Here is a 269092-nt window from a genome sequence, read left to right as displayed (position 1 = left end):
CCTTGCAATGTAGCTCTTGGGTTCCAAGGCCATACTTAAGCATCCTAGAAGAATGAAACTGTTACAGAGTAGGTTATGTAGCTTTATCTTCTGTGCTCAAGAGAGAAGTTGATACAAACTACTGAAAAATCACATTTGTTTCTAAGAATAATATTTTTTGCATAGAATATAGTGAAATTTTTTTGTTAATGATGTTGGACAGGGGAGATAGACTGAAATACTAGTTTATGATTCATTTTTTATCTTAAAAGATGAAATTTTGCTTTTTATTTTCTTAAAAAGCTTCATTTTCTGTTAAATTATTTCCCGCTCTGGTTGGTTGGCTAACAGTTTTAGTGGAATAAATTAGCTGAGACAGTAAGTTTGGAAATAAACTTACATATCACATTTTATTGATACAGGAAAAAACTAATGAGATTACCCATTTCATGTTTATGGCTTGGTGCAAGCTATTTTTCTGAAAACAGTTTGTGTATTATAAATGGAAAAAGTATGCCCCTTCTTCAAAAGGGCTGGCAAAGTGCTTTTTTTTTAATTTTAATTCTAATTAAACAAAATCAATGGTTGATTGTTATTCTAGGGTTTGGGGGGGTTGTTTGTTTTGGGGGTTTTTTTGTTCTGCGGTCTGGTATTCTGTATAGCTTGAGTTCATATAGTTACTGCAGTTTCAAGTACCAGATGTCTAAGATAGAAACAACAAATTAGTTTAATCATTAGAAATTTTGCTTCCATGATAAACTAATCAAATTAACTTTATTTTTAGAACTTAAAAGCTGTTGCCTAGAGCAGCTCTTACTCTACTAGCAGTGATCTCAGTGTTAAGCTTTATTTTCTTCCATGCCTAGATCATACAGACGATTAGGAGTATGTTCTACTACTGCATTATGGTTCTGACAACTCACATTTACAAACCAAAATACCAGCTCAGGATTTTATTGCATCTACACTCCTACTCTCTTGTGGTTTTCCTGCTATTGAACACATGCCATGCACTGAAGTTGTAGAAGAAATACTCAAAACTATACTCTTCAATTTAAAATAAATTTAGGTGCTGCTCTGTAGGAGCCAAAAGAACTATACATATATCTGGAAAGTGTAAAGCTAAAAGCTAAAATAAATAACTTAGATTCTGTATTTTATAGTCTGCACTGTTCCGATGGATCCTATTCATCAATATTTTCAGACCGAATCAATTACTACAACATATACTGCTTGGTCATCCCTCTGTTAGCCTAAGGATGGAGGAGATAATCTAGCTGCTTGTCTTCAACTGTGTCATTACCCTTGGAGAAAATTAAATGTGATTGTCCTTTGACTTGTTTGGAGAAGTAGGGGTAGTGTTAGTAGTATGTTAATTTTTGTGTCTGGGTGTTTTTTGTTGTTGTTGTTTTACACTTTTTTATGGTGTGATGCAAGCAGTGCAATGTTTCTGTGTGTGAAGATTTTCTGTTGTGCATTAGGATGTTGAAGAGCTCTGGTTAGAATGGACGTTGACCTTAAGACTACCAGTGTCATCTTAAGAGTATTCAGTGAATCTGACAAAGGATCACCAAGCTACTTCTCTACAGAAACCCAGATCTTTTTCCTTGTGTGTGGCAGACAAAGCAATGTTGTGATGTACAGAGCTTTACTAAGACAAGCAGATATGTACATGTACATATGTGCTAAGATATTAGATATATATCCAGTTAGCATGAATCAATAATTGTTAGTCTTGAGTTGATAAGAGAGAAGATATTTAGCACATTTCAAATGAAAAATATTAAGAATAGTATTCTTGCTCTATTTTAAACAGCTTTTTAATCCTTTTGAAATGTTGTGATAGTTTAGAAATTCCAAGCATGGTTTTGCACCACTCTAAAACCAAATCTAGAGAGTAAGCATTTGCATTTGGAGGACATCTCTATATTATTGGCAGCCTGGAAAGCAGAGCTTGATGTTAGCTCACTGAAGAGGCAGGAGGCGACACACTGACAGTGTAAGATAAAATCCCTAGGAGGTAAGCAGTAGAGGTGAGCCTGAAAGAACAGCTGTGGAAAGCAAGCTGTCCACCTGCCCGTCCTGGAGAACTGGAGAGGTGCTTGAGGAGTGGAAGAAAGCCAATGTCACTCCAGTCTTCAAAAAGCGCAAGAAGGAGGACCCAGGCCAACTACAGGCTGGTCAGCCTCACCTCCATCCCTGGAAAGGTGATGGAACAGCTCATTGTGGATGCCATCTCCAGGCATATGGAGGAAAAGAAGGTGATCAGGAGTAGCCAGCATGGATTCACCAAGGGGAAATCCTGCTCAACCAATCTGATAGCCTTCTATGATGGAATGACTGGCTAGGTAGATGAAGGGAGAGCAGTGGATGTTGTGTACCTTGACTTCAGCAAGGCTTTTGACACTGTCTCCTATAACATCCTCCTAGGTAAGCTCAGGAAGTGTGAGCTAGATGAATGTAAACCGAGGTAGATTGAGAACTGGCTGAAAGGCAGAGCTCAGAGGGTCATCATCAGTGGCGTGGAGTCCAGTTGGAGGCCTGTGGCTATTGGCATCCCCCAGAGCTCAGTACTGGGTCACATCCAGTTCAACTTGTTCATCAGTGACCTGGATGAGGGGACAGAGTGCCTCCTCAGCAAGTTTACCAATGATACCAAGCTGGGAGAAGTGGCTGATCCACCTGAGGGCTGTGCTGCCATTCAGAGAGACCTCGACAGGCTGGAGAGCTGGGCAGAGAAGAACTCCATGAGGTTCAACAAGGGCAAGTGCAGAGTCCTGCACCTAGGGAAAAATAACCCTAGGCACCAGTACAAGCTGGGGACTGACCTGCTGGAGAGCAGCTCTGCAGAGAAGGACCTAGGAGTACTGGTGAATGACAAGTTGACCATGAGCCAGCAATGTGCCCTTGTGGCCAAGAAAGCCAATGGTCTCCTGGGGTGCATTAGGAAGAGTGTTGCCAGCAGGTTGAGGGATGTGATCCTGCCCTTCTACTCAGCCCTGGGGAGGCCTCATCTCGAGTACTGCATCCAGTTCTGTTTTCCCCAGTACAAGAGAGACATGGAGCTACTGGAGAGAGTCCAGCGTAGGGCTACGAGGATGATCAGAGGGCTGGAGCACCTGCCCTGTGAGGAACGGCTGCGAGAGCTGGGCCTGTTCAGCCTGGGGAAGAGAAGACTGAGGGGGGATCTTATCAATGTGTACAAGTACCTGAAGGGAAGGTGTCAAGGGGACAGGGACAAACTCTTTTCATTTGTCCCATGTGACAGGACAAGAGGCAATGGGCAGAAATTGAAGCACAGGCAGTTCCGCCTGAGTGTGAGGGGGAATTTCTTCCCTGTGAGAGTGACGGAGCACTGGCACAGGTTGCCCAGAGAGGTTGTGGAGTCTCCTTCTCTGGAGATACTCAAGGCCCACCTGGCTGCAACCGTGTCTAACATGGTCTAGGTGACCCTGCTGAGCAGGGAGATTGGAGTAGATGATCTCCAGAGGTCCCTTCCAACCTTATTGATTCTGTGATTCTATGATTCTATGATAATAGTCAATTCCCTTCTGTTGTTCAAATTCCACAGAATTATTTGTACCAAGATTTGTGTGGATAGTGGAAAACAGAAAGAGAACGGATATACATTTCATAATTTGTAATTAGCAATTGTAAATCATTAGCAAAATAATTCAAGAATGTATATGCTAAACTTCAGCAATAAAATACAGAGCAGAAATGAAAGCTGCAATTTTAGCTGGAGATTTAGGTGTTGTACATAGAATCTTCAGGTCTGGCAAGTAAATAATTTCAGAATATCACTATTTTAAATTTGTAAATGGCCAGCCTACAGGAAAATGCAGTCAGAAGTTAGGAGTTTTATCATATAATATCTAAAAACATGACTCAGAATGTTATTTCCAAGAAAGTGACATTTTTCCTAAGTTACTCTTTTAAAAATTAACTTGTGAGCTCTTCATATTTTATGAAAAATTCTAGGGGTGCTTTCATCTCAGGCTTGCAAGCCTCTGTACCCAGTAATGCCTACCTATTCACTGCCAGCCTCTGCACTGAGCATACGAGAAAGAGAGTGGTGTTCGTGTTAGTGCTGAGTGTGTGTCGGAGATACTTGTGTGTTGGTAGCTGTGTGACAGTGCTGCAGATTTGAAGTGACTGACTGAAATGGAAGTTTTGCTGAAGGTGAGGATGTGCAACATGCACTTCTAGTTTTGCTCTTTGGTTGTTTGGAGAAAATTCCTTGAAGAACATCTTCAAATGCATAAAATAATAATTGTACGCATCTTCAGACGCACAAAATAATTTCTTTTGCTACTTGATGTTATGAAGGTTAAAGTTAAAATGTGGACAGTTTGGGGTACTGCAATTAAAAAAAAATCATCTGACAATTACAGAGAAATACAGCAGAATGATTGGTAGTCTAGAAACCATGATCCTGAAATAAATGGCATTGTTTTGTTCTGAGAGGAAAACATTGGGAGGAGAAAAAAAAGTACATGGAATTTTGTGGGAAAAAAAGTTAATGAACTATTTTCTATTTTCAGTGAGGTTAAGAGAAATAATGACTGTAAAATGTAACAAGAAAGTTTTCTGTTAGGTAGGAGAAACTTTCAAACTATAAGGCGTACACTACCTAGGTAAGCTCTAGGATTGCTGTCCTTGGAGGGCAGTCTCCAGGAAGATTTATCAAGCAATGCAGAAAATATTATGCAAGTCAAAATTCAACTGTTAGGTTAATTTAGAAAATATTGGGATTGTCTTATTAGCAGTAGGTATTATAGATAATTAATTTTGCTGCCTCAGATATGGGTGACAAGGGTACGTGCTTGTTTGTCATCCCAAAGATAATACTTTTAACTCAGCTGTAGCACTCATATGAGCTTCCAGAAGCATTATCTGACCTGGTTTGTGGAGGCAGATTGCCTTTGAACTTCTTTACAACTCTGCAGCACTGTCTCAGATTGTGTCCTGCAACATTTCCTATACCGACCTGCAAGTAGGAATTTCCATGATAATGGGATGCAAAATTCAAAGATTTGAGTGAACCAAACATTAGCTACTGCACCATTTGGTGTAACAGGCATAACTGCAATTTTGTCCCAAGACACGTGTTTCCTGGGCTGAAGAACAGTTGTGTGCCGGCCTCAATGATTATATTCAGTAATACTGATTGACTTAGTAACAGCAGGAAACCATTATGCTATGATAACGTTAAATTCAAATGACATTATTTGTTAATTGCACTATATCACAGTATTGAAGATTTTCTTAGAACAAATGTTTGTTTCATTTTATATAAACTAAGTAGTGAATGACTCTTATTTTGAGGGGAATTGTAAGAGTATCAGAACCCTTCAGGACCTGATCCTGGATTGCTTTTATCTGTGGAAGTTTTACCATTGATTTTGAAGAGAGTAAAATGATGCCCTTTGTTCTGGTGGTTGAAATACCTTTCTTTGTTCAACAGCTATATCATTAAAAAGCATGAGTGAGTTACTATGTAGCTCCTATAAAAAGATAGGAGATCCCTGTATCGGCTTTTACATGCTGTGGGCCAGATCATATAGGATGATCTCTATCCATAAGAAGTGTTGCTGATCATATGCCTCATTTGCTGCAATAATGAGTATAGTAAAAATGCCTCAGGATGATCAGCAGTTCATACGAGAGCATCTCTACCTCCAGAGACTCCACAGAATGTTGCTAGTTAGCTTAGTTAACAGATAAACTCATTTTAAGGGCTGAAGGAAGTCAACAGAAGGAGGTGGAGCAAAACAGTTAGAACTTGTTCTTGAATTAAACAGGGCTTTGTCAGACTCCTTAGCTCTGAGGTGTTGTCAGACAAAATACAATGAGGTATCAGGAGCTATATTGTACTTAAACAGCTTTAGAGATAAGGAGCAGTGATCTGTAGATATCTAGATACAAAATGCCTCAAAGGTGCAGGAGGATTGAAAATCGTGTACTGAAGGACTTGAGAGGCCGCAAAAACTGTCCTTTGAAGTTTTCCTGTGTCTGTGTGATGCTTTGCTGTCCGTTCTGGGTATCTCTTGCAAAGTCCTGATTCAAATTTGTTTGTAATTGAAAGAAAAAAGAGGACTACTTCAGTGATGAGCTGTTCAGAGTTGCGGTTTTTTTCATTTATTTTGCATATATTTTTTGCGATTTTTTTGCGTATGCCTTTGTTTTGTTTGGGAAGCCTCTGTTGCAGAATAGCTGGGGTATGGTCTCACAGAGTTTCAGTTCCTCCAGATATTCGTTTTCATTGAGAAATCTCACTTGCTGCTGTTATATGCAGAAACTTACATAAGATCTTTTTTCCAAAAATACATTTATGAATGCTATATTGATGTATTACATAACTTAGAGAAATATTGCATAGCTGCAGGAATAGCACTAAAGATGTCACATTTTTCCAAATGATTCATTCCTCTTGATGCATAAACAAAACTTGTTTTTCTAATCATTAATGTGACCTTGTTTGGTGCGTACAGTTCATTGGGAAGTGAGCTGGCAGAATCCCAGGAAAACTGAATTTTGGTCAGCAGTAAAATCAAGGCAGTGATTTTTTTTCCCTAGTTCTTCTCCCAAAGGATGAGAGTCTTATAATTATTTGCATGTTTGCTTGGGCTTTTTTAGAGTTGTAAGAATAAAGTGTGGTCTTCTGCCGTTTGGTGTTGAATCGCATTGGTTTGAGCTGGCATTCTGTGCAAAAACTGTTGGAGTATGGCCATATTTCAATTCAGCAGTTGCTCTATGATCTCAGAAATTTACTATTTGTCTTCAAAATCTTAGGACCTGATCCTACAGTCTTATCAATGCAAAAAGATCCTTCTATGTAGAGAGACACGGAATATATGCAGATATGTCTGCCTAGACTAGTATGATTACAGGGTCAGAATCACAAAGAACTTTACGTCTCATATACCATGATAAAGCCTTTATTTTACACATAACGTACAACTACAGAAATGGAGGAGTCTACACTATCACTGTGTGTACAAGGTTCACTGTTGTGTATTATGGTGTACACAACTTAGGGAGGTAAAGGAACTACACACACAGAAAATGGGGGGGGGGATTATTCCTGCATTTTGCTGCCTTTTTGGTGATATATAGCTCTTAAAAAAAAACTAAACACACACACACACACACACACACACACACACACACAGACTTGCTACTTACTTTATTGAATACAAGCAAAATGCCCCCAAAGTGTTCAGCACCTTGGGCAGGGTTCATACAACCTATTTCTTTCCATTATAATGATGCCAGTCAAGGTGTTGAATGGTATGTTGAGCAGTCGGTATAGTGGCCAAGCCATCTCATGGAGGCAGCTATGCTGGTAGCAATGTACTTGGTGTAGAAGCTGGAATGAATGATACTGCCAAACATGAATGTTACGCTGTTGTAGCAAATCAGTATAGGTATTTTGACAGAGCCTTTCAGAGAGTGAAACAGTTTGAAAGTGTGGCTGGACTCCTTATGCATTAAGCATGGCACAAAGGTGAAGAAAAAAAACCTAATTATTGTGTTAAAAAGCTTTAAAATGCCATGGCCTCATTACTGCTTACTAATGTGCAGCTTGTAATTCCTGTAGCAGAAATCAGTAAAGAGGTAGGAAGGTGGACACACCATGAAAAAAGCCTCATAATGACTCATAGTAACATAGCTTTGTATCAAATACTTAACTTGCTGTTTTATGCTTATTGGGTCACTATGCTTATTGGCAAACTTAAATGAACACATAAATACAGTAATATGCATTTAACTAATTAGTAATAGCAATAATTTCAGCTAAGACTTGCAACCATTGAGCAAAGTTCTCCATAGAATGATGCAATCTTCTCCTTTTCCCTTATTCAGAAATTTCTAACAGTTTTGTTGCTGCTACTTCTTTCTCCTCATTAAATCCTGTTTCTTCCTTCTGTCAGCTCCTTTCATCTGTCTTCAGATTTTAACTAGTCCTGACTCTCATACTTTTTTTCAAATGTTTCTTGAGAGAATAGTTCCCAAATAGAGAAATTAACCATCTAACAGCAGGAACTAGAACAGCAGCTGTATTTAGCTTTGCAATCATTGAGACTTTCATGGCAACTTTCTTTTTAAGTTGTTTATTTCCTGAAAAGTGATTTTAAAAACAGCATCATGGGGTTCCACAATTATTGCTACTTAGAGCCTGCCAGATCAAATTTTCTCAGCTTATTGGAAGAAAAAAAGACTTTTGTCCAAATGTCAGCCCTGCATATCAGCTTGAGATGAGAAAATCAAGCTGTGTTCATTCTGGCTCATGAATGTCTGGCAGTTAAGTCTGAGATACTCATAATAATTCTGTTGTGAAGGTGCATGGGCAATGGAGGAAGCTGCTTCTCTTCTAAAAGATGTGTTGCCTGTGCAATAAGAATGAAAAGCTGTAAGTGCTTATTTTTGTTACTGAGCAAACTTGTTAAGAGTCTTTATTGCACACTGTATAACAGTTCTGCTATGTAAGTAGGCAACATTATTACAATATTGCTGTTCTGTCTGTAATTCCATTCTAGGTTCACAAGAAAAGATGTTGGCTCAGACTGTTTTAGCATCTTTTTTTCCTTTGAATGCATTTTCTTTATTTCAGCTACCCTGAAATGATCACTGGGAAACTAAAAATACAATAATTCTGCAAAAAAAGTGACAGATTAGTATTAGACCATATCTTACTGTCCTGAAGATTAATGGTGCTTCTATACTGTCTTGTTAATGGTTTTTGGATTGGTTTGGTTTGGGATTTTTTTGTGTGTTTTTTTGGGGAGAGAGAGAGAGAGAGAGAAACATGTTTGATAAAAATTGCAGACTTACACTGTCATAGCTGTTGATAGTTCTGTGGAATGACTTACAGCTCCAGTTGTTAGAGGTCATACCAAATGGCATGCTATAGCTTTTAGTGCATGTTTCCTTGCATCACTTTGCCCCAGTCTGCAAAGAATTGAAACTTTGCACAGTTGGAATTTAAGTTCATGCCCAGCTTGGATTATACCAAACTTTAAGTGAATTTGATCAAACTGTATCAGAAACAGCACCATACTGTGGGGTGAACCTAGCTCTGGTGTCCCTAAGGCAGCACCAAGGGGGCACCAAGGTATCTCCTTCCTAAATAGTTGGGATATATTCCCTGGTATAGCTTCGTTACTTTCAGCGGCAGTTGTAAGGAATGGATAAGCAGGGAAGAATGTAGCTCTACAACTTTTCTGATCTCCTTGGACACTGTCTTGCCCCAAGAAAATGAAGTAGAGAGATGTCTGGCCTTTTTGAGTGATGTGTGATGAGTAGAGAGGGAAAGCTGTGAAGTTAACTGTAGCCTTATCACATCTAGGATCCCCTTGCAAGCTGATATGCCAAATATACACAGAAGCTAGCAATACAGTGAACACGTCCTCACCATGAAACATCTGTATCTGTAGCAATAGCGCACAAGAATTTGGAAAAACCACTGAAGAGACATGGCAATGTATGTTATCCTGCCCAATTAAAATGTGGCTTGAATGTAATTGCTCTAATTGTCCCAGAAACAAAGATTAGGATTCTTGTTGTCCTGTCATACTACACCTGTATGTCTCTAACTCTTAAAACCTCAGTTCTGCATCTGTCAGAGGCTGTACCCCAGGAATACAGTATTCTCTAGGACTATATTGTGAGTAACTTCTGATTATGATTTGAATACATGGTTTCCAAGTACATGATCCAGGTCTGCTTAGCTCTGTGAAACTGGATAAATTTAGAGTACTGAATGGTACAGTTGTATAAGTTGAAATCTTGTTTATGTGACCAGTTTCTAGACTTGATTTCAATAATCCCAGAGAAGTTAGAGTTTTTTCTGTTTGTGTGTGTGTATTTGCGTGTACATAAGTAACAATATGCATAGATTCACCAAGTGGAAATCCTGCTTAACAAATCTGATAGCCTTCTATGATGGAATGACTGGCTGGGTAGGTGAGGGGAGAGCAGTGGATGTTGTGTACCTTGACTTCAGCAAGGCTTTTGACACTGTCTCCCATAACATCCTCCTAGGTAAGCTCAGGAAGTGTGGGTTAGATGAGTGGACAGTGAGGTGGATTGAGAACTGGCTGAAGGGCCATCAGCAGCGCAGTCTAGTTGGAGGCCTGTGGCTAGCAGTATCCCCCAGGGCTCAGTACTGGATTCAGTCTTGTTCAGCTTGTTCATCAGTGACCTGGATGAGGGGACAGAGTGCCTCCTCAGCAAGTTTGCCAATGATGCAAAGCCGGGAGGAGTGGCTGATACACGAGAGGTCTGTGCTGCCCTTCAGAGAGACCTGGACAGGCTGAAGAGCTGGGCAGAGAGGAACCTCATGAGGTTCAACAAGGGCAAATGCAGAGTCCTGCACCTAGGGAAAAATAACCCTGGGCACCAGTACAAGCTGGGGGCTGACCTGCTGGAGAGCAGCTCTGCAGAGAAGGACCTGGGAGTGCTGGTGGATGACAAAATGACCATGAGCCAGCAATGTGCCCTTGTGGCCAAGAAAGCCAATGGTCTCCTGGGGTGCATTAGGAAGAGTGTTGCCAGCAGGTTGAGGGATGTGATCCTGCCCTTCTACTCAGCGCTGGGGAGGCCTCATCTCGAGTACTGCTTCCAGTTCTGTTTTCCCCAATACAAGAGAGACATGGAGCTACTGGAGAGAGTTCAGCGCAGGGCTACGAGGATGATCAGAGGGCTGGAGCATCTGCCCTGTGAGGAACGGCTGTGAGAGCTGGGCCTCTTCAGCCTGGGGAAGAGAAGACTGAGGGGGGATCTTGTCAGTGTGTACAAGTACCTGAAGGGAGGGTGTCAAGGGGATGGGGACAAACTCTTTTCATTTGTCCCGTGTGACAGGACAAGAGGCAATGGGCAGAAATTGAAGCACAGGCAGTTCCGCCTGACCGTGAGGGGGAATTTCTTCCCTGTGAGAGTGTCGGAGCAGTGGAACAGGTTGCCCAGAGAGGTTGTGGAGTCTCCTTCTCTGGAGATATTCAAGACCTGCCTAGATGCAACCCTGTCTAGCATGCTCTAGGTGACCCTGCTTGAGCAGGGAGATTGGAGTAGATCATCTCCAGAGGTCCCTTCCAACCTTACCTATTCTGTGATTCTATTTAATTCCATTACTTACTAGCTAATATGCATCATACAAAGATGAATAGTTTGCAGATAACTGAAAATAGTTTAAACTTGAATGTTGTGACTACAGTTCTTATTCAGCTACTCAGTCTGTTGGTAATACTTATATTGAAGGTATTTTCTATTTAATGAATAGACTGTATATAATTAGTTGAGAAATAGCATGTCGTAGAATCTTGATGTTCTCCCAGATGCTATTACCTTTGATTTAAAATGCTTAAAATAGTCATCTTTGTTTCAGCATATGTTGCGTGCAGCAAAGAATGCTTTTTATGTTCTTTCACTGCTGTATATAAAACTGCCTTAGTTATGTTATTAATGTACCAAATCAGAAATGAAAATATACGTGTGGAACTAGATAACCTTCAACAGACTGGCACCATTCATTAGAGATAAATTCCTAAATATGGATATCTTATCCTTTACTCCAGTGTCAGGGCAGGGGATAATTTGCTCATTCTGTTCAAATGCCATGTTTAAATGTTTAAGAACAGTCCACCTGTAGTCTGATAAGAAGTGTGAAAAATGAAATGACTGAATAACTCTAGAGAATTGCTAACGACATGTACAGTCTTTCACCTTAGCTTAAGTTCAAATTTTTTCCAGGTCAGTACCAACTGAGAGTGTATACTACCTGGTGGCTTTTTCCTTGCCTCTGATATACAAACTGAGAGGAAGGATTTAGTTAAATTTGCTGTTGTTGAAAAGGAACTCAACAGTATCAAGGTGTGTCTGCGGTCTGCTCTACCAGTAGAAAAAGCTTGGAAACTGAACTGTTCTCCTTCTCTGGTCAATATTCATTTGACATGTCATCTCAGCGTTCATTTGAGATGAGAACTGTTGCATAAAACGTATGAAAAGAATTAGAGATTTAGTTTTTTCTATCCCAAATGTACTAGAAAGAGCACTTGCATGGCAGTTTGAATATTGCTTCCAGTAGCAAAAGCAGACTCATTATCAATCTTATCCATAGCCTCAGTAAAGATATTCTAACTGGGAAATTCTCTTAACAGAGTGACATTCTATTTTCCAATGTTTTCTTATATGAATTTTTGCTTTTTTTTTTTGGCTTTTTTCTCCTTTTTTGCTTTTTTCCTTCTTTTTTTTTTTCCAGATGCCAAAAATACTTAGTGCTCACTGAGATGTATAAATATAGTATTGTGTTCAGTTTAATACAAGTTATTGTGTTCAGTTTAATACAAGTAAACGCTCATAATGTGATTTGGTAGATGTTGCATAGTAAGTCAGAGGCACAGATAGGTAGAGAAACCAGGATTCATGAGTCCTGTTCACTGAATCCTCCTTCCATGGAAACTTAATGGTCATAACTTGAGCGGTATAATCAGCAACTTGTTGCAGGCCAGCCGTGTGATGCAGCGATAATGTCTAAACTTTTCTTCAGTGGAAATTAGGGTTTTCGTTCTAGGCATTGATGGTCTTACTTAACTTACTTTTTCTTGGATGAACATGCAGGAGAAATAGAGAAAGCAGTATTTGTCAGCCTCATAGATACCAGTGAGGAGGGACTAATTCCGATATTCCAAATAAACCTGGGCTAAAGGCTCACCATTAACTTACCAAGGAAGTGCAAATAGTGCTTTCAGCCTTGATGCAGACTTTCATGTGGTTAGAGTGTTAGTATGTTGGCCAATCCTGGCATACTGTAGTCACACAGGCTGGTCTGTCTTTTTTCTTAGCTAATGCCCAATATAAAGTGCTCAGAGGAAAAGCATAAGTAACAGACCAGATTTAAAGAGTGCAGGACAGCAAAAGCTTTCATTACAGTGAGAGCCAGCCCACACCTCAGCTTGAGCAATGCAAGCTAGGAGGAGCAATGGCCAAGATTGTTTATACGTGGTCATATGGCTTTGTCCTTAGTAGGACTGAGTAAAGTCTTGGCAGAGATGAAAACTACTCAGGTCTCCTTGAAAATCCAGGTCAGTGGAGATGTCACTTTGTCTGCAGTGAATTCCCTGTTGCATAGGGCAATACATAATTGCCATGTATTACCCTTCCCTGAAACAGGGGGATTGAATTTCTCTTATAGAACGGAGGAAGCTTTCATTGTTTCTTTATCTGACAAAATGTGCCTTGCACTCTCCAGCTTTGGCAGAGGAGTCAAATAATCTGCCTTACCCACAACTAAAGCAAGAGAACAACAAAAGACAGAAGGTAATTAGTATTCTTTAGACTGCTTCTCTGAAGGAGTGGAGCTGTAGTCTCCGCTCTCCAAGTTCAGCTCCTTCTTTAGCTTCAGCAGCGATTAAAAGACAGCAACTATGAAGAAGGACAGAAAAAAGAAATGTAAGCAAGACATGCCCAACTACGAAAAAACTAGGCCAGGCATTACTTAACACTGCAAAGTTATATAAAACAAACTTTGAAGAGAGATGTGTTAACCCTAGTCTGGCTTTGCAGATTCTGTCCATGATTTTTGCATAGACCCTCACTCTCTCTTTGCTTGAAGAAAAAGCTATTTTCCAATTCCTTCACTGGATTGCTTTATGGAGCCAAAGGTCCTGATGCAAGGCAATGGGAAGAACAAGGACAATGTTCAGTGCGGTACAAGACTTCAGTGGGATCAGCAACTCCCTGCAAGAAGTTCAGTTGAATGAATAAGTTATACCTATTTGTAATGTAATAAATGTAATAAAAAACCAACACTTTATATCTGTAAAGTAGTATGCAGATTCAAATCTCATGAGTAGCTGCTCTGGCTTGCATGGCTGGCACTGACACAAGTGCTGAGGATAACCCAAGTGAGGTATCTAATGACCATGGCATTGCTGCAGAGCGGGAATGAACAATAGTTTTTTTTTTTTAACCTTTTTTTAATGCTATGTAAAGGGGTAGGTACAAATCAGCTTCCATAACACTAGTAGCAGATCAGGTTCAGATTTGCCTCTGGTGAAGCTAGAATGTATTCAAGGAAATACTATTCTGACATTGTCTGGATTCTGACTCATTCTCTCTCCTCCGAGTTTTAAAAGCATTCTTTTCTTCTTCTTCTTCTTTTTTTCTTTCCTTCCTCAATACTTTTAGATATCATGGCTGTTCTAACTGGCTTTGCTGGCAATTCTCTCTTACCTTGATAGTTTACACAGTCCTCTGGAATGGACATGACCTGAGGTTGCAGGATTGTGGGGCCAGTGTTAAGGAAGTGGCAGTCCATAATTTAATCCTTTTCAATATGAATAATAGCACATAAGCATGAATTTCAATTAACAAATCCAATGGAAATTATGAGCAGGGAGCACTGTTTTCTCTGTGTTAAAAACTTTAGTTTGGGTTAGTACTGGGATTAATGTTAGACGGTAGCACTTCTTCATGTTGTGTGACCCAGAGGCCACATCATAGGATGCATAGGTCTAGGCTTATTCCGGCATGCTAATTTTTATTTGAAGTTTGAACTTAATCTTTTCTGATCTATTTTAATGTTGCTTAGAAAAACTTACCTAGCCTGTGAAGCTGGAAACAGTTGGAGGTGTTTTCAGGTCAAAGCTGATTCTGAACAGAAGTTGGGTGGACAAGAGAGAAGCAGATCTTTGGATTCTCTGGTAATGAGGACAACTTTGTTATTACTGATAGAGGTTAGAGCAGCCTCAAAGGTTTTTTAATTTCTGCTGGTAACTGATAAACTACAAGAGCTGTCTGCAGACTAGAGGCTGCAAAGTACAGTAGAGTTTGACTGTAATTTGAGGAAGTTCAGCTAAGGTCTAGAAAAAAGATGGTGTGAAAGCCAGTTACTCTGGCTGTGCTGCCCCTGAGTGTCTTCTCCTTTATTTCTAAATTTAAAAATACTCATGTATCATGTGTCTTATATGTCCACCATTCTGAAGTGAAGCATAATAAAAGATAACATGTTTGGGCTGGATTTCTTTCATCTACCTGAAAAAGAATACAAAGTCCTTAGAAAGGTCCCAAAATGAAGTCCATACATACAAAATAGTGTGATTTTGAATAAAAACAAGCCATATTCAGCTTCACATTTTACAGATAAGCATTGGTATTGGCAATATCTCTTTCTGTGTATGTTCTTTCCTTAATTTCCTCCAAAAAAAAAAGGGGGGGGACATTTTATTATCATTATTTTCAGGAGAGTTAGCTCCAGGAAAATATACAAGAGTTTGACTTTATTAACACTTACATTTTACTAAAATACAAGTAAGAATAAATATGCCTTTTTCTCTTGTGGTGTGTTACTGTCTGCAGTAAGGAGACGTGGTGTTTAGCAGACAGCGTACCTGCAAGATGTGAAAGCAGGCATGTTGCTCTTATTCTGTTCTTTTGTTTTTTATTTTAATCCTTTAGAAAAAGATAATTTGTTGGCCTGGGGTTTTTCTTAGTCTTCTCCAGAGAACAATTAAATGTTTGATTATTTTTGTGACTGCTTTTATTTCTGTTAATTCTTGGTCTGATTATTCCTTTTAACAGTTTAGGGTTTTACAGGTGGTCATTGAAAGATACCAGAATCTGGTTTGGGCTAGAGGATGTTTGATGCGTGACCTGTCATTAGTGGCATCACTACTTTGCATGAGCTTTCCTTTTAGTGCCTCTTTCTTCACTTTTCTTCACTTACTTTCATGTCTATTTTCTGTAGTTTTAGGTTTTTTTTCTCTAAAGTTTCTTGGGTTTTTTTTCTGCTGAGGAACCTTATAAATATGTATCTCATTGCTTACCAATTTTCCAGATTGTTTAACTAAACAAACAACACCGACATGAAGCCTTCAAGTCCCTCAACTTGGTAACATTGGTGGAAAGGAAATGATCTTACTTCTTTGCATTTTGTCTCTAAAGCTCTTTCTCTTTTCTGAATATTTTGGCTTTCTGCTGGACTGTTTAGTGTTCTGTAGTGCCTTCTTGTGAACGACTTTATGAAAAGACTTTTTAAAGTCTCTGCATGTGATAATCGTGTTTCCTTCATTGACTATCTTGGTGCTGTAGTAATTACAGTTTTCCTTAATCATTAAAAACATCTGAAAAACAATGATTTGATAGGTTCATTTCACTAGTTTGCTGGGTAACAGATACAGGATTTACCGGTCTGTAATGCCTCAAATTGAACATGTATTATTTTTTCCCTTGTTATATATTAATATGTATGGAGAGGAGAGGGAGAATTGAATTGAATGTGGATGGTCAGTCGTATACTAGAGACTGTAATTAAATTAATGAATCCTTAAACATTGACTAAATGGTTGAAACTGTGTGTGCTTTGTATCTGCCACAGCTGGAGGTGGCTAAGGAGGCCTGAGCAGATCCTTCAGTCTTGTTATCTGCTGTCCCAAGGCAGCACATACATACTGCACCTGTGTAACTTCTGATGATATTCTGCATATTCTCAAAGATTGCCAGATCGGGGATTCCATAACTATTTTTCAAACTACCTGAGCCTTTTCTTCCTTAGATTCTCTATTAGAAAAACTATATCGTGCTGACACAAGGAACTCTTTTCCTTTCTTGCTACAGGTGGGTATGAAACAGAATATTTCCTTCTTTTTTTCAAGTGGTCTTTTACATATTCAGTGCTCTCCTGCCCATCATCTTTTCCATAAAACAAAGAATCCCAACTTATTCAGTCTTTCTTTTTATATTATATCCAGGTCTGTTATCATTCTTACAAGATGCTCTCTACTATGCCTGCATGTCCAGGTTAGGTAACATAGTGATGCTGCAGAAATTCAGTATTTATATTTTTTTAAAATTCTCAGTGATAGAATCTGGTTTCAGTTAAACTGTAGTAATTACAAGTAAATTTGCTGAGCTGTCTACCCATGCAGAAATGGTCTGAGTACAACTGTCTTCCAGTTGACTAAGAATAAGAGATAAAATGCTTACCTGGCATTGTTTCACCTTAGGCTAATTCAGGCTGGAGAACAAAACAGGTTTAATTTATGAGTGTAGTCATACACTTGCTTTTGAAGAAGCTTTAATCACAACACCTGAGGTACTGTTGAGAAAGGCTGAGTACTTCAGTTTGCCCTGTGTGGATTAGAAATGAGTTTGCTTATGCTACTGTTGGCATCAGTTTTACTCTCCTGGAGCAGAAGGGTCATGCCTGCATCTCAGCTGGAGGATGGTGAGGGCTCGTATGTGAAGAATGAGATTTTGTTAATTCATTTCATCTTTGCTCTAAAAGTGACTGAGTCAGCACTGCATTTGCTTAACTGAATTGAACAAAAACATAGTCTTTCTTACATCAATATTAAGCTATAGTTTTGTGTAGGTAAATGCGTAACATAAAATAGGCAATTGGTATTAGCATTGGTGTAACTGTAATTAAAATAGGTATATGTGTCTATAAATATCTAAAACCTTAAAGTAACGTGACTCTGCCATTTTTCCTTACACTTACCATCTTTTGGAGAAAAACCTACATATATATATACATATACATATATATATATATATATATATATATATATACACACACACATATATATGGAGAAAAACCTATTCTTTCACTGTTAGCTGACCAAAGAGCACACATGGGGTAGTTAGCACAGGTTAATTTATACGGAGAAACTTAAAGAGTTGATTGGGTGTCTGAGATTACCTGTTTAATTATTGAAGTTAGGTAAATGTTTGCCATGAGTGTTATCTGACAAATTTTCTAATGCCTGGGTTTTCAAACAGAGAAAAGAGAGATTAAATGCTAAGTGTTTTTAAGAGATGTCATGAGGAAACCTTAAGTATAACTTTACTTGAAAATGATATGCTGGCATTGCTTTCTACATTTTGGTTTTTTGTTTGTTTGTTTCATTCTGGTAAGTCTAACTTTCTGTCTTATTGTGCTCTCCAAATCTCGTAAGTAGTAAGGCTAGTCAAGTTTGCCATCAGCTGATGGTTCTCATAAGGCTGATGGTGGAGTTCACTATGAGTCTTACTGTTTCTGCCTAACTTGTTTGAAATTTTATAGGCATACTCTAGGTTTTCATGTTTCCCCTTTATGACAGTAAATAGCTTTCTGGGTTTATCTCTTAATTTCTCATGGTAGCAATTTCTGGTTCTTAAAATAATTATTTTGTTCCAGTTTGTAAAATCTCAGTGTTTCTTACAGCTTGTCTATTTAGAGAACTAATTCCAAAATAAGGAGTACTGAATTTAGAGTGTCAAATTTACCACATAATAGCATATTCCTAGTCTATGCTACTGTGCAGAAAACCTCATCATTCTTTTATTCTATTCCAAGTAAATCACACACACATTGGTTGACCTCCAGATCATAAATGCAAACTGCTTGTCTATCAATTCAGCTCCAGTTTCTTTTATTCCAGTTTTAATGGCCTGGGATTTGGGATGTTTCTTGTCTTAAGTGAGTTCTTTCTGCTAAACGAGATACATTTTTTAATATTTTTTTTAAAAAAATCATCATTATCACTTCAGACAGATGGCAAACACATTTTTCTTGTAAAGCAAAGTTTCAGTCTGACTTTCAGAGCAATGCTGAAGAAGCCTTGTAGCTGTATTTCAAGTAGATGTCCATGGTAATGCAGCTGCTTCTTTTTTATTCATGGACTTGCAAACATGCAGTAATTCTGTTTAGAATATGAGTTTAAAATTGAAATAATTACATGGTAGGGTTTTTTTTTTTTTCAGGTGTGTTTGTTTACCTGTGGAAGATCTGTCAAACACATAGATAGTTAACAATAGAATCCTAATGCATCAAAGTTGCTCCCACTATAGTTGATTTGAACTTTCACTACTGTCCTTTTTTGTAGGGGAAAAGAAACTTGCTATGAGATGAGTAAGTGCTTTTTCATCATCATCTGAATTAAGTGTACATTAAACAAATGGCTGTAAACAAGAACGTGTCTGTGGAAGTGATTCAGCAGGGCTGTACTTTCACTGTGTCTTCCCCTTTGCAATTCTGTTCTTGTGGTTGCAAAAAATGCAGGGAATATAGCAAAAATAATACTTTATGGTTTTATGGTTTGGAGTTTTTTGGTGTTTTAGTTTTTTACTTTTAAAGAGGGCAAGAATTAGTTTTAGATCATTTGAAAAAAATGTAGTATGTGAAAAATGTGTAATTTTTTTCTGTCAATTCAAGTTAAAAGGCATGGGTTGAACTGAATTGAAGCTTAAGTAGAAATTGTGTTGAAGAACAAGATTTCATTATACAATTTAAAAGAAAAAAACAAAAAGAAGTTGTACAATTTTGCATGACAGTGTTATCATTACCACTTTAGGATGGAAGTCCATGCCAGTGCTCGAGAGTAATATATTTAGCATTTGAATTTTGAGGTGCTCATCATTTATTTCTTTTGTTTAATGGCAACGCGTAAGAAGCAAATTCAGCTTTCCTTTTGATCTCATCACCATCACGCTATTTGGCATAGTTTTGACCTGCAATAACTAATTATAGTCCTTTAAGGACATTTAGGAATTCTTCTTCCAAGTTCTGTTGTTTGCATTTCTCCCAGAATGTCAAGTATAACCTTGTGAGGATAATTTGACATTTCTGCAGCTGCAGTCAATCCCAGGATGTTTTGCTCATAACTAGATTTGGTAAATTTCTTATGTTCTTTATCCAGAAAGAGAATAGATTTATCTGACATAATTAGTTTGTTTTAAATCATTGCTGCTTAGTACTCTTACCTTTGTCATCACAAAGGTTGTTTGTAGATTTTGCTATCTAAATATTTGCTGCATTCTTTTACTAATTAGTAATGTCAGATTTACATGACAGCCAATAAAGCTGCTCTCCACTGGGATAAGCCTAATTTCTCTGCAGCTACCTTTTCATCACTTAAGAAAGACAAGTTAGTATTTTGGAAGGGGGATCAATTCATTTGGCATCCTAGTAAGTGTATTATCTGGGGCTTTAAAAATTCTGGGGTACTGTCAACTGCAGAACATAAAGATATGTTGCCCAAGGCAGCTGTTGGATGACCCAGTGTTTCAAGCACAGGGAGGAGGGGCTCTTTGGCAGTTTCCTTTCTTTCTTACCATGAGTGCATCTCAGTGATAGAGTATCTGATGAATGCTGTGATGTATGTTGTCTGCATACCTCAAATCTAAGGTTGGGCTGATTCAGACCTGATTTACAGGCTTTTTTCCGCAGATATATTTCTCAGCTTATGCTATTTATCAGTAGAGAGTAAAGAATTCTCCATAAATGCAGCCAATTCTGTGACTCTCATATCTTTATTGCAGAGGTAAATAAATCCAGAATGGGCATTGTACAGCATTAGCAACGAGGTGTATTGTTGTAATCATAATTGTTAGTCAGTTCTTGATTGTGAACTCCATTTGCATGTCTTTCCTCCCCACACAGTGACAGAAATAAATTGAAAGATGACAAGAAGGTGATAGATGTAGAGGTGATGGATGCAATTGTCATCTTTTGTTTTGTTTAAAAAAGGGAATGCAATAGTTTTATATTACTGTCTTGCACAATGATGATACCGTTTCTGAGAATAAGGAAAAAGGTAGCTCATATTTACAATTCTGGGGCTTGTGGACCATCACTGCTTCCTGAGTTCATGTGCAGCGGTGACAATTCAGGGCAGAAAGCAGATTAGTTTCTATTAATTACTGTAAATCTCTTACAGCATCTTCTGTGGTGGAACTAATAAATAATGAAAGCAATTGAGGTTTAAATGTAGGAAAAAATAGAGATAATTCAGAACTGTTGTCCTGTCGCATGGGACAACTGAAAAGAGTTTGTCTCCATCCCCTTTATACCCCCCTTCAGGTACTTATACACATTGATAAGATCCCCCCTCAGTCTTCTCTCACAGCCGTTCCTCACAGGGCAGATGCTTCAGCCCTCTGATCATCCTCGTAGCCCTACGCTGGACTCTCTCCAGTAGCTCCATGTCTCTCTTGTACTGGGGAGCCCAGAACTGGACACAGTACTCGAGATGAGGCCTCCCCAGGGCTGAGTAGAGGGGCAGGATCATCTCCCTCGACCTGCTGGCAACACTCTTCCTAATGCACCCCAGGATACCATTGGCTTTCTTGGCCACAAGGGCACATTGCTGGCTCATAGTCAACTTGTCGTCCACCAGCACTCCCAATTCCTTCTCTGCAGAGCTGCTCTCCAGCAGGTCAGCCCCCAGCTTGTACTGGTGCCCAGGGTTATTTTTCCCTAGGTGCAGGACTCTGCACTTGCCCTTGTTGAACCTCATGAGGTTCCTCTCCACCCAACTCTCCAGCCTGTCCAGGTCTCTCTGAAGGGCAGCACAGCCCTCAGGTGGATCAGCCGCTCCTCCCAGCTTGGTATCATCAGCAAACTTGCTGAGGAGGCACTCTGTCCCCTCATCCAGGTCATTGATGAAAAAGTTGAACAGGATGGGACCCAGTACGGAGCTCTGGGGGACGCCACTAGCCACTGGCCTCCAACTAGACTCTGTCTTTCAGCCAGTTCTCAATCTATCTCGGTTTACATTCATCTAACCCACACTTCCTGAGCTTACCTAGGAGGATGTTATGGGAGACAGTGTCAAAAGCCTTGCTGAAGTCAAGGTACACAACGTCCACTGCTTTCCCCTCATCTACCCAGCTATTCCATCATAGAAGGCTATCAGATTGGTTGAGTAGGATTTCCCCTTGGTGAATCCATGCTGGCTACTCCTGATCACCTTCTTTTCCTCCATATGCCTGGAGATGACATCCAGAATGAGCTGTTCCATCACCTTTCCAGAGATGGAGGTGAGGCTGACCAGCCTGTAGTTGGCCTGGGTCCTCCTTCTTGCGCTTTTTGAAGACTGGAGTGACACTGGCTTTCTTCCACTCCTCAAGCACCTCTCCAGTTCTCCGGGACCTTTCAAAGATGGTGGAGAGCGGCCTGGCAACAACATCCACCAGCTCACTCAGTACCCGTGGGTGCATCTCATCTGGGCCCATGGATTTGTGGATGTCAGGCTTGCCCAGAAGGTCTCTAATCCTGTCCGCCTCAACCAAAGGAAAGTCTTCCTTTCTCCAGACTTTCTCCCTCACGTCCAGGCTCCAGGATTCCTGAGGGCTGCCCTTAGCAGTGAAGGCTGAAGCAAAGAAGGCATTCAGTAATTCTGCCTTCTCTGTATCCCTTGTCACCAGGGCCCCCGCCCCATTCAGCAGTGGGCCCACATTTTCCCTGGTCCTCCTCTTGCTACTGATGTATTTGAAGAAGCCCTTCCTGTTGTCCTTAAACTTTGCGTTAACTTACATTCATGTAAATTACAGTATTGGTTCCCTTCAACCGTAAGAAGGGAAGGCTGAAGTGTGAGCTTTCTGCTGCCTTCAGCTGCCTAAGAGAGTGGTATAAGAAGACAGAAGCAGAGTCTTCTCAGAGGTGTACAGTAATAGAACAAGAGGCAACAGTCCTAAGTTGCAACAAAGAAAATTCCAATTAAACGTTTCAAAAAAATATATCCTCAAAATGAGGATATTAAAAAACTAGAACAGGCTGCCCAGAGAGACTAAGGAGTTGAAACTCAGATGGACAGAGCCCTGAGCAACCTAAACTGACACTGCTTTAGGCAGGTGGTTGGAGCAGGTGATCTCTGGAGGTCACTTAAATTAATCTACATCCCCTACACATACACATACACATACACATAGTGTAGTGGTATACATACCACTACACTAGGTGTGTTCCATGAAGAGTGGAGGTCACTTCAGACTGGGTTTATTGGATTACATTTTTAGGTTTTATTTTCAGCTGAAGTAAAGCCATTTCAGGCAGGTCATGATTGCTCCATGATGCAAATCAAACACAATCGGAGGATTCACATCAAAATTGAACCTTTTCTTTTTTTTTTCCCAAGCTGTCCCTAATGCACTGTGTCAGGAACACCAATATGAACTAGATAAATAACACTTGCTTGGGATCAGATCTATTGTTTAAAATGAATCACAGGTGAAAAAACTGTTGATGCAAAACTACTCTGTGTAAGAGTCTGGAGGAGTCAGCAGTCCGTAGCAGGTTGGAAAATCTCCAACTCGCTTCTCATACTCAAATATTTTCATGCTCTCTGGTATTGTGATAGATTTTTGGTTTCTCAGATTTCACTTTAGCTTTTAGAGTTACTTGAGCTGCTGTAAAAGTGAAATGTAGATGTAATTTCTTTTGGTGAGGCTTGCAGCTGAGTATAGCAGATAAAGCTGCTTATCTCCCTTCTACTGTATTGTTCAAGATTTTTAAAAGTTGCTTTTAGTTTCAAATGGGAATAATACAAGAGGATTAGCTTTATCATAACAAATGCAACAAAACAGTGCAAACGATATGCAGAGAAGCATCCAGGCAAAAACCCTTACTACTTGAGATACCTCAAAGATGGGTGAAAGATGGATGCAGTGTGAGGATACTACCAGATAATTAAAAGTTCCGCTGTATTCTGGCCTAAGTGTTTGCTCTTTTTTATTTTTCTTTTAATTTTTAGTCTTTTTTTTCTGTGTCCATTCTCATTTTCCATTCTCTTTTGCGCATAGACTATCCCCAGAATTTCTGTTTTGCCATTACCTGATCTACTTTTTCCGTAGGTCTTTCCTCCTTTCCTTGATTTACTTTATCATTACTACCCTTTTCCTGACAGCATCTTTCTATCTTTTTTTTTTTTTTTTTTTTTTTTGCTTACCAGCACTAGCTGTGCACCAACCCAGTTTCATTTGCACAGTTAGTTGTTGTTGTGAGTGTATCAGAGTCACATATGCTCTTGTCACACAATGAAACATGGTGCGAGGGCTTGTAGGCTTTCCCTTGTGGTAATCAAGGGCTTCTGTTCCAACGCTTTTTTCAAAGTAGGTTTCTCTTTGATTAGCCTGATGTGAAAAGATGTTTATTCACACTTCTGACTGCCACTAATTGAGTTTAATCAATTGCAGCCACTTTAATTGTTCAGGTTCATTTTCGGCCATTAACTTAGTTCTATAAATCTCCACTGTTCTCCCCCAGCCAGTTTTTCATTACCTGATACACTTTGCTTGAAGCAGTCATCCAAAGAGCAGGTAAGCCATAGATCTTATATCAGTTACGGATTTGTCTCCTGAACTGCTACTTGGAAAGATGCAAGTAGAGAAGCAGAGTGTGCAGCTTCAAGTTTTACTGACTAGCTTCTACCATGGTATTGGCTGAGTCAACATCAAGTACAAAACCTGATTCTTTAAAGGTTCAGCCAATAAATACTCTTTAAGGATTCAGTGATACTGAAAATTGCCAGAGCCCTGTTGTCAACAGTATTTGCCATTTTAATTGTGAGGTATATGGCTTTATATGCTAGTCTAGAGTTGAATTTCACATGTTAAAAAAAGAAATGGAGGAAACTTTTATTTCCCAAGTTGCCCTTTCTTACAGTAAAAATGATGAGGAAGTTGGCACAGTCTCCTGTCTCTTCATCATTGTCTGCCAATGATGTGTCAAGTTACTGAGAATAAAATTGAAATCGGCTCATGGTGGCATGCAGCCCACTTCCAGTGAGAGAGGCTGCCTCCAGAGCTCTGCTGCTAATGAAATGGGTCATTTCATTGATGGATATTGAGCAGTGTTGGCGCAAATTCCCGAGGCTCGTTGCGCAGACAGGATTCTAGGGAAGAGAACAAGCTATAAACGTTGGGTTTGCTTCCTGAGTTTATGTAGATGTGCTGTTAGAGCTCAAGTAGCTGTAAGGAGTTGTCAGAGGTAGGTGGATAAGCTAAATGGTGGTCCTCTTGCGGTAGGTGGTGGCAGCTCAGAATGGTCATAGCCAGTGTTGAGAGTGAGGAGAGAAACAGTGTTGTGGAAGGTGCATAGGAGAAAGTGGCCATAGTGTCCTCAAAAAGAAGGAGCTGAGAAAAGGTAGTGACACTGAAGGTGTCAGTACTGTATCTGTGTAAGTCCTTGGAGGGAATGCAGTACTTCCACACACAGACGCAGCAGAATGGAAGCTCACTGCAGTACTGCACCACACAGTATTGGCTGAGAACATCTCTTTTAGAAGCCCTTTATCTCTGGGAGTAATACTGTCTTGATTGTGTCTTGGTTGTAAGGGCTGCTCTGCTTTTCTGAATCTGTTGGAAGAGAGGAAATGAGCCTTGTAGAACTTGCTCTTTCTTTGTAGAAATGCAAACAAGAAGATGTATTGGCAGTGTGCATGCAACACATTGGATCACTTCCTTTGCTTTTCATAGCTATACAGAGGACTAGCATTGTCATCCTCCAATGAGATTCAAACTGCAGAAGCTACAGATAAGGAGAATTGAAAACAGACCTGGAAACACAGGAAAACGTTTCGCTGTCAGGCACCTAAGTAGAAGAGTTAGATACAAGGTGTGGAGCTACTTGCTTATGGTGGAATTCTGCAAGTTAGTTGGTAAATCAGAACAAGAACATGAAATATTCAGGGTACTGCACCCAGATTACACCCAGATTACCAGCAATGAATAGGAGAATTCACCTAGCACTTGGCTAATAAATCTTTTCTGACAGAAAGAGTGGGAACTACTTGAGTTTTGTTGCTGAGAATCACTGGATTTGCTGCATGGAAATTAGTGGGATTCTATTCACACTGGTGTTGAGTGACAAAAATCTGCCTTTCACATAGGCAAAATAAGACCATGTGTTTTTAGTATTTCTCTTTCGTAATGAGCTCCCTGGTTTTCTTTACTCATTTGTCTTTGAACTAGCTATTATTAGTAGCAACATTCATTTGGCATGCAGAGATTGGGCAGGTGGCCATGCCACTTAGCAGAACTAGAGCTTAGGAAGCAGTGACAACAGTCCTAGCATTTCTCTGATAGCTCAGGTATAGCAGTTGACCCTGCTGAAATTCTCACTTCCCTAGCATTTGATTTTTTTGAAGTGAATCATATTAGTGAGACAGGCTTAAAATCATATTTTTTAATATCTGACAATGGCTTTCCAATAATATTCAGCATATTTCCCAGTTTTTCTCTAATTAAACAAAATCAGGCATTGAGGAAAAAGTAGAACAGTTTTTCTTTGGTCTGTATCATAATGTACAGATGAGTTTTTCATGGTGTCTGGTACTAGACATTTTCCTGATGTCCCTCATTAACTCCGTTACTTCTTTTTGCCATACAATTTTGTTAAAGGGCAGTAGGGAATATCATAGTTTATTAAAACTAGTAAGGACCATAATTGAATAAATTATAGGTAAATAAATTCAGCTGAAAAGGTGATATGATGTAAAACAAAATTATACAATTCCCCTTTCTCATTTCTTGTTTTTGAATAAGTTTTGTGCCTGCTGCCTTTGTGCTAGCCTGGCTTTCCTGGAGAACTGCCTTTCTTTTATTGGTTTGTATTGCTTTCCAAAGTAGCTGCCTTTAATTTTGAATCACCATACTGAAAATTCAAATTAAAAGTGCAGGGTTTATTTCAATGGCTGAAGGAGTTCCCTCCGTCCTGAGAATGCTCTATTAAAGGGAAAATGTCAACAGGAAAATGTCACAAAAGAACTAACTTAGCCAAAGAGGAACATGGTCTCGTTTTTCAGTGTCCTGTGAAACTCGTCATTTGGATCTTCTTCTGAGCATTGCCAAATGTGAATATCAAAAAATCAGAAACCTGATCAAAAAGGAATTGTTAATGTCTTAAAAATTATTTTAGAGCTTTGTTTCTTTTCGATTTTCTAACATAATTCTGATTCTCAGCCTTTAGCTGCAGTCCAATTGTGTTTCAAGTAGCTGTCCACAGAAAGGAAGGCTGGAAGAAAATTTTTTAGTTTCAATGAAAAGCGAAATTTTCTTATAACTTCAGGAATCTGCACTTTTAAAAAGAACCACCTACTTTTTCCAGGAAAGGAATTGTGATTCTGGTAGCTTCTGATAGAAGTGCAGCATTACTACTTCCCTTTGTCTTCATCTCGGAGCCAGTTTCCTGCTCAAGAAAGAAAGATAATACGGAGTATTAAGGTGGGAGTAATCATATCGGGAGCATGCAAATGAACTTGCAGAGACTGCAGGGGAAAATGTATTGCTTTGTATGTGTTGATGTTCATCTCTCCCTTTCTTAACCACATAATTTCTTAGATGATTCCTAGTGCTATTTTAAGAGCAGTGAGGCTTTTTTTGTTTTTTGTTTTTTATAATAAATCTGTCCTGCAAATTTTGTTGTGCCAAAAATGTTTCAGGATTTTCAGTCTGGCTGTTTCAAGTTAAGAGGAAAAAATATATTGATTATGGAGGTGGCATCTGCCTACCTTTATTTTTTTGAAAGGCTGAGAGTCTTTAGCCCACATCTTCCATGCATTTTACAGATGTTACTTATGTGAACTTCCTGTTTTTCCCCATTCCTGCAGGTAAGTCCTGATTTTCAGTAGACTTCTCACAGAAGTGAACTGATTTGCCCTGTGTTGCCCATCAGGGCTGTAGCGGAGCCCCAGATGGAAAACAGATTTTCTGATTCTGGTCTAATACACTATCTTCTTAGCCAGGTTTGAATTTTGCAATCAGAGGTGCATATACAGAACAACACAAAAGCTTTTGCAGATTATATAAGGTGTTAATTCTGATGACACTTTGTTATATCCCTAAACTATAGGGAACTATATAGAAGAATGATAGAGAACAGGTTCATGTTGTACAAGAAAAATTAGGTCTGCATGCGGTGTGCATATCTGTGTGTTTTTTCTTGTTGTCATAGGCAGGATGGAGATTACCTTGTGCAATCGCTTGGCTTTGTTTGTGTAGGGATATTATAATAAAATGTATGATACAGTTATGACATAAATGTTGCAGCTTTCTTAAAGATTATTTTTAAAGTAGTTATTTGGAACCTGACTATTGTTTTTTAAATTCATTATCATATTTGTTTGCTATGTACTAGAGTCAGTGCATTTGAGAAAAGTCTATAACAGTTAATAATTGTTACATCCAAAAAACTACAGTGAAAGAATATTGATTACCATTGCTTGAATTGCTATTTAGTCTTTAATGACCTGTTCATTAATGTTTCTTCCTGGGTAGCCTCATTCAGAGCACAGGATAAAAAGCATTGACTGTTAAAGAGGAATTCACTTTTTTTCATTATTTTAGAGTCTTTCTTCTCATTATTTTAGAGTCTGTGGCCCTGCATCTTTAGCTACTGAACATTATACAAGCTCTTTTCTGTAAACAGAATTAACTTTCTTGAACTTTGATGCTTATCACGGAATTCTCTTTGTGTGTTACACACACAAAGTGAGATTTTTACAAAGCTTTGCTGAAGTTTTATGTTGTTGCTTATAAAGCATTCAGTCAAATAATATTTATGTAATAAATGATGCTAACTGCATGTGAAAAAATAGTATAAGCTAGTGTCTATAAAGACTATAATATAATGCAGACACTTAACAGGAAAACTTAAGGCCCCATGCTGAGTAGTCATTCTAAGCAAAGTAGTCTGTATAGAATGAATAAAAAAAGAAAACAAATTAACATACTTGCTTACTAAAACTAACTTTCTTTACCTGTGCTTTTTATATCCTGTAATGCTTCTGCTCTTTAGTCTAAGTAGCCTATGTAAAGAATAGCAAACGTGTCATGCCATATCCTTGGGTTCTGTTAAAGTTCTCCTCAAGCTGAAGTACTTTATGCAGCAGTAGTGAATTATATTACTATCCTAATTGTATTATATTATTATATTATATTATTCCATATGTATGTGTGTGTGCTCATTCAAAGGGAAAGGTAAGTAAATGTGATGTCTTAGCGTGCAGGGTTTATGTCGGATAGCTTATGGTTGGAGTCAAGTCCTACGTGAATCAAGAAAAGCTGTTGAGGTTAATCAAAAGTTGACCTAAGTCTGCTTTGCTTGATCTCATGCTCAGTAGAGAGCTTGTCAGATAAATACTGAGGGAGCCACTGCATGCCTGGCACCATATACTAAACCTTTTAACTACAAAAGGAGACTTCAAGGGTGGTCTACAAACTGATGGTGTAAACAGGACAAATCAAAATGCCAATATACTGCCATATAATTGAGAATGATAACAAGGTTTGTTTTTTATTATGCATATATTAACATTTATTGTCATTGCCATTTTGTTCTGTAGAAGGGGAGATCCGGAACAAAAATCAAATCAGAGCTGTCACAGTAAATAAGCACAATGGTAACCTGGGAAGTCTTGCAGTACCAGTGATGTATGCATGGAGCACAGCATATGTGACTGAATGTAGAATGATCTTTACACCCTATATTTCCATTCACTATATATAGAAAGAACACCAAACTCATGGCTGGTGCAGAAATTGTTGCAATATCCACTGAAATGGATGTTATTCTCAATTTCATAGAAAGGGGAACAATGAGCCTTGCTGTGGCAGCAGCAGAAACAGAAAGAGGACATGGATTACCTGTCTCCAAGAGCTGTTCTGATTTTCCTCTTTGCAGTTTTTAAATTCTGCACCACACCTTTGAAACAAATAAAATTTCTAAGAAGACAGTACTTACTTGATTGCAAAGTGAGCCTTAATGTTTTGTGGGTGCAATCTAGATCAAACTTGATACATGAGTATCTGACGTGGTCCATAGGTCAGATAGCTAGATATCCAATTTGTGTCTGAAACTGTGTGGTTGAACGCTGGAAGTGAGAAAAGTCTCCTCTGTTTTCTGTGATGTCATGACTCTGTCTAAAATTGGTCTCCAAAACAGATAGCCAAATGTGAAGTCAGTTTGAAGAGCTCAAGGTCAATAATTCCATTGTCAAATACAATGAAGTCCAGTGGAGTCAGTTCGTATTAAAAGGAAAAGTTAATGTTGTTTGATGGTGGCTCAACTCTGGCTTTGTCTCTGCATTATAGTTAGGGAGTACTTTGGGGAGGGATGCATGGAAATGGGAGGCTTGCTTTCAATCTAAAGTCTGAAGTGATCTCCTTAGACCATCCTACTTCCTGATGCAAAGCAAAAATTCACACTGCCAGAATGGATCTTCACCTTCTATATTGCTAATGAGTATGAGGGGTTTCCTAAAAACCAATTTGAAGCACTAGCCCAAACTCACCTGATAGAAGAGACCAGTTTTCCCCCTGGACTGTGCCAGGATATTGTGAGCCTATGCTCGTAGGCCATAGGAGCACTTAGGCAAGTATGAATTCCCGTATATGTGAACAGACAGAAAGAAGTACTCTTCCTTTGATTCACTTTGTAATGCTAATTCCAGTTTTCATCATGCATGTTTTGAGCAATGCTGCTTTCAGGAACTCCTGTGCAGTTTTCTGAATGTGATGTGTTGTAAACTCTGCAAGCATTTGTTACAGCAAGTAAGCAGGACGGCAGGAAGCCGCCTGCTACGCTTTACTTTCCTATTTAAATGGCTTGTAAAGCTAATAATTAATAAGCACCAGGACATTAGACTTATCATAATTTTACTGGATGGGTGAAAAATTGCTTATCATTGGAGGTAGTTAGATAATCTAGTAACCCTGTAATATGTCAGGCACTTTTCATATCTGTAGAAATTGCAGCCATCAGCATATGGAACAGTATACTCCTTAAGAAATGTAATGTGCATGTGAATTATCAATAAGTGGAAATCCCACATGATGATCTTAAGTTACTCTCGGTTTCTTCAGCTGGGCACAAGATACAATAGTATCAGGTAGTTTTATCATCACAACAATAAGAGAAACTTTCGGTTTCAAGAGCAGAGATGTATGTGGTTTTTGTGTATGTACTTTAGTAGAGAAGTGCTTAAACTGAAACAATGATTCAGGAGTAACAAAGATTAAAGTATTACCTACTGAATTCTCCCCAAAAATCTTAGTGTCCTAAAAACTTTCCCTACTAATTGTGCTCAAATCTAATTCTGTTTTGACTTAATGTTCTAATGAGACAACTCTTTGATTTTTCCTGTATGTGTGTAAAATTAATACCAATAATATAAGGCATGCTTATATTTACCAGCATGTATTGGCTGATTTGCAATGCATCTCCTGTGAGCAAGACCCTACTGCACAAGGCTGGCTGGAAGAGAGGGCTGCTGAGCATGGTGCTCTGTTACTTACCCTCCAGTAAGGTACTGGGGAGCAGGTGCTGCTGACTCATGAGCCGATAAGAGTGCTGATACACATCATAAGCAGCTGGCTATGAGTAACACTGTTTCGCAGAAAGCTTTTGTGTGCCTGTGGCTGTCTTTCAGAGCTCTTTCTGTTCTCGATTTTTCTTAAGGTCAGCTCTTCTGACAAGGTGAAGAAGTGCTTCCTCAAGGCAGGAATCAAAATGGCTTTGGGTGATAAGCACCTTGATTGTGCAGGCCCCTGCATGCTCCAGGACTGCAACATACGGCCTGTACTCTGATACTGAAGTAGGTCAGCTCTTCCCTGGTATACTGGTATCCTTGGGTTTACCGGAGCTGAGTTCGTTGTGGGTGTAGGTGTTTGCTTCTGTCTGCCAGGCAGCAAGCCAGCCTCCCATTCTGCATATGAAGCAAAACTCAGAGTTAGTGTTTTGGCTTATTGCTCTGCTTTCATTACTGCACTGTGGGTAGTGGGAATAAGTCCTTCTGAGGCTTACCCCCACTGAAAATACAGGGCTTGAATTTAAGGGTCTGAAAATGTAAAAGAGCTGTAAAGCTGTCAAACTCTGCACCTATTATAAAGCCTTTCTAAAGCCTTTTTTTTTTCCTGCAAGAGCTATGTAAAAGAGCTTAAAGATTCATCAGTTGTGGTGAAACTTCCCTCCCCGGCTTTTACTAGGTACTGAGTGGAAATGGTGTAGCTGCAAACTGGAGGTCTTTTAAAATTCACGCTTAAAACAAACTCTTTTCAGTTGTCCCGTGTGACAGGACAAGAGGCAATGGGCAGAAATTGAAGCATGGAAAGTTCTGCCTGAATATGAGGGGGAATTTCTTCCCTGTGAGAGTGATGGAGCACTGGAACAGGTTTCCCAGAGAGGCTGTGGAGTCTCCTTCTCTGGAGATCTTCAAGACCCGCTTGGCTGCAACGCTGCATGCTGTAGGTGACCCTGCTGAGCAGGGAGGTTGGATTAGATGATCTCCAGAGGTCCCTTCCAACCTTACTGATTCTGTGATTCTATGATTCACTAAGCAAGATTTTTAATTCTTGCATTTGAACAGCTTAGCCCTTTGAAGAGGCACCTTTTAGTTCATCCTTAAAAGCTTTGTGCCATTTCTTCATAGAGCAGATAGTCTGCTAATGCAAGGACAGTGCTAACAGGGTGTTTCTAAAAACTTGTCACGTTTATTTATATGCTTGATGGGAGCAGGTACTTTAGAAAGCTTCTCTATTAAGGCTGCAATGTAACAGAAGTGACTGAGAAACAGCTTTGAAAGAGCTGCATGATCAATCAGGTAGGACAGTAGCAACGCTTTGTATTGTGTATTTTGGCAAGCACTGACTGTTTGGCTTCTTGGAGCCACCTTCACAGCAACAGCAAATGCTTTTGCCTGGATGCAGACAGCCAGGTTCATAATAGCTATCTGGACTCTTCAGTATAGCATATGGCCGGAGGTAACAATACTGAATTTTCATCTAGTCAGTGGGCACGCTTTCAACTCGAGTAGAGGATCTTTTGATAGTTTCCCATGTTAGACCCTTTATTCTAATCCAGCAAGATCTTTCTTGAGAACCAGAGAGAGCAGGAAACTTTCTCCCATCTTGTGGAGATACTTGAGGTATATGAGATATTTTTATTTTCAAAACAATTTCCTGCCATAACAATAGAAAAAAAACAGTCAAAAGAACAGTTAGTTTTCTTGACTTGTCAGACAGGATCCAATGAAATATATTTGCTTAGGTTTAAATTTCGTTTATACTTGAGTTTTTTTATTGAGAAAATTTGAGAGTGCATTTCAAAACAAGAGTTTGGAGGTGGGAGTATATATATTTCTTTTCCTATAGGAAATGGTAAGGATTATTTCATGAGTTGTGTGAAGGTGGTGGTGGTGGGCTTCTTCTTCTTCTTCTTTTTTTTCTTTTTTTTTTTTTTAATGGAAAGCCCCACCAAAGCTGGTTCAAATTTGTCTTCCCCTGTCTACAGTTTTAGATTCAATGGGTTGCTATATTTTGGTTGGGCCAGAAAAATTCTCTGCCAGCCATGGTTTCTCAGCTAAATGCCATGTGTAGAATCCAGCACATTTCAGTGTGCTCCGACTGCAACATACTTGTGCACATTAAGTATGAAAGTCTGCAAGCTCAGCCTCAACTTTTTCAAAGTGACAGAAGTTCAGTCAGGGTTGCAAAGTATTAGGAGTCCTGAATGGAGAAAGTAGACTGAAAGAACAGCAGAGCTGTGGACAACTCAGTTTCAGTCTTCTTCCAGTTACAGTCTTTCGACAGTCTTTTGCTTTCTAACCATTGGCAGCCAAGAGGGATATTTGGTATAAAAGCCAATTGAGTTCTTTTCCTTCAGAAGCATCTGAGCTGCTGGTCTTGTGTTGTGGTCAATCTGTGACAAAATGTACTGATCATTGATAGGTCTATAGAAGAGACAACAGTATATGTAAGTTACGGGAACGTTCTATGTCTATAGAAGATTGGACGTTGATCTAGTTGCCGACATGTATGATGTAAATATTTCTGCCTGTGACTGATTTCTTATTGTCTCAGACTCTGCAATTTTGTATACGGCTGATGTGTGTTTCTAATGTGCGTCTTCAGCTCGAAAGCAGGTACCTGGCCGATTTCTTACTTGCAAACAGCATTAACTCCTTCCAATGGAGAAGGATTTCAGCAGCTCTCAAACATAGCACTCTCGCTGATTTTGTATCATGTTTTCCTCATTTTGCCAATTTTCTGGCAGACAGATATGTTCTTTTGTTGGTGTCCTCATAAAAATATTTAATTAAAATGGAAAGTCGTAACTCTCCTCAGTCTGAAGCAGCTGCAGTCAGTGCCTCCAAACCCAAAGAGTCAGTTTAACAATGAGTTGAAAATGCCTGAAGATGGGTAGCGACTTGGTCAGGAGGTCCATGCCAGGAGCAGGCACATGTGCAGCAGACCAAGGAAGGGCAATGAGCGGCATGTCTCTGTCGGACTGCCGGAGTTTGGCAGAGTATCTGGCTGGAGCCCGCCTCAGGATTACAGAGTGGCAGCTAAGGGCTGTGCCTGCTAGAGAACAAGATGTTCATGGGGAAGTCAGGCTTTTAGAGAAATAAAGAATCTAGTGAGCTTGTTTTTAAAGCTTTTAACAAGCTTTCAAAATATAAAGATACGTGAGTAAAAAAAAAAGTAGGTCACTTCATGAGCATATCCTTCCCGTGCAGGTTAGCTGGCGTGGAGCTCCTCGCTGCTGGGACTAGAGGGGTCTTTGCACCTGAGACCGACCTGGCTCCAGCCTCCCTGCGTGCGGGATGCGGCTACACAAACAGAGCAGCGTTCGTGTCAGCTGTGAGCGTGGTGTGGCGGTGCGGGGCAGCCGGCCACCACCTCGGCCCTCGCGGAGAGCTGCTGCGGGGCTGGCTGGGCTCGAGCCGCAGAGCGGGGGAGACGGGGCCGCCCTGGGGAGTGCTGCCGGGGACGAGGCGGGGATGCTGAAGCCATCGCAGCCTTCGGCTGCCCTGCAGACTCCTTTGAGGAACCGACGCGCGCTTTGGCCCCGTGGTGCTAACTGACGTTGAAGTTTGGGGTTTCTTTACCAGAAAGCACCATATTGAAAACTGTAATTGAAAACTTCAAATGTTTTGATGCGGCTGAAGCAGTTTGGGTGTTTTAAGGCAATTGCCTGCTGCCTTTCTCATTCAGTGTCTAAGCAAAGAGTGTTGAACAGCTTTTTTGACCTGTTTCCCCCTCCACAAACTCCCGAGCAGGATATTCAGAAGTAGAATGTTTTAAAAATCAGATGATACGTTTTTATTTATAATGAGATCCATTTACTCCAAGTTAAAATCAAAACTACGTGTATTTATACCTGAAAAGGAATAGTATAATTATCACAGGAAAAGATTGAAAATATATTACTGCTTAGAGGAAAACCTTGAGAAAGCCTTCAGAAGTGTGTTCCTGGTTTGCTCTTGATTCTTTTGATCGTAAGTATCCCTATTAAAAGCAAGTGCTCCCTCGTAAGGTGTATATATACTAATTCATTAACTTATCAGCAGGTGAACAAGAACCATAATTGGGGAATGAACTGCCAACTCATTAATTAAACTGTCATTTTTTGCCAGAATACAATATCCCCGAAAGTGACATAGAAGGATGATAGTTTTATGCAGGACAATCTGTTCCATGACATAGATTAAAAAAAAATAATAATAAAAAAAAAAGAGAAACCCACACTCACTGGGGGCTAAGAGGCAAGCATATGGAAATCAGTTTCATCATTTCTATTTATCATTTTTATATGTAGTTTTGAAGGAAAACTAATTAAAATAATTGAAGTTATTTCTCTTGCTTTGGCACACATTAAAATCCCCTTGACTATGTAATGAATGTCATTAATATAACCAAAGATCTAAACTGAGAAGGAGGGGCCCTTCTCCCCCTACCACTTAACCCTGCTGTCATGTAACTGACCACATATTTTTTAATATAACCACATCAAGTATAATGAATACATAAAATATTTTTGTCACGATTGTCACTTAAAATATGGTCTCTTACCATATTGAAGAAGGAGAAGCAAGCTTGTTTCACCCTTCAGGACTGCTAGGCATGTCTTAAAACTAGTAAACATGATTTAGCATTATTTTACAGAAGACTCTGTCTAGCTGTTCAGGTTTAAAAGAAAATCTCCGCACTCATGCATTTGGAGGTTGAAAAGCTGTCTGTCAACCCAAGAGGTGCAGTGGTACAGGCTTCCAAACAGTATGCTCACCTGTTTCCAACCCAGCTGGCAGGGGCTTCTAGTACTAATGAGAAAGCGGCTCATTTTTCCTCTTTCAGCGTTTACTGTTTCTGATGAGATCGCATCCCAAGAAATACCAGGTGGACTTTTCCTCTAAGAACTGGAAAGCATCTCTACCTTATTTCCTACCAAAATAGCTTTCACATAAGCTCATGTGAAAATAAATGAGTTGCTGATTCAGCTACTTGTTTTTTTCTCCCCACTGGAAATCTAGAGCACACTTCTAGAGAATGGTGTGAGAGAGAAAATACAAATATATTTATCATCACAAGGTATTACCCCTTTTTCCTTCCATACACATGAATATTGTTGCTCAGAAGAACACCTGCACCCCTCTCACTTCTGTTCCTACACTTTTTCAGTAGTGCAGATCTGATGAAACTTGGCTTGGATAGATGAAGTAAAATTTAAAAAAGCTGAAAATTGCAAGTTCATAGTAACTGGCAATCACTATAGTATACTGCTGCTGCAATGTGACAGAAACGAATTGCATGCCTGTTTGCCAGTGATGTATAAAGAAAAAAGAACTTTAAGAATGCTAACTCCTTGGTTTGACTTCTAAAAAGGAGAAAAAGTGGATGTTTGTGTTTGCTGCCATAGGTAAACAATATCCACGCAGTAAGACCTCTGCTGTTATAGGTGGCTATAAAGTATCTGTGAAAATTAAGCAGCAGAAGAATACTGCCTCCAGCAAATCTTTTAGTACAAGTGACTTAAAAGAATGAAAACAGCTGGGATAATTTATCCTTTTATAATCCTTTCAAACCCATATAATTTCTGTTCAGTGAGGCAATTTAACTACCAGTATCCTGTGAAGTTTGACATTCTGGTCACACAACTGACTGGTTGCAGGAGTGTTTATTGGTTGCCTCCTTTCATTACGCTCAGTGTTCTCAGGACTTGATTGTAGCAAGGACCTTCTGCCTGACACACAGGAATTCAGGCTTACAGTAATGAAATGCTGAAATTCAATTTCTAGCTAAATTTTTTGTGACAACCCAGTTTCATGCAGGGAGTGCACTAAATTACATGAATTCGGTCAGGCAAACACAGCCAATGAGCATCAACAGTGGAGATTAACTCATTATTGAGGAAAATGTTACTGATTGTGTTTACCAAGTATGATTGAACGTATTTTAAAGTAATGCTCTTTAAAGCTATCATGAGTGTCTGAGTGCTACATCTTGATTCTTGCGTTGTTTGAATCAAAATCTAATTGAGTTTTAAACAGCCTAATTATTACACTTCTCTGCCATAACTGAATTGAGGTACTTCTACCACTCCTTAACATTTGGATAAACAAATTACAGGTTTTTAATGTGATATTTTAACCTCCTAGCTGAAACAAAAATTCCATTTGGGATGATTTTATCAAAAATTTGACTGTTCTGTAAGAAAATTCAAGCAATCACACAAAAAAGACAGGGGAAAAAAAACTTATAGTGAATGATTGGGGGAGTGTTGCAATTACCAGGAGGTTTTTTCAATCTATTATTATTACGAGTGCTTAGGAAGAGGTTATAAAGTCTGAACACTATATAATAATCCTCTTGATTGCATTATTAATGTCGTTTTAATGTTACTGTTCCCTCATGTCAGAGATCTCTACAGTGAAAGGAGTGTTCACCTACCTTCGGGATTTTGAGATCCCCTTTTTACCTGGCCTGCTAAACCTGTCTTGCAATTCTAAAATAGTGATAATGGGAGGCAAGTCGTTAAAAGTGAACTGATTGTTTGGTGGTTTATCATCTTGTAACCTGATAGTGCTAGAATGGATGCTTTGTACTACATTGAGATTTCTGACTTTTCGTAGCTTCTAGCTTTAGTTTTTGGACAGTGTTCCTGATCCAAATATAGAAAGACTACTTGACCCGTGCAAGTCATAAGACTGGTTTTGTGAAGCAAACAAAGTTTTTACTTAGGGTCTGCACTGAAAAGTTTATTATTCTTTCTCAAAATCAAACATGGAAAAGATGCATTAGAAATGCTTGCTTTAAATATTTTTTCAAAATAAGAGAAGGGCAGAGAAAAGAGAAGGAAAATCATATTTTTATCTATGGCCAAAGGCAATTTCAGAAGTATGGGTTAATTCAGTGAAGGGCCTCTAATGTTTTCAAACTCTCTAAATATGTGTGCTATTATAAAATTGCCTTAATATTTTCAAATATGCTGTAGGAGAGTAGCAAAATTTGCTATTTGGTGTTGACAAGCTTCATGAATCTTCCTCTCAGTTTTAAATTGTACAGCTTTTTGCCTTATGATATAGTTCCTGCCTATAAGGTTCATGTTCTCTAAACATAACCTGATAGTTTGATCTTGTCAAGTTAGTGTTCCTCAGTATATATAAAAACACATTGTGTTTCTCAATATGTGATATTGATTTTGTTCATCAGTGGTTTCTTTGTGGTACTTTTAAGTGTAATTTGGCAGAAAGTATAGTGTGTCATGTTATCGTGCATGGATTGAGTCAAAGAGCGGGAGACATGATGATAAAAGCAGAGATGTTGCAAGTTTATATTTGAGTTGTTTTCTGTGGCAGAAACAGTTTGACAGTTAAGATTCTTATTACAAAGTAGAATAAGAACAGCACTAAGGCCCCATTTTGTTAAAAAAAAAAAAAAAGGGGGGGGTGGTTATCCCCTTGAAAGCTGGGCTTTTAAACAGATTTTGATGTTGCTCTGTATTTGCATAGGAGCGGTGATTTGGCCCGTTGGTTGTGAAGCAGGCAGAGCGCAGGATGCGTCCTGCAGGTCACAGAAAAGACCTTCCTTGGGCAACCTGTTGAAAAATCTTCAGAAAAGCTACATCCTGGCAGCACCGGGTTGCTGTAGTTGGGGTCTGATAAACTGGCAGTCCCCTGGGCAAGGAGGTGATGTGCTGAGAGGGAGCAGCCCTGGCAGCAGGGAGGAGGCCGCCTGGCTCAGGAGGAGGGAGGATGGGTGTAAGCAAGGTACTTTGAAGGCACGTACTAGCAACGTTAGCGGGTGATGCCTGGGATTAAGAGTGTGAAATTCAAACGGAGATCTCTGTCAGAATAACGTGAGTGTTTCTACCTTACTGTTAGGCCTAATAGTAATCAACTCGAGGGTTTTACAGGCATACAGGTTTTACAACGGGGAAGTGGTAAGTCGTCCTGAGTCTAAAGAAAAGTAATTAAAATCAGAGTGTTTCTATATCCTTGCTTTACATTATACGCACAACAGATGAGCAGGAAATTTTTCATCTTGTAGTCTTAATTTTAATGTTGTTTGTTACTTTTCTTTAAAAAAGAGGGGGGAAAGGTATTTTTCTGATGGTCAGTATGAAAATCATTTTTCCCAAAGAAATAATACTTGACATAGTACTTTCTGCTAATCACAGTGTTCCTTTGTGAATTCACACACTCATATATGAGTTAGACATTTTGTTCAGAGTCTTAATTTCAAGCAGTTTGTGTGAACAATGAAAATAAGACACTGATTTTCTAGATGATTGCTTTTTATGCAAGTTGTGCCCAGCTACTTTTAGATGAAAGGCTGAATTAAAAGGTATAAGTACTACAGTTTAGGTCTATTTTAGCAGCTAAGTAAGACTGCTTGAAATATTCTGGATACATACAAAAGTCTAGAAACGTGCATCTCAGATTTAAAAATTTCTTAAGAGTTTTATTTAACCTATCTAGTGAGTAGACAGATTGAAAACTTAACCCTGATGATCAAAACCAGGTGCTTTGGTGTCTAAAGATGTAGATGATGTGCTCTGTGGGCAGGAGCATGTAATGACAGTAGGTGACTTTGAAATGAAGGAGTGCTGTGTATTTGGAGGTATTTTCAATAGCACCTAAGGTTCTGTCAGCACCCTTGGATACCTAAGACCTTTAGAAAGTCTGGCCATGTATCCTTGAGTTCTTTAGCACCAGACTCTTCCATTCTCATCCAGATTTTATTTGTAATTAGTAAGAAGAAAACAAGCAATTCTGGTTTTAGATTCCCAGTTTCTAACTTTTAGCTAGTTCAAATAAAGAAAATGTCTTTCTGCATCTCATAACAAAATTGAAACTGAAAATTAGTTAGGACAAAACTTGAACATCTTCAAGCTCAGAATTGAAAATATTTGAATTTGTAGCAGAAAAATACTTAAAATAGGACAGGAGTTCACTCCGATACTCCCGTCTCAGCATTATCTGATGCATTATTTATGAAACTTGAATTGACATCCACAGCTACGGCTGTTATTTATTCCAATTCTACATTAATTTAAAAGCTTGACTCTTTACCATATTAAAATTTGCAGTATGACTCAGTGGTGCAATATTTCTTATCTAGATTATTTTAATAATCACAAAAAATTCAGATGTTCAAGAAAGTCATCATTGGTTCATACTAAATTTTAAACAAGTTAGTTTAAAACGCAAAATGCATTGAAATGTGATATAATTTTTAAAAAATCATTTGAAACGAATTCCTTAATGTCCATCCAATCATGAGTATCGGACTGCATCTCTCCTCTTACTGGCTAAGCCTCAAATTTGAAATACAGTTCTGCCCTCGGTCACACCTTTTACATCAGTCAACACATGCTGCCTTCCACAGTTTTTACTCCATCTAAGTCTTTAGTCCTAAATCTTCGCTGTTCCTTCTTTATGCTCCTTCCACTGCTGTGCTTAGGTCTTCTGGTATACCTTGTGCCTATGTCTCCTTTTCCTTCTTCATAAGATTCCTCCCATCTACCACAGAAGTAAATTTCAGTAACAGACTTTGACTGCTTTGTGCCGCCAGGTGTATGTATGATACAAGCGCACTGCCTGTTTGGATGCTCTGTATAAGTCTGTGTATGATACTAATTTTTGCATGAAATGATTGCTCAATTAACTGAGCAATGAAAGATTTTGGGCTGTGAAGTCTGTAAGATTAGGAGTGAGTCCTCAGGGAAGTTGATGAAGTCTTCTGACTTGGCATATTTAAACTAGAATTACTGAGATGGTCATCTTGATGATGGATGTTTTTATATTGTTGTAGTCTTTTGTTGCAATATACACAAGATTTGTAAAATTCTTTGATTTTGGAGCTATATTGAAATACCAGGCATTATTGTTTCAAATCTTTCAGGTTAAAAGTTCTCATGGACATTGGGAGGCTGATTTTTGTTAAGCTTTCTGTTTTATCTTCTTCACACATGGTCTCCTGCTGCAGAGACTTGGCTTAAAATTATAAAATGCAGAATTAAATATTCAGGAGGATTTTTGAAAGGTGACTCTCAGCCATAGGTGGCTGATGAACAATCTGGACTTTTCATGTAAAATCATGTGGAAGAAAAATCCTAACAAGGAATTGGAAGAACTCTCTTGTTCTACTCAGAAATGCTGTGTGCCAGGCTGCAAAGTCTATCCAAGGTAGTAGTGACTGAACACATAGCTGAATTCATAATTATTTCTTTTCTCAGAAATAGAAAATACAGGTTCTGTTTTGAGTTTTACTTTATTATTTTTATAGAAAAAAAAAGAAACAACCTTGGCTAAAGATTGTTTTGTATTCTGGGTTATTTTCTGAAAACCACTTCTTAAAAATTTGCTGAAGAGCCATCTTTCAGCGCTCTCTGCTGCACTTCAGGATTTGTTTGTTTGTGTTGGTTTATTTCTATGTTCAGCAAAAGCCTAAAAAGCCTAGAGGTGATTATTCCTGCCACCTCTAGAGATCTTTTAAAGTAGAAAGAAGATTGGAAAGATCAGGAAAAGAAAAAAAAAAAGACTTAATGAAAATTCTGAGAGCGCTTCACAGAGCATAGCTCTGTAGGGCTCTAGAGTTTCTACAGGAGTTGTGTGTTTTGGGTGCACAGCGAAGCGCAAGCTGGGTTCAGAATATGGGTATATCAGGAGGGAAGGTTTCAAGGCTCACCAGTGAGTTGCATTGCCATTTCCTCATCAGCCACTGACATAAGCTATGAAGAAAATTCTCAACAGGCTGCAGATTGTGGTTCTTTGAGACATGTTCTTATATCCTCTTCTTCAATGCCTGGAATACGTTCCCTAAGGCAAAACCCTGAGCACCGGCAAGTCGATTGGTAAATGACCAGCAACTTCAAGGAGTCGGGCTTGCTTCTAATGTCTGATTAACTCAATGAGTTTTGATTAGGTGCCATGTGACAACCTTCCCTTATACTGTATGAAAGAAGTTACCAGACCTTTAAGAAACTCATGACCTTCAAATCTACTCCCGTGGGACAACTTGCAAGATGACAATAATAAGGTTTCATGGCTACTAGTTAAGGTGGTACTGAATAAAGAACTAACAGACAGGATAATTTTGAATTAATATATGTAAGTGTTTATATTTTCCTAAATATTTCTATACCTCTGCACCCTGGGCACTTACACATGCTCTTTTCTTGCAGTGAGATTAGAAGACTGATGACTAATACTAAAATCTCTGTATTACACTAATCCTGAAGGAGAATAAGTGTATATATTATAAATAGAGTTAGGTTAGAAATCTGAGGTTAAAACCCTCAGTTTTCCGACTGCAAGATTATTCATTTTTTCTTTGCTTTTTTGTTTTGGAGTTTTTGTTTCTACTTTTCCTCAGGCTAACTCCTGGAAGAAAAGACTCAGCCAAACCCTTCAGGCATTTCCAAATATGAGGCTGAAGCACATATAACCAGGTTGGCAGTTTTCTTTGAAAGGCTAGAGTCAAGGCTTGACATGTGGGAGGACTTGAGATGAAAGGAAAGTATGGAGGGGACTTAAGCTTGTGCCTCAGGGGTGATCAACAACTTCATGTGTCACGATTTGGCCTTTCGTCTTACAGGAATGGACGGACTGCTCTTTCCTTACTCAGAAATTCATACTCAAGTTAATGAGTACAGTTGTGCTTTTTATATGTTTGCAATACATAATTGTTACTTGAGTGAGTTAGCACCAGTGTAAATCGGACTGGAATCTGGTCTGAAATGCTTAGCTAGTGTCAGGACTGCAGGATAGGTAGGGTCTTAACGTAGATACACTCTGGCTTCCTTGCATCCCTCCATCTTGCTTATTCGTGCTTGTTAGTTATGTATTCTGGTCTAGACTAAGATTTAGCTGCAGGCCCTGAGCAGGCTCAGTTGTGCTTTCCCAAGAGCTGAACTGGATTGTGAAGGGACAGGAACTCTGACTTCATTTCTTTGCTTCTGGGGAAGAAGAAATCTTTGCCAGGTGGCTGGAAGGCGCGTATTACTTATCTCCTCACATCCTGCTTTACATGATCAACTTTGCTGATGAAACTCAGGTTTTAAGGCTAAAAAAAAAAAAAAAAAGACAAGGGGCAAGTGTGAAGAGATGCAGAAGATCTTACGAGGATTCAGTGGCTTAGCAGTAAAACGGCAGGTGAAATTCAGTTCACCTGTATCTTAACTGAAGTGGTGTGTGTTGACAAAGGGGAGGAAGAGCGCAAAATCCGAGATTCGTGCCTTTGAGCTGACTGAGCGGTAACTCAGGAGAGAGCCTGGCACTGTCTCTGGGGCAGGCCAGTGAAAGCAATGGCTCAGTAGCAGGAACAACAAATGGAGTGTTGTGTAGTATTGGGAAAGGCATAGGGAACGCTGTGATGCCACTGTGCAAGCCTGTGCTCTGCCCACATCTTGACAGATGCAAACTTCTCTCTGAGCTGATTTGGGGTTGGGTGGAGCAGCATCCCGAAGTAGCGGCTTGTATGGAGACTGATCGGCTTCTGGGGCGGGTTCACGTGATGCTTGTGCCTGTCATGCACAAGTTCATAGATATATCATGTATTAGCATGCATTGGTCGTAAGCATGTATGATTTCAAGCTTACATGAGTTTGTTACAAACTTGAGTCAACAGAGCCGACTTGTCTGTGCAGCAGGGAAAACGGCAGCTACTTTGTAGTTCTGCTTCCCCTCTTACATCTTGGTATTTCTCACTGCTCTTTCTTGTGATTTCACCATGACAGCTTTGCTATATGGTCCTGCTTTTAAGCAGTTGTTCATCTTGTGCTGTCTGCCCTCAATCCAGGCAAACCTGCATTTGTTTCCCGACCCCGCCACAATTTGTTCAGTTTACGACCTGTTACTTTATTTGCACTTCCTCACGCTGCTTTACTGTCCTGCCTCATTTGTCAGTCCTGGCTGGGGCTTTTGTTACACATGACACTATTCAAACTGTTAAACCTTCTAGCATCCATCCTCAGGTTGTATTAAGCTTTGCAGTCCCTGTAGCCTGCCTGCCTGCATATGAGAAAGCACGGAGCAGAGCTTGATGGTCTGGGAGAAAAACAGTGGGGATGATGAAAAGGATGGGACCGTTTCCATACACAGAATGGTCATGTAGGTAAATAACTTGGTCACTGTGAAGTAACCAAGTGCTGCAGTAAAGAAGCTGATAGATGGAGGGATTATAGCAAAGTTTGTTCAAGTGAAATTTCCAGATTCAGAGCTGAAACAAGGGATGCCTCCCGTTTCCTAAATGGTTTTCATGGAAATCAGAGTAAAAGATCTAACACTTTACAGAAGTCTGGAAGTTATTTGATAAGCAGAAGTTTCATTTTACAGAAATATTTTGGCTTGTCTATGCAAGATTTTATCTGCTTTTTTCATTAAAGCAAATATAAAGTTCAGTTGTATTCCAGCTATTTCACTAGAGTCTTACATTATTTAAATACTGAAGTGTTGCTGTTTATTCAAATATTTAATAAACTCCTTTATCAGATGGGGAGCTCTGGGAGATGTTTCTGGAGGGTGTCATGTGAGCGAGGGTCCTGTGGCCAGCTATATCCTTCTGTGTTACATGGTCATTTCTCTTCTCCAGTACTTATAGATGTGAAGTCCTTCAGTAAGTGTCACAAGAAAATAGTATATTTCCAGAGTGAAAAAGGCATCGATATTTCAGCTCCTTTCAAACTCAGTCCCCCAAATTACTGAGTGCTTTTAACTTTTGAGTTGCCAGGAGTGAAATTCACCTTTCAGAAAACAGCATCATACCCTGGGAACCTGATTCTATTTCCATTACAGTTGGCAGCAAAATTTTGTTGGCATTATTTTTAAATAATATCTGCGTCTTCTTTTCTCGGGTAAACCAATTGTCTGCCAGCAGTATTTAAGTATGAGCTTTGTTATGTCATAGGAAATTTTTAGGAGGAGCTTATCCCTTGTACCTTAAAACTTACATTCACTGCAGACAGTCTTTCTTCACATATACATCCATAGCCTTAGAAAACACTGTCAAGGTATTGTTCTTAACCAGTCTTCTGCAGTCAGTGAGACCTTCTCACAGAAAGCTGATTTTGGAAAGCTGCTTGCTGAATTTTACACAGCCTGTATTTGATATGATTGCTCTTCTGTACTGGCCTGAAGATCTGTTGCCCAATTCCAAAAATGAATCCAAATTTTGCCACATGAGTTCACTGTAGGAAGTGGTTGTTTTCAGCTGTCGAGCTGTTTCAAATGAGCGTAATGGCAGTAGTGCCTTTTATCACATAAACACTTCAGTGCACGTTGCCTTCTATTCTGTGTCATGCTGGAAACAACAAAAAAATCTAAAGGAGCCAAAGCCTATTTTATACTTGACAGCAGCTTATAATGAGCTGTATTTCCTGGGGGAAAATTACTAATAACTCCCTGTTGGTAAAATGGGCAAAGGCTAGCTGTGGTTAGAGCAAGAGCCACAATAATTAAGCTTTGGCCCCCTGCGTTAGGAGAGGTTAGCCCTGAGGGATGCAGGTAATCTCAAATGCCATTTTTTTCAGGAGTAACCTCCTAAGGAGTGTTTGGTGTTAGCTTGGCTTTCTTTGGGGAGACACATTTCAAAGAGGGAAAAACCACAAAGGGACTTCTGTCTAGTTGGTGCCTTGCTCTGTAGTCTCAGTTATTACGCTTGAGGCCATATGCAAGGGGCACCATTGCAAGTACCAAAATACTCACAGGTTGTACTAGCAGGGCATCTCAGATATCCATACTATGTACCAGTTTGGTAAATCTCTCCTCTGCGGGTGAAACAACATTAATGGTAAGAATACTCTTGTAACTTCTACTGGCAAAACTGTGCAGAACAGGAATTTGACTTTACTATAGCGCTAGCTGATGTGTCTAGTTTAGTTGTAAGGTACATATAGGTTTGCTAGGACATTTGCTATCATCTTGCAGCTTTATTGCTGAGTAGTAAAGTCCCGGAACCTGATATAGCACCCAGGTTTAAAGGCCTTTCCTATTAGCAGCCGTCATCTATCATTTCTCAGGCATCCTTTCTAGACAGTCTTATATTGAAAGATAGTGTCAATTGTCATGAAGCTCTATCCACATTGCTTTATGAGCTAAACTTTTTGATAAGATGCAAATTTTGCATCATGATGTTATTTACTAAATTTAAAAAAAGTTAAAATCACATATGTCTATTGCAGTAAAAATAATGTTGCACTAGCAACACGTAGGAAGAAGTTGCTCAAAAACGTACTTACTGAAAGCCCCAAAACACATTTCCTCATTTCTAATCACCAGTCCTGAAGAAAGCTAGAAGGGTATCTTCTGCCAATGTCATTTGAATCTGCTTTGGCCAACTCTAACATTGTAGTGGTTTGTAAAACATGGCAATAGACCGATGAATCCTTTTGCAATCTTGTTTTGTATTTTTGATGTAAAGATTTAAAGAATTTTGTTATTTTGATTGTTTTGAAATAAAAAAATGTTTTTGAAAATAAAGAAAAAATAGAGAAAAGAAGCAGAGCTGGGAATAGGTCTTGGCTTTAATGACTAGTGTTAGCAGTTCAGCATTCATTCCTCAGTAGGAGGTGATTTTTTTCATAGCCTTGTTTAGGCACCAAGTTCTTTGGGGATTCATGAGCTCAGTGGCACAGAGGAAAGAGTCAAAAGTGATCTCTAACTAGGAATGCAGGAGTATGAGAAGATGCTTCCAGTGCATTGGTTTGTGTGCTGCTTGAGCCAAAGTAAAGGCTTCAGTGAAAGCGGATGAAAAATTCCCTGTGTTCTACTTAAGAGGTGTTTTCATGAATTAGACATGTCTCATTTTGTTCTACCTATGCCAATTTAGAAAAGCCAAGCCATTGTTTAACAAGTCATCTAACAAGCACATCTTTACATCGCAATAGGCACTGCCATGCTGTCTGTCAGGAAGGCTGACTCTTGCGTTAAAGTCAAATACACAAGTTTTATCTTGTGCTTTTCTAAGTAACACTATTGCTGATGAAAGGTTCAGCCAGCCTTCACCTGGTCTGGCACTATAGAGGAAATGGCAAAATGTAGCATGGAAAAGAAAATAGTTTTCCCCCATCCCATCCCCCCGCCCCTTTCCTTCCAAGATTATCTATCTTAATAGGTTGTAATACTCTAGTCTTTCTAGACTCCTATACTTTCTCCTCCTGTCCTTGCCTCTAAAGAAGGTGCTAATCTAGGTTGGTCCAGCCTTCACAGAGGTAGGATCCTGTTTTGAGTTTCAGTCCAAACAGCCTCTTTTGCAGGTCATGTTGGCCTGACAGCATCACTGTCTATGCTGTGTCAGGCCTCACACAGCGCAGGAGAAAATCTGCCCTCGGCTTTCCTGGCTGCTCCCTAGATGAAATGGGGTAGTGGGATGTCCTCGGCACTGCTGGAACAGCTGCCTTCGGAAACCTCCTAGCAAACAGGAAGGGTATCTATCTGTAGGATGCGTTTGGTTTAGTTTCTGCCCACTGGGCCATGCTGGGAAGTCTATTTACTTCAGGCTGGATAGCAAGAAAAAGGAGTCTGTGGAGTGGGGAGAGGAGCTGTTTCTTCCCTTCCAGTCTAGGGTAGCGCACAAGCCACAAGGATACGGAAACTCTTGGTTGCTTTGGCCTAGCAAGTCTCTAATTGAACCATGGAGCAGCTCCCAGTGGAGGTAGGGCCCTGAGCCAGCGCCGGGAGCTGCAGTCTGAATGCCAGCAGGGACTCCCCAGGGCCAGGCAGCTGTTTCCCATTGGGAATCTGGTCCTATATAATTATTACAGCAAAAGCAATGGATATTGTTGTCACACCAGAGTCAACAAGAGTGCAGGGACTACTGGGTTACTAACCTCTAACAACCCCCTGGCAAAATCAAAAACCAAAACCCAGAGAAGGAAACCACCACACAAGCAGATGTCACATCTCAGCGTGCTGAGTCTTCAGCATGATTTTGCAAAAATGAGATTATTTTTTGTCCTGATTACACTTCAGACTTTCTATGATAACAGCTGCATTAGTGTTACATAAAATATCTATCATCTCACTTCAGTACAGGCACAGTAGTGTGTAAAACAACTTTAAAGGCATGCCTATAGTAACCTTCCCGTATTTCTGTTACTATAGTTACTGCTGAACCATCAATTCTCTTGAAAACGACACTATGAAAGTACTGTACTTAACCAAGGACACACGTTTTATGAGCTTTTTACTCACTGAAGGAAGATTGCAAGATTACATCAGGAAACTTGCATTACATGTGGTGTTTTGCCAAATTTGTGCTGGCTTGGGAAGACGGAACAAATTATTTACATGACAATTTTTAAATGATTCATAAGTAATGCATAGTCTGATTAGATTCCCCCTAAATCAAAGCTAGCGGCTAGTTTGTTAGAAAATGTTAGCATTTACAGAGCACACTTTTTGCAAGGGGTTCTTGCAGCATAGGAGTTCTACAAGAGTAATTTCATTAATAATTCAGTTCAGCTTTATGTACTGCTGCCTTCGTTAAAGGAGTTGGCCACCGGCAGCATTTATATTTAATGTTCTGTTAAGTTTGATTGAGATATAAGATTAAAATCACTTGCATTTCGAAGAGAGAAAGCAATAAACTTTATCAGTAAGATTTAAATAGAGCTACAATTAAGCTACTGGTGAAGCTGTACCAACCTGCAGGACTCTGCTGTACGCAACTTAAAGCTTAAAAAAAAAACAAAAAAAAAAAAAAAACAAAAAAAACCCGACAGCATTATGAGTTAGCCCTGGAAGACTGGAGCTTCTTTTTCCCAAGTAAAGGCCACCTCAGTTTGGTAGCAGTTGCCTTTATAAGCTGCTCGTTTTTTCGGTGTCACGTGCCAGATGTCCGCCGCCAGCAAAGGCCCGTGGCGAGCTGCGCCGGGCTGAGCGCCCGCGGGCTCCACCGCCGCCGCCGAGGCAGGCTGGCGAGCAGCGCCAGGAAGTTCCCGTTGGCTTGGGAGCCGCGGGGGTTTGCCGGGTTGTTTTCACTCTGGAGACGATGAATAATTGCCTAAGAGTTTTTAAAAAGCGGTCTGGGGTGAGCAGGCCTCGTCTGCTTTCTTTTTCGGTGAAGAGAGAGTTTGTTTGACGCTGTGAGGTTGACCGTGCTTCCTGGACCCGCTTTTACTGGTTACTGATTCCCTAGTTCAGTTACCTGTCTGCGTTTGATGCTTATTCCTCCCACCTGAAGATTCACCTTAACCCTTCAGGCTTAATATTTTCAGAGTCTTGTCAAGCGTAGTGAATATCCGTTTGGGTCTCCCTTCTGCTCCCTGCTTTCTCTGTCCCTTATTTACTGCGTTTTGGTAGTGCCAAGAGCAAAGCAAAGTGGAGACTGGCCCCCGCTTCTCAGGTGTCCCACACTGTCCCGCACTGTCCCACCACCTGTCGCAGATCAGGTTCCAGTTTAAAACAGATTCAGTGCTCTCACGTTACTCTAAAGCCACAGAGGATACAGGGATGCCTGCAAAATGGAAGATAAAGCTGATGATAGTGTATTGGTAATGGCTTTGGTCCATCTGCCAGGAAAATTATTCTGCCTCAGTAATTGAAATATATTCAAATGCGATTTAAAGGTCACCAAGGATGTAAGTCAAAGACTTAAGCGGAGTTTCTGATCAAAGTATTGTGTTTGACTTTTCCTTTTATGAATGGCTGAAGGAGTCTGCCAAATGATAACTTTCTCTTATTTAATCAAGCTTCTTTGTTACAGCAAACTTTGACTGCAGCTGAGCACTTCACTTGAGTCCAATACTTGCTGAAACACTGAAGGACAGACGAAGGTCTTTTATCCATAGCTATCTTTGGGTTCTGCAGTAAAGTGAACCCCGAGCCAAATCCCAATGCAAAATGCTTCTCCGAAGTGGGAAGAGAGTCGCATGAGCAGCGCTGGCCCTTGTGATGTGCACAGTGTGAGCAGGAATGAAGGATGCTGAGGCGTGTGTCAGTAAATTTGATCTTAAAAGCAAGATGTTTGAAGCCTGTACTGAGTGTGCCAGTATTCATTTAAAAGGTTTTTGGAAAGAAATTAGTAGGGCCATGTACGGTATCTGGTGAAATAGATTGTGCATTTAGGTTTCCAAGTGAAATAAAGAAACAATAAAATAAAAAGATACTTTTCTCTTTAAATGTTTGTTTTCCTGGGCAAAAATTAGCTGCATTAAGTGATGGTGCATAAATTTTGAGAAGCTCCTCTTTTGCATCCAAACGCTGCAGTTCAACATGATGAATTCATTTTTAGTAGTAATAGAACTAATAGAAGATCCAACTGGCAATAAAGGAGGGAGGGAAGAAGAGGAATCCTCTTTCCTTTCTATTAAGTATCCTAATTATTGCCAAAGGAATTAGCACTAATCACATTTGCTGGGGGAAGCTGAGGGAGGGATTTTGGCTTCCCCTGCTGAAATAGGATATTTTTCTTCTGAAGGCAATATTACTCCTGCTTTTGACAGTCTTTCATATCTTTTCTGACTAATGAGTCTGAATGATAGATGCTGTGACATCTTCATTTGGCAATGTGCTTTCACTAACATATTAAGGTTTGTCTACCTCTAGCTTTGGCAGTTTTAACTAAAAATGAAGCCATTCCAGTCCAATTAACCCCATGTACATTTTTACCGCAGCCATTAAATGATCATAGGTAGTTCTTTGATAGCTTGTTTTACACAGCTAGCTTGCTTTTGGCCATCTTACCACACCTATATAAGCAGTTCAGAATTCATAAGATACTTTATTCACCTTATTTTTTTAAAAAATACATCACTTTCACATTTCTCTTGCCATGCTGAAAAACGGTTAGTTGTGTTAGGAGAGTTCTCTAGTTAGTCACCGAGTCATTTGTTGACCCTAAAGGAGAGATTAGCAAGGCTGTTTGTTTACAGACAAATAGGACTTTGTCAGATCACCTCTGTGACTGTTCCCCACATCATATTCTTTCAAGTGCACAGTCCATCTCATGACAAGGAACTGGGCATCTTTACTGCCAGGCTTTACATTGCTCAGTAAACACAGCAATCCATTTGGCTGTAGTGCAGACTTTGTGCATGCTCTGCCAGCCCTGGTAACCACAATATTCTCCTCTTCGTTCATGTGTTTTCCCACCTTGGTATTACAGTTTCAAAACAGGGAGATGAGAAAGTGGTATTTTGATATCTACTGATTGTAAACAAACTTGTTTAAATTTATTCTGGGTCCACTTGAGATATGGAATTTACTGATTAGCTCCAAATTATATTTGATAGGACTAATCTGTGTAGTCACACCATTGCGTATGAACTGTGATCTTTGCAGTAAAACAAATCAGATCCAGCTCTGTTATACTGGATCCTCTGACCTGATACGAAGTTGCCTAAATTAATTAATTATTGTGATTGTGCTGCTGATCTCATGGAGAAAGGAAGCCTGCACGCTGTGAAGAGGTTTATAAAAATGATTGTTTAGAACAGACTGTACATATGGAAATTTGTTCTCACATCTTCCATTGTGGTCTCCTATTTACCAGTGGAAATAACTGCTTCATAGCCAGCTCATTACATTTCTCTCCCCTGAGATGTGAAATTAGTCCTAGGAGAGATCCCACTGCAGTTGGGGACTGAGGTCTGATTTCTGCCATCAGAGCTGGTCCACGGGGGACGGGGAGCCGGGTGGGCAGCAGTGCAGGCAGCGCCATGCCCCAACAAGGAGAGCGGCGCGAGTCCAGCAACAGCAGCCGGGTCAGCCAGGGGTCCAGCGACAGCCGTACGAGCCCACAGTGACGAGACACAGCCCAGGTGGAGCCAGGAAGTCAGCTCAGGGTGAGGCACACTATACGTAGCATGCATACAATACACTTTTTAATACAGTTAAATACAGCTCCCAGGCCAATGGCAGTGTGGAGGCCCCTTATGAGTTGGGTTAGGGCTTGCTGGTGCCCTTATGTACCCAACATCTGCATAGTGCCCATATGTCTTCTGGTTAGGAGTCAAGCAAATCTACCCCTCACCATGCCTTGAGGCTGATCTGGTTTTGCTTACTCTGGGGTTGGACAGCTGACTTCAGTTAATCGGTTCCTGCTTTACAGCAATCGCAAGCATGATCAAGGCTGTCAAGTGGCAGAGACGAATGAACCACTGAAGTGTCACTTTGTCACACACCTGGACAAAGAGCCAAGAAACTAGTTGAACACTACAGAGCTGATGTATATAAATAAGTTACTTATTTCCTTAGGGCAGGAATTGGTTTTGAGCAGGATGTGTATATTAGTGCCATCAGCAGTCCTGTTAAATGCTCGCAGCAGTGGTTTTTAATTGCATTATTACGTTGAATAGGGGAGCAGAGATGGGACAGAGGGCTAATAGCCAGGTAGAAGATAATATTCCTTGCTAATTTTACTGCACCAAATAAGCATAAGGAAAGATTACATCTTACTGCAGTAAGTTTCACTTCATTATATAAGACAATCTGAATATTGGCATTAACTTTTTAGCATGGAGAAGTAATGCTATTTTGCACTTTTATGTAATATAAAGGAGTTGATGATTGTGCGTGGTCTTTGAAAAAAATGGAATATGCTGCTAATGACATCACTGAAAAAATACATTTTTTTAAGAAATTATTTTAGCAGTCACAGAATTTTTCTTGCATATCTTTTGTTCCACCAGTGCAACAACTATCTTAAAGGCTAGCTTGTAGCATGGTGCAGAGCCACTCTACACAGTGCTGTTCAGCAGCTGTTTGGCATGCTTTCTTAAAAGAGGAAAGAAAGGAGAATAGCTAGGGTATAGTAACAACATTTAAAGTGCTTTATTTGCATTTCTCTGACCAGGTTACAAAGGCAAGGAAATGTCATTGTCCTCAACATTGGGATGAAAGGAATCAGGCTGACAGAATTTTTTTGATCTTGGTTACCAAAGTGGTGCCTAACTAGCTCAGATTCATGGTCTTCAGAAGTCCTACATTTGGATGGATGCATACTCATCTCAGCCCAGATTCCAGGAAATCAGAGCTGGACTCAGAAAAAAAGCTCACTGCAGTTGGCAGCATTGGCTCAGATTCTGCGTGCTGACATAGCTGCTGTGTATTGCCAGTCTGATTTTTCTGATACGTGTGTAAATGGTCTTTTTAGCCATCATTGCTTAAGATAAGATTCAAGCTTATGCAACTAACACAGGTAGACCTGAATTTTCAGAAACTGTAGGGGCACGGCGTGCAGTGCTGCAGAGGGCGTTTCCTCCAGCTCACGCTGAAAGCAGGGACTTGGACGTTTCCTCTCTAAACTCACTAGATGTAGTCTTCAACTCCAAAATGTGTTTTCTCAGAATATACAAGTCAATTTTCCAATTATGAACTTAAAGTTAATTGAATATTGATATCTTTTAAGAAATTTTAAGTTTGTCAGTCTTTTTTTTTTCCTGTGTTTCAAATGGTATTGATGGTGGACTAACACAGAGGGTTTTTTTCAAAAAAAAAAAAAAAAACACAGTGAAAATGATTTGAATGAATTACACACCAGCCACTTGCAATTAATCTATTTTACTGATAATTTTTGTATATAATTGCTATGGACTGAAGCAGGCTCAGGTTAGCTGTACGAGTAACAAGTGAAACAACTGTGTTATCAAAAAGCAATCCAATCGTATATGACCCTTTTTCTAAAGCTAACTTGCATACAACAATTGTATTTCATGCAATCTGTCACTAGTGTGACAGACTGGTCGGTGCCAGGGTTTCCTGTTGGCTCATTACTGCCTTTAGCCATCTCTCTTTTTTTTTATGGCTGCATGTGCAAACTGTAGCATCGGTGCTTTTCTCGCCCTTTGGTGACACTGTGGAAACAAGACAGGAGCAGAAGGGGAGTAACTCATACAGTCTGAGGCCAGAAGCATTAAAAACGCCTTAGTGCTAAATTGATTGTTATGGCTTGGTAAGAGATTGTAAGATTGCTTGGTTGCCTTACCTGTGCACTTCCACCCCTAAAGATGTTTGGGTTTCTGTTAAGTGATTCAGCCCTTAGTGTCTATGTGATTAAGTACTTCAGTGTCCTCAGCTGTAGTCCTGGCTTTACGCTGATACAGCAATTACCCCAAATGCAGCATTCCTGTGAATTACTGATGTGCTCTCAGCCCTTCTGTTAGAGCTTCATGTAATAACAGGTAATGTAATTTTTGTTATGCAGAGAATTTCAGGTACAAGAGCTCTGTGATAATTTCCAATTGGTTTATACGAGAGTAGTTTGATATAAGTAGCTGTTAAATTTGTCACACTCTCTGTCCTTTTTATATTCTTAGTGCTGTGAGGGACAAAGCAGCACCATGGCATTGCTGAAACAGTCTGGAAACATACCTGTTTTTGAGGATGACAAGAGCAAATTGCAATTGAAGTGGTGTTGTAAGTAGGAAGGGGAGGAGCGAATAATTATCCTGAAGTAGTGCTTCACGTTTAAAAACTAATTCTTTTATGGTCATTTGGGTATTTGATAGTCATGATCATTCTAAGGAACACTAGCTAGAATTCACAGCTGGGGAAATAAATTATAGTACTTTACCTTTTTACGCAAACATTTGGTTGCTGGTGATTGGTAATATCTGAAATCCTGGTTCAAATTTTCTGGTTTTGAGAGGTGGTAGCCTTAATTTCTTAAGAGTTCCTTAGCACCAGGTTTCAAGGGCTGGAGAAGGATTTTTTTTGTGTGTTTGTGAGAAAAGGCTGGCATAGAAGCCTAATGCCTAGAAAGGAGAACCCTGATTAGATAGATACAGATATCTCCATGAAATTCAAGCTCTAGAAGAGAGGACATTAACTCACTCTTCTGCCAGTGTATCTTTTTGTACGTGTTATGGGAAACTCTCTGCTCTGTTACAAAGATGGATGCTAGATATGCAGCTCAGCACTGCGGGTGCCACTAGGCAGCAATGTTCCCAGCTGTGCCTTATTGCTGCCTTGCGGCTGCTTATGTTTTTCTGTAGATTTAGCTTTATATTCTAATATTTCATCAAGTAACTGTAATGAAAGGAGGCTCTTCGCTCTGATATTTTGATTGTTATCTATAATGCTATCAGCATATAATTACGAGTAGAAAATGCCCTAAAATCTTTGCAAGTGTTGGTTTCCTGTAATTGTTCACACCATTTTTAAGAAGGCTATAATAGGAATATCTAAGCAACCTTTTAACCATAAGTATAATGTTGTCTTTATGCATGCAAGCCTAGATGATACCTTACTTGGAAGGGGCAGCTCTCTTTTGCCTTGATTCCTGCTCGCTGTGTTTTAAAAACAAACAAGCAACTTTCATGCCCCAAGATAAATAGTGAGATTTTGTATTTATTGTGCCTTGATTTCACATTAGCTATATATAGTTCTCAATAAAGACCTGGGAGGAGAAGAAAGGTTGGTTCTGATTTGTAGATTTACCCCTTCCTAATTGGGAAGCTAAAACTGTTTGCTTTTCTTTTCTCTTCCTATTATCACCTGTGGCAGAAAGGTTCTGCTTAGCAGTTTTAATGCTCTTATATTTTTAATGGCCTAGCCTGAAACATGGAGCATAAAGTGAGCCTCAACTCAGGAGATTAGGAAGAATTAAACAATACAAAGACTGCTTCCCTGGCCAAAGCCTTTTCTACAGCATCTGATGCACACTGCCGAAGTCTTGCAGTAGCACTGCTGAAAAAAATACAGGCTAGTGAGAAATACATTTTTAATCAAATTCTCTAGTGGTATAGAGAATTAAGGTTGAAATTCTTTTAAATGAGGTTTAGATCACTGCCAATTCTAGCATAACATATACAGATCAATGGAGCTGGGCCAGATCTTGTATTATTTTGTTTATGCAATTTTTGTATAAGCCCATTAGATCACCTTTAATGTGCTTTGTATCATCTAGTCCCACATCTATCTGTTGAATGGTAACACAGCTGAAAGTGTGTAGAGTTTCTTTCTCCAACTCCCCAAACATTGTAATCAGGCATTAGAGTGCACAGTGTTTGTAACGTGTCCTGTTGAATGTGCCCTGCTGTAATGGTCAGCAACAGTCCACCCAGAAGTGACAAATAGTCTCGGGGGGAAAAAAAATATATATATATATATATATCCTCTGTTTCAAATGTTGGGGTAGATAATAGGTTTATTTCAATTGCTCTTTAGTTTGGAATGGGTTGAGTTTGTTTGTTTTCCTGAAAAATTTGACTGTGATACTAAACTTGTAAGGATGTTAGTAATTGTAGATAAGAGAGGTTGTAGCCTCTAATGCTGATTTGCTGTAGCTTTTTATTCTGCCTGTTCCTCCTCCTCTCCACACTTGTCTCTCTTGAATTCTGCTTTACAGGGTAGCTGCTTCAATATCTTGTCACATGTGAAGTTTTACTTAAGGATCAATTGTGCCAAATGCTAGGTTTTACAGCAACTTAGGTACTTGTAAATCATAATCACAGTAAGAAGCAAGCTTCTGAAGTCAAGCTTTTCAGAGGGAGCTCATATCGTCTGACTTCTGTTGACTTCACAGCTATTCTGTGCTTAAACACTTTTGACGACTGTGCCCAAGTCACATTTGAAAACAGGATTTAAGTTCCAAAGCTATTGAGGCAGTTTTTAAAAAATGCAACATGTAACTACTGTCACTTGCTCTTAAATCTTACAGGTTGGAGTGTACAAAGTGCCATTGCCCAACGTTTTGATGATGATGTAATGAGGAAATATGAAGGGGTTTCATTATGGACACAAAAATGTTGTTTCAGATGATTTGAAGTGAGGTAATGAGGACAGTTGAGAGCTGTGAGCCAAACTGCTTACTTGAGGATTGGTTTTACTCTGCTCCCTTCAACAATATCCAGCATGTGCCAGAAACAGACTTTTTCTAGACATGCTTGCAAAGAGTCCAGAAGCACTTTTAAAGAGAGAGGAAGTTCAAAGGGAGCAGCTCTGAAAGCTGTTGCGGTTGAAATTAGTTTGTATTAATTCTGTTATGACCATGTGATGAAAGCAAGCCTCCTATTCATGATGGTGAGAGTTGAGTATATAAACATATGGGTAACACCCAAGATGGAGGGGTTTTAAACCAGCAAGAATGCTGAACAATATATCAGCTGTGTGCAACGGAGCAGTATCTCCTGCACAGTTGGGGCCGGGGATTTCTTACGGAGACGTTGGTGTGATATGTTGCTTCAGACAGCTAAAGCACTGCTGTTCCTCTCCACAGAAAACATAGTCCTCTTGGTCTCTATATATAAAGCAGTCTATATTTGATTTTTGTGGAGCAGTGTACCTGTATAATTAGAGAATTTGGTTGTGATTCCATAAATATTTCTCACCCAGTGCTTCTCCATAACAAGGGAAGTCAAACCATGTTTGTTAAAAGAAATTTGTGCAGGTAAAGCTTTAATATTTTTAGATTTGCAGATAGCATGTGAATTTGTTCCTGGATTTATAAATAGCATATGTTGATGAATACTAATTGATCTTTCCAGAAAAAGGTGATGAAAATCTCGGTCATCTCATGAAACTTGGCCTTCAAGTCTAAAAATCAAATTACAGAAGACAGACAAAAAATCATAAGATTTAGGATGGTATGTGATTTGTATTTGAAAAGGCAAAATTAACTCGATCATTTCCTAACAGCTGTGTGCTTGATATGACAACCTCAATAACATTGTTTTTAAAGCACATTTTATGTATATCATTTTATAGCAAGATAGTGATTTAGAATGTACATATGTACAGTCCTGAGTGGAGTCAGGAAAAGGTCACAAAGTGGATGATATTTTCTATATGAAGATGTAGTGCTTTAGGGTGGTAGGAAGATGCTGGTGAGCCATCAGCAGGCAGAGCTATTTGAGTTGTGCCTGGGGGTAAGATCAGCAAGAGGGAGCTCAGAAGGCCCACGGGAGAAAAGCAACTCATACTCTGGGCAGGAGGCCCAAACACCTCATTCCCTAGGAAGTGGAGATCCAAGTATCTTTGGGTGGTTTGAGTTTACCAGGACAAACCCTTTATACAAGGAAAAGGTACCTGTGAACTTGCTTTGTGTCAATCAGCAGCATGAGCTGTTCTTTCTATAGAGATTGCACAGAGGTGTGATGCACAGAGCAGGTGCATATGAAAACGCTAGACTGAATTTGAAATAATGTTCTTGCTAGGTTAATGTTGCTGGACGTGTCCTTCCCATGTTACCTTCTTGGTAGACCTCTTCTTGGAAACCAAGTTTTTTAGTTTTTTCAATAAGTTTATTTTATATCCAGTCAGTGCATAAAATTGAATAGACAAATGAAAACAGTTTAAAGATCCCTTGCTTGCTTCAGGCTATCTCTGGGCATCTTCTCAGGTGTGGACACCCGAGAAGTGCAAATCTGCGTTGAGTGGAGTGGTGTTAATCTGGGATTGTCTGGGCCTGAACAGAAGCACAACAGGCAGCCTTGGGTCTGCTCATTCACAGTGGAAGTACTGTATGTATTTCCCCACCTCAGCAGCAATGCCTGTGGTTCAAAGCAGAGCGAGAAAGGACTGGCAAGGCCAAGGCGCCCACAGCTCTGGCACCGCTGCCTCCCACCCATGCTGCACAGCCAGCACACCGGGAACCAGGCAGCTCTGCCTAGAACAGCTACTGCAAGATTAAACAAAAAATTCCACTTTTTCTCCCTGCTTCCTCTTCAGCTTAGTTAGATCGGGAGGAGCTAATCTGGTGAATGCAGTCCCTGGCACTGCTTACTGTATAGGAGAAACTCCCTGAGTCCAAGAGGATTACCACAGACCTGACACAGTGCTGTGGCTGTCCATGAAGCCGTGTCATGGGCACTGACATGGAATTTAATCTTAAACCTAGAGAAATCTAGAGAAGATTTCCACTGTATACCTAGGTGTTTGCCAAGATCTCTTATATAGGATGTGGTGCTGCAGCTTGGGACGAGGAGAAAACCATATTAAAAGCTAGTATTGACTCGTTTTCTATGTACCAGATCTTCAAAGTATTTACTAATGCCAAATCAGTATCTAGCAAGATTTCCAAAAGCATTGTTAAACTGTTAAAAATAAATACTTCTGGTATCTGTCCATTTTAAACTTTCTGGCTCTATGTATATAAAGAATATTGCAACAGAATATTGCTGTTGGGAAAAGGTATGCTTTTATTACAGCTATTGACATCTTTTGTGTAAAATCTTATGAGAGGCAAAGCACATCTAGGCTCTATCTTATTACAGGAGGTGAAACCTACTCACCCCTGTATGCAATAGCCTGATTTCACTGAAGGGGGGAGGGGGGGACAACAAAAAGCCCTCACTATATTTGTGTTTAAAAAGCCCTTTGGAACAATTTGGTTTGTGAAGCAAATGTTAAATAAAAGATACAATTTTGCTTTAGGCTGTTTTGAAGACAATTGGTTAATAGTTGTAAAATGTCTCAGTGAGAATCATTCAGCTTCTAAGGCCGTGTATTTCACTAAGAATCGAGATGGAACAATTAGAGATTTGTAAAACACACAGCTTTTAACCGGGGAAAAATAATGCTCTCTGGCTGTGTTCCAGGGTCAAGTAATTGCAGTGCCTGGGTTCTTGGAGCCCAGGGGAGGGGTCACAGCACCCACAGGCTCTGTAAATGCAGACCAGAGCCCCAGCCAACGAGCCGTGCTGTGGGGCAGGCTATTAAGCTAAGGCTCAGCTAGATACTACCACAATTAAACAGCTTGCAGACTGGAATTGGCCTGAAGCCTTGGCAAAGCCAGCTTGTAAAATCACTTGCAAACATACCTTTAGAAATAGCGCTTCCTGGATACCATGTTGTGCAGAGGCTCCATCCTTTTCAAGGCTGTGAGGAATTTTACTCCTACCAGCAGGTTCCTTGAGTCCACAGTTTTCTCCTGAAGGGAATGCTGAAACCCTTCTTGAAAAAAGCAGCTTCTCCTGCTTAGAGGCCAGCAGGTTCTCACACTTGGAGCATCCCGTAGAGATAACCAAAATTCTTATGCTAACAACAAAAACAACATGTGTGCATGCACACCCTGTCCTCCCTGCCCTCCTCCCCTCCATAAATCTTAGAGGGGGCCTAATACGAGGGCTTTCAACCTATGGAGCCACGAAGTCTAAGATAGGAGGAGGGAGAAAGAAGGGAACAGAGGTGTCACAAAAGGTATCAAGAAAAGCAAATTCATTTATCCTATTTGGAAGTCTACAAATGTAGATTTTAAACTGATCTACATTGCCTCTGGAAAGTGATAGACCTTTTTGTTGGCTTGTTAACCCTCCTCCTACTGCTTTAGCTGTTAAAAGTTCAAGTGACTTTCACAAGAGAGAATTGGAAATAGTAGCAAAACATGTCATTTCCCCAGAAAAAAAGGAATATATTAGGGGAGTGGGATTATTCTTTTTAGTTTAAGGAAAAGAGTAAAAAAATTATATATAGGAAAAATATATCAGGCAAAGAGGACTGCCTGTTCTGCACCCTGCACAATAATATTTTGACCCCATTAGCTGTTACAGGACAATAGAATATGTACATCAGATTTAAACCCAGCTGCAGGATATCCAAAACAGCTTTAATCAGAGGTTTCCTCGGTCCTTTTTGCAGAACAGGTAACTGGTGAAGGTTTGTTCTGATTTTAATAACTCACATAATGGCTATGCATGTCTTTGTGCCTGGGAAGCACCACAGCCAGCTTTGAATGTCAGGGTTCAGTCAGAGATCTGCTTGATCAACAAACCAGCCTCAAAGGAGGGGATTAAAATAGATGTTTTTTAAATCAGCAAGTATCATTTCGAGGTACTGAGCAGAAATGAACCTGATCCAGTTCCCTGTAAATGGATAAGACTAAGTCTCTAATAGGTCAGCCACCTCTGAAGCTTAGGCAGTCTGGATTTTGTGGGTTGGCTCTACTTACAATACTGAGTTAGTAATAAAATTAATCAGAAGCATCATAAGTTGTTCATCCCAAGAGACTATTATTTCTACTTGCAGCACTCTAATTATTCTAACTAGGATTGTCTGCCTTTCTATTTTTAGGCTGGCCATGGGCAACGCTCTCTGTTCTTGGATTCCTGTACTGCTACTCTCACGTTGGAATTGAATGGGAGCATACGTACGCAGTGAACTGAGAATGACGCAGAGGTCTGGTGTCGTGAATGATGATTCTTAAGACAGCTCACAGGTTAATGGCTTCTCTACACTGGATATATTTGCCATCTGCAGAAGAATGTGCCAAACAAACTAAATATATGATCACTGTGTTAAGCTCATTTAATTGATTCTGGATGGCAAATTCAGGAATTAAACCAGAAGCATTGATGGGCTATGGCAGGGGACAGGGAGAAATTATGAAGCATTATGAATTATATTATATTTATAAAACAGCAGCTATGTTTAAGTTGAAGACTGTTTTTTTTTTCTTTCCAATGTTTTGCTGCCTATTTTGACATACTAAAGAAAACTTTTCTTTTCCTACACTGCACAATTCAATAATCCAAACTCTTTCAGCCTCTGTCCAGGGGCACACCGGGTTATACCCTCCCCTCGTTTTACTCTGTGAAGGGCAAGATGCTCATCATTTCTTTTTGATTGCTTTCTGGTTTAAGCTAGAATATTTCTGCTCTTCTCACTGACTGCAGTTTTTCAGCCTTACCATTTTTCCTACTGTAGCAAAGTCTGCTTTTTCTTTTGAATTTCTTCATTTAAAATTCCTCATTTAAACAGTTCCCTTTGCTAGTTTCAGGGTTTTTCCCTTTTTCTTTTGAAGGAACAGGGAGGCCAGGGCCAGTCTTCTCTTAAGGACCAGCTTTTCTTATTAATCAAGTAAGATCTTTCAGCTCCTTAGGCTTTTAGTGCTCTCTGCCTGTATTAGTGCTAAAGCATGTAACATTACCTCTTTTGTGGGGGTGAACCCCATCTTCATGGGAATTGTTCAGTTTGCCTCCTGTCCTTTTCTGCTGCAAAAGGAAATATTCCAGGTCTGTCTGAAGGGGAAATCTATTTTGTTTGCTTTATTCTCTGGTGTCCAGGCAATCAGCTCCTGCAATAGTAAAAGATGTAGTAGGAGTAGCATTTTAAGAGCTAAAAGAAAAAAAAGAAGAAGAATCCTCCATTACAGAAGCACCAAATTAGCCGGAGCTATGTGCCCTTTGCCCACAACCAGACCTGCTATAACAGCATCTCTGCCAAAACAGAGTTGCCCAGAGCTGCGAGAAATTCTGCTTGTCTCATTAAAGCATCAAAGCCATGAGAAAGCTCCTGCACTCGCCATTATCTGAAGGAAAGGGAGAGCCTGCTCACATGTGACACAAAGAGCCTCCCCCAAACTTAGAGCAGATGTTTCTTTTTAAACAAAAATTGAAGGGCAGTTGGAAGACCTTTAGTCACATGGTCTAGCCTTTCCATTAGGCACAGCAAAAGGTCACCAGCCCCAGAGGAGGCTTTTCAACCCAAAGCCAGGCCTTTTCTTGAACCTGAAGTGGAGTGACTTCTGTTGAAGCTTGTTCTGGTGCCTTGCAGCCATTTGAGCCTGTTGGGAGGAGCAATTAGCCTTGTCCTACTGCAGCTTCATCAGAGGCTGGTTGATTGAGATAAACCTTTAACAAGCAACTCAGTCCCCAAGATAGACTTCAGCTTAGTCCTTGCATTTCTGACGTCTCTCTCTGCTGCTCACGACTATGGCCACCTTCCCGTTCCTCTTCATTTGTTTATGAAAAAGTAATGGCAGAGGCTTCAGCTTTCTACCTCTGAAACACTGGTAGCTCCCTCCAAAGACTAAGGCCATTGCTTACTGCTGCAAGGGAGCTGCTGCAGGCCTTTATATTTAGGGAAGGGTTTTTGCCCATCAGAGCGCAGTGATTTCCCTGGGAAGCCATTTCTAGGGTAAACAGTGGCCTATTGAAAGTCAGACTTATCATGCACGTGACTTGGCCAGAGCCATGGCTCTCCTGATCAACTTAGAGGGATCCTCTCAGTTGCAAAAAAGTATACTGCTCTCAGCCTATGACTTTTCTACCACTATCATCTGCCATAGACCTCCCTTCTGGAGTAGTACTGAGCCAAGGGCAAGAATTCCCTGAAACTTTGTAATTAAATAGAATTAGCATTGGCGTAAGAAGTCACGAGTTTGTTCTTCAATCTTATTGATTATTACTGTTACTATATGAAACAACTGGCTACAAAGTGATTAGATTCCAATTTGCATGCATGCAAAGCTTCCTACTCAACAGGGAATGACCTTGAAGGCCAACTAGATTATTCTTCTTTCTTCTAATTGGTTTTTTATATATGTATTTTTCCAGTACTTTACACATCTTCCACAGTTTTGTATCCTTCTCTGTTTCTAAAAAAATAAAGCTCAAACTTCTTAGTGTTGGCTTGAGAATATTGTCTTAGCTCTGGTTTGGTGTAAGAAAGGTAAGTGTATCACTGCACTGAAAAAATGTTAGTTATTGTATATGGGACACCTGGATGGACTTGATCTCTGGTTACTTTTATTCCTCTTGTCACTGTATGGAACACAGTCTCTTACAGTACAAGTTTAAAAAGCAGCTACACCTTTTGGGTGAGTCTTTTGGGTGAGACTTCCCTTCAGACTACTACTGCCCTAGTCCGGAGTCAGAAGCATGACATATGCTTGCACAATTTAAGAAAGAGGAACTATTTCCTATCATTTGAGTATTTAACATATGAGAAATAACTTCCTTCTTCACACTCAGCCTTATCATCAGGTGGGTTCTTGTTCCTCCTACTTGAAAGTGTTTATTTCAAGACCGCACCCACTCATGAAATATTGCTGATCCATCCTGCTTACTAAGCACCTGTAGGCAAGGTGTGAGCCACACTTGGGTCAAACACACAGCTCTGTTAAGATCTAAGGCTGCACTTGAAATGCTTCAGTGTATATGGAGACACATTCCTCAGCCTGACCTGGATGCAACTCTTCATTATCATGTGGTAACAATATCCTTAATGTCTTCTTTGAAATTATGTGGTAGGCATAAATGTCATCCTTCAAGCAGTCCTCTGTGAAGTTCCTAGGGAGTTGCAGCAGCTTGGAAAAGACTGAAGTAAACATCCAAGTTACCAAGAAAAAGGCTAGGTGAGGGGAGGAAAATTCCCTTACCGAGGGAATTTCCTTGGGGTTTGGAACTAGGAAGAAGATGGGGAAGAGAGATGTACAGGGAAAGAAAGACACCTGAACCCATGGGGAGGCAAGTCTAGTCCTGAGTATCACGAGAGTGCCGTGCTGAACGAGCTGGTGGCCGTGAAACTGAGCTGCACGTGGGCACATGTTGGCTGCTGAGGCAAAACAATTTAAAAGCGATTCTGAAAAGCATCCCTAGAGACTGGCAAGCCACTAGGTCTCTGGCTCAGTATATGGCTTTAATAGCCACCACAAAGCTGTAGTAATCATGTCACACACGTATGCATCCTTTCCCGCCCCCCCCTTCCCCATACTTGGTTAACAAAGCACCTGCAGACATCATTTTTACTGGGGAGGGCAAGATCTACGAAGTGGCTCGCTCTTTAATTCTGCATTGATTAGAGGGGAAGCGAGGTTTCGCTCGCATCTCTTTCTTTCACATCTGACAGCTAAAAGCAGATTAGTAGAACTAACCAGCTTACCACAGCTCATAGAAAAACCAGCTTAACTGTAAAAACCTGCAGCAATTTTGTTATTAGTCACAGCAATAACACAGTGCCTCTCCGCTCTCTTGGGCGCCAGCTCAGTATCCTCTGTCATTGCTGCCCCTTGAGCCAGTTGCAGCTCTCGCTCGCTAGCTGGGCACTTGCCTTCCTCAGGCATGCTGCCCCGCTTTTCCTCAACGATGTGCGGCGAGCAGGGGGATTGCTGGGCATGGTATGCTATGCTGACGGAGCGGCTCTGCCAGCCGCTGCCTGGCAAAATAACTCTCTCAGTGCACAGCCACTCTGTAGTCGAGTCATATATTTTAATCCAGGAGGGACAGCTGAAATACTGCTCTCCACAAGGCCTGTGAAGAACTCCGACTTCGTAACACCTTTGAGGAATGAGGGAAATCTGCGTTATAATAGATTGCTTCTTGTTTTAAAAGTAAGTGACCTCCAAGATATACCCTTAATGTGCTTCTCTGCCAAACCCCCCTTCAGAAGCTGGATGCATTGGGTGCTGTGTACAAATGCACCAAATTCAACAGATTTACCAGTTGCCTGTGGATTGCTTTCTTCATTATTTGCATGTCAAAAGAAGAAAAGACAAAATGTTTTGTTCGAATTTTCCACTTTCAGCAAATGAGCTGATGTCAAGCAGGGGTTTTGCTAGAGTGTCTGACAACTAGATGAATTCCCCACTGCCCACGGCATGAGTCACCTGCATCTGGAGCTTGCTGCTGATGGACCATCTCAGCTCACGCATCCCACGCCTAGGGGTAGGCATTGACAGCTCCAAGCACGAGAAGCTTTCAGGGATCCCACAAGACCCAGGAGGAGAGGAAAAGAAAAAGAAAACATCCAATGAATCTGATCCATATGTCTTTAGACACTGGGCAAGAGGCTGAGCTGAATAGTTTCAAGGCCCAAATTCCAGGCAGCTCCCCTGCATGGAGCTCCCACAGTCTCCAGCAGCAAAACTCCCGCCCCAGCGCCAACATCACTGGCCTTGGAAACTACTGATCCAGGGGGAAATGGGCTCCTGCACTCAATGTCCAGCACAGACCATGACTGCATTAAAACTAGGGGGCAGCCCTAGTCAATCGCCTGTTCGTTAACAAGGGAAGCAAACACACTTAGAGAGGCGTGGAGGACTCCTCTTTCCTCGTGCTGGGAGCCGCAGAGGTCTGAGTGAGAGCCGGTCAAGCTAACATCAGGACTTAATGGGGAAGATTCCTGGCCACAATTAAATTTTGAGCACAAACTAGGTTATACCACCTTTCATTGCATGTAGGTCCAGTTTTGTTTAAATGCAATACCCTGAAGTATTTGCACCAGCTGCTTTCAGAAACGTGTCAAAAATATTCTTGAAATGGGATACCTGTGACGACAGTAATTCCTGAGCAACTTTCCGAATACAGGTAACAAAAATAGGGATTGAAGAAAAGCTTTACGTATGGTTGGGTAGCTGAAGCGAATCATTACTGATGGATCCATCATCTAGCCACCAAAAATTAACATTTACTGAAAAAAAACAGTCCAGTAACAAAACTTCAGCTATGACCTGTGACATTTAAATGGTATAAGCACTCCCTCTAGAGCTGGTCTTTCTGAGAAGATTAATGGATTTTTATGGACCACAGAACTTGATATCCCTGCACTAGTGCATTTGAGTTTCAAAAATCAGGTGGCAAAAAGAAAAACTGGAAATGATATTTAAAGACCCAAAACTTCTACACTGTGGGTAAAAGAATTTAGAAGGAAAATCCTAGGAAACAAGTAAGAGTCAGTTATTTTCAGGCTGCTGCTGGAAGAGGGAAGGTTATTTTAAGGTCTCAGATATGTGAGTTACCTTGTAATAATCCAAATTGCACAGAGAGAAAATCTGCATTTCTGAGACAGTTCTTGTAGAGATGTTACTGCTAAGTTACAGTTGAGGTTTTCTTTATTCTTGTGCTGGTAGTTTTGTGCTGAGGTGGTAGTTTCATGCCACGGTTACGGGGTAATAACATTCGTTCGGTCACATCTCTGCTCCAAACCATATCCGCGATCCCTCAGCCGGGTCCCCCACACCTTCGCGTCCTGCCTCCAGGCCGACCGTTTCGTCGGTTCCCACCGCTGCGCGGCACGCGCCGTACCTGGCACGGCTGGGCCTGCCGGGGCAAACACCGCCCTACGCTCGGGCCGCCTCACCAGCGAGCCGAGCAGTTCTCCAGCCCCACGTCCTGCCTGCTCGGGCCTCCAGCACACAGAGCTGTAGCCTACGTAGGCAGGTAACTGTACTTCAGTACCTCATGTAGCCTTACCGTGGGTCCCAAGCTAAATCACCAGGCAGCAGAGTCAAAATCCAGCTCTTCTTGGGCTTGAAGCTACCAGCCGGTCACCACAGACCCGTCCCGTATCAGGCTACGGAACTCCAACGCGTAAGAAACATGGAGAAAACCTTTCAATTCCCCACGGTCTCGAGATTCCCCAGAGAACAATATCTCTAAACTGTGGGTAAATCTTCCCTCTCCCTTGCAACCACGGAAAGCGAGAGGCAACGGCTTTTTAGCTTTGTCACCGCAGAGGCGTCCACCTGGTGCGGACAGGTCACTGAGGACACTCACAGAGGGGCCAAAAGTAAAGTAAGAGAAAACCCAGAAAGTGGTAGATGTGTTTAAGCCCTGAAAAGAATGGAGGGAGGCAAGGCGGGAGCGGTGGACTTCAGTCTGGGAACACGGGAGAGGCCTGGGAGGAAGAGAGAAGCAGCTCACTGTGACCAAAGACGTGGTAGGACTTGCAGAATGACCTCAGAGATGAGAGAAACACATGGAGAAGTGGATGGGGAGCTGATACAGATGACAGAGAAGATGATTGAAGAAATCATAGAAATTAAAAGAAAAAAAAGCAGAATCCATCAGAGCTGCTCTTCCACGTGTACCTGCAGCCTCTTTATCCCCCCCCTAAATGCTCACCTTACTCTGCAGATTTGCTGAGCCAGCTCTACCGGACTTGGAGAACTCACCTTAAGGTAGTTCAGCACAAGAGCCCCTGCCTGCAACTCCTCCCAGGCTGTCTGCCCTGCCGACGGATTTGCGGACCGCACTCACTCGCTCTGCCTCAACCATGTTTCTGTTGTAGCAGTTTTCCTGAACAAAGGAAATGCAGCAGATTCACTCCACCAGGAGAGGTGTCCAAGACTAAACCTTTGTTACGGTATATTCTTCATTCGCTTCCATGACCTTAGTCTCTCCCAACACCTTGTACGCCACCAAGGTCACAGCAACCAGCCCGGAGCTGCTCAGAACACCTGACCACAGCTGCTTTATTTGCTGCTCACTAATGACATTTTACCACCCAAAATTTGACCACCTCAACTCCGGCCACCCCAGAGCTGTTTGCATGCCAGAGCTCTTTCACAGTTTCTGCAATAAGGCTTAGCCAGCCTAATGGGGGTTTTTTTTCCCTCCAATTTAGCTTGCAGCTCAGCTGTTTTAGTTTCCTTTTCTATCTCAAAACTTCCAATAGCCACGTTTGGGTTGGCTGCATGTGCACTATCACCATCCTAAAGGAAAACACAAACAAATTATTTATTTTTGTTTGGGGCTACACACAGATTATCTTAACTCTTTCCTGTCCTTACTCCACAGCTGAGAATTCTCAGGACATTTCCAGTTATCATTAGTCTTCTGAAGTACCTCTGCTTAACTGTAAAAGCAAAATCCACAAAATAAGATTGCTGGAAAGGATTGAAAGCTATCTGTGTTTTCCTTCATAGTGAGTCGCGTTCAGCCACCTTGGTACTATTGCTGAGCACACAGTAGCTCCCAGTTTTAATGCAGCATTCACCCATTCACCTGACATTCCCCCTCAGATGGTAACACCCTGCGGTAGCAGAGGCCTTAGTCCACCTTCATGTACTTAAAGAAAAAAGAAAAATCTGTTTCTTTCTGAGAAATGGATAGGAGGCAAGTATCTGACCTAAATCACATCCTCCCCAGATTCACACAGTACAGACTTATCTTTACTTCCTTCCACATCCACTTAAAAAGAAACATGTCTTTTTTATTTATATTAAAGAAAATTGTACAGGTGTACAAAGCTGAGAAGTAAACAAATTGAAAAAAAAAGCACCGTGGAGAACAACAGCACGTCACCTCCAAAGCAAACTGATTTTGTTCACACACTTGTTGCCTCCTTCACAGCATGACACCAGCTGGAATTTTTAGGGAAATAGGTTGAGAGGTTGTCATTACAGGTGAATCTCCCCAAAATAAACTTGTTCCAAACCTACAGTGGTGCCACTTGCAGGCTTGAATTTGAACTTGGCTGTGCTACATGGCGGCTTGAACTTGCTTAGGAAGGGGGAACAGAAAAGGGAAAAAAAGAGAGAAGAAGAAGAAGAGTCTAAACCATAAACTTATTTTGCAGATTTGGTTGTGCAGAGTTTTTTTTCTTATCTTCTTCTGACAGAGACAGAGGGCATTCAGTTCCTCTAATGCCCTCTTTGGATCTCTCACTGTTTTCTTCTTGGTCTTTCAGTTCTAGGACAGGTTATTTCCCCTGGCATCTACATACCACCACAGAGATACTACTTAGAATGAAAGGAGCAAAAATGCAGTCTTCTAGGTGAAAAACATTTCTATTTGCCAACATTCTTCATACACCCATTGCAATTACATACTGTAACGGCACTGCATCCTTCCCAGTGGGATATACAGCTTTACTAGCCAGCCCTACCTCAGTGAAGCACCAGGGCTCGCACAAGAAGCGGCCCAGCAGCCAAGACGTCCCAAAGCCTCAACGCCCTGCTGGAGCGGACAAACTGGAGCAGGACGTATCGCGCTCGCGGAGTTGCCCGGGCTGTGCCGAGCGTCCTGCGCTGCCAGGCACACACGTTGCTGGCATGGATGTAAAGGAAACGCTTCTGGTGTTCCCTCAGTAACGGATGGATGCAAATAAAAGACATTGCTCTTGCACACATGTGAGAGAGCACGCAGAGTCCCTGCCCTTCAGCTCCACAAATTCCCACCACCCGGAGGAGACCTGGGCCTTTCTGTTCAGATTTCCTCCACGCTCAGAGCACAAAAACCCTGGAGCCCGAGTGCTTCCAGCTGCCACCGAGGTGCTAAAAGGCACCTTGGACCCTGAAGGGGCTCTCCCCACCCCCATTACCAGGCACAAAAATCAGACAAGCAACAGCTACCTACCCTCAAAGCCAGAGCAGAGCAGACACCAGCACTTCCACTCCCCACACGGACCATGGAGACGAGTGGGGAAACCTCCCCCGGCCCTGACCATGCCCTCACAGGTGCAGCAGATGAGCAGCTGAGCTCTTCCCACCGGGTTGCAGCTCAGCCGGCATTTCAGCCTGCTGCTAGTTCAGCTCAGAGGTGAGGCCTGAGGCACTAGCATGTGGAACGTGAACCTTTGCAATTTGTCACACAAGCCTCGGCAAAAAAATGCTGTAATTAATCACCTTTGGCTTGAAATGCTGTGGGCCTGAGAAGGGGAGGAAAGCAGGGATGGGCAATCTGGCACGCAGCATGCTAGCTGTCCTTGCATTAATTTAAGCTTGCAACACAACAAGGGAGGCTGCTAAAAACGCAGGAAAAGCCTGAGCACAATGAAAATAATTGAGAATTCAGAAAATGAGAGCAGCAGCCTTTAGGGACTGAAAAAAAAAAGTTAAAAAAAAAACGTACATGTCTTTGCCATGGTAATTTTTTCAGTTTGAGTAAGAACAGGAAACTCTGCATAACATTAGACAAGGTAAAGCCGAGATTTTCATCCTGGCCAGCGAGGCAGTGCTACTGACTGAAGATCCTGTCACAGCGCGTACTGCAGCGGAGGCAGAAGTGACGGTGAAAACAGCCCCTCGCCGTACTCCTCGGCCGCTCTCGGTACCGTTCGGCTTCGCTGCCGTTCCTGGAAGACGCGGACGCCCATCCCGCGAGGCGCCCGGCGGGGCGGCGGGCTGTGCCCGCGGCGCGCCGCGCAGAGGCGACCGCGAAGCCCCCGCGCCCCGCTCGCCACCCCGAAGCACGCGGTCCCGCGGGGCAGCCCCCGGCGGGCGGGCGATCAAGCACCCTGAGAGCCCCCACGTGCCCCCTCCGGGCAGCCGGAGAGCGCTCCGGGGAGGCCCCCGAGAGCCTCGGGGCGATCTCGCCTTGGGAGCGGCGGTCAGTGCGGCACGCTGCCGACCGCCCGAAAACTACCGACCTCGCCCAGCGCCTGAGCGCAGTTGCAGCGACCCTTAACTGTAACTTGTGATTTTACAGAGACGCAGCGGGCTAAAATCTAAGGAAGCAACCCGAATTTTTTATGGCCAAACCGCTAACACCAAACAGCTCTAGTGATAGCCCTCGAGACACTGAACAGCAGCACCGAAACTCCTCGCCAGAAGCTCTAAACTAGGAGTAACTAAAAACCCCCTTGTTGATATTATAAGCAAATATTTAACACATAGAAAAGCACACCAAAGCAACTGTAATGTATAAAATAGTTTATTACTATAATAAATAAAATTAAATTTTTTTTTTACAAATATTATTTGTGCTTGTTTAAAAATGTTGAATAGGGATATCATTAATGTAGGTGGCTGCATTTGTAACTGAACATTCCAAAGCAGTGCATATATATACATATATATACACACATATATATATACATACACTGTCTATCTACTGGCAGCAGCTTTGCTGACCACAAAAATAGTATCTACTCGTTCTTTTTTTTCTATTCATGCTTCATTGAACAAAGTGACAAATGCAAAGAAAAAGAAACAAGAGTATTTGGTGGATTTCTGAAAGGATAAGAACAAATGAAATACATTTAAAAGCGCCAAAGCAACAGCGTAACTGCATATCAATAAAGTGTCCATGCAGTGGTGGCTAAATATTGAAACGCAGACAGGTTTCCAACAGATGTACAAATATTGATTGTATGTAAGTACAATAATATAACACATTCATTAGAAAACATCATATTTCTTTATATAGCAGTTCATCCTGATACAAGATTATTGAACTTCTTTCATCTACAGCTAAAATTATGCTTTTTCTATGTTAGTGGTCACAGATTCAGTGGGAAGAAGAAAAAAAAATCATTAGCCTTTCAGAACAGTTAGTGAAAACCCCAAACTGTTTTGTTAACATCAGGTATTTAAATCCAGTTACAGAGATGTTCTGGGATTACACATTAAATATGTTTACACAACACTCAACAATCAGCTTGGAACAAATTACAGTCGCAGGTAAATTCACATTAGCTCTGTTGAACTATAAAAAAATCGTGGAAACAAACACTTTCGCGATAGGACAGGTTGGATTCCTGATATACAACAAAAGTGGTTAGACAATAATTATGTCTCTCTGTTTCGTAAGGGGAGAGGGCTATTGGAGTAATTTATTACACTAATAAGAAGGCAGTAAGTGGAGAAATAAATGTAATTACCAACAAGTGATTTCCATTAGATTTAGAAAGCTAATCAAAGTGCTTTATCTTTAGGCAACACTGTAAATACTACAGAACATTAAGAAGGAAGCAGAATGGAATCACAGTTCGAATTATGTCGCTTATGAAAGGGTCTTAAGGCTAAATGTTGAATATATCTTATTGCAAAAAGCTTTATTTTTATTTAATTGAATCAATGCTTGCCACAACAATGTGGTCAAAGCTCAGTCAGATTACAGCATACGGTAATCTACTGTACCTCACCTCAGACTTCTGGAGCTTTCCCTGCATGGGACTCTCTGTGAAAGGTTTGTCTTTATGAATGAGAAGTGCAGCTGAAACACAGACTTCGTTATTGCCGATACACCCACAGGAGACCACGAGGAAATGAGGAATTCAGTAGCGCTTCTCAACACCTAATACCAGGACAGGAAAGCGGAGGTGCAGTGACAGGGTGTTATGCTGCCCCGTGAGAAGACGGAGAGGCTCAGCACCTTAGAGACAGCCCCCGGTACCAAGAAAAAAAAATCCCTTTATTCCACAGTCTCTCCTGCAGGAGAAGCCACGAGAACTTCGCTTTGGAGATACTGAGGGAGCAGCAGACGATGGCTTACGCCCCACGTTCCCACCAGCCGTGAGAGCGCGCGTTTGCAATCGCCCACGCGATCCTGGCCGCTGACCGTCCCAACGCTTGCCAGGTCTCGTCTTGGGCACTGTATTAGCCAGACTAACGATACAAACTCGAGGCCCGACAGAGAAACTGAGGAAAAGTCACAGCCTGAAAAGTTCAACAATTAGCACACAACATACTAACTAGGACGTTCAGCGGGTATCTCCTGGGAAGGTTTAAGTTCCCTTCTTGAACCATAATCATTAAATGAGGGATGTGCTGTTACTTAGCAGAAACGTGTTCAATAGACTTATCTATACACAGATATTATATATGTGTGTGTGGGTACACACATCTGCACAAGCGTAGTCACATACACTGTTGTTTATAGAGTGAAGGCAAATCATGTACTATATTTTCCCCAAATGATTAAGAGTGACTGGAAAAATATCACCAGTTATTCATAGCAAGTATCTCGTTCGGCCTCTAAAGTGAAGTACTGGAGAAGCAGAACATCACCTTCGAAGCTGTTAAACAGGGTGTTCGCTGGGACTCAGGGCAGCACTGTGAATGAGATTTAAAGCAAGAACGGTGTTTTTAAACATATACACGTAATACCAGACAGAAGTAAATGTATCTGAACACAGTTGGGTTGCGGTTGGTTTTTGCTTTTCCAATCCTGTACCAAATAACGGTATACTTCTTGATATTTAATACTTTTAATAGTTTAAGCACAAACTTCTACAAGCTCCCATTTTACCAAATTATTTCTCAGAACTATCTGCTTTGGATTCAAATCTAATTCCAGTACAGAGTAAAAATGGAGAACTTAATGTCTGTTCGGTAAGTACAGCTTATTTAGCAGGTTGTTAAATGGCTAAAACATTACGCCAGAACACTGTTAACACTGAGGTTTTTGTTTGTTCTGTTTTTTTATGGTATGTACAAACATTTGGTTGTAAAAGGGCCAAGTTTCATGTTCAGAGATCATTCATTGCTAAGTTGAAAAACAGTTTCAGTGAAAAAGCTTACCCAACACACTGAAGCAAAAGAAAAGGGGAAAGCTGACAAGTAAAATAAAAGAACAAGTAACCATATACGGTGGGTACACACACCACCCGGCCTTACGCTGCTAACTTTAAGGCTCCATTTCTCCATGGAGAAAGACAGACTTGTAACACAGGTGCTTTCAGTCACTCGCTAGAGGAGAACTACTGCACCCCGCGAGCCTGGCACAGCACGACGTGTCCAAGTCAGCCTGCAGTCCAAAGGAGTGACCAGCCCCCTAGCAGCCAAGGTTTTGCTCCCTTTAAGCAACTGGTAGCCCAGGGAATCAAAAGACTGAACCTCATCCGAAAAAATATACTCTTCTAAACTTCTCATACAACACATAGGGGTTATTGAGGGATGATGCAATCTCCTGCAACTAGTTTTAATATCTGCTGGTCCATAAAATCTTAATAAAATGGGTCTGACCTCAGTTACGTCTGTGCAAGCCTGAATGATGTTGGCCGCCGTCGGCACTGCCTGGAAGCAAACCCTCTGAAGGTGTCCCGGGAAGGAGCAGAGTTTCTCTGCGATTTCATGAGTGAGCCAAAATCAGATTTGGCCTCTATCTTCAGGCACAAGACATTTTAAATGTCATTCCAGAATGTATAGCAACCTGCGATGGCTCTCCAAATGGATTAAAAATGGCTTTAAAGGCTCTTATAAAAGCCCTGTAATGGCCTTAAAACGGATTCCACGCTGCACCCACCTGTTGCAGCAGCAGCCTGCGGTTTCCCAGCAGTACGATACCGCACTGAACTGCAGGCTGTACCGGAAAATGGCACCTGGGCTCCGTTATTCGCAGTACTATGAGCAGTAGTGTGGCTAATGAGGGGGCTCATAGGGTTAAGCTTGCCGTGACTCCAAAATTTTGCAATCAGCAACATCAGAATAACCTTTAACATATCCCTGAGGGCACATAAAAAACGCTGCTGAAAAACACAAACTCAGCATGAGAAACAAGGGGCAAGATAACCTGCGACTGCACATTTAACTGTATGTCCGTACTGCAATACTTGAGATACGAGACACACGCTTTGGGGGTCATAACGTTTCCTCCCTCACCCACCCGGAATATTTTAATTTCCCTGTTGCCCAACTGCAGGTGGATGGGTGGCACTTTCTGAAAGTGCCTGCTGAGTTCAGCAAGACTTTCAGTCTTTCAGATATTGTACCCAGAAAAGCTAGTGTTGGAACATACTCTGAGGAGCGGTTTGCTTAGATTATAAAACTGGCTCCAAGGTAGTTAGTTCTAAAACCTTACTGGCATTTTGGGGCATCAATTAAATCCTTAAATATTAGTAAATCTGTGGTTTCCTTGGGCATAATTTCACTACTCTGTGAATTTACTGACTGAAGACACTAGAGGGAAAAATCATTTAATAGTTTCTAACTCAGATCATTGGTGTATGGATTTCTGGTAATCATGACACAACTATTACAGTTCAATGTTGTCATCTATGGTGATTAAAACACAAAACAGACAGCGTAACATTGGTCAAAAAGAGCTTTTGTCAGTACTGTATGTTTTTGGTACATAAATTTAAAAGACTCCAGTTAGCACTGGAAAAAGCTAACCATGGAACTACAAATAAATTTAGGAAATGGCACCTGGGTTTCATAGCACGTCCCCTCTCTAATGCCTTTTCTTGTGGGGAAGAAAGTAACTTCAAATCTGATCCCAACAGCTGTTCCTCAGGCAAATTTCAATCATTAGTTAAAAACTTACAGGCTGTGGCACTTCCATATTGAACCAGGGCGCAAAACCCTTGCAAGTCGATCCTAACCCAGCTGCCCCTGGCACTGGGGACTGGGGTGCTGCACTCAGAAAAAGTAGCATCTTTCAGAGCGGGGTAGTTACCCCAGCACTGGATACGGACAGACACACTGATTTCAAGAGCTGAGCTAGTATGGTGGCAGAGCACAGCCCCACGATACGTCACTTCGCCAGCGCACCTCACACTTGCCCGGGACCTCTGACGCAGTTTGGCATTGCACCATGCAGCAGAAAACCTCTCAAAGTGGGCATTTCCCTTGCCTCCTCCTTTCTTCATGTGAAGTCTTCAGAAATTTTTTTTTTTTTTTTTTTTTTTTTTTTTTTTTTTGGAAATGAGTTTGTACCATGGAAGAATGAGAGTTAACCTCTCCCACTCTGTGCAAAGACCTAGTGCCATTCAGAACGAAAACCCCGGAAACGCTGCATGATGCTTCTGATCTCTAACCTACTGCTAAGCAGTGAACATACTGCATCAGTGGCACGAATTTACTGTGAATATACAGCTATATCCAGAAGCCATGATACCATTTATGCTACCTACCTAAAGAATAATAACTATTAGTTTTGATAAAGTGCTTGAATCTTCCTCCAAAAAAGTAATGACAATATAAATTTTAAAAACATCTCCTTCTTTAAGAAGCACATCTCTTTGTCTCCTTGCTACAATAGCATTTGCATACAGTAAGCACTGTGTTTCTACCCCTATTACCCATTTGCTTTCTAGCTAGATTTGATCAGAACAATACACTTAAATGTACAGAAAATGCCACAATCTAAAACCTTTAAAAGTTTCATGAGAGCCTTTGGCTACAGTGAGCATTATAAAAACAGAAACTTTGGAAAAATAATTTAACTAGAATTAAAAGTGCAGATTTGTAGCGAAAACAGGACACAAATGCCACAATATATTTTCAGGATGGATCGTCAAATCTGCAGAACTGGTTAATGACTCTGACGCAGCACAACACACGCTACGTGGGCTGTGCTCAGGTACACAGCACACGCAGACCTTGTCCTCCAGCTGGTAGAGCTAGAGACAAAGGTAGGAAAATTCAAAGACATCGGAGAGAGAACCTGAGTTTTTGAGAATCAATATCCTTGACCAGTGAATGAGAGCGTGGATGATCCTATTTACTAACAAACCTCAAAAATACTGTGACTATTTGTGAGGATATTGTTAAATGCAATGAGTTTAGCAATATATTAATTTGTAAATAAAATGTACATTTTTTCCATTTTTTAGCCCTCCTTGACTATCCAAAAATAACTTTGATATCGAGTAGCATACTTTCAGCTGAAATGACATACACACCTCCCACTGCTCTTTCCATTATTACAGATATATGAAAATATACTGTGACATTTAACATGCTGTACAGGTGACTGAGACAGTGACAACAGCAGCGAAAAGAAAAGAAAAAAAAAAAGCTGAAAACACAAGCACCCTGGCACGTCTTTATCATATAGACAAAAACTGAGCTAACTACATAAGGCATGCTCCAAAAACCGAAGAGGTCGCCTGGCGCTCCCTGGGCTGGCTGCTGGGTTCAGAACTCTTATTCCAACATCCTGAGGGAAGAGGGGGAGAAGGGGAATATGCACCGATGGAGAAAAGAAAAACTTTATAAACTGTACCCTTGCTGTCAAAAAGGCTTCAGAGTCAGCTGCCATCTTGACATGATGTTGCAATTCCTGTTACCATACCTTTTTAGACACAGGGAACATGCTTAGTGAACTGGTCCCTTACTGGTTTTCATCAAGAAAGATTAAATTTAAAATGTTAGGGGGGTGCTTATTTGCTTGTTTTGTTTTTAAAAAGAAACACCTCAGCTAGCTCCAAACATGTCTTTTTCTGATTCTGGAGACTGGGGCCTTGATATTTCAAACAACTCCTGTGGTGACTGAGGGCTTCTTCTTGAGGTTAATATCCTAAGTATCTCAGCAAGCTGTTTTTCTATATTGGTCATTTTTGTGTTTAAAGCCTTGATGTCCTCTTTCAGCTCATGTTTCACCTCTAGCATGGTAGCCTGAAGAGTCTGTTCTGGGATAGGGTAAAAGGAGTGCTTGACCTCCGTGAGGACTGGACTGCGGTCCTGCGGGCTTCTTGTCTCCCCAGCGTTATCCAAGCGCAAGTCACTTTTTGTAATGCCACTGTCACAAGAGTCTGTCTTCTTCAGGGTAGCTTCTCCTGAAGCTTTAGTTCTCTCTGGTAAAGTCTCCATGGATTCTGCTTTAGAGACTTTGTTCCAGTCTTCACCTTTCCCGCAGGCATCTCTGAATTTGGCCCAGCCTTTTCGCCGAGGGTAATCCCCTGACGCTTTACACCCTGCGTAGTCCGACGTCGGAGCCTGCAGTTTGGCATGATCAGACGCACCAGAAGTCGAAGCAGACTGGTAGGACACCGGGGTTGCTGGGCTCTCCCGCACAGTTACGATGCTGGCTTTGACCACCGCGCGTGCCGAGGAATGCTCGCCTAAAAAGTTGCCTTTCTCCACGTCCAGGTCATCTGGATCTCTCCCTCTCTCTGCTGCTAGCCGGGCTTCTTTTTGTTGCCTGAATCTCTGAAACAGCCGGCGGACTGGGTGATCTGGTGGTAAGATCAGAGGTGCTTCGTTCTTCCTTTTCATTCTCTCCTCTTCTTCACGTTTCACATCGCTGATTTTCCGGAATACAATCTACAGAGAGGAAACATAATTCACGCCGTGATTAGCTGCACACTCTTTAGGGGGCAAAGGGTGTAGAGAAAGAATTGTCTGAAATAATTTAACTGACAATTGCAGAAGCTATGCACATTTACACTAACATTTTTGCAGCTTTCAGATGTCTTGTGGAATGTGGTTTATTTCTGTAACGTCTTTAACATGCATCATCTGTCTTATAGCATAAAGAAAAGGAGGAAAAAGGATCTTTCCAGTTCAGAGAGGTCATCAAGGCAGTGCCACTGTAAATATAACAGTCCCCAGAAGTTACTTGTTCTATTTTGTGTTGTAAGTGATTTCTTAGATTTGCTTTCCTGAGTCTATGGTTTAGCAACAGTTTTCTATTATTGCAAAGAACCACTGCCATGTCTTAGGGCAGTCTCATCCTCGAGCTCACCAGCTACCCTTCATGCAAAAGACCTGGTATTACTTTGGTGCAGCTTGGCCGCTAAGGGGTCTGCACCCTGCAAGCAGCAGACAGAGTTTGTGAAGTGCTTTTTGCCTTCCCTTCCCTCCCCAGGCTCCCTTCTAGAAGCAGCTTACAGGTTAGGGACGAGGCAAAGCTCAGGCGAATCCTGCAGCTGGGCTGCACTGGGGGACAGTGGGAAATAGGCTCTGAGAGACAAGGGGAAGCCTTCCACAGCCTGATTACTACAGCAGCTTGAATAATGTCACATTTTTATTAGTATCTTTATTTTCATGGAAAAGGGGACTGCTTTACACAAAGAAAAAATTATTTTTTCTCCTAATTATATCTTCCTGAGCCTGTAGGCTGAGCGATCTGTTGGAGCAGCCTGAGGGTCTTATAGTGCTGACAAATGCCTCGTACTGCCCACACAGCTCCAAAACACAGCAAGGGACGATTTCTTTCCTGAACTTACTGGCAACATGTTTTCTTCAGGAACTCCATGGGTTTTTATATTCATACTAATATGTTCTAAGTCAGAAGACAGGGTACTCTCCAGTGCAGCATTAAAGCAGAACTAGTAAATTTGGTTTGCAAGTGGGAGGCCCTTACGGTGAGGTTTTCAAAGGGGAGTATAAAAGATATAACCCCCAATTTCCAACGAACAGTGATACCTAATCTTCAGCTGCTTTTGGGAAAACCCACTCTAAATCCTTATATTCCAGTGCAGAAATAACTTGCAGATTCAAACGATGATTAGAAAATGCGTAAACAAACTCATCCCTCTGCTGCAGAGAGATTTAAATTAAAATAATCATAATAAGCACTGCTTCACTGGCACACACAAAATGAGTGTTTCTCCTGACTTCAATGCTTCTTGACATTTTTGCCATTGCGAAGCAGGGAAAAAGATATCTTAACACTGGGTCTTTGGAAAGAAGAAGTTGTCAGAGTTGGCAGTGTTTCCTAGATGTAAAAGAACAAAATTAGCAGGAAGGATATTTTATTTCCAAGCTGCAAAGAGAAGCTAGGTATACGAATTTCTTCCCTGTGGGAGTGACGGAGCACTGGAACAAGTTGCTCAGAGAGGTTGTGGAGTCTCCTTCCCTGGAGATGCTCATGGCCCGCCTGGATGCAACCCTGTCTAACATGCTTGAGCATGGGCATTGGACTAGATGATCTCCAGAGGTCCCTTCCAACCTTACCCATTCTGTGATACAGTAAGATTTCGACAAAACAGAGTACTTCATGGTATTTTTGTTTTTTCAGGAAATTCAGTCCGTCATGGGATCAGTTCACAGTGGACACAGGAGCATAATCTGTGGAAGCAGAGGAACAGCACTTGCTGGGAAGGGAAAAATCAATGCAGCGCTCGGGGCTAACGGCGTCCCCCGCGTGGACAGATGGCCCAGTATGTTAACGGGAGGAAGGTGCCAGGCCAGTGCCCAGCGCGGCTGCACCGGGTGCTCTGCTGGAGCAGGGATACGAGGCCCCGTCTCCGGAGGCTCACTCGAGCAGTAAGCTAAGGCTGCCCCGGGGACACCAAGCCCCAGCAAACGAAGGCAGCGATGAGCCAGCGCAATTAGTGTGTGCAGACGTCTGTGCCCCTGGATACTGCCTCTCCGGAGCGTGTGTTTGGCGTCAGCGTGGACACCCCAGTGCCGCACAGCGCTGTGCCAGCCGGACAGGCAGTTGATGGGAACGATGCCACTTTGCACGTGAGCCTGTCTTTGCACAAGAGCAGTTTCAGCCTGACCTGCCGAGCTAGACTGTTCCTCTTCCCCGAACGCGCAGAAGGGGCGCGCGGCAGCGGCTGCCCTCGCAGGCGTCCCCAGCGAAGGCGTTCGGGCGCTTTAACAGCTAGAGGCCAGGCTGCTTCGCAACGTGCTCCTCTGGTCCCAACCCTGCGCAGGGCCCTGCCCGGCAGTCCTGGAGCACCTCTGACTTTAAGGATGGGCTGCTGTCACCTAAACGGACAGGCTGCTTGACAGAAGCTGCCCTGCTGCTGCGTCATGCAGAAGAGGAGGCAGGTCCTCAGCAAGTCCCAAGCTATAATGTATTAACAGGCCAGCTCAACTAGTACTTGTACTAGCTGCTGCTTCTCGTGCAGCAGGTAGCCCAGGCTCGTGCTTGAGTACAAGTGAAGCAAATTTACTAGAAAACACAGAAAGGTGAACACTGAGAGGCCCATTAGCAGCAGTGCTCACGTCCCCAGAGCCCCCATGGCTTTCCTTTTCACTGCCCAGATGAGACCTGTTTATGCTAAACGGATGTGGATGTGGAGGAGCTGCGTGGTGGTCAGCCTCGGCGCCCTGTGCTCTCTCCTTTACCAGGAGATCAGAGTGTACCTGAAGCAGGAACACGTGGAGGTAGCAATTACTTTAGACACCACCTTTAGCATGGCTAATCACTACCATGCTAACAAGATCCCTAATTTCCTTTTTCCATATGAAGCCTTACACCAGCTATAAGGCAACTGCACCACAGCAGCAATCACTGGCACTAATGCAAAAATGCAGTCCTTGGGTATCTCATACAGTTCAACATCTTACAGACATATACATCTATGTGGTGAGCTGCACTCGCACAGTACAGGGGATGCAGCCTCCAAAATCCCCAACTGCCTCCTTTTAATTAACTCATAAGACACTGGATAAATACCTGTCAGACAGCAATTTGTCCTTAGGAAGACTAGTTAGGCGAAGCTGTTGCTAGCCTCCTCTTCGGCAAGCTCCTCAATGCCATATTTTCTCAAAACAGCTCCACAGTTACATATTAAGCATAAGTTTTATAACCATGCAAACCTCAGCAGTAGTTGAAAAGACTTTATATAACTGCATCCTAGATTTCTTTTGCTGTTGTCTTTTTTAAGATTAAATGCCAGTTCTTGCAAATAAAAGTATGAATAATTTGTTTTGGATGGACTGTTCTCCTACAATTGTTGAGGAAAAAGCAATTTTAAAGTGGCTAAGTAACTTCAGCAGCATCCCAGGCATTCAGAAAACATGTTTGTTATGCTGACGTATGTACATCTGCATCCACAAGCAATAAGAGCACAAGGGAATAGAAAACAGGTTTCATTTGTTACAAGGAAGAAAAGTCTGGGCCTTCCTCTTGCCTATATGGCAATTTTCATGTGGAATTTGATAGAGCTACAAATATGGATCTTAATCAAAGTTAAAAGCCAAAATATAATGGCAAAGATGCTAAGATAGTTTTTAGCTCCCTTCCTCTTTATCACTCTTTCAAGCATTCACTTTTGTCTGGGAAGGGATAGTGCTTGTTTTATACCCTCCTAGCATGTGTTACGCTCCAACCAGTGCAAATATAGCGCACCTCTACTCTAAAAGCCAGGTAGGCCTCCGCAATATCATCTTCAGGAGCTAAGCACACAGATAAAAATCTAGTGGGAGCATTTTAGCAATATGTGAAAACTGAAACATGACGGAGATGAGATGAAATACTGAACTGAGATGACATAACAAGAAATGATGGCCCAAATTTAAATGCCAGGCCTAAGAGTGTATACATCACACATCCACTCTCAAGTCTAGTTTGTAACTCCATTTTCATTAAAGAGGTCCTAGGTCAGGTAGCTTCACTAGAAACCTTTCCAAGCTGTCAGGAATATGAGTACTGTGGGGCTTCAGCCTAGATTTGCAACAAGTTTGAAAAATAGCTCTGTTAGGCACAGATTACTGCAATCTCACAAGCGTTTGACTGAGGCATCCAGTAACGATAACTCAGTAACAATTTTATTATTGGACAATACACTTAAAGAAGCGGAGGAAGGCACTTGCATGTCCACTTGCACTCATGCACCTATACATCCCATTGACCTATGACGGCAAGTACCCTGTGGCCACGTTCCTGCATGCACACCAGAGGTGTCCAAGGGAAGGAAGGAAGACAGGATTACATCCAGCACATTTCCCGTTCCTTGGTACTAACCAGTTGTGAGGGTGCCACAGCCTGTAGCAAGTTTTGAGGAAATATTCTGCCTTTTTTAAAATCCTGAAGCAGTTCTCAAGCTGTATTTGTAGAATTAATACACAGCTTTTAGAGATTAGGGCCAAAATTTCTCTCCCAAATATCTAAAAAACTGGGTGGAGATACATAAATATGTGAAATATCTATTTGATTTTCAAATATGGAGTGCCCAGCAATGTTACTTGAATTTATTGTGCTCTGCACTGAAGACCATTTAAACAACTCAGCATGGACATTTTTCAGTAATACGGATTTCATTGATTCATTTATGATAAGGCCAGAAAAAACAACTGTGATGTGACATCCAGTGTGAGACAGGCCATAGGATTGCCCTGAATGGGATTCCTTGATGGGAATCTTATTGCAACTAGCCCACATCTTTTAGAAGAACATCCAGACACATATTTAAAAACTGACAGCAATAAAGAATCCATCATCACATCTTGATGAAACATTTCAGAATTTGTCTAGCATCAGTGACAACTTCTGTTCCTTGCTCCCTCAGATGCTTAAAAATTCACCTTTAGGAATTGAATCTAGAGTCTTATGTTTAAAAATCTCTGAAAAAGTATTTCAGCTAGTCAGTCAGCGAAGGATTTAGATAATAACTTTTTGTTGACAGTACACAGGCAAAATCCGAACGTTTAAAATTTCCAATTTAACTCTACGCCTTCCAACTTGAACTCTTTAAAGATGTCTGAATTCCTTCCTACTTTCCAACATCTTTAACTCCAGTTGGCAGTGCTTAAATTCTCACTTTTGTACAGAGGTAGAATATGTAGTAGATTTAGTTAATTATGACGTTCCTTTCAAAAAGTCAAGTGAAACAACTAATCCTACAATTAGTCTTTCAGTCATTTCCCTCTGCTGGCTCCCTACTACCTGCTGCTCTTTCCGCTTCATTACCTGTATTGAGCTGATGTTTCTCTAGAAATATCTATTTTAGCTCCAAGTTGTTTTCTCTGAATAGTAACATGAAGGGACTGGGCACTCACATTGTTTCATGAGGAAGTTTCAGAGCATCTACACTAGGTTTTCTCATCTGTTCAAAATATAAGCAAGCCGTTACAGTACAAGATCACCTTGCAACAAGATAAAAGGCTGATGATACGCTCAACAAACAATAGTGTTATCTCATCCAACCAAAAGATTGATATAGCAATTTAAATGCCTACTTTACTCAAAGGCCACGGTATGCAGTAGAGGAAAGCCTATGACAAGGATGTACAAAATCAAATGTGGCACAAAGAGCGGTGGGTAGGAATTGATTATACAGTGTCTTGTCCAAAACGAGAAGTACAGCATCAAACGATACTGTCATTTGGAGCAGGAGTCGCACACAAGCCAAAGTACAAGGTTCTTCCCCAAGAGGTAACAGGCGTGTGAAACATGCTAATGATGGGTGTCTGAGTGCAAAAAGTCTGGACAGAAAACAAGGCATATAGTTGGTAGAGAAAACCATTGAGGGTTACCAAACAGAAAAAATCTGTATCCTGCTCAGGAAATTTTCTGAGCTAAAAATATTTGGAAGCTGTAAAGGCACTTGTGAGAAGTGGCACATACAAAAGTCTTGTTCTTACTGCTTCCTTTGGCATTTCCCTATGGCCACGGCAGGAGCTAGGACACTGTGCTACGCGGGCGCTTGGCCTGACCCACTACGGCTGTTCTGATGTATGGACACAGGCTAAGCCACTCCTAGGGCCTCACCACCCATCTGAGCACACTGTAACTGAGCCCTCATGAACCCAGAACACAGTCAATCATAATCTACAAGATAATACCTGTCTGAATACCTGCATTGCAAAAATAAAAGTACCACACCTAGGAATTTGGAATAATTTAACCACCGAAACATAAAGACTCATCTAGTCCTGCCTTTCAGTGTATTAGGTATTCAGTGTATTATTCTGTGTTCGTGTGGTCTGAACTGAAAACTAGCTGAGTGTTTTGTCTTCAGTAAAAAAGGTTGTCCTGGTGGTAGAGAGGCGAGCTGTAGCCTTCATTCCAGAAAGCCAGCTGCGGAGAGGAAAAATGTCTTTATTCTTATTTTTACAGTGGAACATGCCTTGAGTCCACCACTCCATATGTGACGATGGATTTCCCCCCCTCCTCCAGGACATCTTTTTACTTCTACGTATATTGAATTTACCAGCCATTTTATCACCAAGTCACTTAATAGCCACTTAATTCCTTGCCATTGGCCCTCCTCTTTAGTACTCTAAATAATATCATACTGCCTGCAAACTCTGTTGCCTCCTGTTCATCCCCTTTTAAGATCATTTATGCGTATGTTGACTCTCTGTACCTACACATCACAGCAGATCCAGCAGAACACCCAGGCTGCCATCTTGCCAGTGAGAAAATTGACCATATTTTGTTTCTTGTTATTTATCCATGAGATCACGATAGTTTCACATGGCCTTCCACCATGATGTGCTAGAAACAACCCTTACAAAAGTGAAATACAAACAAGGAAGTTTGTAGAGGAGAATTAGGTAACATGCATTTCCATCCTACTGTTATTTAGGTTATGTTGCTATGTTTTATGCACATAAAAAAATAAGGACTCAGAATTGCTATTCTGGTTTAACTCCCCTTTCATCAGTTGAATTATCTAATATAATAGAGACCAAAAATCTGTCCTTTCAAAGTCCTTGAAAAAATATGAAATTTGAACAGCTAATCTCTTTCACTGGACACAGTAATCATAGATATACTTCTGTAATCCTTTACAGTTCTCCCATTCAATAGCAAATAGTAGATCAGCTGCACACTTTATGGTTTTAGGGTGAAATGTTCAATATTATGACTGCAGTCCTCTAAAGATACAATACACTCTTCGTTTTCCACGACCGCAGAACCTGTGTGCTTTGGAAATATTGGGTTCCACGCTACTGAATGATGAGAACTAACACCTTTCAGTCAGTTCCTGAAAGCTTAGTGATCCTCAGTCCAGCCTAGTCATGGTATTCCTTTAGTATGTTTTCCCACAGTAAATAATTACACAGGTCAAATCTGGAGCTGCTGCCTTATTCACTGCTGAGAAACATTCCCTGTGAAGCTGACAAAAAAAAAAAGACGACAGTGGAAAAAATAAATCAGAATAAAATATAATTAAGGCTCACAAATCTGAACCTTTAATATCTGAGCAGATCATTAATCTGCTTCAAAGAAAATTTACTCTGCGTCCTTCACTTGCATAAAGGAGGAGGCTGCATTAACAAAGTCATTAACGTGTTGCAGAAGGTAGCTCTGACGCAGCTTTGCAACTTGCCCAGGTTCGAATGAAACACCTGAAAAGAGCATGTTGTTTTGATGCAACAGGGAGGACCACTGTCTTCGGCTACTACTGTAATGAACTGCTCACCGAGGGGCTTCGCCAGCTCTGAACTGCTGCCCATCCACAACCGGAGCAGAGCAACGCTGCCTGCGGAACAACAGCAGCTCACATTTTTTACCACTTTTTCCAAAAACGTATGCACAGTCCCAAGCAGGAAGCAAACAAAAGGGTGGGCAAAAATAACATACTAGTAACCACGTTCTAGTCTAGTCGTTAGCCAACTGAAATCGCAATCACAGTGCCAATATTGCATGAAACAGTCTTAAAAATCAGGGGGTGTTTCATTTAAAATACATTATGAATATATTGAAAACCATATCCTGCCAAATGCTAAAAAAAATCTCCCTGAATCTGAAGCGGAAAGGCTCTTTCAGTCTTACACAAAAATATCCAAATCTCTTTTCAAATTCAGTTTGTAAGAACTGATCCAAGACTCACAGGAATAGATAGAAATACGGATTCCACTTGTTTTGAATCAGTCTCTCATCACAGAGTTACAATTACGAGGCTCCTAGCCACAAAGCTGCTGCTATTATTAGCTCCCCAAGCTTCCCTTCTTTTCACCTCTATAGCACATGCAAACACTGCAAGACTTGGCAGGTCTTCCTCAGTATTAAGAGCAAGTAGCATGGAGCATTTTTTTGCTGGTGCTTAATAATTCTCTTTCACAGATACAGAGACATTCACACAGTCTGGAAGCGTCAGATATCATAAACAATTAAAAGCCTAAAATTACCTCGTACCGTGCTCACAGAAAATGGACTTAAGCATGAAGAAAACAATCAGGAAAAAGACATTTATTAGTACCCACCCCATCTAGCATCTGCCAAGAATTGATGGAAATATCTTCAGGCTGATGTTAGTCCGATGAAAATTGAAGCTAATCTTTTTTTTTTTTTTTTTTTTTTTTTTTAAGGAGAAAGCATGAGAAAAGAAAATAGAGAGTGACAAGGCTTGACAATAAAAATGCTTTTGACTCAGATATTAAAGAAACTAAAGCTGCACGCCATCAACATAGTACATTATGATAAAGAATTACTACAGCAAGGTATTAACAGGTCTCAAGAAAAATAGTGGAGAAATGAGACTTTGTGTCTTTTGCAATTACACATGATGGCTTGCCAGACAGGAGGAAATTACTGCCCCTACCTTCCCACAAAAATATAGGATCAACCATGTAGGCTCATGAAATTTACAGTGGATTTCACTTCCATCATCTGTTACCATAGAAATTTCTGGGCTAAATACTACCCAGAGTTGCATCTCTGGGAGGTAAAAGGAATTTGCATGAGAAGGTGTGTAAGTACATAGGTCACATCTATGTTAGGCAAGAGTGCAGACTCTATTATGCACTTCCAGTTTGAAGGCACAAGCCTCAAAATATACATACTTGTTAAAAGGCTGATGCAGCTTCCCTAGTTTGTAGTCCTATGCTGTTTGGCTTTGACCCTGGGTTTCAGCAGATGATTTGTGCATGGGACTGAAGGCCACATGCAACACCGCCCTTTAGACAGAGGAGCACGTGCTTACGTCTTCGAAAGTCAGACTTCTGTGCACTACCAGATCATTATTGCACAAGTGCTTGGAAGAAATACAAATTCATAATTTAATGAGTATGCACAGGAGCAGAAGCAACAAAGCTTTTAGTCTATATAATATGTTACTGACATGAGCACCATCAACTTCAACAGCATTGAAGCTCTTCTTTGTGATGGCAAATTTTGTAGCCTAATTACAAGTTCTAGAAAACCTGACTTGAATATTACTGATAATCATGTCACTATTATTTATTTAGAAGTTCTGCACCACTCAAGACTCCAATCCCTAATGTAAAACTCCTTATTCTAATTCAGGTTTACAGGCTATGCTGGCGTCTAGAGAAAAGGAAAAAGAAAACGATCTTACAAAGAGACTACTGAAAATAAGATAGCATTATATATCCAGAGTAATTGGTGGAAATAACAGACAAACCTGGTATAACTTCACCTACAAACCTACTGGCTCTTTAACAAGTTTTGAGGCAGATGCCTTTTCCCCAAAACAGACTCTAAAATAACATCATTGGTCAAATTAAACAACCACACAATTAAAATGTCAGACATCAGTCAACAGTTTGGATAGACATTTGCAATTATAACACATTATACCTCAATTAGTGACTTCCTTCTCTAAGTTATGAAAAGAACAATACGAAAAGCTACAGAGAAATACCTTGCCAAAGGTCTACTAGCACTGTATTATTGCTGAGAGGGAAAGTAGATGTTAAAAACAACTATCTAAAGTGCAGGCAAGGGTTCGGGGGAGTGGAAGAATGTTGTATCAGTTGAGAATTAAAATGTCCCTCAAAATCTGAAATCTCTGTAAGAACATCTTGTTTGTAACAGATGAGGAATAAACATGTTTCTGCTTTCTGCCTGACAGGTGTCAGTAGTTTCTAGCAGCAACACCTATAAAATAATACTTTCGTTTTTTCTTCTGTTTTTGTTTTTTTGCCTTTTAGCATTTGGGGTGCTTTAGTATCTGTGTACGCACACCAGACTCGCAAACAGCTCATGTAGCCACATAGAATCATATAATGGGTAAGGCTGGAAGGGACCTCTGGAGATCATCTAGTCCAACCCCCCTGCTCAGGCATCTCTTATTTCAGACCAACACATCATCTTCATTCTGGAGCAGACAACTCTGCCTCAAGAACTGCTTTAAGCAAAGCCCAAGGCAGAGCAGGAACTTTCCTACTGCTCACTCACCTCTCTGTCGGTTAAGTTACAACCACACACAATGTCAAATACACCAAAATTTAAAGAGTACAACATGCATTCGCAAGAGTCAGAACATGTTGCCTCATGCTCCCCACGACTTGTGGCCATTGACCAAGTGGTTTTTGCAAAGAAACTGGAAATCTGTGTGAGTTCAATTCACTTGGGATTTTTCCCCCCTCTGTCTACAGTCAAGAGACAATTTGATTTATCCTCTGAAATTGATGTGGAGGTTGTGGAGCTTCAGAAAGCAACGATGTGTTCAGATAATAATTAAACTTAAATTGTAGAGTTTTTTTTTTCAGTGATAACATTTTAAACAGTCTAGCTTACCGTGAAGATACTATCTTTTTAGCCAGTGTGTTTGTCTTATGCCCCTTTTTTCTCATGCTTTCATTTGTCTGCTTTCTGCCATTAGGCTTATAGTGATTGACAGGTATTTTACTTTCCAAAAAGATATCGAACGTATTTTCAAATGCATTCAAATCAAGCAAGTAACGTCAGTCCCACTAGCTTTCAAGTCACTCAAGTATCTTTGAAATCCCACTCATAAACCAATCCATACAAATATAGTGTTCAGTGTCTCTCAGGTATAAGGCTTGTGCTGCTCCTGAAATCATAAACTGAGAATTACATTAAACTCAGCGGTAAGTTCCTTGCATAAATTGCCTAAGATAGCATGAACTCTTCCTTATGTATCTCTCTCTCAGTTAACAAGCTTAAAAATTGAGCAATAATATTTTAGAAAAACAAACTAACCTGTAGCTCTGTATAAAAAGGAAATAAATCTACTAGACTAGCTAGCCCAGTACGACAGCACAGCTGAGCACACCCAAATGCTCAGTTCCCATCAACTGTTCTGTTGTTTCCTTCTTAAAGACCACTCTCTGGACAACATTAAATGAGAAGGAAACAAAATGTTCATGACTGAAGCAGAATCAGCAATTATTGCTCACTATTTCCCAAAGAAGCTGTCAAATTTTTTTAGCCCAAAGAGCCAGGGGCTGAAAACCTTGAAGGGAAAGAAACCAGCTGACTGTAGCAAGTAGTCTCAGATCTCCTACTTAGAGCGAACTCCTCTTAACCAGCAATTCCCAGGAACAGGTCTCTGACAGTTTGCTGCAGTCCGTTTCCAGCTGGCAGTAAGTGATGAGCCTGTATCTTCTTGTCTAGTGTCAAAACTGACAGCTGTCTCCCATCTGGCAAATGCACAGGTGAGCTAATTAAAATAACCAAGAATTGACAGATCCCTTCAAATAACTTCACAGAGATCTTTTAGAGCTGTAATTCTTGAGTTTGTTTAATGTAATTTTATTCTGTAAAGAGAGACTGTAAGGTCCCACGACAAAGAGTGCAGATTCAAACACGGAAATAGGTAGATGCTTTCTGCCCTATCAGTGTATTTCATTCATGGATCTCAGAGTGTTTTACTGCAATTCATCAATCCTCCAAATATGATCCACGTCATTACTACTGCTTATTATGTACATAGCAGAAATGCTTAAGGCAGTGTTGGCTTTTGTGTTTCCATACACACATGGACACAGGAAAATGGCATTATTCAATGAGGCAAAATGGCATATTTCATGGGGGGACAACACAGGCCCAACACTCATCCAATAGCTGATGTCAGCCACACAAGAATTTACGAGCAGCTAGAAATGCTAATTGTGCAAGATGTCTCTTTTTGTTATGACTAGTAAAGGTTCACTAATTAAAAGGTCCAGATCAAGAGAGCTTGAACATAATTTATCAAAAGACTCATGTTTCAAATATAGGTAACTTAAACATTCTGAATTTTTGCTGAATAAAATAGCTGTCTAGAAGAGGAGACAACAGGATAACTTAGCATAAGCATATTGTTTCCTGAGAAGTAGACTGAAATACTAGTTTTAAAAATATTTATGATTATGTATACTAAAAAAAAAAAGACAAAATTAAGTGTGAATATTACAAACCACTACATGTCTATCTCTGTTATCAGGAGCAGTAGTAACTGCAGATTCCAGAATCACTGGCACTATCAGGAATTCTTGATGGCACCTGATGGATGGTTCGAGTGCCTAAAACCAGCCTTTGGCCCAGCCTTCATTATTTCACACCTCTCCCTCTTGCATATGAGCAGGTATGTATTCACTATGGTTTATTCATCCCCAAATACCATTTCAGCATCATAAATTCAGACTGAATTTGCAATTACTTTTGTTAAAAGGTTGTGTTTAGAAAAAATATGCTTGGAATACATAGTCATGATGTTTTCTCCCTTTTCCAAGTAGTTGATAGCATACACATAGATGACAGAAAGCAAATTAAATTTTCTTCTGTGCCAAAAGGATTTGAACACCTCTCTCCAGGAGCGTGCTCCAGTCACCACACTATGGGACAGGGCTGCTCAGCCAGCACAGAAACTCAATTTAAATTCAGAGATGCACAGAAATTCAGCAAGAGATGAAGCTCCCCCTCCTCTTCTTTTCCTTTCCCAACTTATCTGTTGTGACAAGTGATGCCCATTAATTCCCAGCAAGACACAGGCCAGTTTCCTCTCTCTGCCTAGGATACATAAGTTATTCCAGGTAGAGCTGCTCTCAGTCTCCCTTGTCATTCCAGTTTGGATACACAACTGTTCAGCAAAGTGGGTACTCGCACAAAGAAATTGTGTCGTCTAGGCTATAGGGCCAGTCTCCATCTTCCTCTTCCTCACCAAGTATGTTTCCACGCAAATGAAACAGCTGCAACTGAAAGGACTGGAAGAAGTCCCCCAGTTTTAAAAAGCAGGGATTTGAATTAAGGTCCCCCAACCTTCAGGCCCATGCCATATCCCAGCTGGTAAAGGGCATGGAGATGGCACATTCACCCCCTTCTACTGGAGCTGTTCCACTTTTTAAGAAACAGCTGAGTATTCATTAGGCTGGACAGAGCAGAAAGATGACAAAAATGATGCTACAATCTGCAGATAAAGGTCCTCATCAGAGGTAAGATTTACATGTTATATATAATTCCTCCTCTAGCAAACACTATCCTTATTAATTCAGAATGGAAAATACCAGTTGGAGAAGATATCCAATCCCAGAAAATTTTGGATAGTTGTTTGGGCATTCTCTTCTCCCCATCTTCTCAAGTCAATGAGGTAAATAAACTTCCTCAGTCTGAAAGTTGTCTCATTTTAACTAACAGCCACCTCATTCTGCTTTCCAACCCCAACCTTCATTTCCCCAAATTAAATATTTCATTTCAGCTTTAAGGTAACAATTCATGTAAGTTTTCTCTCTGTGTGTTTTCCTAACTTGCTTAAATAACGCAAAAAAAAAAAATTATTTTTCATTAAGAGGCAAGTTTGAAGTGCATGGACTGCATTTTAACATGGTTATGCATTTTTAAGTGATCAATAAAATATCAATTGCTTAACTATTGTGCTTTGCCATCTCTTCCTCTCCTGCGTTCTAATGTCATATTACGCTAAGTTTAAATAACTGAGGTCTCCTTGCTTCCTTGTAAGACACACTGTAAAACAGTTTTCTCCTTATTCCATTGCTTTGAGGTGAATAAAGAAAGAGATGACACACAGCTCCCACCCTTGCTACAGCTTTTTATTGAGGAGGCTGCCTCTCCTCCACTGGTAGCACTGGGACTGTAACTCTTAACTCCTGAAACTTGCCAACACGCTGAAACATGGCATAACTGGAGTTTCAGAGTTGTACCAGGATTCAGCAAGAGCCACCATCGAAGCCACTTCTCAGGCCAGTAATGCAGTGGAGCCTTGCAAACTCGACTTAAGTCTCTGTGCCCTGCTGATAAGGGGCACACATGCCAACAGCTAGTTCTGTGTGTGCATCTATGCTTTATATTTATATAGCAGAATCTTATTATTTTTAAAACAAACAAAAGGTATTTCAACAAGCTTGCACACTATGCTGTATGTTAGTCATTTTCTAGACCCATGTTTTGCACAAAATGATTACTGTCTCAGATGAAAGAATATAAAACACCATCATCCTGAGTAGATACAGAGGCTATAAACAGTACGCTGTGCTCTCCTTGCTGAGATCTGAAAAGACTGCAGATGTGGAGAGGTCGGAGATGTTCCTGGAATCCTGGTGGGTTTCATGCTGCTGTCGATCATCAGCAGGTGGTGTGATATTCTGCTTTGGCATCACACTGTTCTGTTTTTATGCATGGAGAGACGAAATAAATGTTTGCAACACACCTCATACAACTTGGGGTACACAAGCAGGGCCTTACGCAACTGGATATCCATTTGGGACCATTCCCAATGCAAAGTGTAACATTACAGTGGGCACTTAAGTGCTGTAAAAATTTTCTGTTAGGACAACGACTGTACTTGACTACAGTGCACAAATTTGCTTAACTGTTCAGAATTAAGCAAACAAAACCAAAAATCATTCTCTCTCCCCTCATGAGAGTTCTCCTTTCTGCTCTTTCTTATGCCTTTGTAAGACAACAAGTTTGTAGGAATTACTAGTCCCGCAACTCACTTGAATGTGTTCATGTGAAAAAACATGATCTTACAGCAGAGGCATAAGCTGAGACATGAAAAATACATATCCAGAAAAGGAATCTATTTCCTTAGCAATGGAATACTGTGGCAGCACTTGAGCAGTTAAGTACATGTAGAAATAAAACACACACCTTAAAGTGAGTGTTTCAATATCCTGAAAACAGTCATTTAATGGAAATTCTAATCAGAGCAAAAAGACACTATTATCCAAAATAACATGTTAGCCACGGATCTAAGCTCAAGCAATGACAACAGCAGGTGAAGCCCATTTTACTGTTCTGAATCTGAGAAAGCAATAGGCAGGTCAACCCGTTTCCTCTGGATGTGCATATTAGACAATAACATAGCTGAACAATTTAAGGGAGACCTCAGAGAAAAGAGAAGTGTTTGCACATATAGCAAACAGTATAGGAGAACCTCTTTCTGCTTTTCTTTTCCAACTAAGAGAAGTTACAGTCCTCAGAAATGCAAAGCAGACGATCATACAAGCAGCATCAGAGACTGAAAGCTGAATTTTGGCAATAGTATCCACATTTCACATAAAGGAAAAGTGCTCTCAGTTTTTCAGACAGTGACATCCTAACAAAGTGCCTTGCTTTCAGGACCATCTCTCACTATGTAATAACCCTGCTTCTCATGGGCACTCATGAATCATTTAGGATTTGTCATCTAATTTCTGTGCATCCTTCTGAAAATCCCAGGCTTTCACTAAGAGAAGTTTGTACTGAAAACATAGCTCAAGAGCAAGTGTACCAGGGCTATTATTGTGTCTTTCTCATCACAGGCTCCACTGGGGCAGGAAAGGATGAGCAGATTTTAAGTGCCACATAGGCTTGTCAGTCATATGCCTGCTCCCCTGACTCCTGCTGTCCTCCTGCTTGCCTTTAGTAAGCCCTCAAGCCTTCCCAATGCGCATCTTTATCACCAGTCTGCCCACAGCATAGTTTAATATCGACTTGTGAAATTAGAGTTCTTCAAAGGCCTCTGCCTGGCTCTGTAGCGTCTGCCAGTGGCATCCTCCTTCGGCTGGAGGCGGGCTCTTGGAGCAGAAGGAGGCAGGGATGCAGCTACCCGCGGCCACCTTGCTCTGAGGGATCTTGGCACTGTTTTTGTACGAAGAAGCCACAGCATTTCCTGATTTCAAGCAGGTTTTTCCACAAGGCTACACTAGCATACATTTTCTTGCCACGTGAAACAACGTGCAGGCTCCTGGTGCAAGGACTCCACAGTGGCACTGGTGCAACAAGCCTATCGTGCATGCACAGACCTGGTCTAGTGTTTGCTAAGCAGGTTTGCGGTCTTTCTGATTTGTCCATTTGCCAACACTTATGAACTACTAATATAGGCTAATTAAAGCCTAGAGAAACTCATTTGAAAAAGTTGCAACTTTCTCCTCTCCTTTCCCAATTTTTATCTAATACTGGACTTTGTAGTAAACATCTGACTACAAAAAACACAGAATGAGCAGAGATATCCTGCATTTGATGTCCTAGTGCACATTTGTTTTATATTCTGATGGAAACTATCTGGCTCAAAAGCATCACTGCTTAGTAAATCAGCTAAAATTTCCCTTACTCTTTTTGTGCTATGGAGGCATCCAGCCCAAAAAGCCTATTCAGCTGAAGTAGGTGGGAGCACCAGGCAACTGCCAAGATCCAGTTTTTCAGTGATAGAAAGTTCTGGAAAATGCAGTCAAGGAGTGTATGGCAATGCCTACAAAGATCATTTTAATTCCCTTGAACTCCAAAAGCTGCCTTAAAACAGAGGGGTCCCTGGCTCACTCGTAACTTGGATTTGGCACTAGCCTGCAAAACCGGAGTCCCAGGGTGAGTGCGTGCCCAGAGCATCGCTTGGCGCACCTCATGCTTTGCTTACACAAAAAGGCTCTCTGCTAAGTCCATTTTCAGGAATTACGCTGCTCCACCAAGGGGAGATCCAGGGGGACCCTGCCTGGCCTCCTCCTCTGCCCATTCCCCTGGCCGGTGAGCTGTGCGAGGCCACAGGAGCCATAGGGCAAGAGGTGGCCGAGAAGTGAGCCGAGGTGAAGAGTTAAAATACTCACAGATAATACTCCGCTTCTCCCCCTTCCCCAAAGCTCAGGACAAGAACAGGCAGGGAGCCCAAATCCCTGTCTGCCACACAAAGCCAGACCCACAAGGCCCCTCTCACAGCAGACAGTGAGAAACGCTAGGTATCACCAGCTTAAAACAGAGTCCATTTGTCTCTGACCTAGTGCCAGACATGAAACTTTTAAAAGAGGTTTGCTAAACAAATTTCATACGTCTTCGACATCTCAACTTTCAGAAGGCCCTTGGGAAGATTTGTCAAAAATTAACTGTTCAGGTTGAACAAGGGTTGAACAAACCTACCACTAGCACTAACATGTCACCTGTGGTTTGGATGGATGTGATGTGCAGCCCAGTGGAAGACCTGAACGTGAACTAGCCGTGAGTGATTGGAGGTCAAGTCAGAACATGAGCGCCACTGCTAAAAGGCATTTCCAGGTAGACAGAAAAAAATAACTCCAATGGTAACTCCAAGGAATAAGACAAGTTTCATTTGTGATGTTGGAATAAATGGAAAGACCCTTTAAAGAAGTACTGCCCATAAATCTCAATTCTTACATATTTAAATCCATTTTCCTCCCAAAATAATCTTCTCCACTCAGTTAGGAAAAGCCCTGTCCACACTCTACTAGACATTTCTCTAAACATGAAGCTTTGTCAGACTCAGTATTTTAAAAAGAATTTATCTTTTACACTAATGGTATTCTTCTTACTTAGCATTTGCCATCTCGTATATGACTTCTTAGGAAATAAAACGGTTTATTAATAAAAAGGATTATGTGTACAACATTAGTTTTAGTTAAAACACCTAAAATTCAACCTATTCCTCTTCAAAACTATCATCCTTTTAATATTCTAAGTTGAAAGGCTGTTACTTCAGTATGTCATGCAATTTTTCTGCATCAATCTTAAATATGGTTGTGTATCATCACCCATTGCGCAGGCCCGCTGCTCTTAGTGCATGCTGTCTAGAACTGGGTTTGCTGAAAATATGAATTACAACAGTTTCACCTGTTTTTCCTTTGTTTGCTTTTTTTGCTCTTATATTACCTGCACTTAAACATCCAACTTTGTTCAGATACAGAGGTGATTAAAAGAAGATCCTTTTAACTTTGTTGTTAAAGCTGCTCGCTTGGAAGAGCCTCAGGTTTGCTGGTAAGGAGTGTGGAGCTGGTCATGAGCAGCTGTTTGCCTGCTGCTGGTGTAGCACGCAGACCCAGAAGGATTAAGCAGAGGCATAGAATACTCCAGCAAATCCCTGTTAGCTGATTCAAGTTACTTCACAGGAGATACTGTAACTAAAAAACATCACCTTTGCCTGATGCAAAGGAACAGGATTCCTGGGAGGAAAGGGGGGGGGGAGCTTTTCTACCTGAATAGCTATTTGTCGTATCATGTTGCATTTGATTATCCTCTTGAATCCATCATTGACTGGATACGCACCACATCAAAGCTTTTAAGAAGCAGCCCTCAGACAGACAAAATGACTTAGCTCAGTGTGAGAACACCATCTCAATACCCTCCATGCACTGGGGACAGGGAGAAGTTTGGCTTATCTCTGCGCTGCATCCAGCTACATTTGATTAGGCTTAACTGGTTCCTCCACTCTCTGAAAACACTTGGCCAGTGTGCATGTATTGGTTACTTAAACTGCATTTTGCAAATGATCTCCAGCACTGGTGCTAAAGCAGTGAGTCACTCTCAATTGCCCGAGAATTTCCAAGGTATTTATATGTTTTAGTACAACAAACTGTTCTCAAGGAGGCTTCTTCACATTCAAAAACCATTCAAAGACTGAGCTAAAACAAGCAATTACCAAAATTAAATGGATGATGAGGAAGTACACCTTTCTTTACCAAGGCACTCTAAACTTCATTGTTGCTGTGGTTTTGTGGTTGTTTCTGTTTTTTTTACAGTGTCAGACAGAAAGCTACCCTGTTACTGCTGTGTCCAGAACTTTAACTCTGTTTACAACCCCAATGGGCACAAGGGCACATCTAGCCTCCTGCCAGCTTCATGCAGCAATTCACTGGCCAATCGCACATCACAGATGTGACCTGGCTGCTCTGCAGCATCTAGCGCGGCCTCAGTGAAATGGGAGTCTGATGACAAGGCTGTTCCTTTTCCCTCCTTCTTACACCTCAGGAGAGGTAAACCAACCTCCTGAATTGCATGAAAACATTGTGATGGCTGCAGTGGCTTCTGCCAACAGAAGAAATCAGAACTCAGAACAAACCATGTTACCTTTTAATAGATACAAAGAACTAATTCTCCTAGGGGCAGTCCAGCAGGACGATGCCATATTTATTTTCTAGATGAGGAACAGAAGACTGGAGGAAGTGAATGATTTGTTAAAGGCCAGTGGGGAAATCTTTTGCAGAGCAGGGAAGTGGACTATTATCTCCCGAGCCTTAGATTAATACCCTAAGCAAAGGTCCTTCTTCCTCTTGTAGGCTCGAGACTAACTGATTGTAAGTTTTCTGTGCAGCTAGTAACACCAGCTACTGCAGAGGTCCTGCAGTGACCTAAATACTGCATAATGCTGCATAATGTCAACAGGCTGCTGTAGGAATACGATGATCCAACTACTCCTTGCTGGCTTTGTAGATAACCACACACACAGAAACTACACTAGGTTTCTGGCTAATGAAAATGGCTCCAAACAATTCTCAGACCAAATGCCCAAAGGGAACACTGACTCGCCTACATCCTTATTTTAACTGCAGAAACAACCTGTGCAACAAATTTGCAAACACATGAAATACTGCATAGAGATGTGTTTTGCATACAAGGGGAGCAGGACTAGTACACAGCAGACATCCTGTGCCTGACGGCAGCACTTCGACTATTCCTGGTGCTTGCTAATTTGGCCTGAACAAAGGCACTGAAGTCAGGAGTCAGGGACAGAGCTCAGCTTGCTGCTGGGAAGGTCAAAACCTCCTGGGAAGAGGAGGATGTGATGGGAAAAGCCATCATCTCCGGTACGGCCATTTTTCCTATCACGTCTTTTAAAGCCAGCTATTTATAAGAGAAAACCTAAATGCCTGAACAGGAGAGAGTGACAGATCTTCTCTCCCTTCTTTACTTTGTCAAAGCTGAGAAAGGGCCTGGAGTCAGATACATGTTTTCCCTCTTCCCACACCTACCTGCCAGATTGAGGCCTAAATTTTGTACCTAACTATAGCTGATGGCACCCATGGCATCCTCTTAACAACGACAGCAACAAACAGATGTCACCACGGCCTCTAACACGCTACTGGACATAGTTTTAAAACATCATGATTTTGTTGGAAAATGTTTCCAAAATGTATTAGTTTCCACCAAATCAAATGAGCAGAATAGAGACAAGGTTCAAAGAGTTTAACAGATAAATTCTGTTTAAATAACATGCAGAAAGTCTGTGTCACAAAGACCAGGCTCAGAAAATCAAACCCTGTTCTCAGCTGAAGAAATAAGCATCACCCATACAGTTTCTTTGCTGGTCACTCTCTGTCAATTCTCTATCTTGCAATAGAAATGTCTCCTACACTCTGTCGAGTACAGGAAATTGAACAACAATCAGCACACAAATAATAATCGAAGGAAAACGAAAAACATGACCGATGCAAATCAAGTGTGTTGGACTGTGACTCTTACAGGCAGCTTGCCATAAACTTCAAGTATCACACTTAAATCCCTCCCCACACAACATCTACAGCACATCTCATTTGAACTTTTTAGGTCTTGCCTCATCCCGGCCATTTAAAACGATTTTTTGAAGATAAAATTAAAAAATTATAGATAAGAGTCTTTAGGTCACAAAGATGTTTTCATATACGCAAGGAGCTCCACCAGCCACTGTCCTCCAGCAGGCCACTTGCAGGAGGCTCCAAGCGAAAGTGCTCACAGGAGCTGCCCATGGTGTAACAACACTGCAGGGAAAGATAGTAGGTATGTGGAAAGTCCTCCATTTTAACCATAAAACTAATGAGCACTGTCAAAATACTCGTCTTGCAGTATGTATCAGACTTGGTTTGGTTATTAACTCACAGTTTCAGGCAGAGCTCAAATCTGCAAATAAACCCAGAAACTGTGAGCCACCAAAACCAGCAGCTTGTATCTCATATAATGCAGTAGCTGGAGCAGTGTAGCACAGAAAACATACTCAGGACCGTATTTGTGAAAATACCTCAGGAATCCTCCTCCCACCCCAAGCAGCCCTTGCTCCTAGGCCATTCGACAGCTGCTCTGGGTGCCCCTGAGAGGAGGATGGGGAATATCTCCTCTTTGCATGCTGTGGTTGAAAGAAGACTAAATTTGGTTCCAAATTCTGAAGGTTCTTTAATCGCCTCAGGAGACAGATATGAGCCTAGAGGGATTTTCAAAAGTAGGTTTTAGACACTTAATGCTTACTGAGAAATTTTAATCCCATCATGTACCTATTTGAATCTATAGGTGTTTAGATTCTTCCACAAAGAGAATGGAAGAATAGTTCTGAGAATCAGAGCCTTTCTCAGGACAGGCAACACTTCCAGTTAGGCGCAGTTAGTGAAGCATCACCTATAGCATTCAGGCAGCACCTCATCTCCTCTGCCACTCATCACAAGTCTTCATAAACCCAGCGCCTCTCACAAACTAGGATGGAAGAAGGAGAAAACACCAAGTAAATAACTCTCTCCTGCCCATGCATTGCAAACGTCCTAAGATCCATCCCTTTCTACAGGAAATATGTGGAATTTATGGACACAAGCCAACCATTCCAGGAAAATGTGGATGACTGCTGATTAACTTCTTCAGTTAGGCAAGACAAAGACAACTCTTTAAGAAAAATCAAACCCTGAAACTCTCTGAATCAAGTCTCCTTGCAGTGACCAAACATTCTTTTTCTCCTCATCTGTGACAATGAAATAATTTCAAATTTTGCAGCTTGACAGGCAATAAGATCACGTGATTCTAAAGCACAACAGTTTTGGCCACCAGGACAAGCAGGCAACCTGACTAGCTGAATGTCAGCTCTTATATGACAAATCTTATCAAGCCTGATACAGTAACTTGTGTCAGTTACAGTAAAAAACTTGGACATACTACAGCTAGCATAATTACCTATCTTTTTTTCATGCAATAGTATCCAAGTACCTGATGATTTTTGGTCTATATTTGCTTCCTATTTTACTGTATATATTAACTAGAGAATTAAAGAATTAATTGAAGAGAGAGAAAAAGGACAAACTACCTTCAAAATTCACATGCAGACTTATGAATGACAATTTTATAATTGATTCTTTCAGCTAAAGAAAATGGAAAAATCTTTTTACCATATAAGATACCATATTCTCTCATATTCTAGAAGATCACAAATGAACTTTAATGAGTTCTGAAGCTATTTTGGGTAGCAAAACTTCCAATAAAACTTAGTAACTCAGGATGTGATCCAAAATTTACAAAGCACCAACAGTCAATTTTACATTGTGCTTTGGCACAAGCTTTATTCTCTTAAATAATATCCTTCCATTTCCACACCACCTTTTGTATAGGAATCTTAAGCAGATTCAATTTCATAACATCTTCTGAGGCAAGAAAAAATACCACTGTTTTTGGTGCCTGGATGAGAAATGAACTGAGTAAGTAATCAGCCTAGTTTTTATACTAGGTGCCTGCAGCAGAAAGAAGAGTAAGGCTATTTTTCCCACAAATGCGGGATGTTCATTGCGAGAAAAAATACTCATATATGCTAGTTATATACAGTATACTTATATAATATAATATATATATATAATATATATATATTATATAATATACCAGTGCTGTAAATAAATGATTTTAACTTTGGTACTGCAACAATAATATCCCACATGGTCCCTACTTTTAGTTCACTGTGATCAATTGCTTTTAGGCAAAAAGGAAGACGCACCAGGAAAACAATGATTTTAACTGCTACCCCATTAATGTAAATCAGAGGAGCATGAATTTGACCATGCCCTGCTAGACTTATGTACAGACAAAACACTCATTTCAGAGAAAGGCAGCTTGATTTCACTCTCACAACGGTGGGCAGATCCCAGGAATTTGTATTACTCTAAAGAATTACATATTGCCAGGCAGTCTCAAGTAAGCTTCTCTGCTAGAAATACCGTATACATAAAGTGTGTAATTTACATCTCTTTCCATCGCCAGAGGAGAATGCCTCAGTTTGTGAATGCTGGGGGATTTCAGCAATTCCAAAATCAAAACCAGCTTGATTTAAATACCTAAACAGAGATTAAACAGTCAGGTTTTCAACTGCGCTGAATTTTCCCAACCTCCCCACAGCTCAGCGCCTATGCACCAGCGCCGGCCTCAGGCACCAGCTCTCAGCGAAACCCTCCGTAGAGAGCCCTCACCCACGCGTGTGCGGCCGCGTTCAGAAGCTAGACAGCCAGGCACAAGGCTCGGGCTGGGATACAGCGTTTAGAAATCCCAGACTCTGGCTGCCCATGACGCTCTCCTTTTATGCTATAGTCATTACTTATACAGTTGCAAGCTCTGCCCTCCAATCCAGGACTCCTGCGTTATGAGCAGTGCTAAATTCATCGGTCGTTCTTTTTTTCCACAGCATTCGGCGTGGCCCAGTCTCTCAGCCACTGGCATATGCAACATCCGAACCCTGCACAGCAGGCAGAATTAATTTCCTCATGGGTTTTTCTCACTGCAGCAGTTTTATCCCTTCCAAAGATTAATGAATTCATCTTTGCAATGTCCTGTGACATCTATATCCCATTTACAAGCGATTGCATGGCTGCTCCTGGTACAGCTTCATGCTTAATAATCAAGCCAGAACGTGTCTTTAATATCAGTGCATATAGTCGATCCTTTAGCTTAAAACATTGAAAATCAAAACAGGTTGCAACTTTTACGCCTACAATAAGGCTTCAGACAGTCTATAAACAGATGTATGGATTTTGTGGAGCCTGAGGGATGACTTTATCGTAAGGAGCATTAACAGCTGCACATTTTCAAACAGTCAGAAAAGGAGGGAAATTAGCTAGTCTCAGAGCAAGAGCATCTCTCTATCATGCCAAAAATAAAGTAGGATTTTGGAAATGTTTAAAGCATATTGCAGTGTGACACAAACGTACACCTTACTCTATACTCCTTTACATTATATATATGTCAGAATTTAAGGAGAACCTATATAACTATACTATGATCTATCTTCCTACAAGATGTCATTTTTTCTAGGCAACTCTTTAAGGAAGCAACAAATATGAGGAAGAAACAGCCATCTGAAGTAAAGGATGTCCTTCTCTAACAACGAAAAGTGATCTTCCAAAAAACACAAAAACCCACACGAAATAATGATATATATGCACTGAATTTTTCTGTGCACTGAATTTTTATGTTAAAAAAAAACAGTGCTATGAAAAGAAAGTTGGCAAAGACCTTTATATGCTAAGGCAGTAAGAATTTTCCTTGAGTCTAAGGGAAATTCAGACAGAGAACAGCCATGACTCAAGAAAATATATCTTCCGAAATGCCTGGTTTATCAATTTGATACATTTATATTGAAGAATGTAAAAGAAACCACCCAAAACAAAAAAAACTTAAGAGGCATGAGTCAGCAATACAGTAGGAAAGGATCCATCTTTCCTTTCATTAAAATGAGCTTAAAGAACCTCTGAAATGTAGGAGCATTCAAAAGCAAATAACTTTAAGAACTTGATACTTTTCTCAATATACACAATTGTGAGTGATCAGACAGAATTTAAGGGTGTTCTGCAAAATCCCTGTGGTCATACTGAGATGACTGTTCCTACACTATTTTTATGCAACACATGTATACGGAAATATATACATCGTATTTTATGTGCTTCAATATATTTACACCGTAAGCAAAGATTTCACACAAAAACTGCTTCCGACAATGAAAAAAGAAACAGTGGCATTTGGATTCTGTTTCAATACAGTTGACACACACACACACACAAAACCTGCCATGTTCACTCTGTGCAAAGCCACAGTGACTCTGAAAAAAAGAAACTGTCTGTTTTCTAATCATCCCTCATCTAATGGGAATTTCATTAAAAATAGACAAGAAGAAGCACTGAGCTCCAGTGAGGAGATGCTCCCACTGCTGACTAAAGTATAACAGAAACATATCACGGACAGATAACCTTGGAGAAAAGTCTCCCATTTAAAAGATTATTTCCATCACGTATTTGTGTGGAGTAACCGTAGCGAGCTCCTTTCAGACAGTAAAAAGGCCAGGCTTCCAGGCTTTGCCACTCAGAACCCAAAATGTTACAGGCTTTCTCAGTCTCCACACTTGTTTCAGAATCAGTTACATTCATTTTTTTCCTGTTTTTATTTTTAGGAAAACATAGCTGGAATGTCTCACTGTGAACTTCAAAACTTGACTATAATGCTCCGGAAAGAAAATTTTAAGGTGATATTGAGCAGAAGCTAAGCTCCTCAGCCCAGAATGAAATCAAACATCCAACGAATGGCTCAAGTGAGATACCTAATCTCCATCACACCAAGAAAGTGACTTCTTCGTCTGGTGCAGCAGAATTACATTTGCAGGAAATCTATTTAATCCTTGAAAGATGTCATTGCTTTGTTTTGGTGTTTGAATTATGCTTGAATCATTTATCTCATAGCTATTTAATTCTTTTGAACCTAATATAACTTGCTCTCCATTGGTTAAATCACCTTTTACAATGAAAATCTTAGATGAGATCATTTTGCCTTGGCTTGCTTTCTTTCATACTGCAGGAAACGATTAAGATGCTGAAGAAGTGCCTTTTAAATGCAGTGCCAGCAAAGCAGGCACTCCTCTGGTGACAGTGCTGTACACAGAAGCTGTATGGCTGCATTGCTACCCAACTCCTTGCAGACACTCACGTAAAAAAAATAACAGTCTGTACACAAATCCACGAAGGACACAACACTGCTGCAAGCAGTGCATGGCCTGGGAGGTTGACATAACATAGACAGGGCAATAGGTCTGTTAAATTTCACTAGGGGCTGTTCCAATCCTCAAAATAACCCAATTTACAAGTACACAAAACTCCTCCTAATCTCAGCAGTGCAAATTCAGCATAACTTCAGTCAAGTTGCTGGAACTGCCTGAACAGAAAAGTAGTTACTCAGTGGCTTGAACTTCTGATTTCAGCAGTAAAAATGCAACCAAACAAAAATGTAGCAAAGGAAAAAAATTCTGTGCAATTATGGAAGACAGTCAACTCTTACTTCAGAATTACTTCATAATTCTCTTTCTTATTTCTCTCAAGAAGGTTCACAATATTTTTACAACCACAAATATAAAGGTCACAAAACATCTGTAAAGCTTTAGTTGCAGTAAATTCCACAGCATGCTAAAGTTGAGAGGCCAAGTGCTGAAATTGGTCATAGTTAGAGCAGTACAGGGACTCTGAGGACACCTAAGCTAAAGCACTTACAGGCCTAAGTCCCCTACAAGTCAGTGATACCTCTGTTGAGTGCTGCAGGCCTTTATAGCTTGAGTTTTCATGAGACAAAAGGCTTTGTGACAAATTAAAAGATTAAAAATTTCAAGTGTCTAACAGCATCTTACAGAGATGCTCCAAAGTTGCCTGCATGCAGTCATTATTTTGTCTTTATTCAACGACCCACATCACTTCCTCACTGTGCCATGATGTTAAAGCCAATGATGGAGTGTAGACGTTTACTCATGTTTTGCTCAGCCTGAATCTTCAATGTTCTTATTTTACCATCCTAGTAAAGTAAAAAAAAGGCCTACTGAATAGCAGCAAAAAATGAGTTATACTACTGTCTATTAGATTAATCTTTGCTCTTCTCACCTGAGCTATGCTTTCAAGCCTGAACCTACCTTCAGGCCTACAGTGCAAATTCTCTGCAAACTTAATGTATTCAAGTTAAATGCAATTGCGCAGCCCAAGTCTGTGTTTTCAGACACATAGGTCTAGGAAGTGAGGAGCAGTTAGGAACCAGCTTAACACATTACCATTTTATCCTGGCTTTTAAATCTCATCAAAGGCAAGCAGCACTTGCTGCTCAGGGTCTCCAGGTCCTGTTACCATTTTAAAGGAGCTCTTCTGCATTGGGCTGCTCTGAAGTGTAGATGCAGATGTTCAAAATCTGTTTTTTACCGGGCCACAAGTAATCTCTGTGTATTGCTCTGTATGTCCCTTATGATGAAGGTCAGGCAATTTCCCAGATCACATCTTTTTTCACGTTTATGTAGGAAGATGCAATGAAGAAATTAGGTTTTTCTGAAGCAGGAGTAAGAGGGAACTATATGGCACACTGTAAAGCCAGCATATATATATATATATATATATATATATAAATCACAATTACTAATCAGAAGGGAAAGATTTAATACATTAATGCCAATGACAAATAATAGGACTTGTACTGGAAAGAGGTTCCCCACATGAGAGATACCTGAGAGTTTTAGTTTTTTTTTTTTTTAGAAATCAGTATCTATGCAAATCAGCTTTTAATCTAAAACACAGTACTCAAGAAAGACATATAGATTTATTACAAACTTGTGGATTCAGAATCCAAAAGTATTAAAATATCTTTTAGAAATACACACTGTTTTTCCTTTTCCCTAGAAAATATTTTTCTCCACTACTTCTCTGCTGCTTCATGGGAGTACAATGTCAATCTTCTTCCATTCAACACTCCTGCATTACAGCAAGTGAAAGGTATCTCTCAGGCTTAATAAACTAGAATATACCGGCCTTATTGCTCGTCCTTATGGGATGAGTAGAATGCGTACAACTTTTAAACTAGTCTTAAAGCACTTCATGTGATCTATCACAGCTGAATGGAAACTCTTGCTCAAAACCTAAGATAAGCTTTTGGCATGATTTGCTTTCAGTTCATCCGCAAGGCACAGGCCATGCTATTGCAAAAAGCTGTCTGGGAGAGAGCAAAGCTAGGGGACATCTCAACTGAAACAACAAGCCTGTCCCTTGCATGCATGGCCCTTGTGGTAAAACATTGCATTCCCTTCTGCACGATGCTGTGCTGTAGAAAGGTCAGGTATACTGTATTACCAACATATAAATAATTCAGAGTTATAAAGCCTCTTACCTGATGTTGAAAATGCAGAGGGCACACAAGAGTGCTCTTTGAATAAAGTCTTCAGAAACCTTACAAATGTGGGTATATTAGGCCATGCTGCCTTTATCACAGCACTGATGAAGGATGCAGTATTCCCTTAGCCCATATCATACTCCCTGGCAGCTCTTTGGGGTGGTCCGTGCAAGTTCCCGGTGGGCATATGCTGCAAAGAAGTCCAGCTACCACAGCTTCTGGTTCAGAGGCTGAGTGCACAGGCCATGTTGGGCTCAGAAGCTACAGAGAAGTGACTGATTTGTATGTGGGCCCTTCCACATTGGATTTTGTACAAACAAAATAATACCTGGTGTTTTCCACAGTGAGCTTTGGTCTAAACACTCACAAGGGGAAGATACGCTTTCTGTCACCGCAGTATAAACACAAATATTCATCAGAAAGCAGGATAACCTTGTCTCCACACTTCTACACTCTAAAGCCACATATTGCTGCATCTGCACACTTAAACGTGCATAAATCAGTGAATGCATTCTGGTGATAGCTCTGCTGCCCCTACGCTACTGTGCCCATGTACTGCTATTCTCATGTAATACACAGCTTCTCTTAGTAGAGAAATTTTAAACAGTACTATCAGGATTTTGTTTTCACAGCTATTCTAACTACTTTAGCTCAAGACTTTTCAAATTGCTGAAGTAGACCAGACATTAAATATCATTTAATGGCATAAAATGCCTTTTTAGGATCTCATCTTCTGACAATTATTAACAAGTATTCATTTTCTTTCTTCTTTTCCTTACTAGCGACTTAGAAAGTTCACCCTGCTTCTGTAAGAAATGAACAAGGAAGGAGATGGCTCTGAGAATGACTTGGCTTTATTAGCTATATCAAAGCTAAATGTTTTTCTTTCTAAATGACATTTTAAAATATTTGCAATAAAGCAAAAACACACCCTTATTCTGTTTGAATCATTTTTTTCCTCTTTAAATATTTTCCCACTGTATTTTTATAGATTAGAAAGACAAAAACGCTCTTCAAGAAGAAACATCTGTTTGATCTTAAAACATACAATTTATCCATTGTCTCCTATAGAAAACAGAAATTACGTTGATTTTCCAGATTTTTCTTTGGTTTCTGCAATGGAAAATTGAAAATGACTTCAGTGTGCTTAGAAGGTCTTACACTACATCAACATGGTCCAGCTGGCAACTCTGTAGGCCAAATTTATCCTCTAGGATTTTTCTACCTGCACAACCAATCTTTTCTACAGAAGAGATTGGGAACAGCTGCAGGAACATGTGTGCTCAGACAGATGAACCTCTCTGCAGGTGCCTGCATGGAGCCCTGTACTTCTATCCCAAACTACAGCCACATCTCCTCTGCTTTGGTGGCAGGCAAGGAGCTGTGATGTGCCGAGTATGTGGCCCAGCACTTAGGAATACTTATCAAGAGGAATGGAGTTGGGCGGGGAGGTCAGATCCATCTCCAACAGCTGATGAAGCAATACGTATGCCTTTATCATGGCTAATTTTTTAAATATCAGTCCAAAACATGCAATATACTATACAGGCATATATAAAGAAAAACCCTTGCCATAAAGGGAGGAGCTGCATCCTGTATTATATGGCTACTACAAGACTACTCAGAGATCCCCTTGAACCTCTTCCTCACAGCTTCAATCATATGTATCTAGAAGCAAGCTACCTGCCTGACTAGGGTGAAATGCAAGGGAGCAAGTCCTCTGTCTCCTACCCCTGCGAACCAGCCATGAAGCAGCCCGGAAAACATGAGTGAGGACAGGCAACAAACGCAGCTCTTCTCCTGGGGGCTGCAAATCACTATTTTCTTGGGGAAAAAAAGGGGGTGTTGTTATACTTTTGGGGGCAACAAATCCTTCCTAAGGTGCTGAGAAGAGCAGCACAGCTATATGCTACAATTTACAGAACCATTATGAACTGTGACTGAAGGCCATGCTCTCCAAGTTAAATCACTCCTTGTACAGGACTGAACTTTGCCAAGAGACCCACTGCAATCAAACTCTCAGACAGAAAGTACTGCAGAACTGCAGTAAGTGGCAGAGCAGCATCTCAAATGGGAAGGGAATAAGGAGTAAAGAATAAAAGCAAAAATTATCATGACTTTCTATTTTTAAGTATTTTTCTTTCTTTTTTTTTCACTTGTTTATCTTGTGCCAAAATTCTTATTTCTCACATAAAAAAGGAAAGCAAGTCCCAAATGTATTATATAAGTAGCCCAATAATACAGTCTTAAAACTTTAAAATTAGTGCTTAAAATGTTCTTTTCATTTTGTTTCAGTGAGAGAAATAATTAATATTAATGCAGGTAGCACATTATCAATTTACATTCATTTTCCTTTTGCTTGCAGTTTAATTGCTGTAAATTCCCTGGTTCACTCATATTACTCGTTGCTATCTTCCTGTTCCCAATGTAGCTGTAGGAGAGAACTCCTGACTGTGATCTGTCCGTAGCATGTAACTGTCTCTCAAGAAGCTTTAGAGCATTAAGAGTCATGCTTTGATAAATCTCCTCTGGTAGGAACAGCATTAGGCCTTACGTTACTTTACTAGATCAGGATTAAGCCTTGAATCCTTGCATATGTTACACACATGCTCACTAGCAAAATATCTTAATGATTCAAGAGCCCTGTGGTAGTTCAGCTTTGTGCTATTTGTCATAAAGACTATTAGGCAAATCAATCCACATAAGTTTTCTGTCATATTAGTCATGGACTGTGTTTGGCTGGACATAAATGAGCTACTATATGGCAATATAGCACAGCGAGGGAGAGCATGGCTGCCCTAGAAGACACAGCAAGTGATGCTGAGCACAAAGCATTGTGCCAACAGCCCACGGTGTCCCTGTGGCTGCTGCAACACACTAGAGATTGGCCAAAGTAAAGTGGGGTGCAACATCCAGTAAGCAGCAAAAAACAGTTGACCAGTAAGGGAAGTTCAAGAGATGACAGAAGTGACAACAGCCGCTGATTCATAGTGTGTGTGGAAGCGTGGGGCTTTCCTGGTTTCCTCTGCTGCATGAACACCTCCTACACCAAATGCTTACTCTGGCAGCGCTGGCAAAGTTTTCCCGAGCAACCAGGGACTCAGGAGAGGAGCCACAAAGGAACACAATCATCTACATCCATCTTATATCAAAAGCTCTGTGTATATGTATTTGAAACAGCTATGTGGGGAAAAGGGAAGCTTCCTATGTGCAGCAGCCCTGATGATAACTGGTTTGGTGTTGGAGGGCTAAACATCTCGCTTGTGCAGTGATCCAGCTCAAAAGGACAGTGCCCCTTCCACACAATTCGGAAATGGTAAGAAATGACCACTGTAAACAGCATGTTCTCTGAAAGTCCACAGCATGGGACAAAATTTGCCTTGAAGACTTTCACTGCAACCTCTTGTCACCATTTTCCAAAGAGGACTGTGAGTTCAGGTCACAGCCTGACCCAAGTGGGGCAGAACTGCAACTGCAAGTATGTGTAGCAAGCAACTGGTCAGAGCTAAGGATCTCTCTTACTCTACAAAGACCAGAGATATACAGATATAAATTAATACAGCAATATTTAAAATAGAAAACCCTACACTGTGCAAAATACACAGCAATGGAACAATGTGATGGACACACCCGGTCATTCGATTTCAAACCAAAGCTAATCTTCTGATATTTTGAAGAGCTTCAAAAGGCAAACATGAATCCTCTGTCACCTCTCATCAACTATACTGCAACCCTGGAATCAGTGATGACACCAATGAATGGAAAATCTGATTTGCATAAAATAAATAAACTGCACCAGAGCAGCTCTCTAGCTGAATGGACAGTCCATTCAAAAGCCGGGGAATCCCATTCTTTGTTTATCAAACCTGACTGACAACAGACTTGCAGGAGCACTGCAAGACAGTGGAGAGAGACTTCCCTTGGCTTAAAATGTATAGCTAGGCTACCCAGCTAATCTTTATGTAGTGACTTGTGAAACTGAGTCAAACACTGCCATATGTGATATCCACTGCTTCTTTATTGTAAAGAGAAGTCTTATTAATTTATTTTCTAAAAGTTATGTGCTTTATCATATACCTCTAGATGGTAGTAGCCATTGTAAACATTAATTAAGGTTTTGCTTAAATCTATTTTGGTCTTAAAACCCTCATGAAGAGATACATGTGAATGCTTTTACATGCCACACTGTGAACACAGCTGGCTTTGAGGCTTTGCCTGCACAAGGCCTGGCACGTTCGCTCCCAAAGGCAGTGCCCGACCTTTGTTTTCTCTATTAAGATTAAAAGTGCCATGCAGCTAAACCACGTGTAAGCAACAAGGGCCTGAAGATCCACTTGAGTAGACACTTTCCATATTATATTAATTATTAAAAAAAAAAAAACAGTCAGAAAGAGGCAGTTTTGGAGAAATACAAAACGAATCTTTTTCCAAGCTTCTCCTCCCACCTCAAAAGCTAAGCCTGGCTTTACCTTCAGATACGTTCAGCCTCTTTGTAGCTGTCCCTTGCTGTTGCAACCAGGCTGGCTGAAAGATGCCACCCACAGAAATCCCTTCCCCAGCATCTGCTCGAAGAGGAGCAGAGCTGCTGCAGGAGGAGGAGGGGGACCAAAGCTGAGCATCGACTGCACTGAGCAGGTTTCCCACAGGACGCCCACAGGACAGCAGCTGCTCCTTCCGCAGCTCAGTGGCAGGGTTTAGAGTACAAAAAGGTGTTTATATGTTGCTTTCAGACCACAGAAAGGACCACTGGTATCCTTCTCCACTTGCTGGCTTCCCAAATATATTTTACAGGGATGGTTTCAACAACCAGGGTTCAATTTATTTGCTTTGCAAAAATAGGCGGAAAAGTCTGCTGAAAACCCATTTCTGCTTCTCACATAGGCAGTTCCAGACCCACCACAGCCAGCTGGCAAAGCTGCTCACAGCCAACTTGCATCAGGAAGGCAGAAGGTCAGGACGAAGCATGCTAGTGAAAAAAGGCCACAGTAGAAAACCTTCCACAATAGGAGCCCTAACGGGCTCCCCAGTCTCCGAGGGGGCAGCACAGGGGCATTGCCCACCTCCCCAGATTCTGGTCAGAGAATTTCATAAATAATTGTGTATAGGTCACTTCCATTGCCATTGGTCAAGCTGAAAGCTCTTGCTTATAAAATATATGCGGCATAGATAACAACAGGATTAGTTCCGTTTCATCTAATTCAGTATTGTTAATATTTTTCATAAAAATGCACTCATGATTCTGTATTGCAATCATCCAGGCATAGCTTTGTTATCATGAACTAATTATTATAGACAGTTTGCAATAGCTACACACTTCTGTCTTTAGTGAACAGATTAAATCACTGCAAGATGTCTAGAGCAGTAATCATGCAATCGTGTACAATGAAACCTCCATTTGCTGTCTCTTTCTCCTTAATGCTCCGAGTATTACAATCAACTGAATGTAATTCAGGGGTAAGGCCACCTATAAGACTATTAGTAAACATTCAGAATGGACATAGTGCTGCAGCAAAAAAAATGCTGGTAACTTTAGTTGAAGAATAGAAAAATAAAGTAATCTCACTTCCATAATTTTTTCCTCACAGTGAGAAAGGAGCATCTTAGTGCTACATGGTAAACTGATTTAAAGGAAGTTCATCCTCTCCTCCTACACAGGAGGTCAGGAAGAATGAATATTACCTAATGCACAGGGAAAGACAGCAAGCAGACAGCATACAGCAGTCCAGGACACTACCAACAGGCAACTGAGTTTTCAATGATCTGCCCACCAATTTGCAGTGATGTAAATAAAAGCTAATGTCAATGATTTTTAGTTTTCTACCCGGGCTTCATCACTCTCCTGAAAATCCTTTTCTGGAATTTACTGGAGTTGACACAAGCCACAGAGACAAAAAGCAGGCACACCACCTACACAAATCTTTTAGAAAGCAGTTCTTTGCTTCTGGTGCTTTGGCACCTCCAACTGACTGGTAACAAATCATAGCTGCTGGCTGAGTCAAGGATTGCTTTAAACACCATTGTCTGTAAAAACTCATACCAATTTATTGGTGCTATGCTCCAATGAATGGAAGACAACAGTGTCAAAATCCATTTGGAGTGACACCTTTACTGTCAGTATTTTGTAAACAATCTTGATGCTGGTCTGAGCCTCAAAAAGGAGCATTTACATTAAGTAGTTTGTTATAGCATCCATGTATATGTAATGTACAAACTACAATTAAAGATCTGGGGTGTTCACTTAAAAGTGGTGCCCTTCATTGTTTGCAATAAAATTCAGGCTGGTAGGAAGCTCACAGTACTGTCAGAGCATTTGATTAGAAACAGCTATTTTCTACCCTTTGCTTTGATAATCTCCTACAGAACTACTGTTTTGCTCCAGATCACAAGCTCTATGGGATGCAAAGTTTCAGAGATTAGTGATACATATTTGCAGAGCTCAAATTACAGATTTTGCCAGTATTCAGAAAGAAAAGGGTAGAGGAATATTATAAACACAATGAACTAGTAGCTTTCTGCTTTGGTCTTAACCTAAGAGTTGAAGCCAAACTGGCTAAACTAAGATTTACAAGAGTTTCCTCAAGTCATTTTTATGAAGAGGACAAAATCAAGTACTACATAACTTGTTTTTATTACTCAATTGCCTAGAAATGACCAGGTACATTCATGTTACTGTTGGAAACCTATTATCATTAACACTATATTGATTCCCATTTAAACAGATAAGGGATAATTCAAAAGGAATAACTGCCCAGTTTTACTAGACAATTCCCTCTTAACATGTAGAAATCTTTAGTATTATGATCCTCTACTCAACAGGTTGTTTTCGACTTAAGCTATGAGTGTGAGAATTAGTAAAGGAGCACTTGCTCTTTTTGTATTTTATGATTTATGGTATAACATATGCAAGAGCAGTGCTTTTCCCTTTAACGTTCTCTCAGTATGACTTAAATCTGACTTGGAAGAACTGTAAGTAATATTTCTGTCTGCACAAACTGCATCAACAAACTACATCCGTGAATTCCATCAAGCGTCCGTATGTTTGTTAAGACGGCAATCTACTAATGGTTATGTTTCTCTGATGTATACTTCACTTAAAAATGGGCCTCGATACTGCTCTGCTAGTCCATTAAAAGAGTATTCTGTAACCTATAAGGTGCAATGCTAAAGGGAAAATGATTTGTGGAATACACATTTCCCATTTGGCTTTCATCAAAAGTTAGGAAGAAACAGTCATGCTGCCATGAGGCTAGTAACACCACGGAGCAGAGGCCCCAAGAATAGCAGGGGTGGTCAGAGATGCTCATCACAAAAAAAAGACAAAAAGTATTGCTGTGACATCTAATGACTACTGCCTCGTCTGCAGATGTGTGTGTTCAGAACTATTTAAGGGTGGAAGGGCTGATACCAGAGGAAGATTTTACCCCACTTGTGCCAAGTCAGAGGACAGTATCCTACCTTCTAGGATCAAATCTTAAAGAAATTGTCAATCTCACTGTGACTATCTCTTCTAGAAGAAAAAGCTTTTGATGTATAAACATGCAAACATAGACCAGCAACAGCATCATGACATTCAATGACAACAATTTGCCAGTAACACCTAGGCCCTAATTTTAGAAGGAAATAATTTAGTTAAACTACACTGCAGATTCAAGAGTTCATAACAAATTGTTCTCAACTATGATGCGAAAAAGCTTTTCTCTTAGCTCTTTTATAACGTTTACTTGCCTTTTAGCTCATTTTCCTACAGGCATACTCTACAAAGGCATAAAAGTTAATTTTTATACTGTAAGATCTTAAAAGCTGCATGGTTGAAACTACCTTAATGTTATTCTTCATTGAAGTCAGTACAGTCAAATTATTTTATCATTCACAATCTTCAGAGAGCTGATGCAACTGCATTAAGATCCAAATATATTTATTCCTAATGCATCCAGAATCAAGCCATTTATTTTGCTTGACTGTTGAGAGTTCTACATAGGAGTAGGAAACATTTTAGATTAGCTGAACTAAATCACTCTTCTAGCAAATGAACTCTTAACAGGTTGACATTTTCTATCATTCACTGAATTTGTCAGAGCTCTCAATATTTAAAGTTGCTTAAAATGAGAGTTCTTCTGGTTTTGAATCTTTTCTGTATACTTTTTCTGTACCACAATTTACAAATTACTACCTCTATCCTGAATGTGGCACCTGGAAATGGGGGTAACATAAATATTTCAGTTATTACAGATGTAAGGATTTACCTTCTCCATCTCTCAGTCTAAGATGGAGCCAGAATATTCTTTAGGGGGTTTCTGAGATTGTATTTCTCACAAATTTTACTTTAAGCCAAGATTCTGAATTCTGCTCTTCTGTGTAAAATTCCTTGTCAGTCTCCTACTCATCAGATGCTTTCATAACTTCACTTCTACTTGCTGATCTACCCACACCATCACCTGCGCTGACTCTCTGGTTAAAGGACAAAAACTGTAAGGTTCTTCTGTTCTCCTCCTCCCAGGGGAATTACTTAAACTGCCAGAGAACAAAGTTGGACCTTTACAAACCACTATGTAGAGGATCAATAAAAATGTAAAAATAGATTTTCCAAATAATTCTATCAAGGTACTACTTCTGTTCTAGAAGTCCATTTTGACTAAACCCTACAAAAGGGCTTTACTCCTTTGTAACAAATAAACACTGAGATCTCTATCATTGTCACAGTCTGTGCTGCAGTCATCACTGCAAAAATTCAAGAAGGCCTGGATAGTACAACAGGGGTAGGATGTTGGATTGCATGGCAATAGGAAGCAAATGTAATCTACAGAGCCTACATCATTTCTCCAAGAAGACAAACTCAGCCACAAGTGAAGGGCACTGTAGAGTCACATCATTCTACAAAAAATGTGTTTGAAGATATACAGGAGCTTGTCCTTATGTAACGTTAGTTAAGCACGGCAACCTCTACCTTTAAATTCTTCATGGAGAGTTCAGAAAGCTTCTCATCCTCTGCCTCATCCCCTTCCTTCATGTGAGACATGGGTCTTTTTACACTGGCAGTTCCCTGAAACCACTACTCTCACTTCCAGGGCACAGTTTTGACCAAGTACACACTTAGCCCCTTTTCTCAGAGGAAAAGGAACATTTCAAACACAAAGCAACACAGATCTTCAAAATCCTGCCGAAAAACTCCTGGCCTCTACCCAGGTCTGTTCATCTCTGAGGCTACTATCCTCAGGAGACACTGCTGGCTGTGAGCTCCGGGAGCAGGCACCACAACTGTCTGCACCTAATCCTTGACTGGGATTCCTAGACAGTGCCATAACATAAGGAACAGTGGAAGAAGAGATTACTTTTGTGATCAAGGAACATTTCAGTTTCACTTTGATATGTAGTTGTCCATAGAGTAGCCTCTTCTTACATCATATATGCTTCCACCCTAAACATTAGCTACCTATTGCATTAAATGACTACCCATTCCTAGCACTAACAAACCCCTGCAATGCTTTGCTTCCCACAGCAGACTGCAAATTCTGTAAAATACATGGAAATAAAGAGCAGATTTTGGGCACAGGGATGCAGGAAGTACTGGGGAGATGTGCTCCTTCCAGTGAACAATTTATACAGATACACTTCTGTGCTTTGCTACCTATAACATGGTAACAATGCTCTTGGGAGCACTAATAAGCTCACTGTTAAAAACGGATTAGGAACTACATAACTGTTTTCTTTGCCGGGTCATGCTTTAAATAGGCTAAATAAAAATTAATTTATTTTGCAATCAGTGGAGAGTTAAATTATACAACAGTCCTTTTATTATCTCTTCATCAGGAATATCTTTGTATCACCAAAACTTTACAGTATATATTCAAAATTAGCAAACAAAACCTACCATTTTTAATTAAAGTTGCTCTAAGTTTTCTTTTTAGCAGAGCAAAAGCATTAAGGTAAAAACACTGTTACTCTTCTGGTAGCCACAGTATAAATCAGCAATTCCTTTCACATTGACTTTTCCAGTCATGCCTAAATGATGAACAATCACTTAGCCTTTTAAATGCTTGCTTTTCTAAAATCTGAGTTAGCGTAGCTGTTTTCTCCGAGACATCTTTGAATCCCACTGTAATAAAGCCATGTTTAATACTAGCTATCAACAAACACTGTCATGAAGTTAACTCTTTTGTCCCAAGAGGAATTAGAAAAATCTCCCTTATTTAAGTATTATAACCCCATCAAAAATGCTAATTCTTACTAAGGTGCTATTTTTATTGCTTGAAAACCACTAATACCACTGCTTTAATGCAATATACCATATTTTTGCATTTAAAAAAATGTTGCTTTAGAAAAATTATTAAATTATAATGAAATGAGAATCTAGTGCAGACATAGAATATACCATCTAACAGTGAAATGGTACTGACTAAGAACACAATTTATTTTCCTACTCTGTCAGAGAAAGATTTTGCTTTTTTTAATTGTATTAAATTAAAATGAAACCATAAAAAACTTAACCTAATCTTCTTGTGAGAAGGAATCACATTAGAGGTAGATACAAATCAGTGCTACTTTTTCAATCGACTTTCCCTGCTCAAACCAGATACTGCATTTGCAAGAGGCAGCATTAGCAGAGCGGTATGATTTCAGTGACTCACTGAATCATAATCACACAGAAAAGGATGTAGCGGCTTCAGCTCAAATTTATTATTTGTGGAAGCAGTTACAATTATGAGCAGAGTACGGCAGTTTGGAGATGCATTTATGCAATAATTTAGGGGTGATGGAAACAATAACACAAGAAGGACATTTGCTGTATGAGTTACTTGACTTAAAGTCTCAAGACCAACAAAACAAGTATTAGGTGTATACAGAAATACACCATGCTGGAACAAATGCTGAAAGTGGAGGACCTGGAGAAACCTCAAGTCGATGAAGTGTGTGTGAACGTATGTACACACAGACATCTCTGAGTGGTAACAACATGATCCGAGAGGACGAAGGGAGGGGGCGCGAGTCTGGCATTAGTCTTACCTCTTCCATTAGCAACTAACAGTCCTAAAGTCCCATTTACTACTTCTCACCATTCACCACTAATGTTTTATATCAAAAGCAATGATATGCCATTCTCTGCCTTTGGATTAATGAAAACATATTGGCAGAAAACAACCTGACCACCAACTCTAAAAGGGTTGGAAGAACAGTATGTCTGAAAAAACAGGACATGAAAAAAACAAAGATTATTGATGGACGCCTTATTGACCTCAGACTATTCTGTGAAGCATTCTTTGTGGCCAGGAAAACTTTTTTAAAAGCCAATTTTGGCAGCAAGGGCAGGCTCCCTGCTGGCAATGAGGCTGTTCCATATCTGTTAAGAGGCAATACCCTGTTTCTTATTCCTTTGAGACTTCTCCACAGACTCTCCAGGTAGCTTTTTGGGGTACTATGCATACCTACTGATTATAAAAAAGGACCATATTCCTAAGTCATCTTGCTACAATATGTTTATTATTCAAGTAAACACTGTAGGTGGGTTTCAAACAATAAGTTAAACAGCCCAAGTTTAGGGCTTTCTCTTGACCATGGAAACGTCAGTCAGCCTAGTACTATTTCCACTCAGTGCCTCAGTCAAATGCCCACAAGAGTTTACTGCACACACACAAAAAATTTATAGCATATATATGTTATCCTTCTATGTGAATTAAAGCATCATTTTGCTATATGAGTGTATGGCTACATCTTTATACATGTCTATATATGTATATCTGAACAACGTAATACATTGCTGTGCAAATCTTTTTATATTCAAAATCTTTAATAAAAATCCTGTAGCTTGTGACTAGATTTTTTTCCTTTCTGTAATTTGATACTGAAGCAGCTACTTTGTAAACAAATGTTCAAGTAGGTGACAATCAAAATTTTAATATTATTTTAGTGCTTTCTAATTTAAATTTTAAAAAATTTTGATGTAAAAGATGTTGGTTTTATGAAGAACACAGGACCAATGAAAGCCCTTGTAAAGTAAGAAGGATATATAAAGTGGCTGTTTTTTTCCTCTTTTCTTCATACAGGGAGAAGGCTTAATGTTATCAACAATACTACTGCTTACCATAATCATTAAAAAGTCATGAGACTAGCTTTGGAATTCAGAAGATTAAAAACTCAAAATACACTGTTTTTTAGGGTTTTTACCATGCACAATTCCAAAGATTTATAATTCTAGGGTTGCTAAACATATGAGCTTGGTTTCTTGCATAGATGCTTACCTCCAGGAATTGTGCCATTAGGGAAAAAAACACCAAATATGGTATTTTCCATGCAATAACAGGAGCTGGCAGGCACTGTGACTCTTGTATTTTATTGCGTATCTTAAACTATAAAGCGTTTTTTTAATGGCTTAGCTCTCAAAACCACAGGGAACAGTGCCTGCAAATGAAAATACTTTCAATCCGCAACAAGAAAGAACTAACTGTTGGTCTACGATGGTAGGCTGGCCAGCACTCAGAAGAGTATTTCAAGGTTATTTCCAATGTAGGGTTAAAAAAAATTCTTCACTGTCACATGAAATGAGATTCCTGGCCCATCCTGAACCTTTCAGCTTATACCATCTGCTCCACCTCTCCGTTCTGCTCCACGCACTCTCCTGCAGGCAGCTCTGCCTCCCCCTCCCAACTCCAGCGAGACAGGAGAGAAACATGCTGCCAAACACAGGAAGAAGTGCAGTTTTTTCTTCTCGTTCATAGTCTCATTTCCCTAATACTGTAGTACAGGCAGAAAAACAGTCAAATACAAGCCATGCATCATCCAGAGACTATGCACAGAAACAATGCTGGAAATTAATAGCTAAAACAGAATAGATTTTTTTTAAAACAGAGGTAAACAGCAAAAATTTCTCAGTCAGAAAAACCATTGAAAGTGATCACAGCCTCAAAATCTGAAAGATTCAAAGCAACAGGAAAGAGGGAAAGTGCTTGAGGAGCATGTCCGCAGATTCATTACACTTTATTCCCGCAACAAGGGCAGTCTCAAGCGGACTTACAAACGGGAAGCACCCCGTGGATGTGAAGACCGTTCACAGCCCAACTCAGTTCTGCGGTACGACTGCATTGCATGCAGCATTTCCACCACCGTGTAACCTAGAGGCTAAACAGCAGCAGACGACAGAAACAAATAGGGGAAGGAGGAGCAGGAGTTTGGGAAGAGCCTTAATGCCCACTGCTAGTGCACTCTGGCAGGCTCTGCCTGGCTCACAGCTCTTCTGGCAGACCTAAGCTAGGATCAGACTTCTCTATATTTCCAACTGTATTTTATCTTTTCCACAAATTAAAGATTTAAAGATAATAGCAAAAACCAAACCCTTTATACTGCATTATCTTAACTTCACTTTCCCCTGCTTTGGGAGATGCTCAGCACCGAGGCTTTTAAAAAATATCAAAGAGAATTATGACTATGCAAGGAAAACCATGCACTTCACTGTAGCAAAATGAAGTTGGTTAAGCACCTGAAAACTAGTATGAATGCTGAGCTGCTACATTAAAATGCAGAATGAATGGAATAAAGTAAAACATAATTTACAGGCTAAAACATGATTTTAAATGTCATGAGGAGGTACATTTGTAAAAGAAACAAATTAAAGTCATTTCTTCTAACACCAATGATTTCAGTTTCTCAGGAATTAGTCAGACAAGTTGCCCATTCAAGCTCCCCTCTCTACACCATTAAAAGCTCTTAAATTCCACCAACATGCAAGGGTCAGTGTTGCACACTGTGTACCACCGATAAAAGCCACTAACGTGATTTTAAACATCCTGCTACGTATGGAATGATCTCTCCCTTGTCCAGCACCAGCTCCTCTTTCAAAATTGCTTAACGTGGGAAGCACGCAAGATAATGCCACTACTGCCTGTCCAGTACTAAGAGTACATGAAGGCTTTTAAGATATACTTAGTTTATGAATTAGTTGAAAACAGTGTCTGCCAGACCATAGATAATTCTAAGATAAAGCAGACTTCTCTAAAGCATTACAGACCAGTATTTGCTGTGTCATAAGTATGGGCAAGCTGAATTTATCAGTGAAGAAAACACAAGACTGTAATAATGATGAAAGCCTCTCAACCATGTTGGCCCTGCTCAGGTTTGAGGAAAGATCTCGTCCGCATATCGACATTCAAAAACATAAATCAGAATCACAGCAGCTTCATATTGCATTATCTTTCATCCTTGGTGGAACGGTAAAGGAAGAGATAAACATAATACAAAGATCAAGAATGGAAGTAATTTTTGTACGAGTAAGCCCTTTGAGGTTTACCTAGAGAACACCATGGAGAACAGAATTCAAAAAACGTACGCGCAAGAAGGAAAAAAAAGGAGCAAAGAGAGGAGGCGGGAATCAAAGAGGAGTTGCTGTCGTTATAGAAAAGTAGCAAGAGGAGGCTCAGGTGACAACACTGATGACGAATAATGTAGGGGGTCACCCACACCCAGGATCGCAATCTTGCAATCTGAAACAGCTCGAGTATCTCAGTAATTCAAACTGAATGTACTCCAGTGATACTATAGGGGAGACATCAGTGATACTACAGAGGACCATGTAGCAGCCAAAGTCTTATAACTGGCTTCCTTGTCATACCTGGCGGGACAGCAAGGCACTAGCAATGCTGTACTCTGCACAGCCCGTAACAGCCTGGAGCGCAGCCACCCTCTATCACAACTCTTTTACTCAAAATATTCTCCAGCAATGCTTGTTCACTTCTGCTAACTCTCTTCGCTGTACTCAGCGGATCACCAAAGCTCTGGTTTAACAACAGCTGAAGACCATCCAATTTACTTTTTCATTTGTAAATTTTTTTTGTAGTTTTGTTGACAAAATAACTGGCTCTAATACTACTGATTGTAACCAAATTTAACTAATTCATTACAGATGTCATTTGGTAGATAAGCATTTTGCTCTTGCATTATTAGATACATTTAGAAGTAATAAATCAATTAAGAAACACAGAAAGCAATGTTCTTTTTCAGTGCTGATCAGGTATGGTTTCTAAAGTCAATTTTATGTGTCAAAACCTATCATTAAAGTAGGAGGCATATTCAGTATAATAAACACCCAGCCATCACCCTTAATTCCAGGTTAATGTTTGCACTATGACACTGTTTTATATTTGAAGAAAAATAGGTTGAAAATTACCCCTGCTCTGATTGGTTATCTTGAAACTAAGAGTACAAAGAAAAGCAACTTTTTATCATTTTTTTAAATTTCATTCTTTATGGTTTAATAATTCTAGTTTTTTTCTGCAAGAATCTTTTTGTTCCTCACTGGAGCTGCAAAAAACAGCAACGAATATGCATTTTGATTGCAATGTAAGCGTAACTATAAAACAACTGCATGCTTTATTCTGACAGACATGTTCATTTGCAAACACTGAGTTAAGTAACATGGTCCTGGAAGCACATTTGTATCCTACAGGGATAATGGTGTTCATATTCTAGCAATACGCATTTTTTCTTTCGGGCCCTAAAAAGAAAATATTTAACCCAAACACTCAAAACTGTAAGGGAAAAAAGCAGAATTTACTTTTTTATAGTAATATACTGAAGACTTAAAACATAGACCATGCTGGAAAGAAAGTGGTGCAAAACGGCATCATCACATTTTACATAGTATTTATGCATTGGCATTAGGCATATGTGTATTGGTTTCCTACTGATTTCAGACAAGTAGTTTCTTGTTCTTAAAAAACTGGTGTTGAATTTGGCTGTCAGTTAAACTTCTTCTTCCACTCCAAGGAATACGCTTCTGTATCAAAGACTTTTTAAAATAACCTCAAAGAAACAAAGTTAATATATCAGAGATAGTATCCTGAAATTAATTTGGGGAAGAGAGGAAATAGAACTTTTCAATTAAAAGATGCAAGAATGAAAACATCTGGAAAAATGACCGTAACTTTAAAAAAATATTTTATAGTTTAAGAAAATGTTCATCTTCATGTATTTCATTTAAGATTTTTCTCCTGCTCCTCCTAAGATTTATGGAAGAAATCTGGGTTGCTAGTTTTTTAGGACAAAAGGGAGGATAACTAACATATTACAAAGTCTTTTACTTTTAAGTGCTGGTTTTAGTGCTTTTCCATTGCAACCACCGTAGATGAACTACATTTCTGGGCTTTGATACATCTTGATGTTAGTTCAGCCAAATGCATGCGTTGCTCCTATATACGCAGCAAGCAGCACAGTAAAACGGCTGCAGTCGTGATTGTTGTCGACCATAGCTTTGTGTAAAAAGCAAATGAGAGTGCTAAACTTTGAATACAACTAAATGCATTCCCCGTGGATAAGAATGTGCCTGTGTCAAATGCTTAACAGTAGCACAGAAATAGATTTTATCTGCATTGGCCGCCCCACATATTTCACCTCCCTGCCATGGAAACTGAAGTCCACATCTTCAATATAATTTTAGTTCTCTGAAAATACAATCCTCAATTGTACAGAGCTGCGATATTCCTATTTCAGTCTTCACTTATACAAAATGGGTAACATTGGCTGCCATCTCGTTAAAAATAGAAAAGGAAAAGAACTATCCAACCATCTATTCCACTTCTAAGCCAGTAAAAGGCTGGTTTGGTTTTTTACAGTAAATTCTCCAATGATCTGTCCAGAACAGATGGGCAAAGTGATTTCAGTTTCTTCTGGGGTGCTTTTTCATGAACTAATCCATTCCACCAGTAATGACTTAAGCAGTGCTTGAAGTCTGTCTTGCTATCAGGACTAATTCGCATAAAATAATAAAACCCCAGAGACTTATTTTTTCAAATTGAAGGTGCTCTGAAATACACCAGACAAGGAAATTTCACCATCTAGCATGCTAGAGAGAAGCATATATCTAGGTAGGAAATAATTTGGCCCTCATAAAGTAACAAGCAAAAGTGCTTGTTCCCAGGCACAATTACTATTTGTGAAAAAGCGAACTGGGAGAAACCCAACAGTTGACATCGCTGGCTTTGCGCTACTCACTCAATGCCATTCACACAATTAGCAGTCAGTATTTTCATTTTTATTTCTCATTCTCCCTGGAACTCATCTCCGGCCCAAACCACAGCCACTTGAAAGATGACTTGTCCAGGGCACCAGCATTTAGTCTGTGCATCAAACGTTGCATGCTTAGTTTTACCATACTGCTTTTAGTGAATATTCTCTGAATTATTCCAAACAACAACTCATCTTCTCTGCTGCCCCTATAACCAGGGCATTCCCTGTTAGCCATTTCACGATGAACAAAATGCAGAAGATTTGGTTAAAGGGTACTTCTTCATAAAGTCTGTCAGCCTTCCTCAGCAATAGCGAACAAGTCTGATTCCATTCCTTGGCTCCATGGACAAACCCAGCCACATAGTATCAACCATGCTGTGAAAAACAGGGTGGTTATGAGTTTCGCAGGCTATAGCAAAAACACTTTTTAAGTGGACAAGTAATTCAAACATTTTAAAAGAAAAGAAATCTCTATGTTCCAGAAGGAAAAACTTGCCTGAATTACAAAACAAGATCTCTGCTTTGACATACCCACTCATATTCCCCAGTCAGTCACCTCATCCTTCTGCTAGGAATGAGGAAAAAAACGACTGAAGGTCAGTCAATGTAATCCAAACCCAGATTAGCTATGTTTTGAGTTTAAAATCAAAAAGTAAATTAATAAAAACAAATCTGAAAACAATAGCAGGCTCCAAAATTATTTTCTGCTATCCTGCTGACACACAGATTATTTGCTTTTAATTCCCACCCACTGGGCAGAAAGCAGAACACTCTTACAGCATTCTTACATGCATGTCCAAAATTCATGCCGCTCATTCCTCAGACAAGCTTTGTGTTACCATCTCTTGTTTTTCCAAATGTTTCTGCTGTGTGAAAAATAAATAGCTTCCCTACTCTACGGCACTATTCACTTAACATTGTGGTGCTAAATAAATATTAATACAAGACTAGACTCAGCCTCTCTTATTAGCATTAAGTGGTACCTTACTCTGCAAATATTCCCACTCTCTTTAATGGAGCAAGGTTTCACGCAAAAGCAGTAACCAACGCAGAGCCTGGTTCAGCCGGCAGCACCGCCTGCTCCTCTTCCCTCCTTCTCAACCCGGTCGGCTCGGGCTCCCACATCACGACACCGCCGCCTCCAGGAGTCAGCGGATTTGGCCAGGCGAGCACCGGACAGGGACCCCGCCACCAGCTCCCGGCCAGCCCCATGCTCAGCCCCGCAACGCGCTGATGCCCAACAGCGTAAGCACGGAGCAGGCTGGGCCAAAGTCTCCAAAGGAAAGCACGCACCCAAGCCGGACCCGCTAAACGTTCAGGCACAGCACAGTGGGTCAGGAACGTGCACGTGCAGCTTCCTGCACCTTTTTTCCCTCTTAGGTTACTAGAACAGAATCTAACAAACTCTCTTGCTCTTTGAAATAAATGACAAAATATGATCCAGGCTTGTAGCTGCTTACTCATCTATCCAATTTAGCTTGCTCAGTTTGTAAAACATTCCCCTCTCTTCAAGGATTGCTCTTAAACTCTTCAGCTTTACTCTGTGGTACCTATGATGTAACACCAAAAATTACACTACTTTTTACCATTTCTCCACATCAATATGAACTGAAGCTTCTTTTGCTTCTGTTTTCTGCCAACTGAGGTTTTTTGGGGCTTTCTTCACTCTTCCAGTCCACCATCCTCCAGTCCAGTATTTTAATGTATATTGCACTGAAAGATTTGTTTTTTTAAAAAAGAAAATGTTAAGAGGTATTTACTAATATGTCACCTTCCATCCCACTCAAATATTGAATTTTTACTGAGCTCCCTTCATTTCGTCTACCTACATTTTTCTATCAACAAGATTGCCTGCAAATAAAGCAATATTTTAGTTCAGCCCATACACAAGTTGCACAGTTTTTCTTCTCTGTATCTCCCATCTAGCAATGTTCCCAGATTTTCCTCAACATTTTTGTAATGGCTCTAGAGTTTATTGAGCAAACCTTTTTTTTAAAACAAGTGGGAACTCACTTGCCATTTCCAGCTTTTCAAAATGCCACCTATAACTGAAGAAGCTTCGAAAAGATGAGATGTGTCTGTCTTCATGCTATTTCTTCAAGGGTTTGTGTCCATCATCATTTAGAGGCCAGATGGCTGAGATACATGCCTTGATGTACGTGTAGGGCACAATCATTTCTCTATACCTATCTAGAATATTTGTCCTCTTAACCAGAAGTTCTCATACTTTTCTTCTATGGGAAGAAAATTGAGCAATAACAGCTTAATGAATCGCTCATTATCAAATTCTCTGTATCATGCAAGTTAAACAATTTTAAAATGTTCACCTTCTATGTACATGCACAAAGTTCTAAGTGATGAAATCTATTGAGAGTCACTAACTAAAAAATTTTCCCCACCTTCATTATGTTTGTTATTGCAATCTAAAACATAATTAAGCCTCAGAGCAGTTAGTTCTCTGTGGAACAGATGGTATAGCTTTCCTATTTTACCTGTTCGCAAACTGAGTCAGAGAAAGGTCACAGTCTGCTTTTCCAAAATGATCTCTGTTTTGACCATGGCCATTTTAGACACAGGTATGGCTAGAGCTGCAGAAACATCAGAGCTTTCCTAATAACCAGGTCAAAAAAAATCTGAAATTAGACTATCAAAGACTTGAGCACCACAAAATCAGAAGCACCTGGCCAAAAAGGAGGTGCCAGGTAATCTCCACCAAGACCACTGCCACAGCAGCTAAGAGATACACAGCGAATGATTTGATTGCACAGAATTTCAGATTTATCAAAAAGTTATAAATCAGACTGAATTAATAGCATAGTCACAGAGAAGCTTTGATGATTCTGTAAGTTAGCTATAAAAAGAGATTAAAGGCAAGGGGGGGGGGAAGCATACACCTGATGGTGTACCTGTGATTTCTGACGTTTACAATTTGTACATAGGAAGACTAAAACTGTCTTATGTCCACATTTGTCTGTAACACTGTGAGCACTGAAAAAATAATCCATATTTAAGCTAAGGAGTCTGTGCTTTATTTATAACTTTTTAATCAGCAGTCAGATTGAAACTTTGTTAAACTAGTGATCAGTAAGAGCTCTTAGGTAGCTGTTAAATCAGTCAGAAAAGGATAAGAACTGTACAGAGATCTGCTTAAAGTCTGCAGGGAGAATAAATTCTTCATGACAAAAATTGTTTTCATATAAACTCTGGGCATACTGGACCACAGATTTTGGCTACGACATGGTAGCCCACTGCTGGGACAGAGGCAGCCAGCACAGCTAGCTTGGCCTGGCTCCTGCTATGGAACAGGTACAGGTCTGCTGGCCTGGAGTTTTGCTAAGCACAGCCAGCACTGGGAGAGGAGACTCGGTTCTCCAAAAGAGGCAATGTATCTGACATCTGTCTGCACAAACTCAAAAATGCTGTTTTATCATGGAAATAAACTCCTAAAAACATCCTCAAAAGATGTACTTTGAGTCAAGCAAAATGCTTCATTCTGTTTTTTCAGGGTATTTTCCTGCTAAATTAAATCACTAAGAAATGAAACATCTGACCTTGAAAATGTGAAAAAAATTTTTAAATGATCATTGCTTCTCATCTTGCTTTATTTGCCAAATTCAACACGAAGTTGTGAATGACAAGTAGTCTCACAGATACCTTGAGGGTGGGGAAGAGAAGAGAGGGAAGAAGCAAAATAAAGCAAGCACAGCAGGGTCTGCTGAGAGCTGTAAAATTGTTAGTGCCATGGTAAAAGATGGGGAACAGTTGCTCCCTGCCACTTCCAACACAAGAATCAAGGGATATCAAACTAGATTAGCAGGTTCAAAACAAAAAAGGCAGCTACAGACATAGCTTGCTACTAACCTTTGGATCTCCTTGCCATGGGCCTTGTGAGTACTAAGTTTTAAGGAAATTCAAAAGGTCACAGGGCAAATTCATCGAAGAAAAATCCACAGAGAGCTACTGAATAGCAACAAACTGCTTTTGACTCTTTCCCAAATTGGTTGGATGCCACGAGAGTATTCCATTATTACTTTCTATTACTATTCCAGACTATCACGTCTGCATCCTGCACTAGGCTGTACCACTGGTCACTGTCAGATACCAGATACCTGGTTAGATGGACCTCAGGAGCAACAACTTTACAGCTGCACTTACGCTCCTAAGGAGGTTTAAAAAATATTTGCTACAAAATATCAACCCATTTAGAGCTGCACAACTGTGGATTCCATACCTACTATCCCAGACTACGCCCATCCTTTTTTCCGTTTTACAGAACTGATAGAAAAGCAGAGATTTCACTTTTATCTTCATTCATCAAATAACTTCAGTGGCTTTGGAAAACAAAGGTGGTTTGGAAACCACAGCACAGAAGGTACAGGATTCAAATTTATACTCAGCTGATGTGCTTGTAAAAATGCAAGTACAAGCACTTTCGTTTGTCAGGACCTACCGAAAAACTGCACACACAGTCCTGCAGCATAACTACTAATCATCTTCAGATGCCATTTACTTTGCTTAAGTAGGTATTACATCAGAAATTCAACAGACTAATGATATACTTTGTACTTAAAGAATATGGGAGGGTTCGTATTTCTTTAGAAGCTTGATATGAGGTTTTAAAAAAAGGTAACTAATATGTAACTTCAGTTTCAGTAACAGGGTAAACTAGAAATTCTGAAGAGCCTCAGTAAGGAAAGGAAGAAAAAGAAACTCAAACTCACGAACTTAGACCTAGTACACAGATATTACCTTGACAAGTAAAATAGTTTTTATTATATTGTTCTGTAATCTTGAAATTCTAAGATGTCGATGCATACCCTAGACAAGGGTTAGAAGTGGACAGTATGTCTCTCTGAAAATTCTTTGGAGTTTACTCCAAACATGCTCCTTCTGCTCAGGAGCAGAAGCTAGAAACAGATGTCACTAATTTACTTTTAACAGCTTATAGATCTATTCTTAGTGAGCAAACATAGGACCTGAAAAGCTATGTGCAGTCTCCCAGACTTTACCACAAACTCTTTTTTACTTCATACCCTGTAATGTACTGCCATCATACAAAGATTTCAGACAAAAGCAGAAAGATGCTGTTACAGGTGCAAAATTTATATGAGCGATTGCTCTTTGCACTCCAAAAAAAGAGGCTCAACATAACAACAAAAGATTGCAGGAGCATCTCACTGTGATTCTTGTTAGAATAAGTAATACTTAGTATTCAATCAGATACATTTACAGTAATGTTATAGAAGAATGCAATACAGAAGCAGTGCCTGTCACCATTCAGGCTGACACACAAGGTTAGAAGAAAATCACGTTTCTATTTTTGGTCTCTGTGACGTTGAGTACATGGGGCGCGTGTAAGCCTCATAACTACCATTTGCTGATTGCAAACGTATAGCAGGCATGCTGACAAACTCTTCGCTGCGGCTCTGCAGAGACAATGCCATGGAGGAGACTTAGTACGTGATGGAAAAGCCACCTACCTCCTTATGCTGTGAGCAGCAGGCATCACCGCACTGCAGTCCCATTTCCCCAGCTGCCTGGGCCTTGCAGCACCTTCTCATGGCACAGAGGGTTAGGCCTAACATGCGGCTCTGTCTGTCCGCTTCCCAAAAAGAGGAGAGCAGCAATGGGCTGCAGCCAACATAGGACTCTTCTGTGCAGTTTGCTCCTCCTACACTCCATCTTGGACATGACTGGGGAACAGGCTATGGGCTCCTGGCCATCACTGTCATTAAGGATGAACGAACAACTGAACTGATGGAAGGGTCATCAAAGTACATGGGATGTGTGGCATATTCTTATATGTTAAGCCTGCTGTCCTGGGTGAGGCTGCAGGTACCTTTCACATCCCTAAGAAAGACAGTGAATCAAAGCTTGCCATGCAAAAATGCAGCCAGCTCTTATTCAGTCCTGCTCCTGAGGGGCCCGAGACTGCACCTGGCACCAGTCAAGTTGTCCTTGGAGGTTATCAGTGGCCTGTGGACCACACATGGACCACCTCTGCTCTAGGTGATTAATTCTCAATCTTATAGCAAGAATTTCAAAGAAATAATAGTAAGTCAATATAGTGGCTGCACTGGAGACTGCAGAGCTGCGCTGTTTAGAGCTCCTTTAGGGCCACAGAGCTCTGCCTCAGTGTCTGAGCTGTAACCAAACCCATAGTAAAAGACTCCAGTTTCAGTCAGCCCATACAGAAACCTCAAAAAGACACAGTGCCCAGTTACATCTTGAGAACAGAGTCAAACTGCCACAACAGCACAATGGAACAGTGAAATTTAATTACAGTCCCTCACTCTGCAAAACTTTACCATCAGATAAGTGACCACATCACTATAAATTAGGCACTGTGGAAGTATATAATTAAGTCAAGGTCAGTTGTCTCAACACAGTTTTCTAGCTAAAGATAAGATTGTGATTAAAATGCAGCTCTAAAAGATTTTCTATAATTTGATATTTCAAACGTCAGCTTTAAGTGGTATGTCACTATGAGCTATGTGAAAATGGCTGCAAAAATGCAGGCTTACTTTGTAGGTGTCTAGTCTAAGAGGTATTACAGCTTGCTGGAAGCGTCACCCGACTGACAGGCTCTTTTTCAGGATCTAGCTTATTGAGAACCTGCCCCTGAAAGTGCCTGAGAAACTAGGCTAAGAATCCAGCCGTCTCGGTTTAGCTCCTGATGCTGTCAGAGATTTCCTGTGTGAACTTGGACAAGTCATTTAGGTCAAGAGATCAAAAAAAGAAAGACGCAGAGTATCACTCTTAATAAGGCTAAGTGACATTTATAGGCAACTTGACCCTCACAAGTTCATGAAATCCCACAAAGCACTAAACACTTCTGCAACTCCAGCCCTTCAGACTGAGACTGATTAATTCTCCACCGTTACAACAAGAAAAATATATCCTCATCCTAGACTTCTCTGCTTCAGACCAAGATCTATAGTATACTGACTGCTCCTTGCAGGTAGCAACAAGCAATTTTGAGGCTCTCAATTTGCTAAGAGCATCTAATTGTCATTGAATTGAAATAATGAAGTATCAGCATCACAATCACTGCCCTCAACCCTCTGTGAGGGCACAGATAAACAGGAGTCTTTCAGCCCCTTGCAGGAACACTCATCACTGCCCAAGACCAACTTTGTAAGATGAAGTCTGGAGTTTCACGAGTAGGAATAGTGTCAGACAAGAAAATAGTCATGACTGGCATACTTTGTGTTCTGAGCCAGATCTGTTCAAGCTGAAAAACAAAGCAAGCTTCCTCTTGTTGGCATAGCAAAGCCAATTCACTTGCACAGCAGAAGCCTGTACCATGAGTACCATCTCAGCTCACCAACAGAGATTCTGTCCCTTTTTTTCAGGTGCTGAGCTTATAGATTCACTTCTTAGTCATTCTTAATTAGGTTAGAGACTGATATACAACATACAATTTCTAATTAGCGTAAATCACCAATGCCAATCCTCAGTACCACAATCTATGGCAATTACAGAATATACAACCTCAACTTTTCACTGAATTTCCAGGGAATATAAAATCTTGCTCAAAGTTCCCCATCTTCTCTGCAGGTTTATGATTTAATGCTGGTTCAGTTCTAGGGGAAAATCCTTGTATAATCTTCTGTCTTTTGGTATAGAATAACTATATTACAAAAAAAAAAAAAAAAAAAAAAAAAAAAAGCTTGCTTGTGCAGAACATGAAGGTTTCTAATGGGTTTCTAATTCCACTAGCACTAGGACCCCCCCACAAACCGTTAATCCTTTAGTTGTTCATTGCTGTTATCCTGACATTTTCTAACAAAGAAAACTCCATGTGCATCAAAAATTTTTAAAACTTACATTCTGAAAAGAAAAAATGCCCACCTCTCTCCCAAGGGAAAGGTGAGTCATGCTGCTGGAGCTCTAGAAAGGGTTAAGACCCTACACTAACAAGCATAAGTAAGAACCTGCCCAGAACCAGTGAAGAGGAAAGGGATCCAGGAGCAGCAGCATGACCTGCAGGTCACAGAAAGAATCTGCAGAACTGACAGACAGGGAGGGAAAAAAGCCAGCAAAAACTAACACAACAAGCAGGATTGCAACCCTGGACTTCAGGAGAGTGGACTTTGGGCTCTTCAGATACCTAATTGGAGGAATCTCATGGGTTAAGGCCCTAGAAGGAAGGGGGGTCCAGGAGAGCTGGCTAGTATTCAAGCATCACTTCCTCCAAGCTCAAGAGCAGTGTATCCCTATGATTAAGAAGTGCAGCAAAAGGGGCAGGAGACCTGCATGGGTGAGCAAGGAGCTCTTGGCCAAATTCAGACAGAAGAAGGAAATTCACAGAATGTGGAAGAGGGGACAGGCTACTTGGGAGAATTACAGGAATGCAGCCAGAGTATGTAGAGATGCTGCGAGGAAGGCTAAGGTCCAGTTGGAATTGAGTCTGGCAAGGGATGTCAAGGACAACAGGAAGGGCTTCTTCAAATACATCAGTAGCAGGAGGAGGACCAGGGAAAATGTGGGCCCACTGCTGAATGGGGTGGGGGCCCTGGTTACAAGGGATACAGAGAAGGCAGAATAACTGAATACCTTCCTTGCTTCAGTCTTCACTGCTAAGGGCAGCCCTCAGGAATCCCAGAGCCTGGACGTGAGGGAGAAAGTCTGGAGAAGGGAAGACTTTCCCTTGGTTGAGGAGAACAGGATTAGAGACTTTCTGGGCAAGCCAGACATCCACAAATGCATAGGCCCACCCATGGGGTGGGGATGCACCCACAGGTCCTGAGGGTGCTGGCAGATGTTGTTGCCAGGCCGCTCTCCATCAGCTTTGAAAAGTCACGGAGGACTGGAGAGGTGCCTGAGGAGTCGAAGAAAGCCAATGTCACTCCAGTCTTCAAAAAGCGCAAGAAGGAGGACCCAGGTCAACTACAGGCTGGTCAGCCTCACCTCCATCCCTGGAAAGGTGATGGAACAGCTCATTCTGGATGCCATCTCCAGGCATAAGGAGGAAAAGAAGGTGATCAGGAGTAGCCAGCATGGATTCACCAAGGGGAAATCCTGCTTAACCAATCTGATAGCCTTCCATGATGGAACGACTGGCTGGGTAGATGAGGGCAGAGCAGTGGATGTTGTGTACCTTGACTTCAGCAAGGCTTTTGACACTGTTTCCCATAACATCCTCCTAGGTAAGCTCTGGAAGTGTGGGTTAGATGAATGTAAACTGAGGTAGATTGAGAACTGGCTGAATGGCACGGCTCAGAGGGTCGTCATCAGTGGCGTGGAGTCCAGTTGGAGGCCTGTGGCTACTGGCATCCCCCAGAGCTCAGTACTGGGTCCCATACCCTTCAACTTCTTCATCAGTGACCTGGATGAGGGGACAGAGTGCGTCCTCAGCAAGTTTGATGATGATACCAAGCTGGGAGGAGTGGCTGACACACCTGAGGGCTGTGCTGCCATTCAGAGAGACCTGCACAGGCTGGAGAGCTCAGCAGAGAGGAACCTCATGAGGTTCAACAAGGGCAAGTGCACAGTCCTGCACCTAGGGAGGAATAACCCCATGCAGCAGTACAAGCTGGGGGCTGACCTGCTGGAGAGCAGCTCTGCAGAGAAGGACCTGGGCGTGCTGGTGGATGACAAATTGACCATGAGCCAGCAATGTGCCCCTGTGGCCAGAAAGGCCAACGGTCTCCTGGGGTGCATTGGAAATAGTGTTGCCAACAGGTCAAGGGAGGTGATCCTGCCCCTCTACTAAAGAGCTGGGCCTCTTTAGCCTGGGGAAGAGAAGACTTATCAATGTGTACAAGTACCTGAAGGGAGGGTGTCAAGGGGACGGGAACAAACTCTTTTCAGTTGTCCCATGTGACATGACAAGAGGCAATGGGCAGAAATTGAAGCACAGGAAGTTCTGCCTGACCGTGAGGGGGGAATTTCTTCCCTGTGAGAGTGATGGAGCCCTGGCACAGGTTGCTGGGAGAGGTTGTGGAGTCTCCTTCTCTGCAGATCTTCCAGGCCCGTCTGGATGCAACCCTGTCTAACACGCTCTAGGTGACCCTACTGAGCAGGGGGGTTGGACTAGATGATCTCCAGAGGTCCCTTCCAACCTTACTGATTCTGTGATTCTATACGAAATGACAAATGTTTCTTTTTAGGGAAAATTTAAATACAATAGTTGAATCTATCAGCTAGTTGCTGCCAAAAAAAAAGGGAGGTCTCACTACCCTGCCTTCTACCTCAGCTCCTTTCACTCCTGTTTCCAAGCCATGCATTTTCCCTTGCTGATACCCAGTGGTACTCAGTGGACCTTCCCATAACTCATCCCATTAAAAGATCAGAAAATGATCAGAAAATGAACTGAGGGGCCCTTCAGAGGGAATCTGAACAGTGTTGGAGCTGATGGATGCAAGCTGCAATCATGCAGCCAGAAACAGGCAAGAGAAGATGGAAGGAACCCCCTTCCCCCTTCAGCCACAGAGAACTACCAGATCAGGTCAAGTCACCTCACATAATCTTAAGTTACTTGAAGACACCCAAACTTCTAGAATATAGACAGTCTTTCACAGGAATTTTTGAGGACTAATTGAGAACCCTTCTGTTTAACTTTCTTGATTAGTAGTATATTCCAGCATCATGCATGGGACAATGCATTTTTAGAAGATTGCAGCATTACTTGAGTGCAGAAAAACTATTCCTCTGAGAAAGAATATGGAAAAATTTCCTACAGTTATCAAATGTTATCCATTCCTCATTCTTCAATGGGGATGCAAAACTGTTTTTTTATAGTGAATTGCTAACATCTTTATCACTACCATTAAAGCTCCATTTTTCCCAATATTTGCAAAATCTCGTTTGGTATGAGATCTCACGGAAAAAACTGCATGAATGCCTCTTTTCCTTTCCCAGAAAAATGGAGTGCCTAGTAAGGTAATGATACTAGGTCTCCATTATTAAAGAAATTATCACAGATCATGAAAGAAAAACTATTCTAGGGGAGGGAGGCAATTCAGAGAAGATGTCAAATTGATTTGCTTGCAGTTCCTAATACTATTACTGGATGAATAAAAAGAAACTTGAAAAAAGATAAGACAGATGAAACAAAGAGGGTAAAGATTAAAGAGCTACTAGGAACAGAAAAAAACAGAACGTAACAGCTAGAAGAAAAGTGATTATCCTCTTTATTAAAATTCAAAAGGTACCAAGGTAGTTATTAAAATAGGATGTGTCAGTCGTTCCAAGAGACCGAAGGAAGTGTTTGCACTAAGAGCCAAATGCATTACCTGGAATTCTCATTAGAAAAAAAGCAAACACCCACTGGCTTTTCCTTGTTCAACTGAACTTGACCAGTAGGTGTCAGAACAGTCAACATTATCATTGTACAGCAATTTCAATCTACTTACGTACCTAGTTCGAAGAAAGCTAAATTACTGTAGTTAAAATAAATCATGTTTAATTAAAAAAGTCATTAGTCTTTTATATGGCTTTCTATCAACTATTTCAAGTACCCTTAAAGAGCTTGGAAAATACGCAAAACAAACAGATTGCCAAACATGTCAGCAAATACCACCACTCTTAAACCTGCACTTAGAGCTTTTGTAAGGCATTAAATAATCTGGGCTGGCATAGGTAAAAAGAAAAGCGATGCTTACTGCCCACTCCTTGACCCTATTAGTGAGCTTAATCAGCACGTAGTGCTGCGGTCTGTTCCCAAACACATCAGGCCCATGAACTACAGCTAGCAAACGTCAGGATGCCACTATACTAATGCAAAACCAAAGTAACATGGTGCACAGAAGGAAAAGGATTTCAGGGTAATCTCTAAAAAACTCCCTACTTCAAACGAAATGAAAAATAAACACATCTGAGCCAGTTTCTTTTTCAGTTTCCTATCCACTTGTGAATATACTCCTGTAGGAAAACTTTGGGCTGAATGTTTTCCTACCCTTTCCTAGCACTAAGGGAAGCAGATGGGCTCTGATTATGCTTCGATATAGCGAAAAGGAAGAAAAGCATATGATGGCACCCCCCTTCATGAGTCTGCCTTTATGCTTGGCAGTCAGCTGTGCGCACATAAAGGCATCATGACTTTGTTTGGCATTTCCTCTGGAACATATGGTGATTTACTACGCGGTCTTCAGCGTGTATTGATGCTGTTTTGAATTGCACTTAAATCCTCATCTTCTACTACATAGACAAACACACGTGTTTTACGCTTAGGGGCTTGTCTACCTGAGAGCAGAAGAGTCTTGCTGATAGCTGTACGGCACCTTTTCCATACAAGGACAAAAGGGACCCAGTTATTTCAAGTGGGAGGAAGTGGCTTTTGTGGTTTTGGGGGGACCATTGCAATTTGCTACAAAGCAAGATAGCTTCAGACAAACAACCTGTGCCCAGAGGACCCCCTAGCCCATATCCTTCTCCTTGACTGAGAACAGCAAATGGCTTGTGTTTATCAGCATCCAATTCTTCCCTACCTCTTTCTGCCTAAACCCCAGTGTAGGTTACATAAGGATCCACAAATAGATCTCTAAAATATGAAAATTATTGGACACGCTTAATCCCTGAAGCTACATTTTTCATAGCAGGCAATCACCTGGCAGGTTATACAAGTTAACATCTAAGATCTGAGTCGGAGTAGAAAAGTGGGAGGTTATAAACACATCAGCTAAAAAGGCCCAGATTTTAGACAGTGCTCAGTTCATTTCAAGATACAGTCAAGATACTATATATTCAAGAAACATATTTCAAGATACAACAATTACTAAGACTGCATCCTCAAAACCAAAGTTGCTTTGGAAAACGTGACAGATTTCTATTCTCACTACTAACAGAAGAGACAAACAAACAATTAATCCTCTTTACTCCCACCAGAAAATATATCTGTACATTTCTTCATTTTTCTTTTTCTTCAGTATTAATATGGATAAATACAGCTTAGATTTAGCAGGGTCAGGAATTTCACTCCAATTTCATAAAATCAACAGATACATCAAACAACATGTCCTGTAAAACACCAAGATTGACATATTCTTTTACTGTATGCCTTTCTTAAAAAAGAGAAAAAAAAAAGAATAACAACAACATTGGATTGCCGTCGTGTAGTTTGCTAATATTTACATAGCAATATCTGTAACACTCCTGAAATACTTCAGAGAAGAAACATACTTTGTCTTTTAAAAGATAGAAGTAATGAATGACTTTTTAGCCCTTCACTCCTAGGGAAAGGAACCCAACTGCTCACAAGGTGCATCTCATCAAGGGAATGTAATTATGTATAATATTGGACAGGGCTCTACTTCATTTAACTTTTAGGAAACTACCACCATTTGCTATTCCCAAAGCAAGGCCTGTCATAGACCTCATCTTCTTTAACATGGACAAAGAAATCCTACAAAGACACCGCTACACTGAATATATACTTACTTCCCCAGGGAAAAGAAATGGGAAAGAATAAACCTCACGTGACAGATGTTAGTGGTTTTGCTATATGCCTGACAAAAAAATGCTTACAAAATATGGTGATAAAGGCAGAATGAAAGTCTATATGAACATGAATAGAACTAAAGTAATATACACATTTATATGAAGAGAGCAAGCTACCACTATTTTACCACTAGAAGAAATAAAACAAGTTAGATGAAAATATACTATTAACATCACTCTTGGAACCACAAAATTCATGTCTTCCAAGCAAGAAGTCTCTCTTAGCTTAGGTTGAATTAAGAGAGTCAGTTAAAATGCACTCATGATTAAGGTATTTAGGTTAGTGCTTCAGTCACCTGAGGTTCCCATGCTTCCATGAAAAGCCACTGACTGCTGGCTTTGAGATCTGTGAAAATTTTATTAAGAATCAAGAACAACATGAACTATTGCGCTTCACAGCATCACGCTCAAGCATCATAATAACAGCTTTCAACACGGGATGTATTAAAAAGTTAGACTTCCAAGTTAAAATAAAGCTACTACTGCTTCCCAAGACCCCTGTTCCAGTCTCATCTAAGGGTGCATACTCACAGATCCACACATGCTTAAAATACACAAATCGGGAAGAAGCCTTGGTGTTCTACATTAAAGAGCTTTCTGATGATTAGTCACAGCCTTGTAACTCAGGGTCTCCTGACATAACTTACTTGAGGTTTTAGGGGGGAGAAATTCTCTGGAAAGCATGAGTTTCTGGGGAAATCAAAGCAGGAGTCTGGCCTGGGCAGCAGCATTAGAATCATAATCAAGGAAATAAAAGGAGCTTGATGGAACCGTAACAGCCATGAGTCAATGTATTTCAGGCTAGTCTGCCATCAGGAAAGGCAGAGATGTTCTACTAGTGCCCAATAAAAAGAGCAGTTTAATTTCCAAGGTCTAGCAAGCAGCTTGTTCCAGAGCTGTTGTTTACTCCATTGGAATACAAAACAAAATCAAAATAATACCATTTGTCTGTTTCTCTAAATCACTTCAGATATCTACAGGCAACTGAAGCTTTTTAATACTAAACAAAGAATATTTGGACTGCAAAACAACTTTTCCCAATTTATATCATGTTATTAAAGAAAGTATTTCTGAAATATTTTCTAGTTAATTCTCTAATTTTCTAGTTAATTCTCTTACTACATTAAGTACAAGTTACAATATCTATACACCCAAGGAAAACAATAAAACAGGAAGCTTTCTAATACAACAATAATTAGACCATCCTAAGATAAATATGTGGGAACAAAGGAGCCAATGATCCAATAACAGCCAAACAGCAATCAACACTAGCTACCTTTACACTACCCACTACCAAAGTAATTGGCTTATTTATTATTATTGCATTAAAAGATTTCTTCCCACCCTCCTCCTGTGTGCTCACTCTTGTCTTGTGCTCCTGACCATGTAAATGGCTGATGCAGCACTTCTCAAGATTAAGAGACTAGAAACCTCTGGTGAAAGAGAGCTCAAGAAGTTCATATATAGAAGTGTGTGCCATTGGTGTTAGATCCATCCTGGGGGCCTTCCACCCCTAAACACTCATTACAATTTGTATCTCTCCCTCCCTCCTTCCACCTCAAAGCAACAGTTAATGCTTTGAACAGGTTTCAACAGTTTGTGCTATCAACCTCTGAATGGCTGAGAACAACAGTAAACCTTTTTTTTTCAAGCCACGTCTTCCTCCAGATCAACTAACATTGACACTTTTACATTAAAATTAACAATATTCATTGTTCCACTGCCCGCACATTCTTGGAGGCAATACACGCGAGAGCCTCAGGCTGGAGTGTGGGCATCATCTTTGTTGCAGTCTAACCTGGTGCCCCTACCTGGCTTCAGGTGATCTTCAGTGCATCCTTCAGGGTGTGCTTATAGGGAGTTGTCACTGACCACACCATCCCCTGCAGCTAAATCTATTTAGCCTTTAACCCACAACTGTTTGTCCGCACCATGTGCATTCTTGAGACTCACTCAACACAGACCTATGGAAAGGGTCCTGCCCAGCTCTGTTACCTGCTAGCATCTCTTGAGACATAGCAAGGGGGAGGCAGAAAGGCTTCCTTACCTGCTTCACAAGCCTGTCTGGAGCCATGCCCAAAATGCCAACCCCCATAGATCTACAGGCACTTGTTCCAGTGGACCTGATTTACCCACAGGGGTCACAACACCTCTTTTCTCTCCTTCTCTAGCTCTTGACTCTGTCTCCTGAGAAGGTGCTCTGCCAACTCAGCAATACGAAGGGGCTTATGAAGTACAAAATGCACTGGCTATCCAGACTGGCACAGTTGGCCTAAGCCACCTCCACAGGCCAGTTAGAAGGTATGAGGCACCTCAGCTGGTGGGCACAACAGGGGAAAAACACACATACGCACATAACCTCTCAAGGGAGAATGTGACCTGGCAGACACACTGGCAAAAGAAGGCAGCATACTGTGCTGAGATGGCTGGGCACATTACAAGGCCACATATGGCTGCTAAGTGAATCCAGATAGTCTGACATCACCATATTGAGCACTCATCCAGCAACCGCAGAAATGACATGGTTTTTCTCTAAGTAGGGAGGGCTGCAGGATAGAAGTGCTACACCTCTTCTGGACCTTGAAGTGGTTCTGTCACTCATGTTCACATAGAAGGGGCAGGATTAGGTCACAGCCATGCACCATATGAATTACCACATGGCAATGCCCATTCGGATGCTTCTGATGAGTACCGTGGTACAGGCCCAGCAACGTGGCCTGCCCAATGGGAGAGCCGGCCTCCATACCCATGCCACAAAGCTTATAAAGAAGCAGGTTGTGCAATCCTGATTCTAGGATGCTCTGTGAAAGCTGTAAGACATGATGTATTCTCACCTGAGATTTCCCAGTAGCATCTATGGTGGTAGGGCTAGACTTGGGTACTAGGGCAATCATGGGTACTTGATCATCCACTGAGAAAGCATCTCAGTACTGTGATGGCATTACAAGATGCTCTTGACTCCTTCATCCCCTTCTGTTGCCTGCTTTAATAATGTTCCTCAGGGGCCCAGACTGTGAATGCTGGGGGGATTTTAGCCTTTTTGAGGAAGTAGGGGTTGATCATAACAAAGCATCAACAATGAAACCATATTACTCCCAGTCTATATTATTTTCTGGCCTTAGATCTGCCTCGGTGCAAGAGAAGAGGTCATTTAAGATCTTTGTCCTCTTGGACCATTCTGCATTCCCAAGGTGTTAGCTATTCCCCACCAAGAGGAAAACAGGACTGGATCTAGTATCTTTACTGAGATACAACTCATTAATTCTGGAGTCAAAGGTCAAGAAAGCATCCTATTGAACAAGGGCTTGGATAGGCAAGAAGGAAACTTACTCAGTTTAACTGATGTGCACAGACCAGTCACCAGGACCATGGGAAACTTGAAAACAACCCCCCATCACCATCCCTTCAAGCCCTATAACTGTGATGCTTGTGCAGTAAAGTGTGTGTTCTAGAAACAGTATCTGCTTCTGAGCTTAGTCTTATTGTGACCTTGCTTAATGAGAACAAAGAAAACCATCAATAACTAAACACAGTCATGTGTTTGTCTGTTCTCTTCCACTAGAAGATGAAAAAATGTGGGAAAGCTAGTATTTCCATACACAACACGGATCTAAAATAGTCAATCATTTGTATACCAATAATGAGACTGGACAATCTGTTGTGCATTTCAGCAAGACTGTAACACCTAAAAACACAAAAGCATTTACAGGCTGTCAATTTCCTAAAAACAAATACATAATATTCACGAAACAAGACCACTTGATAGAACAACAATTCAAACACAGTGATATGCTGCTGTAATTTTTATGGTAGGTGACCTTAATATTTTAAACTTCTCCTGTATTTCCAGGACAGATACTCCTCTACTTGTCATAGATCCCTAAATCAAGCAGTCCTATCAAAACTTCCCTCACTCCCATCTACGTTCACCTTCTTGAGCCCAATAAACTCACTCCTTCATCAGCACTTAGTGGAAGTTTCTTTGCTAACTAAGTGCATGCAAATAACTACTTCTTAAAACAGTACTGACTGCAGACAGCTCTATTGCGACTTCTGCTGGCAGGAAGGCATGCCAGATAGGCTGTCAAATACTGTGATCAGAGGAGGTTCTTGACAGCCTACAGGCAAAAAGCTGGTGAATAAGACAATTTCAAGTAGCCCTTTATGCCTTTAATTTGTCCACCTGGTTTAGGAAAAGACTGATAGAGAATGAGCTGCCTCTGTCCCAATCACTCAGTGCTTTGTCCCACAGACGTGTGGATCGGACACTACCAGCTGCTCCATTTGTGCATTTTTTAATGCCCATCTCCATGGAGAGATACCAGGAAGCTTCAATCTTTTTCTCTCCCACCCCTCTCTCTGCTGGATGCTCCATTCGTCTTGCTTAGCTACTAAGAGGATCTCTTCGCACTTGCAGTCCCAATAAGGCAGAGGGACAAGCTTGTGCCATGAAAGCCATTTTTCTAGTCTCTCTCAGCACACTTGTCCTTGCTTTCACTCTCACCAGTTGCTTTCTTTTAATGTACTTAATATTTACTATTAAATACATTTTATTCATACAATAACTTGTCTTTCAGACAGAGCAAACATAAAAGCCCTTTATAAGACACAAGATAAATTACATTAGGGTCTGCTCTTCTACAAGACATGGCATGATTCAACATATTACACTCTAAGTTGCAGACCTTCAAAGTATGACACAGTATGCAAAGCATATGACTAGAAAATTTTGGTTCTATTCCTCACTGTCACTGAGGCAATACACTGAGGTATATCACTTTACAATTAAGCAAACCACTGAATACTCCGCATTTGAGCTTCCCTTCATATAAGGACAAGAAGTCAATCGGTATTCTATGAAAAAAATAAACAAACAAAACCCTACACGAGATCCTTGGATGAGAAGGGCTCCATCTGGATACCTTAAAATGCTCAGGAAGGAAATTCTAGCTCACATAACAGTTAATGGTATTATTAAAGATAATTTGGTAATGTCATTATAACTCTAGCAGTATGCCCTCTAGTAGCTCTATAGTGACATTGGTGGGGCTTGGAAAACTTCAGTGATTGGGAAAAAAGACTGAACCAAACCATATACAATGATAAATCTTTGGAAACTGTTATAAGAAAATCTCCTTGTGTTTTCAAAATTATGTCTTCCTATCAGTACCAAAAATGCTAGAAATACTAAAAATATAAGAGTAATGAAAAATTTAGACAAAGTATCCTAAGTTTCTGAAATATATTACAACCCACAAGTTTTTCAAACTCCGTTTATGACTGCATCTGTGGTACTGGAAGGTCTAGGCATGAATGATGAGAGTCATTTCTGAACTGTGCCAAGCAAATTACAATTTTGAATGTTACTGACAAAGAACATCGTAATGTTTGTATATTAAAGGATAGAATTGTTCCCAAATGACATCCCAAAAAAGAGTGTTTCATCATTACTTTTTCCATTTCTTCCACTTATTCCAATGAGTTTGTCATTGGACTGAATGAGAATCTCCTCTCCAGGCAAATGTACAGGATAATCACTGAAAGCATGCAAGCCACTGAACCACCAGATAAAACTTATTCTCCTGCAAGACTTGCTGGTTGACTGATTAAAAACAAACCACCAAAGAAAAAAAGAAAAAAAAATGTAGGCAAGGGAAATCAAATGCTAATAAGATATTCCTACCTCAGTTCTAACAGTAAACCCAATATCCATTTGTTAAGGCTAACATTGCTTGTTTCTCTGCTATTCTTTTGTATCTTAACCTGAGCAAGGATTGCACTGTTCTTGTATTTCAGCTCCAGTCTAAACTACCTGATCAACTACCTGAGTATGTGATGGACGTCAACAGCAATTTTCTGTACTTTAATCACGACAGTAACTAGCCATAAAAACACACTTCTTGCTACTACACAGTAACAGTGAAACCTTGAAGAACAATTCACAACTAATAAATTAAGAACAATTAACAAATTGCTCATCCCCTTACTCAGAGGAAGGCTGCAACATGCATCACGTCTGCAATAGTGCAAAGAATGCTGGATCTGACATCGTGCTTTATCCAACACTTGTACAAGAAAAAAACAGGCATCAACCTTGAAGATCAGAGGAAAAAAAATTATCTATTCAGGCCTTTATAGAATAAAACAATAATAATAAAACAGAAGCTGTGTATAGTGTTAGCTTTTTTAAAAAAGGCAATGGCCTCAGCTTTTTTGGTTTTAGTTTTTATATTTTAAGAATAAAGGGAAACATTTCCAAAAAGGGAACTTAATTCTGCATTTTCACAGAAAGATAGTGCTTACAGCAATTTACAAAGTAAATCATCCAGTGCATTACAAAATGATTTTGGCAGAAATTTTCTTGGATCTTCTGATGTCAGCTGTGTAAATGAATCACAAAACAATTTTGTTGTGTGGTATGTTTATTACAGAGGACATAGGAGAAACAACCAAGGGTGAAGTTTATCGGGATGACGCAGGCACACCCTCTAAAACATTATGATGAGGGCATACTATCTTCAGAGGAATTGAAAGAAAAGACATAGGCAGGTCGGGCTGAAGCTGCATTTTTACTGGGGACACAAGCAGGTGGGGACTTGCTGCTGTAGATGTTGTCTGTCAAAATCACATAGACTTGGAGTAACGTGTGTGTTAAGCTTTTTCCTTTTTGCTTGGAAAAGACCCCAGAAAATGGTGACACCTACTCATATGGGAACAAAAGCACATAATATTCAAGTCTGAAATAATATTTTTAATTGGGTATAAGCTTTTCATATTCATAAGGCTGTATTGATTAAAAAAATGGTTTAAGCAGATCCAGCTCCTGATAAAAATCTAGTGAAAACATTATGCAGTTTCACAGCTCCATTAGGAAAGAATAAGCAGACAAGGGATTTGGACCTCTGGTTAATTAAGATCACTTCATGTCCAACGACACAGTTGGAATAGGAACAACGCTTCCATGAGCAAGTCCTATATGGACACCACTTTGGGACACGGAGTACACACAAAGCAGCCTACTACTGCACGCTACCCCGTTATTTCAGGGAGATATTATTGACCTCATTATAAATGTAATTGTCATACCAAAGTTCACACCTTATTTTGGAATGTGACAGGTGGGAAGAGAAAAATGAATTGGACCAATATCAAGGAGAGGAAAATGACAGTGTTTTCAGAAGGGGTTGAGTGAGGTTCCCCACTCCAATTCCTTAATTTAGAAATTCTAATTTAGAAAAATTGCTGTAAAAATGCTTAACACATTCATGTGCAAGGAGATTTCAAATTCTGCTTCAAAATGACAGGTATTATGTTTCAAACTAAAACATGTAATCCAAGCAAGAACTTGAAGTGATATCACACTTCCTTTTTGAGGAAGTAACTATACACAGTTTGAGAAAATCGCCAGTTGGCTGATGCAAAAATAGTACCAAATAAATGGGGGCTCATGCACTACCCTAATCTCACAATATTTCAGAAAGTTCATGCACTGAGCCACAGCCCAATACTACACCTTCCTCACCACTTCATTTTGCTGTGGTCATAGCAGGTGACTGGCAAAATGCCATATCAAGTTTTGTTTGCAATTGATTCATTCTCATAATGTTAAAACCTGCTAGATTTGAAACGCAAAAACTTTCACAAGGCCACACCTAATAGTTACTCCACTTCATGCTCAGCAGTCAAACACTTCAATACCATACTGGAATGAGCAGCAGCCTGTAAAGCAGGTTTATATCAGACACCACATTACCTGCATGACTTTTGGGGGGCAGACTTGAAAGTAAGGAACACGGGATGCTCCTGGCTGCATCCCCCAGCTCTGTGCATCAAGACCCTTTTTTAAAGGCAAGTAGAAGGCTGATTCTCAGGGATGGATACAGGAAGAATAGAAGGCATCTAATGACGTAGGATGTTTTGATGCAAAGGCTACAGGCACCTCCCAGTGTTCACAACTCATGCAGAGAAATTGCTGTTTCATGCAACAGTTTTAACAGCACTTCTGTCATATGTAAGGTGAGCTACTTTTTCTGTATCCGCCCTGGTCATATAAAATGAGGTCCTCAGAGGAGCTAGAGACCCTGCGTGGGCAGGGAAAGAGGACAAGGATTTCCTCGGTCTTGCTGTACAATAACTCACAGTTAAAGATGCCGAAATTTAAGCAAGGAAAACAGAATTCTAGTAGCTAGGCTTTGCTCTAGAGCAGGGATCACAAGGTCACAGCACCATACTAGTGCTGACCTCCAGAATTTCATTCCTTTTCTATAGGGGGTAGCTATATCAGCTTCTGCTGGAGAACTGAACCAAGGACCATGAAGGTTTGATTGCTCAATGATGTAGGCTTGCCACTGTAATTCACCTTGCAAACTGCACAGCTACCTACAGTCTCTCTCCTTCAGGAGGTGCCTTCAGCAGATTGACTGGATTTGTGGTCCTGTGAATTAGGCTTTAAGGGACCATAAGGAGACCAGGGGATCAAAACTGCTATTTCAGGAAATCACACGCTTTTAGCAGCAAAGTAGGAGTTTATTCTAGAGAGTCAGCTGTTTCCTTTACCACGTTCCCAGACCACTGACATCAGAGATAATATTCAAAGTTGAAAAAAGGAAAACAGAAGGTCACTGTTCTGACTCTGTTTGGTCAGTAAGACTCCATAGTGTATGAAGTAGCATGAATCCTTACCAGGTTAAAAGCAATCAGGAAATACTATCACCAGGGCACAAAGGTTACAAGAGCACTGACATGAGCAGCGTGGTTATAACACATGACCAAACACGATGCATACAGGCAAATGCAAGGGCAGCAGTGTTCATATATTAGAAGTGTATGATTATTTTACAAAACAGTCATTATTTATATGTGTGTGTGTATGTATGTACATATATATGTTTACACACACCTACGCACACAGGGATGTCAGACACCAATATTTACAAAAAATGAAAATGAGAAAAAAAAAAGAAAAGGAAATACATGGAGATCTTGGAACTCTGGCCACTCAGTCATAGTAAGTAATGGAAGGTAGGTTTGAAGCTTTGAAGAAAGGGTAGAAACCCTTTGATTTTCCATGGAACATGCTCTCTACCTTTGCCAGTATGACCTAAAATTGGATTAAGGAACCTCAGTACTCTTAACTGTAAGTATGTGGCTGTGCACCATGCACACATACTGAAAACAGTAATGACACTCTACACAGACAGAGGCTGCTGTTCAGCCTCGCTTGTCTATCTGCATTATGCATCTCCAATTTTAAAGGGAAACAACAGTTTAAACTAAGAATGATTCTTCTTACTATAAAAATAGTGGCAAATACTTCCTTTTTTTTTCACAAGGCAGAGAAGATTCCCAGCGTGCATACAAGGAGTTATGCTGTCTTTTGGATTATCGTCTTCTGTCACAGTCAATGAGCCAACATGTAGAATTTCCCCAGTTCCTAGGAAATTCATTTTCTATTTTTAAAGGGCTTATGAAAACTATTTTTAGAATCCTCATTTTCACTAAGTAACCCTTATCTATATTATAATTATTTCTATGCTTTAGTCAGTGTGGGTGGAGGGGAGGGATCAAAGTAATAGATTTTCTTCTGTTGGGATAAACAAGCTGGTGTGGGTGGTTGTGCTAATTAAAAATGCGAGAAAACCCTTTTTTGTTAACTTTCTATTACTCATCCAAAAATAGCTTCCCAAAAGCCAAATATGTCTATTTTAAAAAGATTAATATATTCTGATAATAAATTTTATTTTAATTCATCATCAATCACATTAATTGTATCTCATATATTCAGAACAGATTTGCTGTATATGGAAAAATTTTATGAACACTACAGATTTTGAGGTGGTCAGTTTTTTTTTTTTTTCCTTTCCAAGATAGTATTTTGTGGGTTGTTAAGAAATTTAAGCAGGTCTACTCAAAGTGTGGTAAAACAGACAAAAACTTGATCCTGTTATTCTATTACTGAATGAAGTGCTTAATCGACATTTCAGAAGGACCAGAACTTGTTCCATTTACAACGTATCTTTGAAATACTGACATATAATGGGAATATCTTTCCTGTTTTTGGCACACTGACATAGTTTTACATACTTGGAAAACATACGGGGAAATAGCTGAAATTGTCTTTATAAATCCAGTGTGTACAATTTTAATTCTTAATTCAGTTGTTAGAACACAAATGATCTTAAGTATGTAGTCAGCAACATCAGAAAAATCTATAAATCTATAATAATGCAGAATAGGAACTATCATTTTATTGAATATACTTTGAGGCAGTTAAGGTTTTAGTATCAGCTTCATAAAAAGAGTCATGTTCTTCCATTTTAAGATGAACTGTATTTCAAAATTCATCTTTATCAGCTCTCCATCAATTTCTTTTATCAATAGTTATTAATAGTTAATAACCACCAGGCTACACCTAATTTAATGAGATTTACTGGTGAATGGCCTATCAGAATTTAAGCAATTTAATACTCCTTTGAGAAAAATAACTTAGTATACCATAAGAAAAGTTATTTCATGATAACAATTCTATAGGCATGATACTGCAACATCTAAATGTATGCAGAATTGCTCATTGTTCATACTAGGAGCCGGCCTCTCAAACAGATGATGAGTATGTCCAATCAGGATTCAAAAGGGATTACCTATTTAAGAACATTTTTAAAGAAGCATTTCACTACTTCCCTATGTAAATCAATTTAGGTTACAGCTACTGTTTGCATAAAAAAAAAGTATCACGCACAGAATATAAGCAACAGAACACACTCTTAGTTAATCACATTATGCTACTGTATGCATCCATTCCCACTATATAAAATATACCACTCATCTGCAACCAAATCCTCCTTAATATAATTATAGTACCTTAAGGCTCAAGCTCATAGAATAAAATCCTGTTAGAATAAAAAGAAACTTAGAATAGAAAAGTTTGGGAAACTAAACTTTCAGACGATGTCTCTGAAAGCTAATGAAGTTACTTTGGGCTGAACACTTCCAATCTCTGTAGAAATATGGACGTTAAATGCTTATAGTCGGCCACATCCTCTCGAAGTCTGGATACTAAGGCTTTATCTGAAGAGGTCCAACAAGCTGCAGGAAATGGAAAAGAAGAAATCCAAGGAAATAGCCTCCCCAGAGCATGAGGTTTCAATTCATTGATAGTCACATCACTTAAATTACACACAGCAGATGTGCAAACCTAACAACACAGAATATGCTTCAGAGCACTTTCAGTTCAGGGTGTAAAGACTACTTGCATGAAAATCTGTAAGCTAGATAAGAGTTCTCCATCAGAGAGAAAAAAAAGTTAAAATAACTTGTTCAAAGCCAGGGACAAGACAGCAGCAAGAATGCAATATGGAATTTGCTTATAAGGAAACATAACTAAATTTTGCTTAGATTAGCACAGAGAAATATGGGCTATAAGAACATTCAACTACTTGAAAAAAAATTTAAAAAGTAGTATGGGAAAGAAGAGATTTGAGTATTTAAGTATTTGTTCACATATGGGGGAGGGAACGGGAGGATGACAACACTACCCTCTGCCCAGCAAATAATAGCATAAACTTTGAGCCAGACTCATGCAGACATTTCAGTTATGTCCAGTGTCCTGGGTTTTCAGTGTGATGAGCTGCATGCCAGTCAGGAATCAGTGAAACACCTCCACTGTCTTCCCACAGAACTTGTGGCATTGCTTTCGGTGAATACAAATGCACTAGAAAGTAGACTGTCAATTGGACCATTTGGACAACCTGCTGGCAAGCCCCTAGAGATTTAAAAATCAAGGTTTGCAGTACTGTTCATTGGAATGCTTGATCTGAGAAAGATTCTCTTTTACTAGAAAGAGTTAGTAGGAGAAAACAAAGAAAGGAGAAGCTAATGCTAACCAGGAAAGCACAATTATATTTTAAAATAGCTTTTAGAAAGCAGTGGTAGAAACCCTTCACACTCACAATTGGAATGGCATAGAATAAGCACACCAGTAAATGTACAAAACCAAACAGTCTTACACTGGCAGGGAGACAGACTATTCTGCTGCAATCACTGCACTCCCACAAAATGATCTTCTGACTGGGAGCTCTGGATTTAAATCACTAAATCACGCTTGCTTGCTTTGTAAAAATGCAGTGTTATTTGCCATTCTTTTCAGTCTGATAAAATTCCAGATAATGAACCTACATTCTGCTGCATTTTTCTATTCCACGACACAAATTTTAACTGCTGGGAAAACTACTTGTCTCTTCTTGTCATGATGCACCAAAGCATTCAGAATCAGTAGTTTAATCTCTATCCAGGCTAAAATGGCTTACTAGAGAAATCTCAGCCTAATAAATTATGCATAAGAGTTCTCGCTTTTATATAATGTGAGTGATCATCTGAGCTAGAACGTCATTTATGGCTGCAACGGAATGAACCGAGCAAATACACCACGGTACAACTCAGTCTAAGTAAATATTGGTCACAAAGCACATACACACGGAAAGCAGCATCTGCCAAAAGCAGAATGCTTGCAAATGCTGTCAAAGGCCTTTCACTTTCCTCCAGAAGGTGCCTTCAGCAGAAAAAGAAAATGACAAGTAGATATGATGCAAGCTTCCCCTTTTTCTTAAAGTACTACTAACCAGGAACATGAAGTCCAGACTGGAAACCCAGAAGTGTTTTGGTATTTATTGGGGAAAAGAAAATCCTGCTGCCCTCTAAACCTCATCTGTAACACTTCCTTTCCTTCTAGTATACCCTCTGTAAGGGTGAATTTGTCCCTGGATCATCCCACATACCCCCGCCATCCCTACTTTGGCTCCTATGCAAGATTCCAAAAAAAGAGCAAAATGTTATATTGATCTGCTTTAATTTCACAACTCCGTTACACGAGGAAGTGCCAGAGAAATCCTGCATCAGCCTCCTTCCAGTTGCAAAGCCCTCGAGACTGACATGCAGCCACAGAGCGCACTCTCAGATTTCAAGAGATTAGGGAAGAAAAAGCAGATTCTACCCCCCAACCCCACCCCTCCTTGCTGCTGGTTAGATGAAAATTTCAACGACTGGTGGCAGGCAGAGTTAAACAGAGGTCTCCTTTCTCTTTCCCTTGAGGAAAAATAAAAAGATTTCTAAGTCTGAACTCCAGCAAGAGGTAACTAGACATCTAATAACTTTGTGAGGGGCTGTAATCACTTGAGGAACTGCTCGGGGAAACACCTGACAGGCAAGTGACAGTTTGAGAAGAGAGCATATTGCACCAGTGTTTGCAGAGAAAGTGAGTGAAAGGAAACTGGTTTCACAGCACAGTCACTGAGGAGCCCGGCATGCCAGGGACAGGGCACTGGAAGGGACCTCCTCGATTGCAAAGTCCTCAGAAATCACATCACACAAGCGCTGCCTTGCTCTGGGGAGGGCACAAGGAGGAACATGCAGACGGGAGAGTCCTGCACTCCCAGCTCAGCTCAAAGCACATTCAGGAGCAGGAAGAGCTGCAATGTAGCCACAAGAGAGAGAGGCAGGAAAGGGAAGACGTCTGCTACTTTGCCTAAGTCCAGCTCTCAAGGTAGCTAAGGTCAAGAGTGATTGGGTTTGGTACCTCACAGGGCCTGCACGTTGGCTTACTTCTCTCATGGCCATTAGGGAATGGACCCAGATGCTGGGAAAGGCAGCTCAGCCTTGCTCACGGGCACTAAAGCGGCTGAGTCAGGGAATCCTGCCCTAGGAAAGGATCACCGCAGGAGACCAGTGCCCAGGAAATACATGAGCATGGTCAAGAAGAGAACTAGTGCTGGAACTCTCTTAAGCTAAAGGAAACTTTAAAAGTGCTAAAAAGCACTTCGCACTATGCAGTAGTGCAGGTCCATCAACTTGGGCAAGTGAAGACATATGCACCCTCGAGATGGGGACACCTCAGAGGAGTAACTAAGTCTTAAAATATACCTAAGAGATCCTTTGGTGGTGGGGTGGGAGGACAAAGCTGCTTTTAATTTGCTTGGAATCTGTATGAATATATTTAGAAAGAAGATACAGTATCTACCCTTCAACAAGATGAAGGCTTTAAGACTCAGAGATGAAACTTGTTATCAGAATGAAAAGTGCAATTCTGAGACTTCTATTCCAAAGGATATGCAATACACTGCAAACACAACTCAGAAGGTACCAGCTCATCTGAATCCCACAAAGACTGCATTTGCAGAAATAGACCAGGAGAAGTGTTAGAAGTGACAGGCTGGGGAGCTATTTCTGCAGAAGATTCACAGATTTTTAAACCAGATTAAATTTGAAACTCTAAAAAGTTACTCTCTAATGTGCATTATCTCCAATCCCTGAAGTATCATACCTTCCGTACATTTCCAAAAGCATACATTCTTTTCATTATTTAAAATTTGTATTCTGGTTGCAATTAAGTCTTCTTCCAATAAAACAAATAAGACTACAATCTGCTAACCTAGAATCATCAAACCCTCACTTCCATTACCCATCAACACCACATTTCCACTAACTGCAACCCAGTTAAAATCCAATTAATTGAATAACTCGATGGAAACGGCTATTATAGAATATATTTTATTTTAGATGTTTTATAAGAGTTCACAAATTATGATACTGTTGTTAAAAAGTGTTTTGTAATGCAGGCTGGGGAAAGCTAGGCTGATGAACATGGAGGGAAAGAGTCTCACTTCTGGATTAGGCATTTGATTCTAAAATTGGAACTTTTGGCTCAGAGCAAAGCCAAAATGATGCAATTCTGCCAGCCTTACTGTGAGCTGTAAGGGAGTTGCTCCTTCTATGCCTCCAAGATAGTTATTTCTACTGATTAAAAAACAACAAAAAAAATGGATTGATAAATTCTTACTACATTACCCACAGCATTATTTTAAAATCTGCCAGAGTCAGTTACTCTGATGGTTCACATGATCTCAAGACCTTCATCTTTCATTATTTTTATTTCTTACATTAGTTAACACCAGGAGAGTCTCTGTTTTTTAAACTTAGTTTTTACCACCAAGTGTCAATTAATCTTCTTGCAGCTGTATGTCTTTTCATTGTTCTGCAGTAAATCAATGTCATTTGATAAAATGTCCTATGGGGAAAACATGAAGTAGAAATTTGCTTCTTAGTTTTCAGTTACATCGATTTGCTACCAGAGCTTTGATTTTTTTTGACTAAAATGGGGATAGTATATACTTACTTGGCCAATACTGAACAGCTAAATTCATTGATATTGATATCATATGCAGATAGAAAACATTATCACACTATTTTAAGTTCAGTATGCCTACTATATATAAAAGGAATCAATACTCTAGGCTTAAAGTCCAATTTTACAAACAAGACTTCGAAGATGAAAGGTTTCTATTTTTTTCAGGTATAATTATCTAGGACTTACTTGGTACCTGGAAGTTACCAAGGAGAACTGCTTTTAGGAATAACAAAAAAATCTTCCAAAAATATTTCTTAAGCTAATCTCAAATATTGTTATATTAGAATTTTCTTTAAAACAAGCATCACTGTTCCAAATTACTTATTTGCAATGTAATGTTACTGTCTTCTACATTACTTCATCAAATCACACTAACTGAATTATACTTACTACAGTCTTAATAAAATTCTACGTTGGTGGTTCACTGAAGATTACACAGAGAATTTTAAAGGGGATATTATGCTATGGTGATTCACATTTGACACATACCTTGGACTTGCACAGAGGAAGAAATGTAAAGAGGCAAAAAATCCAGGAGAAAAAGGAAACATTAATCAGATGAGCAAAGTAATCCCAAAATGTGATGATAAAGAAAAGAACCAACTTCTCACAGAATCAGTCATGTTCGTATTACTTTTACACTGTGCTTACAGTTGTTCACTTCCCCTTTCCAGCAGTAGAGTTTGTGCCTTCCCTTCCATTTTCCTTATAATCTCAGGCAACACCTCAACAACTTTTTATTTGCTTTACAAACTAAAGCTGCAGAAAGTAGTCAACACTGTTCTTCATAATTGCACGACAGTTTACAAATATGTTGAAATCTGTCCACTTCATAGAGATGTAAAATACTGTTCAGACACCCACAGCCCAGCTCCCCGCAGAAGCGGCATCGGAACATATGCTTATGGCCTTTCGACTTTACATGCAAGCAGTGGCTCTTTCGCAAGCTCTGAAAAAACTTCTTACGAGAGGCTACAAAAAATGCCAGAATTCAAGGAATTCCCTCTTTTCATGCAAACAGACATTAAAAGTGATCATTTATACAGCATGTTAAAATCAAAGCTACTTACTCTTTTTCTCAAGTTGTAGGTCAAAATGAGATTCCTGGAGAAGGAATGTGAAAAGGCCGTATAGAATTCCAGCACTTTCTGCAAGGCATCTCTTTTGATCACGTGAAGATCACAGTAAGTCAAAGCCCTTACATTAGCACAGGACTGGGCAAGGGTAGACTCCTTCCAGAAGACATCGCCAAAAACATCTCCTTTGCCTAGGGAATAAAATAAATAAAAGGTAGCACTTTGTTTTCAATAATGGTACCATTTCCACTAAAAATATAAAAGAATACACAACTTATTTATGAGGTCAAGGTTCTTCTACTTCGTAGAGTCAGGGAAAAAAAATCAGCCTAGAAAAAAGATCCTTGAAATATTCCATTTATAACCTTTTTCACTGTCTTTTTGATCATTACGACAGCTCAGTAAAATTTTATAAGGGTAAACTCACAATCTAAAAAGCATGTCATACGACAATTATACATTTCCCTTTAAATGTCAGCAAAGGTTTCTCTCTTAAAAAAAAAAAATCAGGAAAGGAAGTACTTTCTTAATTCCTGTTTCTCTTCTGATTCCTTTCAAAGAGATTAAGAAGAAATGTTATTTCCCTTTCTTCTTGCAGCTGACATGCAAAGGATTTGTTTCTTACATCTATGCTGTTGAGCTTTCCTAATCTGGCTATTACCCATCATCCTGTCAATAAAATTATCTCATGTAATACATCAATGCAGTTACAGGCTGAAATAAAACACCACTATACATCAATAGTCTAAGAAGTTTGGTCTACACTGCTAGCTCATCATCCAAATAGCCCATAGAATAAAAGAGCAGATCTCAGAACAGTAGTAGCTCTCGTGGTTTTCAGCTGTTTTCTCAACAGAAAATCATCAGTAGTTATACACGTATATAACACAATGCAATAGAAGCTTAAGATAATAATGTTGTGCAAAACAAGAAGAGTACAAGTTAGTTATTATCTAGATGGTACTAATAAAACAAGGAGCTGTAGAGGTTGTGCATTAGAAAACAGAAAATACAGCCATTTTCTGGCAGTCTTCTTCCATGTGTCTCCTTTCCTGAGCTGTCACACATCTCTCTCTGTAAGTTTGAGGACAGCTAGTGAAATCCTCCCTGAGGGCTACTGCACCAGTCTGGGCACTACAACACATCTGGAATATATCAAAATGTGTCTGGGCAACAGCCCTCAGCAGGGATTTCACTGGCTATCCCCCAGCTCAGGCTAGGCTCAAACGGGAGCAAGATAAGAATATTCAGTTGTTATCTTGATAATGAATAAATGACTATTCTTGTTTTGAGCAGTATTTTTCTCTTAATCCTTGGCTGTGTTATGCCACCACTGCATATCACTATCAAGACAAAACAACAGAAAAATACATTAGCAGCGTTTATCAAGTGCTCATAGAGATGGACCAGATAGATGGTACTCTATTTTTCTTTTTTTTTTTTTCCTTTTACAAGCAATACTTTGCCTGTAGCAATTCTTAGTCAAAGCATCAAAATACATATTAGTTTGTTGACTTCACCTGGGCCCTTCCAGACTTCCCTCTCTAAACAGTCATGTGTTTATGAAAGTCAAGAGAAAATACCATGAATAAAGAGGTCAAGCAAACTTTTAAGTTAAACCCAGGACTTCCAGGCCAGCCCTCAAGCTATACTTCCCCCATTACATAACCTCTTCCATTAGACCGTATCTTTTCTTTGAGGAGAAGGTATCTGTCAGCTTTACGGTACGCTACACTGTACTGCAATAAGCTGTGGTCCGCGACAGCGCGCTCCCATTCTTCCACGAAACACCTATACAGTCCATCGGCCAGGGCCTTTTTTCCTCTGAACTCTTTGGAGGAGCATAGACTGCATTTCCATTTTAAATACATATGAACACTGAATCCACCTGCTCCATAAACACGTTTTTTTTTTTTCCCACAGATTTAGGCAAAGGCACCATTAACGATACCCTTTCCTTCCACCTCTAGTCCCTTTACATAGGACAGTGCCTATGTCTAGAAATAGGATCAAGGCTGCGTATCGGTGCATACGGTGGTAGTGCAAGACCCCAGTGCAGGAAGCAACTTCTCTTTTTTAATAGCACTGAAAGGTCAGTGACTTTTCACGTGTTCTCATCTACTTAAGCGTATATTTCTTCAATAGACACACTAAAAATGGCCTAAGAAGGTGCCTTTCATACACTTTAAATGGACCAATATCCACAGGGCATTTAGAAAGGCAAACACACAACATATTCAAAATTGAAGTGACACAATTTTCAGGCACCATAAAATGCTTCACTGAGCAAAAGGGGATTGTTTGCCTTTGGAATAAATATGCTTTATTTGCAATCTTCCAGGCAATTAGCTAAGCAACTGTTTTAATTAATGCTTTGGAATCTATCAAGTAGAGAAACACGCCATCACTGACGAGCGTCAGTCAGAGCTGGTAGTCCCAGCAGAAGTGAGAGGAATCCCAGGTCCTGTTTCTAAGCCTATCTCTTAATATTTCCAGACAAGTTTCCCTACTTTAAAATGACAGTAATTATTTTACTGCCCTGGAGTAACATGAAGACTAATTAATATAAAGCAAATACAAACATCATGGTCCTGTTTAGCCTACACAGGAAGCAGCGCGCAGCAGAGGTTAGTTAGATCTCACCCTTTCAAAAACTTAATTCTGCTTTTCACCTAACACAGCACACAGCTGTGTCCTCCTACCTGATACACCACCCAAGACAGCAACCCCAATTTCCCCTTGTCATTTTAACTTCCCCAAAACTGTCCCTCCTGCTGTCTCCTGCCACCCAAGGGATCCAGAGGGTCCTCCTGGCTGCCGCCCGCCTGTGGCAAGGAGAGGCACCTGCACACGCTGCATCTGCCAGGCGCCCAGTTAGCCCAGCCAAGCAGATCAAAACAACAGGTGAACACAGAAGCTTCATTTCCTAAGAAAAAAAACAGGCTAGAAAACATCTATAGACAAGATGTTGAACATCTTTTTATCACTAACAATTTCCCTGAAGTTAACAGAGCTAAGAGCCAGTGATCTAGTACAAAAAAATAATAATAAAAAAAAATCCGTCCTACATTAGAGTTAGATTTCCAGAGCAAGGCACTTGTGCAAGCATCACACTGCTTTATTTCAGCCAAGGATGTTTTTTAAATCATGCATACCTACAGCATCAGTTGGGACTGCCAGATTCTAAGAAAACTTGTGTTTGACATTTAGATAAAAATGACAAAAAAGAAGCATGGGGAAGTCTTTCCAGTTAGCAAAGATTAAATTTCTATCCAGAAGTATCTGTACCAGATTAGAACAACTGTCCTCCTATACATAATACGGAACTGCATACCATCTCCCCCTTTACATTTTTTCCATAATGTAAAGCAATCACACAGGACTAAAGGAGGGAAAAAAAGGCAGATTGTCTGTTTTATTAAAAATACCTGTAACTGGAAAGAAGAAAGAGTAAGGAGAGACTCTTAAACATGTCAGAATGTGTTTGGCAAGATAAAATCTAATGGCAGCAACAGAGAACCTGAGTTAAAAGCCTCTTTTTATCTGTAGCTCTAGCCTTTGTGCATCTCACCTTACCTCTGAAGAAAGATTAAAAAGCTAGAAAATGCAGATGACCCTTTGTTTGTCAGTGCTTCATGTTTCTCATTCCCAGCTTGCTGCATTCCAGACATTTGCCAGGAACACAAGCTGTCAGTCACACTTAAAGTGGATGAGCTAAGCTTTTACTATCAATCATTTATACTCCCTGCTGGATTTGCGGGCTGAGGATCTTTTCCACTGTCAGCTCAGTATGCATTGGAAAGCCAAGTAGTTTGCTGCCTTTTCAGTTTGCTTGTTTGTTTTAATTATCATAACAAGTCCCCAAACTCTGATACACTTAAACTCTGAAGAGCGATTTTATAAAACCAGCACTTTGTGTTTCCATATTTATTCTTTCCCAATCTTTTCTCCACAGCAAATTTGCTACTCATCTTAGAAGTGAAAATTTGATTTCTCTAACTGCTACCACTGCAAACTCAGTCTGAGTCAGGCAAAAGGTCAAGCCACATCCACTCTGCTCCCTAAAAGCAGCCTCAGTAATGAAGATATCATTGTAACTTAGCCAACTGTTTTGCTAATTCTGTACAAGAACAGAACCAGCCTCATAGTTTGTAACCGTATTGCTGTGATGTGCTTACCAGAACAACACTTACTTTCCTCAGTAATGCAGACAGAAAGCACTGAAGAGTGCACAAGGCAGAAGATACTGGAACCTACTCCCAGAAAATATGACTCTGTAGGAAATATTCTGACCATCTGCCTATTATTTCACCTCCTGGCCTGGGTGTCTGGGAGCCATGGTACAATTATGGTGTGATCAGAGTAATGGATGTGGGTGAGATGAGGAGGCAAGTCTTCCAAGTCAGTGTAGTTTCAATAGGATTTCACAGCATCACAGAACAGTTGGGGTTGGAAGGAATCTCTGGACATCATCTGGACCTACTCCCTGCATCAGCAGGGTCACCTGGACCAGGTGCCCACAAGCACGTTCAACTGGATTTTGAATATCTCCAAGGACAGAGACTCCACAACCTCTCTGGGCAACCTGTTCCAGTGTGCTGTCACCCTCACGTTGAGTAAGTGTTCTCTTACGTTCAAATGCAATTTCCTGGGTTGCAATTTGTGCCCACTGTCTCTTGTCCTGATTGATTTGCATCAGTCCATGGATTTTCAGCATGTCAAATAAAACATTTACCTTAAAATCATTCTCAAGTCAATAGTAATAGTTGTTACAGCAGTGGACACCAGCATCTGGCCTCACAACCGTCCTTTGTTCAGTCAAAAGATCGAACTACTGAGGGTTCAGCAGGCTGTCAGCATATCTTGGGTCAAAGTCAGAAGACAGTTTTCAGCTAGCAGGGTAGTAAGGTTCTGGAGCAGCCTTCCAATAAATAGAGCCAAAACGCTGTTTTATTTTAAGATAGAATTTGAGCAGCTGATGGAAAGTGTTATATGGCAAAATTACCTGCAATAATTGGAAGAGGAAACTCTCCTTCCAGACCTGTATTCGTCAGCGTATCTGAACTACAGAAGAATTCTGATAGGACATAGTGTCAACCTGGCCCAAAGATCACTTAGAATGACTAAACACTGCTTGATGGCACCTCAGCAGCAATGCAGCACTAAGTATATCTTGGAAATCATGTGATACAAATACTGCTCTCTGTGAAGCTGATCAGACATCCACAGCAACTGGCAACTTGCCGCACCTGAGCAAGCAGATTCCTAGTGCAGCTCACAGAAACACCCACACTGATCTGAGCCCTCAGGATTCATTCTCTGTCTCCAAAGAGGGTGGTAACAGCTGTAGAAGCAAGCACAGATTCTCTCTGTGGGTTCTCTATTCTAGTAATTGCTCATTTAAAATGCTACTGAAATTTAAAAACAAACAAACCAAAAAATTGGCCTGAACTTCACTATTTTTTCCTCCTGAATAGGTTTAAAGAGAACCAGAGGATTTGAAGTTAATCCATATTACAAGGTCCTACCAATTGTATTCAAACCTAATTCTATTAAGGACAGTGGCTTTACTCCTAGTGTTTACAGCTAGTGATGCAAGAAGCAGATCAACCCCCCCACGTGATTACCACTTGTCTGTTTGGCTTCAATTGAAAATATTTCCCTCTCCCCTCTTCACTCATCTCCTCCTTATCTGAATAAGACATGCAACTTGAATTTTCACATTTTACAGAGAGAAGAAAGATTTAAGAAAATTAGAAGCACCAGAGCAAAGTTAATTTTCCTCTTGACAGTGCTTTGTTTTAGGCAGTGAATAACTCTCAGCCAGAAAAACAGAACTACAAGCAATTTGGCTCAAGACGGAGCATGCAGTATCTGTGTCTCAGATCAATTACACAACTTGACAGTCACTGAATAGCCTGTAGTTTGGTCCTCCAACAACAGCTCCAACAGCTGATAGGAGATGACGAAGGAAAGTGATTTGCTGCTTTAAGATTTTTCTTAAGACTTTGCAAGATCAACCTGAGACATGTAATGAGAAGTGAATGACCAACTGCATTGCTGAGAATGTACTATTTTTCATTAACCAGAGATTTCCAATCACTCTTTTCATCCTCAACACTGTAGAAAAAAGCAAAAGTATCAGTCTCACCAAAAACAAAAAGTATTACAACCAACTTCATGAATCCTCCATCAACAATTCCTACAGAAACCAGCTATGCTTTTGTACTTACGATTCCTTGCCTTTCTCACAAACAGCCAAGCCCTGGATAACATGCTATAAGCACATTCTATGCAAGCTGAAACGTGTAAATGAATGTATACAAAGCAATGACTACTACTGTTTGACCAGCTACAAATGGATTCCAACACATTTTCCTTTTTGTATGCTATTTGCACTAGCAGCTTTTAAATATAAGTATATATAGATTGGTATGTTCATATCCACAAATGCTGAAATTAACTTTTGTTCAGAATAGTTACAGAAATTCACCAATCTATAATTCAGAAAAATTAAAACTGATTTGTTTTAATTCCAGTAAACTGAAATAGAAGGTGAAATTTTAAAGTTGAAAGTTCTTCCCAATTTGAATTCAAATGATTTGTCAATTTGCCCCAATATTTGATTCTGAATTTTCAAGACCCAGAAGGAAACACAGAAGCATTTAATTTCTTAAAATTCTCTGCCTTCTCCTAACTTGGTACATATTAGAAAGGCAATTGCTTATGTCAATCTACAAGCTTTTTCACATATCACAGCCCACAGAACTGCCAACATATGGAAAAGATGGAAAGAGATGGACATTCAAACAAAATTTGCCTTTAATACTCTATTTTTGTCACAACCAAAATTTAAAATATGGGTTGCTTTTGTTCAATTTTATGTTATATTGTATTTGTGTTCTGCCTGAAGGAGATTCAGTGTTTTCATTTTGCAAGAAAATTGGAGTTTTGTTACCCATTTGGGCTGCCCTCTGACGCATTTTTTCACTTCAGAAAATCACAATGAATAACTTTTTTCAAAAACTGCAATACAAGACCTTGAGATTGACTGATGTAGTGGTCCAAACCAGAAGACTATTGTTCATCAGTTAGTGATCCACATAGCAGCTGATCTGAGCAGGCAAAGGCATGCACTGTGCTGTACCATGCTGCACACATCACTTGACCTTCAGGACTGTGCTGTGCTGCACCCCTTGATGTGGGATGAACTTAGCCAGATAATCATAATGGAAGAGCCTGGAGGGGGCACTTAGGGGGCACTTTATCTTGATGTGAAGTAGCACGTTTTCTTCTTATGCCACAGTACTTTTAAGAAAATCTTATAAAAGCTCTAAAGACCACACTACTAATGGACTAAAGACCACAATACCATGGACTGACTGGAGCTCCATCTGATGCTGTATCAGCTTGGCGTTCCCAGCATCAAAAGGGATGTAAGACTATAACATGCTGTTACCTTCTCTGGGATGTTAATAAAATAGCTGTCTTAAGAACGTTTGTGCCTTTCTTGAGGGATCTGGTATAATGAGCATCTCCTGGTATAAAACAATTAGATAGAGAGATTTTCTGCAGATCTGGCTTGTTAACAAACGCACACAGAGCATCCTTACAGTTACATTAACAGACAAGCCAAAAGCAAACACTAGACAACAGGAGAGATGGTATTTGTCAACTTCACATTAACTCCTAAGACAGTGCAACAGCCCAAATCTTTGAAATATTATTTTAACAAAAACTGTACATAAGCAATGCTGAACAGCTTTTCCTAGAAAACATTGCCAAGACAAACAGGTAGGAATCAGGTATGGCTTTGGCAGTAAACACAAACAACATGAAATGTGTACATATGTTAAAATCCCCAGTGTGCCTGGGACCTGAGGTAAGAACGGATATGCACATGTGCATGTACACAGAAAGTGCAGTGACTCCATTTCAGAACTTGTCTCAAAACAATCAAAGAGCTGGGCCCAAAGCCTTGCCAACAGAAAATCACTGATTTAGAAATGCACGTGCACTTAGTATGCCATAGAATGGGAACAGCCTCATTCAGAACGAAGAGCTACTTCACCACCGGGGCAACGTATGCGCTTGGTTTCATGCACACACTTAATCGCTCTGCTAGATCCCTGGTCACAACACGGGAGATTTCAGCCACACTCTCTGGTCAGATTCCAGCTGCAGAACAGTGCTCCCTCCGGTGATATCACGTGTCTATCTACATCTCGGAAAGGCTGGTCTAATGACAAACACTAACAAGTAATCAACCTATTTATAGTTTCTTTGCAATGCTTACTAAAACACAGTACTAATATTAATACTACGCACAACGCTAATGTTAACTTTAATAGGCAGTTGCACATCTCCCAGAAGCTCAATTCTGCTTCTTTGTGCAGACTTTGCTTTCTCAAAGATTTAATGTGAAAAACCTACCACCAAGCCTGGTTCCGGTTCCTGGCCTGACCGTGCATTGATACAGTTTAAACAGCAGAGCGAGAGCATACATACAAAAGGACTCCCAGGTGCTGAACATATTCATATTCATAAAGCAGCTCAGCTAGTCAGAATCATAAGCACACAGAGCTGTCCCGTAATTTTAGTCTACCAGCTTCTTTCAGGATGAAAAATCCCTGTATGTACGTACGACATCTTATGTTCACCACAGGTATTGTGACTGAAGTCAGAAAGGAAACAGTTTGGCTCCAATAAATAATTTCCTGTTCTATGACAGTGTTGCACACAATAAATTAAAATTACACTTCTAGTGATTTGCCAGGTGTATTCACAGAATCACAGTATATCTGTCCAGGTTTCAAAACAGACTGTTTGTCAACATTTTTGCAAACAACCTGCATCAATTTGCCTTTGTTGAAGCACACTATTGTACAGAAGGAAAAAAAAAACAAAACATTTATTTCAGAGCACTGGATGAGCAGCAATGACATGAATTAGTTACTGTTAAGATTTCCATTATTATTATAAATAATGTATTTGTCTCTATGAACAGAGAGTGGATAGTATTTCACTACTTACTGTGATGAGAAGAACAGTTTTAAATTGTCAGCTGGGTCCTAGAAGAATTATTCACTGAACAGTATAAGGTTGTATCAGAATTTGAATCTTTTATCTGCATTTGTTTTTCATCAGCTACCATAAAAAGTGTTATAAATATGTGATCTATGTGCATCGTGGATCTCTGTTGCTAGCAACCTGCCAAAAATAACCATATTCAAAATGGAAATTCTTCCATGCATGGTGGCATCAGACTATTTAAAAGCAGCAGGCATACATTATGCAAAGTGGTACCAATTTGCCACAATAAAACAAGAAACCATAAAAAATTTCATGTAATTTGAAGTACCAAAAATTGAACCCAACCTCTACGAACTGGCTGAAATTCTTGACCAAGGGCTCTACCCACAGTTAATCTCCCTTCTTCCCAGGTATTCCAGCAAGTAATTCATCAATTGTTTTAAAAAGCTATGTTACTAATACCCTGCACAGCTCCAGCCTTAGACCATTTGTAGATACCAGCTTGCAGGAGCCTGTAACAATTCCTACTTTTCATATTCTACCAGGAGCGAGACACTGAACAGATAATATCTGGCTGAACTCTCAAACAAGCCAACTCCTGCTGTCTATCCATACTACATTTTCTGAGTGTCTTAAGCATAGGAATAACAAATATTACCTCTCCCAAATCACCATTAGGAAAAAAAAAAAGTCATTCTTCAATAAAGAGATTTTAGTGCTGCTCCTTCACCCACCACAAAATTAAAATCTTACATTAATTTAGACCTCTTTTATAGTCAGCTAGATGGTGTCTTTTAGAAAATTTAGATTGTCTCTACTTCCAACTCATTTGCTAATCATGTGCTCAGGAAATCTGACTTTTCAAATCTTTCCTTCTGTTGACATTCACTGAATACACTTTAGAGAAACCTCCTACTTGTCTGACCTGCCTGTATGTCAGTCTGAATAAACCAGCTTTAAATATCATAAATAGAAAGAGCATGATGCAACTGCTGAAGACAAAGTTGCATTTTAATTTCCATCATTCCATTTTCAAAGTAACCTACTATTTACATTACTGTGTGTTATGAGAAAACTTTACTAACATCCATTCTTGAGACTAAGAGCACAGCAGCTTGGCATTTTGAAAACCAAGTCAGACACATCTAAATTTGAAAACTTGGGTGAAAAATGAAGTAGAGAAGTAACTTTTTTGAAGGTTCACTGTTAAAAGCAACAGGCACCAAAAGCACACAGTTAAATTCTGAAAATTGAGTTGCAAACAAGTAATCTAACTTACAGACACCTGGGTTAGCTCAGGTACTGGGGAAATCTAAACATTGCAGTATGAGCTCTGTGCAATTAACTTTATCCAACATCTTCAAGTCTGCTGAGGAGCAATCTCTACACGATCATGTGGAAGATGCAATGCTGTTCCACTGAGGTCTCAGACAGTATTTTGGTAATGTTATTTTCCCTCCACTAATATAAACACTCCCATTGGCGCAGTTGCAATATCTTATCTGGATGCAAATCTGTCCCACCAAAATCTGAATTAAGCCTCTTGTGTCTACATTTGAATGAAATGCTCATGGCTAAATGGGTAAGCTAAACCAATTGCAAAGAAAACAAACAATCGTTCCTATAATGTTCCTTTAAGATTGCAATTAGATAAAATTAAATCAGCAGGAATTTCTACACGCAAAGCAAATGGAGCATTTAATATCCTGCTGAAATAAAACATGGCACACTAAGCTCTCTTACAATATCACATTAAATCCACAAGGAGTCCAATTGTAATGTTACAGCTTTGTAAATAATAATAAATATCTGTACCTTAAGGACATCCAAATTTCACTTCCAACTTGCATGTGATCTTAAACAGCATAAATCTGTGTGTATCCTATGATCTCCCTGCAAAAGCCATATATCCCACTTTGCCCTAACAGTGGTAAAGACGACAGCCAGGTCTAGACTACAAATTCCTATTCTTTACATTAATTTTGCAAACACCAATCTGTTCTGAGTTACTGCATATTCTCATAATTATGTAATGTCTACATCTTACTGTTTTCCTTCAGCTCTGACACAGCAAAAGGAACAGATAGCAACAGCAAACTCTCCTTGGGGTAGGCAGTGATTTTTCTTGCTCACAATAGATCACTGCCTGGATTTCCCTTCCTATCTCATTCACTTAACCTGCCAGCTGAGAGCAAAATTATGCTCCATATGAGGTAAGAAAAATCCATGGTCTTCTCCCTTTGCACTGAAAGAGCACTGATGTTTTTTGACCCACATATAGAGAGCAGAAATGAGGACAGACACACGGCACTGAAGTTGCTTTTCTCACCTGCAGACCGCTGTGGTCCTGTTGACCCCAATTCTGTTTGCTTAATTGCTGGTTTTATTGCTTGATTCCTCACAAGTTCTTCAGTATGTTTTAAAGATGGGGGGGGGGGCATGGGATCACCACTCTCTAGGGATGTAAAACCAATCTCTGCACAGCCCCTAGAACTTTTGCCTACACTCCGGCACAGGATTCTGCTCTGTGCAGATCACTGAACAAAGCAGAGGCCTTAGGTACAGGCTCTCTTCTTGCTGAGAAGGATACAGTGCTGAGACAACAACGCTCCTAATTCACCTCAGTCAAGGCTACGCTGGACATACAGCCTACCTTAACCTGTTTCTTCTATCACATTCATCATCATTCTCACCTACGAAAAGGCTAAATTGCTACAGTACTTAGTCAAAGGTGAAACAGCAGACAAGTATTAGAGACAGACTTAGAAACTCAGGATAAGCTACAGCTTATCTCAGCCTAATACCACACCAACAATCCTAATGGATTTCCATTAAGCCCTACCAGCTTGGTTTAAAAACAGACAAAACTCAAGAATGAGGAGAGCACAAAATGGACCAACTCCTAATTCTCAGCCAGCCAGGTCTGCCTCTATCTCTCGCTGCAATGCAGGGTTCAGTCACCCTAGCCACAAGGAGCAATGATGCAACACAAATCTCTTCTGTCATGCTTAATTTCATGCAGCTGAACCTATCCCCTCTCAAAAGGAATGCATTTGACCAGCACACATATTGTGCAAATAGTATTTTTAGATTATTTATCAAGCGATTTTCAGTTGTGAGTCAGCTAGCTCTACAGTCGTACTAGAAAACCCATAGGCCTGCCTTTGTGTGACCGCAGGGTAGCACACTCAGAGCAAGCCTGCCGAGAACTGAATCAGGAGAGCACACAACGGGGAATGGTCATCGCCTTACTGAACTCTGAGGCTGCATTAATAAATCTGCTGTGAAGCTTCATCTTTTTCAGGTCTTCCTATGACTTCTGGATGATTTACACTACGACAGTCAACGGTTTAAATCAGCACACCTCAAAAGCTACGCACATTTCAACCAACCTGCCCACGTGACTGGAATCCTCTACTCTTGTCCAGGGTGAAGGAAAGCCTTATCTTCCTGTTTGCAATCTGAGAAATTTTGTAGGCAGTCTCCTGGGAGAAAATCTAGTGTTTGTATGAAGTCGTCTACTGACTTTGGTATCATACTTATTCCCAATAATATTAATAGGTGATCTCTAAACAGGGTCACAGAGCATGATTTTAACACCACTGTGGTACAAAAGCGAGTGTGACTATTAATATTCATTGCTAAACCAAGAGTCAGCAAAAAAGTTATTCCTTTGAAAACTCTTAGCTCAAATAAGGAAAATGAGAGAACATAATAAATGCAGCATAGCTGAGATGCAAGACGTGAGATAAACTGCTTTGTGCGTTTTTTTTTTTTTTTTTTTTTTAACTAAACCTTCTAGTAAGTGCTATATTTCTTATCTGTTTACTCAGCTCTGAAGGCCATTGATGTTTTAAGGTCTGTTGTTGTTGTTGTTAAATAACATCTTAAAGGATCCCAGTCTTTAAACAACTCTGTAAAACAGCCTTGCTATCCATATGTAGAGGGCCCCCTTACAGAGATCATCAAGACCAGTTCAGCAACTATGAACAATTTCCTTAAGCACAGATTTGCTGCTTGGATCCTCTGGGAGAACTGTTTGACAAATTTTGTGTAGTATGAAAGTTTAAGGACAAGACACTGCTTTCCCCACTGCTTTCTAGGAAAAAACCTGCCATCTTAGAATCTAAGGTCTTCTTCCTTTCTCAGTTCCAGCTTTTTCAGCTGAATGTTTTTCTAAATTTCAAAGATCATCCCAATTTCAAGCAGAAAGGATTGGACCATGAACTAACTCCAAGAATCATTTGTTTCCTTCAGATTTCCTAGAAAAGCAAGTTTTTTTTTATTCAGTCTTGGAGTTCAATTATGTCAAACGTATATGATTTGCATATTATTTTGTAGTAAGGTGAAAACAGCATTCTTAGTCTTTCAGATACTTCTACATACTTATCAACACCACATAAATCCTCTTCTAACAAGGCATTCTCTTGCACTCTTTACTTGTATTTAAAGAAAATACTTATAAAAGGTTAACTTTGCTATTATACAGTGATTTCCTACCGTTTTTCTTAAATTTTCTATGCACACATGCAATTGGAGACATAACACAAGAGCCAGCACTTACTCAAGCAATGACGAGCAGAGGCTCAGGTTAAAAGGCAAAGCAGAGGCTCAGGCAGACACCCTAGCTGCCTTAGCAGCAGTGTATCATCTGTTCAAACAGGCTTCTAACAGCTTCCTGAGGATGAGTTCTAAACTGTATCTCCTGCTACTGCAGATACCCCAAACAGCCTTCCCAAGTATCACAGCGTTCTTTCAAACCTTTCCTTCAAAACTCTCCTGGCCACATAAATTTCCATACAAATTTTCTGGCTACAGTGACTGTGTCTTCCTCTTTACATTGCTGAGATATGCAACAATACATTTTCTCATGCTTCCCTAAAGAAATGTGTACCTTTATAGTGTAAAGAATACAAAAAGTAAATTAAAAGAGAGTTTAGGTCTTAAGTTCTCCTAAATTAAGAAATAATAACCAGCTCTGCAGTCTTAATTCAAGCCCCTGCTGTAGTCTGACCCCTTTTCTCCACACACATTGCAAGGAAAGCTGCAGCACGCTCTTACAGTCCCTGCCTGGAACACGTTTAATACAGGCAAAATCTTTTAAGAAGATATTTGTCAAATTAAACTCTGGCAAATCTCTTCTGAGCACAAACAATTTTTGATTTTTCCAAACTCTATGACATGGGCAGGTTTTCCAAACATGACCAATGGCTCAGCTTGAAGGGTCTGTCCCAAAGCAGAGACTGCCAAACGCAGTGCAGGTAGATGGTTGATTTGTTTCTAACAGTGAGAGAACACCACATTTTCCCTAACCACATTTGGATAAATGGTTAAGTTTTTAAGCAAGTGTGGTTCAAAGAGGTAAGTCAGTCTCAGATGGATAAAGCAGCATCAATCCAAATGGATATAGCTTAGAAAAGTCGAAAGCAAAGCACAGTTGCAAACAGACTCTTAATTGAAGCACTGCACGAGCTACGCGCCTTTCAGTTGTCTTCAGGGCAGAGATTCTGTAATTTGCCTCCGTTTTGCATAAAGCACTGAGTGCTTCCCAGTGCTTTATCCCAAGCAGTATTAATAGTGTAAATGGAAGAACAGTGAACTACAGAAAACTGAACTGTATTCGAACCAAGTAACTTCTGGCCAGCTAATGTTCACTTTTACATAAATCCACATACAGCCACTCATTAACATAGAAAATCATAATTATATAGTGGCCTTCCTTGCCATGTTGTGCTTTTCTGTTTCCTCTGTTTATCATAAAATGAGTCATAAATAACTTAAAGGTAAGTTACTTCCTATTTTCCTGTCTGTTCTTTGTTTCTTTGAAATACCAAATCTAACTATTGTGTTACCTGAATGTCACTAATTTCCTGACTTCACTAGAAGCATGGTATAGAATTCAAAAACGTGTTTCTTCCCAAGAAATCATCAACTTTAATACAAAATTTTTTAATTTCTTTAATCTTTTACTGTAAACATTGCAAAGAAATTCAACTTGTGAAATTTACTCATTTTGTATTTGTCTCTGTCAAATTAACAGGAATGCAATCTTAGGTGACACAAAAGTGTACAGTTTTTCACTTCTGATCCGTGTGCAATTTCTTCCAACTCAATACGTGCATTAATCCAAGTCAATCAAAGTCAGATCTCCGTTATGAGACTGTAAGCCTGAACTGAGAACACACCTGTCACTTGAACATTAGGTAGAACTGGTCGGAGGGATATTATGCAAGTATAGACAATATACAAATTCCAGAGCTGCACAATAGCTTTTATTCAGGTGTACAAGTCTAAATGATTTCAGAATTTGAAGGCTTTTTTTTTTTTTTTTTTTTTTTTAAGGATTAAGTGCAGTTTGTGTTTGGTTTATGTAATGCTATACAGCAGTCAAGCTAATTGAGAGATGCAATTTATTTCTCCATTGTAAGGAAGACACAGGCTATGGCAAATGGCAAAGGCTGCTTTATTAAGTGACAGCTAAAGTTGGGCAAATAATTCACTTTGAATAATTTATGCAGTTAATTTTTACTTTTATTTCAAGAATGTCTGAGAGGAGATTACAGTCACTGTGACGTATCTTGTTAAAATTACCCTACAGAATTCCTCACGTGGATTGTTGTTAGGTATCTGATGTTCATAGCTGTGTTTAGCTGTGATTGGTAAATAAAACTTATGGCATAGGCTGTTCAGGCTGAATGATCAGCAACAATGATGTTTCTTGTGCAATGTAGAGTCTTTTTTTTTTCCTGCAGTGCCTTGTTTTATCTGGTGTGCTTTTATCAAGCACTTTACAAGTTCAGCTTAACAGGAAATTAAAAAAAATATATTGTTGTTGTTCTGTTGACAAGAAAAACAACAATGCAAAGAAGTTAAGGAAGAAAACTTGTCCTAGCTTCTACAGCATCACTCAGTAATGGGACATTATACAATGCTGAAGGAGAAAAAAGTCTCACTGATTCAGAACAGGGAAAGAACCTCAATTAAACACAATGTTTCATAACAAGGAGATTCTTAAAGAATCCTCCACAGAAGGTTTCACAATCTGGGGGAGAGTGTATGCACACATATGAGGACAGAAAGGGATTCCTTAGACCAGGAACTGAAACAAAAAGATTTCACATATATGTATATCCAAAACGAAATCTCACCCAACAGACTCCACTTCATTTGCTTTTCATCTCAGGCTACCAGATTTAGGGAAAAAAAAAAAAAGAAAAAAGAAGAAAAAGACAGAGCTCAACAGAGTGAGCTGACTCCAAGTTTCAAAAAAAAGGGATGTAGAGATGATGATCAACAATTATAGTTCCAGGAGAACAGCAATAACATAATACATTCCTATTCATTCAGATACCAAGGGATCAGCCCCATTTACCTGTAGGCATCATTCTATAGCAGCAAAGATTAGGGCTCCAGCTTTTCTTAACATTGATTTCTTCAGTAACCTGGGCTGACTGTTCTCTAAATTGGACTTTATGATAAAACAGAAAGGGTACTAGCAAAGATGAGGAGGAATTTTATGACTTTAAGGGACATTTTAAATAATCTATTTCAACTTCCTGTTAAAGACATTTCAACTTTCCTGTTAAACTAATTTGTACAGATTAAATGGAGCAGCAAGTCTGAGGCTTTCTTCTGATGTATACGGGAGGAGGGACTATGCAACAGAAGATGACAGAAACTGAGAAACTTTAGTTAACATTTGCCATGTTAATTCATGAGAGTTCAACAAGGCAAAAAGTAGTAAGTTCTCAATGAGCCACTTAGAAAAGCTGAAGTTGTTAGGATCATACCTGTGAACAACACAGGTACTCCAGAACAAAAGAGAACCAGCTATCCTCCTAGCTTTCATCATCTTTAGTTTCCTGGTGGTGCAAAAGATCATCAATTTGATTCTCCAAGGCACTAAATTGACCCTCTACTGCCTATGCTTCTGTTCAGAAGCAGGGAAAAACTTATCTGTATATTTATTACCCCCCTCATTTCCAGTAGATGTTCCTCTTGACAGATCTCGCAGTATATGTTCTCAAAGATCAGAGTTACTGAGTTGTTTTCTTTTCTTCTTTTTTTTTTCAGACTGCTATGAGTGACACATACTGGATTAAACTGCCATGAGAATTTACCTTACACTTATCACAAAAGGGTCTGACAGAATCAAAAGATAAATATCACCTTCTCAGTGCTCTAGCCACTTCATCATTTATCTACATCTATTGGACTATCACAGTCTTTTCTCCTAGTTGTGCTTCATAATGTTGTTCACACCACTATTAACTTCTTAATGCCTCCAACTTAAAGCTGTGATTCCAAGTTAAAATAAATCATCTCTAACTTTTTACATTACTTTGACTTTGGGAGATGAATACTGTTTCAGGAAGAGGTCTTAAGTAAAGCTAACTGGAAACACTTCCACAAACCTGAACATTCATCGTGGGGGAGAAGAGAGCATTTTAAAAATAAGTCTTCTGAAATCTTAGGTGGAATTTCTAACTGAAAGAGATGAGGAAAGAGAAAGAACCTCAAGAATAACCAGAATCCTGATGCTGAAATAAAGCTTCCATTGACCAGAAAAAAAAAGGTTGAAGCAATGTGCAGATGAGATAACCGCCCTTCTTATTTACCTAGGTGGAAGAGGAAGGAAAAGCCAAGAACTCTAAGCAATGTTCCTGCACGATATCAAGTAAGTATTTTCCCCCCATTTTGATTTTTCCAAACAGTAAGCATCTAATACCATACGGCTGCCAATTTCATGAAAATGTGCCTCAAAGCGAATTTGACTGAAACTTTTTAAGAATGAGTTAAGTGCTTGAGTAGAAGAAGCTATAAAAATATTCTACACATCTGTACTAGCATACAGTGTACACGTAAGCTGTGAAACTCACCCAATATAGCAACAACTTCGTCATCCTGTATTACTTCCAAAGACCCCGAAACCACAAAGCAGAGACTGTCAACGCTCTCGCCAGCATGGTAGATCAGATCTCCTGGAGCACAGTGCACTGTCTGGAACTCCATGGCAAGCGCTCGCAGGCACCCATCGCTCGCCAGCCTGAAGGCTGGGTGCTCCTTGAAAACTTTGCGGTTCAGATGCACACAGATATCTGCTCTCATGTCCTTAGGGCATATCTGCAACACCTGAAAAGGAAATTAGGTGATCAATTCCTGTGCACAGTTTAACTGAGCCACATAATTATCCTATTTCACTACACAGGGTTTTTATTTACTGAGAACTACTTTAATTCTTCTCATAAAATTTCAACTCTCTCTCTCCATACATTTGTTTTTATATTATATGTATACACAGGCCACAATACTAACTTAGGCTACTTCACAATACCTCAAGGAAAATAACATTTTCATCTCAGTGACATGCTCTGCTGGATATTGAATTACTGTGATAATGCCTCAGGTTTTTAAGACAGTAAAATTAACGGCACAGCAGTACAGAAAATGGTAGATAAAAGCCAGTTTAAGGATTGTTTCTAGTGAGTAGATCATTCTTTTGATAGGCAAATTTCATGAAAAACTTGCACAAATTATGTTACAAGTGAAAGAAATACTGCATACAGGGAAATGTAACGTATCACTTTAGCAAAAAAAAGGGGGAAAAAAGTAATTAAAAATGCTTTAACTCAAATTGAGCTTTGCAGGGATAAAAATTCCCCCCTCACCAGCAGCACTGAATTTTTTTGTTCACACTCAAAGGGAGCTTAAGGTATGATACTGTGTTGGACAACTTTTGATCTTCCAAAGGCAATGTTCCTTATGACATTTCATGTTGTATTTACTAAGCCAGCAGTGTGCTCCTAAGGATACGCAACCCAATGCTTAACACAGCAGGTACCAGTCAGGGCTATTGCAGAAGGTTCTTAATATAAAACAGACAGCTGAGTGGAAAGAATACAGACTTACTGTTCCATGTACAGATTAAAAGTTCCTGACACAAACTCTAGAAACACGTAACATGAACAGGATTTGGGGATGACAAAATCCTTGGAGGATAAAGTCTGATGAAGTACATCTCAAGATGTATTATTTGAGAAAAACATTCTGAGCAGCATGAGTCTGCCCTCAGTTCTTCCTCAATAATAACTATTTCATCCAAATAAGGTACAGCCTGGGTGAGCTTCAGAGTTACTCCCATGCATTTTCCTGAATTGAGAGAGATGGCTGCTTCAATGCAAACATTTCTGGAACATGTGAAATAACACAGGGAACACTAGCCCTATGCCTACGCAGTGCAGTTGAGCTCTACGCAAGGTCTTCGAGCAGAGAACTAAGCTCATAGGTCTGTGCAAGGCAGTGGTACCAGCTACTAAGCTCACTACTCCAAAAGCAAAGGGCCCTACAGCCATTAAAATCATCTCTGGCCCACCTCCAAGAAAACCTGCTATTACAGATACCCACTTCTGAATGAAAAACATTTCCAAAGTACTTAAGTATGGGGCACTCACAGGTGACCTCTCTTGTCTGCCCCAAACCAAGCAGCAGCAGAACCTGCCAGTTCTCGGTTTTCAGCTTCACAGGAATGGGCTGAGGCAGAATGAACAGCCCTTAACACAGAACACACAAAGACCGTAGCTGTCTTTGCTATTACCTTGTTTACTCTGGCAACAAATTCATACTGTATTTGTAGATGCTTGCCAAAGTTTGGCACTGGAATTTCACATACACAGACTTCACAGTTACTTTTTTAGTTACTGCACACAAAAAAGGCTGCCATCATAGAAATAAGAATATTTTAAATGATGCTCTTATTCAAACTCTTGGTTTCCCCAGTCTAAGAGCAAGTTAACTAATTTTCCTTTTTCCCTTTAGAGATGCTGTCTTCAGACTTTGTACAAATCAAGAAGGATTAAACATACTCAAGAGCTGAAGGCAAATGGATGATTTATTTGTATGGGAGGTAAAACACAGATCATCATGGCTTAATTTTCGTATTTTTCAGCAGCTCTTTGTTATATCTTTTTTATAATGACATTTCCTAGACTTACAGGCTTGTGTTTGGTTTTAGCTTATTATTCACTCCTTGACATACCTGCAGGTAACACCAATTTGACACATTTGTGGCCTACAAAATATTGCAAAAATTGATTCTGGGTGAAATTCCTCTTTAAATATTTGCTTCACCTGTAGAAAGCTGCATTGCATTACACAGCAGCACAGCTACCACCGCTCTGTCACAGGAATGATACATATTTTATTCACTGCATGGCATCCTGTAAGTTATAGGCATATACATAGGCATTAAACCAACGGAGCTCAGACCTGAGAGTTTATGGATTGGCACAACCATTAGTTAGTCTACTATCTGTTAGCTTTTGCCATGAAGATGACAGATAAAAGATGATTTCTAAGTTTTACATTCAGCATTAGCAGGACTTCAGCTACAAATACACCAGTTACTGAAATCTACATCATATTATGCTCTTTGATGTTCTAATAATTTGAGACTTTTTTCTATTTATTAAGACAACTCTCCAAGGCTATAGGAAGTTGTATTTACTTTGGTTATTCTACTGTCTCCAAAGGCATTCTTGAAGCATTTCTCTTCTATCAGAGGAAACGAAGAATGAACTTTGAAGGCAAGCTAAAATAAACATGTTTTACATAGCAAATTCTTCTTGCTGCCTTGTTAAAATGATGATAGGAGCTTACATTGAGAGCGAATGAAAGCATTCATTACACTGTATATCCTCAGGTTTGGTTTCTCCACCTTCCCTAAACTTGTCTACCTCAAAATTCATAATCCCGCATACAGACATTTTGGGAGAATACAGAGCAGCTTGTAAATCAGCACTATCCAGCGCTAAAATACCATTTCTTTTTGATAACTAGTATTATGGACACTGCTTCCTAGAACCACTGTCTGAGATCTAAATGGCAGATACGCTGATGACCATTTAGGAAAACAAATAGCACCATGTGTACTCATCAGGCCACATCTGTTCTACTCTCCATAATGATGCTTTAACTGCTAGACAGAAATGAGACTGTTTGCTCTTAAACCACAGCATCTACAGTTCTGAATAATAAATTAATCAGCCAACCAGAAGATTGGTGGCTGAAGCACGGGTATGATTTCCTGAATGAACCACCATGCAAAATCACCTCTCTTTACTAGCCCAAGGAAAACAGTGCCCATCTCCCTAAAAGCCAGCAAATGACACAACAACAACACTGAGTCTCTTTTGTGCATTTGTTCTGGTGAACAGCCATTCGATATTTTAAGACAAATGGGAACTTCAGTCATAAATTCAAAAAATTAGGATGATAACATTTTCCTCAAATAAAGGAGGTTTCAAATATATTATCATAGTAATGGCTTCCAGCTTTCATTAATATCTTTTACTTATACATAGAATAAAACATGAAAATTTTACAAAGGCAAATCAAATTCTTCTTTGTATTTGGATCCACAGAGCTGCAAAAAAAACCTCATACAACATAGAAGTTGCAAAAAATTTTGAAGTTGAGAAACTCCGAGGTTGTGTTAGAATCTGGAATTTTTTATTTAGTTATTTTCTTTATTTTCTGAAAACAGCTTTTTCATTTTTCACTGTTATATTACTTCACAGCATATCTTCTGCAACATATACTTACATCTACTGCTAACATACATCTGTTTGATAGAATAGCTGAAATATTATTTTTGAATGATTAAAATGAAGGGAAACTGCTACTTGGTACTATTTAAAGGATGTTTGTCTTCTTTACTAAGAAAGTACCTCCTGTTTATTTTAATGAGATACTTTCAGGATGTGACTTGTTTCCTCGTTGTTTAATTTACTTACCTTTTCAGTATCTATTCCTCTGGACATTGACCAGGTGGAAACAATGTAATCCATCACACGTTCACTAAGCCCCTTCGGGACCTGGTAGAGCTTCAGGAAGTCTCGGACACTGTTCAGCATTTCATGGTACCTGTTCGTATTAGCATACATTTGCTGAAATATGGTTGTCACATTCCCAAATATGGTTGCATACAGAAGTGCTGTAAACAAACAACAAAAAAAGATAGCTATAACAATATATTGTGTTGATCGGTCTGTGTTCCACTGTGCTGTAAGGCAAGAAATTGCTTATATTTCTATGGATCTGAAATTTTGGTGCTTGTTAGGAAGGCCTGATGAGCATAAATATTTTACAGATCAGCTCCAGACCTACAAATTGAAGATCACGTTGGCGAGTCCTGCAACGTGGAGTTCCTGAAACGCAACTATGGCCTTTGCCCATCAAAGAATTCAGTAGTATCCAAACCCTTATGAAAACAAAATAGAAGATAGAAGAATTTAAGACAAATAGCTTGACAGCAAATACTTTAAAATTTCGTCTCTGGTTTATAGTGCCTGTGTTAAAATGTCATCAGTGACAGATTTCCAAGCTTTAAGTGCATTACCACAGTAGTAAGTCGAGTCATCATCACCCACCTCCGTGTGACAACAACAATGCATCAAAGCAGAAGATGGAATATGTAATGAACAGCTACCATGGGTCACTGATTTATAGATGCAAGTTTAATAATACATAAAAACTCACATTATGTTTGATATTCTTCAGGCAGAAGAACAGCAAGGCCTCGGACAACAACTAGAGCCCTCAAACACAGAATGCTGCATAACCTTTCTAACTTCATTCAGCACAATTACAACACCAGTTGATTTAGTCAAAACACATTTAATAATAAACATGAGAAAGACAAAAGCCTATTTCCAGGTGGGGAGAGAAACAGATGAAAACACACAGGATTTGAGAAGATCTGCCTGCTGAGGGTCAAGAAAATACAGTGGCTGGTGGCACCCTTGGGTTGTCATGTTTCGGTGGCTGACACAGGCTGAGGCTTACTCTCTTCCAGCCAATCCAGCCAAGTGAGCGGAAAGGGGACAGAGTCTCAAGGGCAGCTCTTCTGCACCAGGAATCAGGTCAGTGATAAGCAAGGGAGAAGTTTATTTGAGAGGGAGAAGACAGAGTGCAGACAGGCTAATCACCACCAGTAAGTGTTCTGGCTTACTGAGGAAGTTGTTCTTCTTTGTCATTGCCTGACCCCCGCAAACAGGCTCTGAATTTTCAGTATCATATTTGTTCCACTCTAAAATAACAACAAATAATTGACAAGTCACAGTTATTAAACACAAGAGAAGATTTTGCCTTATTGGAATACCTCCTTTGGCTGTTTATTTCAGTTACTCCTTCACTCTCCCTCTTTGAAAAAAGTATTTTTTCCTCATCTCATTGATTCTTTTGAGAGTGCAGCTATTTATTCATGTCAGCATTATAGTCAAATAGTCTTAAGCCAGCTAAGATGCCTCAGGGTTTTATGACCAACAAGAAACCTTTAATAATCTGCAAGAGCAACTTCCAGGACTTTCCTCTATTGTCACTGAGAGGTACTGAGTAGATGTAATTTAAATTAGATCAGCTCAAGGCTTTTACACAGCTGTTTCTCTACAGCATTCCTTCCTGACACTGTGACTTTTTTTTTTCTGACTTTCTGCAGATACCAGCTCTCCTCTTTTCTGTCTACAGAGCTTACACCAGGGGGCACTTATTTGGCTTGCTCAGTACAGCAACATCTTTACTTCCTCAGTCCCTTTAAGTGATGGGGATGCACAATAAAATATTTATATTTGCATCCACAGACCAAATAGTGAATTAAATATGAATGAAGCTCTCAAGTCTTTTGGGCTCCATGGTGCCTCAGCAGTGGCAGATACATAGAACACTGAGCAAGAATTTCACATTTTAGTCTACTGTAGTTGTTTCTGTAGATGCAGATATATGCAAATATTTTTCGCCATCAGAAATGACACAAATCAAAGACAGCTATTAAAAACAAAGTAAGCTAGGGAATTCCAACTTGAATCAGACAATTCTAGCAAAACTTGAACTACTCTTCCAGGACCAATCCATCAGTCTGCATTCAAGTCTCAGAGTGTTTGTCTGATGTGCTGTATAGGTGCCACAGAACTAACCTTTTTTCTGATTCTGCTGCAAACAAAGTATTTAGACACTTAGCTGGTATTTAAGCATCTGTCTCTCCACTGATTTCAATGGCTGCAAAAATACTTTTTAAGAATGGTCCTTGATGCTACATTCACAACAGTTTTCACATTTTTACTTATTTCTTAAAACACTAACAAATCTTGGTCTGCTGCTCTGTCCTGTTCAAAATAAAGCTCTGTTAGAATGTACCAGAGTTTCTCCCTCCCCCCCCCCTTTTTTTTTTTTTTTTTTTATTTTGCAGCTAACAAAGCTAATTTATATGACACTACAAGTTAGGGTAACAAGCTGCAGCATAGTCAATGTAAACAAACAAAGGATATTACTTAAAATACCAAGCCAACGTTTAATAAGATTACTTAATGGGTAATAACATCCATAGCTGAAACAACACTGGCTGCTCATGCTACCAAAAGTGCTAAAACTGTAATTATTTTAGGAAACAATTCTATATTCTGCAATTATCTATATAATTAAGCCAATACCTATGGATTTACAGATATGATTACATTTGACCTAGAATAACCTGAATGATCAGAAAGATTGAAAAAGGCAGCTCTGCCTCAATTCAATTCAATTTGTTGGCATGACAATATTAAACATTGTCCAAGACATCTGGCACACATAACATATCTAAAGAAAAAAAACTTCATAGTGCCCATATCAGGACTCACAATCTGAACTCCAGACTTGTTAGGACTTTTCTTTCTATACAGGAGTACAATCAAACCGAATGCCATGAACAGGTACATTCAAAACCCAAGTGCAAACTTCCCCAAACAAGTCCATTGAAAGACACTAACGCCTTAAACCCGAATAAGAGTCAGGGCTGAAATGCAGTGCTCTAGCTCTCATAACTCTCTCTCACAAAATAAGCCTTTCTCCTTCTTCCACATACATCCAGATATCTGTATTTAGCATAAAAGAACTGCAGGGGGCACCTGAAAAAGATCTTAATGCCTCTTCCTATGGTTGAGGTAGATTACCTTTCCTCTAAAAATCCCTTTGGTTTGGCAGGCTCCTGAGCATTTCTGCATGAGAGCAAAGGGAATGCATGTAAAACTTTCGTTCAGTCTCACAAATGTCAGGCTTTGTTCTCAATTCTCTTGGTGAGATCCAAGCTTACCAATTCAGATTTGCAACAGAAACAGATGGTAGGAAGGATTTATCACTTCACAGAATCACAGAATGGTTGAGGTTGGAACCAACCTCTGGAGATCGTCTAATCCAACCCCCATGCTATAGAAGGGTCACCTAGATCATGTTGCACAGATCGTGTCCAGGCAAGTTTTGAGTATCTCTTATGCACTTACTGATTTTAATTTTTTTTGTCTCCATTCAACAATAATAAAATGCTAGTTTGCTTTGAAATATAAATATAAAAACATGCAAATTAAGTTTTAAAGAAAGGAAGGAAGTTTTAATAGGTATGCAGATGCACATATTATTTTTCTATTTAATCTCAACTTTTGCTTGGGCTAAATTATACCTGAAAGTCTGATATAAGAAAAGTACTGATGAACAGCTTTTAAAAAAAGAGATTTACTATAAATGCTACTTAATCCACAGTATTTTGTATTCAAACAGCATTATCTTTTTATTTCCTGCGTCCTGTTCCACAGTTTCTTATGCAGATACAAACAAGACCTTGCAATGTTGTTGCCTTAGGTCCTGCTTATACCGGCTTGAACAAGAGTTCCTCTTTGTAAAGGAACCCATGGCCCCACTGCAGCAGGGCAAGGCATCCACACACATCCTTCTGCTGCTGCCAGTTCAAGGCTGAAAACAGGTGACAGATTAGGAAGAGGGTCACAAGCAAGTTCATATCTCTGGACTTCTGAGCTATCCTACCTGTGGGCATGCAACTATCTCTTACTCTGGCAAACAGTGAGACCTGTTGGTTCAAGGTCTCATGACTCACGGCTCTGCTAGCAAAGGTAAAACGGAGTCCCCACTCCACCCCATTACTGTCCAGCTCCAGGAAGCCTAGTTAATAAAACCCAGAAACTCAGTATTTCATTTTGGTTATCACAAGATGTGCAATCCTTGAGAAATTTTCACTGCAAATTGCAGCCACTATGCTGCAGTAGTATGACAACTACCATGGCAAGAAAAAGTATTCCTGTCTACATAAATTTTTTATTAAAAAAACCCCCAAACTTACAATCCTTAATTTATCATTAGCTAACCATTTTATTACTGCTGAGGACACATTAAAGCCAAGGATTTTCGCAGCCAAAAACTGGGTAGATACATTAGCATATTAAACATTGACCTCTTCTACATAGAAACAGCTAGGCTCTGTGTCTTCCTTTCTTTTCAAAGGAATAACAAAATGAATCCACTGTAGCACACTGCAGCCCCAGAAAGATTTCAGAAACGCACACCCTACCACAGGAACAAAGTTGGGCAGTTTATGACAGAACAAAACCCCCAAATCCTTGTTTCAACATTGACTGAACAATGCGACGTCAGACCACTGCCCTGCGACAGTGGTAGTGTAGGTCATACAATCTCATCACCAACAGCCAAAGCTCTCCAGAGCCGTGGGCCAGAGTTTGTAGTGATGCCCTACAGACTGCAGAAACTATCAACTCCTAAGGAGTGCGATGTACAGGGGACTGCAGGAAACAAGAAAAAGGATTTTAGGGCAGGGGCAACATTCTTGAGTGGGATGGTTTCGATCCAAGCCAGGCCTCACTGTGCAGAAAAGTCACAAATTAATTTGACCCCAAGAGTGCCCTTGCATGCCTCAGCTCTGAGGCAGCCACGTGGTGGTGGAGGAACTGCCTCTAAGAATAAGCCCACAGCAACCAAGGAGAACAAGCAATAACCTGTTCCAACACCACATGCAATATGCACCACTGCAAGGGGACAGAAACTCTGCCTCTGCATGAATGTCAAGATCCCTCAGAAAAGACAGAGGGCTCTTTTCTCCTCCCAGGACATAAATGTTCTTCTCTGGCAATAGATAAACACATTTGCCCCAACAATGTCACTACTCATTTACAATGCAGCCAGTGTCACCCCATTTAAACCAATGTTTAAATAACATCAAAGATAAAAGTGTAGTAATTTCAATAGCCAATTACCCGCACAAGTGAATCATGAAGGTCAGACACAGGTTGGAGAGGTCACCAAATAATTCGCTACTTTTAATGATGTAACAAATGAGAAGAAAGAAATAAATACAAGCCAATATAGGTCTCAGCTACCACAGCTACTTTGTTGCAGCATCTTATTTTAGAATTATAAGAGGAAGCATTTCTATCTGTAAGAATGAGAGGTTTGCAATTACCCCAATTACAGATGTAAGTGCTGCATGTGGTTCCTGAGATGAATCATCAGACTGATGATGATTTGTTCAAAATGAACTCATCCAAAGTGCTTGCGTACAAAGCATGTGCATAAAAACCATTCAGCAACAAGTGAGACCAACATCAGCTAGTGAACAACCTCTTTCATCTCATCCCCAAGACTTGCAATTCTTCCTAAAACTGAACTGCTTTAATTTTCACTTTCTGGAAAGCAAACTGATCCAGAAAAATCTGCCTGCCTATACGCAAATTCTGTTTGACAATAAATAAAAAAAATCCTGTTACTTAATGAGTAGACTGTACTAACCTAAATACTATTCAAAGAGCAAGTACCTGGACTTATAAATGAGTACATGATTTAAATGTATAATTGCACTTTTGTTTCACTAACAAATTCCTAGTTCACAACAAATGACCAAGCTCATGCATGGTTGAGAGAAAAATGCAGCCTTGAAAACCTGTTGTACTATATCATTTCTCACTGAAAATGAAACATAACAGTAAATTAACCATGAAAAAAATGCATGCTTTAAAGGCATTTTTCAGATAATGCATTGTGAGGTCACACAGAATTAACATCTGATCAGATAAAAAGAAAAGTAGAAATTAATAATTGTGTGGATTATAAATTAATTATAGGAGAAAAAACACATTGTTTTTAAAAGTGCAATTAGAACAATGTAAGAGCTTATAATTGCTTGAGATTAGGATGATTAGTAGTAATTATGCCCACTTTGAGGTATACAGTATGTAGTTAAAAGAAAAAGGCTGAACTGTCAATCACAATCTGCAAACAAATTCCAAAGCGAACAGGTATCTTATCCAGTTATTGTTTACAGTTCTAGTTCTGATCTAATTGTCATTTATAGTCTTGTAACTTGCAATCAAAACATTTAAAGTAAGACTTGCTTATCTAATATCTACATAACTTTCTAGAATAGTACAGAACTTATGTGGTATCACTTTGTATCAAGACAGATGCAGAGCTATTTAATTCAGTACTTCTTAGGAAGCTTTGCATAGTGCAAACAATTTCCTATTTGTAATCGCTTATCTACCTTTTATTTTTTATTTACACAATGTATTATAACAATGTATAGACATATCATTTGGCTTAGTTAGCAGAGAACAAATGTAAATAATTATAATAGGTCAAGTAAAATCATGCAGTTTATGAGTTTTCACACTGTATCTACATAATATTTTCACAAGTTATGAAATAAAGTATAATCGCTACTATCCTGTTAGCATGTACATTCCTGAATTTCATAGCTTGGTATGAAAGTAGTTTTCTGAAGTGAAGTAAATTCCTAGAGGAACTCTCCCCCAAGCTGTTTCCAGTGACTGTTAGCTCCTGCTTTTCCCACAGCTCTCTATTCTCCCAGGTTGAACTCCTCCACTTCCTTCCCATTTCAGGCTACCACCTTGTAATCTGCATCTCAGTTAAAGCACCCCACAAGCAAGAGCCAAGTGGGAGCTATGATAAAGTTCAAAGAACTGACACACTACTATCAACTGAGCAAGTCTGAAAATCAATTCAAAGAGCAAAGCAGAAAGCCTGACTGTGAGAAAACGTAAGGGATGTGAGCATCGGGCTTTGCAGCAAAACCATTTGATTTCTCTAGGAAGAAAGATGAGAGACGACAGCCAAATTATATTAAACTCTTAGTCAAAATCTACTACAAATCTACTCATACTCATCATCGCCTTGCTGAAATCACCGTGCTGATGACAGTTGGGACACAGAAGGAACCCACTGGATGGCAGCTACAGTGAAAACCTCTCCTCTGCGGAAGGATGGCCACCAGTAAGCACACAGCTGATACGGGTGGAACAACAGAGTGCCAGGGACATGATTTTTTCCCTTCTCACTCCCAAAGAAAACACAAATGCAATGAAATGAAAGTAAGAGGCATAAACAGGGGAAGAGCTGCTCTGACAAGCCACTTAAACAACTACCTAAGGCTGCAGTAGAAACACCTGTGCACCTTAAAATTGGCTCTCCGCAGCGTGCAAGAGTTCAAAGGGTAGAGAGAACAGCAGCTATGGAACAAACATCACGAACAGCTCCCAGCACTTCTCTCCTCACACCTATTCCTAATAGTACAAAGCCAAAGGAAACTGTTACTACAGCAACACAGCCCCACAGGCAAATAACCTCTTAGCTCAGGAGCTTGAAACCACTTACATTTTGCTAGATTAAGGATTAATATGGAAGAAGATAGATACGTGTTGGTAAAACACAGAGCTTCCAAAGACACTGATCTCAAGCACCTCTAGCAATGTTTCAGAGGTGAACTTTCTTGCACTTGATTTGCTCTGGTACCACTTGCTCTGCTGCTAGCCACAACCGCAGGTGTTGGACAGCACAAATCTCTAACTGGCTTTGCTTTTGCCTTCAGCATGTTTGGGCTGAGATAAACAGCATGGGAAAACACACAGACCAAAACAGATCAGAGTAGTGATCAGAGCCAAAGCGAATAAAAGCCAGTAAAACAAACCTCAGCTTCAGCCGTGCAAGAGAGCGCTCCTACACAAACAGCTCTCTCCAAACGCACAGTGAAGGGCCAAGACCAGTTTGCACTCTATGACAAGCAGCATCCTGGCTCCAAGGAGCTGCTTCTGAAAAGAGAATATCAAGGGCCCCCTGGTAACGTATACAAAGGAAGGGTAGGTGATCCCTCCAGGGCCAAGGCTGAAATTTCTACTTGTGCACAGTACCATGTGAACTAATTAATGTAATCCCTGGGAACACTGCAGGAGTGGATATTGTAAAATTAACAAGCATGCAAATAAGTCAAAGAGCAAAAATACAGATGTATTTCTTTTGACAGCTACAGTTTAGCAATACATTTGCACTGAAAGCTTCTAGTTGTCCAGAAGAGAGATCTGATGACAGCCACAGACTCCACTATAGCCAGTATGGGTGCAGGAGAGAAAAGCAGATTACTTATCACACACACAAAATATCAGAACTAGCCTGGGCAGACTTGGATGGTTTTCTGGTTGCAAAATTCATGACCAAGACTAGTAATATTTTGCATTTGTGATGGAAAGAAGAGCCAAGAAAAGACACAAGCATGGTACTGAAGGGAAATAAAGAGAAGAGCATCCTAGATACAAATACACCTCAAGTAACAGACTTTGAAATCCCTAATCACAAGCTTCTCCCACAGTCAAGGGAACAGGACTGCATTTTCTTAAGCTGTGAATAAGCAGGACTTGCACACTAAGGAGTTCACGCGATTGTTCTCACTAAAATCACCCAAAGGCCTCAATACTTCTGCAAGGCCCTGAGCCTCCACTAATTACTTAGTCCAAACAGGGCAACATTATTTTACATCTAAGGGTGCCTCATAAAACAGATATGAAGATACATGTTTTGCTTTCACTTAGTGGTAATTTCTCAAACCTACAAAGATAGCCATGATTAACTTTCTACACAGTAATGCCTATTAATTAATCAAACTTAAGGCCTTAGTTATTGATCCCCAAAAGGCTTTCAAAGGACCACTATTTTGTGACCAATGAGCTCACCGAGAGCTCCTCACAGAATCAAGTATCTCAGTCATCATACAACAATATGGGATAACAAGAGCAAAAGGCAGGAGGACAAGTGAGGGGGGACGTTAGTAGCATTATTCAAAGGTTTCAGTAAAACCTGAGAAAAAGAAATGCCATTCCATGAAGATGGCACTTCCCTGCTTCCTCTCCATATCCCTCAACAGAAGTCCATCCCTGATAGCAAAGACAGAATGGTCAGGAAATGTAGCCATTTTCATAGCAAGTTAAAGAGGGAAAAACAATCCAGGAACTACATTTCATGTGAAGAATAAGATATTCACCAGATCATCATCCAGGGAGTCACAAATGGTTTTGTACATGGAGCAATACCTTGATGATGCTAAGTTTTAAGCATGCGCTCTCCAGCAAATTCTAAGCCTTGCTCTAGATCACGCAAATTTGGTTATTGAGAGGAAACTAACTGTAGAAATAGATTACAGCTGCAAAAACCATCTGTATTCCAAACATATGAAGCCAGTTTTACCACTGGGATACTTTTATCAATAATGCATGACTTTAGCTCAAGGTATTTACTAGCAGGTTTTACCATGGGGATAATTATTAAAATGGTAAAATCTGATTAAATCCTCTGCAGTTTGCCAGAAAGGACACTATTTTACTGTTTTGTAGAATTTTATGGACAATAAAATTTAAATTGTCTAGAAAATTGAAATAGATTTCCATTTCATTCCACAGCACTAATGAACAGATCACCATTTAAATGAAGACTGAGCCATTTAAGGGCATCATTTTTCTTCTACAATTTATACAGGGTAATGCATGGCCATTTTCAATTACTTGGTTAAAATTAAATCTCCAGATACTGCTTCTAGGTTTTTACTGATCTGCACCAATATGAAGGCTTTGCTTTGAAAGCTGTTTTTATCTATCCTCAGTTTATCTGAAATGGTTACCCCCAATTAGGAGCAATCTTTAATTTTTTTAAAATCTATTACTGAAACAGCATTACACATAAAGTAACAGCTAGGGAAAGATTAAAGAAGAGAGTGAACAAAAAGGAAAAACTGGTTCCTTTTCCTATCAGACCACACATGTAGTTAATTTTTCTGGCTCCTCTCTTAACCCTATTTGCGCTGTGATTTGTATGATGTTTTCCGCAAGGTCTTAGGGGAAGGAAATCTAAAAACAAAATGCAGCCACAAGGAGAAAGTTGCTTGAACTTTCTAGCCCTTTCTTTATAATGCTGCTGCACATTCTGCTGGTGTTTGTGCTGCTGGCTCAGGCCCATTGCTGTTGGCAGTGGAGCCAGCTTTTCTAACAAGTAGCCTGTGCTACTCATTTATTTGAGGTGTCTCCATCTAAAATGAGACATTTACGTTAATTCCCTTCTTCATAGTGATAAACAGATTCAGGCAGATTCTTCGTATCCAATCACACTGTCCATAAGTGAACTTCATATCTAGCTGCATTTCTTGCTGGATATATTCAGATCTCAGTCTAGAAGTAAGAGCATAAGGAAGAAGTACCAAAGACCTGCTCTGAGGCTGCAGTGATTTTACTTCTCATAAGGCTTTAGTAGCCAGCTCATCTATGCACTTAAACATAAGTTTTAAATACTTACTCTATCAGTGTGAGCGTGTATGCCTGTGATTAAAGAAGTTAGAGGAAACAGAGACAAAGCAGCTAACCACTAACTTGCAACCACTTTCAAAGACTTCTGCTGTCTATATAGCAAGCACCTAACAGACTCTTTTTTTTTTTTTTTATATATATATATATATGGTGTCTTCTCTGGGAAAAAAACGAAAGGTAAAATGTTAATGGCTATTAGTTATCCCAGTATAAAAGCAGACTGGGATGAAGGCACTATGGTTTCATCGTGAAGTGAACGAGATGTGAGTAGGAGAGTGCTGGCCTCGCCTAACTAGCTGATGTAAAATTTGCACAGTCCTTGTCCCCCCATCAGATCTTCAGCACTAGCTGCATTGTCCTAAAAGGAAAAATGAGACAAAACCTAGGCAAAACCACTCAAGATAGCTGAAAGTGTATGTTTGAGAAGCCTGCGTCTTCCACAGTTTACCTGATTTACGCTCATTAGCACCATTCAAGCTAACTTGGCTCCAAGCGGTCACACTGCAGAACAACTAGTGAGCTATACAAAGGGAGCACACTAGCTTCACGAGAGGTTGGATATTGACACTGATGAGTTGTCAGGCCTGTTCAGTTGACAGGTCAGTCAGAGTTAAAAGCACCACTGCTCTTGATTTCATAGTGGTATGGATAAGAATGAATGGAAACTTGTGTTAAGGACAATAACTAATTCTCTGTTCAGGTTAACTTAGTTGGAAAATCCAGCTTCTAAAGCTATTGCACTGAACTGGACTGTGCTGTACCTGACTGTTCTGCTTCCCTGCAGTTTGGGATGAAGCTTCTGATTCAATAACCTTGATAAGCCAGGTTCCTGGGGTAAAGTTACATCCATAACCATTGTAAGGCTGCACGATGCTCTGCTGCGGGTACTGAGTGACCTGCAAATCTTATCTGGCACATGCCCTCATCTTATTCCTGGTACAACAAATACAAACAAGTTATGTGACTATATTCCATACAGGGTTTTCAAACAATTCCCCTAAAAAACTAACACAAACTGATCAATAAGATCTTTCCTTTTTTTGGTGTCATCTTCTCTTCCTTCTCTCAACAGATAAAATTCAAATACATTCAAATTGGAAATACAAAACCATTAAATAGTTACAAATATTTAATGGTGTTTATAACACAAATAAGAATACTCAAGCTTTTAAATATGCTGGGTAAGCCAATGAGGTCTGAGATAAAGATGACGTTCACAGATGAAGACTAATTTGGGTGGTTAAAAAAATAATTGTCACTGGAATGACTAGGTCTGAGTCATGCTCCTCCCACACACTAATCACAGATGTTCTTGCAAATGAAAATCAATAGGTGCATACAATACATACAAGAATGCAAAATAGGAAAAGCTCATAGACAGAGGCTTCTCCAGGGGGCCTGCTTTACTGATGAGTGAAATGACAGATTAGCAAAGACACTGTGGGTTTATGAAAAAATAACTGAAGCAACTTTGAGGGTTTTTAAAGAGAAACCATGGATGACTGCATGTGAAGTGAATATTTTTCTCTGGAATAATGAAGGGGGGCTATAGCCAAACCTTCAGATACAGGTAATTACTACTGTCCCTATGGCTCCAATTTCACAAACTCTTACTGTTTTATTAAAATTCAGCAAGACTACTGGCAACAGTAAAGGTAGACATGTACATAGTTGGAGGTTCCACACCTAACTTCTAAAAAAGATAATAAAAACACACTTATATTCAGGGGAAGATACTGCTGTGTAAGAGATGTTGCCTCATTTCTTTTTAAGGTAACTGCTACATAGAAATCACTCGACATCTACAAAAATAATTCGAGTGGCTGTATTTATGCTTTGGTAAGCACATTAGCAAACCAGCCCAAAATGCAAGTATATTTACATATACACAAATTTACATAGCCAAAAGCATGACATCTTAACATCCCACTGGGACCTTTTTAGAGAGCTAGACTCCACATGTGATGCCCGAACAAGTGAGGGAACAAAAGAATGGCATTTGAAGATACTAATAAACTTATAAGCTTGCAAACAGAGAGTACAGAGGTTCCTCAAAGGTAACAAAATACTTCTGTCAACGATTTTCAACTACAGGCTTCACCCGGCAGTCAGGCACACAAAGCTCTTCCCTGTGTAGGAAAGAGCAGCAGCAGCTTAGGGAAGACTAAAACTCCACTTCTCTGCAATCAGAACACACCTGGGATGCATTTCAAATCTCAGCGTGGGAGCAGAGACATGAACTCAGGTCTTCTGCTTTCCTATAGAACTCCTTCACCTTTAGCACACCAGGTATATGAAGAGAGGAAGGGGAAAGAGAGGAAAAAAGTTTTTACTATCATATGTGTTCCATCCTCCATAAATACAGCTCTTCACAGCATGGACATGAACCCAGCTTTTCCACACCCTGGAGACAATAAGCCATAAGGTTATTGCTTAGCACATGAGGGCAGATGTGTTTGCCCAGAACACATACATCTCTGCTCTCACCTCTTCACTGAGCAATGTATATTCTGGCAGGCATACTCCAGGAGGGTTTACTTGGCCAGCCTCAGTAGGTGCAGAACACCTACCTTGGCACTCCCAAAAGATCCTAGGTACGAGCTAATTTCTAAGGACACATTAAGTGGTTTCCTATGTGTGCACCAGCAGAATCTTAGGAAACACAGGGATATTAACTGGCTGTAGCAACTAGTAAAAGTAACCAGTATCACCGTTTAAGTTAGCCCCAGCATATCACCTCTTTTAAGGGTCCAGTCTCAGAGTAAACTTTATCGTCGTGATAGAGGTAATAATATGAGAACAGTGGCTACCCCTGAATTTAAAATTGGTTCACTGGATTCCAGTATGAGAAGTCCTGACACTTCAGACCCCATTCTGTGCTGATACAACACTGAATCTAGCCTAATCCTGGGGCAGCTTTGAAATAGGGAGGGTCTCTTGATATTCCTAGCAGATGGAATAATTTCCACGACATCAGAGGACTTCTAGAAGTGGAGTTTTTACAGCTACCGCATCTTTCCCTTGTTTCAGCACTACAACACTTCCCTTCTGTAATTCTCTGCTGCATACACTATCACCTAAATAGCATCTACCACATCATCTTCCCGCGTCCTTCCTTCCCACTGGCAGAGGCAACAACAAGAACTTACAGCTCATAATTACAGACTATCAGTACGAGTTGGGCAAACAATCGTAGTAAATATATTTCATGTCATTTACTGGCAATGAAATTATCAAATTATAAAGTAGTAAAATGCAGGAACTCCTTTTAGCACTTAACAGATTGTGGTAATAATCTGCAAGCTCATGTTTTAAAAGCTATGTGAAGCAACAAACTGTTAGTAGGCTGTGTGCACTAATACGAATATTCATTTACTGGCTTCAGGAACAAGGCAAGAAAAGAATGCCTTTCAACAGCTGGAATTTTTGATATTACATAGTTACTATTGGCCATCAGCTATTAATGATTCTTGACAGAAAACTCTGACCTGTTGCTGTAACCAATCAGCACATGAGCACCAGAATACTAAAATGTTTTTTCTGCCAGGCTCACTTGACACTCTTTGAACGAAACAGCGCTTCAGGATTCTTTCTATTTTTTCAAATAAGAGAGTCTACCTGAGAACCACACAGCTAGATTTGCTGGATAAGCATCTCTTGAGGTTGTCCCTGAAGTTAGTACTCCATATGTCTAACATTCGGTATTTGGTCACTACGGTTTCAACTCCCGCTAACAAATGTGCCTTTGGTAAGTATTTATCCTGCCTTTCTCCATTTATCCCAGATGCATGCACATACCCTTCTCTGAACCCTGCCTCATCCTGTCAAATTCTCATTGTCCACCTGGCCCAAAATTATTCTTCTTGCTTCCTTCGAAAAGTTCTGTCATTCTCTCACCTCTTCCAATTTTCTGTTCAATACTCTACCACCAGCTTTTCAGAAATCTGTCATGGGAACAGTGATTTAGCAGTCTTTCTGCATCACAGAGCCTGCAAAATTTAAATCAACAGTTTAGCAGACCCATCAAAAGGCTGCCAGACCTTGCTGGCCTCAATAGTGAAGCCTAATGACTAGGATGGAATCAAAGTTAAATTGGATGGTCAAGGAAATAGGGAGAGTCTTCACAAGTTGGGACTGGGGGGACAGATGCAAACCTAAACGAGTAAGGGCTGGGACGGAGGAGCAGAAAAGGAATCTTGGTTAGACTACGTGGGCACCTCAGATAGAGAGAAACAACCAAAGAAAGTGGCACAGGTCACATGAAACAAAATACCACACTATAGCTGAACTGGTGAAAAACACAGAGAGGGTTTAAATGCTCAGTTTTCTAGACAGGCTTGCTTTTACTGCTACCAAAATCCTCAAAGTCAAAAAGACACGTTTTGGTAGTGATGCAGACAGAAAGAATAACTTCATGGAGGTATAGATTTAGGGAAAACCAGGATGTTTGTTTTGGTAGATTTTTTTCAGAACCATAAGAATAAAAAACTAAGAGAACTTCAGGCATGAAGCATTCAGCAACAACAGTCAGGACAGAACATGTCTGGCTGCCTCTAAAGAGCAAATACATGAAAAATAATGGTGCTCAGCATTGTACAAAGCACAGTAAAAGACAGTCTGCACTTGCAAGATATGAAGAGCCAGAGAGAGGCAAGGCAGGCAAAGCAGACACATGGAGTGGTTTGCAGAAGGTCACGTGGAACGGTCTGTGACAGAGCTGGGAACTCAGCCCAAACTCGGTAACTCCAAGTCTTCTTTCCCTATGCACTAGGCCCCACGGGCTTTCTCACTGTTTGCTGTTTTTCATGATGAAGCAAGCTGCAACTTTTTTACTTTTTCCCTTCTCCCTTGCTCACCAGCTGCTTCCCTTAGCAGGTCGTAACATCCCTTTTTCTACGTCTAGAACTTTCTGCAGCTTCTAGAAGCTAACAAACATCGATTTTCTTCGAACGTTTGGTAATCAGCTCCCAGGAGAAAACAGAAATAACACTGTCTCTGGGTGAATCTTTCTCCTCCATTTCTCAAGAGGGAGAAATACCAAAGGCTGCTTAATGAAGAAACTGTTTGAGTTAGAAAGACATTCACTAAGATCAATCAGGGAAATCCAGCAGGAGTAGGCTGAGCTGTGGCTAACGAGCATCCCTAAAAGCGTCGTCTGAAGGGTACGTCAGCATTGTGATTGCACAGCCAGACGCTTCGGACGGTGCAAGTCGGATCAGAGAAACACAGTGCGCAGCGGCTGCGATACAACAGTACAATGCGAATGTTGCCTTTCACCAGAGGCTGATGAAAATAAATTGCTCAATTTTTTTATATCTGAAAATAAATACTCTATGATTTTAGTTACTTCTCTCTAGTCTTCTTTGGGGTTTGGGGGTTTTTGTTGTTTTTGAATACAGAAAGCTTAGGCAATAAGTCAGAAAGAAAAAAGAATAAACACTTTAGAACAAGCCAGGGGGACTAGACAAGAAATCCAGAGAGATTACGGCAGAGGGCACTAAATAAAACAAAAATATTAGACCCCAATAGCATCCTTCATACAAAGACTAAGTAAGTTTTCACAAGTAGGGTGTAAGAGGCAGGATTGAAATCCTTTGTGCTACTCTGCAGACATGAAAAAAGAGCTTCAAGGCCTTCACAGTCTCAAGTCTTTTAGCAGCATTTTCTCTTGCCCCACTTCTCCTCATCACTGTGCAACCAGAAACTGCACCCACCTGTTTACAGATCCCTGCTCCACAGGTGGGAGGACAGGAGATACTGGCTCCTCTGTGCATGCTGCCAGTATCTTGCCCCATCTCCCCTCCCCGTCTGCATGGATCCATTCTCTCAGGAGCGACTCCTATTTGACACTGTATTTCTAACATTGATGAGGCAGCGATGTAAAACCCTGTGCAGTTGCTGGGCCACTTCCTGCCTCATACTAATGAGGGCAGGGGCAAGGGAAAGAGAGAAAAGCTGAGAAGGGCAAGGGAAAGAGAGACATTGTTCACTAAACCATCAAGATTCCTAACCCAGAAGACTAAGGGCTGTGTTTTCATATTAAATCAGAGTTCAGGAAGGAGAAAACATATATGCCTATCACACGGAAGGCTTGAAGTAGGACTTTTTATATTTCACCCTGCCTATCAGCATGTTTCTCCTTAAAGGCTTTGACCACGGCATGCTCTAAGAATCTCAGCAGCTAATGCCCAGTCCCGACTCCCTCTGCTGGTTCTAGCACATGGTCCCCTTTCCATTATGCTTAAAGGAGAGCAACATCAGCACCATAGTGGGAAATGTGCTGTCACAGCAATTTTATGAACATTCATAAATATTTTGTAAAGTGATTAAAAATAATGCTTTGGAACGCTCAAGTGTTCATTATCAGGTTTTGTTTCTTCAGATATTACACTATCCTTATACAATCTGGTAGACTCAGACTTCTTGCTAGACTGAAGTTAGAGCAAAATTAAGTTATAATGAACGTAAATCTCTTACTTGCCTTAATCTACAGTTTCATATTCCACACAGAAGAGACAACTGCTAATAAAAGTCCTCAAAAAAACCCTCTATCAACATGAAAATAAGAGTGAAAGCACAGAAAAAGCTTTAAATATTAAAAGTAGCAAGCAGAAGGTGTGGGAGCTCATTAAAAAAGCAATGCACAAGAATGCTCAAGGCAAATGACATTCAAACTTTTCTACTCTGAAGTTATTTAATCATCATAGCAATCACAAGGGATATGGCAAGGTAAGAAGGAATTGGCTTCCGTAGACTTGCTGCTGTTCAATCTTCTGGAAAGGTATTCACTGTAAAAGTGCCATCAATTTAAAATGCTGCTCAGTCCTGAAAAGCAATCTTTCTTACCTGGGGCTTCATACTTCAAGCTGCAGAGCACCTTCAGCTTTCACAAACCAAATGATCAGATTCTGAGCGGCCCAAAAGACCACAAACCCCAAATGGGGGCAAATTGAAAAGTTTAGTAAACAGAAATATTTCTTTTACCAAAAAAAGCTGAATTCCTTCTCTTTTATGTCATTGACTCCAGTAAACCATCATTAGGACAATATAATTCTTCCTCTAGTTCTTTCAGCCCACAGCTAAGCATTAAAAGCTAGATTAGTAGCGCAGCTTCAGGAAAGTCTGTGTTTCCATATACCATATATTTGTATGGAACTGACCAGTTTCCTTTTTCATTGCGTTTATAGTCATTTATGTCATTCTGCAAAGAGTGAATGAAAATATGCTACAAAATACAATCAGCATGGAAATGCTTAACAGCATTGTAAATTATTACAAACAGTACTAGGCTGGGCAGAATCCTAGGCATGCAATTAAATACTCAAAAGATCTGAAGTATTCTAAAAAAATGTCTAACACCATCAACATTACCACAGAACTCACTCCACCAGGATTACAGTCTTTCTTGCCAGAGTAACCATTTCTTCATTGCTTTTCATCAGCAAACTATCCATACCAAACTCCTTCACTTCTCATAGCTTTCAGGAAAGCCACAATCTGGTCCGGTTTTCCCCACTATCTTTTCAACAAATTGCTGTGAGAAAATACAAGGTTTTGACTGCATGTGCTAAGGTTGAGCTGAATGCAAGTACTACCTCTGACCTTGAGCTTCTAGACATACAGCCTTTGTGTAGGCCTACTGTGGAGTGCATCTCATTTCTAAAACTAGTTCTATCTCCCCTGTCAACCTCCTTATCTCTCTAGATTACTGCACAAACCCTGGTAATGTCTATTCAATTCAAGAAGACCTAACACAAATAACCTACCATTAATGATATAGTCTACCACCACCACCATTCAACAGTCCAACATTAGCAGTGCGTTTAAATTGCTGCCATCTAGTACTGAAATTACAAGATTTAATCAGTGAGGCTCTGCCATTTGGGGTTAGGTTTAGCTCAGCTGGTTAGCACGTGGTGCTAATAATGCCAAGGTCGTGGGTTCGATCCCTGTATGGGCCACTCATTTGAGGGTTGGACTAGATGATCTCCAGAGGTCCCTTCCAGCCTTACCAATTCTATGATCATTCTATGATTCCCTAATTCCAAGAAATGAAAAAATGTACATTTCTTTCCTACCTTGAAATATAAAAAATACATTTTCCACTGAAAGCCTCCACCCCTCACAGATCTTCACCTCTGCAGAGATTCTAAACAGCACCTCCCATAGCAGAAACACCAAAAGACACTGCTCATACACACACTTACCACAAATATTTCATCCCACATACTAACTGCTATCATGAGGGCAAAGCCAAAGAACACTGTGCACCAGAATAAATTCGTAAGAAAATTTGATATATAAAGGAAACATGTACTGACTACATACTGTTCTTAATCTGCATACAAAATTCCTACAAAAAATCAGTAAGAACTATACGCACCAGGAGCTTTAGGAGATAGGCTGAGGCAAAGGCAGTTATTGTTACTCACTGTGAATACTTTTCTCTAGAAGGCTCTTAGGATTGCTCCTTACCTTGCTCTATACATCGTGCTTCATGTCATGCCTAGGAGCACTTGAGCCTCCTGATATTCTGAACTTCACTCATTTCAATACAACTACCAAACATGGGAATATCTTGTAAAGTCAAAAGACAACTTCCACTTTCCTATTATGCTAGGCTACTGCTGATTCCAACAAATATGACTTGAGTTCATTAGGGCTCAGCTTCCAAAGCCTGCCCCTTTACTAGTCAACAGTTTTCCAAAACAAGCTGTGATGCAAAGCAGGTCATTATAGTGGGAAAAAAATGCTACAGCAGCAAAGTAAAGCAAGACTTTGTATTTCTTGTATGGTCTACGCATCCAGCACAGCTAAAACAAGCGTTCATATGCACCAAAAGGCAAAATGACGCAAAAAGCCTTTCTTTGGCAACCTTGGGCATACCTTCAGCAGTTTCCACAGAACAGTAGCATTAAAGTCAATAAATGGCACTTAAATTTTGACAAAAGGGTTTTAAAACAAGAAAGTTTAAGATCAAAGGGGAAAAAAATCTAAACAACATTATTGGCAACAGTATCACACATTCACCACTCAGCTCTGCCAACTCAAAACAGCAGGTTTCAGAATGACCCCAACTGAGGGGCAGCCTGAAGGCAAATGATTAAGCAGCTGTTGTCTGGACAAGAGTTTAATTAATGTAATCAAAGCCATAATTAGGTTAATTGCAGCATGCAGACATCACCAATTAACTCACAAATTGCCAACCACACACATCTAAAAATCGGCGCCTGAAATGAACAGCACACAGCACTGCTTTGGTATCACAGTGGGCTAGACAGGCAAGCAAAGCAAAATGGAATGTATTCTCCAAAAGAAGGCACAGAGGAGGATCAGCAAGAATCAGCAGAAGAGTATCAGCAAACAAAACAATGCAAAAAGCTTCAACTCTAGACTGTACATAACATACCAGCAAGTCACGCTTGCTTGACAAACAGACATGCTAACACACATGCTGACAAACATGGCAACACAACTTAGGCTAGGTCTAGCACAGAATTAGGTTTTATTAGGAAACAACAGAATTAAGTTGCACAGGTTGTGCAAAAACACAGGTCTGTGCGCTTTGAGGAAAGCTTACAAAGCCACAGGTTCCAAAGTCCAGCTTAGCTCCCCAGAAAGTACATACAATCCAGTATTTAGAAGTTAAATCTGTCCCTTACCAATCACCTTTTCCCAAATATGCCTAAAGTTGACAGCTGCCCTGGGCTCCAGCAGTTTATGCTCTCAGCCTCATTCCTCTGCCAGATACCCCTGGCCTCCCAGCAGGGTTGCCAGCAGGTTGCCTCTGTTCCCAGCAAGTGTTTCCCTGTAGCACACAGACACGCTCACCCCATCAGGCTGGGCTAGAGGCAGCACCAGCCAAAGGGTACCTGTGTGCCTTGTTTTATCCCTAGAGCAGTGACTTCTGGCAGAGGGAAAGCCTTCAGTCACTGCAGCTAAACATCTTAGAGTTCATCTTTTCCTGAGTCACATCAAAGTCAGGTATTTCCCTGTCCCTTCCATGATTTTCAGTCTCTTGTAATTCACCCTGACAAGACATGTTTTGTGCCTATTCAGCACTTCCACTGACCTCATGGTTGGCTAGCACATGGCCAGCTGGATAAACATATGGTCTTTTGTCTCCTGCAAGGCCAGCACTTTCCAATAGGTCACCATTAAAGGTGCTTATACTCTTGGTATCTATCCTGAAGCAAGGTTTGTTTTTTCCAAGAATTCATACAAACTCCCTTCCATAGGGATTCTCTTGCTGCCAAATTTCCATTTCCAGCTCTGCTACTTTTACGTTCCTGAGTGCTGTTCTGCACTGAAGATCAAGAACTTGCTTTGTTAAATGGACAGACAACCGCTGTGTTCTCAGAAGTGGCTGACGCTGATGAGCTCAACTTGAAAAGGGGAAGATTTAGAAAGTTAGGAAGATGAGCCAAATGGAAAAGAAAATGTGTAGACAACTCTAATTATAGATACCACAGCATTTTGTTTCTAATGCTATCATGATGGCAGCAGACAGATAATGGCAGTAAAATCAGAAATGGTGGGAAGGACTCAGAACACAAGCAATAACATAAAGCACATCATCAGTCTGTGGAAGGCACAAAGCCATCAGTAAAAAAACTCTTTGTTTTGGGGCTGGTTCCCCTCCGCTTTCTAATGGGAAGACACTGGTCCAATCAAGCTGTTTTGAATTGATGATCATAGTTGTTATGCTCTGTTTACTTGTCTGATTGTAACTGTAAAAGCCCACAGTCTGAATTACACATAGCCAGTGTATTCACTACACGACGATACAACACGGGACCAGCATAGAGATCACCCAAGGGATACACAAGCACAGTGTAGTTTTGTTGTCGCACAGATATCAGCGCTAAATTTATGAGCTGATATTGGGAGAGTGTATTCATCTCCTTCACAAGAGAGCCTGCGTATCTGCCAGTGGCAGCTCTTTCCTGACAAGACCAGACAAATTAATTGTATGCCAGCACTGAAAGTACAGTTGTTTTCACAAATGACTAGAGGGTTTAAGCTAGCAGAATGAGCCTTATGTTACCAGGTTTCCCTATTAAAGTTTTCATTTGCATTTTAATTTTACAATCCTGTTTGGTCTTTTTCTTTTAATCCTGCTTAGTTGCTGTTGACACCAGGGTAGGTATATAATTAACCTGAAAAATCATACAGTCTTATAACTCTTCCCTATCTTCCAAGGTCACCAGTGGGTCACCAATAAAAGGTGCTTATAATTTTTGAAACCAGGTTCAGTGTTTTGATAAGTACTCAGTATGAACAAGCTGTTTTGTGTCAGGAGCTTAGAAACAAAGTCAGGAGTATCAAGTTGGGAAAACCAGAAGCTAAAACACCCAAATTATGAAGCACTTGTGAAAATACTGGTCAAACTGACTTGCCAGGTGTAACAGAAAAACAATGCAACGCCACACAAAATAGTCTCCAAATTCTGTCTACTCAAAATTTTTGTTGCACAAAAAATTGCCCGTCTGAACATTTACAATTTGACGTAATTTGAAAGTTTGCTCCAATAATGTTATATAAGGAAGAGTAAGTGTATTTGCAAGTAAAGATTCTGAACGAACCGCAGAAGAGATCCAACCCTTCTGTGAAAGATGTTTTGTTTTCCTTTACTACAAAAGCTCTCAGAGTAGAAACAGAAACACTGGCAATCTCCTGCAGGGACAGAGCCTTTGAAACTTCTCACACAATATTCCAAGAATAGCACCACTGGAGTCAGTGGAAGAAGAAATCGGTGTGAGAGTAAAATATGGTCCTTAAGGTAAACAGGTTTGATGGATTGCATATTGATTTTTTCGTTCAGTTTGACACATTTATATGCTGCCCTCTCCTACAGCAACTGAGTAAATCAGGCAATTATTCAGAACAGGGGCACAGAACAGCAGCTTTTTCTCTGCTGTTTTTTTCTCTGGGTGTGGGATCTACAGAGACTCCGGAGGAAACTTGCTGATTTTCAGCCATAATTACAGCAAGTGATTTTTTCCCCCACTTTACATGAAGCCTGTTAAGCTGTGAGAAGCATGCACTCCTGCAGCATTTAAAATGACCTGCAACTAATGGGTATTTCAAACAGCAAGTCCTTTGGGAAAGAAGTCTTGCTTCATAGGAATGCAACTGGTCTGCTAGGCAACCAGCAACTGATGCCAAGATCCAAAAAAAAAGCTGTTAAAACAGAAGTACTACTGTGCAACCAGTTGCAACTAACTACTTAAGGAAAAAACTTTCCTGTTAGCTACCAGTGAAGAATTTGGTTGTGCAAGCCTCAGGTAGACATCAGTGTGCATGAATTATTCTGTGCACTACTGCATAGAAAATAGTACAAGAACTATCTAGATACTTTCCTCTTAAAAGCATAAAGCAGAACCCTCCTGCAGTACAAGGTTTGAGACAGCAACTACAGGAGGAAAGCAATGCTAACAAAACACACACACGCACAAACCGCAGTGTCAGATGCAAGCTCTTTCTTTTTCTCTACCTATGCCACCTTTTTCTGGGAAGCAGCTTATTTCACTACTCAAGCTTTATTGAACTCTTCATCCATCTCCAGTGCTATCTTAGAGCATGTGCTTACAGAGTCCGGTCGCAGCGCTAGCCAGACAGTACACTGTGTTTGAATATTGTATGGGATATCTGGCAACTTCCCACATCAAAAGCTTACAGGAAACAGCCTTTCCCACTCACATGCATCATGAAAAAAAAAATGTTTTTCCAGATCCCTTCTCCACTTCTGACACTACATCACATTAAATCTCAGCTGAAGATCACAGCCATGTCATGCTATCCCGGAACAGCTCTAAGAAGGAAATCCCATAAGTACCTCTATAAGGTATCCTCTATAAGGACACTATTCATGATGTCATCAACACGGCTTTACATGTGCTTGCACAGAGTGCGTAGGGCTAGAGAGTTGTTCTCTTCCTGACCAGCTCTACCATAACCGCTGCTCGGGAGAGGACCAGCTTCCTAGAAATTGCCATCTTCGATACCTAGCTGCAAACAGCTTGAGAAGTGTGGCTGTACTCAGGCTCCCTTCTTTTCCCAGTTTTTCTGAACCTCTAATACACCCTAGTATTTCACTGGCCATTCAACTATTAAACTGTCCCCATCACTGAACTGTGGGGCCTTGAAATTTTACCAGTACTCCATGCATTCAACCATTCCTGCTTCTTTGTTACAGCTGTCTGCTGCATCACATTTTCCATTTTAACCTAAAGCAGAAATGGCAGAAAACATTTTATTCTTCTCTGGCCACCCAGCGATAAAACACAATGGTTCCATAAAACACCGGCTTCCCCTGCGGTCTTCTGTACTATTGATGTCTATATACGAATAAAAGAGGACTCCATTCTGGATCTGAACTGTGCCTTCATAAAGGGAGATACGTTTTGTATCGGCATAATCATGATCAGAATCTCACACACTTTGTAGAGTGAAAAAAATGATCCTGATAAAATCGGTACAGACAATTGGCCACACTTACTACCTGCTGCCCCAGCCCCTGCTCCTCCCACATACACAAGCGTCTCAAATTTCCCTCTGCAGTCTTCACCTGCCTCAAAACATCATGCTTCAAACCACGCTCTTTTAGCCATGAAGGCTGAAGAATAGAAATACTGCTTGTCTATAGACTACAAGCCTGTAAATACTAGGAGTAACTGTCTTAAACATGCACTGAATAGGATTTTCCTTCTTGGGAAGTAATTTAAAAATTAGCTTAAGAGTCTTTTTTTCATAAGAACAGAGAAAAACAAACAATTTTCAACCTCAGGTTCTATTTCTCTCTCTCGCAGCTCTTGTCCCCCTTTTCATGCCCTCCCCGCTGCACGCGCAAGGAAGTAAACGAAGCAAGGGAAACTACCTGCTTCCACCTGTCAGCACGCTCCCTAACAGATCAGCAGGAGCCTAAAAAGCAGATGGTCAGCTGTACAGCTCGGAAAGGACAACCTTCCGATTCCCTTGGGGGCAAACAGGAGCAGCCATCCACTTGGCAGCTTTAACTCGTACCCCCAGGAGAGGCTTGGCAGTGTCGTGCAGATCTCTGCCTCCCGGGCACCGCTGTCCCTCTCCTTCTAAACACAAGCGGAAGGGCTTGGACTGATCTGTCGTAATTTTTTCCAAGGAGTGGGCTATCTTCTCTTATATCAGAGAGAATAAGATCTGACCGACCCCCTCTACTGTGTCTCCAGAAAGGTCACTCGCAATCAGACAGCATATTCCAGTGCAATTCAGTACGTCTGTGGATTTCAAGCATGTCACACTTTTCTCCTCATTAACTAAGTAGGAATTCAAGTCTTCCCCAGGGGAAACGAACCGACCCAGTGCACCAGTGTCTCTTCTCCCTTACGTACAGCGCTGTGATTTTAGAGCAGCATCTTCTGCCTGCAAAGCTGCAGGGATTTTCCTGCCTGTAGCAGTGTCGGCCCCCGTCATTGCTCTCCGCAGAGGTAAGCGCCCCATTTCCAGTCCTGCTGGGAACTAGGTGCCTGCAGCAGCACCGGCTCAGCCTGACGGGTCGCCCAACCTGGCAGGGTAGTCCTGCCCCATGTTCGGTCACCATCCTGCCACCTTACCTCGCGTGCCTTAACCTGTGCCATGGTCACACACACAGAGAGACGCTCCTCTCCCTGGAAAAGCAGCAGCAAGGGAGCCAAAGGGAAGGCCCTCCAGCTGCCCTCAGCTCTCATGGTCTCTTGGACAGGGCACACGTCCGAACTCCTTTGACGGCAGGGGACTAAAAAAACCTGCGGCCTGACCTGTGATGAGACTGCTTTGAAAAGAGTACTGCTAGTAATATCTCCTAGTTGCATTACAGCAGAAGCTCACAAGTTCAAAGCTCAAACTAAGCTCGAGGCTCTATTTGGATAGGCAGTTCCCCTCCCAAAGTTTAAATGCAGAAGAGTCACAGGATGAGAGCAAAAATAAGTTACAGAAGGTAACACTGCAGGATCCTGGATGTGTCTCCAGTCAACACCTGAATCCTGACGCCTCTTCCAGGCAACTTCTCACACAGCTTCCTGTCTCTTAAAGTTTTTATTATATACAGGAAGGTCCAAAACAAGACTAGACATTCTCCAGCTACATGACTAGGTCAGAATAGGATAATAAGCCAAAAAAAAAAAAAAAAAAAGAAAAAAAAGGCATGCAGCTAGATCTTCTCTTCCTTTTAGCTGCACAGCGTGGCATCTACATGACACAGTGGTTCTCTTGAAATAATCTGCCTGTTTGGTAATTCCTCTATGATTTTCACAGAAGGTGTCTAACTTTACGCAGGGTAAGGTTCCCTGCCAGAAAATGCTCGCTCTCCCTCCCATGTTCTGTCACTATTCGTACATTATTAATCTGTAGTCAACTTGCAAAAAGTGTGAGAAAATCACTTCCTGGAAATTTAGTTTTGGCATACTTAATTCTTGAAACAATTGATTTTATCATTTTCCTAATCATGTGAAGAAAGGGTTTTATAAAGGAGGAATAGGTAGAATCAAAAATCTTCAATTTAAAAGACGTTTAAAGTGAATGAAAAAAAACAATCTACTTTGCATTTTTTCAATACTAGAAATCTCTTCCTGTCCCTTCCCTCTGCATTTCAATACAAACTACATTAGAAGCTAAAGGTCCAACAAACGTTCAAGGAATACGAAGTTTAAGGAATTATACTTCATGATATCCTCCCTCCCTAAAAGCAAAAGGGCGAGACAAGGCAAGTTGAATAGTTTCTCCAACTCCTTGTTTCTTCTGAAAGTCTCCTTGTGCAAAGCATAGGATGAGCTGCCAGCACAGGACAACAAACATCAAAGCAGTGACAGGCCCAGAAGTGAGGGCTTGTGCAGGAAAGTTAGAGAAAAAGTAGGAGGAAGAAACTCACTGACCATGACAGGAAAGAGACCTGGAAACAGGAGAATAGTTTCAGCAGATTTCAGTGCATTTCTGTGAACTGTTCTCAGTAGATACTGTGCTATTTCCAGTAATAAAATCGCTGCCAAACCCACATGGCTGTTTGATGCAAAAGGACTCACCCTGCCCAGGCACACACACAAAGTGCCAGTGTAGACCTTGATCACTAGGAGGCAGAATTTCACTCATCTGCCCTCTAAGTATGAAACAGGTAATAGTTTTTCAAAAATTAAGATAGAGTTGCTTCAATGTTGCAGCAAATGTGTGCCTTCAGATTTTATAATAATTGCACTAAAAATGCAAGCCATCAACAAGTGCTATAATTATAATAAATAAGCTTACAGTTTTCAGAATTCATTTAATGAACTGCCTAGAACATCTCAGACAGTCAAAGGTCTTCAGGGGACAGAGACTGTCAAAAAAAAAATCCTGGCACTGTTTTAAATATTTTTGCAATAAGTCTTAATTTTACCAGAAAAAAAAGAAAAAGAAAACTCACAAGAAAACTCATTTGAATTAAATTATAAAAATTGTAAATGAAAGAAATTAGTCCTTTTTCTTAAGCCCTATTTTCTCTCCTTCAGTTGGTCTTTGAACCATTAGAAGATGTTACCCATCTCCAGCCTCACTGTATTTTTTACTGAAAATTCCTCTGGATCCTTCCATTAACAATGAGGATAAACCGTGACCAGGAATCATCTCATTCACCTGTGCTTATCAAGTGACAGATTTTGGCTTTGGAGACAGTGGTGGGGAAGACAAGGTTTGCCAATTATCTGACCAGAAAAATTTACTTCTGCACCACACAGTGGTTTGATTTCAAACATCGGAAAAAACATTTCCAATTCATGTTGATGTGAATAAGAACAATCAGCTCAACTATTTCATTCTTTCCCATACGGCACTTTGGATTTTAGACTCCGCTGGCTGTTGAAACCATACAGTTAGAAGAATAAATTTTCACTTCCCTTCTAGTCAAGAATACCTATTAATAAAGTTACCTGTCTCCTTGCACATTTTTCACACCAGCTGCAACAAGAGTTACTGGACTGTGGACAAAAGATTTTGACATTTCCACATATATTCCATATTTTCTCAGGAGATCAGAATTTCTTCCATCAGGCTGCAGCTTACAATAGGATATGTCTTCAGACACCAACTCAGGTTCAGATCTAGAATATTTCAGAGTTCTCAGCCTCAAAAAATAAACTGTACATGACCTACAACAGCATCTAAATCCTCTACAGCATTACTTATGTTTCTTATAAGTAAAAAAGGCAAATCTTTCTTTAAAATATAAAACCAGCCAAATGCATTAAAATTCACTGATCTGGCAAGCACAACTAATCCTTATTCATTCTCAACCACCATGTGATAGCTCATCTAAGTGGTTAGGGACATCTCATGATCCATAAACCACTTTAAATATTACAGCAATGCAAGCTGTTTCCACTCTGACATTTTGAAGCCTACAGCAGGTTTGTCTGAAACCAGTAGCAATTAGATAGTAAAATAACTAGACTCTGATTCAAAGATGATGCAGAAATGAAAGGTGTTTAAAGTCTTCTGTCACATTCCACATATTAGATGGTAAGTGGCAAAATGTGTCAGATGACTGGATATGCTATTTTGCTCCCCTCTCCCCCATCCATCTAATTGGATTTTTCTTAGGCAGAAACAGACTTTGAAATACAGATTATTCTTATGCAAAACCAAACCCTTGTCCAAGATTTCTATCTATAGAGTTGCCTCCTAGGGAAAGGTGTCTCAGGACTGCAGGGAAGACAGACACATCAGTCATACTCTTGTGGACGACAGGTATTCAGCCAATTTCATAGGTGTGAACCTGGAATAAAACTCCACAAAGATCAATTGTGAGCTTTTAGATTATACTTTTGTGCCTCAGTAATTTAAGAATAAAATCATAAGTTGGGCCTAGATTTGCTGTGCTGCATATCAAAACACAATGTCTCTTGTAGATTCTTAAAGTTCTTTTCCCAAGGAACTAAACACTCATCTTGTATGCCATCCTCTAGTTATCTCCCTGAAATATTCTTCTTCCTTTTCTTCTTCTCTGGTGAGGAAATAACATCAGGTGATAAAGAGACACACCCATGGCTGGGATACCTATTTATTTTCTTCATCTTCCTCATTATTATTAAATCTTTAAAGGTAAAAATTTTGAAACTTTATGTGCAACAAAGAAAAAGAAATCATATATAAAACAAGCTCCCTCCCATTCCCCTAAACACCCAAACAAACCAGGAACACTGTACAGTTTCCATTTTCTTTCCTGACAAATAGAACTTTTTTTTCTCCCATTTATAATACTTTCAGAAGTTGCTCAGTATCTTGGAGATCAATGTAAAGCTCTTCATAAGACAACAGGTTTTAAGAAGCTCATGAATTTAACTTCTGCACAAAAAGCTCACTTTAAAAATTATCCTGATTGTTTTGGCATGATTCTGGCAGTGACTGGGAAACAAAATCCCTTGGGACTATTCTAGCAACTGCTTTCTCATATATATTGATGTGGGATCATTCACTAAATCTATTAGGCTGAAGCACAGTCTCAAATGTTTAAAAGTCATTAAGGCAAAACAACATGTCATGGGAAGATTCATCAGTAGTTTTGTGGATTTGGGGTTGGGTGGGTTTTTTTGCTTCCCCCTCCCCCCCCCCCCCCCTTTTTTTCTTTTTTTTTTTTTTTTTGCTTTGAAGTATCTTGAAATGAGGAGATGACTATAACCCCCATATGAATAGGGCACTGTTCATATAGCCATGGTCGTTAGCTCAGAAAGATTTTTTACAGCATTAGCACTAGTGTTGTGAACCTGAAAACATTCCAGTCTATCTTAGCCTGGAGACAAAGATTTACATATGGGTCATCTAAAGTCTGCTCATTTGCTGTTTTTGACACTAGGGCTTTATGTTTCAGTAGCAGCAACCATTCAAAAATCTGCAGACCTCTAATATCCTTATCCTAAGAAGCAACTTCTAAGAGCTACAATTCTAGGTTTGGAGTTTGCTGTGTTGCGAAGTCTGTCAGCACCAACCGCATCCCTCCAGCATGTCCTGTCTGCACTGAATATCAATTATGTAACGCAGCATAGGGCAGACACTCCAACGCTTTAGCTCATCGGCGTGCTTTTGAAAATGCCACCATGAGCTGGTGCAGTCCCATGCTTACTGATGAGAGATACCGATTCGCTTCACTAAAACCAGAATCCCTTCGGACTCAACTGTCTAAAAGCCTTAAACAATGTTGTCTGTCTATTTGGTACCACAGAATCACAGAATGGGTAAGGTTGGAAGGGACCTCTGGAGATCATCTAGTCCAACCTGCCTGCTCAAGCAGGGCCATCACAGTAACCTTTTCTTTTTTTTCTTTTTTTTTTTTTTTTTTAAAAAAAAAAGAACTCTATTTACTCTTTAAACAAGAAAGATTAGGACATTTTCACATTTAGAGATAACTAGCCCAAACCCTGCTCTGATACTCAAACCCTCCTTGTAACCTGCGAAGAAGGTCCAGGTTTTCTTCTAGCCCTAGCTCTCTGCTGAAACTTTGTGTAGTGAAAAAAGATACTTGCAACATATCTTGTTCATTCTAATAGAGAAAGCATCCACGGAAAATAACATTCAGAAATTCCAAATTAGTTGCTTAACAATTATATCAATAATACACCAGCTCTTCAAATATCATGAGTAACCTCAGACAACAACCAATAAGGCACAATATAGGGGGATAGAGGGGTGCAAGGGAATAGAAAGACGCTGCTTTCTATTAAAAGCCCACTACTAAGAAAAGAAAAAAATCTGGTCCTTAAATCAGGAATTGCTAGCTTGAGTGGTGCTGCTGGTAGCTAACACAGACAACTATAAAAAGCAATTCAAAACTAATCAACCATATGGAGAGCATGCCAACAGTCAGCACTCAGCAACTCTCAGTTGCTCCCAAACCTCAGTGGCTGGCAAGAAGCCTGTGGCATCTAAATCTTTGTCACATTGCCAGGGTTAGTGACAAAAAACAAGCATCCAAGAGATCATCTTCCTAGGGAAAAGGTTTCTTCTTACTTTCTCAGCATGTGCCTAAACCAAAACAGCATATTTGCAAATTAGTACACAAAAAAAAAAAAAAAAAAAAAAAAAAAAAAAGGTACTTTGGGTTCAAAATCTGAGAGGCCTTTGTGCTCAGTCCCTGATTTCACATCCTGAAGTAGCATCATAGCATCACTACTAAGGGGATTTTTTCCCAAGCATCCCCTCTGATACTGTAACACAAGCAGTACGGTCACCAAGAACCATTCAGTATGCACACTGGACATGCTCCTCTTATGGTGAGATCTGTTTTTGTTAAGTACACACACAGCACAGCAACATCCATTTGCTCTTAAGAGCTGATGGACTGCATTACATGGGAAAAAGCACACCTCAGGAACATCACAAAATATGATGCTGCAGTGCATCTGTATCTTGTTTGGGTATTGTGATAGAACAGGCTACTTTTCTATCAGGTTCTGGCTATGCTCATTCATACAAGTCTCTGAACAGCTCCTGCTTTGGTGGGGGTCACGAAAGCACACTACTTCCTCTGTGCAGCTGCAAAGGAGCTATGCTGAGTTATATGTCATGATACCAACCACCAAAGTTTTCCCATAACCCACAGGGATGTTCACATTACCATGGGAGTATTTTGTTCCTTTCAGCAAGACCACTGAAAACAGAACTACTTAATTATATTTTCAAATTTACTTAACATTATCCTCATCCCTGTTTTTATGTTTAATGAGAAATATTTTTTCCTTGGAAAACACAAAGCATTTTTAGAACTGTTCATCCCTACTCTACCTGCACTGCAAAAGGATTGCTGACATAGCGCCCAGATACGAAAACAGCAAATTAAAGCCCTCTGGTTTCTGCTATTGCTTAGGAAAGAAAAAATATATATATATATACACAACACAACCTGACAGCTTTACTGAACAAAATATATGAGAACTCTTATTCGGAGGCATATGTCTCCACAGAGAAGAAACTAAAAAAATGAAACAACAATTTTTTCAAGTATTAAAAATGGAAAATAAATGTCTTTCTACAGACCCAGATAGTGGTTTCAAACCTGTTTTCGTGTAACATCAGCCTCTCTGAAAGATAACTCTGCAGACACATTCCTTATTAATTAGCAATTTAATATCCATCTGTGAAAAGAGGATAAGCAAATGTGTTTTGATTCACCTGAAATGAAGCTGAGGAGTTAATTGCTTTTACTTCCTGTAGTGGCATTCATGTTTCCCTATATATATACACACATGTACTCAATAAACAGAGTGAGGCAAAACCATGCAGGTTGGTTTGTTGACAGATGTGAACACAGACTCTGTTTTAAAAAACTATAATTTACCATATGCACATGAAAAATGGCTACACAGCAATATAAATTGTGTATCTTATCAGAAGAATCAGGTGTCCACAGAGCGGAAATCAGGACCCACATGCCCTTTCAGCAGGACTGACCAATACAGCACACATCCTGGGGCTACACGATGACTACCCTGCAGTCCCTTACAAATCTCAGTAGGGACTGCGTTTACCCATGTCAAAATAACCAACAGTAAAATGCCTCCATCCTAAAAACTGCAGCCACAGTGAGGTCAGTCGGACTGCGTATGCAGCCACAGCACTTAAGATCGTAGGACCATCCCACAGAAAGCAACTCCTGAGCAAGACCGCCGATAGCAAGCCAGTCCACCTCACGCTTCGTCCAGCCCATAAAGCCGAACGGCCAGCAACCCCACAGGCTCAATACCCTCACGCAGCTGATCCATCCAAATCATTACTCTAATTGCTAAGCTCCAGCAACACAACAAATCCACTCTTCCTTCTGCAAGTTCTCCTATGTTAAACTTCTCACAAGGCCAGTGTTTGTACTCAGCAAAAACTCCCATTGGTCCAAGATAACTTTGCTGACGTATCTCTGTATTTTATTTAAAACAGTTACCTGGACTTATGATTTACCATAAAGGAAGATTAAATAAAAAGGAAAGTGGAAGTGGTCGGCTTACCTACATTTTGTAAACAGCTATCTGATATTGTAGCAAAGTGCTATTACCAGTGGTCACTGGGTCTACAAAGAGTTAATGCAACACAAACATTTCTGCCACAGGACCAGCTTAAAGAGGATGGGAGCATGAAGCAAAAGAGGGCATATTAGTAGCCAAGCAGAAGAGAAAAACAAATTTTGTGTTATGGAAAATGGAACATAATTACAGAGTATTCATTCCATCATTCTCTGCATGAGCATACTAAACACACTGGTTATAAACTGCTTTGGCTTTCAAATACCTGCAATATTCTTGGCCCTTCTGACACAAACATCCTGTTTTGATGCCTGCATGGTCCCGTGCCGACTGAACCAGAAGCCTGCCAGGCAGATTTCTGGTGGAGAAGACAGCAACATACATCTCTAAAAGTCACTCCTTTATTTACAAGTAACTCCAATCTTGAAGTAGAGAGATTCAACTGACAACATGCCAAGGGGGGATGGGGGGAATGAGAAAAAGTAAAGAAATATTGCCACTGGTCACAGACTTTCCTCTCCAGAAACTTTTCAAAGCATTTAGCTAGTAAACCAAGCAAAACCAAACCAGACCAAAACCCAAGTTTGCTAGAAACAGAGGCCTGTAACAAAACTGTACCACGTGGCAATGCTCCTCAGGGCAGCACACAGTGATCAAGTCGTCCCCTGAGATACAAGTGTTCTGCCCCATCAAATCCCCTCTACCAAAAGTAACCATAAAAAAAAAAAAAAAAAAAAAAAAAGAGACATTCCTCCTCCTTTTTCTAAGCATCATAATATAGCATGTGTGTGTTTGTATTTTTCTTCAGAAAGTTGAGTAAACTTTTAAAAGTATTCTACTTTTAAAAGCAGATTCTCTGTTTCGCTGCACTGCTGCCAGCCGCCGTGGCCCTGGGAAGCGGGTGCGAGCGCGCCCCCCGAATCGCGCCCGCGCAGCTCACGGAGCACACCGAAGTCGAGGCCGTTCACACCCAAAACGACGCAGGTGCAGAGCCGTGACCTGACGTCCAACGCAGAAGGGCCCCTCCGGAATGAGCAGGCAGCGCAGCGCTGCAGCCTCGCAGCCAGCGGCGGGAGGCGAGCGCCCAGCAGGCGCCCCGCGGGCACCCGCGCTGCTTCTCCCACCTCCCAGCTACACCCAGAGCCGGCAGCCCGGGCAAAGCCGGGGGAGGCCACGGGCGGCTTCACGCCCGCGCACCCCCAAACTCGCTTCAACAAAACCCACTTGCTTCTACAGATCACGAGGAGCTCGGCATTTCAAAGGCGATCTTGCCAGTGAGACTGTGACCGTGGGCTTGGTTGGCCACAGTACTGTTTTACAAGCTCTTAGCTTTTTGAGGCAATGTTTATTATTATTTAAAAAGAGCAGAGGGTGAAGAAAAAAAGAAAAGCAAATTTAATTGTTTTCTTTCTGTTGATCTAATTCTATACTCATTAGGCTAATAGGAGTTTTATTATTTATTCAGAGTTGGGAGGTTAAGTGGCCCAAAGGGAAAAAAATTACCCTATTAGATATTCCAGACTATTAATAGTATAATTTTGCTGCAATCATTTTGAAGTGTTAATGCTAGTTTTATATATTTGTCCCTAAATAAGATTTTTTTTGTTGATACTAGAGTGGCAGTTTTGGAATCTTGCTAACACACTGTCCTGCTCAACTAAACAAAAAAGTAATCATCATAAAAAATAAAAAAAATAAAGTGACAGTGCAGTTTCCATTTCGTATGGAAAAGGCTGTAAAATGACTGGCACTTATTTCCCTGGATTGCGTGTGTGTGTGTGTGTGTGTGTGTGTGTGTGTGTGTTTTTGCCCAGATCATACCTACCCACTCCAAAAAGAAGAAAAATTCACACAGTTCTTGAAAGTTTATCCTGTATCAGGGAAGTAAATGGAGCAGAAGATTTGAGTTTGGACTCTACAAATCCCACCTATATTCAGTTGGAGTTTTAGACACTCCAGGAGTTAGGCTTTCTCTCCACCTTTCCCAGAAAGCAAACAGTATATCCTGTGCTATTAAAGGATGAGAAATGAACTGTTGCCTTTATAACACCACTAAAGCACAGTTTTGAGAAGTCAGTGCATACATGGATGCTGTTACAATTGTGGAAAAGAGGAAAAGGACTTTCAGTGCAACCCTACATTTGTATGCTTATGTTTTTTAAAATAAAATGATCATGTTCTTTTCCACTAAGGGGCAGAGGTTTCATACCACACTGAGCACACCTTTGCTCTTAGGAACCCTGTCACAGTTTAAAGATGCTCAACCATTTGCAGGATCCAATCCAAAGCCCTTATCACCAGAAAATATTTAATCTACAGATGCCTATGGAATAGTCCATAATCCACTACTTTGGGGTCAGTTCAGCTCCTAGAACAATCAGATCTGAACTGTCACCACAACACACTCTTTGGATCTCTTTCAAATCTATTTTCTGCCAAAGTCAAGAACTTTATGATAAAAATCAACTTGTACAGGAAACTTAAAAGTATTTCTTTCAATATTTTTCATTTCAAATAGTCATTAATTGCATAGACACTTTTATTAACAAATAATATAAAGTTTTCAGCCATTTGCAAATTTAATTTAAAATGATTTTGAAGTCTACCTGCAAAAGACTTGCTTTTCGATACATATACATCTGCTAGTATAAGCATGACCCACAATTTTTGTAACATTTCTCATTTTTGAAAACTACATTACTAGACAGATACTAGAATAAATGCAGTATTAATAGCAAAGTATAAGAGAAAAAAATCGTAGAACTTTTACTGCTACTAGTGGGCAGTAGCACACTGGCAGAACTGACTTGAGATTGCTTGCTTCTGGCACACTGCACAACCTATCCATCCCAGGCGCAAATCTAAGTTCTAAGTGATCTGACACCTGGAAAATGAGGAGCATAACAGGACCAGGTTGCCACTGCGATACAAGTGACCTACCCAGCTCATAGGAAACATGTCAGCTGGCCAGGGACAAATACGGATTTTTCTGTGTGACATACAAAAGCTTCACCCAGACTTAGATGTACTTCTTCTCCCCCAAATCCACCTCCTGGTACAGTTATGCACCTTTCAGGCTCCCAACAGATAAGACAAAGTCCTTATAAACAGCCCAGATCAATGTTTGAGAGCTTAATTCTACAGACAAAATAACATCATTTTAACACAAAATTTTACAGTGGAGGAAAGACGATCAGCAATTAAGCTCTAAATACCTGCAACCTGAACAAATCTCTTTGTTCTTCCCATCCTGAGGAACTGCCACAGCTCAAAACCACAAGCTCCACATCAGCCATGCAGCGAGCAAAGCTATTGGGCTGATCACGCTTCCTACCAAAAGCAAGGGGCAGAGCTGGCGTTCTGCAGCATGTGCTGAATCTTTGGAAAATTAGAGGCGAGGGGAAAGATGGGGTGGGTTGTGTGTCAGAGCCTGCCCGGTGGAAGGGAGACAGGCGAGCAGGGCTGTGCGGGCAGCTCCCAGCCAGGCTGCTGCAGCGGCCGAGGCCTCCTGCTTGCCGACTGACTGCCAGTCCTGGCGACAGGTAGGGCCTTCCCATGCCTCTCCTGCTCCGGTCATGGCTTGCAGATCTTGCTGGAGACACGTCAATATTCAAATTACTGCTCTGACAATACCAGAATATTGCCTTTTAACACATGCAGCAATAGGCGAAGATAATTTTCAAAATTCAGCTAAGTCTGAAAAGAATTCCTTATGGAGAGGGAAAAAAAGCAGCTACTTACTTTCTCCCTGTTGAAATTCAGAGAAACACTGTATCAGAGCGTCTCCAGAAGTTGCTCTTTCCTTTTGGAAGGTTCCTTACTAACACAAATCACCAGGCAACCAGTGCAGAAGGGCTACCGCAAGCTGCCACCTAACAACCAGCAGTAGCTTCTGTTCTAGAAGTCTCGAAGTTTGTCAAGTCAAAAGTGTTTCCGCCTTTACTATCAGCATGTTAAAAGCAATCAAGATGCTATAAAAGCTGAAAAATTGGATTACTTAGTTGCCATTCACACAAACATATGTGAATAGTCCTAATGGCTTCCAAGTCGTTGTCCACAGGATAAAGGTGCAGATATTTACTGAGTTAGACGTTTAAGGTTTCAAAAAGCCAATAAAGTACAAACAAAATTGTTTTTATCAAATCTGATTTTGTTCAAGAGATAGATTTAACATTGCCAGATCACGATTTTTCACATTTTGCTGAAACTGAAGTTTATGTTAGAATTCAGCACAGGTATCTATCAATATTAACCTCATAAATGCTGTTTATGTACATGATGCTTCCAAATGAAGAGTTTGGAGCAGGTACAACTCCAAACATCCCCACATAACATCCTGGATTTTATGAAGATCACATTCATTGAGCGCTCAGATAGCAAATGCCTTTCTTGTCTAGCTAGTTTAATGAGCATAACATAAAGAACAATAAGCCAAAGGCCAGGATATCTCCTATTAAACTGGCAGCTTCATCAGGAAATACGTTTGAAGTCTGCTTTATACTACACTGCTACATCGTCCAATGCACTTATGAAGAAACTGCATAGTTGCCTCCAAGTTATACAAACTAAATTTCTGCTACCAGTGTGTTTTAACAGGATAACAGAACTCTGAGCAGTGAGAAAAAGCTAGAACAACAAAATTAACAATTTTTGTAGCTAAAAAATCCTAATTCTGCCTAAGCAAGAATACATGCCTTTCTATTTCCTCTCACTAACCTTCAGTCTGCTCAACACTGAACATGTAATTTTATTACACGATTTTATTGTCACTATAAAATGACACATCAGAATAAAGGCTGCACATTTGTATCATAGCAGACATTGTGTTGCTATTGGGTTTCATCAGATACTCGGTTTTAATTTTCTGCTTAACGAGGATTAACTTTTTTCTCCTTTAAATGGAGTATTATCGTACAGAAACTTCTTTCTCTTTCCCCCATTAGGAAGTTCATCTGTGAAGCAGTAATTTTCCCCTGTTTTGGTCCGAATTCCACACATTTATCTAGAAAAAGCACAGTCTAGTTTAGGGTAGTCAAAGTACGGCTCCTAACTGCAAGCAGCTCTCAAAGCACTTTGAGTGCAGATCCTACACTCAGGTGGCACAATATGACCAAAAGCTGGGCAATGCAAATCCCTGGCTACAGGGAAAAGTGAGTCAGAAGATGTGCCCCAGGCCAGTATTATCCTGGCTGCTTTGGGATCTGAGTGTATGCTCAGCCCACAGTGGAGTTTGTGGCCTCTACAAGCTCCTTTTGACTCTTTCTCACAAGATGCTCCTGGACCACCCCTCACTCACTTCTCCAGTGTACACAGCTCTCAGACATAGAAAAATTCTGCCACATACGAAACAGAGGCATAAAGGTTATCTACGCTCATTCTAGTACATTAGTTTTTCACACTTTGGATTTTATTGTTTACTTACTACAGAAAAGTGAAAGGACTACTTCCATATCAAATGAATTTTTACTAGTCACAGCAATACTCTCATCTGTGATTTGAAAAATACCCAGTATGGAAGTATGCAGTAACCATATTGCCACCAAAAAAAAAAAAAAAAAAAAAAAAAAAAAAGCTTTTAAATTGCATAATATTTGACATGATTCCAGAGCTATTCTTGTGATACTCAGCATTCATAAAACATCGCTATCTAGCATAGTGCAAGAGACAGAATCTCTAATACTTACAGCCAATCATCATCATAGCGACAGCAAAGATCTTCTCTCCATCTGTAGTTGGGGCAATGTTCCCAAATCCAACGCTGGTGAGGCTGGTCATCGTAAAATACAAGGAGGAGATATAGACTGAATCTTTGCTTGGCCCGCCTTCCCATTTCCCAAAGCCTGACGCATTAAACCGGTAAGGTGTTCCTATTGACATCCCCAGCTGATAGAGCCAGCTCTCAGGTCGGATTGTGTTTGTATCCTCATCGATAACTTCATAGTCTCCTATGCTGTACCAAATGCAGGCCAGCCAGTGTGCTGCAAGACCAAACACACACACCAGTAGGACCAAGACTGCTGCTCCATATTCAATGTAATGGTCCAATTTCCGAGCTACACGACCCAGTCGAAGCAGCCTGACCACTTTAAGTGAGCTGAAGAGGCTACTGATTCCCTAGAAGGATAAAGCACAATCGGCCATTAGAATTCAACATTAAAGCAACAATATTCATAATCGGTGTTTGCAAAGACAGGGGCTGAGCTATCACAAATATTTGTTCATCAGACATCTGAAAAATGAGATGGTGAAACATGAAAAAGTTAGTGACCTTTTTCAGGGATGGATACATGTACTCTTGTCTTGATGCACTAATGTTTTATTGGCTGCTCTCTGAACTCATCTTCTCAGAGAGTTGGAATAGGTCTACAAATACTTTTGTAAAGGCTTCAAATGGTAGGCTATTTATTGCATGCCCAGTTGTGCAAGCAGACTGCCCCTGAGCATCCGGATGCTACTCTGAGGTTGACTGAAAATAAATGTGGAAGTCATTGACCATTAAATTATACAAATCTGATGTCTGAGAGAATGGTCAGACACCTACCAAATTAATTCCAGCATCTGGAGCCAGGAACCTCTTATAGCTATTTCTGAATCTATCATCAACTCTCCTTATGATCCTGAGCAAGACATGTCCTCCCATTTCTCAGAGATGTAATACAGTTTGCAATATATAGCTCAGACATATCAAGATGATAAATAAGGAAGGCCAAAAATACTGTAAGTACCTGGTGATTTGCAATTTTCTGGTATAACAGCACATCTCCTATGACCACTTTCCCACAAGTATTCAACCACTGAAAAACAGTCCTCTGATATTTTTCTGATGGATTACAGAAAGCTTAAGTATTTCAAATATCTCACTAATTCCCACATCATTATTCTTTGACATCTTTGTTATCAATATAGTATTTTGGTATTGATACTAATTTGGCTCCCACAAAACAGAATTAAGCCAGCATATAGAATTTTATATTGTAACTTTTTATACAGATTTGCATTCTCATGAACAAGAAAAGTTTTTTAAAAATCACTTGGGGAACAAGAAAATCTGAAGAGCCTGTCATATATAGGTCCTTTTTTTTTCCCTACTCCCCCTTATCAAGAAGGTTTTCATCCACAGAAGTCTGATTAAAAATTAAGCAGACTGGTTTAATAACTATTTCTGGAAATGCATAATTGCATACTTCTGGTCACCAGCTTTTACTGGAAGTTTGTTTATTCTTGCATAAAAACAACTTCTTCAGTGTCTTCGGCTGGTTCAATGCACTAGCAGAGATGTTTTATTAAATAGTTACATAAAGTATATTGACTCATGTTCCCCAGCACTGCAGCAATGCATTTCCCCTTTATTTCATGAATTTGTCATGATTATATTGACTCATTTTTGGAGACAGATGTAGTTTGTTACCTTAGGATACACTAACAATTTCCATTAACTATTTGGACAAGGTTTAACACAACTGCGGGGAGGAGAGAAAGAACCAAAGAGAAAAAAGCTGCAGTCCTTTAAATCAGAGATATCTGCAGAGACCTAGAAAAGACCAAAGCGATGCATTCTTTTCGTTGTTATTTATGTCAACCTTTTCAAGACACTTATGCAAAAAATTTTTTCATAAACTATGAGAGAATTCTCATTTCCCATTCATTCCATGCTTGGCTTTGTTTTTTGGAAAACGGGGATCAAAACCTAGATGCCAGTTCAAAGAAGATACAACAGCATAAGGCCTCCATTTCCAAGAGAGGGAAGATGGGTACCTCTGAGGACCCCACAGAGAAATAAAAACAGTAACACTGGATATCCAAGTCCCTAAGTGACAATAATGTATAGTCTACATATACATAATGTATAGCCTTCTCAGTATCTGCATTCTGATATTACAAGACAGGAAATACACGTCTTTTTCCTGCATTCCAATGCCCATTTTTCTTTTTCTTCTTTATAAATCTTAACAGCAAAACAATATTACATTACCGTTTAAGAAATCTCCAATAATGGTCTACTTTAACAGTTTTAGCTTTAGTGTCAAAGTCAAGCTTTTCATCATGCGGTACTTACAACTTTTGGGCAATGACATGAAAATTTTAAAACCCAGAATTCTAAATATCAATTCTATTTTTGCTTAGAAATAGTGGCGCAAATCTTGTTTTATACATTAAAGCTCACCAGTGGTTTTTTTTTTTTTTTTTAAGACAAAAATATAGATCCAGAAGGGACTTAAAAGTTTTGAAATTTGGTTAATTCTTAATTGACAAAAAAGTAAAGGATTATAAGTATGGGGGGGGGAGGAGGAGGAGAGAGGAGGGGGAAATCAGAAAAGCATTGTGTGAGTAATTGGATAGCATGAAAAATGGAAATGCAAAATAAAACATTTGAAACAATATGCGAAAAGTTTAAGGCAAACCACTTTGCTTTCAGAGTTTCAGAAAAGGCTATTTTAAGATCACTATACTGTTATCTCAATTTTCCTCTGGAAATTCACAAAAACAAACTTTGTAGAATATTACTAATGTGACAGAACTGTATCATTTAAGAGAAAGTGAGTCTACCAAATTTTGACCAGAAGTAGACAGAATTAGTTTTTTTGTACAAAAATTACTTGCTCATTTACAAAAAATAAATCTTCGTGTTTTTTTTTTGAAAGAATATACTTGATGTTCTAACTGTCAGAATATTTCATGTGACTGCATTACTAATAATATTCTAAAAGTTCAGAAAAGGCAAAAAAAAATTGCATTGATTTTAATCTCAGCAATAATAGTATTTTCTATTTGATTTCCTTGGGGAGGAATAGAGTTTGTCTATTCTAAATGGATTCATATTAAGAGGAAGAAATGCCCAGGAAGATAATTATTTATGCAATAGTGTTAATTCCTAAATGACAAAACTTCAAACAGACATAAACAATAGTAAGTTAACAGACTTTTTCATAGATGATACAGTAGGAAAAAAAAAAGATCATTCTTCTTAAAACAGCACTTTCACCACTAAGCTTAGCAAGTAATATTCTAATACTCACATAATAGATCTGCTGGATTCAAACTGACATTTTTAGATTACCACTTTCCAAAATAGAACTGTGCTTTTTAGATTACTGTCCATTTTAATGCTCTTATCATTGCAGATTTTTTTTAATGCTTTTATCATTACAGATGACTCCAAGACGTTACACAAAAGAAAAGCCTGAACTCAATTTACTTTTCTTGACGTGTCTCTTAAGCTCTGCTACTCTTACAACACCTGAAAGGCAGATTAAGAGACACCCAAAGGTCCTTCTGCCCCAAAAGAAATACATCAGCTCCAGTTCATAAAGAGCTACAAAGTGCAGTAAAGGTCACCAGGAGGCACCTCCAGCGTCTCTGCTCTAAAGGAGCTCCATAAATGAGGAACTTGTGTGTGGTGGACGGAGAAAGGACAAGGCTAAGTAATATCCCACAAAGTCCTGCCTAAGCCTGGTTTCCTCAGGCTCAGTTCTACCCGTTAGTTTCTATTCAACAGATCCCTTCCCCTGTAGGCCTGGGGAATCTAAGAAGTCTGTTATATTGCCAGGGTAGAAAAAGAGCACACAGTTACTATCTCTCTGTTACAGGGCTCTGGGCAGCTCTTACTCAAATATAGGAGAAAATGCTGGATTTCACACCACCTTATATGCCAAATTGTTTGAAGTAACTGAATTAACTCAAATAAAGATGCTACTGCTGTTATATGCATATAGTTGTTGACAAATATTTAATAACCTGGCATTTTAACTTTTATTGCCAGTGATGGCTGATGCATGAAAATTGAAGAATACACAGCAAACGCTCTCCACACCAAAGGGCTAGCTCAAAGCACTGGCAGCTAGAAGAAATAACTATATATTCTCTGACTGAGCAAATCTGAATGTCAAAAGCCTTTAAAATAATAAATACAATCCCCTTTCATCTCTTCCTATATGCCTTTACAGAGTAGAGTTGCACCTAAAACACAACATAAAACCAGGTCAGTCTTCATGAGTGCTGGAGTGAATCAGGCCCCACATTTTACAACAGAGAAAAGGTTTCAGAATTTTATCCATGAAATACTTCCCAAACTAAATCTCCATGCATAATTTGCTGCAAGTTAAAACTCCTTGCTAGATACTGCACATTTGTACCCAAGTTTTATTTATTTATCTATTTTTACAGGATGTGATCTACTCTCATTTTTGCCCCATGTTTCATGTTGATATCTCAGTCATGCCAGTAATCTTTCAAAAATCAGGAGTCAGGATATCCATTTTCTGGATTAAGCTTTCCATTGAACTGCTTCCAGCCTCAGTCAAGGCAACCTAAGTTTTTCACCATTACTTCCCTATCCGTAAAAAAGAGAAGAGGTATTGTGGTGAATTACTTTGTGAAGTGTTTTGAGAACGTAAGGGCTACAGTAGAGTAATTATTAGTTATTTTTATCATTATAGCCCCCAGGAACAGCAACAGTGAGAACTATAATGCTGGGTTCTGTACAAATAAAGAAGTTACTGTTTTGTATTTGCAATGCAAAATTGAACTCAACTCATGATTCACTGAATAACAGAGTACCACCTTAAAAAATGCAAATTGTTTTCAAGGTTGCTTGTCTAAAAACAGCAACAAAAAATGAACACCAGACAAAAAAAATCTGAGAAGTAATTCATTTTCCCTTCCAAAGACAACACAGAACAAACAACTTCAGGGAAGTTAAATATCACCTACATCCCATCTCCCACAGCTTTACTAAAGCTAGGACTTTAATAGTAGACTCAATCTGGCATGGCAGTGTTCACATTTTAGGTTATTGTATACTATCCATATGTGCAGAAAGAAAATGCAGTCAACCCATGCATCAAGATTTTGTTTCTCGTCTCAAAGGAAGAATAATTTATTTCCGATCTCCTATTTATTTTAAAGTAAAGTAAGAAATATTCAGTATTGACACAAGTATGCTCTAAGTCATCCAACACTTTCCTCTTACATGTAACAACTGAAGTTTTGGTTCCACCTCAATTAAAGGGAGAAGTAGGAGATTAAAAGTTAACCACTAAAAGAATGAGAATGAAACAGATTAAAAATAAATTAACTATTTATCCAAAAAAGGGAGACAATGAATCAAATTTATCAGTGGCATAAGTGAGGTAAGAGCCATAGAAGGCAATGTTTCTTGACATTAGACTCTTAATTCAGCTGTGCGGCAGCCTGGCTCTGCACATCTGCAGTAACACGGCAGCACTCTCTGCCATCAGGTCTTTATTATGACTTTTCATTTTTGTTATTTGCCTCTTCTGATTGCCTTAATCAGGTCTGAGAACATGACCTTTCCTACAGATTGCCATGTTTAGCAGCCAACAGACACTATGCTCACAGGTCAAAATCAGTATCTAAACCCTCTCGTTACAGCTGTGGTTCTCAGTATTGAGGAAAGTAGATCTCCAGACTCACAAAACTTGTTTTAAGTCAGACATCTCAGAGCTTGGGTAGAATCCAGACAGAAGCAGCAACTAATCATCCATAAAGGCATAGGGCATGACAAGAAATGAAATGGCTGATTATTCTTTTATAAAACTATGTCCACGTTTGCCTGACACAGGTACACCACATACACATGCAGAAAACCAACACATCCCGGAAACAAACTATTTTTTGGAAGGGGAAAAAAAAAAAAAAAAAAGAAGGACAACTTCAAGAGGAATAACCAGGACAAAGATAACACCTAAGTAAACTATTATTCTGCATCCCACACTAAAAAAGAAAAAAAGAAGAAGAAGAAAAATTATAAATTTGCTCCTGACAGGTACCTGCCTCCCAATGCTTCTGATTCAAATAAACAGTCAGTTCTAGAGCTTGTTATTTATCTTGAAATAGGCAAAACATCAAGATTTCATGTTAGTGACATCTAATACCACTCCATCCTAAATTCTAAACTAATCCCTAATATGATTTAGCTACTCAGAAAAATACTTCTTGCTGTCTCATCTGACTTTCTGCCTCAGATTGATGCAAGTATTCTAAATTGGAGAAGAAAAAATGGGGTAACTGATCTAGTGTCTGAAATACGCTTCACTTCACATGCAGTGTAAGGATCTCTAACAGCCACTTTTTGAAATAATTCAGAATCTAATAAATTCAATTAGCTCTCATTTTTGGACGAAGGCTATCACCATACATTGTCACTGAAAATGTAATTCACCATTTTAATTCTTTTAGCCTTATACCGATTGAATGGTTTATATGGAGTACTAGTCTCTCTTTTACAGTATAATAAATCATGTCATGCTTTTCAAAGCTATGAGAAAGTAGCCTTGAAATCCAGTAACACCCTTACTTTTCCATGACTTAGCAATAAAGCCTAATCTGAACATCAGTAGTGCAAAAGAGGCTCTAACTGGCATCTTGACAGCCACAAGCAGAACCTGAACAGTAAGCGTTGGGCAGGGACGCAGCAAGACATCCTTCTCTGGTATTCTCCTTTGGGAAGCTGACAGTGTGAATGCACCTGAGCCGCCAAGATGCACGAACCTGGGGGAGAACAGGGGAGTAAGCAGAACTTAAACGAACTTAACATTTTAAGCAGGCTTACTGCACAGGACAGAATTTAATCCTAAACTGGTTAAACAGTAGCAGAGCACTGCAGTGCCTATGCATGATGCTAACAGAGTTTGGAAAACAGGATCTGGAAGGAAAGGTAACTGCTCCTTGAAAGGCCAGCATAAAGAAGGCACTTCAGCAGCAGCACGAAGGTTGGGCTTCCAAGGAGAGAAGTTGAAGGAAATCACTGTTTGATTGAAAAAAATGGAATAAAACTTGTAGAGACACACAGACTGGATCAAATCCTCAAGAAACAGAACAGTAAGTGCTCCTCTGCCTCCCTGGTTTACCCTGGCAAACTGTTTTGCCTCATTTGCATTTCCCCACACACTTCTTCTCTACCTGCCTGCTAAGGAGTAATTCCTGCTCAGCACAACCCCTCGGAGCCAGGATAGCAGCTCCCCTCCTTTAGTGACTTCTCCTTACTCTTGCGCCCGCCTCCTTCCACAAGTTGAGGCCCCAAGCTCCGTATGACGCTCCCAGCACTACCACTGAGGGACCCCAACAACCCCCCAGCCTTGCTCCCAGGGCCTCTGGCACCTTACAGCCCAGAGCACTATCTCCCAGGGCTCCATCCTCTTTCCCAGGGATCTCTCACCAGGGGACACGCAACCAAGTAATCGTCCACTGCTGCCATCCCAAGGCCTGCGCCTCAGTTGCTTAACTCTGCCCCAGGAGCACCTGTGAGGAGTAACCTAGTCTGGGGGGGGGGGGGGTCTCAGTCATCTTCTCTTGCCTCAAGCCAGCATGCCCTAGAACAGCACGTTTCCAAGCTCCCCTCTGCACCTGGATCGCACTCACCACACTTAGCTGCTCTATTATAGCATCACATAGGAAATAGGTTATGAATGCTATCATTTTAATTAGCCATGAGAAAATACTCACTCATTACTACATTTAATCAATAGACTCACATTCAAAACACTCCTAGTATTTCCCAAATAGACAGATCCAAACAGGACAGATGAACTACACAGCTTTCAAATGGCTTTCAAATTATAGCTACTTAAAGCTTAAAAGACTCCAAGAATTACATTTTTCAGTTTGCAAAAGTCATCTAATCCAAAATCTTTCCTTTTCAGACACCTCTATTTTACAAAACTGTTAATATCATAATTTATTCCCTCACTCCTTACAACAAGCAAATGATAAAACAACACTTGAAAAGTTGCATGCTTTTCAGTGTAGCTACTTCAGTGATTCCTAGAGAGCTAATTTGCACTAGCACGAAAGATTATTCCACTAATAAGGTTTAAATTAATATATTGCAAAAGTACTGTCTCACAAAGTTGCCAACCATCTAACCAGCAACACATTCATTTTTTCCTCTCACAAAACTCTGTTTAATTTCAGGCTACACCATGCTCACTTAGCACTAAATTGCTTAATTTACTTCTATTACTAGTGTATTGTGTTTTTTCTGAGACTTTTTCATCATCATAAATTCTGCCCTTTGAAGGCTATGTCCTCTGTCTAAATACCAGCTTCTCTCCTATTCATACAGTTAAGTGAACACTAGATCATTTATATCGAATGTATCTTTACTGATGATCTTTTACTGTGTTTTTATTTCTCTTCTACCTCAACTAGTAAGAGTGATATATGGTTTTCAATTCAGTATCAGCCAACAATTGATCATATTGTTCCATTCAAATGCAGATAGCAATTTTTAATACAAACTCCCTATTCCAGAGATTTATTTGGCGGTGACATGACTGGTTTCCTCTCCTGCCATGTGATTTCACAACAACAGTGTCACATGCAATAAGTCACATTTTTTCCAATATAAATTATATCTTATGGTATTATGGCTGAAAACCACAGTATAAAATTGCTTAAGCTGAAACTGCAAAAACATGCTTCAATTTGCCTTTGGAATTCAAGGTCTTAAACTGAATTGCTCTTGGCAAAAATTGTAGAATTTTCTTTAGGCCTGTTTTTTATTAAATCTACTGATTGACGTCTCAACGCAGAAAGATAACGTTATCCCCCAAAGTAGGTGGTATTTCCTTAAGTGAGGAAAAATACTAATTACTGTAAAAGATTACTGATAAAGGTTATTACAATCATTCAAATGCAAAAGAAACTGATACCAGAGACTTTGAGGGCTGTGCAAACTTTAAGTCAATATTTTCATTTTACTCAAACTAAACTAGAACATAGTCTATTGTTTTAATGGTTAGGAAGTTTAAGCCTAGCACTACGTTCATCATCAATAAATGGAATATTTTCTTTTTGAGAAGTTCTACAACAGCTCAAGAATGTAATTTGTATTTAACTGTATAATCAGTTTACCATATAGAAAAGGCAGGAAAAGCATTTACAGATTTTCTTTCATTTTGGTAACAATAGAAATTTCCCTACAGCTATTTATTTATTTGTTGAATTTTGTTAGTGTCTGAAAAGGAGATACTGTATTCTGTGTGTTTGAGCACAGCCCCTGCAACCAAAAAATTTGAACATTCACACACATAAATCCATGGCCTTGAAAAAAGACAGTAATTTTTTCTGTCTTCATCTGTAGAACACAGCTACTTAGACTTAAGTGGCACTTGCATTAATTGTAGTTATTAATAGTTGCAATGATTAAGAGTTAATGAATTCAAAGTATTTCTATGGACAAAATATTCTCAATAGTGAAGAGAGGAAACTGAAATTTCAAGCATATAAAAAAACAGTGAGAATTGAAAACATCCTAATGTTTCACATTGCAACAAACCCCAAGAAATTTGAAGTTGCCTGAAAAACAAAGATGTCACACATTTTGTTTCAAAATGTTTTCCATTATATTTTACAATGGAATAGTAATATAAATTGCAAAACAAGAAGCTGCTTCAAAATGAAAAAGAAAAAAAAATCAAAGTATTCTAAATAGAGAAATCAGAATTTTTCTAAACCAACTTCTTGTCAAAAATGTCAAGCAACTCTCATTTCATATGTCATTATTAATCTCAGTGGTGGAATACCCTAAAGATGACAAAAGTGACTTTACTATTATTAATCTAACTGCTGCAAGTGCTGAGTGGTGAGACAGTCCCAAAATTTTCCGAACAGCCAAAAAGTCTGTGATTATACTATCCCCAGTATAATCTCAATATAAGTCTGCGATAATATTATCCCCACAACCTCTTACTTCATCAGTTCCAGATCCTGTTACCCATGCAAATCAATTCATTGCATCCATCACAAGAATTACGGCATTCTTAAGAACAGACTGGCCTCTCAGGTTAGTTCTTCCATGCCATCTTCAGTGTCTTCAGTGACAGTTCTTTTTAAAGAAAATGACAGCAGGCAGAAAATAGTCAGCTTTCACCTGTTCTGATCTCCCTTTGTAATAGGAACTGCAACAAAGCCAAGGTTCTGTTTCCTCGTTTAAAATTGTATATGGAAAACACTGAGACAAGAAAATGGGAATTTAGAGTCTTTATTTCATTCTATGACCACTGTTGACACTAAGCATCATTTAGTATCTAGTTTTCCTTAAGACTATTTACTGGAAGCAGTAAAAAAGTTTCAGGCTTTCAGTGTGAAATTCTCTGTGCTTGCAGCAGCCAGGGCCCCCTACTGACTCCCATCTCACGGTTCCATGGAAGTTACCTTAGTAAAATCAAAATAGCCCCCAGGCAGCAGAGCAGTTTGGCCACTCCACTTCTAATTTGAGCAGCGCAGCCCAGCAGCTGACTTAATTTTTTTTTATTATTTAAAAGGTAATTCCCAACTATGAATTAATATGGTGTGGAGTTCAGAGTGAGTGAGAAGGAAAACCTAAGCCAGCAAGTCTGAAAGAGAAGGAGCTAGCCCACAAGGGAGTCCTCCATACAGCAGAGAGTGAGGCACAAGCTAAGGCCTTTCTACCTTCAAGACTCCTTGAATGGGGCTTTCTTCTTTAACAAAAGGCTATCTTCCTCTCTACAGGCAGTTCATGAAACAGTGATCAGCATATACTGTTCTAAATCCTCACCTGATGTGCACCGCATTATCCTGCTGAAGTTGCTGGCAAATCCCCTCAGGTCCCGTAAACCAGCCTATAAGCCTTTAACAGAAGTACAGCAATTTACACCAGTGGAAAACTCTGCTCTAATGACCCTGCAATGACTTACACCAGCTGAATGTCAGTACCCACTAGAGGAAAAAAAGAGATGAACAGTCTTGAAAGGACAGCATGAAGAAGAATGTTTTTTTCCTTGGGCATTATAGCCAGAGTAACGAAAACTAACACTGTTATACTGATTAAGGAGACTGTTGAAGAGCCACAGGAAAATTAAAGTACCAATCAGCTGCTCATCTTGGCAAGGCAGCATGAAGACTAAGAAACTGGAGAAATTCAAACTAGCAGAACATTAATATCTCTGTAGAATCATTACAAGTTGAAGTGCGTCTGTGCTGAGCTCAAGGGCTGTGTCATAGCCACCAGTACAGATATATTCTTCAGGGATGTTCCGCAGGTCGCATAGCCAGATTACAGGTATGAAATGTCTTTCCAGCAAAATCATTAGCAGGTTGCTACTCTCTGTGGGGAGTATGGCAGTTGTTTTCTCTTAACTCGCAGTCTAAATGCTGGATATTGGTATACAACGGCGTCTACTGCTCTATCAGTGCAACAATAAAGTAAAATGTGAAAGCATTGCATGGGAATCTGCAGGCTGGGTGCATTTTATGGCAAACAAATATTTAAGGACAGGTCCTTACGAGGGTTTTTTTAGATGATCTCATCCATGTTATTTCAGTCTGTAGCTTTATATAAAATGAAAACCTCTCTAGGGAATTAAATATCAAATAACATTATGTTTGTTCCACTGCATCCAATAGTTTGCCTACTTATCCTCAAGTCAAAAAGGAAAATAATACTTTAAATGGATCTAGTTAGATAAACAACTTGCGTGGTATATTTTTACAAAAGTAATGTGGTTTTATGTTTCTACCCAGATATTTCACTATGTATAATTTTCTTTCAACATCTCAATTTCAGAGCCGAGGTAGGTAGGTCATATTTATATTGTGGTCATACTTTAAAGGAACCCATAAAAATTAAATATTGCAAGCTAAATATTAAATGCTAAGCAGTGATGGACTGCATATATATGTTACAGGTTTAGTATGCATCACAGATAAATACAGACATATAATTGGTTGATGGTATAGACGATATAATACTCAGTTAATAAGTGGATTGCTAGAATGATCTCTAAGATTTTATCAACAATTCATTAACTCTTTGAAATCTTTATGCATGAAACCCTAAAGTAATATTTAATTTAGCAATATTTTCTTTGCAGCCTGATCCAGAAGGAAAATAAGCATTTAAGCCAGAGTAGTATTGTGGTTTTAAGCGCCTGAATACTAGTTTTTTTGCTGGCTTGTGACTTGTTCCCAAAGAGATGGGCAAGAAAGAACAAGGAGCCTAGATTTTCAAATTTCTCCCTGTCCTTTTCTCTAAATATGAAATTATCAAACAAGCATCAAAACAGTATCTTCAACGCTACATCTTCCTCTAAAACAAACGTTTCCAAACAACGGTGTGTGGATCACCAGATATCCATGCAGTACTCTGGTGGACCAAAGAGAATTAGTTGGTCGCACTGCCTGCCTTTGTCATCTGCTACATCACATCAAACACAGCTGAGAAAAGCATGTTATACTTCCCTATCATTCATATGATGAATTGTCATTAGTGGATGTATGCTGTTCAACTTTAGGATTGTCCTGCCCCAGGAAACTATCTTTACATCCCAGTTCAAGCTACTCATGGTAAATTAGATGATGTACTTTTCCTCAGCTGTGCACCCAGATTCTATTGTCTGCTCCTACCTGTCCTCCCAAACTCTAAGAATGAAAATCAACAGAAAATAAACATGAATTTCTGTCATCGAAAACCTCAGCCTCTCTCAATGCAGCTAAAGATGGACCTTTCTGGCTAAGACTTACCAGCAAACATCTGTGTGTGCTGAGGGCCGCTACTAGAGACGTATGCATGCTAACTCAATCCATTTAAAAGAGTTCATTTCTTTCTTGTTTTTCCCTTTTCCCCAAACACTAAGTTAAAAAAAAAATAAGGGGTGGAAGTGGAAATAGTATACTGACCTCATCAACGTTCTCAAATGCATTAATGACGTCATACGGCAAGCATGAGAGCAGATCGATCACAAACCAAGTCTTCAAGTAATTCATGCGGATCAGCTTTGGGTCGGAGATCACCTCTCCTGCTGGCCCCACAAAAGTGGTATGGAAATTAAGCACAATGTCTACCAAAAAAATGACATCCACAATGCTGTCCACTACTAGCCATGCCACATTGTTCTGTTTGGTTTTAAAGGAGACATTGTAAGGGACCAAAATAGCAGTGTAGAAGGTTAAGATGAGGATGATCCAGTCCCAGGTAGTCTTGAAAACGCAATAATGCAAAATTATATGTGGTGGAGTCTTTGGCGCCTCTTGTTTGTACTGTGGGAGGATTTCAGAGCCCAGCTGCAGTACCTGTAGTGACAGAGATTTCAAGAGAAAAAGAAAATATGCTTAATTTTCAATGTAATTTTGCACATCATAGATTCTTGAGCGCAGTAGAACAGCTGATAAGAATACATGCTCACTAACTCCCTTTAACACCATCAAACAGTAAGTAAGTCAGGATAAGTATTCTATTAAATAATCCAGCATCAACCTGAGAAAAGTTATTTCTTTTAATGCCATTATTTTTTGACACTAAGCATAATGCGCTGGGCCTCCAAGATATACAGGGAAGAGACAGCTCCCTCCACATCTAAATAGATGAGACAGATAAATGATGGGAAGGAAGGCAGCTGCAAAGAAATAAAACAAATCGACAATGGCAAAGCAATAGCAAAATCAGGAACGATACCACAACTTCTGACTTCCAGTCGAGGAGCAGGACGAATGGACCACACTGCTTCTCAACACTATTTAACTCTTCATTACACTATATCTGAAATCAAATTCTGCACTATAATGTAGCATGAATGCATGGGCACTACAGCACTACAGCAAAAGATTATCTGCAAGCAAGTGCTTAAAACTCTGGACCTCAAGCCAAACACATATAGATACAGCCAAGCACACATAAGATACAGTTAACAAGCAAAGTGCTGGAAACATCGCTAAGATTTTATTAACAATTCATTAATTCTTTGAATTCTTTATGCACAGAACCTTAAAGTAATATTAATTTAGGAATATTTTCTTAGCAGCTTGGTCCAATAGAAAAATAAGCAGTTAAGTGTGAGTAGTATAGTGGTTTTGCATCTTGATCAGTGGTGTTCATCTGAAATCCATCATCTTCCTTGTACTGCACACTGGTACAAAAACAGTAGGATCAAGTTTCTAAATCTTCAGAACTGAAGTTCCTCTTACATCCCTACAAACAAGTGTTTTCGTTTACATCTATGGATATATATTAAGATAAAACCAATACAAAGAACTTGTCTCCAAATAAAACAAGTTAAATTTTAAAATGAAATTTACCCTGATGAAAACTGAAAAGAAGATGGAGGTTTGCTCAAGAGAGATGCATTTGTTAACCCTAAGCTCACAGAATCCAGGTAGACCATGATTCATTTTTTCACATTTATTTTCATCAGAGTTCAGAGCAATAGTAAGTGGGGAAGGAAATTAAATGGCTGCCACCTCTGGAAAAAGATCGGACATTATAGCTATAAGAGAATGTCTTCCTTTCATGTTCCTTTAATGTCAATTATTTATACACGGATTTTTCTCTGCAGGCTTCTCTGAGTGCTTTTTTATTATTCTTTCTTGTGAGCTAGTGGGCTTTTTTTTCCAACAAATTAAGTTAAGAAGGACAAAGGAAAACAATAAGCTGTAAGAGTCCTACTTGGACGAAACAGCCTTAGATCAAGTTCCTTGCTTCTCTGAACCTCACATAATCACTTACTCTTGTGCACAACAGAGATCAGATACTGTTAGATCACAGTCCCTTGCACATGTGTAAATGATGATGGGAGCTGCAAGGCAAAAACAAGTCTGCTGAGTTTCAGCCCAGTGCGTTCTCCAGAAAAGAATTGGCATAACCTACTCAAATTTCTAGGTTATCACAGGGACAGCAACACTTTGGAAAAAATGTAAAACTTGACAGTTTTGTTTAAGTTTCTAGAACCAAAACAACCAAGGAAAGGCATGTCATGCTGAATCCTGGCAGACCAAGCCAGGATTCAGACACAGCCTCCACAGTAAAATGTAGTCCAGCACTCCTGAACCTGATTCACCCATGTTCTACATGCTACAGAAAGAAGTTGCTTTGTGGTGAGAGGAGTAGGAAGCAGCAGAAGACAGAAGCAGTCTCTTCTCTGGAGCTTCCTGTGCCAGTTGGCACATTCCCCTGAAGTCACTGGTAGTGACTGGGAGAAATACAGGTCATGTACTAAATTGGCTATTTTCACAGAGCAACGTTCCCTCCAGGGCTCATATGGAATCTCTGATACAAATACTAGGATGCCTTTTCTTGGCAAAAGCTCTAGCAAAAGAACAGTATTGCAAATGCCTCCTGCCATCCCTTCTGAGCATAGGAGCTGTACTTGGATCAGTTAGAAAGCACAGGGCTACAAGGAGATTTTGAATGAATAGCAATTCTAACATAAGATCCCAAGCCTGAAATATGCTTCAACAGGCAAGGAGAATCCTGTGCAATATTCAGTCAATTAAATAATTGATCAGTAAAAGCAAGTACTTTCCATCCCAGAGTAATACTTTGGAGTCAGTTAACTAGCTTTTAGTTCTAATGCTAAGATTTAGTCAGTATAGGGAGGTTACACAACCTCTTAAATTTATACCACCTCTTACAAGGAGAAACTATAATTTCTTCTTACACATATTGGAATTCAAGTTCTAGACCAAGATTATCAAATGCACTCTATTTCGGCCACCCATGAACTTCCACAAGTTTAGCGTCCTGCCACCTAAAGTTACTAGAAAAAAACATACTAATATATTCTCATATACCTGAATAATAAGAATGAAGGTGAGAACAATCTCTGCTTAGCAAATAAGGAAGGAGCTAAATTATGGTATCAATTATTCTGTTGTAAATCAGCAAAGATGCCAGTAAATCTAGTGGAACTGCGTGGATATAAAACTGAACTGAATGCAAAGAGACTTTCAAGTTTTGAATCATTAATAAAATAAACAACTTTGCTGCTTCAGTGTTTTAAAATGTCATCACGTGCAAACCACTTTTCCCTAACTTGTTTAAGATTCAAAGGGCCACAGCACAGAAACACAAAAGAATCAACATCTCCTTACTTTTTATTTAAAAAGTAAATGCACTCCAAAATATCTGAATTTTAACAACCATTTAAAAGTGGGTGGCCTTAGCTTCACCTGGTTTCTAAGAGATGGATATGAACCAGTGTGTGGGTGCAACTGTTGAGATGGGTGGGGGACAGGGCAGGAGATGGGAATCAGGGAATGAGATAGGGATGGCAATCACTTGCATGGTGGGGAAAACCACCTGAAGCAAGCCTGTGGGGTCTCCAAACTTTTGCTGAAGTGAGATGGGGTGGACTAGCTGTAGCTCTGGCTTCTCACTAATGCACACCTTGTAAAACCACTCCAGTGGCTTGCTGGCACTCTCAGAGGAATGAACTCTCAATTTCACTGCCTGAGATGGAAGAAGGGCACTGGTTGAGCTCACACTACCTCCACCTGGAAAACTAATTTTCTTTACAGATTAGCAAAAGGTCTTACGTTCTCCAAGACTTAAAGTCCCAGGCTGATAGAGGCACCTAATTCTCTTTTTGACTGAAGGAAGGGAAAAACCCCTAATGAAACTGAATTTTCTCAGACAACAGTAGTGTGCTTTTATCATTAAGTAAAACAAGAAAGTTCAGTGCTATGCAAAAGTAACAGAAGCAGTTCCACAGAGCTTATTGCTGAAATTTCTTGATTCTGTCAGGTTGCTGCACTTGAAGTTGGAAGAGCACTTTTCTCCACTTTTCACATCAAGGGTCACATAGTCTGACTATTTGTTCACCACTCTTCCAGACAGGCACACCACCCCCAGGTCCTCTCGAGATGCAGGACTATGACCCCACTCTCTCTGCACCACCCAGAGAAGCCAGGTGGATGCAAATAGAAGTACCTACTGCCCTACTCCAAGGTGCTCTTGCTGCACTCCTCCAACTTCTGGGGAGAAGAGGGCCAGCCTGAAACACAATATTCCCTGAAGCAGCCAGGTGTGTTTACCCACCCACATGAACCAACTAGATTCAGACTGCTTGCAAAGATACCTCTCCCTCCTGGAGGGAGGAAAAACAAAAAACAAAAAGATAAATATGAAAGAAATTATTAAGAAAATGTAAGCAACCAAATAAACCAACACACCAGGCTTCCACCCATTTCCATTGAGAAAATAGTTCATCATTGTCATTTTCTAAATATTTGAAACAGTCTGTTTTTGGAAGATATTTTTCCATTATGCAGTAACGCTACAGTAAAAGAAATTTGTTGCAGAAAGTTATTAATGGAAGTATTATTTCAATTACTTATGATTCATCAGCCACTACTGTTGTGTTATCTGCAATTGTTATTTGTGGTAATGATGAATGATGCTTTAATTTCATCATGAGTTTGCTACATTCATTTTTTAATGTAAAGTAAAAAGTTTTTATCCTAGATTTGTTTAAAAAAAAGAAAAAAAGTGAATACATCACCAGTCAGGACTCATAAAAGTTAAAAAAGTGGTTACAATGATTTATTTATTTTTAAGACTGCATGACTGGGAAAAAAAAGATCATTATTTCCCAGCTTAATCTCTCCCTTTTGTGCATATGCTTGCTTTCTCATATTTTCCCTTGCTTGTGTCCTTACAGACACCCACACCAGTTGGTCCCAGGCCAAGAGCTAGGGGCTAAGCCTCTATCTGAAGTAGATTTTAGAGGCAGTTACATGTCTCTGCTAAACAGAATTTACAATAAGAATGGTGGAAGGTCCTTTATTAAGCAGTGTGAGTAAGCACCATTGTAATTTTTCCACTTTTATTTCTCATAAAACTACTGAAATTTAATTATGACCTTTTTACCCAGAACTACCTGATAAAGATACAGAACGCATCAGCCAATATCTCAAGTGCACAGTAGACATGCACTGTGCAGTGACCAGGAAGAATGGTTCCTACAATCAGCTCCTTATTGATGAAGGAACAAAAACATTATCAATTATTTTTGCTCTCATTGCAAAAATACTTTCACAGTTACCTCACACACTTGCATTAGCTGTATAGGAAGTGCTTAAATTCATTATATGATTGCTACTATAGAACTGAGGCTAAAGAAATCTACTCAAATTGGTGAAAGTCAGACATTGAAGCTTAAACAGATGCTACTCGTACTATCCATAGTCTGCGGAGAAAAAGTTGCTGGTCAACACCACCACCACCTTTCTTAAATTAATTTATGATAAATAATAACACAGATTTTAAGCCCTTGTGGCAGGCTTTTTTTTGTTTGTTTTGTTTGTACAACATCTAGCCCCACTCAGATTCCAGGACAGAGCTGGCTCCTCAGCCAGAAATATTCACAAATGTAATTAATAGTGGACTAACAGTTACACTAATAATGACGCAATTAATGAAGAGCCTTCAGGGCTCTTGACTAATAGGAAATGCCAGAGCAATTAAGAAAAGTAAAGGGATGTATTTTAATTTGAACTTAAGATTTCAAATAGGTTACTGCAGAGATGAAGAAAAAGAAAGATTTGAAAATACAATGGGGAACAGTTAGATATCCCACTTGGAATATTCTCAAGAGTTCTTTCTAGAATAAGAAGCCTGCTATCTTTAAAGGAAGAAAAATGGGTTTGTCTGTATGATTATCTGCACTCTGCTTTTCTCTAACGTAGTTCTATAGACTTCAGTAGAATTACAGCAGACAATGAGGTACCTAACATCACAGTTGGGGCTAATGCTTTTTTTAAGATAATGACAGCAATTCCACACATGTAAACCATATACTTGCCCTTTATTGTTTGTAATGAATCTACTAGCTGTGCCAGTTACAACAATTGCAAAAACTTGTTGAACACAACAGCCAGCAAGTTTCAGTGTTGTAGAATCTCTTCGATCCAAACTGAGGTTCACTGAGCCAAACAGAATAACCTCAGACAGACCCTTTGCCTTACACTCTACTGCCTACATTCATGCATGAGCTAAAATTCATGGGTGGACATATAAAAAGGAGGAAGGATTATTTGCTGCTATGCCTTGAAATGTTTTAAAGGAATGTATAGAGTCAGGCAGACTATGGGAGTTAATTTAAGAGGGAAAGTGCCCCAAATTCTAGGACACTAAAAAGAAACCTCATTGTGAAAACATGACAATCACATGGTACTCCTACAGGATAGGAATGTGAATGTCTGACCTTCTCCTAATGCTGAAAAGATCTAAGAAGTTATTTCTGCCTTCTTGCCAAAATACTCCCAACAGAAATCACTTTTCCATTCTTGAGGGCATTTGTATTAAACACAGAATAGCATTCATAGACATTTTACAGTCACATGGGATAGCAACGCAGTCTTGGGCAGGAGCTGTCTATTTTGCATAGAGATCAACATGTATACAGGAGAAAATTAACAGAGTACTAACTTTGCAAAGACCCCCATACAGCCCAGTAATGGATTACAGCTTCAGCTATACTACAACATTACAAACTACTGTCAAGAGCCAGAGCTGCTGCCATGGCATTGACAGTAAATAGGTGATACAGGAGTACCACATTATTATTGGCCTGTCATCATTAGAACCATAGCAAGACTTTTTCTAAGCTGTTTCTACATGAGGTAGACCCTGCTATTGGCCCAGAAGACAGCTGCAGGAAGACTGAGACTGTCTCTCCCCCTCGTGGTGAAAGCCCTAAAGCCCTAGCACTTTGGGGGAGCCTCTTCTCAAAATTCTGTGATCTACATAGACTAGATGTCAAAGTTTCATTTCCCTGAACTGTCTGCAGTGTTGCCTATGGCACTGTATAGCTGCTCTGTCCATAAAAACAATAATTAAAACAAATACTTTAACCAGTTTGTAACATATGTTAGGGTCCTACTAAAATACTAAAAAAAAGCTTTAAATAAAGGAAAGGTTTGGGTCATATTCTTACAAGACACATTTCTAGTAACATTGAATTACATTCTCTCAAGAGGAAAAATAAAGGAGCTGTTCATCTAGCTATTTTTAATATTGGAAGAATTTACAACTCTAATCTACAGTGGCTGAGTAATGGCAGAAGAGGGGAATAAGGAAGTAGAAGATAATGAAGATGTGCACTGAACAGTGCACCATCTTTTGAAACACAGCTCTTCAGAATTCATGTGCTCCTTCCTGCTTTCTCAGCCTTGCCAACACCCTCAGCCTTTATCAGAACAACCCTAGAAATTTTCTGTGCTAGCTGTAGTATTTTCACCTCTATTTTACACAGATGATTAGTCCAAGATCCTACTAATGCTGAAATCCCTTGAAGGAATGAAAAAAAAAGTCAAAAGTATTATTTTAATAGTAATACCATTATAAGATTTCGTTGAGATATGGAACCCCAAATTACAGTTAGTTTACATGAGGCCTTCTGGACAAGAGTTTTCATCCCACTATCCCAGGACACTGCATTAGGAATTCCTGAGTCTTGCCAGCAGGTTGAGGGAGGTGATCCTGCCCCTCTACTCAGCCCTGGGGAGGCCTCATCCCAAATACTGTGTCCAGTTCTGGGCTCCCCAGGACAAGAGAGACATGGAGTTACTGGAGAGAGTCCAGCGTAGGGCTACGAGGATGATCAGAGGGCTGGAGCATCTGCCCTGTGAGGAACGGCTGTGAGAGCTGGGCCTGTTCAGCCTGGGGAAGAGCAGACTGAGGGGGGATCTTATCAATATGTACAAGTACCTGAAGGGAGGGTGTCAAGGGGACGGGACAAACTCTTTTCAGCTGTCGCATGCGAAAGGGCAAGAGGCAATGGGCAAAAACTGAAGCACAGGAAGTTCCGCCTGAGTGTGAGGGGGAATTTCTTCCCTGTGAGAGTGATGGAGCACTGGACCAGGTTGCCCAGAGAGATTGTGGAGTCTCCTTCTCTGGAGATCTTCAAGGCCCGCCTGGCTGCAACCTTGTCTAACATGCTCTAGGTGACCCTGCTTGAGCAGGGGGGTTGGATTAGATGCTCTCCAGAGGACCCTTCCAACCTTACCCATTCTATGATTCTGTGACGCACATTGCAGCACCTGTGTCAAACTCCTGAACTTTCATGCCTGACACTAGGCTTCAGATTTCCAGGGCAAAGAAGGATAGAGAGCACTTGGCTTACATAGAAATAACACATTCACAAAGGTTAAGCACACTTCTTTATGATTTCTCTGGGAAAGGAAACATTACCTCAGCAAGTCGCGAATGCTTGTGAACGTTCTCTCCCTTCTGCACACTTGGAGCAAGCTGCTGCAGCACGCCTCGGCTGCTCGTGAGTGCGCGGGTCAAGCGAGCAAACTTTCCCCAACCTCGAGAAAACACACAGGATTATAAACACTAAAAAGCAAAACCTACAAGTGTACTATATAAAGCCTCTCCTAAGTAAATAAATAATAATAATAGTACAGTTTACTGCAGAGCAATCTGCTTTTATACTGACCACATGACAGTACAATTTAACCAAACACCAAAGAAAAGCAAGTCACAAAATAGATGTGAGGGAGGTAAAGTAATAAAATCCTTGACTGCAGTGACTCTGTATTCAATGACTCTACAAGAGTGCTGTAATATAAATGGCATCATTTCTAAGGATAAATGTCCACTCTACAATAATCTTTTATTAAATTCAGTAGCCAAATTTGAATCTCTCACCACTGCAGAAGACACTCCAGGCTAGCCAGTAGTTAAGATTATTATCAGGCACAATGAGAATTACATTTGCCTGTAACAACTGAATCTGGTCTCAGATGTATTAAGTAATGAATTGAGCACAGCTTTGGTATAAACAGAGAAAAAAACATTACATATTAAAAAGTAGAACAGATGAAATGAAACAAAATCACTTATTCTCTCTAAACAAAAGCAGGAAAGATACAAGTGGATTTTCTCAAACTAATAAAACATTTAGCAGATTCTGTCAGAGAACTCACGCTGAATTTTAATTCACAATATTTTTACAGTATTTCCAAACACGCCTCAAAAAGAAGGTCCTCAATAACAGTCAGGAGAGCTAGTTTTAAGTATTATCTTTATAAGTAGTACTTTGCCATAACAGAAAGTCAGGTAGAGTATGCATCCAGATATTTTTGGTACTCTAAAAGGAAGTATAAGTACATTTGGTCCCAATCTTGGCAAATGCTAGCACCACCTGGGAACTGCTGAGCAGTTTCACTTCCTACTCCAGCTGAGGATGCTCAGCACTTCACAGACTCGGTTCTTAATGGGATCCTGCTTCTGGAAAAAGCTCGCTCCACATTATGGTTTCATCACCAGAACAAGTGATACTAGTAGGTGTCATTATTTTTAAAAAACAGTCTAGAGTTTATCCTGCAAGTTATCTATGAGAAGTTCAAGGATATAGGTGGTTAAAATATTGCCTAGTACTCCAAACATATCCTTATTTTACACCTCACTGCAATGGAGTTTGCAGGAACATATTTGTTAACAGGAGAGATGAGCATCAAAAATAAGCAAATTCATGAATCCAGTGCTGGTCAGGACCCTAGGGCAGTGCAATCTGGCATTTTTCTCCTTTAAAGATATGGAAAAAATATCCAATTATTAAATGGAAGAATCGAATTTCTCATACATCTCCAAAAACAAGAACAAAATCACACCATTTCTCCTCAGGCCTTAAAGTACATTTTAAAGGAAGTCTGGAGCTAGTGATTCAGTAGCTGAGCTGAGCAGAATTAACTTTCTGGCAGTATTCAGCAACAAGTAGATTGTGTGATTTCCATCCAAGCCAGATATTTCCTGATAAGTCCATATAAGTTCAGCTCCTATACAGGAGTAGTTCTTAGACAGACAGATCACCTTCACAAATCCACAACTGAGGTCAGTTTATATCTGCTATAGACCTGACCCAAAGCTCTCGATCTTTTCACAGTTATTTCCACAGAAGTCTTTTTTTTTTCCTTATCATGATAAACAAACAGAATATTCTTTCTCCACTGTAAATGAAGAATTCCAACTACAACTGACAGGCTGAGGCCTGAAGGCCTTGTTGCTTTCTTGTTAAAGCTGGTAGAGGTTAAAAAAAATAGTAATAATAAAAAGGATCAGGTGGGAGAAACCATTCATAATGGCTAATATTTAGTTAATATAAATCATGCCTAACCTAAACTTTCCCTTTCATGAAACTTTTATGCTGGTATTACTAAATTTATTTCCATGGAGCCACTCCTGTCTTACAGGAGCAAAGGAAAAGGCTATCAGTGTCACTGGATTTTCACTGATGTAAATGCAGACTGACAAGGCACGAGGGGGATTTGTTCCAAGAGGATATAAACAATAACCCAATTTTACAAACTTGAAAGACGTGATACAAACAGAGCGTGTTTACTGTACACGAACACTATTAGCCGTCAATGCTGACCATGGTGCTGAAGCGAAGGGTTTTATATGCGGCACTGAGCCTAGCCAAAAATGGCCTTGTTTGCAAATACAAGCCCCAAAAAGAAACAAATGACAGAGTTTAAGCTTCATATAGGAGCTCCAAATCAGCCTCCGTTACTACACACGATATCCATTACATCAACTAATACAGACAGCCACTTTCACTAGCCTAGAGGAGTCTGATGGGTTCATTTTCCTGAAAGATTCAAATCTTGATTCAAATACAGTCAGAGGACAGGCTTTGAATACATATTTTCTTTGTATCAGTGAGTTTTCTAATAACTGAGCTATTTAGACATAAAAAGTGAGGAGGAAAAGGATGTCTCCTTTCCCTTCCTGAGCTTTCTTACACAAAAGCCATGACAGTCATCTCTGAAGTGATGGTTTGTGGCTATGAAAGCTGAGCACCCACGGGTACCTCACTCCTCCGGGAGTCATATGGGTTTGAAAGGCAGAGCTTAACCTATACCCCTGTCCTCAGTAACTGCTATAAGCACCTCCCATGCCCTGTGTTTTGCCGATGTCATTTGTGGGTGCCCAAGTGATATGTGAATGAAGTGGTCCACGAACCAGCACGAGATCTTTCAGCCATCCACTCGAAACTGGTCTGAAAACAACACACCTGTACAGGCAAGAGACTGTTGCGAAGCAGGGCCTTTTAGCTTGGACACAGTGCCACACCAAGATGATTACACAGCTTTTGCATCAGTGCCAGCCTGCATTTAGCAGGCTGGGAAAATAAACCCTAACTCTCCCCCATATATTGGGTACAGCACCTGGGAGCCCAGTCTGATACTACACATTCTATTATGTGATGAAATGCCTGAAATACACTCAATCGCTCTGCCCAAGTCCCAGGTTTCTGACTCTCACCTTTAGTGCAGGAAGAAAGTACAATTATGGTGGTCTCACACATAAGAAAATGAAAAAGAGAGAAAGACAGTACTACTCTTACTGAATGATAATTTATCTAATACTGCTGGAAAGGCAATAGTCTCTTTGAATTTTTTGTAATTTGTCCTTTCAGAAGCCTGAAGGAAAACAGCCTACAGCAAGTCAGGTATTTATCCAGTGGAGACAGGTCAAACAGGTCTTAAGCCACAGAAGAGAACATCAACATTAAATACTAAGAGTCATGGAACCGGTTACAGAAAATAGGTGAGGGTTTCCACAACCAGAAATTAAATTTCAGAAATGTATAGCAATATAGGAACAGGGATCAGATGATATGAATTAGGAGTTCTTGGTGATGACCACATCTGTTTCTCATAGACATAAATAGTCCTCAAAAAGTCAAGAGCTCATATAGCATTAGAGAATGTTTGGGATCAGGAAGAAAACATAGCAGCTGGATGCAATCCCCAGTTGTGCTTGCCTGTGCCTCTATCTTATATTCTAACCTGTTTTATCATTTATTTCTAATTCTGTTCCTGCATATTTTATGCAAAGCAATCAGAAAGCAGTAAGACATCCTCTGTTTCAAAAGGATAAAGAGTTTTCAAAATTAACAACAATGACTTTGGCTATCCTGCAGGCTATGATGCTCTTACAGTCTTTCAGCATCTCTCTGCAAAATTTTGAACGGAAATTGCTCCTGAAAACACCGAAGACAGCAGACATGCTAGACACCTGCCACAGGAACAAAAGCTATCCCCAGAACTATGTTTCATGCAGCAAAATGGCAGTAAAATATGTCCTTGTGATACTTAACTCATCAGGACTTTTAAGATATGAAGATTCATTTAACGATCTCCTAAGCTGAAGAAACCAATTTTCTGCATTTTGAGAGGAGCAGGATCTTCTGATACTCAATCCACAACAATATTTTTAATTTATTTTTACGTGGTTTGTTTCCTACCACTCTCTTCCATTTAATCATGGTGACTCACAAATTCAACCATTAAGTACTGTGGGATTACAGAACCTTGTTACAAGGTTGCTGATCCATGACTTGCACAAACCCTGGAGTTAGAACAAGGAGCCACTGCCTGCTAGAGAATAAGTTAGTCTGGTCAGGTGTCTATTGCTATAAGCAATCCGCCAGCTGCTTTCCCCCAGAAAAGTTTGAACGCAAGCAGGTCAGCATTCCAGCTGTTCTCACCTCTACCCAAACCACCTCTGTCTTCTTGCATTTCAAAGATTGTTGCCCACATCCCTCATGCCTCTCTTCAGTCTTAATGCTCCGTCCCTTTGAAACTTCACTAACTAAAATAGTCTTATTTTTCCATCTGGACTGAAAAAGCATACCAAGATTTTTAATATTCTTACCACTTCCCTTTCCTTTGTTTCTTTCTTAAAAAAAATATTTCGTCTAGATGAAAGTGAAGCATAATTTAATCAAAATTTTTCAATCATTGGCTCTATTCACATAAACACATCTTTAGAAACAGAACAAAAATTTAAATAGCAACAAAAAAACAGAAACAAAGAAAAAAAAAGGAAAAACTAGGTTAGAATATTCCTGAATCAAAATGAAAAAAGCAGTCAAAATACTATTTTTGCATAGCCCTGCTTGTGATGCAAAGGATAACATAACTGCTAAATGAAATAAAGCTGCTTCTGCAGAGGCGATGATAACTGATGATTGCTACAAAACACAGGAGGTAACAAGAGCTAAGAGGCTAACAATCTTTCTCCCATATGGTTCAGTGATGTTGAATTTGATGGCACCTTTTTGTTATAAAACCAAAATAATGAAAGCAAGAATATAAGATCTAAAACATAATAACATAATTTCCAAAAACTTTTACAAAACAAGATAAAATATGTTCATGTTGTACTCGCAAATGCAAAGCCTGTTAAAGCAAACTTCTTACTAGCTACTCAGATTTCATGCACAGACTCTATTTATTGTGCTCATAAAATGAATACACTCCACTGAATGAATATACTGTTCTCAAACATCTAGTACTCGGTGTGTTATATCTCCAACTGAGGAAAAATATATGAAGACAAAATGTATCAATTCCAGATATAACATATATTCTAAAATTCAGCAAAGAAGGTCACCTACCACTTCAGAAGCCAAATTTAGCAATGACTTAACTTGGTTTTGCCTAGCTCTATTCAAGTAAACCTATTTTTTCCTGATTTTTTTAAAGAGGTAAGCACATGGGAGAAGAGTGGAAAAAGGCTGTTTAAAAAAAATTGTATCATCAACATTACTGACGCACTATTTTTAAGTAGTTTTATTTAGAATGTGCTGTTTTTAAAGCAGCTGCATTTAAAATCAAATTTACTCAACTTCCATGACAGTCATAAAATAAACTTCTACTAAATTATCTGACTCAAATAACAAAAGAGACTACATTGTAAGTCTTTTTACATGACTTCACAAATATTACATTTATTCCGATGTCTGACAATATTAATAAAAAAATTAAGAACAAAAAACAATACCAGGATTTTCTATCTTTCTCTGAGTCACCTTTGGATAAAAGATGCATATTAATTTTTGCGTAGAAGTCAATCATCTGCCATTAGAGCTCAGTACTCTTTTCACTCAAGGAGTCACTACATCACTTGGGGCTGAATAGTCATGCTTCAAATTACCATTGGTGATATAAAACGGAGATATACCACAGCCAAGCAGGTTCAGTCCAACAGATCAGCTGCTCTTCAAATTGGCCACATTCTTGTACAACAGAACATTTTCCTCTACACTGACATACAGACATTGACTTTGAAAAATTCAAATACTTTAGGTCATGTCTATCTGCAGCTATACAAACAGCACATACTTTAATAAAATATGTGCGTACACAGGGCAGCCTGTCAGGGACTGACCAAACACATACATGTGAAACTGATTTTGTTTAAACAAAAAATTTTTATGTTCATGGTAAACAAAAAGTAGATGATAAATACTGATTGAGGTGAAAGGAGGAAAGGAGAACTGATTCAACAATCAGTTTTCAGTTGTTTAAATCAAACAGTGTGCAGTTTTAGATTTTCAGGTGGGGAGGGTTGTTTTTTTTTTTTTTTTTTTTTAATATGAGAAACATTTCTACAAAAATTCTTGTTTTTCAAAACCATGCTATGAACTCCCTATGTAATGCTGTACATGCTGCAAAGAATACACCCTCTTCAAAGCTCAGGTCTATAAAAGCAGTGACTTTTAGAAGGAGCTAAAAAATAAGCAATTTTATCTTTCTTAGTTCTTCCAAAATATTTTTCCCTTTTTTCCTCTCCATAAACCTCAGCCCATTGCAGACAATCAGCTGTCTGACACTCCAGATCTTTCTTTTTTCTCTTGCAGTATGTGATAGCACAATGAGATCTAACATTAAAGAGATGGTCATACATGTAAAATTCTTCTAATTGTTTGGCAAGCTGGTTTATGTTTCCTAAGAAACTGCTCACCTAGCCATTAAATGACTGACACAGTATCACCTCCCGAGACGCATGCAATTAAATTTCAAGCTAGTCCATAGGAAGTACTTACAGAAGAGGAAAAGGAGTAGGGAATAAGTTAAGGAATAGAAGAGAATGTGCAGTTTCACTTACATCATCTTCCAATTTGTGCATTAGCAACAGCGAACCCTATCAGCATGAAATGACAACTTCATAATTTTAGAAGATTCAGAAGCAGTATTTGGAAGATTCATTTAGTATATGAACTGTTCTGTACCGAAAGTAGCACCACTCAGGGAAGGAGCACAGAGCTGTGAATTAACAGCTTCTAAATAATATGTCCAGCTCTAATGCTTTCACTGCTTGTGATTTAGTAGTAGTCACTTAGCCAGTTTCCATGTGCCACATGGAAGAAATTTTGCTTAGTACATGAACTCCTATGCAAGTTACCCCACCTGCACATCGGTTTATTCCTTATATTGCTTTAGACAGATATAAAACTGCTAAGAATTATCATAATCACTGCAAGAATAGCATGATCTGAAGATCCAACAAATGACTTAAGATTCTACTAGTGTGTTTTTCCTTCAATATGCTTCTCTGACAAACAAAAAATTTCAAATGCTTCCTCATGTTCAAAGTAAGGGACAACCTCTTTTCCTCAGAGTGCAGATCACTATCACCCTAAGGATCTTCTCTGCAAGCAAAGGGAAAAGGCAGAGCTATCATTCCTGAATGAAAGCTCCACTTATTGACTGACTAAATGAAGCAAGGGCCTTCACTCGCAACAAATAAATGAGAGCCAGATTTACTGCATCATGATGATTTATCTTTGCTGTCAGTCCTCATCAGGACACAGTGAAGACCAACAGGTGGGGAAAAATACTGTAGACCCAACCTTTCTGGCAAGATGCATCTTTTTGGTTTTTCATTGCTTTAATAAAATTAACAAATAGCATTAAAAAGAAAAAAAATAATAACCCATAAAGCTTGGAAGAGGGTATGTTTGTCAAGGTTATGCTTCCTTTTTCATAGTAACAGGTGTTTCCACTTTGGGAAACTGCATTTTTTAAAGAATAACATTTTGAGAATAAATGTAAATCAGTTCACCTTCACAGTAAGTTTCCTGTTTAACTTAATACTACAAATATTATTAAATACTACAAAAATGCAAACAACAGCAGAACTTATGTCCTTTTCTCCCCACAGGGCTTAAGTCTCTGATTCTCCATATGGGTACACAAGTTTTATTTCTGACAGAATCTGAACCTGTCAAGTTTATGCTTCTCTCACAGCCCAATTTGCTTCCAGGTTTTCAAGGTGTAACTGAAAGAATTAACAGCAAAACCTAGCAGTGCTAATTCATTCACCAGGACAGCTTGACCCTGATTCAACTTAAGTTGATGGGAATATTTTCACTGACGTCAAAAGGAAATGAGTCCAAAACTTCAGTATAAAGAACACCATAATAATGGTAAGTAAAGTCAATCCAAGTACAATGAAATTATTCAAATCTTTGCTGAACTCAGACAGAGTTAATATCTCCATTTTTGCATAAAGTGTCCTGTACAATTCGGACAGGGCCCAAGACACTTCGGTTGCCTCTAACATCAAAGAGGCTCTTCAGCAACATTGCTATTGCTTGAAAGTCATGCTGAAGTGTAGATTAATAAAGAAATTAAAAGGAAGCACAGCAGATAGGTGCTAAGTAAACATCACTCCCTGAAGCACTCGGGGATTTGTTTAGTGATCACCCTTTATAGTGCAGGCCAGAGGCAATTTGCTTAGGAAGCCAGCAACTATTCCTTGCACAAATAGTCCTTGGTAGCATAGCTACAGGTTGCTTTAAGGTCTAATTCTTTGGCTTTGGTACCTACAGGACTTCAGCTATTTCAAGACCAGGTCAAACAAATAGAAGCAGTAAAGATATATAATTGTGAAAAAGACAAACCTTTACATGAATCATCCTCAATGGGCTGCTTGAAAGCTGTTATATCATTGAAAGTGCACAGAAATAAAACCACTTTATCCTGCTCATTTCGAATCGGAGCAATTTTTACAAAGAACCAGACGGGTGTTCCTGTAAACAAATATAACAAAGTTAGTCAATTGTAGGTACAACAGTAAATGCAGTAGTTCAGATGTTTACACTTGAAAAAACAGCTATTGGTAAAAGTTATTTCAATGTTTTTCTGCAAACACCTATTAGGTAAAATGACAGAACAGCTGACAAAAGTGTTAGTTAAGTTCTCTGCTCTGCCTCTGATTAGCATTGTAATCTCAGGGGATCACTCACTCTTTCAGGGCTTCATCCACAAAGCAAATACATGAATGAAGTGTTTTGAGATCTCCTGATAAGAATCCTGTCTATGTTGAAAGGGCGCACACAGCACAGTCTTGCTGGCTCTTTGCAAGGCTTGAGGACAGGCCAGGAGTGCCTATCATATCAGATACCATCATAATACAATCTCTCAGCTTAAGAGTGCAGTCAGTTTGATTGACCTTATACTTACCTGCAGCCAGGGAGCACTGTCCCCTAACAGCTACGCCAGCCCACCCCTCAGTTTCAAGAGCTGGGCTCTGTGAGCTCTGGCCTAGCCTCCAGACCCTTCCATGCAAGGGAGGATGCTGGGGAAATTCTTTGCAAGCTGCCTTTCAGTCTGCCTTTTTCTAAGCCTGTTCATATTTGCTCCTGGCTGAAGCAAGAGAAATTCCACTGAATTCAGGACTGAACAAGCCATCAGGACCAGGCCATGGGCTGTGCACAACAGTAAGTTATACTGCATATAGCTACACTTTTCTAGTTACTTTAGTGAATGAACTACTAATGAAACTCCTCAAGAGATTAGAGCGTGTATATCACAGAAAAATATGCACCCTAGGAATGACACATGTGTCACTGTCTATTTTCCTTGACATCCACCATGACAGATCACCTTGAGGAAGGAAACTGTCAGTCAGCCCTGCCTTTCTGTATTTCTGGTGGCTCTGCTGAGAACATACCAGTGATAGTACTAGATAGATAGTGAGCAAGATCAGGTAGGAGGGTTCAGGAAAACACAATTGGGTCTGTGAACCCAGCTCTTGTTCTTGGCCCAACCTAAGAACAAGGACCACTTGTTCTTCTTGACTGTCAACGCAGTACAAGGAAACCTCACACAGTTCACAAGCTATTATTCAGCAAAGCAAGCAAAAGGCAGCTTTTTCCCAACTATATTCTATAACAAAGCATGTTGCTACCAGTGCCTCATCTAGCTGTTTCCCAGCCCCTGTGCTCAGCAATCTTTTCTGGCCACAGAAAGCCAGGGTATCTCTAAGACCCATGGATAGCTTCCAAGAATTAAACTCGATTCTTCATACCTCACTGTGTGTGCATAGCACAGTCAGCTTCAAACCCTGGCTGAGCTTCCATGCCATATGTACAGCCACCTCTATAAACAGCAGGGCATATGATGCATGGAGCCCTCAACTCAAGGAGTAAAACAGATGGAATCACTGATGGCCATTTCTGGACCACCTCAGCACAGGAAGAAGTTCAAGGATTAAGGTATTTTTAAGAAAATTAGAGTTTCTTAACACTCCCTTCCAATAAATATAAGCAAACAAAATGCTAAAGGCAAAAAAAAGATTCAGCAGAGTAACTGCCCCAGTAATATCACCCACTTGTTAATGATCTTAGAAGACTCTGCCACAAAGAATACAACAGTGATTTGCAAGACAACAATGCTCTCCACATTCACCTTTCTCAAGAGCTCCTAAAATCGCCTATTTGTCCTTCCCACGTCCATATGTGAACTATTCCCAGGCTGAACAAATCCATATCTTGTCTTTGCATAGACACCTCAGTTGGTACCCAATCACTTTTTATTTTAGCCACTCCAACACCCTCCACTAATACTGCATGTTTTTAAATCAGCCAGGATCTTCACCTACAGCCCTCTAGCACTAGTTTTTTTTTTTTCAATTAGAAACTTTTCTCCCACCCCCAAAACATTTTATGTAGTTTTATTACTCCAAGCGACAGCCATTCTGCTATGGGCTGCTTGTAATACTAACTTTCACAGCACTGAAGTTGAACTACATCTCAGCATCATCTCTGCCTCTCCCAGCTGTAGCAACTCTTACTTTGCTTTTGAAGATACTGTACACATACCACAGAAAGAATGCAATTCACCTTATTATTCTGGCATCTCAGATGCATGCTTTCATCTTCTCTTTGTAACCATGGTTTGATATGCTATTGCAGGAGTTTTGTAACACATTCCGAATGCAGCACGAGGAAAGACGCTTCCTGATAAGCTGTACGAGGCTGCTGCAGAGCAAGGAGTTTATATCAACAGGATTCTCACCTTCTGACTTCCTTGACTACTACTCCTGTGCTGCATTGTTTATTTTAAAAAGAAAAGGAGAAACGAACACTATTTTACCTAGAACTAGCTATAGATTCTAGTGATCCGCCCACTGGCAACAAGAAACAGCCAGATCTCCTTGCTAGCCAAAAGCAGAAGATGCTTTTGTTGCCTGCACTATTTGGGTACCCTGAGTATTTCAAGAGTGCTGCAAACAGGGGATGTTCTAGGACAGAAAATTAAATCAAGGTGGCACACATTTATCCAGAGGTAAACCATCTTCCACAGTAACAGAGTAACAGTATAAATAAGTATATGTAAAATTCTGTCAGGCCATCTTATCTGCCTCCCCCCCACCCACCCAAATTTTTCTCTACAGTGTATTCTCCACTATCTTATTAGTCTCTTTTCAGGATAGGAGATAAGTTGATATAAGAATCAAATCATGAGGTGGATGACCACAGCTCTGGATTATACGGGTTTTCAACAGTGCTCTGTAACCAGGAGTTTAGTTATAGCAGGACTGGGATCTGAGCTGTGGGAACACACTGAAAGGTTTAGCCAAGCTGTGACTGTGCTCAACTTTTTTTCCTGTATACTGGTTTAATTATCAGAAGATTTTTACTTTTTAAACATTAAACAGTTTATTTAACTATTAAACAGGAAAGCTCTAAGTATAAACCAGTTATAAATCAGGTCGGAAACTAGAATTTCAACCTCCTTCAGGCAGCCCTCATACTCCTGGTGTCAAAGCGGATGTCCCTCCTCAGCCAGACAATCACTACTGGCAAGAAGCACAAACAAGCCTATTTTGATGAAAAATAGGACTTTCGGATTCAGTCTATGGATTATTCAGGTAGTGAGGGAAACTGCAGCATATATTTCAGAGCTCTCACAGCAAAACAAGAGTAACTTCACTTTATGCCCCCAGTGTGCACTGATGTACAGCCACAGAGACTGTTTACGAGCGTTTCCAACAATACAACTACTTTCATTTACATTTTGCGTTCAGTCTTGACAACTCCTCTGCCTGGTAAGGTTCAAAGACAATGTCAGTACACAAAGAAGTAAACACTCGTGAGCCATGTTGGCTTCTGTTAGATTTGGAATCAACAGTGAAATGGAATGGGACTAGTTTTGCTAGAAGAGGAATGTCATTTCGAAGTTGATTGGGAAGCAATGTGAACAACGGGGAAGAGATGAAAGTCTACAACAAAATTCACAGTAGCCTGCGGGACCAGCCTGTCTCGCAGTACCAAAATTACATGGCTAATCTCAGAACTAAGGGATGTGGCTCTTAATGGTCTTCAATGGCCTGAGCACAAAACTTAGGGTGTTCCTTAAAGGCACAGCAATTTTAAGAGATTTCATTCAGGTCCCAAATCTTCTCCAGACTAATCCAGTAAATATCTCTGTACCTTATCATTTCCCAATATATGAATATTACTGTCTCTTCCCTTTCCTCTTTTCCAGTCCTTGGTATTTCAACACCAACATGTTCTGCCCCTTGCTAGGAGCACCAATATTTAACATGTGATTTGGCTTTGGCTGAGATACTCAGAATCTTTCATAATGTCAAAGAAAATGAAATATTAAAGGTCTATTCCTGCTTCTCCCTCTGTGCATCACTCCAATCATATTGATCACCCTCCTTCACTTTTCCCTCCTGTCAACCAGAAACAGGCTATAATGAAAATCAAAATCATGTCTAAATGTGCCCTTTCCCCAGAACTGGAGCCATTTAACCAAAGAGGTCAAATTAACAGCTGTTTTTTCAAAATCACAAAACCTCTGCTGTTTAAATAAAAGAGCAATAAGTGATATTTCTTTCCCCAAAGTAAGAGAAGATTAGTTCATAAATCCAATGAAAAAAAATGTTTGACAATTCAGCTGATCTCTTCATTGTCCTTGGTGAATAGGGCAAGTTTCCTCAAAGTGGCACCACGTCTGTATTACTTGATAATGGTTCAATCAAATAATCATTAGGCAAGCATTGCCCTGAACATAAACAGTCAGGCAGTAGAGAAATGAAAAAGTTAGCAGCATGTGCTGCATCTCCACCAATTACTACACGCAGTGATGCAGACAGCAGGATTTCAGTTATATAAAGAGCACAGCTGACCTCTACAGTCACCTCTTCTGGAGTTTCATTTACGCCCAGGCCATTATGAGATTGCTTCTTTCTGTCCTGTTCAGACCAAATAGTTTGTCCAATATCAAATTGGCAAGCAAACCGATCAGGTGTGGTCAAGAGAGGTTAGGCAAGCCACTGTATCCACACAGATTTTAACTAGGAGCACCGGTGAGTCTGGTATTTGACCAAGTAAGATAAAGAGCAAGTCTTCCCATAGACTCTACTTTTTAGCACAGTATGTGCACTGAATGAGAACAAACCTGCCCAGTACAGAGGAGCTCACTACACTATGCCAATAACGACAGACTTATGATACATTTCCAGCACTTTAAAAGCTACTGCCTTCAGGTTTTCTGCAGCTGGTGCTGCTACACTCTGACAGCCAAAACTTCTAAAGGTCAGACCTTTACATGCTAAGATAAAGAATCAATTTCAGTCCCCTAAAGTGGAATTACCAGGCACAGGGCTTATTGCACTGGAGCAACACAAGAGGAAAAGTTTGGGAGCACATCCTTGCACTGCATCAATTTAGTGTACCTGATTCTGAGCTCTCTGAAAAACAGAAGGGAATATAAAGAAGGGGAAGTCTTGAGATCTTTGCATTTAGCTCAGATAAAATCTTGAAGGACTGTTATTGTAAAGTCTCATACTAAATATGTTTGGGGAAACTGCAATAACAGTTCCTGCTTGGGAACACACTAGAAGTTATCAAAATCAACATGAAATATCAGTTTCATGCAACCAAGCTACTTTGGCTTGACCTTCATGAAGGTAATGAAACTCATATGGATGGATTTCACAGAAGAGGAGGTGCAGGTGTGCATACTGTTTGACAAATATAGAGCCAGATTTCAGTAGGAGTCTCCGCAGGATACATACCAGTTTACATCAATTCACTCATTCTTTCCTGCTTCTGGTCCTACGCAATGAATTGCGTTAGTGATTTATAAACCAAGGACTTCCATCTGCAGACACTAGAGGCATAGTGACATTAATATAAATTGTTTTAACCCAAATCAGTTATGAGAAACTCTCATAGGAAATCACTGGTCTATCATTCTGAAGCAAATTTTGTTCTGTATAAATAAAGGTGTTTTTTTTTTCCTCTGTAGAAAGCAACAGATCCAAAGATAAGTGCATGTAGAGCCTGCCAAATCACTATTTCAGGCCTATTTGCCATCCTTTGGCACCTAAGAGCCTTCTTAGGGTAAAAACAAACAACAAACCAACCAAACTCCAAACAAAAATAAAACAATTCTGCCCCTAAACCTTCATAGTATTAAACTTATTAACTAAATTCAAGCATCCAGAGATTTAGAGAAGTGAGCCCTATCACAGACAGGGAGCGAAGCTCAGCTTTTTTGACCCTCATCACAATTAGAAGAGCTGCTGCTTAGCTGAACCACTTTGCAGGATGCAAGAGAATCACCTACAACCAACCCCTTGGCTGCTGCTTCCACTGGACTCACCTGGGCTTGTAAAGAACCCCTCAGTAAAAAAACAGGGTCTCTGTAACATTGCTGAAGAGTATAAGCAATGGGAATGTCTTTGCTCACACAGGGGCACGTGGAGGCTGTTTGCAACTCTGTATGGATTTTATTCACACGTTCACAGACCTCACTTGTATTAAAATTAAGGTAATGGAGACACTATTTTAGCCGAAAACATTCTTTGTAGCCTACTCCGCCGTTCAAATCCAAGCGTGTTTCAGGTTTAAGGGCCTAGCCTACTTCAGGTGCTCTTGCACTGAAGCATGATCGCATACTGCATACAAAGGAGAGGTTAGATTTTGCATGGGCACTATCTCTTCAGTAGCAGACAGGAATTTAGTGAGTAAATTGACATTCTTAAAAATCTGCTTCATCAGGGATGGAAGCAAGGGTATCTGGAAGAGGACTGCTTTTGAACCATTTGAAACCCAGATCTATGCGGTGGATAAAAAACTAGTCAGTGAAAGTTAAAATTTAATTTACTCTGACATTTTTATTTATAAGGTTGAATGTAAAATGTAAAAATCTAAAAAACAGCATTCAACATCTAAAGAGAAATTAAACTTCTAAAGCTTCTAATGATCAATTCTAATAAGCTAAGATTAAGACTAGATGCAAAATCTTTTCGAATACATCAGGCTGTATCCTTCCTCGATGTGAATTAACATTAACTCAACTGATTTCAGTGAGGCACAGTGCTGGTTTTATTTTCCCATAAAAACATAAACAGTACTTCTGGCATAAACAATACTTCTGCACTGGGCACTCACATCTAATCAAACAATGGAACTGAAACTCACATGAAATTACTGTCAACCTGTCTGTTGTCATTTTGTAGTCTGTATTAAAGACAGCCTTCACTTTGTCTCCTTCCAGGTATGATCACGAATCCTCACTGAATGCAACGGGATGACAACGCTGAGGAAAACCTGGTGGCTGTGTACCTGCTTGTTCCAATTGCTGCCAGTTACCCTGAAGGAGATCTACATTTGTAGGAAGCAATTCCTCTAGCAAACAAAAACAATAATCAAATATCTGCTAAGAAAATCAAAGACCCAACATAAGGATCCATGAAATCCCTGTTGCATCTTAATTTCAAGTTCTGAAAAGAAGGAGACACAGTCAATACTGGAGGAGTGAGAGTTGGAGGGAGGAGGAGGAGGCCAGAATACAGAGAGTATCCATACCTGTAAACACTGTGAAGGCAGAAAATTGTCTCATTTTTCTGAATACTACAGCCAATGCTATTTCTAGGGTCAATATTGTGATCACAATGAAGCTTGCAGATATTTTGTGCCAATCAACATCTCAATGCATTATTCTCATAGAGCAAACAAGTAAATACTAGCACTGGGTCACCACCATGGAGAGTGATGTGTCAAAAATGCATCTCAGTTCCACAAGTATTATTAAATATCTCAAACTATTGTTATCATGTCCAGTATAGGATCAGGCCATAATTCGTACCCAAAGAGAGATGACTGCTGTTCAGAAAGATAAAAGATGAAGATTGACCTGCCCTAACAGTATCTATTTAGTTCACTTGAAACTCTTGCTTAGCTCCCTCCCCCCCCCCCCCCCCCCCCGCAAATAGATTGAATTATTAAAACAGACAGAAGTACATTAAACATACAGGTTGTGGAAAGTGTCTCATTTATTCAGCAGCAAAAAAGTGTAAGAAAAACTTGCTGTTTTTCATGACTGCTAGCTTATAGGTATGGAGGGGGGACAGGTAAAGAACAACAAAATACATTTCTTGTCTAATTCACTAGCTAAATTGAAGAAGAGAAATAGAGCTTGGGAAAATAGAGGGGGGGAAAATGAAGAGCAGGAAAAAGAAGTGTCATTGTAACAAAATTCAGGGGCCTTTCCAAAGTCTTTAAAATTAGAATAAGTTGAAACTTATTGTGTTCGTTGCCCAAGCAGGTAACTTCTGTAATTGCAAGCTAAGGTTATATGACCACAAGTGCAAAAGAGACCAGCAGTCCAGGTGCTAAATGACTGGTGAGCAAGACAGTATTTTCTATGATGTGGCTTATTCTGCTAAAAAAAAAAAAAAAAAAAAAAAAAAAAAAAAAAAAGATTTCACATTTTGGTATCTTTGGGTTACAATGCTCCATTGTTATTAGTTGAAGTCTGTCTAATAGTAGCTAAGGCATTGCTAAGGCAGAAAATCCAGCACCAATCCAGCACTGTGTTTTTGTTACACTTAAAAGCAAGCTCTCTGCCTTCTTTCTTCCCATGACCATCTACGCACATAGCAGAACTGTTGCAGCTCTGCTTTTTGGCATGTCACATAACACAGCTTCTGCACAGCTGGACTTTGTTCTAGACTGCCTCTCCTCAGGGAAGCACACAGCAGGGCAGGAAACATTCCTCACTCCACAGTTACCTTGCTTTTAATCTGCATGAAAGACAGAGAGGCCCCAGGCTCTACTATAGGCCATATGCTGCAGCAGAGGCAGAAGAGTAGCTGCACAGCCTCTTGGTGCCAAATCACTGTTAACAAAGAGAGATTTCCTCCTAGATCCCATGATAACAGCTCATTTACTTAGCTTTGGATGGACATGTCCCTATGGCTATTAACTGAGCTAGGATGAGAGGTGAGCTTTAGGAAATAGGTGAACACTGGAGACAGATGACACTAGAGAGAAAGCAGCACAAAGCAAGGCCATTCAGCTAGTGCATATAGCTTTTCCAATGATTTGGACTAGCAAACTTGTGCTCCAGAAAAGCCCTGAGTAACTGCAGTGTCAGAGGTCATGATGGCATGAACAAGCGAAAAAGAAGACCAGAAGAGAGAGGAAACCAAAACTGCTTACAGATTTTTTTCCCTGAATCATAGCAAAAGTCAATTACAGTTACTCTGGCACCACCAGTTCTTAGAACAGATTCTTTCTGTTAGAAAACACGCAGCCTCACAGAACCATAGATCAACAGTAGCATGCATAGTTACTAACTTCAGTAACTTACATGAATTGCTTGTGTTCCTCTCACCAGATTCCAGTCAATACTAGCTAGCCACATCAACAGAAAGACCAAGGACTCTACACACAAAGGAGACCAGATTCCCTTTCCGCAGAAAACCAGTCCTTCTAAGAATAACTAAGGCATAGCAACGAGGTCAACTCTGGAAAACTACATTGCTGCAGTTCATGTTATTCTTTCTGGTTAAAGTCCCCTCTACCTACTATTGTATTCTAATGCAATATCGATCACAGCTGAAACAAGAAGTAGCTGCTAGCAGGATATTCCTGCACTGTAAATTCCCTATAGATAGATACTAGCAGCTTCACAGTCAGAAGGCAAAAAAAACTTCAAGACCAGAAAAAAAGTTACAGAATACAGCCTTTTAGCTTGACATTTGGAAAGGCCGGAGATCCTAGAAGATGCGCTTTTCAGGTCACATTAGGTAAATGAAAGTAGTTGTGCCATAACATAGTCAACCCTAGGGTGGGGCAACAAATTTTGGGAAAGTACTTAGACTGCTAAGTCTTTCTTTGGGAAAGACTGCTGACGTGCAGTCATAGACTGAAATTCCTATCAATTTCATATCACATTTGGGGAATAGTTTTGTCCTAAATGAAAGACAGCTTCATCTGAAAAACTTAAAAGAAATTAGTTCACCTCCTAAAATAAAAAATGTGTTCTTTTTTTTTCTGAAGTTGCATTTAAATACTAGCTTTATCAAATATCCAAGAAAAAGCACATTTTCTCTAACAAAACAAAAATCATTTGCATAAACCTAACTCAGGTATTATTAATACTGCTGGAACCTTAACAGTGTTGTCTTAAAGCATCACACACAAATTGCTCTAAACATCAAAACAAACTAGATTCCTTGGCTGCATCTGTAAGCGATTCTCATCCCCATCATTCTTGGTCTTCCCTTGTATATTAACTGATGGAAGTAGGCTTTATTTTACCCTAAATTAAACATCATAGTCCTCCAGACTGACAGACATGCAGTTTACACTATAATTTAAAACATTTTTTACACACCTACATAACAAACAAATCAACTACTTACTGTTCTTCTTGTACATCAAGATTTCAAAGGAGTTCATCTCATAGTTCTCAAATGTTTGCCGGACCTTGTCAATTGTATCTTTGTCTGTCAGCTCTCCATACATAAAACTGCAAATAAAGCAAGGAATTCAAGTCAGATACTAGACAAAGGCACAAAGCCATTTATTTACAGTATGAAGAGAACCTATTTAGAAATAGCCCTTCTTTGATTTCGTTTCACCTGCAAAGCATAACTGACAGATGCAGCCCCAGGAGATTACAGACAAAACTGGAATAAACAGATTATTTTTTACCTCAAGCAACAAGCACAACACTACAAGCTATTTAACAGAAAATAAATCTGTTCTCAAATACCTGCACGTGCTGCTTTTTTGCATAACTTCTGCTCGGTGATATCCTGATAGCTTGCAAAATCCATCGTTGCTGTACACAATAGGCCAATCCACTATCTGGGCATTACCCAAGACAAAATTAGTATCTGTTTGAAAGAACACATCAGTTAGACATTAGATAAGCCTATGGTTGCATTAGTGGAAAAAATAATCTCGGAATCTGATCCTGACTGCTTCAGTCCCCACACAACTGTTCCCAAACACTATTCTCACTACAGTCAATAAGATTATTTCCTGCTTTAGTTTTAAGTAGATTTTAACTTTAAGGAAATTTTAATTATTTGCACAAAACTGAAGAAATTGATTTTATGCAAATGAAATACATGATGTTAGGCAGGTCTCTGAAGATAGATTCACCAAACTGTTTCGCTCTGTGGCACATGCATTGATCCATCATGACACTCAGTTTGAATCTGAAGCCTCTGCAGAGCCAGCACAGTACACAAGGGAGCTTTCTCTTCTGAATGTAGACTCAGTGGCTCCGCTCAACACACCCATCACTGCTGGCCACACAAATTCAAATACTTTTTGTATGACACGTACAGCGCAGTGCTCCAACCTATACAACAGACAACTCAGCTCAGTACTTACATTAGTAGAAAGACCCTTCTGTTGGCTATCCAAGCTAGAATGAGTTTCAGGCCCTAGGAATAAACTGAGCAGCGTTCAAGCCTCCATACTTACTGGATCTTTGCATGCTACTTCTGCGTGACTGAGACCTCATTCAAGTAATAACCATACTCTGTGCTGGGCCAAGACTGTGGTTCTGTGCTGCTTTGGCTCTTGCGGAGTCAAATAACTACACCTATGCCAAGACAGACAGCAGCGCTCTCGCCTGGGCACTGACAGATGGGGGCTCCTGTCACGGCTGCAAAACCCCATTGGCTTTAGAAAGAGAAGACAGGCAGCCATGAGAGAGTAAAAAACACTGATACAGAAGGGCAGTCTTTAAGGGAGTCCACTATGCTGTCTGCTTTTCAGGACCCTGACTGCTCAAACACAGCTGCCATTAACAGTTCCTGTAAGCAAGAGATACAAACAAGACGTTTTACCTATTAATTACAAAAAGCTTTGTTTATTTTAACTTCCCCTTTCAAAATCTTTTGTCCTGTTGCAAACTTTAAATAGGTTTAAATAAAACATTCCTGGAGCTATCTAAATCCATTGCCCAATCCCATGTACAAGATTAAGTGTATCTTTATACACCCTTTAGAATGAAATATGCCAGTAGTATAACCTCAGGACATTTTAACTGCTTTGTTTCTCACAGCCTCTTTTAAATACCATGGTTTTTGCTTGGTTGAAGCACTTTGTTCCAAAAACAATACATGTCTTTTACCCTTTCCTATGAATAAGTAAGCCAAGTCATTTCTCATCACTAAAGCAAGTGTTTTTGAGTGTTTATTATAAACACTGCATTGTACTGTGTCAGGATATTTTTAAAATTTCATCAGAAAGTACAAAAAAATGACAACAAAATATGCAAATATAAATGCTAGGTCATGTTCTGCCCTGATCTCAAAGATGTTGATTACTTCATGCATTCATTTCTTCCCAATACCTCCCCCACTCAAAAGGTAACTTACCCTCCCCTCTCTGCCTTCTCAGGAGCTCTGTGAAAAGCTTCTGTTAAGTAATTTCTTTCCTTTCACACTTAAACATCAACATTGTCTTCAGACAAGTAATCTCCATTTTTCACTAATAGCTATCCAGGGTACTTTTCTGATCACCATTACTATGCTGATGCTACTCTTATCTAGCCTCCCAGCACTTTTAGTAGGAGGCAGGACTGCGCTCTCAAACCACCACCACCTCCGTGTTTCTTTTTTTTTTTTTTTTTTTTTTTTTTTTTTTTTTTTTTTAATAGGTAAAAACAAAGCACTGAGTCCATGAAGGAATTTAAGCACCAAAAGGTGAGACTTCTTCAGCCTAGCTCCTAGAGACCCAGCTCCTAAAGGATTGGGAGATGTAAGCTCCCAGCACAGTGTTGGGAAATAGAACTCAGAAGCATTAACATAACAAACAAAAACATGTAAGCAACAGAAGACACTGGAAAAGGGGTGTATTGTATGTTTTCCTCTCCTATAGTACTTACAATGATGAATATTTTAACATAAAAACAGTTCTTGTGGATAATACCCACAACTTCTTGTGGGTGTTTTTTTTTGTTTGTTTGTTTTTTGATGGGCAGAGCTTCAGTAGGGTGCTTAGAGAACACGCACACATCTCCCCTCCTCCTAACAGCCTAGCAGTTTGGTTGTTCTCCTAGGAGATAAAGAAGCTCAGCCTTGATTTCAAGTCCTGAATAACCATTCTAATTACCAAGCCATTGAACACAGACATGCCAACATCCTCACTAGGCAACTTGTAAGTCAGCTGACTGCTGTATTTCATGTGTCTCTATTAGGCTGTTAGTCTACATCAGATTTAGTTCTGAATGTCCAGAGATCTTTACGTGCCTATGAAGCTTTAATGGCAAGAACTTGGGCACTTACCAATTCAATGAGTAAGGCAAGGATTTTGAGGATCTCACTCTTTTACAAAAAATAGTCTCACTTCCAGCTCATCCCCACTTCTTGCACCTGTACCCTTCTTTGGTCCAGGCCTTATCTGGCTTTGCCATGAACACAGGAAATAAACACTGAAGTTGGATCCATCCTCTGGAATCACTAGCTCTGACTCATCTTTTTGTGTGCTCCATTGCCACACTTTTTAACGTCCATCCAGAGGTGGCTCCTAAATCCCCCCCAAAAAAATGCAAGGACTCATGCTAGGGAACTCCCTGTGCAGCTGAAAGCTCTCAGGGCAGTCACTTGCCCCTGTGAACGCAGCAGCCAGGGAGCAGAGAGATAGTAGCATAGCAGCATCCAAACTGCAAGATCAGGAAAGAGGTTTCCAACCCACCACCCTCTGCCAACCTTTCCTTGGGCTGATAAATTCCTTCATCATTGATTTTGTGGTGAAGGGAGAGGTGATCTGCACTGGTGGTTTCCATACTTCTTGCACTTTTATTTTATTTTGTTTTCACTCACTGTGGCCTCAAAGACCACAGTGTGGGAACCCCAATGTCTGCATACTGTATAGAGGAGGGAGATCTTGCCCTCATCCCACACAGTAAAGAAGGGGTCTCAGAGAAGAAAAAAAAAAAAGAGCAATTACTCACTCCTCTTCCCATACCTCTTAAAAGATAAAACAATGACACAAAAGTGGTTCTATGCCTACATGGAGAACATGCCTGCATTTCTTCAGCAGATGCGTCTCAGATGGTAGTGTTTTGCCTGTATGAACATCAGCAGGACACAGCATAAAATGCAGTCTCCCACTTATAATTCCCCTGCATCGTTTATTCTGACAGATAACCCGGAGGTAGAAGGGCTGTTCTCATTGCTATCATTTACATTCAGTTGCACTGATGTCCCTGACAACGTGCTATTTGTAGACAGCTCATAATCTGTTAAACAGTTGTTCCTTACAGAAGAAAATATTAAATAACATCCACTGAGGCAAATATTGGCGCTCTCTCTGCAGGCACACAGGGTTCCAGAGGCCAGGAAACAGCTGTGGCTTTGTTGCACAAGAAGCATGCGGGATGCTCTTGTGAACTCCTTGGGCATCACAGAGAGAGCCTCTTGGGGACTCACAAGTGGGTCAACAAGTGCAGAGGAAGATCATGAAAAGGAATTCACTGCTAAATCCTCTCCAAAGAGGGAGAAAAAAATATACATGATAGCTGCAGTCCTTAGACTATATGGTGACCTGAAGCAGCTCTCTGAGTGTGCACCTCCCTTACCATGGAATCAAGCCCAACATCTCTATCACAGCATCAGTTAGGTTAGCAGTACTGCCAGGCACAAAGAGAAGCAATAAGCAATGCCAACCCTCCTTGTCAGCTCCAAGAAGGGCTGGGATAAGAACTGGAGAGGGCAGATTCATTAAAAAAGAAGAAGTTTTGAGGTTCTGGACTGTGCTGCTTCCCAGAGGTGTCTGGCACAGTCTGAACAAGGCAGTGAGGAGTTGCAGATTTACTTCTCCAATGACCTACTCCTGCTGCAGAAATACAAGAACTGTAGCATCTCAAAGGCAGCACCATTACTTGCATGAGTAGAGCGGACTTTGCTGATCAGGGTCTGCCACACAGGCTGCTCGTGAAATGCCTCATTTCATACACTCTAGACTGCATTTTCACTAAGTCAGTTCCATTCAACGTGGTATATCCACATGTCAGTCTTTACACACTCAAATGTCAGTCCTGTTTTGGATTATCGCTTTAGGCTAGTCATAGCTGCTTTAAAATGATGAGAGAAAAACATTTGAACTCCTTCCAAAATGTAAGAATGGATTTCGCTCAGTCACCAAAACAGTACCTTCTTTCACATACACAGTACCTCATCAGGGAAGAATCATGTTCAGAAAGTGTCTTTCCAAGTAACATCGATCCTTTGACAGCAGCAATAGCAAGTCTGGAGGATATCCAACCCAGCAAAATTACCATATCTACTCAATCTTGTTGCTGCACATACTACTTTAATGGGAACTGCCCATCAGCTCAAACCTCCAAATGCCTAAGGGCAAGAAGCATCTCAGGGACATGTAGCTGGTCAGGACTAGCGGACTGAGGAGAGGTTGCTTCCCTGCAAAGAGGATAGATCAAATTATTGAAATGCTTCCTCTCTATCACACCCCTGGCCTGACACACATTCACACTCAAAGCCCCAGCCTCCCTGCTTGGTGGGGAGCTGAGCCCCTCTCCTCTTTTCAGGAGGCCAATACACCCATTGCATACAGGCCTCCCCTGTCCCTTTGATGACACAGGGAGCCTTTTCTGAGACACACTGGCAGAAGCACAGAGACCAGCCGCCAGACACAGTCCCATCACACTGCCTGCACAAAGAACAATCAAGAGAAAAACGTCTGCTCATAGAGCTGTAGCAGAAGCCTCAGCAGTCACAGAGACTGATGTTCACAGCACTTTCAGATATGTATATCAGTTTGGCAAAGCCACTCACAAGGGTGCTCAGGTTGGCTCTGTGCACAAATGTAATTTAAATATATTAATATCTTTCCCCATAGTCATCACACAACCATGCAACTCAAAGATTTGCTCCTAATTTATTTCCCTGTTAGCAGAAGGAGTATCAGGTTCACATGGTGGGCATACCTACTCCTCATCAAGCTGGCCAATTACTCCCATCAGTCTGAGCAGAAACTAGTCTCCTGACTACAAACCATAGCCTTCAGCACATTGGGTGTCATCAAAACACTGAGAGACCAGTATGTCTCCTTTAACATGTCTCAAACTCTTCCTTCACTGGAGCAAACCTGGTCTTCTATCATTAAAAAGCACAAACCAATATGGCAGAACTAAAAGAATAGCTCAGTAAATAGGTTTCTTGCCCTATCACTTGATCACCAAAATAGTGCATTGGTGCAAATGACAGATTTAGATCATCACTTCACTGTATGTTGGGGGAGTGGGGGCCAAGCATAAGAGACCCCTCCGCTACTACACTGCATTAGCACAGCATAACGCAGTATAGGGGATATGTCACAGCCAGCAACAGAAACGTGCAGTAGACAAACATCTCATGCAACCGTCACATGGTTAAAGACTGTATCACAGAGCTTAAGTAAAAGGGACAAATGAGTTTCTATGCAATTCTGGCATTTAGACGGCTATGACTTTGTATCACAAGTAGTATCATTTTAATACAGAGAAAAAAAAAAAGTTGGTTTTATTTTTGGTAAGGAATACACTGCACAGGAATAGAATATTGTTTATAAATACATCTACATCAAAATCACAACAGTCATGGTCATGTTATGTTTTTGCATTAATAATTTTCACAGGATAGGTATGTATGTATTTCTATCCAGGTTGGGCCCTACCTTTGAAAAAGAAAGTAGAACAGCAGTATTTAGCCACACTGATTAGTTACATTGCTCAGAAGTAACTTATGAGATCAAAATCTGACTCTAAATCAACATAAATAAGTCAAATTGAAAAGAATTTCAAGAACCTACTCAATTCTTTCTTTGCATCCATGAGATTCAAGGCTTACACTTCAGACAGGAAAGACACTGGAATACATCAAATTTTCATCTTAATAGAAGTGCTGTAACTGTGTCCAAAGAAAGTAAAAAGCTGCTCAAAGGACAGAAAGATTATGCACATAGTCAAAAGAAAACCAGTAAGACAAAATTCTACTCTGCCATCTACATTCTTACGTAGGTGGGAGTTACACAGATATATCCACCCTGCATCTCTTTGTATTTGTTTCTAGAGTGGGAGTGGGTCAATGTTTAAATATTCTATTAAACGACTTGATCTCTCTATAGAATAATGACATAGTGGCCTCAAAAATGTACATCCTTAATAGTAAGACTAAATTATTTTAAGCTGCAGCTTCACTCTGTAATACAAAACAACATATTTTAAAATCCTCTAGATAGGTTCATCTGAGGTTACAAGTTTGTAAAAGTTTTACATAACAAAATACTCATTTTACAGAAACAAAAACGGATTTAAAAGCTCCTCAGCTGCTACAGCATGAACAAAATCCACTAAATGCAGACAATTCCAACATGACTTGTACAGCATGCAAAGCATAAGAGCAAGCACAGGCTGAAAAGAATTATTAAAAAACGTATTTCATCATATTTACCACAAATAACAAAGGAAACACCAATCAAAACAAAAACTTGAAGTGAATCAGTTTGAATCGTTACAGAAAGTGAATACTAATTTCAGCCGGCAATATACATAAAAAAAATGGTTCAACTTCAACATTTATTATTTTGCATTGTTATAGTAAATACTTCAGAGTAAGCCTCAACCCTGAGAAAAATTTAAATTAAAGAGAACTATAGTGTATTATATGAACATTAGTTACTAAGTCTTGATAATTATCTATATTTAAAAAGGTAAAATAGAAATTAGCACAGAATAATGGAACGTGAAAGGCTGAAGTGGAGAAGCTGTCATTCCTATTTTATGCATAGCATCATTCCGTGCCTCTCTCTGAAGTACCAGTCATGTTGAGAGTTAAAAAAGAAAAGACATTGAGACAAAAATAGTGGCTAGCATGAGATAGTTTTCAGAAATTAGAATGTTCATCAGCCGCAAACATCATACATTGTACCATTCTTAATAAAGGACAAAAATACTGTTTAACAGTGAGACTTCACCATTTAATTGGCTATGGTTTCCTCCCCTCCCTAAGTCTGATCTTAAAAGAAATCCAGAAAAAAAAAACAAGTTCTAATTGCATCACTTACAGGGGTCTTCCATCAGTTTAAAAAAGCTATTTGATTTACTCAGTATAGCTAGAGCAACCAAGCGCTTCAAAAACATCTGACAAGACCTAACCCTCTGCTCACTTTTAGCTCTCTGAGTAACAAAAATGCATTAACAAATTATCCAATAAATGGATTTCATTGAGATTTGTTTTATGATCTTGTTCCAGTATTTAACACAGAAACAGACTGATACGTTGAATTATCACAGTAGAACTTGTCGTGCTTTCAGAACATTAATTTTAAACCACATATCAAACATCTGTGCTGTACTTTTTTCCTTACTATAAAAGTCATTTTAAGGAAATCAAGTCATATATTTCTAAATGCATGAAGATGGACACACAAAATTAGAAGCTCTTGGCCTAGTAACAGCTAGCAAGGAAATATTTTATATTCAACTTAAGCAGTACTGAGAAAAAAATTGTCATGGACATTTTGATGTATTGACCAATTGCATGAAAAGCACAATGTCTCCTTAGTTGCTGACTTAGAAAAGGACAAAGATCAGGAAGAAACTAAACTTTTTTCTTTGTTTCATTCTCAATTTGTGAAAATGTACCTAACAGTAAGCCCAGAAGTTGTCCCCTTACAGTCTATGACAATTCGCTGCTTGCATGCCTAAACGCATTGCTGTAAGCAGTGCTAACAGACAGACCTATGCTTGTGGACTTTATTTGGATAAAAGTATTTTTGGAAGGAATTCCGAATATACAGAGTCTTGTAGGATTAGATACAAAAGGACATGGACACGAGTACTTCATTGGTTCATCCATCAGATGTCAGATTTGTATAGGATAAAATTCACTTTGCACAGGGCAAGTCATAGTAATGTAAGAGAAACAATCTTCCACTATGACCAATCTGTACATACAATACCATGTTCTTACTGACCCAACAGTTTTCTGTACAAGCTGAGGCTTTGGCCACATGCTTTCTGTGCAAGGTAAGAAGAATGTTCTCTAGGCCCAGATCCCTCTAAACATTTGCATTGATTTATTTTATGCTGAAATTAGCCAAGAGATGATCAAGAAAAGATGGACGAGACTAAACTGACAGCAAGGAAGGCCTCAATGTCTGCTCAAGCCTTCCAAATCAGCCCATTTGGGAGCCTCAAGAGTTAAGATAGTTTAACACAGACACTGCATCTCATAAGGAAGAAATCAGTATCGCTCCTCCCTGTGTACAGTTAACTTTGCTCTCTCAGTAGTTTTATGTCCAAAACAGTCACTAAAATATTTCCCTATTCAACAGAACCTTGCTAGATCACACTGGGATATAATTTACCTGCAGCACAAGGCTTCTGAGCTGGTCCTCTCCAAAGACTCAATTTCATCCAATATTGGTTAAAGACTCAGTGTACATTACGGAAATTTATGAAATATATTCCATCAAGAAGGAAGGGAAAAGCTTACTGAACCCCAAAATATGCTTGCTTATTTCAACAACAGTAGTTCTGTTTTCATTATGAAAATACTTTCTTACTGACTGATGTTATTCACTGAAGTGCTAGTAAGTAGTATGCTAGCCATGCCCAAGGCCTGACTACCCTGGACATCCTTCTTTACTCATAAGACTCTGACTCCTACAAACAGCAAGAACTCCACTCTACAACTAAAGCCACTCTGAATGTGTCTACTTTGTGTAGGTAAGGGATGTCACCTACCTACAAGTGATGTCAAGCAAAGCTTGTCACATGAATATTAGTATACCCTACTTCATAACAAGTCAGTAGTCCGAAAGTGATTAGACCTACAACACCTAAGGTAACAAATCTCGTCTTTTGGGGAAACAAGCCCACACTGCTTCTAGACCCAAACTGACTTAGCTGTAGTCAGGTCTGTGCCTCCACACAGTACTCCTCACTGCTCTCAGTTCAGAAGCGAAGGCAGGCAGAACCAAGTTGTAGCGGACGTAGCACTGTCAGGTTAAGAACTGGTTATAAATACTTCATTTAAATGAATATTGTATTCAAGTGCAAAAATAAGAAAATACAACTCAGTTTAGTTTCTCATTCTGTATGTTAGTTTCTCTTGCATTTCCCTCTGGCTGAAGACAAAATCAGGTTCTTCAATTTCAGAGCTGTTTATAAAGAACGCGTTTCCCTCATAGGTCTCAGGCAAGGGTGGCCAGGTTGCAAAATGTTTACCGTACTGGGACTTCACAGTCTCTAGTGGAAGCAATGTCATAAATCAGGAAAACAGCTGCTATTCTCAGGATCTGTGTCTGAAAGTCCTTTTCCCTTCTATAGGGATTCACCTCATCCTCCAAAGAGTGCAGGTTTGCTTCCACACCTGGTGCCTCCTTAGAGTGTTCTTAGTGGATTTTGTGGAAGCAAGACTAAATTCACATAAGCCCTATGCCCTCAAACCTGCCTTTCTTCTAGCCTCCCTGTTTGATCAATAAACACGAAAAATGCCTACAACTTCCACTGAAATTCCAAATTTGTGCAAACACAAGGCCTGGTTTTGCTATCCTTCCACATGAAAAATTTTCATGCATCTCAGGGAGACTTTGACCATGGAAGGACTGCAGAACAGGCAGCAATTACGTAAACCTAAAGTATTTTTGACTCTGGTTATTGTTAAAGCATTAAAATATCACATAAAATTAGTTTTCTCCATAACTTACTGCATCATTTGATTTGAGTACCTTGGCTATGAATCAAGATTATAACTATAATTGTTATAGTGCTTTGCATATTGTAGATGTATTAAGTTATCCATTATCCAAGGAAAAACATTAGTATCACATTAGCAAAGCATCAGGGGCTAGTGATTCTTTACATACTGCACTGTTTTACAGTCTGGGCTCATTTTCTGTCCTATTGGGCATTCTAGTCTTTAACTATTTCAATGCTTCAAACAAATTTTTAATCAACCAAGCACTACACGCAACATTTAGTTTTTTAATTCTACCCAGCTATTTAAGAAAAAAAAAAAAAACTCTTTAAATATTAAATACAAGACAAGCAGGATTACAGTGTCCCAGGTCCTTAGGATTTTTTCCCCAGACCTTCTACCGGATATTGAAGATACTCATTTCAAAGAAGAAGAAAGCTTATCGTGCTAATACTCCATCCAGTGGGTCTTCACATGAGATGAAATCACAGAGGACCAGATGAGATCCACAGGTCTAGGCTGACAAAACTTTATATATCCTTTCCTGTGTGTGCTGTCTTAGGGCTATTCCACTCCAGAAGCAATTCAAGGATGGACTGAGAAATTCTTAATTCCTTCTTTACTCCAGTGTAGGGAAAGGAAATAGCTCTGCAGTTCTAACCTTAACATAGCTCTCCTGGTTGGCATTTAGTGAAAGAGAACCTAAGGAACCAGCAGTCTCTCTCAGTTTATATGCAACTTAAGGAGAAGCTCTTGCGTCTAAACATTTTTTAGGAGACAATTCAGACAAAGGGACTTTGGGGCGAATCTTGCTGCAGATGATGTGTTATAATATGAGCAAAATACTAACCCTAAGGGAAAAAACCCTCAACTTGCATGTTTACGTACACTGCTATTACCTTTAGCTGTTAAAGCTGCATCAGTTTGTCAGTCTCGTATTTAACAAGAAATGCTGTCCAAAGAATTACTTGTTAAATTACTGTTAAAAATGGCATAATTAGTGCTGTCATTAGAGTAGTTCTTCCAAAAGTGGTTGCATGCCTATTACTTTATTACCATAAGGCCCCTTTCACTGGGTTAACCCCCGTGTATAACATACAACAAGAGTGTTTTCTGCAGCTCTGCAACTGTGATGCATGTACAAGTACCACAAGAAAAACACTTGTCCAGCATCGAATTCAAATCTATGACTAAATTCCTCTCCTTTCATAGGAGAAAGGGAATCCTCCTCAAAGTGGGAACATCCATATATCTGTATCAATTTAATATCTGTTGGCACTATTTAACTTGCAGGTGCCAGCAAATACAATTTGACAACAAGCCCAAGGTTTATTTGGCAAATTCCAAATGACCTAGATAGTTTCATTGTGGGTCACATTACTACCCAACTGAATGAAACCAAGAAGGGGGAGCCAAACCTCAAACTTCACAGGCCCGTTTAAGCACTCCTCCTGCGGGCATCCCAAAGGCCAGGCAGGCTGGCCAAGAAGAAACAGGCAACAAGGCAAGTATTTCCATACTGCCCCCATGCTGACCAACACAGTCAAGCCAGACAGACAGAGAAAAGAGGCTATGCTGAAAGAGATGGAGATTAGAAGAGGCTGAAGGTCCCACATTTGAACTGATTCATACAGTAATTTTATGTGATGCCATCACATTTACAGCACAGCTAGACTGGGTCCAGCAAAAGCTAACAGGCACATTACAGAAGGAATGGGCTTCTAAACCTGAGTCACTTCCCAAAGCTTCTCCTAATACGTCTGAACTGTGCATCACTTCCTACCAGACCTAATCTAAAAACTTGTATTTATTACAGCCCTCAGGACTTGCTGAGCATTTGAAAACCGAGTGCTGTTGTTTTACCTGTGCCATCTAGCACCATGCTCTGTTATGCCAGTCTTAGTAATGGGGGGGGGGAAGAGCATAGCTACTGCTGCATGACCTCCCCCCGCCCCCGCCACCTCCAGCCCTCAACTGATTTGTTGAATCAAGCTCTTGGCACTGAAAGTCAGTGGAGACATTTGATTTTTAATGAAAAGAATTATTCACAAACTCCAGGCAGATAGAGAAAAGCATTAGGATAATGGGTGCTGGAAGATTAGAGGTACTGTCTGCACGTACCAAAATGCAACATTTCATTTTATAAGAAGAGGGCAGGATTCACCATAAGGATGGATGGTATTTTTTCCAGACAGTTTTCAATCTTTTCTATAGAAAAGCTATGGAGGAAAACCACATATGGAGTCTTGCAATTTTATGTGAAAATAGGTTCATCTTGGTTTATTAATCAAAGACTATTTCTCCAATAATAGCCCAAATAAAGAAGACTTGAAAATCATCCTTTGCAATCCTTTGATAGTTTGAGGATTTAGCTGCTTATCGAAAGAGTTAATTGTCTTTGCCTCATCAGAACAAAACTGACTATTTTTTAAAAAATACTTAAGTCATCTTGTCTTCTCTTCATAAGGAGCTTGATTCTCCATCGCACTGTAAGTTCTTAATCCCTTAAGTAACCCCATTGAAGTCAACGGAAGCATTAAAAATGGCAGAACTTGAGCTCAGAGCTTCAAGAAATGCACATGCTTCGGTTTAAACAACCGCACAAACGCTTGCACGGCCGCAAGCTTACTGAGCGAGCAGCTTTTGCTAAGTCCCTAAGTGAAAGAATCTGGACAACGTTAATGCACATTTGTGAAATGCATGCAATTGTGAAATTCGAGGCATTTTCCGCTCCACAGCTTTCCACGAGAAAGACCTGGTTACACCACACTAGCAAAATAAATAAATACGTAAAGAGATAAATTATCTACCCTCAGACCTCAAAATGGCAAACTCTCTCCTCACTTCGGAGGAACCTTCCCGTTCAACTCGGACGAGCGGCCCCTCTCCCTTCGCCCGACGCCGGGTTTTCCCTTCCCAGAGACCATCTTGAATCTCCGCATCCCCCGGGCGCCCCCCGCGCCGGGCCCGGCGCCCCCCGCCCGGCACGGCACGGCCCGGCACGGCCCGCCCGGAGGCGCAGCCCCGCCGAGCCGGCGCACCTGCCGCCGCCCGCCCCCTCGGCGCACCGGCTCCCGGGCGGCGGCGGCGGGGGCTCCCCGCGGCACCCGGGCAGCGCAGCCCGCCGGCGGCTCCGCTTCAGCCCCGGCTGGCCGGGGCTGCGCGCCGGCGGGCGCGGGTCGCCCCGCGGGGAGAGCGCCGCGCTGCGCCGCGCCGCGCCGCCTCGCTCGCCCCCGCCCGGGCCGGGGGCAGCGGCGCCCGCCCCCGCTCACCGTTAGACCGTCGCACGATGTTCTCCAGAAACGTGTTCTGAGGCGCCACCAGCCCCCGCCTTCCCCCGGCCATCGTCGCGCTGCGGGAGCGCCGTGCCCGGCTCCGCTCAGGGCCGCGCGGCGCCGCGCTCTGCCGCTGCCGCCCCGCGCCCCGCGCGCCTCATGCCTCCGCCGCGACCGGCGCGGCTGTGCGGCATCAGCCCGTCCGTCCGCCCGCCGCCTCCCGCGCACCGCAGCCCCGCGGCGGCCGCCGCCGCCGGACCTGCCCGCAGCGCCCCCTGCCGCCCGCCGCCGCCGCGCCGCCGCCCGCCGCAAGGCCGGTGCGGCAGCGCCATCGTCTGGCGGCGCCGCGGCGCGACGCGACGCGCCGCTCGCTGAGGGCGGCAGCGGCGACCCAACGGCCAACGGCCGCGGGCCAACGGCCGCAGCCCCGAGGGCAGCCCCGCGGCGCCGCAGGACCCCGGCACCTGCCGCGGCTCCTCGCTGCCCGAGGGGCGACGAGTGCTTAGAAACCCCTCGGGAGCCGCCGCCGCCGCCGCCGCCGCCGCCGGGCGGGCGGGCGGGCGGGGGGCGGCCCCTCCTGCAGCAATGGCGGCGCCCGGGCCGCCGTGCGCCCCCAAACGGCAGAGGCTGCCCGCCCCCGCCGGCTCGGCCCCCCAGCTGGCGGTTGCCTCTAACCCAGCTTTTATCTGTTTTTTTTAAGGTGATTTCTTTTAAAAGGTTACATGGTCCAACCAGTAACAGCTCAGTCAACGTGATAAACTATTAAATATAACCTGTAACAGGTCTTAAGGTCTTTGATGCCTCTGAAATGTTTATTTTACAACGGTTTTTTTCTTCAGGGATTAAGCGACTTTGTTCTTTCCCCTTTACCAGTCTATCAGTAAATGGGAAATACTGAGCTCTCTTTAACGAGGTTTTCTTGCTGGTGTTGGCGGTGACTTGCTGTAATGCCTCGTGAAGTGTGCTACCGACACGCTGTGCATCTTAGAGCATATCCAAGACATGCTTTTGCATGATCCCTTAAGGGAAAAAATAAACCCTACTTTTTGCAATACTAGCAAACAAAGCAAGGACAGGACAAGGGTCCACAGCCGGCCAGGCTTTTTAATTGGCAGGAGCACGCTGGCAGAGGCTCAGCGCGGGCCAGCCTGCCCTTTCCCTGAGAGCGCTTGGGCAGAGGGCAGAGACGACCGCGGGCAGCGCGCGCCCCCGGGAAGGGTCCCCGGCCCTCCGGTTTAGCGAGGTAGATGTGGCCGGTGGCTGTAACCGAAAGGCGATGGGTGACGGCGTACAGACGCCGTGATAATGTTACAGGCAGGCGACAGCTTCACTGCAGCACGAGCTTCTGGTGAGTCCCAGCGTGCGCCGGTCAGGGCAGCGGCGCCAGCAGCCTCTCCTGCCTTGCTTGTCTCACAGCTGGACATCTGGATGACTCCTAAAACCCCAGAATGACCCAGCCCGCTGTCAGGCATGTGAAGCAGCGGCAGCAGGGGAGCTGCTTTTGAACTGTTCATGAACTGCACGCTGGCCATCCCTGGATTTACTGCCAGAGAGGGGCAGGTTAGGAGAGATAATCAAGCACCTGAAGCTGCAAACAGAATCCAAATTTTGAAATATGCCATGGAAGTGTTTATTTGCATCTTTACACTCCTAAATCTGTCCCTGACAACTCTATATACGAAGAGCCAAATTATCCAGCTACTGCTAGCTTCAGCAGCACAAAACCAACCTGAAGGTGTCTGACTGCTTCCCCAGAAAATTTATAGTGGTAGCCTTTGACACTGGATTTACACAACTGCTAACAACTAAGAGTGATGTTTGGAAAAGCAGGGATCCTAAAGACAATTTCTTTATTTCTGTAACCCCCTGTGCTAGAGGCCTAGATAACTGCATGCTGTCTTAACTTCTGCAGCGCTGTGCAGGAATACTCTGTCTTAGAGACATCTGGCAGCTGGCGTGCGTTACAGCAACTTTGAGGCCTTGCAATTTTTTTTTTAACTGATCAGCAAGTAAGCAGAAATGACAGCAAAGTAAAAAAAAGAAAAGTTGTATATTCCCTGGAACTCTATGAAGAGTGTCTGGCTACACTTTGTGTTCTACACATTCAATCATAAATTCATTCTTTTATTTTACAAGTGTTTACCATTTTTGATTATTTGATTTTTCATAGTATCATGCTTAGTCACACAAGCTCAGTGTCAAAGTTAACGTTTTAGGAAGGTTGGAATTTATGCCAAACTTCCCATAACACTGCAAATAAGTAAGATATTATATAAAATGAAAAATTTCTCCTTTATCTTCTACCTTCTTTAGATTTTCTTCCCACTGCAAAATATGGTTCCTGCTGGTAGTAAGAGCTTTCCACCATTAGTGCACAGGAACACTGTGTCAATGTTTCACTGTGAATACTTTAAATTCTATACTCATTTTCTTTCCATTACTGGTAAATTTTTCAAATAATGCAAAACTTGAAGCAAAGCCCCATTTGAAGTAGCACATGCACATGATTCTTCTGATTTCATTATTAGATGGTTACCTGAAGAGATAGCTCT

General features: G+C 40.2%; 1 protein-coding gene across 1 annotated transcript; it reads right to left on the bottom strand.

Moving 5' to 3' along the window:
• Positions 1-77259: 77259 nt before the first annotated feature.
• On the bottom strand, positions 77260-266610 carry KCNH1 (potassium voltage-gated channel subfamily H member 1). The gene is made up of 11 exons (XM_062573582.1): positions 266538-266610; positions 253314-253437; positions 252961-253067; positions 242909-243037; positions 234397-234515; positions 226110-226502; positions 213134-213563; positions 174781-174980; positions 170869-171121; positions 152951-153147; positions 77260-78108 (listed from the first exon to the last, which is right to left on the bottom strand). Exons 1-11 carry the CDS (start codon positions 266608-266610, stop codon positions 77260-77262), a joined length of 2874 nt encoding a protein of 957 aa, XP_062429566.1.
• Positions 266611-269092: the final 2482 nt, after the last annotated feature.

This window comes from Rhea pennata, chromosome 3, assembly GCF_028389875.1.
Source record: "Rhea pennata isolate bPtePen1 chromosome 3, bPtePen1.pri, whole genome shotgun sequence".
In the NCBI taxonomy this organism is placed as follows: Eukaryota; Metazoa; Chordata; class Aves; order Rheiformes; family Rheidae; genus Rhea; species Rhea pennata.
The sequence above is the reverse complement of the archived record's forward strand: the minus strand, read 5'-3'. Positions and strand labels throughout refer to the sequence as shown.

What these genes read in the sequence shown, in the direction of transcription:
- KCNH1 (XM_062573582.1), bottom strand. Translation starts at nt 266,610, where the DNA reads ATGGCCGGGGGAAGGCGGGGGCTGGTGGCGCCTCAGAACACGTTTCTG. An exon ending in CGCTATGATGATGATTGGCT is followed by an intron (nt 174,981 to 213,133) that starts GTAAGTATTAGA and finishes GTTTGTTTACAG; the next exon opens with CACTTCTGTATGCAACCATA. An exon ending in GAGGAATAGATACTGAAAAG is followed by an intron (nt 171,122 to 174,780) that starts GTAAGTAAATTA and finishes TTTCCTTTTCAG; the next exon opens with GTGTTGCAGATATGCCCTAA.